This window comes from Petromyzon marinus, chromosome 17 (assembly GCF_048934315.1).
Source record: "Petromyzon marinus isolate PM22_M1 ecotype Great Lakes invasive population chromosome 17, UKy_Petmar_22M1.pri1.0, whole genome shotgun sequence".
In the NCBI taxonomy this organism is placed as follows: domain Eukaryota; kingdom Metazoa; phylum Chordata; class Hyperoartia; order Petromyzontiformes; family Petromyzontidae; genus Petromyzon; species Petromyzon marinus.
This window is the reverse complement of record NC_133683.1, coordinates 13,306,230-13,575,726: the sequence shown is the minus strand read 5'-3', so window position 1 is coordinate 13,575,726 and position 269,497 is coordinate 13,306,230. Positions and strand designations below refer to the sequence as shown.

The window sequence follows — 269,497 nt, the reverse complement described above, 5'->3', positions numbered from 1 at the left end:
TGTGGCTCGGGAGACGCCAGTTGACCACTGCTGGCCTATGGTTATCTGTTCTCTCTAAAGTATATTATATATTACCATCGGTAATACAAAATTCATTCATCACACTGGTTTTGTACAGCCTATTGAGATGCAGTTGTACTTAGTCGTATTGTAATATCGTTACTTGGGTTCCAACACTAACTGAATAGTTGCTGCAGTGTCTCCCGCGGCAACCTCGCTTCCCTGCAGGTTGGTTCCGTGCACGCTTGATGGATCCATCTCTGCACGAATCACCATTTACAAAAGACTTGTCGGTCTAACACACGCCATCACACCCCGTGAGATTCAAGACACAACACCAAGGCAGTGTGGCCTGGCGGTGTGTGGGAGTCAGGGCACTCAGTGGCCGCTGCTGAGGTCCTGGGTTCGAATTTGGACGGACAGGGTAACACAAAATAACAACCGGCTTCTCAAATGCAGCAGGGACGGTCGATAGGTTCGCTCACCAATGTCTGCACGTAAAACAATAACATTTTTTTTAATTCGGCTAAAATTGCAGCTCTAAGACTTAAACACGTCAGCTTGATTGACATGCAATCGAACACTGCCGGGAATATAAAAGGCGCAACACTCGTGTAAGAGGCCAATAGAAGTGATCTCAGAAGTAGTTCTGCAACATCTCCGATACCGCTCTGACATCGTTGATGAATGTGTTTCATCTTCTGTGCGCTCGCACAACGCTGCCAACGCAGTGCGACACACACAAAGGAAGTTTAATTAAGGGTACAAAACACTGACATTCAGAGTCAATAGCAGTCCAATTGTTGAGGAGTTCCCGACGACGACTCGGAGACGGTTTGAAGGTAAGGGCTTTCGCCAAAGGTTTATTATAGTATATTACAATTACACAAAGGGTGTGACAACTCTCAGGGGTTAGGGGTCCTACACTAAGTCCTGGTCCAGCCCGGCTGGCTCCGGTCTCTCTCCCTCGAGGCGGATGGGGGAATTTGCCAACCCCACCGACCGGGAAGAGCAGCACCTCCTACGGCTACCACCGGCTTCACTCCACCCTTCTCACTCTACCCGTTCCCACAGTGACCCCGCTTTCGTCACGGGGTACCCCCTAAATACTCGCCCAGTGCGCATGACGCCACGTTCCGTGATGTCATCGCACTGGACGGCACACATGACGTCACGCCCCCATTTTACTCCTCTTCATTACCCCCCCCCCTGTGAAAAAAAATTCAGCCGACTCGGCTGTAAAGAATATAAAAGTAGAGGAGTGCCGGAACCCAACAACCACATTTACAACAACTGACAACCCCATGGAAGTGGCTACGAAGACGGACCGCCCCCAGAACCAAACACAACACCAGGGCAGCCCGACAATAATAAAGTAAAATTTCCGAAGCCCACATCACTCGGTAACGACAATTTGGCAGCCCAGACATAACACAACAAAACGACACTTGGGCAGCCCCGACAACACATAAAACGACAATTTGGCGATGAGGGCTGGAGGCCGACGGCAACGGTCCGTCTGGTCATCACAGAGCGCCTGCCCCAAGCGCACACGCGCCGCAGGACCGCCTCCCCATGCGGCATCAACCGCCAGACCAGGCACCGCGCCAGCTCGTGACAGGCCCCGGGAGAGCTGCAACAGCCCAGCGCTCCCCCCTCCAGGCCAGGGTAGGCCACTCGTGGCAGCACCAACAATGACCTGTGGAGGGCGAGTGGAGGCTCCCCCCCCCCCTCCCGCCTCCGCAGCCAAACCCCCAGGTGCGCGCCGTCCCCGAGCGGCGGCTCCTGCTGCCCACCCCGCGGCGAAATGCGGAGCCGCGACGTCGGCACGGCAACGCGAGGTGCGGAGCCGCGGCAGCGTCGGCGGCCCACCCCCCAGGCGCGGCGAGAAGAGGGGCCGCGGCGTAGCCGGCGGCCCACCCCGCGGCCGCGGCGACATGTGGAGCCGCGGCGGCGGGCGCGGCAAAACCCGCAGGCGCGGCGAGGTGCGGAGCCGCGGCGTGACCCTCGGCCCACTCCGGAGCCGCGGTGACGCCGGGGGCGACCCACGCGGACGCGGCGAGGTGCGGCGCCGCGGCGGCGATGCCCGGAGCCGCGGCGACACCCGCGGTCACCCCCGCGGGCGCGGCGTGGTGCGGAGCTGCGGCGTCGCCGACGGCAGACCCCGCGTGCTCGGCGGCACCCACGGTGGAGAGCGGCGCCGCGGCACCCGTGGCGCCGACATGCGGCGTCGCGTGAACAATGGCGGCCGCTTGTGGCGTCGCAGCCAAAATGGCGGCCGCCTCCCGCGGCGCCCCCGTCGGGAACATGGCGCCGATTTCGAAATTTGCGGGAAGCGGGTTGGCGGGAATCCGCCGTTCCCATCCAAAATGCGTGCCGAGTGGGCGCACCCTTGCCTCCACCTCGTCGATCTGGCCGCAGACCTGTGCCATCGGCCGCGCGAGCAGCTCCAGCTGCCCCGCGAACGGGCTCCCCGTGCCCGGCGGCGGCGCCCTGGCACCCCCGGACGGCTTCTCCTCCCGCTCCGTCCCATTCTTTTTCTCGGGGGCCGTCACCGGGGTCCCGGACTCCGGGGTCACTGCCGAAGCCTCCCCCACGCCGTCTTCATCCTCCGATCGTCCTGTCAGTGGGTTCTTGCGCGCCGCTCCCGATGTTGACATGGTGGCGACAGCGCAAGCACTCTGACACCAGTTGTTGAGGAGTTCCCGACGACGACTCGGAGACGGTTTGAAGGTAAGGGCTTTCGCCAAAGGTTTATTAAGTATATTACAATTACACAAAGGGTGTGACAACTCCCAGTGGTTAGGGGTCCTACACTAAGTCCTGGTCCAGCCTGGCTAGCTCCAGTCTCTCTCCCTCGAGGCGGATGGGGGAATTTGACAACCCCACCGACCGGGAAGAGCAGCACCTCCTACGGCTACCACCGGCTTCACGCCACCCTTCTCACTCTACCCGTTCCCACAGTGACCCCGCTTTCGTCACAGGGTCCCCCCTAAATACTAGAGGAGACATGACGTCATCGAGCCGCCCAGCACGGCATGACACCACGTTCTGTGACGTCATCGCACTGGACGGCACGCATGACGTCACGCCCCCATTTTACTCCTCTACACAATGATGTCGCTCGCATCACTCTGATACTTAATAATACACTCGTTGACGTTTCTAAAAAGCTCTTTGACCGTGAATGCATGTTGGGTTTTTTTTTCACAAACTGAAATTCAAACTTGCGACAGCCAGCCTGGGGACATGTATTACAAGTTTACAAGGTACGAGTTATTTGTTTTGGCTGCATCTTTTTTTGAACTGATTTTTTATTCTCTCACTGGTAGTGTTTGTTGTCTTTAAGCTCTTCTCGCGAGAGATTAACTCTGGCGGACACAGCGCGGACGTCCAGAATAAAAGCAGCCTCATGCGAGTCCCAAACAACGCACGCCTCTTGACTTTGCTGTTCCTTCTTGAAGACACGACGATGCCCAGTGTCGGATTATGCCAGTGCGGTGCCTGCGGCATGTTATAATGGGGCCCTACATAAAAAAAAACACGCAATTATTAAAACACAAATGTTTAACTTGCATAGTAAAGTAGTTGTATTTTGCTATACTGCCAGATAATACGACAAATCGCTAACCTTAAACACCCAGTCGTTCGTAAAAGTTGAAGGCAGTATAGTACTGTGGTGGAATAAATAGGCGCATGGGGGTAATTGGTGACTTTGCGCGGGAGCAGGACAGTAGGGGTCATATTGGGACGATGAGGTAACGATTGGGCCAATTAAGCTGGGGGGAGCCAAGGACGGCTGTGATTGGCTGGTGTTGTTGTCAGGGCTGGAGTGGCGTCTTGAAGTCTGGCGAGGTAACAGGTGCACGGGCACGTGGAGCGCCGTTGAGACGCGGGTTATTTAATTGGGGTGTAATGAGAGCGGGGATAAATTGGGGAGAAGTGAGGAGAAACGGGGAGTTGGAGTCGGGGGCTGGACGAGGCAAGACGTGGAGCAGCTGAAGAGAGAAGCAGCCAGCATTGGAGAGAGCATAGTGATAGCAGAGAGCGGAGAACAGAGACGAAGCAGTTAGCAGTGGAGAGAGCCCAGTGATAGCGGAGAGCAGAGACGAAGCAGCCAGCAGTGGGGGAAGCACAGGGACAGCGGAGCTGACGGAGAAGCGGAGATTGGAGAGACAAAGGCGGCGAGCGAATCGAGTGAGGCACGGCGAGCGAGCTGTGGCAAGAAGGGAACTGTGAAGCATTGAGGACATGTGGAGAACTGTAAATAAAGTGGTGTTGGTAGAAAGACAAAAGTTGTCCGAGTGAAATCAACCACTACAGTACTATAGTAATAGAGCAAGTGCAGAATCACTGAACCAGAATTGATAGCTTTAAAGCATTTAGCGCGGGGCCCTTGAAAGTGCGGGGCCCGTAGCTACTACATATATAGTAGCTACTACATATACAGTAGCTACTACATATATAGTAGCTACTACGTATATAGTAGCTACTACGTATATAGTAGCTACTACATATATAATAGCTACTACACGTGCAGCTACTTTTGCTACTCGGATAATCCGGCACTGACGGTGGCGTGACCATCAACCGCATCGGCACCATCGAGAGCCGGATGCGCACACCCCCTTCATGATGACACTTTAAAGACACGATCCACACGAGTGCCATTGTGGCCATGCAACCCCAAATTGTGGACCACGTAGCAAACCACCGCAGTCTTGTTCTTCGGTTTCAGTTTCATTTATTAGGTACAGCCCTGTGAGCCATGCGGCTCTTGAGTCGGGTGCAACCGCAACAAACAAAAACATGAACAAGAAAACATCTTAAAGTGGCTACGCGCAACAGAAACAAATCCAGGAAAAAAAACAGCAAAGTCTTCCAGAAAAAGCGCTATTCCCTCTTCGGTGAAGTGGGAATAGCAAAACTACACGAACTCTCTCCCGAAGCCCTCTCGTGGCGGACGAACCTCGACGTTTCCATTTATCTGCTGGACATATTGGGATCACACACAAGAACAGAACGGAATTAACTCAAGCACTTAGATAAATGCAGAATTCTGCAATCAGCAGTGAGCGTGTTTACCGTTTGCGGCAGAAAAATGTAAATCCACACCAAGTAAACAACGCATTATGAGCTCCATGCGTAATTTTAATTAAGACCCCCACCCCCCCAAAAAAAGCCTTGCGTGTTTCACAAAGCCATGCAATGGACATCATCCATCCCCGTTGCTGAGCGAGCCGCGCACATCTCAATGGCATTAAAGTCGGGACGCCTTCGTGTGAGGCTCGCGTGCCGTGTCTAGACGAGACATCATCACTCACGCGGGCCTGAACGACTTGCCAAGGCGATGCCAACTGGGTACACCTGCCTTTGTGCAAGCGGCTACAGAGAATCACTTAATGGACTGGTGTTACCAGCACGTACTTTTTTTTGCATCTCTCTCCCACCTCACACCCACCCACCCAACACCCCCATGGTATGAGCAGACCAGGCCCAGTGATAAGCACCGTCAGAGGTTGGAGGAACATCCCTGGGAAATTTGCACCGAGATTAAAAAACAGAGAGGGATGTAGGAGCCTCTGCCGTCAAGGTCGGTGACATCCTAATACGTTAAACCCTCCCGGGACATCTCTGGCGAGATTCCACTTTGCCACGTGTAGCCCGATAATGCCCTTCATTGTGCAGAGCTCCACACTGCCAGATGTTAGGATTAAATGCGTTTTTTGTTGTTTGTGGGTCAAATTGCACTGTACCTGTAAACACGAATAACCCCCCCCCTCCCCCTTTTTATATTATTGCATTCCCATCTTCGTTCTGTGCGGTTTTTTTTTATAATAGCGATGCTATGCAGCTTAATAGTTTACCGTACTCATGTTCATGGTTTTTGCTCCAATACACAATTTGGAAAACATCAACGAACGTCACGTTGTATAACCTTCGTGAAAGCGCGTCACCTTTCCTCACTTCCCTTCTGACACATGTATATATTCCTTGCCTTATTTATTACATCTCGGTGTACCTGTTTTATTCTTGTAAATTATTTTAGAATTATTTTTTTTACTAAATCAAATGCCTCTTCGTAGTCTACAAATGCTAGACTCGACGATTTTTTTCATATTAGTCCTTTTCCCGAATCTGATTAATGGCACTATGTGGTCGATGGTAGAAGAAAAGTATTTCCCAAATCAGGATTACTCAATGGTGGTTGATTGTTCTTGAAATTCTTCCATTTAAAATGGTATCCATGAACATTGCACTTTAATCACAGGAAATTATTGAAAAACTTAAACAAGTAAGGCTGCAAAGTTGTACCAAAGATAAATGAGCAAACCAAAACCACGGACAACAAGTTCACTAAACAATTTGAGGTACCCGATGGAGGGACACGATTGGAAACCACGTGATAGTACTATAACTAGGTCAGTTATCGATAGCGGATCAGAATCACAATTTTAAAGAGGTAAAGGAGAGGTTGGAATTATTTTATAGAACTAAGCTTGATCGTGTAAATAAAATTGCCATTGCGCCAAGATTAGAACTTTTTTATTATTAATGTGTACTACAACCTGTTATGAACCATGGTCATGAACAAAAACACGATGGAAAACTGTCCTTCCCCACACCTCCGATTAGCTACGTACGGTGCGAAAGAAGTGCAACATGCATAAGCACGGTGTCATGCCTGCTTGGAATTACACTGAGAGACGGGACACAGGAGCACGTGGATCAGAGAGCAAATGCAAGTTAGCAGCGTCTTGGGAAGCACGTGTTACCTGGAGGGAATGGGTTTTATAGATTAGTGGATTCTGACAACATGTGGGGGCTTACATGCAACAGTCGATATATCATGGCTGATGATGATGTGTGTAGGTCAATGTAGGCAGCTGAATAGTCTCAAGATTACTTTCCCACAGGCTGATTGCAATGGTTGACCGATTTAAGCACAAACTCAATCCATACATTTTTTGGGGCATTGCCAAAGCACGCTGCATGTTGTAGAGGGTGTGTTAAAGACTAGGTCGTGGAACGATTGGCAATGAAGGAGTGGCAGGGCAGCACCAAATTGATATCACGTGGCCACTGATGTTACTCATCGCTGGACGCCAAACTCGGATCGCCCGTGTTCATCGCGCAGCGCGTTAACTACTTTCTACCACTACCCAGTATATCAGTTTTTGAGTTAAGGTTTATCAGTTGAGCAATTTGTATATGCCTTAGAGGAATAGCTTCCAATATTACACAACCCTTTGAAAGGAAAAAAAACATGCGCAAACCCATAAAATGCCCAAGGAATGCTTAACTGTTGTAAGGCCCATCTTCACAAATGTCTATCACGTCATGGTTTTGCGTGAAATTCCAGGGTTTTTTCCCCCCACCTTTCAGATGGAGTTAAATGCATTTATTTCTGTCACCAGCCTCGTCCATCCGCTGTCATCCCTTGTAGCACAGTGTTCTTCTTTGCAAGGCCCACGGGCAACCGGTGGCCTTTAGTGCAGCCCCTTGACGTGCCACACCCGACAATACGCAAATGTGAAAACACCTCCATCGTGCTGTCGAACCCAATGGTTTCAAATATGTGGCGGCCCTCACGCTGATGTATTTTTCGGCGAAAGTGGCCCCCCTCCGAAATGTAGTGAAGAGCCTTCGAGCGACACGCATTGTCCACGCCCACTTAGCTCTTCTTAAACACTGCTTCGTTGGCAATAAGGCATAAGCTCGTGCAACAAAACAATTCTCGGGACATTCGTCAATAAAACACCGCTTTAAAAAGAATGGGTATATCATCGGCGGTGTTTCGGGGTGAAGGCCCTTCTTCGCAGCGCGTAGAGGGGCCAGAGAGGTGGAGTGAAAAAGCGAATGCTTATTTAAAAGAGTTGACATCCACCCAGTGTGACCACCCACTGGCACGTTGTGGGAGTACAGAATGTAGGTTGCTGACTCCTCTGCATGTAGATTTTAAGAAGCTGGCATTGGTCCAAACAGCCTAAGCAAAATGTTGCTGATAGCTAGTCGTTGAGATAATCGGTAAACCTTTGCTGGGTAATTACATTATGAGGATTGTTAGAATTCCCTCCTTACCAGCAATGTCTGTGGCACAAGAGCATTGGCACAAGAGCAGCAGCAACAGTGTTGAATATACAGTGCGTTCTGAATAGATATTTGACCAGTGCAGGAGGACAATGCCATTGTGTGTGATACACCCTCCTCCATCCGACATGGCCATCTTCTTACCAATAAATGTCATTTTTTGTCTGTCTGTGTATGTGTGTGGACGAAACTTGGACCCCCCCCCCTAATGGAATATCGGTTAGAAACATTTAGGCTGGCCTGCCTACGGTCCATCCTGGGTTTAACCAGGCTGGATTGTGTGAGGAGCTCACGAATCCTGGAAAGATCTGGACAAAGTCCCATCGGTGAGCTCCTCCGGCAGGCAAGGCTGCGTTGGCTGGTTCATGTAGCCCGCATGCCCAGCCACCACATGCCTAAACAGCTTTTGTTCGGCCGGATCGAGGGGGCTAAAACAGGGGGAAGAGATGGAGTGATGTGGTACAGGAGGGTGTGGAGTTGAGTGGACTTGCCGATGACTGGTACCAGCGGTGTCAAGATCGGCCTCTGTGAAGGAGGCTCATGAAGGACAACAACAATGGAGGGCGGAGGAGTGACACTCACAACAACGAGCGGAGCGCCGGGTGGCTAAAGCATAGCAAGTTGGCACAGTAGGGGGCACAGGTGGTGCATCAGCCAATCATCTCAGTCATCTCAGTCAGTCGACCCGTGGCACCTGGGTCTGCCCCGTGACCTTCTTCCAGCGGGCGTTCGACACTTAACGTGGCCTCAAGGTGCACATGGCCTGGCACAAGCATCGTGGTGACGTCACCGCCACTTAGTGGCGAATGGCGGTTGTTGTTGTGCGGACGAAACGTGCGAAAGATTTGGCTCGCAAACCGTTAAAAAAGAGTAGCCAGGTACCACGCCATAAGCCCCGTGGTGAGCCAGCGCTATTCCATTTTCCCATCCGTCAACTTTAAAGTAGTTAAATGAACAATTTAGTGCTATTTTTATTTATTTATTTACTTACGCCGCTCTGCGAGCGCCAAAGTACGCATTCGTGCATGCGAGACAAAGCTGACCGGGGGTTGCCCCTAGCAACGCACACGCGATCTGGGGTGAATCGTGGGTGGGGGTTGGTTAGGGCTAGAAGCCCAGCCCCAGCCTGCCAAGGTGCCACCTCGGCCGTCTGGACAATCTAGGTGAGGCCGGGGGCTCTGCACGGGACTAGGCCTCACCACGGCACTGTTAAGTATTATTGTCTTGCTTCTTTCGCTAAACTCACGTAGATACAAAACTTATATTTAAAAATTAAGTTAGGAAATATAAAAATAATAATGTGTGTGTGTAGACAACTAATATTTCAATATTTAGTTAGTAAATCTTAAGTTAAAAATGTGTGTATCGAAGTCCATGTGTGCGTGCGAGTCGATGTGTGTGAGTCGCCGTGTGTTTGTAAGTCGATGTGTGTGTAAGTCGTGTGTGTGTGAGTCTACGTGTGTGTGTCACTGTGTGTGTGTAAGTCGATATGTCTGTGTGTAAGCCGATGTGTGTGTGTGCGTCGATATGTGAGTCGATATGTGTGTGTAAGCTGATGTGTGTGTGAGTCGATATGTGTGTATGTAAGTCGATGTTTGTTTGTGTGGGTCGATGTGTGTGTGGAAGTCGATGTGTTTGTGTGAGTCGATGTGTATGTGTGAGCCGATGTGTGTGTGTGTGAGTCGATGTGTGTGTGTGAGTCGATAAGTCGGTGTGTCTGTGTAAGTCGATGTGTGTGTGTGTGCATCGATATGTGTGTGAGTAGATGTGTGTGTGTGTGTAAGCTTATGTGTGTGTGTGAGTCGATATGTCTGTGTGTAAGTCGATGTGTGTGTGTGAAAGTAAATGTGTAAGTAAAAATAAAAAAATGCGTGTGCGTGTAAGGCAATGTGTGTGTGTAAATCGATGTGTGCGTGTAAGTCGAAGTGTGTGTGTGTTAGTCGATGTGTGTGTGTGAGTCGGTGTGTGAGTTGATGTGTGTGTGAGTTGATGTGTGTGTGAGTCGATAAGTCGATGTGTCTGTATGTCTATGTGTGTTTGCGTCGATGTGTGTGTGTGAGTCTGTCTGTGTGTGTGAGTCGATGTGTGTGTGTGTAAGTAAAAATTTAAAAAATGCGTGTGCTTGTAGGTCGATGTGTGTGTGTAAGTCGATGTGTTTGTGTGTAAGTCAATATGTGTGTGAGTCGATGTCTGTTTGTAAGTCGATATGTGTATGTGTGTGTGTTAGTCGATGTGTGTGTGTACGTCGATGTGGAAGCAATAGTATAGCGGTTAGCGCGCTGTGCTTTGAACCCGGTAACCCGGGTTCGATTTCCGCTCACGGCCAACACCAGTGACGATTATCTGAACCAGTCCTGGGCCTCCCCTAGGTCGACTCAGCCTCAAGTGAGTACCTGGTGCGGTGTGTAAAACATCGGCACTGGGGAGACTAAGGCGGTCGGGCGTGGTGCTGGCCACCCACCCCCTCGTGTACCGTTCCGGCCTTCATAGGTGCTCACTAACAGCACTTGCCCCTACAGTCTGCTAAGGCTATACAGGGGATCTTTGTCTTTGTGTGTACGTCGATGTGTGTGTGGGTCGATGTGTGTGTGTGAGTCAATGTGTGTCAGTCGATGTGTGTGTATGTCGATGTGTGTGTGTGTGTAAGTCGATGTGTGTGTGTGTCTTTTTCGCTCGGGCAACGCTGGGTACTCCCACTAGTAATAAATAAACTTGGCACTCATATGTTTTAGTTAAAACGAATCTTAACATTGGTCGCGAAAGCCAACGCGTTAAATATAGTTTGTTAATACGTTCAAAATCACACCATGACATTATTTTTAACAGGGGTGACTGAGTGGTTCAGAGATCAGACAACTGCCAAGCAACATTCACGGAGTGTTTCCGCTCCTATGTCAACCAATGGTGTACATTTAGAGTTCACGGTGATAGAATATGATTGATCAAATGTCACGTGTCCTTATCACACTCGGCCTATTATAGTCATGAGGGTGTATTCGTGGAAATGTAAATAAAAGTGAGAGAGACGCAGACGCAAGCTCACGACGGTTCTGCAGCAGCAGCAGCAGCACATCTGGCGATGAATGTGGCCTCGTCACATGACACACTGCCCCTCCACAACTTCATGACAGTTTTATTTGAGCGAGATGTCCATTTTCGAAACAATTATTGAACTGGTGTGAGACGTGACTCGGGCCTGCGATCGACGTACCCCGCTTTGAACCACGCACGCTTGATGAAATTCTTGAATCGAGGAGCCGGGAACTGGTTGTGTTGTGAGGGACAGGAGCGTCAATATATAATCCCCCGTTGCACGAGCACCTGGTGTGAGAGTTGATCGCCATGAACTAAACCATCAACTAAACTATTTTTTTTATTTTACCAGGTAAAGCCCCCATGGTTCATAAGCGAGCTGGCCACAAATGATAGCTCAACGAAGCGGATTATCAAGTGGAAGCTTAGAGCAGACAAATACTCAAAATGCAGAGGGGGGAAAACCGGAGGACCCGGAGAAAAATCCACGCAACCATGGGGAGAACGTGCGAACTCCAAATATACAGCAGGCGTCAGGGTCGCGATTGAACCCACCATCTCCTACATACCAGACGAGGTAGTTAACATCGCGCCACCGTGGTGCCGTAAACAGAAGAAGAAACGGCACCAGCTAAATACACCATGGTGTGTGAAGGAATGTGGATGATGAGAAGGGTTGAAAGAGGCAATAAGAGCCCCATGAAAACGTCACCAATACAGTTCTATCACCCTGCACTGTGTACACGTTTTGGTCGAAATTGGATCGTCACACTCCGTGAATGTTCCTTGTGAGCCTGTTCTGCTGAGACCCTAAGTTCAAAGCAGGGTTGCATCCACCCATGATTCAACTTGTCTCTCAAGTTTAGTGATTGTGATGCTCCTAGCGTGGCCACAAATGATGGCACAAAAACTTAAAAAAAAATTGCTGCTATTTTTATTGTTAAATCCTAACTTTGAGAATAAAAAAAAGGTTTCACCAACATGCGCCGAACATTTCTCTGTAGCACGGCATGTGTGAAAGTGCAGTGTCCCCTAAGTGTGTGAATTAAATTTGGTTACTTGGAAGCAATCTCAGAAGCCCTTGTGTGACATCTGCTTCTGCAAGGCATTTTCATGTCAATACCTTGCAATCATTGCAAAATGGCTATTTCGTCTCGTGACATGATGCCAGTGGAGTAATTGACAAAAAAATAGCAATTGATAACAAAACGTTCTTAAAAGATATTCGACATGCAAATATTGACATTGCCAAATAATATGTAGAATGCAATACACATCGCCAATACACACGTTTGCATTATGTCTATATTATTTTACAATCGTCATATTATTCATGCAAGCCGCATTCTGCTGATGAGACACGATGTCAAACCCGGTCCAGTTTGCTGGTCTTGAATCAATGCTGCTGAAAAGTATGCACTCCCAGATAGCCATACGGCTGATGGGTTGTGTAATGAGCAAATTTATGTTTTTAATGTGGAGATACCAATATATGAAGGGGGCATTGCTTATTTATGTATTTATTAAGGACAACAAACTAAACACAAAAATAAGTTCTAAAGAAATGAGTTTTCAATCTAGATTCGACAGTGCGTAGCTCCAGTGGCTTCTAATACCGGAAGGAAGAGCGTTCCAGACGGCCGCAGAAGCACATTTGAAAGTGCGCGATGCGGTGACCGTCTTTGTTCAATGGCTAGCCTAGCCAAAAGCCGCTGCGAGGATGACCGGAGTTCGCGTGATTGATGTTCCTTGACGAGATCAGCAAGGTATTGCGGTTCATTTGTGGCAAGCACTTCGTGTGTGTAATGAGCACGACCTTATAATGTATTCGTTCAGTGTTTACGTGTCGCCGTGCATATTGCAGTGTTCTGTTTTAGGCGTTCTTTTTTTGTTCAACACTTGAGAACTCGCATTTTAATAGGTTGAGCCTCTTGTTCAAAAGGAGTCGAGATAAATAATTTAAGCAGCCTGACATATCAGCATGTGTAGACCTGGATCCGCGACCAGTCATTTTTCCTTAGCAAAAATAGCATTTCTTTTTTTAAAGGCTGCGCAAAAAAACCCTCTTGGGGATGTACTAAACTTCAAATGTAAATGTTGGGCTTAAAAAACAGAATAGTAGAAATCCCAGCTGTGACGGAGCACGCTGTACAGATATACAAGGTCATTGCCCGTGCCGTTTCTCCTCTTTTAATGCGTGAGCAAAGCATGCCTTGCTCTCCCACAAAGAGCCGCGCTCGTTTGCCAGCTTTATCAGCGTGTGCTGCTTACAGAATGTGAATGTACACCGTTCTTATGGATTTGCAAAAAAAAAACGATATCGCTTATAACGTTTTAAATGTACTCATTTATCTATCAGGGCAGCGGTTCTAACTGGGAAGTGGTGACACGTTGGATTTGTAATGCAGCGCATGTGATGCTGCAAGACTGCTAACGTTCCAGGACGCGAGGTGGCCGTTTGACAGCACAGCAGATGAGTTACTCACTTGTCATTGTGCCATGCCACCTTCTCAATTTGCCCGATTCGTGTTTTTTTTCCCCATTCTCATTTCATGTTCATAACAACGCATTTCATGTCGTTTGTTTTTACATGGGATGCTGCAGTGGTTATCGCGCGAGACTGGAAATCCAATGGTTGACATTTCAAAATCTCTCAACCGTGGCAGTTGAATCGGTGGGCAAGTTTCTGTCCACCCAGCGGTTAAGTCGATCGGCAGGCTGCGTTCGGTGGGGTAAAGTGTGGGTACTCCCATCTCTTCCAACTTACACTCACAGCGACTCACACACACATACATCGACTTACAGACACACATCGACTTACACACACACATATGAACTTACTCACAGACATTGACTTAAACACACACACATGGACTTACACACGCACATGGACCCACGCACACACATCGACTTACACACATTGACTCACACGTAAATATTGACTAACACACACATCGACTTACGCACGTACACATCGACCTACACACACACATCGACTTATACACACATACACTTACACAAAGACAAATACAAAGATCCCCCGTATAGCCTTAACAGACTGTAGGGGCAAGTGCTGTTAGCGAGCACCTATGAAGGCCGGAACGGTACACGAGGGGATGGGTGGCCAGCACCACGCCCGACCGCCTTTGTCTCCCCAGTGGCAATGTTTTTATCCACCGCACCAAGTACTCATTTGAGGCTGAGTCGACCCAGGGGAGGCCCAGGACCGGTTCAGATAATCGTCACTGGTATTGGCCGTGAGCAGGAATCGAACACGGGTCGCCAGGTTCATAGCGCAGCGCGCTAACCGCTACACTACCGCTACACTACCGCTCCCCACGCACACACATCGACTGACACACACACATATCGACTCACACACCCACACATCGACTCACACACACATCGACTCACACACAAACATCGACTTACACACACAGCGACTCACACACACACACATGAACTTACACACATCGACTTACGCACACACATATGAACTTACGTGCACACATCGACTCACACACACATTTCGACTCACAGACATCGACTTACACACACACATTGACTCACACACGTAAATATCGACTAACACACACATCGACTTACGCACATACACATCGACCTACACGCACACATCGACTTATACACTCACACATACATGGACTTACACACATGGACCCACACACACACATCGACTTACATACACACATTGACTCACACACACACACACACACGTAAATATCGATTAAAACATACATCAACTTACGCACATACGCATCGACCTACACATACATCGACTTAAACACACACACATACATGGACTTACACACAAACATCGACACACACACATCGACTCACACACACATTGACGTACACACACACAGCGACTCACACACAAACATCGACTTGCACACACATACATCAACCCACACACACGCACATCGACTTACACACATAACGACTCACACACATCGACTTACACACACATATGAACGTATGTGCATACATCAACTCACACACATATTCGACTCACAGACATCGACTTACACACACAGACACTAACAAATGGACTTACACACACACATGGACCCACGCACACTCATCAACTTACACACACACATTGACTCACACACATAAATATCGACTACGCACATACACATCGACCTACACACACACATCGACTTATACACACACATACATGGACTTACACACACACATGGACCCACGCACACACATCGACTTACACACACACATTGACTCACACACAAATCGACTTACACACATTGACATACACACACACACAGCGACTCACACGCACACATGAACTTACAAACACACACACACATGGACTTACACACATACATCGACCCACACACACACATCGACTTACACACAGCGACTCACACACGCACATGGACTTACACACACGTACATCAACTCACACATTGATTTACACGCACACACAATCTATTGTTTTATTTTCACTTACACAAAAACTGCCATTAAGTGGCGGTAACGTCACCACGACGCTTGTGCCAGGCTATGTGCACCCTGAGGCCACGTGAAGTGTCGAACGCCCGCTGGCAGGAGGTCACGGGGCAGACCCAGGTGCCACGGGTCGACTGACTGAGATGACTGGCTGATGCACCACCTGTGCCCCCTACTGTGCCAACCTGCTGTGCTTTAGCCACCCGGCGCTCTGCTCGTTGTTGTGAGCGTCGCTCCTCCGCCCTCCGTTGTTGTTGGAGGGCGACTACCTCCAACTGCCCAGTAGCATCCTTCACGAGCCTCCTCCACAGAGGCCGATCTTGACACCGCTGGTACCAGTCATCGGCAAGTCCACTCAGCTCCACGTCCTCCTGTACCACATCACTCCATCTCTTCTCTAGCCCGTGCCGCGCCCGCTTAGCCCCCTCAATCCGGCCGAACAAAAGCTGTTTCGGCATGCGGTGGCTGGGCATGCGGGCTACATGACCCAGCCATCGCAGCCTTGCCCGCCGGAGGAGCTCACCGATTGGACCTTGCCCAGATCTTTCAAAGATTTGTGAGCTCCTCACACAATCCAGTCTGGTTTAACCCAGGATGGATCGTAGGCAGGCCAGCCTAAATGTTTCCAACCGGCGAAGATGTTCCATTAGGGGGGTCCACGTTTCGCAAGCGTAGAGAAGGGAGGGAATGACCGTGGCCGAGAAGACCTGAAGCTTAGTGCGGAGCGACGGACCAGGTAGCTTCCGCACAGCGTTACGCAACCGATGAAAAGATATTGCCGCTCGACTGATTCGGAATGAGACCTCTGCTGTTAAACTGGAGCCGGTCATAAGCACACTGCCCAGGTATGGGAAACTCTCCACTCACTCCACAACTGCCCCATCATCGATTGGGAGTTGTGGGGGTGGAGTGTCCGATGGTACAAAATACCCAGGCAGGTGCTTAGTTTTGGTGGGGCTGATGGGAAGGCCCCACCTCTTAGTGGCACGCTCCAGTCTCAGCAGCAGCGTCTCCAACTCCTCCTCTGAATGAGCAGCTATTACCAAATCATCAGCATACATAACGTGGTTGAGCAATAGGGAGCCATCCCTTGACCGCACCCGGGCATCGATCAGCCTCCCATTATATCTGTACCATATGGAGATTCCCCCGGTACAGCTATTGAAGGCTTCATGAACTACGTGGTCAAAATAGATGTTAAATAATGTGGGAGCCAGAGGACATCCCTGTCGCACCCCAAGGTGTACAGGGAATGGCTTTGACTCCCGGCCACGTAGTTTTACCCGGGCCCGCTCACCATCATGTCCTTAATGATCGTGAGCAGAGGGTCAGGTACTCCAAAAGCACGAAGAACAACCCAGAGCCCAGGCCTACTGATGGTATCATAGGCCTTGACAATAAAGCAGAGATGTAGGTCAATAAAGCAGAGATGTAGGTCTTGTTGGAATTCCCTACACCTCTGCTGTAGCAGACGGACAGAAAATATGGCATCTGTGCAGGACCGCCCTTTCCTGAAACCGCATTGGGGCTCCGCAAGCTTCTCCTCAGCGTGCCTGGCAAGGCGATGTTGAATAATCCTTGCCAGGACCTTTCCCGGCACACTGAGGAGTGAGATGCCCCTGTAGTTGTTACAGTCTGTGCGGTCCCCCTTCTTTAAAAGGGGGACCACCAGGGCATCCTTCCAATCCTGCGGAACCCGTCCAGTGGTCCAGACTGTTGGTATGATGTCATATAGGGCAGTCTGTGCACAAACGCCACCCTCCCACAGCATTTCGCTTGGGAGATCATCTCTGCCCGCTGCCTTTCCTGGTCTCAGACTCCGGATCGCCTTCAGTACTTCCTCAACAGATGACACGTCAGCCAGCCACTCACAGGGGGTGACTTCTTCCAATATTTGAGGCACCGCAGCCTCAGCAGGGTCATCCTCACTTTGTGCCACGATGTTTTCCTGGCTGATGGATTTTCCCTCCCCCAGGACCTCACAGAAATGCTCAGCAAATCTGCAAACCTGTTCCTGGGGGTCGGAGATTGGATCACCGTTTTTTCCCCTAATGATGGTAATAGGTGTGGCACTGCAGGTTACTTTTTTGATGGAGTTAAATAGAGATTTGTGATCACGGGCCACTGAGGCAGACTCCATCTCCTCAGCAACCTGCGACCAACACACATGGACCTACACACACACACACAAAGAAATGGACTTACACTCACATGGAGCCACGCACACACATCGACTGACACACACACATACATCAACTCACACACGCACACATCGACTCACACATACACATCGACTTACACACACATACATCAATCCACACACACGCACATCGACTTCCACACACAGCGACTCACACACACACATGAACTTACACACACACGCATCAACTTACACACACACATATGAACTTATGTGCACACATCGACTCACACATATATATCGACTCACAGACATCGACTTACACACACACACTAACAAATGGACTTACACACACATAGACCCACGCACACTCATCGACTTACACACACATTGACTCACACACACACATAAATATCGACTAACACACACATGGACCCACACACACACATCGACTTACACACACACATCGACTCACACACACACATTGACCCTCACACACATCCACTTACACACACACACATCAACGTACACACACACACACAGCGACCCACACACGCATACATAGACTCACACACAAACATGAACTTACACACGCACATGGACTTACACACACACATACATCGACTCACACACATTGATTTACACGCACACACAATGTATTTCTTATTTTCACTTACACAGACATAGACTCACACACACACACATGGACCTACACACACACAAAGAAATGGACTTACACACTCACATGGAGCCACACACACACATCGACTAACACACACACATCTACACAGACACGCACATGAACTCACGTACACATCGACTTAGACACACACATTTTTTAAAAATGTACTAACCTAATTGTTAAATATTAGTTGTCTACACACACACCACGCGCACACATTGACTAACACACACACCACGCGCACACATTGACTAACACACACACATCGACTGATACACACACACGGACGGACACACACACATCGTCGCAGACACGCACATTGACTCACATGCACACAAGGACATAGACACACACATTTTTATTTTAATATTTAGCAACTTAATTTTGAAATAATAGTTGTCTACAAACAAACATTATTATTTTAATATTTCCAAATTATTTTTTTAAATATAAGTTTTCTATCTACGTGAGATTAGCGAAAGCAAGAAAATAGTACTTAACATTGCCGTGGTGAGGCCTAGTCCCGTGCAGAGCCCCCGGCCTGGCCTAGATTGTCCAGCTGGCCGAGGTGGCATCTTGGCACGCTGGGGCTTAGCTGCTACCCCCCCCCCCACCCACGATCTCCCCGCCCGCTCTGCAGTAATATGTACGGCTTATAGTAGTAGCATCTACCGACTCTATAGTAGTAACTGCACGCCTTGGGGTTGGGGTGAAGAGAAGAGGACATAACACTGTGAAGAATTTACCTCAGCGTTTTATGTACTTTAAATGCAGACCCCCCCCCCCCTTCCACCAATGGCGTGTGTGCGTTGCTAGGGGCAACCCCCGGTCAGCATTTCGCGCATGCGCAAATGCGTGCTGTGTTGCTCGCGAAGCGTCGTGAGTGAATACATAAATAAATATCGCTTCAACCACTTTAAAGTTGACGGATGGGAAAACGGAATAGCGCTGGCTCACCATGGGGCTTATGGCGTGTTACCCGGCTACTTTATTTTTTTTTTTTAAAAAACGTAAACCCCACGGTTTGCGAGCCAAATCCTTCGCAAGTTGCGTCCACACACAAGAGGGACAGACCTACAACACAGACAAAAAATGACGTTTATAGGTAAAGATGCTACAGGCCCTGCACTAGCTTAATCCGGCACTGCACAGAGGTGGTGGGGGATGGGGTTGAAGAAACTTCCCCCACTGTGCAAACTGCCAAGCCAGGAGACCGAATCGAATTCGGCTACACCTCTGGATTGCTAAGTCCGGTGATACCAGTGATGCCAACTACATGAGTACTGCACCACTGTAGGATAAATTGCCTTTAACAGCAACCTTCTTTTGTGCTTTAGCATTGTCTCAAAGTCAGACTGGAGTGAAGATGGGTGCGTGCATGTCTGTTGATACTTGAGGCTATCTGCTGCGTGCTGTCTGCATTTGCTAATTGATGCTTTTGCCCTTGGGTTTGGAGTGAGCCTTGTCGTATCTAATTGGCTTCCAACCACCCAGCATAGACTGTCGTCGGCTCGATGCAAAGGCTGAAACATTGTAAAAATAGCCCAACGCGCATTCAAAAGACATGGATTCCCTTCTCAGTTATTAATTCTGGAACAGTAAATTAAGTGGGCAGGCTACGTCACCATAAGCGGTGATCGCCGCCGGTTAAGAATATTAACGGGCAGATAGCCGAGGAATGGAAAGCATCCGAGAGCACGTCCACTGAGGAGGTGGAGCAATGAAATCTGCTCGTGTGCAGCCGCCAAGTTGATTATTACATCACATGATCATGAGCGGTGGCAGCTGATTGGGGAGGCATTCATCCAGCAGTGGAATGACCATGACGGAGGATGATGAATCGTACGTATTTTGAACTACTTCCCGTGCCGTACGTCACCGCGCTCATCGGAGGTGCGGGGATCAATTTGAGTTTGCGACTTGGTGAGGAATTTCTGGGTAAACATGTTGCACTGTGTACAATTTAAAATTCGAATACATCTTGTAAAGCATATCATTATTTTTATTGAAATGCTTCGTGGAAAAAAAACGACACTTTAATTTTACAAACCAGGCATGTTAATCGTGATACTTTTCATCCAGTTATTTTTCTTTCCAACAATGGCATACAACAGGTGGCTTACTTAAGTGCGCATCTTGAACGCGTGAAGCATAATCACGGAAACCACCCAAAGAGAGGGAGCAGCTGTGCGCGAAAATATGCGTGGACAAGATGACAAGAAACTAAATTAAATCCGGAAAGCATTCACCCACAAGGGGGATCTCCGAAAGCAATAGACGCATCCGAATGATTGGGCCCTTGGCCTATTAGTCTGAGTTATGGATTGAAACTGCACGCTCGTGGTGATGCAGGGAGCACAAGGTGATGATGACCTGTGCTATAGTTCAAACTTTCTTTGGTCGATGCTGGAGAAAAACAAACCTGAACAAAAGCAACTCGAGGAATATTTGAACGACCTTCCTCCCCCCCCCAACCTCTTCCTGACAATTCACGCCACCCACCTAAGTTGTGAACATCTCAAAGTTGTATAATTTCTCCCCCTGCCCAGCATACCCCCACCGGCCCCGAGCCACTTAAGAGCTGCCCAGGATTGCACGTAAAAGTTTGGCAGCCACCGCTGCAGCAAAGAAATACAAAGGACAAAATAATCGAGCACTGCACAGTGTAGCTCGCCGTTCAGCAACCTCCGTTTGGCACGGCGTGATTTGTCTTGGCAATGTTACTGCCTGCGATTGCTCACAGAGAGCTGCGGGCTACGGTGACGAGTGGGTCGTGAGGGATGGCGGTGGTGTGGCGGGGGGAGAAAGCGCGACGAAAAAACAGGTCATTGTATGCACGCTCATCCAAATGAGTCCTCATTCGGGGTGAGTTTTTTTCCAAGACAGGCGGCCAAGGCTTAGCGCTCCCGGCGTCTGGAAAAAATTCCAGTGAGAGTCCACGCAGACAAGCCACCCCGGTCTCACGCTATTGCTCAGGACATTTTTGATAGGCTCTGGCCGAGCTAGCGGCCGTGGCGCTCATGCAATTACAGCCTGTATTGCCTTGATTAGGAACATTCAATTAAGGCTGTGAAATCAAGTTCGCTTGCCAGGCTGTTTTTGGTGTGCTCAAGGGGACTGATATAATAAAATAAGTCGCAGGGGAACGCGGGTCAATCTACGAAACATGCTTGTCCGTATTGTTTAGTCTCATTATTAGTATGAAGTAACAAGTATTGTTCGTGCTTTATGAAATAGCCGCATGGCGAGATGACGATGCTCATGTGTGGTTTTGTCTGAAAATGAATACATATACGGAACACATTTTTGTTGAAGTACGTTCTAAAAAATGTTGTGTGTCAACATAAACGTTAATGAACGATCTACTGGTGATAAGTTTTAACACAAAATAGCGAGATAGGCTGATGTCACACGTCAGTCTCAGCCTGTGTTTTGGTATACGCATTGCGTGAAACCTCAATTTTGAACGTGATTTAATTATTACTTTTTTATCAACACTTCTCTGTTAAAATACCATTAATTTAGGATTCGTTATCCGGTCCTCAGCATGTCAAATTGTAGCATGGAAATAATTATGCATGACCCCATAACAAACTCGGTATGAAATGAAAATAATTATGTGGCCTTTACATAATTACAATCCTGAACACACAGGGATACACGTGTAATGTTGATAACTGCAATTAAACAATGCACCATCTTCAAGCGATTGTAAACTTGTGGTCCCAAACGGAGACGTGGGAGCAGAGACAAGTGGAAAAGTACACTTAATGCTTTTGTATAATGTTTTAAACTGCTTTAAAAAGATCACATGCGGACACAGACTCATGCGTGACACAAATACACAGTGACAAGATTTATTTAAACGCTGTTTTATTGACCGATGCATTGCCACAACGGCTGTGTGCCATTGTCTTGCAGACGCCACAAACGATAAATGAGTTAATAGATGTTTTTGGGTAGATCACATAAATATAAACGTCGTTATTTAAGAACGAGACAGGAGGATTTCTCCACAAATCTGGCTGTCGCCTGATAATGCTAGTTGTAATTACTGGCAAAAGTCGTACTCGAATTGCAAATGGTGTGAGTTTACTCTCCAACACACCGGTGTGCTATACTAGTGTAGTGACATTAATGGTGTCACCACTGTGTACCGACAGTACCGATCATTAACGGGTACTGTATGTGAGCATGGCACGGCATGCCTCACTAGAGGGCAAGGCTTGGGTATCACCGAGGTCGGCTCAGGGCACGATACCCTGGGTGAACCTGAGTGGACACGTGACCAGACGCAGGGGGGGCCAGGGGACCCCCCTGCGTACGAGGGTCATGCGATGTGGAACCCGGGCCCTCCCGAAGGATCTGGAAGGGGGCGTGGTCAAGGGGGGAGCTGGCCACGCCCCGGCAGTTACAAGCCAAGTCCCGAGAGGGATCTGGGCTGTACAACTCTGGGAATGAAGCCGCCGTCTGCGGTACTCGGTCTCCGGTCTCCGTTCATGGACCAGGCAGCCTGTAAAGCTGTCCTGGTCCTAGTTATATAGCTATCCCCTCGAGTGTTAGTTGGGAACGGTGGTCACCACCCTATGTCGTTATCCTGTTAAACAGGAGTTACCTGTTGTGAGTTAATAAACCGTGTTGCCTCCAAGTTCAAGTGTGCGCCTCAATTGAACCCACTACGCTAGTAACGAATTTGCACGTTCTGTTTAAGTGACACACCTTACTAATTGGCCGCGTCGGGTGGTGGCGGGTTTAACGACACATTTATATTTACGCGATCTAACCCAAAAAACTACTTATGGATATTGGTCGCGGAAGCCTACTACTACACGTTAAACTGAGACATACTTTACATGTGAAAATGTGCCGAAAAACGTATTGGAGCACTCCTAACTCCATAAAACACTCATTGCATATTCTCGTGTGAAGAAGTTACGGATGTCCAAGGTTTGAGAGCACTATGGGCAACACTGGCTTTTGTGAGGCATTTGTCGACACGGTCCGAAACCATTTGAACTCCGCTCCGTGGGCCATCTCTTAGAAACTTAAGAAGCTGAAAACACTTATCAGCTCCCGAAGCGCATGATTCAATATGCACAGCAAACGCGGCGTCACTTCTGATTGACCTCCATTTCGGTGGCAGGCCAAAGCCAGCTCGAGGAAAATTACACAGCAAACTCACACACACATATAACACGGAAAAAATATATACAAGAGCTAACACAACTCAACAACAAACGAGCAAAAGCAGAACAGCAAAAAATAAACACAGTTGTCTCTCCAAAAACAAGAGGATGGCATAATGTGTGGAAGATTTTTACACAACTCTGGCTGTCACCTGATGATGCTAGTTGTAATTAGTGGCAAAACGTTCTACTCGAATTGTAAATGTTGTGGATTTACGCTCCAACACACCGGTGTTGCTGTACTAGTAACCAATTGGCATGTTTTGTTTATGTGACAAACCTTACTCATTGGCTGTCGGGTGGTGGCGGGTTTAACAACACATTTCTATTTATGCGATCTAACCTAAAAAAAACCCTTATGGATAATGTGCATGCTAGAGCCGTGTTTACCTTGGCATCTGTGAATACGCTACGAACACCTGAAAGAGGGAAAACATTAATAAAGGGAGGTAAAATGAACTCGCAATGTGACATCAACTCCATACTGGACCACTGACCAGGGGCACACTTCTCCTGAAGCTCACTTCCCGGGAGTGGAGGAGGCCAATGTATCCAGCTGATAATGATGAACAAAGAAAAAAATAACTACAGGCTACAGCTCGGCAAATCTAATTTCGTCACACTGTTCAATAAAATTCAAATCCTCTGGGAGCAGCCTCACCTCCGTTTTTGGGGTCCACATCGGGCAAAATGCGTGGTAGTGGTAGTGCAGTATTTAGTGCAGTGGTTAATTAAGTGTACTATGAACCCAGCGACAACATTTTATTCCTGGCCACGGCTAACATCAATAGTGAGTGATATGGTCTTGACGAGATGTCACCCTCTAAGGGATCCCAATGACAAAGGAAAAACAAATCAAGCCTCATTCTCAGTCTGGGCCAGGGGATATCTTCCATGGTGGAAACTATTCGACCCAACAAAATCACGAAATTATTTGCCATTGCCCCCTCCTCGTCTGCAGTATCTTTGTTGCTTGTAGTTGAATTGTTAGTGGGTTTTTTTCACCGATAAAAAAAAAATCTTTCCTGTTGCACACCCGTGTCAAACATCATGCTTCGATGTTTCAAGGACAGCTCGAGTGTGATCTGGCAATTCAGAATGTTTCGCAAGACTGCATGTGGGTATATGTGGATACCGTTCTTGCAAAGGGCCTCCCACACGCACCAACAAAATATTCGGGAACACCTTTGGCGATGTACCAAATCAAAAGGGCAAAACGTTGGATTGCATATATCAGCAGCTAACAGTGAAAGGATAAAAATGCATGATGGTCTGTGATTTGGCATGTGAAGGTCATTTGAGTCAATCCAATCCTCTTTCTGCACAGCCCTGACCACGGGCCCAATGACTCCACTGAAAATTATGCTGGATCATGAATCTTTTAACGTTTTTCGAAACCAAAATGGCCATGAAATCCTGACACTTCAGTGACCAGGAAGAAGCTTGAGTAGAAAAGATAGTGTCGCTCTGTCTCAGCATCCCAATTTCCAGAAGTCTAGCTATTTGCATTCTAGAGCCTTCTTGAGCAGCTGGTTTCCGACCACTCAAGATTTTACTCATCTGCCACCAAGATGTAATGCTTTATCTCAATCTCTCCTCCGAGGCTGCACCCTTTAATTCCATCTTCCTCTTTCAAATATTATCAGAATCACTGGACAAACATACTTGGCCCATTCCAAGACAAAACTGGCTCCTTATAGAACAAAAAATGTGAAAATAAAAATACAAAGGCTTACGAATCCTCCAGATCCTTCTTGTACTCATGCAACAGGTCCCGAGCTTTCTTGCTGAAAAGCAAACGTCCCTCAAAGTGGACTTGGGTCAATGCTGTCTTCATGTATGGTGGCAGCCACAAATTCTTCAGCCAGAGTGCCCCTTATGAAAACTGGTGCTCCTGACACACAAGCTTGACTAACTGTGGATATCTAGCCTGGCGTCTGTGGTTCATCTCACCTAAAACCTCTGGATAAACATCCCAGTGTAAGCAATGTAAGCTGCAGCCCACTGCCCTGTGCATCTACATCGCCTCCCATGTCCAGGAGCTGATCCGTGGCATCCTACAGAACTATCGAAGGATCCGCCAAATACGTAGCCCTGTGTGGAAGAGCCCTGGACACCATTGGTGCATCCACATTAGGCACAACAGGGCGCCATGGTGGCGAGATGTTAACTACCTCGCCTGGTATACAGGAGGTTGTGGGTTTGATCCCAACCCCGACGCCTGAATAATTGGAGTTTGCATGTTCTGCCCGTGGTCGCTTGGATTTTTCTCTGAGTCCTCCGGTTTTTCTCTCCACATTTAGAAACTTGTGCTTATATTATGTGGCTGCTTTCCATTTCCACACGATAAGCTACTTGCTTGACTTATCATTTGTGGCCAGGTCGCTTCTGAAAAAGAGCTATATAGCTTAGTGGGCCTTACCTGATAACTTTTAAATAGTTTATAGTTTCAAATCGTTTATAGTTTACCTCAAACTTTTGTTTTTCCAACTTACATACAGCCAGTCTAGGATTTTCTGAACTCATAAGGGCTTGGCCGGCTTATCCCAATCATGTCCTATCGTTTCAAATCACATACGAGTCTAAAGGAAGAGAAGTAAAATCCGTAGGTTTTCAACAACAAATCTTTCTTTTCCTCCTTCCCCTCAGCCTTGTCACTGAGCCTGAGGCCTGTACATAAGCGCTTCCTGAATGTCCTCCAGTCTCTTTGAAAAAAGTCTCCTGTTAAGGGGTTCCATGTGCATCGCCCCCCGCTGGAGGAATATATCCACCTTTTTTTCGAGAGGACCGGTCACCTATTCTCTAGAGGAGGACCTTGATTAGGTGGTTGACAAAGAGCTTCGAGGAGCCCGAGCCTGGCGATGTAAAATGGTGAATGGTGTCGCTTCGCATGTGTCCCTGCCGCAGAATTTACCCTTCTTTGTGGTTTGCCGCCTCTGCACGACCCTCGCCTGTCCCCTTATCGCTGTCCCCCTTCTCACTAGTGGGACGGCCTTGTCCGATTTGGCTCGAATAACTGCTGCTTTACCTTGCTAGACACTTGGTGTAGGAGGTCTCACCATGCCCTCTGGTGCACAAGGGCTAGTCCTCCAGAAGGGGAATAAGCCCCCGAGAGGAGGCCTGTGGCATTGTTGCTGCTCCCAAATCTCTTCTTGACCATCTGAGCATATTGGCAAAAATCCACCTACGCTTGATCAATGCACTTGCCCTGCAGCGTCAACTCCGTCGCCTACTCTGGCCAAGCTGTCGGGTCAGAGGGCCCTCTCGGCGGTAAAGGTGGTTGCGCCTGCCGCAGCACCACCGACAGGCCAACTCACTGCTCCGGCTAGCTCTGATATGTCGGCTGATGCTGGTGCCCATTTGGATCTCTCGTTGACTTGCAGCGCAATCCGTGTGCTCCGATGCCGCCGACGCTGCTTTTAGTGGTTTGCTGAACTGTGTTTGCCCAATGCAATCGGCAGTAACTGCAAACAATGGGTGATTCTGAAAATGAGGGGAGTAAATGTACAAACTGCCAGCCACACACTCAAAAAGTTATTACGCAAGCTCAAGGAAGCACCACTTAACTTTCACTTGGTGTGCGAGCTATAATATTCCCTCGGTCAAAAACAGAAGGCCAGGCGGAAGTGGCACAGTGTGAGTTGTGCACATGACAAATGTCCTCAGAATCTGATTATTTTTTCTTATATTTATAATGGACGGGTAGCAGAGCTGAGTTCAAGTACTGAGAGCTTTGACCACATGTGCTGTGTTTTGATATATTTACAGATAACATTTATAAATTTGATTGCCAATTTTTTACTGTCTGGAAATGTTTTTGGCAAAATGCTCAATTTTTCTCATTAAATGTTATGCTTTCAAATCCATGTCTGGGTTTGAATTAGCATTTCAAACCTCAGGAGTCACGGTAATGATTACCACACTTGTGGAGGCGCTTCCCGAACTATTTCCCACTTTGACCCCATTTTAATGCAAGAAAATTTTAATGACCCTGACAATGACCATAATAAAAAAACGTGTCAATCAAGTAACTAAATATGTTGCACAAATATGAAACGACGTGTTGGTTAAGTAATGATCTGATATGCTGGGGAGACACATGGGCTTGAGACATATGACTCAGCTTCTCAAAATCTGGTGGTGTGGTTGATACTGCACAGCTGTGACATCCAGAGTTGATCTGTAATTAGACTTGATGCAAACACGTGCGCTGACTCAGGCTTCACACGTGTACATGCTTGCAAAGGGCACCGTCAGTTTCAAGGCATGCATTGATATTTCAGGGATATGCTTTCTTCAGTAAGCCAGAGTTCTGGAAGAAGAGCTAGGGAATGTGTAGTGTGCAAAAGCCGATCACGTGAAATTTCAATGAGCTGTTCGATTTTAGCTGCGGGGCAGATCCATTGTTGCAGGCTGGCATTGAATGGGTTTTGTACCCAATCAAAGTCTGTCACATCCAGATCATGGAAAGAGGTTGAGAAGTGTGCTTCCAGGCAGCTGAGGTGATCAGCCATCAACTGAATGGGGCACTTATCTATTTCACTGTAAGACATAAACCCTAAAAGTTGAGTGAAGGAGCAGTAGCTTAACTACAATAAATGTGTCTTCCAGAAAGAAAGCTTTCCTATGAATGCTTTGATTCAAACACTCATTTGAATGATGCCTGTGTTGTTTCCTTGCACCCTCGCATGCAGTTAATTTAGTCTCCTAAATATGTCAGTAACATAAGTAAGGAAGACACATCTTCTGCTGATCGCAGGTAAAATCAACATCTTCCATATTTTGGATGTCCTTTGTAAATAAGAGCAGTTCATTTAGAAGAAAAATAATCTCTCCAACACCTTTCCTCTCGACAACCAGCGAGCCTCAGGTGTGAAACAACACACATCATGACCAGACCCCATGTCTTCACACCAATTTTCAAACAGACGTGTGCAGAGCAGATGGGGTTTTAAATACAGTTCACAAATGACGTGACCTGCTGGATTATCTCACCCAAGTTTTGTGCTCAGTTCTTTAGCTCAGATGGAACAAACTCCAATTCCCACAAAGCACAAACATCTAAACCAATCAGAAAGGTATATGATCCGACTTAAATCGTGTACACTTAGACCTCGCTTAGTGTTCAAGATGCGTTTCCAGAAGTGAGCACTAATGGATTCACCGCTAAAAGGGGCCATTATACCATTGTATATATGGGGATGCGTTCCCAACAGCATTATATCTTACATATTAGCAATATATGAGGGCTTCATTGGGGTATCGGTAATAGAGATAATAAGAAAAATAATAATTTAGTATGATAAAATCAGTAAAAATTATTTATGTGTACTCACCAGTGCATCCACCTGATGCTCACCCACATCAACCCGCCGTATCACTTGCATTTTAACATCCAAAGTGATACGTTTCCTTGACACTTTGGTCACATTTCCAGCACTAACACTTATAGTAATTTATCCAGACATTATGGGTCTACAATGCTTACGAAAACACAAGAAAATAAGACAGAGAGAGACCAAGGCAAGGCAAAATACACGTCAGCAAAATGGCGTGTTTTTTGTTGTTCTCAAATTGGCGACCGCAGCTTGCCTCAGAGCGTACTTCGCTCTCATTGGCTGAGCGAATGTAAACAAAAATGGCGGCGGGTGCGTTTCCTTGGCGCTGAGTGTTTTCACTCGTAAGCGCTTTGAAAGAAAATTTTATTTTCTTATTTTTTTTCGTGAAAATGTTCTCCAGTAAAAAAAAGCGTGATAACGAATCTGCATTCTACGGGGTAGTGATAAGCAAGGTCTGTTTGTACAGCTCTCTGAATGGTGGAGATGTTTTGGGCTTACCAACCGAAAAGGCATTGCTTGTTAGAATTGTCTGAGACGTCTCTCTCCAGACCTTCGTTTTGCTTTATACTAACAAAACTTTCTATTCGTGAGCATGGGATTAGCGGGATTGTTCTTAATTGCTCGTTACCCCATCTTCCGATGAGATGATCCAATTTGGTGTCACGACCCAAACTTTAGGAACCACTTTCCTATGGGAAGAGCACCATAAAAACGTGAAATTTCCACCGCTGGTTCTGGACCACCAAGCGCTGTCCAACACTCTTAAAAGCAAGAGAACACTATTACCTCTCTAAAGTACATATGTATACAATGCCAGCATTGTTGAATAGTTTCTAATACCATCCAATATTAAAACTATCAATTACAACATAACTGCCACCCGTGTTCTTCCATAACGATCTCCTAGAGACGCAGCTGGCTGCGGGAATCTGGGCGGTAGCTGAGCCTTCGATCACCTTCACAGGCGAAGCTTGTCGGCCACGCCCTCCACCAGCGTGGCCACCTGATTGGCTGGGAACGGCTGGGCGTGACTGCACAGCAACACACCGTAGGGCAGAGAGCAGGCAAGAAGGCCTCCCCTTTGCCGCCCGCGCGCTGCTACGTAGCAGCTGTGGGTAAGGGGTGAAACATGAATTTTCATAATTAAGAGTCGACACACTCATTGTGCATTGTTGTGGAGCACTATGGATAAAAAAGCACAGAGGTTAGCTGGGAGGTTCGGAGATCATTGGGTTATGCTGGCACCGTTGGGAAACCTGAGTTTGAATCCAAGCTGTCGTCTGTGATTACACGGGTTTCTCAAGTGTGGTGTGTTGACAGTCTCAGTTCGATCACCAATGACTGCACAAAAAAATAATGTGAAATTTAATTTGGCAATTGACTTATTTTGATTACATTCCAGTTCAGAGCCACTGCCCTTTGAGCCACTGCACCCCCTAGTGTGTGGATGAAAAAACATTTATCGCTTAAATGGATCTCAGGGGTAGCTCTGTGATATCCACTTCAGTGAGCTGTCCTCTAACATGAAGGGCTGTACTGCTCTGCAGTGGAGAGATCCAAAAGGATAGTTCATTTCACCATATGATTCTGAAAGCATAATCGAAATAAAAATAGGGAGATAAAAAAATACACTCCCACATAGAAATGGACTTCCGTTCTGTCTCGATTTCAAATGTAATATATTGTAGTCATTAACAAATTAGCTTTGAGGACATAGTATCTTTTTTTAACAAGCCGATGAGATTCACAAGGTCAACACCAGTCCAATAGCAGACAGAACGGAGGCTGCATATATATGTTTTCATCATCACCATCATCGGCTCAAATGCATACCTGCAAACTCACAACATGGGAGTCGGTGGATCATGCATAGATGGGGTTTGTGCTAGACACCCACATGAAGGGCGACAAGGCAGTGCCTGTAAGAGGCAGTCGAGCAAGTAGCTTATGAATGACCAGTGTGGAACTTCAGTGATTCCAAGCAATCAGGCTTCCTCTCAAAAGCAAAGGCATACAAAGTAGGAACTTCCTTAACATATCTTAAGACTGAGCAAGCTTGGCTGGGTAAACAGGCAATTTAATATTATTATCGTGGGACCTTTTTCCAGATTCAAAGTATGAAAAGGTTTCTATTTGGTGTTTGAACATTTTAACGCCTGTTTTACTGCCAGAAAGGGTCAAACCTATTCTTATTTTTCATATTATTACTTGCCAAGTATAGCTTTGTGGCAGTTCATGCCCAGAGGAACAAAACACCTCCCATGAATTTTATCAGCATGAAAGGTACAACTGGATGTGCAACAATTTTCATGTAAATGTTCGGCACCACAACGGTGCATCATAAGCCAAAAATATTGTTGTTTGGCCCTATGCAGCAGCACGATGAAGAAAAAGATGCGAAGGGCGAAGAGAATCAAATGTCTCACTGCATCTGCTTGCTTGGCAGATGGTAAAGCTCCCATGGCAAGCTATGCAAGAGGAGGCTAAGGGGTGCTGTCACAGCCAAGGTTAACGCACGCACCAATTATCTGTCCCATGAAATGATCCTGGCCAAGAACAAGCCGTGTCCCAAAACATTCCAAATGTTTAAAATAACTGTGTGTTATGGTTGTATTACATCAGCTATGCTTTGCATTTTCCCTCTCAGTGGGATCACACTGTAAATGGAGAATTTGTACTTATAAGTCATATACATTCAAAAAAGCATTGGGGCAGTACTAAACTCCACATTCTCATGGAAAGGGCCAATCCTCTTCAGAAGATGCTGATCTCTCACCAACTAGCACACTCATCTTCTTTGGTTATTTCGGTAAAGTCACGTAGAATGAGACTAAAATAATAAATTGATAAAATAAAATAACACAATAATATTCTCACGACGTTTCGGCCACAACACAAGCGGCCTTCATCAGGTGAAGGGGCGAGACTGTCTGGTAGGCTGTAGAATATTATTGTGTTATTTTATTTTATCAATTTATTATTTTATTCTCATTCTACGTGACTTTACCGAAAGAACCAAAGAAGATGAATCATTGCAGTCACGAAAGCTTTAAATCGAAATTTAGCACACTCACTTTATTTGCACTGTTGTGATGAGTGAATCCCCCCAATGGGAATTGAACTACAATTGTTAGTCAAGAGCTCTGCCAGCACTGCCACCTGTCCAAATTGATGTATTGTAGTCAAATAATGAATTCATAAATAGGTGGCCTCTTATGTGAAAACGTCAGCAAGTTCGCACTCGAATGAAAGTTCAGTTTGCCTATGCAGCATTGTTTCTGACAGCAGCTGGCATACTGGGTTAGCGTGAAACGAAAGTCGATTAAGTTTATAAATCAACTCTAGATTGTAGTTGACCTTTTTTGATAGGTTGATGAAACACCGGTTGCCCCGACATTCCGCCACCCGAAAGTGAGAAGCCCCTAAAGGCCACATCCATTGCGAGGAGGCTGATGACGCCAATGATGTGACCAAGACTGGCCCATCACCATCCATTAAGCGGCACACTTGTGAACAGAGGGTGAGACTTTTTTCAAACTGTCTTTGTGCTATCCGTTTAAGTCGTGATTTCAAACCAATAGTCGATAATCTATTGTTTAAATGATCGTATAACTGATTATGCATTGCCATAGAACATTATGGATAAAAGCAAATATACGCATAACTCTGTTCTGTGTGGGATTATAAAGACTGTGGTACTGTGACTGTGGGGAGCGGTAGTGTAGTGGTTAGCGTGCTGTGCTATGAACCCGGCGACCCGAGTTCGATTGCCACTCACGGCCAACACCAATCAAAATAATTTTAACGGGTCCTGGGCCTCCCTAAGGTCGACTCGGCCTCAATTGAGTACCGAGTGCGATGTATACAAACATTTCCACTAGGGAGACAAAGGCGGTGTTGGCCACCCACCCCCTCATGTGCCGTGCCGGCCTCGCTAACAGCACTTGCCCCAACAGTCTGTTAAGGCTATACGGGGGATCTTTGTCTTTGTGAATCTTTGTTAATATGACACCAAGACTGAGAGTGAGTACAAGGCTGCGCAAGCAAGACAGCTACATACACTGCACAATGAAAATACGCTTCAGTCCATCGGCCTATTTGCTTTCCAGACCAATATCATCGAGCAGCATTTGTTTAGACTCTGCTGGTTTCGACCTTCAGTATCCCGTCGGCAGTCATGCTTGTTGAACAAATTCTCAATAAATCGGACATTCCCAACTCTAGTTGCGATGCACTGAACGTCTGCAGGGGATGGTCGGGTGGGGGGGGGGTTTATGACGCACGGTTGGCTACCTGCTGGGCGTCTGGTAGTAGACGTGCAGCACGCGGTCCGGCCCGTCGCCCGCGGAGGGCACGGTGAACGAGCGCGCCCGGCAGTCGTCCGTCTCGCCGCCTGCTGCTGCCGCGGCCGTCGCCACGCGATGCCCGAAGGCGGCCGTGAACTGCTGCAGCACCTCCTGGCGAGAGACACGAAACCCCCGGCGGGCAAATCAAGCGGACCCGTCAATACAGATTTCAGCGTGCTTTGCGCTCCATTTGTTCTCCGTCTTTGTTCGTAAGCATTATAAATTTATTTGGTGTTCATTTTGAGCTTAATGATGTCTTGGCAGTTTGATATGCTAAAATAAAAAAAAAATTACATGTTTTCCCTCACATATATTCCCTTGCAAGCATGTATCAAGGCAGTATTTAATAATGCCAATCATTTTACCCAAGAAAGCCTCTCTGGATCCCAAGGCGCCTTTTCAGGAGGGTTCTGTATTAGTATATTTGGCCAATACCGTGAATGAGTGTTTGGCTTCATGTGGAAGGCAGCTGGATAACTTGAAGAAAACCCACGAATTTGATGGGCTACACACTCAGCTCTGCAAACTGGCAACTCGCAGTCAAGTCCCAGACATACAACACCTGGCAAGCACTGCTGGGTCACCCAGTGGGTAATGTATTTGTTCGGGACTAAACTTCAGTATTTGTCTATAGGGGTTTTGTCTGTTACACTTTGTTGAAGCTGCACTAGCATGTTATGTTAATTGGGCTGCATGGTATTTCAGTAAAGTGCTTGGACATAATTTAATTATGGAGAATTCAAATCCTGGCTAGGGTTTGAATCAGCCCACATTCCCTCCAAGGTCGATTAAAAATAAGTGCAATGTTCTGGGAGGTATAGTCATTTTGTCGAAAAACTGAGCCCCATCACAGAAATGTGGAGTTTCTGCTCAGGGTCGAGTCACCATAATGCATCACACTATGCAAATGTGAACATGGAGCCACTGATTTTAAACGTACCATTTATGATCACAGTGATAAGTTATACAAACATGTCAATGTCAAGAAGATAAAAGGTTAATATTTAGGATTTGGGGTCTGCAAATAATCTCCATCAAGGTGTCACCTTGAGCCTCAAGGCAGCATCGCTATACGGAACGCAATGCGCTGTGTTTTAATGTAAAATATAAGCAAGGTAATGGAACTGCCACGTCTACTTTGCTGAATAATGCAGAGCTACAGGATTGTCTTTGGTCATGCCGACTCTGCAAACCAAACATTCCCCAACCTCCATCAACGGTTGCCACCAGGTCTATATTCCTTAGACAATTTTAAGTAACAGTGGCATTACACATTACGTTGTTTAGCATAAGGTGCACGCTCAGCAAGCAGTTAACATAGCTTTGGTACTGTATAGCAAAGAGGCCGTGATGAATTACTGGAGTGCTAAGACTACTGGCTCCATCTACTGGCTCAAAGCCATATCACCAATTAATTGGAAAAGAGCTGTCAAAAATGGTTATCCATTGAAGAAACTGGTCCCTTGGTACATAAAGATTTCTACCATTGGAAAATTATAATAGTAACCCTTACTTATCCAAGAAACCCTCAAATGATTCTTAAGATGCTAAAACTATACTCTTTGGTTATTTCGGTAAAGTCACATAGTAGGTATAAAATAAAATAAATCACGACGTTTCGATCGCAACACAAGCGGTCGTCTTCAGGCGGAAAAAATATAATACAGCAGTGGAACTGCTGAAACTTTAAGTACTAGGGGGCCATCCATTTAGTACGTTAGCAAAAATCGGTCAAAACTTGACCCCTCCCTCCTCTTTGTACGCACGCGTACTTCTTACGCTCCCCCCCCCTACCTGCATAGGTACGCTTGACGAATCCTATAGAATGGCTGGCCGATATTTAATCCACACAGAAACGATCAAGGATTAATAATATTAAAACGTTGAAGCAAGCAGATAGTCCACCGCCGGACTATCTAACTCATTTGAAGGCCAACGTAGAGAAATTATTATCGAGGCTTCCCACCCCCCCCCCCCCCCCGTTTCCTATGCGTACGTACATTGTAATTCTACCTCCCATACACAAGCGTATGCAAGTGGGTTAACCCCCCCCCCCCTCCATGCGTAGGTACTAAATGGATGGCCCCTAACCAGGCTCAAACCTGCTTAGCAGACTTGAGCTTATGTAATCTGGGCAACTTGGTACGATTACCACCGCCCCATTGTGGTATTAATAGGAACGGGACTCATTATTTAAGCAATCGATTACTCGACCAATAACTCGTGTACCCATGTCTCCTGCTGGATGGGAGGTGATGGGCAGGGCTTGGTGACATCATCAGTTGCATCGCAGCTGGACATGGTTTGTATGAGGCTTCATTCATGCCTTCGGGAGACCCGGATTGTCAGGACAGCTGGCATTTTTGAAGAGGCCTGAGTAAAACGACCACATGAACATAGTCAATTATAAATGTTGCTCCATTATTCGTCTTAATCGACCGGTTGTCCCAGCTCCCAGGGATTGCAGTGGCGCTGTTACCGGTGGGGCGTGTTCCAGGCTGCGGAGGTCTCCCTGGGCATATTCACACTTTCGGTACCGGCTGATAAGCGCCACGCCTGTCAGCAGACCGGAACGAAGGAGGTTCGCTGTGCCAAAAAAGAAAAACAGCCTTTGTCATTACAGTATTTGAATTATCTTGACTGCCCAAATTATGTCAGAGCACGCAATATATCATAAGTTGTACAGCGTACATGTCTAACAAGTTTCTATCTAAGCATGAGATTATTTTAAGGATTTAATGGTTTGGTTTACCAAACTAGGTGGCCGAGACTAGACCACTCATTTATGGCTCAGTTCTCTTATTCATTCGAAAACGGTTAATTTATTAATTGTCCGGAATATGAATTTACTCAGGACTTGAACCATTAATGGTGAAGGCATGTATTCTGGGACCTGGTCAATTAACTCACAAGCCAGGCCATTTATGACATTTACAGACACTATTCTATAAAGTTAGTTAGCATTCAAGCATTCTGAGTCCAGGCTATTCATTCATTTATAGTACGGGTTATTTAGTGTCTTGATTTGGGTCACTGATTAATTCAGTTGTGAAAAATCCATGTCTGGTTTATGTCAAGTGCCTAGTTTGTTCATTCATTGGCTGGATCAGTAATTCACTATCCTGGTCATAAAGGGAAATTAATAGTCCAAGCTATTAATTAATCTAAGCTACAGTCTTAGGGACTATTAGGCATTGTCTTTCATTCACGCTCCAGTTTACTCATTCACGAGTTCTGTTAATGATTCGGTCATGCACCAAATATTTTAGTCCTGGGCGGCAGGATGGTGCAATGGTACCACTAATGCCTCACAGCAAGAATAAGTACCTGAGTTCGAATCCTAATTCAGGTGTCTTCCTAATGTGGAATTTGCTCTCCCCCTGTTCTGCATGGGTTTCCTCCGGGCTCTCATCTTTCCTCCCATAGCTAAAGCATACAATGTATTGGCCAAAACATCCCAATGCTGAAAAAGTTACCTGCATATTACTCAAATGCGATTACACAGAGTAACATCATCCATCTACTGCGAAAACGTGGTAGGCCTCTCATAAAAAAAAAGAAAACATTGAGATGCAGTTTGACTCCCCTGGGTAAATAAGCAAAATAATCTTAACACTAATTCTGTCCGGGAGTCCGGTTCGGTTGGTATGTACTTTTGGAAATTTTACTGATTAACTTTTATTATTTTTGCGTATTTATTTTTTCGTGATTTGCTTACCTTTCCGGTGGTTCGCACTCACTATCGTTTGTGTACTGTTTGTTGCTGCAATGTTCTGACCCCGTGCCCCCTACTGGACACCTGTGAAAGAGCTTTAACGGCTCATCGGATTTCTGATTCAGAACATTGTTTCTCAGAAGAAGGCATTTTTCTATTTTGAACTTAGCCAACATCTTTTACCCGACCCCACCTCCTCATGGCAAGTCTGTAAAAGCGCCTTGGGGGCCGTCCATAAATGACGTCACGCGATTTTGGACGATTTTTGACCCCCCCCCTCCCTCGTCACACGGCGTCACAAAAAGTCAGACCCCCCCTCAAATATGACGTCACAAAGCTCTGCCCCCCCTCCCCCCCCCAAAAATATATAAAACATGCTTCAAATCGCTTTAAACTATTGTTATTGTAGAGCGTATTTAATGTGGCGCTGCACTCTGATGTTGTAGGAGAAAACATTTATTTTAAAAAGTATATTTAATTAAGTAGAACGTGTTGTCTATATTTATTTAAAGTTGCGCATTTTGATGTGACGTCACAATTCTCACCCCCACCCCCTCATCACACATCGTCACAAATGTCTGACCCCCCCCCCCCCAGGTGCGTGACGTCATTTACGGACGGCCCCTTGAACGTTTATGAAAGTAGCCGCTATATAAGGTAAACAGGGACTCCTCCTCTACTTACGAACATTCGACTTCCGAACTTTCCGAGATACGAACAAACCTATCCGTATGTCGGTTCAAACCCAGAGTCGTAAGTTCAACCGCCGAGCAAGCAGATGGCGGTGGTAGCATCCACACCTGCAGAAATTGAAGAACCAGTGGCATCTATTTTTAGTGGCATCTACACTACATGTACAGGAGTTTATACAAATTTGTAAGCCATTCCCCGTTTTTAGTGTACATGCAATACGTGTTTGGAATCGTTGGACTTGCGAACAAATCGACTTACGAACAGACCCCTGGGAACCTAACTCGTTCGTAATTAGAGGAGTCCCTCGAATTATAATTATTCACCAGCACCCACTACTGCCTCATTCATTCGACAGGGCGCGCGCTTCTTGAATCATGGCCACGCCCTCACAATAGCCCCGCCCTGACATTAGCCCCGCCCTGACATTAGCCCCGCCCCTACACCCCCCCCACCCTACTCCCTTACGCCCCACCACCATCCATGGAATCCGCCTTAAGCCTCCTGTTGCCCCATCCGCTAGCGAACCGCACCTTGCACAAAGTCCTCCCAGCACAGCACGCGCGACATTCAGGGCGCGATGGCTACCGCCCCGCTATCTCGTACGTCCGGAATGTTCGGCGGCCGCCGATGACGGAGGATGGCGCCGCGGGAACGCGGATTTCAAAACGCGATTGTTTGGTGGGGGAACGCCAATGGCGGGCGGGTGCTTTCTGTGGGAGAACCGGATGGAGCGATCCGGCAATCCGATTCGTTGACTCGATTCCCCAACGGCGCGCGTAGGAATGTAGCCCGGTAGTCGATTCTAACGGTTGGAATCGATACCTATTGGCGATGCAAGCATTGGATCGCTTGTGTTAATCGATGCATATTAACCGCAGTTGCGCAGGACTAATATTAGGATGTATAACAATGTGTTACTCATACTCTGGTTCTTTCGATAAAGTCACGTAGGTATAAAATAAAATAAATACCTACGTGACTTTACCGAAAGAACCAAGAATATGAATCCCTGCAGTCACGAAAGCATTGAAAAATGTGAGGTGCATTGAGAAATGTGATACTCCGACTGATGCTCCTGTTGTTTGTGGAGTGACTCATGAAGCCAGCTGTGGCTCTGGGGTTTGGTGTTACATGTTATTTATGTAGTTTATTGTTAAAAAATTCGGTCACAGTTCCTATGATCACTGTTACATTGCATTTATGGCTTTATTTTGGTGATTTCTAAAACTTTTTTTTGTTTGTCCATGTTTTTGTTTATTGTAGTACGGAGTTAGACTGATGGCCTTAATCTAAGTTTTCTTGTTGTTGTTATTGTTGGTTGACTTGCATCCCACTGGGAATTTTGCACACAGCGTTGGTGTACGGTGCTATTTCAGGAATATTTTGATGTTTTTTTTCCTGGATTTTCTGTTTGCACAGTCACAAAGTCACTTTAAGATGTTTTCTTGTTCATGTTTTAGTTTTTTTGTTTGTTGCGGTTGTACCCGATTCAAGAGCCGAATGGCTCACAGGGCTGTACCAAAATAAATGAAACTATGAACTATGAAACTAAATCGAAGGTGTTAATATGTTAAAACACCAAACTGAATTATTTTTTCTAGGAATTCTGTCTGCATTAACCACACGTACTAGTGAACATGCAAACAAAAAAACACGCTCACCGCAAGGATTCCTCGAAAGAAAGCATGCTGGTTGGTGTTTTAACATCTTCACACCTGTTTTATTGACATGAATGTTATAACTTGTTTAACACGTAGGCTTTCGCGACCAATATCCATAATAGAGTTTTTTTGGGGTTAGATCGTGTAAATATATAAATGTGTCGTTAAAACCCGCCACCACCCGACACAGCCAACTAGTAAGGGTTGTCACGTAAACAGAACGTGCCAATTCGTCACTAGTACAGCACACCGGTGTGTTGGAGAGCCAAGCCACAACATTACAATCTGAGTACGACGTTTCGCCAGTAATTACAACTAGCTTCATCAGGCTAGTTGTAAATCTGAGTACGACGTTTCGCTAGATTTAATGGCTGTTTTAACGACACACATGTATGCGATCTAACCCCAAAAAAACCTCTATTAGGGTAAAACTTATTGTTATATTTTGATACTGGCAAGAAAGGTCCCTGTGGGATTTCAGTTCTAGGCAGAAATTCCATTCAAGAAACTTTTATTTTAAATTGGAGTGAATGTAATGGTTCCAGGTGGTCAATCCTCCCTCCATATTAAGAAACATGCGCTTAGACTATTTAGATTATTTTGCTATTTTGCTGCTATAAATGTCCAAATGATAAGCCACTTTTGTTGAATCTTAATACAGAAATAATTAGCCGAAGTATTCCTGGCTTTGCGATCTTGCATTTGCTTTCAAATTCCATCTCTAGCCTCCCCCCCCCACTCCAAGCGTATATAACCTGTCGCTGTAGTAGCTCTGCCTTTGGCTGCAGTAGCTCTCTCGCTATATTTCTACCCCAGCAGTCCGCCTGCTGCATTTGTTCACCTGAGGACGATTGCTCGTGTTGCGATCGAAACGTCGTGTTTTTTTAAATAATTTTATTATTTTTCTATCTACGTGACTTTACCGAAAGAACCAATTAATACACTTTTGTTGAGCTGTCATTTCTGGCCAGGTCGCTTTTGAAAAATAAGTTAATACCTCAGTGGTCCATACTCTTTGGTTATTTCGGTAAAGTCACGTAGGTATAAAATAAAATAAATCACACCTCAGTGGCCTTTGGTAGGATGGGGATGGTTTAGTTTTGTTTGTACGTGTTTGGGTGATGTCTTTGCCTTTCTTGTACTTTGCACTCCAATCGTGTTTGTGTATTGTGTTTATTCCTGTAACGTTCTTGCCAGCCCGACCGGACGTCTGTGGGAAAGAGCTTCATAGCTCATCGGATTCCTGCAGTATATTTTTAATTCTGATCCACTGCTGGATGAAGGCCTCCCCAGAGTGATCACGGTCTCACAATGCAACAAACATTATCTCGTGCCTACCACCCAAGATAACTTCGCTTCCATCTCTCTTATTGTAAGAACTAATATAAAAAACAATAAAACAGTAATATAGCTCAACTTCGAAGAAACTGACACGTTTCCATCCCGTTCAGTTATATCGTACTGTTAAATATGGATATAAAATGTAGCATTCAATCAAGCAAACCGAACTAGATTGCTGGTAAAATTCCAGTTTTCATATCCATTCCAAGTTTTTTCTTACTTGCCTCTAATAATTTTGCAGCCAATCCGTCTCGAATAATAATTGCCTTAGCTATTCATGCTGTAGTCTGATTTATTTTCCAGTTGTGTCCCAACAATTATTTTAATTTGTTTTACAACAAGTTTGCTCGACAAATATTTAATTAAATCGTGGCAAGTTACGGATTCTCAGGGGAAGATCAATGAATCCTCGATTTCCTAATTTCATTGTTACAAAATAATAACACTCAACCTTGTGGCAGTCCACTGCTGGATGAAGTCCTGCCCATGCTTTGTGTTGGTTATGTTTCGGTTGTTTGACCATAACTAAGCATTCGCCATGCTGCTCAGATAGGGTTGGTGATGTGGGTCGACCAGGACTGGGTCATGTAGCCCGCATGCCCAGCCACAGCTTCTGTTGGGCTAGATAGAGGGGGGCTAAACGGGCACTACATCGGATGGAGAAGAAATTGACTGATGTGATACGAGATGATGTGGAGTTCACTGGACTTGTCGACGACTAGTACCAGCGGTGTTAAGATCGGCCTCACGTGAAGGACGCTTCTGGGCAGTTGGAGGCATTCGCCCTCCAGCAACCACGGAGGGCAGAGGAGCGACGCTCATAACAACGAGCGTTGCGCCGGGCCGATAACATACAGCAAGTTGGCACAGTAGGGTGGTGCATCTGCCATAGCAGCTATCTCAGTCAACCTATGGCAACCTGCACGGTCTGTCCCGTGACCTCCTGCCAGCGAAGCTTCGACACTTTACGTGACCTCAAAGTGCACCGGGCCTGGCATAGGCGCGAAAGTGACCTCACTTAGTAGCGAATGGCGGGTATTGGTATTGGACCAAGACTAATTTAGATATCACCATTGATGACAGTCTATACAATTAGACTGAACACAAAGCACGTTAATTGGCACAATAATTTACTTCAACATATTGTTTAAACCACTGGTTATTTTGAACAAACTTTTACTTACAAAAAAAACATCTAAAACGCATGAACTTGTTTTTAAGGACTGCTATATTTTAGATATCGCATTTCAAACGTTCTCGAACAACCATATTTACGATTGCAGATGGACAATCTTATGGTAAATTAACGGATCACGATATTGCGCTAAATATATGGATCAATTCATTTACCGAATGCTTTTACACGTGACTTTCACGCAGATACACAAGACACGTAAGTAATTGAATAAATGCATTTGTATGTCAATGTTACGTGAGTGCACGTTGGAGTAATGCATTTTAGCCAATTAAGTTCCTTAATAGCAGCCCAAAGTTACCACCAGTTGTCCCGACATTAATTTCGAACGTGATCCACATACAAATGTGTTACCATTCTAATACAGTATTTAAAAAAATAAGAAATACAGTAGAACTTATTTATGCTACTAATTGCATAGACATTTAACTGCAGGACTCGCGTCTGGCACTTGAATAGCAGTAACTGTGGTGTCTGCTCTCCCCAGCAACAGGTTGCAGTCGTAACCCTGGCCACTTGTTAACTTCAATGAAGCGATAATTTCACATCAACCACCAATAAGAATGTCTACGCTCGCATACATTCGTGTATAACGAGAAGTGGAAGTAAATATGTAATACGTGCATCCAGTTCGAATTTATGCAGTTAATTCATGTTTTGAAGATGAAAAAAGCACATACTGGACATGTGTACATAACTACTTATACTTTTGAACTTGGAATTAAATTTAGCTTTTTTTTCTAGGAGCTCTATATAATATATCATATAACGTACATGCAACGTTGCTACAACGTTGTAAAATCCATCCTGATATACAGTATATGGTGAAACGTTATAAAAACGGTTATTTCAAACATACCCAAAGTGCAACCTTAGGCAGCGCTGCAGTAACGTTATGGGATATATTCCTGTTGCATTATGGCCAGGCAATAACCCATTGAAACAAGGAGTTTATTGTTCAAATGCAGCTGATGTTTAACAATGTTCTACCGCATATATCTGGGTTGATGAGATCAGCTCATGGTGCAGGAATTAAATGGATTGTGGCATCACTGGACCATGAGGGATTGAGACTGTTTGGGGAACCCTCCATAACAAACAATAGCTGATGAGTATTATGCAATCCATTTCAAATACTGCATTAATATTTGCTTACTACTCAAGCAATGGCAGCCCTTGGCAAGTGGTAGAAATCTAATATTCTCATGATGGAATGAGAATAACCACCCCAAATTGGGATTTGCAATATTCCTATTGTAAGTCATCCTCCTCCTGGGGTCGATAAAACGAGTACCATTTTGTGAGAAGTCATCATTCTTCCAATATAGTGCATGACATCTGCAGCTGTAAGTATGTCAGTAAATTAACGCGTAATTTTTTTGATAATTATGGCTGACATCGTGTGCTGGAGTATTAGCAGAACAAGCCACACGCGTATTTGTAAGTGAATTCATTTCGGCAATTAAATAATTTGTCCAAGCTAATTGGGAAGTGCATGCATAACCATTTAATGCATGCACTTGTCAGTATGGCATCGCAAACACATTTCATTCAACAGTCGTACTGTATTTACAATAAAATTATCTCACAGAATATAATTAACGGTAAAGGCACAAGCATATTTCAACTGCAATCTTACTTTTCACTGCAATTCACATACCACTGCTACTAAGGATACACGTGAAAATATGCATTTGTATGTGTTTATATTACGTCAAATGTACTAGGTTATCTTTCACTTGATAGTGTATGGGAAGTGCTGCTTATTCCATATTGTCCACCACGGGCATCGGATACCCACTAGAATAGGCAGAAACATAACGGCAAGGATAGTTGATGTCAATGGATATGAAGTGAGGGAATATTAGATGTACATTGTATGTGCATGTAAGACAAGTAGCTCATCTTTCGTAGAATTACTTCAATTGCAATGATTGCTGTGCTGTCACCATTTTAAAACCAATTCATAACGGCAAGGATAGTTGATATCGATGGAGATGAAGTGAGGGAATATTATATGTACGTTGTATGTGCATGTAGGACAAGTAGCTCATCTTTCGTAGAATTACTTCAATTGAAATGATTGGTGTGCTGTCACCATTTTAAAACCAATTCATAACGGCAAGGATAGTTGATATCAATGGAGATGAAGTGAGGGAATATTAGATGTACGTTGTATGTGCATGTAGGACAAGTAGCTCATTTTTCGTAGAATTACTTAAATTGAAGTGATTGGTATGCTGTCACCATTTTAAAACGATTTAATCAACATTTGTACAATTGTTCATGGATAGTACTTTAATAAAAGAAAGAAGAAAAAAAGCTAACCGTTGCAAAGTCTACATTCTTTCAAATAAAACACGAGTGCAGTACAGCATACGTATATTCTCGGCACGTCCCAAATGTCCCTAGAGGCCCGGGGCAAAAGCCACACGGTGCCCCTTACTCCATCATTGTGGGCCCCTCATTTGTGTAAGGTTAGAGTTAGGGCCTCAGTCAAACATTGATTATAGTGCCCTGCAAATTTTAGAAATAGGTACAAATAAAGGGTATTGGGTGTCTTTAATTAGCTATTTTGTGTATGAAAGACCAATGTAACAGAAAAAATATGTAAGACTTTATGTAAACGATTAGAAACTCACCAAAAAAGAAAGTGCATGCAGGGTAGGCACAAACAAGGCCAATGTATCATATAAGGCCAATATAATATGCTCAATACAACCACTTATGATTAAATCTTATCATTTCGTGTACGGGCCATTACTCTCCATCATGCAGTTATTTCAAAATGTCCTTTAACATATACACATTTTCCAGTTAAACCTACAATTGACTGCAAAACAATTCTTATACAGCATATTTCCCATCAAAGTCTATACCATTTCAGTGTAAAAACTCCATGCAGTTGGGCCATTCACATTTGCTCCAGTTTTTTCTCTATAGTCCAGTTATTGCAAAATAAAAATGTATAGGCTTGCGAGAATGCACTGTTAGATGTAGGCCTCCCCATTTTGCATACATGCTGACAATATTTGACTGTCGACCCTTAACTTGTTGGTGAAAACCCTGCTGTTAAACCAGAATTATAACAAATAAAAATAAAAAACCTGATAACTAAGTATGAATTCATTGCTACTTTTAAATGCAAACAGTTCTGGGTTCATATAATCGCTGCAATTTGAGCGACCACAAATCTCAACTTCACTGTTGAATGGCAAAGGGCTATATCTGGGAAAATTTGATTTGTTAAGTGCTGTAATCGATAACCGATTATTGTTTCGATCACTTAACGAATCAGAGAACTCCTAAATAGTTGGGGGGAAAGTTCTAAACTGTTTTGCCATGTATGCCGCTAGACAAGATGTGATGGATGGTCTTTGGTGACGTCATCTGTATCATCAACTGCGTATTCAGGAAAGTTTACATAACTTGTGTCGTGGGGTTTTTTGATAAATAGAAAGAAGCATAGAATAACTTGAATTGAGCATTGATTGTCCTTAGCTTTCAAAAGGGGCCCAAGTAATAGTCCACAAAATAACTAGTAGATTAAAATCTGCAGTTAATCGATTAATGTCCCCAGCTCTATCGACTAAACAGCTGGCTTGGATCCCTTCTGAACCAACGCGACTGCCTTATTAGCCTCCTCAATCCCTGTGCCGACCCAGGGTCGCTTGACCTCTTCGCCCTTGCACTTGCGACCCAGCGCCTTGCCCAGCATTCTGGGCCCTGTGGCTTCGGGGGAATCCGAGCCGGCTTCACCGCCATCGCCAGCCTGCTGTGGCCCGTCGGTGCCCGTTGGACCTCCCTTCTCGAGCAGGTCGAGGGGCAGCAGGGCACCGGCGACCTTGTGCAACTTGGGGGTCAGCAGGTCGGTGGCGGAGACCTGCTCCTTGAGGCCAGACCACTGCACGGCCTGGGAGGTGATGTCACCCATGCTGCTGCGGGTGCGCTCTGAGAGGGCACGCAGCCAGTCCCCGATCATGCAGAGTAGAGCCGCAAAGTACGCCATGCCCACCAGCACCCACAGCCACACGAGTGGCTTGTATCCATCAAAGTAGATTCGATCCGGTTTGCTGCCTAGAGGTGAAGAGACACGACGATTTACTTAAAATACTTTTTTTTTACAAAATTTTACCCTGCTTATGCTACCGGTGTCATATTGTGAGATTACCTATGCATGTGAATCTCTGCAGAGCAGTGCAACGGTCCCTGTTAGAATACAGCACACAGAAGTGGATACCACAGAGATACTTCTGAGATGTATTCAAATGATCTCTGGTCAGTCGGAGGCAGCACTTTCCCACCTGCCCTGCCAGGAATTACTGTTTGTAGCGTGACTGTCAAGCCAATATTTTTGATTTTCAGATATGCAATGTATCAAAATGAATAGAACAAAAATTTATGTTACGTGTTCTTTGTTCTGATATTGGTGACCAGGCTGAGACTATTGGCTCACTCCACGTGAGGTGCCAGTTTAACCACTGGTGGCTCTGTGGATACGAACCTAGGATATCAGTGGTGCCAGCTCTGTGCTCTGATCTCTGAGCCACTCGACCCACGCAGGAGGTTTTGCTTTGAACACTTTGTCCATTGCCATCCGGTACATCAAATTATATTACTAGCATCTCAGTTGAGAGTTATTTTCATCACAATATTCATCGCAAAAAGGGAACATGTGCTTTTGGGTGTGTTTCCTCTTATGGCTGCCACTTCATCATTGATCTGGAGCATTGGCAATCTTCCTCCCTTGTGATGTGTCCTGCCGGTGTCCAATGTCTTTTCTTAACAGTCAATGTGATATATGATTTGTGTTTGTTGTCTGTTCTGTGGGTTTTCTTCCTTTTTTCACAACGTAATTCCATACACCTCACCGTGCCTCATCTTTGGTTCTATTGTTCTTGATTTAAAGCTTTCGTGACTACTAGGATCCATACTCTTTGGTTCTATTGGGCAAAGTCACGTAGGTGAAAATAAAAGAACAAAAAATCACGACGTTTCGGCCACAACACAAGCGGCCTTCATCAGGTGAAGGGACGAGACTGTCTGGAGGAAACGTCGTGATTTTTTGTTATTTCATTTTCACCTACGTGACTTTGCCCAATAGAACCAACGAGTATCTATTGTTCTTGTCAATGTCCACATTTCTGGTCATCCGTCATAGAATAATTACAGTACTCTGGAAAAGTGTATCAAGGTTCTAATTGAATGGGACATTTGCTTATGATGCATTGCCAGTGGCTTACAAGCAGCATTCACAAAAAAACTCAACATATTTGTCAATCACTCTGTGGATACTCGGTGACTTTTCAGGCAATGGCCCTTCTTTAAAGCACATTTATGTGGCAGGTAGTGTTAATGAGGAATGTGTTGAATTTTCAATGTACATGTAATGGGTAAGGGCTATTTATGTATAAAGTTAATGATGTAATTTAATAAATACTTTGTCAGGAAATATATATTTTTAAATGAACTCTAATTACAACTTAACACGTAGGCTTTCGCGACCAATATTATCAATAATCGGGGTTTTTTTTATTAGGCTCACAGTGATGACATCACCGTTGCACTATTGAAGACCGAAACAGGAGGACTTCTTCACAATTCTGGCTAATCGCCTGATGAAGCTGGTTGTAATCACCAGTGAAACGTCGCACTCGAATTGTAAATGTTGTGGGTTTACCCTCCAACACACCGATGTGCTGAAGAAGTTTACTAATTGGGACCTTTTGTTTACATGACAAACCTTACTAATTCGCTCTGTCAGGTGGTGGCGGCTTAAACGACACACTTGTATTTACGCGATGGTCCCAAAAAACACCTCTTTATTATGTAATTACAATACTACAAAATGAACGTATTAATAATTTATTGCAGCAAACTGCAGCGCGTCGCGGTGCGCGTGGGACTGACCGGCCACAAAGTCTCCGAAACCGATGGTGGTGAGCGTGACGACCACAAAGTAGACGGCTTCCAGCGTGCTCCATTCCTCGATGTGCATGAACACGGCGATGGGAACCCCTCCAAAGAGCATCAGCCCCACGAGGATGAAGAGCAGCGCCGAGATGACACGGATCCGGTCCGCGCTCACGTTCCAGCGCTGGCACGCGAACGCGGAGACTCAGTGCACCAACACGCCCCCACCAGTGTGGTGTACAGTCAAACAGCCCCCGTGTATTTATGTTGAACTTCTTTTGGATCGTAGGTAGCCAACCATGCTAGTCGGAGGTGCAGGGGAAGGGCAACAAACTAATACGAAAAGCAATTGTAAAGAAAAAAAATTCAATCTAGATTTTAAAATGCATAGCTCCAGTGGCTTCCTAATATCAGAAGGAAGAGCGTTCCAGACGGCCGCAGAAGTGCATCCAATGAATTGCGCCTTCATGAATGTAAATAATAATTATTATTTACCCTTTCCCCATTCCGAGGCGCCTGCAAGTTGGAGGATGGGTCCCGTTCACCGATGAATCTCGGAGCACGCAAACGGCTCGGCGTTAATTTTATTCAGAGAGGCGTAGCGCTGTTGTTCGTACTCACCCCAGAGAACCATAGCGACACGACCGCACTCTACGATAGCTGGGGCCAAACTGTGCCACACGCCCTCCCACATGGCCTTGTCGGAGCCTCGATACCGATAACATTATTTTCTTTTCTTTTTTATTCTGGTTTCGTTTTGCTGATGATGTACATGTACAGTGAGGGAAAAAGTATTTGATCCCCTGCTGATTTTGTACGTTTGCCCACTGACAAAGAAATGATCAGTCTATAATTTTAATGGTAGGTTCATTTGAACAGTGAGAGACCGAATAACAACAACAAAAATCCAGAAAAACGCATGTCAAAATTGTTATAAATTGATTTGCATTTTAATGAGGGAAATAAGTATTTGACCCCCTCTCAATCAGAAATATTTCTGGCTCCCAGGTGTCTTTTATACAGGTAACGAGCTGAGATTAGGAGCACAGTCTTAAAGTGCTCCTAATCTCAGCTTGTTACCTGTATACAATACACCTGTCCACAGAAGCCATCAATCAGATTCCAAACTCTCCGCCATGGCCAAGACCAAAGAGCTCTCCAAGGATGTCAGGGACAAGATTGTAGACCTACACAAGGCTGGAATGAGCTACAAGACCATTGCCAAGTAGCTTGGTGAGAAGGTGGCAACTGTTGGTGCGATTATTCGCAAATGGAAGAAACACAAAAATTACTGTCAATCTCCCTCGACCTGGGGCTCCATGCAAGATCTCTCCTCGTGGAGTTGCAATGATCATGAGAACGGTGAGGAATCAGCCCAGAACTTCACGGGATGATCTTGTCAATGATCTCAAGGCAGCTGGGACCATAGTCACCAAGAAAACAATTGGTAACACACTACGCCGTGAAGGACTGAAATCCTGCAGCACCCGCAAGGTCCCCCTGCTCAAGAAAGCACATTTACATGCCCGTCTGAAGTTTGCCAATGAACATCTGAATGATTCAGAGGACAACTGAGTGAAAGTGTTGTGGTCAGATGAGACCAAAATGGAGCTCTTTGGCATCAACTTAACTCGCCGTGTTTGGAGGAGGAGGAATGCTGCCTATGACCCCAAGAACACCATCCCCACCGTCAAACATGGAGGTGGAAACATTATGCTTTGAGGGTGTTTTTCTGCTAAGGGGACAGGACAACTTCACCGCATCAAAGGGACGATGGACGGGGCCATGTACCGTCAAATCTTGGGTGAGAGCCTCCTTCCCTCAGCCAGGGCATTGAAAATGGGTCGTGGATGGGTATTCCAGCATGACAATGACCCAAAACACACGGCCAAGGCAACAAAGGAGTGGCTCAAGAAGAAGCACATTAAGGTCCTGGAGTGGCCTAGCCAGTCTCCAGACCTTAATCCCATAGAAAATCTGTGGAGGGAGCTGATGGTTCGAGTTGCCAAACGTCAGCCTCGAAACCTTAATGACTTGGAGAAGATCTGCAAAGAGGAGTGGGACCAAATCCCTCCTGAGATGTGTGCAAACCTGGTGGCCAACTACAAGAAACGTCTGACCTCTGTGATTGCCAACAAGGGTTTTGCCACCAAGTACTAAGTAATGTTTTGCAGAGGGGTCAAATACTTATTTCCATGATTAAAATGCAAATCAATTTATAACATTTTTGACATGCGTTTTTCTGGATTTTGTTGTTGTTATTCTGTCTCTCACTGTTCAAAAAACCTACCATTAAAATTATAGACTGATCATTTCTTTATCAGTGGGCAAACGTACAAAATCAGCAGGGGATCAAACACTTTTTTCCCTCACTGTACGTCATCGGAACAGGAAATGGTGAAAAGGGAAAAAATATATACAGGTAGTCCCCGACTTACGATGGAGACGCGTTACGACGACCCCATCGTATGTCGAAAATATCGTAAGTTGAAAATGGCCTAGCCTACCCAGGAGTCTTAAAGAATGGTGATAATTGAGCAAAACAGCAATTTACAGTACCCTCTGTATAAACTATATACTGTATGTATTTATTAATTACAATACTGGATTGCACAGTAAAATTTAAAGTAAAAAAACAAGGTAAATTCTTAGCCTACCTATATGAACTGCAATTGCATAGAAAGTTTTTTTCAGGAAACAATCCTATCTGCTATAAAAAAAAACTTTTAACATGCATTGAAGGTATCGTATCGTGGTAACCCTAAAATGAAATCGCTAAAGCTACGTATCATACATGCATTGAACGTATCCTAACGTATCATATTCTACTGTACTCACCAAGATTCTGTCCGTCGTCTGCATACTTGAACGATGTTAAGGTTGTTGATGGCTACATTAACTTAGTTGTCGGAAGAGGAGGATGGCGATGATCAAGTTACAGTATCGTACCTCGTAACGCTGCTGCGTTTGCCTACCACGCGAAATAAAAAAAAATATTTTACAATTTTGCCATATCGCTATCGTAAGATCGAAATATCGTAAGTCGGACCATCGTAAGTCGGGGACTACCTGTATAGTCAATTAGACAACATTTTGGGCAATGGGCCTTCTCCAAAAGCACATGAAATTATTTTCTATGAAGAAGGACGCATTGCCCAAAATGTAACCAATTATACATTTCTCCTTTTCAAAGGCCACCGGTGTAGTGTAGTGATGAACGCGTCGAGTGTTTCCGTCCCAACAACGATGGACGGTACCATGAAGAGGCGCTCCACGTGCCCGATGCCCCGTCCGATGAGCGAGCCGAGCTGGTCGCCCACCCCCGCGAGCAGGAAGCCGAAGAGGGGGATGCCGAACAGGGCATACACCGTGCAGAAGGTGCGGCCGCCCTCCGTACTGGGGGACGGACTGCCGTAGCCTGCACGGAAGGTCATGTGGAGCGCAGCGCAAAGCAACGGGGTCACGCTGCTAACGGGAACCAGATGCTCCATTGATATGAACTTTGCTGGTACCACCAAGGCTGACCATCTCTCTTAAGGTGCACACACACACACACAAATAAAAAAACGGGACGTATCACAGTAAGAAGAAGAAGAATATCGAAAGAGGAGGAGAGCTACGTCGTGTAAATGCCTGGTCTTGAGCGTGTGTACTGATACGCAATTGACACAAACATATAGGACTGTTCATGTCCTGGGAAGACTTACGGATTTCCCCAGGACAGTTACAGGACACTTACCTCAACAGCAGAATGATTCTTGGAAAACCCAGGACAGGGTGTCAAGCTGATTACCACCTTAGACGGCAAAATGTAGTTACGTATATGTTTTTTACCAACCCTAGATTTACAGCCCTGAAACACTCTATACTGTTGCAATGGCCACGCCTGGAATACCAGTACAAGTGGTAAGGGGCCGTCCATAAATGACGTCACGCGATTTTGGGCGATTTTTGACCCCCCCTAGTCACACGGCGTTACAAAAATTCAGACCCCCCCCCCACTCAAATATGACGTCACAAAGCTCTGCCCCCCCCTCCCCCCCAAAAAATAAAACATGCTTCGAATCGCTTGTGGTGCGTATTTAATGTGGCGCTGCACTCTGATGTTGTAGGAGAAAATATTTATTAAAAAGTCCATTTAATTAAGTGGAACGTGTTGTCTATATTAATTTAAAGTTGCGCATTTTGATGTGACGTCACATTTCTCAACCCCCCCCCCCCTTCGTCACACATCGTCACAAATGTCTGACCCCCCCCCCCCCAAGGTGCTTGACGTCATTTATGGACGGCCTCTAACGTATATTTGCTCACAAATCATTGATTCCTTTATGTAATCAGATACTAATGCCTCTTTAAGGTCATGCAAGAGCCTGTAACATGTATACCGAAGACATCATGTCTGAATTTCGATTTAAAGCTTTCGTGACTGCAATGATTCATCTTCTTTGGTTCTTTCGATAAAGTCACGTAGAATGATAATAAAATAATAAATTGATAAAATAAAATAACACAATAATATTCTCACGACGTTTCGGCCACAACACAAGCGGCCTTCATCAGGTGAAGGGGGCGAGACTGTCTGGTAGGCGAGACTGTCTGGTAGGACAGTCTCGCCCCCTTCACCTGATGAAGGCCGCTTGTGTTGTGGCCGAAACGTCGTGAGAATATTATTGTGTTATTTTATTTTATCAATTTATTATTTTATTATCATTCTACGTGACTTTACCGAAAGAACCAAAGAAGATGACATCATGTCTGGTCCCCCGTGAGCCTTGGGCATTAACACTGAACCATGATAATTATAATGGTGCCTTAGCCTGGCTCGATATGCGCTATGGGCATTACATCGATTCCTAATAAGTTTGGAGTTGGTAGCACAGTGCCACTAACCGCTGCACCACCACTCCCCAAGAAAGCTTGTCTGTGTGAGTATACCATGCGACATAGTGGCTTGCAATGTATTCTCGCAGCAGGAGTATATTCATCTTCTTTGGTTCTTTCGGTAAAGTCACGTAGAATGACGAGACTGTCTGGTAGGACAGCGCTGTCGTGAGAATATTATTGTGTTATTTTATTTTATCAATTTATTATTTTATTCTCATTCTACGTGACTTTACCGAAAGAACCAAAGAAGATTAATCATTGCAGTCACGAAAGCTTTAAATCAGGAGTATATTCTCTACGTATTTTTTAACATGTGAAGCTAAAGCAATGGCCCAACACTGGTAACAACCACAAATGGTATTTATTCAACGCAAAAATGAAGACTCCACATGTATTAAAATGTCACCATGTTGCCTTTACCAGTGCGAGTTCAAATTACCATTAGCAGTCGATAAATGAGTACCGCGTTGTGGAGCGAAGCCAAACAGCGGTCGTGCTATTGAGACACTAAGCACCTGTCATGAGAACGATAAATTTCCACCATTGGCTCAGGCCTTGCAAAATTAAAACAATAACTTCGTTGAATATTTGAGCAGGCGGACTCTTTGACTGGGCTTGACTCATCAAGTAAATAATCCCCATTAGAATGACCGCAGGATTCCCACCGATGGTGGTGAGGACGGTGCCAGCAAAGAAGATGGCATCTCCGATGTCCCATATGCTGACTCCGGTGTTGTTGGTGTTGTTGGAGATTGGATTAACGCCAGCTCCCATCACCTCCACCACCGTCTGCCACAGGTTCAGGCACTTATCAAAATCAACAATAGCAGCAGAGTGTTATACGTTGAATTGACGGCGCTCAAATGCGTATATATGTATCTCGACGTGGAATGTGCCCGATCCCGTTATATCTCTGAAGCTAAGCAGTGTTGAGCCTGGATAATGTTTGAATGGGGTACCACCATTCATAGAACATACGTTGGTGGCTGCTGTGTAACTAACACTGTGGGCAGCAGAGGGGAATGGAGCAAACTTGATCGTGGTACTGTTCTTCTGTGCCCTCCATGCTCCCCACCACCTTCACCAACACACGCCCTGACCAGTGCGGTGTATGTGGTCAAATAACCCCCATGACCCGCACAGTATGGACAAGCCCTCATCCAGCAGTGCATGGACAAAGAGTGATACATGTACAGCTGTGGTAGATTATAGCCATGGAAGGCACGGCATTGAAATTAGTAGCTTTGTATATTATATCCGCGTTTTCAAACAAGCATTGTGTGGTGCTTATTTTGATTGGCGGCCCTAAGCCAGTGGTGGAAATTCCACATTCCTGTGGCAGACATCGTGGAGTCTATAAGACAATAACTTTTTACATCCCCACAATGTGATACATTACACATTTTACCGACCTCAGCCAGATGCATGAGTCAAATGACCCCTGATCAGAGTTTTAACTTGCAACCTTTATACTGTTAAAAGTGTAAGGTGAGCGCTCCCATACAGCATTACTTGGCCCGATGCTGCATATTGAAACACATGAGCATTCATGCATTTTTAAGGCCTTAGTCTTCGGTTGCCGCGACGTATAAGGTCAACAACAAAGAATCAGAGTCAAATGAGTCATTGAGCGATTGGTGCGCGAGTGGGAGAACGGCGCAGTCCAACACTAGGTCTGCAGCTACGCAGAGTGAAATTAATAAACGACGCAGCTTATGGTGCAGAATCTGTATTTAGACCGGAGGAATCCCATGAGTTATGAAGCGCTTTTTCACAGATGTCCAGTTAGGGCAGGTCAGACAGTTACAACAATACAAAAAAACGATAGGAGTGCGAAGTATAGGAAAGGTAAGCAAGTCACAATAAATAAATTTACATAAATAAAGTATATAAGTGCAAATCAGCACTCCCAGGTCTAGGTCGCACTCTTTTGGCGATCGGGCTTTTGTTAGCGTGGCACCCAAGCTATGGAACGCCTTGTCACTTGAAATCAGGTCATCAGAGTGGGTAGATATATTTAATTTATAATAAACGTTTTTTGGGGGGGTCGCGAAAGCCTACGTGTTAAACAGATATTTAAGTCTTCTTTAAAAACGAATCTCTTTAAAGTTGCCTTCCCTCTTTAGGTTTGGTTGGTTACCCTGGTTCTGTTTTTGTATCCTGCTTTTCATGCATTGCGAATTGGGATCCTAGGATGGAATGCGCATCATACAATTGATTTATTATGATAAAACTATATTAATTCCTCCCGATTTTTCAACAAATGCCAACTTGGCCAATGCAGCAAAACAACAACAGTAGTCCCAGACCACAGCAAGACAACAACACACAGTCCCTCGATATAATTTAACTATTACCCATGACAATATTTCCTCTTGCCACTCAATATTTGAATGCCATGGTCCCAGAGGCAGCTGCCTGCTCTGACTTCTGCCTAATTGACTTTTCGGAAAGTGTCACTCGCGTGGGTCTTTAAAGTTGAAGCAAGCAAAAGCCTCGGTTTGTACCCGTTCCTGTGTGCAAGCTACGTGAAGTTTCACGTAACCTATTAATTGATGCTGATATTCAGAAATTAATATATTTATATATCCATACATTGCTGGAATTAATTTGTATATTAAAACAAATAATTACATAAGTGCATGGGGAATTCAGTTGTAACATTCATTCTGTCTTGCTTTTATATGTATGAAAGTAATTGCAATACTCCCTTGGACGGTACTTTTGTTGATAACAAGGTGAGCCCATTGTAGCTGGGTTATGAAAACAAGTAGAGCTATACGAATAAAAATTCTGTAAAGTTATATGCCTGGTAGGTAATGACAATGCGTATTCTTAAACGGGTGAATAAAGGACATTTTTAAAACTCTGCCGAACGATAATCTTACGTAAAATGTTTCTTGTGTACGTTTGCATTTTACCTAGATTCATATTAGAGTATATATTATATCGTGTTTTTGCTGTTTCAGCAACCATACATAATACACAAATAAAATACTTGTCAGTAACACTTCGGTGTTAAATGGAAAAGTATATGATAGGCGACGTTTTGGGCAAATAATGAGGTCTGTAGAGATACCAGTGGACATTGCAGCAAAATAATTTGTAGTATCGTAATAATAATTTACATTTCTAAAGTGGCGCATTTCATCCGTAGATCCTAATGCGCCACCGTGTATGGAAAGCAGGAAATAAACAAAACGAGGGTAGACGGACAGAACTAAGAGGTACAGGCTAATTTAAAGAGGTGACTTTTCAAGACAGACTTAACTCTATCTAACAAAGGCAAAGCGTTCTCCAAAGCTTGTGGATCTGCACTGGAGTAAAGTGCGATCACCCCAGGAAATGCGCCTTGACTTCGGAGTATCTGAGAAAAAGGTGATCCGAAGATCTTGGGGACCTCATTGAGTATAAAGATGGATCAGTTCCTGTAAATGTTGTACTCCATTGCTACTGCATCTATGCTCCTTGCCTTCACTGACCCACACTGACTAGCATGGTGAATCATGGTCAAGCTACCCCCGCCATGTGGAGAGTTCCTGATTCAGCAGTGGGATTCACGTGAGGAATCTACTCGTGACAGACAGTGCCTTAAATACGGTCTTCATAGGCAAGGTTGTATGGTGGGGTGCTGTCAGGACAATGACGCATTCCAAACGAGTTAATATTTGGATTGCCTAAATTTAAATATTTTTTATTTTAGCAGGTAAGGCCGACTGAGCAAAATGGCCCTTTTTCATAAGCGACCTGGCCATCCCATATGATAGCTCAACGGAGTGGCTGACCATAATATGGAAGTTGTAAAGCAGCCAGATACTCTAAAGGCGTGTTTCTAAATGTGGAGGGAAAAACCGGAGGACCCGGCGAAAAATCAACGCCACCATGGGGAGAACATGCAAACTCCAAATATACAGCAGGCGTTCGGGATGGAACCCACGACTCCCTGTATACCAGGCGAGGTAGTTAACATCTCACCACCCTTTGGCACGTCTGACTGAACTGCAGACAATACAGGTACAGTAGAATGTACTCGTCTGTACAGTACATTATACTTACTGATGTTATCATAAATGTTTCTTTTTATTTATGAAATATTTACCTGCCGTATTATTATTGGCGATGTTACAGAAACTACAATGAAACCCTCTTACATTGCTCGTAAGATAGAAGCACCGCTGTCGGGAATGCATCACCATAAACAGTGCCGCATATACAATGGTATAATGACCCATTTTTTGCGCCGATTCGATGAGCGGCGCTCACTTCTCAGGAGGAATGCATCTTAAGCGCTAAGCGAGGTCTGCCTGTATTGCAAACGGTAAAAGTAATGCGCTCTACTGTATGTGTGTGGGTGGCATGGATGCGCGTGCCTGCATACACGAATTACCTTCAGCAGATTCTGCATGTCTTCAGGCTTCACGCACTTGTGCGTATCCAGGAAAGATTCCTTGGCGATGACCAGGTGGTTTCGCTGCTGCATTTCGTAGGGCCTCTCCAGCGCTCTGAAGACCAGCGCTCCTCCGAACAGGTATAGCACCACAACGCCCAGCAAGGTCAACACTGCCTGCCACTTCATCTTTGGCAGCTTTTGTTTATTGCCGGCTATGCCCACATCGGCATGCGTCAGTGATCCAGTCGCTGTGCCTGCCTGCACTATTATAAGTCGTCGACTTCGGTCTTGTTCGATGAGTATTTTTTTTGTACAGGAAGGTGGCTCGTCTTGATTGGAAAAATTATTGATTCAAACAGTAAACACAAATTGAATTCCTCTGCAATGCCAGTCTTGTGGTTGGACCGAAAACAGCGGGAAATTGTCTATGGGTCTCGATGGAGAGGAAGACAGCAAATTTTCAGTCGGAGAATTGGATTCGTGGTTTTGGCTCTGGATTTATTGAATGACCATTTTACCCAAATTCGCAGCTGTTACAAAAAACCCACACTTGGGTGACTCATGAGACTCATCGCCCATGATGTGTAATGCAATTTGCTTCGACCCATTGCCTCTCCTGATATATTGATAAATATATTCTGCGCTACAGCGGTTAATGTTGATCGTAAAAGATCAAAATGTGTTAGAATCCCACTATAAAGAGCTGATGTTGATATTTCTGCCGCAGGCAACCATTTATACGTACAATACAATTTACGTAGCGTTTAAATGCAACCGTATCCCCAGATGATTGGCAGGATATAGCTAGTCTTCGACATTATATTTTTAAGGATCTAATTTAATATATTCCACGTAAAATTGCCAACAGAAAAAACAAATTCAGTTCTGTATATACAGCCTGAGCGCACTCTTATCTCTCTGAAACTGTTTGGCATCGTTATCTTCCGTTGTCACTTTACGGTATATTACTGAAAAATAACTAATAAATCTGCTATTTTAATGTCATTCTTCACCGATGCGTGAGCCAACGTTGGCTGGCCAATGATTGCTGCCGTGTTGACTTAACTTGCGTACGCGGATACTTGTTCACGCTTTTGCTCCCGTTCAACCTGAGACTCTACTCGGGCGTTACAGCCATCCGTGCACGAGTCCTCTCACCTATCTTAGCCGAGTGCCTTGCAGCTAAATCCACGCCAGACTGTGAGCTGCCTATATATACCACAACGCGCACTCAGAACAACAATCGGGTTGGGCCCATTTGTTGAATGTCCCCCAGGGGTGCTGCTGGTTGCTACTTCTACTGCATCCTATTGAATTTACACATGAGAGATGGTAATGGTCATGATGAGACTTCCCCATAAGCTAGCTGCAATGCGGTTTGAAACTTGAGAAGCAACACTTCAAAATGACTAACAAGTAGCCCGTCGTGTGCTACAAACTCCTGCAAGTATTACAGTCGCTGGTGAAATGTTGCTGTTGTTGATTTCGTTTAAGTGCTCCCGATTAAATCTGACGGAGCCCTGTTGTAGGCAGACATGCGCTTGTCCAGATGGAGGCTGTCAGCTTCACTGCAAAGTGTATATGACTCTTGAGGGAAGGGGAATTGATTTTATTCTTGTATTATTTATTAATTCTTACTATACTATCATTGCTACAATTCCATGAAACATTTGAAACCCTAATGGAACCTTTTATCCGTGCATTAAGCGTGCATTTACCGCAGCTATAAATGATTTGTGATCATGCATATTTTAGAGCCTCCTTTTCGTCTTGGGTCGCCTTTCTGCTACAAGGGGCTTAATCGATACTCTTTGGTTCTTTCGGTAAAGTCACGTAGATGAAAAATAAAAATAATGAAAATAATAAAATGAAAATAAAAATAATAATGAAAATAATAAAATGAAAATAACTAAATTCATTTTATTATTTTCATTATTTTTATTTTTTTATTCATCTATGTGACTTTATCGAAAGGACCAAAGAGTATGGATCCTTGCAGTCACGAAAACTTCAAATCTTAATCGATGTCTGAGCCATAGTGCACCTATGCCGCATTACATACAACGCCATGTACTCTGGTAAACAGTATGTAATTCAACTTTACAATTAGGATTAAGGTCTATGATTAACAATGAAGAACCCGTATGACTGCATTATTCCTGCTCTCTGCGGGTAAGGGTATATATACACACACACACCGAGTGTTTAATTGCACTCCATTGTCTTATTACAGTACATGGAAGAATCTTGATTTGAAGCTTTCGTGACTGCAGGAATCCATACTCTTTGGTTCTTTCGCTAAAGTCACGTAGGTAGAAAGAAAAAAAAAGATCTATTTTTTTATACCTACGTGAGTTTACCTAAAGAACTAAATAGTATAGTATATGTAAGGTCAAAACCAAGTATTTGCCCAGCGATTATCACAACATGAAAAATTATGCACACGCGTGGATTCTGGTATGTTTTCCAACGTGGCGTTTTGTCCCTAGAAGTATTCGCGACGGTGACGGTAGGCGCCCACGTCAGCTGTGCAGGCAGCGGTAGGGTCATCAGCCGCGACGAGGACACCGGGGTGGCGCATCTTGGGCCGGCAGGGCTGGATCTCTGAGAACGACTGCTTAGCACCGTGAGGACGACTATTTAAGGGTGCATCTTCTTTGGTTCTTTCGGTAAAGTCACGTAGAATGAGAATGAAATAATAAATTAATAAAATAACACGATAAAATTCTCACGACGTTTCGGCCACAACACAAGCGGCCTTGTGTTGTGGCCGAAATGTTGTAGGCCGAAACGTCGTGAGAATGTTATTGTTATTCTATTTCATTAATTTATTATTTTATTCTCATTCTACGTGACGTTACCGAAAGAACCAAAGAAGATGAATCCTTGCAGTCACGAAAGCTTTAAATTGATATTTAAGAGTGCTTTAAACATTTTAGTTATCTCCGAGGACAGCTCTTTTATTGTTGGACCGTGTCTCCTAAGTTTTAGGCAACCTTTTCGATACATTTGGCCTTTTATCGATACGGTAAGTCCATCATACGCACACAACATTTTTACAAAATTTTCGTTGACATTCGACTTTATTTTTCACGAGTTATCGTTTGCAGGGCCGCGATGACACAACCGCCCTCGGATAGGGGCTCTAGCGGGGACGGTGGGGGGGCTTCGGTCGGTTGAGACAGGTCACCATGCGGCAACGTTTCAGTAAAGTTGTATCCATTATGGATAATGTTTTAAAAAAAAAAAATCATATTTCATGTGCCTGCAACCGTTACAGATAGACATACGGACGGAGCTAATGCTTAAAGGCACTCAGCCTTAAATGGAAATTCTCCAAAAAAATCCCAGTGCTTTGGGTAACTCAGGAATGAAAACTGCTTGCGGGAACTTCAATATTGACGACAACCTGAGAGAGCCTAAAATAAACAAAGCGTGAATTAAATATGAATCGGATGCGCAAGGTGCATTAATGGCATATTGCTCTTCATGCATGACCTATGAGGCATCATGTGCTATATTTATGAACCACGGGCAGTATCGGTTGTGTCTTTCATGCTTTCTTGCACTCTCTCCTGCTGCAGGCAGTGGGACATGTCTGATTTACTGCAGGGCTTCCCGTCAACATTAGTTATTGTGTCGGCAGACTTGGTAAAGTAATCCATATAATATGCTGCAGGTGTGGTTAAACGAGACAATTTGAAAGCCCCCTGCAATCAATTTCAATTAGATCACATATTTGGCAACACCTAGTGTTAGGAACGTGTAAGTGGTCAATGTGCACTGCTGCTTGTCGTAAACTGAATAGGTTACAACTTAAAATCACCAGTTTAGTGTTCTACTTTCTCAGCAGCGCGGTGTTACCAACCATTACATATTCTACATGCAACCACATCGCAATACGTTGTACAGAAACCTACGGGCATATTTATTTTATAGAAAGAGGCAGTTAGTCATATTTAGATGGAAACAAAAATTTCGTCTTGAGCCTGGACTTGAATAAAGGCAGGGATAGTGGGTTCCAGACTATGGAGGCAGCAGAGGAGAATGACAGACATACCACTGAGAACGTCGACTGGAGGCTTTTGACAGAAATCCGTGGTTACTGGAGCGTTGAGAGAAATGGAGTGGAATCGGGAGAGGTGAGAGGTCGGAGACTGCTTGTAGGGGGGAGTAGAATGAGTTCAGAGGGGAGATGTTGGTAGGGGCGAGTCCACGGATTGTAAGAATTTAAGTTATTTTTAAATTGATCCGAGATAATATTGAGAGCCAGTGGAACAACGGCAATATTGGGATGGTGTGGTCAAGTTTACAGGCGTGGATGAGGAGTCTCGCAGTAACATGTACAAAGAAACTGGGCAAGTCACCCCCACGCCTCAAAAAAACAGGCCTCAATCCCGACGACCCGGCAAGCTATTGATTAATTACCAATCTCTCCACCGTCACCAAACTTCTTCTGTCCAGTCCACCTTCTGTCAGACCTACTCCAGTGAGGATGCACTGACAAAGGCCCTCGATGGCAGTCTTTGCATTGTGGACTCCGGTTCAGTCGTCGTATTCGTTGGCCTGGACATCTCTGTGGGCACCGTCAAGCACCCTCTTCTCATTAGCCTCTTGGAATCTGACATCAGTGTCGGTGACCCAGCTCTACAATGGATTATGTCCCACTCAGAAATAAGTTTCTCAGGGTGGGGGAGTATTCATCTGCGGAAATCAAGTTCGCATGCAATCCCTCAGAGGTTTTGTCCTCAGCCCCCTGCTGTTTCTGGCATTCATGTCTCCTCTTAGCCACCTGTGTGAGAGCTTTGGTGTCAAACACCATTCCTACGCTTATGACACCGTCCTCTTTACCTCTGTCAATTCCATTTACACCTCTCAACGTGAAGGAATAGACTGTCGATATAAGTGTGTTCTTTTAATCGACTGCGTTCATTTCCGTATTTATTGATATGACTACTTTGGTATTGATTCTGTAGTCACGTTGTTTATACAAATTGTGATCTCAACAAATGTATCCGCTGCTGGATGAAGGCCTCCTCACGTTCGCGAGTGCAAACGGTGACGTGGGAAGCTCAAGGTCAGTTCAGATATCACTCCCCACTGATGTTCGCTGTGGCTAGAAATCAAACTCAAATAACCAGGTTCATTGTGCACTTTAAGCTAAAGGTTTTTTCACCAGGTAAAACCTCAATTGCAAGTGACTAATGCGCTGATCACGGCGTCACAGCTCCTCACATACTTATTACGGCACTGTAATGTGGTATAAAGTATTTAATTGAGAGTAGGGCCATTATACGCTTGGAAGATCCCTTTTCATATGCTTGAAATAAAGTACAGTATTGCATATTAAATATTTAAAACTATTACCAGATTACTGATTCTTCAATCATTAATAGGGGTGTAATGATGAATTCTCATTTCAGGGTTATGCTTCTATCCAACAATATATTCTTCGTGATATTTTTTGCATATGTTATTAGAGCATGTTTGTTTGCATGTTCACAAGTACGTGTGGTTAATATAGACATGATTCCTTTCAAAAAATTGTATTTAGTGTTTTATTGCCAGAAAGGGTAAAACACTATTCTTATGTTTTTCAATCGATTACACAATGTAACACAATTTTGGTCCCTGGGTACTAAGCGTTATTTTTTTAATTGCGTATGCCTAAAAAGTATAGATAATCGCTATCATTCCCCACAAACTTTGCTTTTGTGACCAGGACTTTATGTGAACGAAATACACAAATGCACACGTTTTCTCATTGAAAATAGATACATTTCAAAAATCAATGTCGTGGTCACAAAAGCAAAGTTTGTGGGGAATAATATCCATTTTCTGTACTTTTGAGGTATAGGCAATTAGGAAATAACACTTACTACCCAGGAGCAATATGTTTTTGTTTGTTACACAGTGTTATTTGTTTTACTTGTGATATATGTAGCGTCTATAGTGTCTGGAAGTGGATCACATGACTCAACTAGTCTATATCCGTCATCTATCAACAAACACCAATCAGAGCATGGAATTGTGTCCACGTGAAATGACATCCGATAATCTACACTCACCAGTTCAGCACGTTCGTCAATAACACTGTGGCTTAAAAAAGGGAAATATATAAATTCGGCGACGTTTCGGTCAATGGCCCTTCGTAATAGCACATGAAGGGCAATTTTACATTTACTTTTCAGGCAGTGTTCTTGACGAATTTGTTGGAACTTTTTTTGGTTCATGTTTGTTGCTTGTCCACCACTGCCAACTCTGTATTATAAATATAGGTTTGGTGATCTGTGCCTAACGCTGTAGCTGTGTTATAAAGTTGGGTAGGCTACGTGGATTTTCATGGAATTTAAGTTTTTTTTCATGAAAGGCTTCTTAAAATTGTAGCTAATTATAAATTTGTTACAAGAATGATCGATTTTCTTCTGAAAATGTACGTATAGTTTTGGTGATCTGTGCCTAACGCCTGACATTGCACGCTGTGTGAAATGCGGTGGAGACCACGTGGATCCGACTGACATCACAAATAATTATTATCCAGAATAGAATATTCTGCACAAAGCTGCGAACACCATCTGGAATGCCACCTCATGAATTGGTTTCTAGAGAAAAAAAAGGAACCATTGTGATGCCGATTCGAAATCTCAACCCCCAAAAAAGGATAATGCAATGGCACACGCTCTGGTGATTCATAAAATGCACCACAACTTTGTTGTGGCTGAAATCATTTCAGAATCCAATCGTGGAGACGTCTTCATTCCCATCAATTGATATGGCACCGTCTGATGTGAATTTGCCATTTACAGTATTTGGAAGCGAAGACAGTTTCCAATCATTTCTAAATTTTCTATCACTGTCAATAAGTCACAAGGACAAACTTTTGAGTAAGTTGGACTTCATCTCAACGAACCTGTGTTTTTTTCCCCCATGGACAACCTTATGTTGCTTTGTCAAGATGTAAAAATCCAACCGACATCAAAGTGCCGATTCAACAAAATGCATCTGCAGGAAAGCTATTGGGAGATGATCGTCAATTTACATTAAATGTGTGTACGTAAATAAAAAAAAATTAAGTAAATTCAATCCAATCTTAAATTTGTATAACTTTTCAATAAATAATTTTTTTATGAACCCATCATATGCCGGGAAATTATACTAGTCACCAAATAATGTTATATTAATCGATTAATTGTTTTCCATCCCACCCCGGTCAAATGACACTTTGCTGTTTTCGATTCATTCCGTAATGCGGTTGTTTTTTGCGTCGATTTATATTCGCTTGCTTTGTGGAGTCTAATTTATTTTTTCTTAATTGTTCCCACTTGTTTTTAATGTCATTTGCATTGTCATTTTAGGTGACCCGGGTCACTCTAGGCCAATGAAACTCATCATTGTCTCTCGAGTTCCCCACCTGAACCTAGACACCAAACAAAACATCTCAGTAAAGCGGTAGATTGTTCACTGGGAGAGAGGGATGAGGAGAGGGGGAGTGGAGAGAGAGGGAAGGGGAGAGAGGAGAGGGAAGGGAGAAGGATGGGGAGAGAGAAGGATAGAGGGGGGTCGGCCTGGAGCGTCACGGCCTCCTTCCTCCTGAAACAGCTGGGGGGTCTACTGTGCTCCAAGCAACTATTCTACATGGACCTGCAGGGCCTCCCACTGGGACAGCTGCCACCCTTCTACAGAAGCGTCCTGCAGACATGGAGCTCCCTCGCCGTCAGGAGGCTGAACCAACCGCGATTGGCCGAGGATCTGGTCTTCAAACCGATCCTCAGGAACCCACAGACAAAGCTGCCATCCACCACCGCCACCCCAGGCATGGAGAGGCGCCTCGCCAACGCGCAGCTCACCAGGATGGGAGATCTGGTGGAGCCTGAAACACGGGGCCGGTGGCTCGGACCAGCAGACGTGGCCGCAAAGACAGGGGGGGGGGCTGCAGTCGCTCCGGGTGGCTGCCCGGATCCTGGCCGAAGCCAAGGGGGCCTTCTCAGCGGCAGCGGGGAGAATGCCCCCCATCGGCGTTGGGGATGACGAGACCCTCTCGATCCCCCTCCACCGGAGCTCTCAGTCGTGCCACTGCATCGCCAATGCCGACAAACGAAGGCGGATCACAACCTGTGCCGGCTAGAAGACCTACCGGAGGTGGCCTTCCCAAAGGTAAAGAGGAAGATGCTCTACTCCTACATGGTCCGGTTCCACCAACAGGACACCCTGAGGAGCCACAAGGACCATGCCTGGAGGAAAGCTCTGCCCTGCGTCTCTCCGGAGAGGCCTCGCTGGAGGCAACTCTACTGCAGACCGACGTACAACCGCATCGGCGACCTCAGCTGGAGCATCGCCCACGGCACCGTCACCACCAACGTCTCCCTTGCGCGCTTCACCGACACGTCCCCGGAGTGCCGGTTCTGCGGTAAAGTGGAGACGGTGGCGCACCAATACGTGGAGTGCAAGAGCCTGGACTCGCTGTTCAAGGTCCTGAGAAACATCCTCCTAAGGTTCAGCCTCCACTTCTCCCCGACGGTCCTCATCTTTGGATACCCGAAGGGCGACGGACCCCAACATCTTCAGGGGCTGGTCAACGTGCTCTTCGGCTACGCCAAGCTCGCCATATACAGGGCGAGGAAGGTGGCCCTGGAGGGGCAACGTCCGGCCAGCAGCCTGGGCATCTTCCGCGCTCTGGTCGGAGCCAGGGTGTGGCTGGAGTTCCGCCACGCGCGGCTGACCCACGCCGTGCCGGCCTTCAAGGAGCAGTGGGCGCTGGAGGAGGCCGTGTGCTCGGTGGCAGATGACGGAGAGCTCTGCATGCAGATCTAAGCTACCCGTCGGAGGCCGTTTGACTGTGGGAAGGGCTGCGTGCAGATGCAGCACTTGTCGTAGTTAGAAAAAAAAGAGAGCGAGAGAGAGCCAAATGGAGTAGGAAGAGAGGGGGCAGAGAGAGAGGGGGGGGGCGGAGAGGGGGTAGAGAGAGAGGAGAGGCAGAGAGGGGGGTAGAGAGAGGGGGGCAGAGAGGGGGGTAGAGAGAGAGGGAAGGGGAAAGGAAAAAAAAGAAAAAAAAAATTTGGGTCTTTCATTTAAAAGGGGGGGGGGGGGTTACATAAAGCAAAGCATTAAAAAATACAAAAAAACTAAATGATGAACGGAGCAAAGTGCCGACTACACCGAGCATCATCTTGTTTCTTCTGATCGTAAAAAAATAAATAAAAAAGAGAGAGAGGGAAGGGGTGAGAAGGAGGAGAGCAGAGTGTGAAATATTTCGTGAAATCTTTCATTTAAACAGTGGGGGGAGCACATAAAGCAAAGCATTGAAAAAAACACAAAAAAACGAAATGATGAAGGAAGCAAAGTGCCGACTACACCGAGCATCTTCTGTTTTCCTCTGATCGTAAAAAAAGGAGAGAGGGAGGGGAGGGAGGAGGATGGGGAGGGGAGAGAGGAGGAAGGGGAGGAGAGAGGGAGGGGAGAGAGGAGGATGGGGAGGAGAGAGGGAGGGGAGAGAGGAGGATGGGGAGGAGAGAGTTAGGGGAGAAAGGAGGATGGGGAGGAGAGAGGGAGGGGAGAGAGGAGGATGGGGAGGAGAGAATTAGGGGAGAGAGGAGGATGGGGAGGAGAGAGGGAGGGGAGAGAGGAGGATGGGGAGGAGAGAGGGAGGGGAGAGAAGAGGATGGGGAGGAGGGGGATAAACGCACAGCCCTGTCAACTCTATAGCAACGCGAGCAACAGTGTTGGCACAGTGCTGGAGATATACAGCAGCAGCAGCAGGGCAAGGAGACGTTATGAATCGCTGTAGTAGTAGTTAGCCGGATTTACGTTGTAGCTGAGCGCAGACAAGGTTTGATAACAACATTGTGGTTGAGTGCTAATGAGATAGTATTCCATACATTATGGTTGTGCTTTGGTACATTGTATTGTAGCTACAACTGGATATGTACATTGTATCGTAGCTGTAATTGGATACATGACAGCTAGATTTGGATACATGCCATTGTAACTGTAGTGTGATACATTCCAGATTAGTTCTGGTTGGGTAAATCGTTTTGTAGATACACAGTGCAGCACTGCAGCCCGTTGTATTGCTACAATAGGATACATTATAGACAATTGTAGCTATTAGCTATTAAATGTATAGTAGTGGGATACTGTAATTGGATACATTGTACATCCAGTCGGATACACGGTAATTGAGCTGCGTTTTGATACGTCTACACTACATCATACACAGTTCTTATTTTCTGCGTCGTATTTACAATTTAAAACATTGTTTTGTAGCTGCATTTGGATAGATGTCACTGTATCTGTCGTGATTCATACTGCATGTCTTCCGATTTAATTTAAAATTAAGATACACGCGTGTCCATTCGTAGTAGTTTTGATACAATGTTCGGTAACATAGAACTATAACGGTGATTATACCCAAATAGAATGTGTGGTTATTGTATTGTAGTTCCAATTGGACTAGCGTGAGCTCCCAGCTGGATACGTCCGAACTGAGCGTGCCAATTGCACTGCACTAATTTGTGACGTCTAATTAGCCCCATTGTACAGGGCGGTCCAGATGTCTTGTGACCCCGTCCCATTTCATTCTCTAACAACTTAATATATATTTTTTAAAGTCAGGTTGATTTCAAACAAACGAATATTCAAAGGGGAAAAAAATGTAGAGGGTCAATTGGTGTTGGGGGGGGGGGGAGTCGCAAGACATCTGGACCACACTGTCCATCAGAGCAGTCAGCATTTTGGTGGGATTCTCATTGATCGGCATCTCCGGATTAAACACTTTATTAGTTGCATCATTGTCGAACATTACAACAACGGAACGCATAACTTCATAATTGACACAAACTATATAGCCTTCAGTTGCGCCCACAACCATTAGGATTACAGATCGTGGCAAAGTGGACACGGTACTTTGTTATCCCATTAGAAGTCAAGTTGTGATGCAGTGGTTTTCCACGTAGGCTATTTATTGTAGCTGTTACAGTGCCGTGCAGCGATCTCTATGCTGTTGTAGCTAAGGCATAGTCCAGTGTTTTTTTTTCAAACATGTTATTGTAGAATTTTTCGATTTAAAGCTTTCGTGACTGCAGGGATTCATATTCTTGGGTTCATTCGGTAAAGTCACCACGTGGAAGGGAATCAATAAAATAATAAAAAAATTAAAACAAATTCTCACGACGTTTCGATTGCAACACGTGCAATCATCATCAGGCGTGAAACCCACAGCAATAATTTTTGTTGAAAAAAATTGGCTACTTTTTTCAAAAAAATGTCTTGCTGTGGTTTTCACACCTGATGATGATTGCTTGTGTTGCAATCGAAACGTCGTGAGAATGTTATTGTTTTATTTTTTTATCATGTTATTATTTCCCTTCTACGTGACTTTACCGAAATAACCAGGAATATGTTATTGTAGCTGTGTTATAAAGTGCAGCTGCACGTGCTATTGGTGCTGTAAAAATGCAGCTTCGCTGGTGTAGCTGTTACAGTGCCGTGCAGCTGCAATTGTAGCTATGGCATAGTGAAGTGGTTTGTTTTTGGTCAACGTGTTATTGTAGTTGTGTTACACAGTGCTATTGTATCTGTAACAGTGCGGTGTTTTATTGCCACGTGCTATTGTACATGTAAATTTGAAACTATTTAAGCTTTTGAGAAATGAATGGGGATGGGGAAGGGTCACGAAACATCTGGACCACCGTGTATAACAGTCCACAAGTGCAATTGTAGCTGTGTAGGAAGACTGTTATACAGGGTGGTCCAGATGTCTCGTGACCCGCCCCCCCATTTAATTTTCGAAAGCTTAATATATATTTTGTAAAGTAAGCTTTATTTAAAACAGAACTGAATATGCAAACGACCCCCCCCCAAAAAAAAATATATGTAGGGGGTCAATTAATTGGGGGGGAGTCACAGGACATCTGGACCACCCAGTTGTACAGTGTTCCTCCAATCTCCCCATCATCCACCAACCCCCTCCCCTCTCCCCCCTCCACCACCATTGTTTGTGGATGCGTCGCAGCTCCCCACGTGGAGCCGGGATTGTGGAGATGAGAGCCTCGGGATGACGTCCAGCAGGAGAACAGGTGCCACACACACACGTGATGCCACACACACACGTGGTATCACACACACACGTGGTGCGACACACACACACGTGGTGCGACACACACACACGTGGTGCCACACACACACACGTGGTGCCACACACACACACGTGGTGCCACACACACACACACACGTGGTGCCACACACACACACGTGGTGCCACACACACACACGTGGTATCACACACACACACACGTGGTATCTCACACACACACACACGTGGTATCACACACACACGTGGTGGCACACACACACACACGTGGTGCGACACACACACACGTGGTGCGACACACACACACGTGGTGACACACACACACGTGGTGCCACACACACACGTGGTGGCACACACACACACGTGGTGGCACACACACACACGTGGTGGCACACACACACACGTGGTGCCACACACACACACGTGGTGCCACACACACACACGTGGTGCCACACACACACGTGGTGCCACACACACACGTGGTGCCACACACACACACGTGGTGCCACACACACACACGTGGTGCCACACACACACACGTGGTGCCACACACACACACGTGGTGCCACACACACACGTGGTGCCACACACACACACGTGGTGCCACACACACACACACGTGGTGCCACACACACACACACGTGGTGCCACACACACACTGGTGGCAATTATTTGAACCGGTCCTGGGCCTCCCCCCCTAGGTCGACTCGGCCTCAATTCAGCACCTGATGCGGCGCGTAGCAAACATCGCCACTGGGGAGACAAAGGCGGCCGGGCGTGGGTTGCTGGCCACCCACCCCCATGGTGTGCCGGGCCTTAATAGATTGCCGCTCGCTAACAGCACTTGCCCCTACAGTCTGTGAAGGCTATACAGTACACACGCGGCCACCAACGCCGGTGACGATTATCTGAAACCGGTCCTGGGCTTCCCCTAGGTCGACTCGGCCTCAATAAGACTCGGCCCGGTGCGCGGTGTGTAGCAAACATCGCCGCCGGGGGAGACAAAGGCGGCCGGGCGTGGTTTTGCTGGCCACCCAACGCCCATCGTGTGCCGCAGGTGCCGGCCTTCGTAGGTGCTGCTCGCTAACAGCACTTGCCCCTGCAGTCTGTGAAGGCTACACTTGGGGGGGCGGGGGATCTTTGTCTTTGTAAACGCATTGGTGTCGCGTGGGTAGAGTGGCTCCTGCCACGCGTATCCTGTTCGATCCCGCACGTGTTGTACACAGCTTACAGAGAGAAACATGCATGCTGTACTGTCACACGTGCACTCTTATAAACCGACGCCTACGCATACACTAAAATATATACACACTACTGTCTGTGTTCTTGTACTGCCGCGCAATTTCTCATAGCTAACAAATGCAGGTTCCACGCGCGTGCACGTTGATATACTTGCTGCCTAGCTGCATTAGTAGTGTACTATATACACCGCACTGTGTACAGCGTGAATGCACGCACGCGCATGCGTGCGTTCGTATTGTCGTCACAATGGGGTATCGCCCACGTGACACACATCGGGGTGAAGGGTCTGGTGAGTGCTGGATGTCCTAAGAGTGTTTGTGCTGAGTTCCGTGTGAATGTTTTAAGTCCGTCCCCGTTCCTAAGACGGTCTGCCCCTATTAAGTGTCTGAAGCCAAAAACAAGTCCCACGTGCATCGTACAGGGGGGGGGGGAGGGTGGTCCATATGTCTTGTGACTCCCCCCCCCCGCTTTGTCCAATTAATTTACCCCTACATTTTTTTTGTCCTTTGCATAAATTGTGGTCACGGGACATCTGGAGCACCCTGTACACTGTTGACATTAAGTACTGGTAACCGTATACAGCAACTCGCCACTGTGTCGAGTTTCCAGTGCAGTATGAGGAGGATGCATTGTCAACGATTCATGTTGTATTGTTGTTGAGCTGGGCTCGTCAACTGCTGCCAACGCAGCTTCCTTATGTTTAAATTTGCCTACAGATCCTTGTTGCTTTAGAATCACTTTTGGTGTTTAGTTTGTCGTCCTTCCCCCGCGCCTCCGATTAGCACGGTTGGCTACGTACGGTGCGAAAGAAGTTCAACATGCATACACACACGACTGTATACTACCTACAGAATATTGTATACTGTATTGATATAGTACTACATTGCATACATGGTCTTATTAATTACTGCTTCGGGTAGCTCAAATCATGTGGGCATCGAGGTGTAGAGCACCCAGTAAACGTGCCAACGTTGGACCAACGTTGGACCAAAGTTGGCCCCAACGTTCCACATTTACCGAGTGCATTATTATTATTACACGAATTTATTGAACTCACTGTCTGTTGTTGTATCCTCAAATCTTGTAACTCAATTTTTACCCACTTCCCAATGTGGTATCGACTGCAAACTTGGTATAATTATGTCATACTGATGACAATACTATATTCTATCATTAAAAATTAAAAGCATATACATTTTTAAACATTCTTTTTTATATGTTATGTTTCGGCTTGAGTCTAATTGTCCACGCTTAACTGACGTTGCCTGTAAATCACCACGGTCCTATACGTTGTGGCAAGCTTCGGGGCCACTTCCTGGAGTCGTGGAGTTCTTCCATTACTAGTAGGGTACATTTCATTAAAGCGTGGTTTAAAAAAAGTTTTTTTTTTAAATATTACTTATATTTTGTCTTCTCCGTTCAGAAAATCTCGCCCGAGTCTCAATGCACCTGAGAGGCATACGATGAGTTCCTCAACCTATTTGCTCTCCTGCCATCCTATTTCCTGAATTGTTATGAAGATGAAGTATGCCTTGCCTGCCCTTGCTTCATACATGCACCACAATCAAACGATTTAGCTTTTTACATTGACCATGGATCAAAACCTTGATTTAAGTATGGGTTTCAGCCACCCACCCATGATTAACATCAGATTGTTAAGTGTAGCGAGTCAATTGTAGTTACAGCCGAGTCACCAATGACCACAACATTATATTTGCGTTTTCACTTGACTTATGAGCAATACAGATTTCAGTTTAATTGCCATGTCATGAGCACTAACAGGACATACAAAGATTTACCCCCTTGGTGTGCACGATAGGCCTAATTAAATTACTTGTGCAGTTCTGCAATGTATAATTGTGGAGCTTTGCAAACACAAAGTGGTGCACTTCTCACCGTGAGAATTATGCATAGCGATGTTGATGTTGCATTGATTAAATGTTTTAGGCAGTTCTCGCTCAGAACAGACATCGGGTCATTTGCCTTAAATGGCAGCACAAGGATGGGGAACCCACAGCAACCCATGGACTTAATATTACCCACAACTCAATTTCATACGTCCCATGGCCACACAGAGGCTTATACACTTTCAAAAGGACCCACAAATGGCATTCGTCACTGCAAGTATCTTAGCCTCATAAAAAATTGTGTACTGGAAGTTAATATTACCTGGCAGCAATTTTTCTAATTTGATGACACTTTGTCACCTCTGCAGGTGACGTTCGTGGATAGCACTACAGTGTGTTTTAATGTGTGGCTGGGTCACAGGTTTTACGTGGCCCTCATAAGAAAATTGTTCCCCAGCCTTGTGTTAATGTATAACGTATCTAGATACTTAGAGTGTGTATCGGTTATGGGTAACTAATGCAGTGCCGCTGATAAAATTGTAATGCTGGTTTATATCACTGTACTGTCCGAGGTTTTTAACTTTAATTACATGTACAGCATTTTAATATTGATTTTATTTATTCTGAGCCTTTGCCAGGAATCAAACTCAGGTCACTGGTTTTCATAGCCCTGTGCGCTAATCACTGCACCACTGCTGCATCTGACCTACTCTAGATTACTCCATTGTAATTGGCAACATCTCAGCCTGAAGCTTGTAATCTCTGAAAGTACGATAGGTGTAGGACAGGGATGGCTGTGTATTTTAAGACCAAGGCCGACTAATTGTGAGCCAGTCTGAGCTTCCATTGCATTCAGAGCTGCATTGCAATTGGTTCAAGCCTCAGACCAGCTCACTTTAAACTTCACACCGGAACCTGTGCTCACATTATTTCGATGCAAAACCATGACCACAGACAGGCCTCTTAACGCTTGCCACCAAGTGAGATTTCAATCACAATTTTTGTAATGGATAAATGGAATGATATTTATTGGTGAAACATTCTTAAATTAATGACGGCAGATGCACATGCAGCAGATGGGCTAATTAGATTGGCAAGGCTTACTACATAGCACCGCGACAAATAGGATTAACTGTGTGCCCTTGCAGTGGCTGCCATACAGTTGCGATTGCTGTTTTACACATTAACTAGAAATGGGGGAACTGATGCCTACATTGAAGCCAATCTATGACCGTGATTTTCTCTGAACAGTGGCAAATCGTTTCGTTGTGTTGTATCGTTGTTGCTGAGCATTGGCTACATTTTTTACTGCAAAGGATGAGAGGGGTACAATCACGGATAATAAGATCTGCGATGTTAGTTCCCCATATTACAGTGGCCAAGAGAAGTTATCTATAGCGATTACAGAATGCCGCTAAGATTATAGACTCAATCTGTCGTGCTTAGAAATGTGGCGTATGTGATTGTCAGAATAATGGTGGGCTGTACTTTACTGAAACAGACTGCCTGCGATATTTTGGCACGTTTTCATTTTGTACACTGTGATTATGTGAATGCATTTTTCTGTTTAATAATGTATTTAAAAAAAAGTACATTAGCATGAACATCGGCTGCAAATAAAGCAGAATAAAGTTGAGGTTAAAATAATTACATTACTATACTGAAGGTATTTTATATAAACGGGGCAGGGATTTTAGTTTAAGCTCGTTATTAGTTAGTTTCGTTTGATTTATTAGGATTTACCCTGTGAGCAATTCGGCTCTTGATTTGGGTTCAACCGCAACAAACAATAAAATTACAAGATACACCTAAAATTCATTGTACTCAAATCTAAACATCACATACGTAAACAATAAAATCACAACCCGTCCATGCTGCGGACAAAAAGTGCTAAAAATTCCATTTCGATGTTTGATCCCAATACCAATCAATACAATACAGATCGAAATTTTAAGTATAAATCTATACTAAATAAAAAAAATCGGGCTGCGCCAAACCAAGCCCTTCTGAAACTTACTAAAACAATGCTATATAAACAACGTAACAATTTTCCCAACAAATGTGATTAAAAATTTACAATAGCGACACACACAACACACATCACTAAACCTAGCGTCCTTCGCTAGCTGCATAATTCAATCCATAACAGCCGGATTGACAATAGCAGTTGGGGCACACACTATTGTGTTCATGCTGTCGTTAACAGTTACCCTCTTTTTTTTGGCACCATGGCATTGCTTGGAATGATCACCCCCACAGTGCAGGCAGGTCCAGTTGAAGGGTAAAAATTATGTCAGAGTTAACATCCTTCTCAGGAATGTTGCAACTCAACGGATAGTTGAAAAATAAGTAATATTTAAAAAAAACTTTTTTTTAAAACACGCATTAATGGAATGTACCGTGCTAGTAATGGAACAACTCCACGACTCCAGGAAGTGGCCCCGAAGCTTGCCACAACGTAAGGGGACCGTGGTGATTTACAGCCAACATCAGTTGAGCGTGGACAATTAGACCCAAGCCGAAACATAACATATAAAAAATTATGTTTAAAAATATATTTTTATTTTTAATGATAGAATATAGTATTGCCATCAGTATGACATAAGTATACCAAGTTTACAGTCGATACCACATTTGGAAGTGGGTAAAAATTTAGTTACAAGATTTGACGATACAACAGACAGTGAGTTAATAAAAAGCGTGTAATTATTAGTAATTTTATAGGGCACAATGAATGAGGCATTTTGTCAAGGTGACTCTCACGTATGTGTCATTTTGCATCATCACCCACCCCTATTGGACATCTGTGAAAAAGAGCTTTGTAGCTCATCGGATTCCTCCAGTCTAAATAATGATTCTGGTTTCTGATCCACTACGCGGTAAATTCCCATGCTTCTCTTCGATTTGCGCGAGAGAGTGGCGTCGGTAATCGAGAAAGGTTCTCTCTGTCTTCGCGCTGATAAATCGGTCGCAAACAATTTAGTGAAGTCCATCAAGCAAGAGTCCTTAGCGCATGCCTTGGCGGCGAGCTCCATTGAGCGTTGCTATTTTTCTTATTCCCCCCTGAGTGCCTACTTCAGGTTCAGTCAATCGGCAATGAAGCGCGTGGTCGTGCTGGCACTGGGGATGTGGGGGCATAGCTGGCCATGCGTAGATAGAGTGTGTGGTTGCCCGTGGTACAAGGAGCGAGGGGAGCGGTAGTGTAGTGCTGGTTAGCACACTGCGCTACCGAGTTTCGATTGACCTAGGATTTCCTTAAGTCCACTCAGCCTTACATGCGGTGTTTACAAATATTGGCAATGGTGTGGTGCTGGCGAGACAACACTCTATCATGCGCCGTACTGCAGCCTTCATAGCTGCTCGCTGACAGCACTTGCCCAAACAGCCAGTGTCGGCTATACAGGGGATCTTTGTATTTTCATTTGTATTATAGTGAGGGGAGTTTCGACGTGATATCAGAACAGGACAGAGTTATTACTGATCTGGCTGCTGTACTGGGTTCAATGCTTTTCTATGCAAACCAGTGACTGGGTTTGTGTTCTTCCCTTTGTAAGTGAATCATTGTTTTGGAAAATTGATTGTTTAAGTGAAATTGGATATGCCCTTCAAAAAAAATGTATCCCGCCTGTGAACAGAATCCTGTAGAACTTTATTCTGTATTTTGTGGAATTGGTTTATTCAGGACCCTGTGGTTACATGTTAGGTAGACCATAGGACATATTTGACAGATGTCATCCAATTAGTTTTAATGAAGTTGCGACTGTAAGAGCAACACAAATGATAGCAAACGACTTAAGTTGTGGACGTTGGAAGAATAAACCATTATTGTTATAAAATCAGTACACTATTAAACTTGCACAAATGCATTTTGTTCCGAATAAGGCGAGTTATTTCTCCGAATTCTTACTCGAAAAACAATCGGTGTGACATTTGCTTTCTAACCTGGCCTGAGCATCCCCTAAGTAGGCCCTGGCTGAAATTATACACGGTCTAAATTTAGCTTTCGATTTATCTATGGCTCAGCTAGAACTAATAAGAGGAGTTGAATGTGTGTGTGTATGTGGAGCGGTAGTGTCATGGTTAGTGCTGTGTACTACGAGCCCGGCGACCTGAGTTCCATTCCCGCTCACAGCCAACATCGATGGCCAATATCTAAACCGGTTCTGGGCCTCCCCTAAGTCGACTGGGTCTTAAAAAAATTATTAGCTGTTCCAGTGTGAAAAACATCAGCATTGGGGAGACAAAGACGGCCAGGCGTGGTGTTGGCTACTCCACCCCCTCGTGTGCCATGCTGGCCTTTCATAGGTACTCACTAACAATACTTGCCCCAATACAGTAGTCTGATAAAGATATTTGTCTTTGTACGCACCCGTGTGCATGCTTGTGAATTGTGTCAGCGGTGGACGGTCTTGTCACCTAAATTATGTTTGTGTTTGTGTTGGTCTCCAGGGAAACAAGCTTGTGTTTACAGATAGCCCTCCCACCCACAGCATGTTATAATGGCCAATGGGCCCCTTTAGGTAGGGAGGGCCCTAAAGTTTTATGCTGAGCTCCCGGTTGATGGTGGTGGTGTTTATTGAGAGGCACGGTCGGTTTTGTTCTAAACCACTTGTGTATTGCACCACCTGCATAATTCATATGCTTGTATCATTATTGAAGAAAGCACGGCAGGCAATCAAAAGTAAAACATGCTCAGCCTGTGAATTATGGGAAGTGCAAGGAATAATAAATTAATTGTTGAACGGGTTCCCCCCCTTTTGAAAAATCTCGCATTATCGATCTAAATAGATAAAAAAAAAGAATGAAGGTTGACATCGAACGGAAGTCGTGAACCCGGACAAAGAAAGCAAATTGTGGCTGAAATTGGTTCGGCCGCCGTTATTGCGAATGAGCAGATTAAAGGGCGGGGGGGGGGGGGGGGTGGGAAATTATGTTTTCAGAGACCTGTTAATATGAAACGCTATTTTTTTGTGCCTATATAATGATGGTTAACACCGCCATATTGTGTTATTTTATTTTATCAATTTATTATTTTATTCTCATTTTACGTGACTTTACCGAAAGAACGAAAGAAGACCGCCATTCATGTTTTTGTTATCGTGATGTGCCCTCTGTGCTCGCTGCTAAATGAATGCCAACCGCACGCACGTGTCATGTGCAATGCGTTGAAACAACAACACGGGCTAACTTAACGACGAGAGAAATGTGGCCTCGTTTTTAGAAGCCTTCACCTGCCTTGGGCACTTTTGATTTTCAACTTTTCACTTGCTGAGGGTATTTTAAACTCTCGCTTTTACCTTAGCAGACCCCTTTTTAAAAAAAAAAAATCCAGAGGCGTGCCTCTCCAAAAGCAAAGCTATTTGAATTGTGAGCTTTTCTTACAAGTGCTTTCCACGTCTCTTAATTGATTGAGCTAATCATGGGGATATGTGTCTGCTTAACAATTTTTTGTACTGAGTGTCGCTATGCCCTCTGCTTAGTTGGCTTTAGAATTACAGCAGCAGCAGCAGCAGCTTCAATTGTGAGGTAACTTACGTGGGTCGCCGAGGTTGCTGGGTGGACGGCTTGCTCTGAACTTTTATTCTCCGAGACTTGAAGCTCCTACTCGCCACTTAACCAAACAATGAAGTGCATGCACTTACCATGGCTTGCATTACTCCAGCGTTGTAACAGGATAAAAATAAAAAAGCGTAGCTCCGTAAATTTCGCCTCCGTGGTGTCTGTATTCCGGAATGGGGTTTTTCACCGGCGCAGAAAGATCGAGAAAAAAATGCTGTCGTAATACAGTAATTGCTATATTTTATTTTATGCCCACGTGACTTTACCGAAAGAACCAGAGAGTATGGATTACTGCAGTCACGAAAGCTTCAGATCAACAATAATTACTCCCAAGTGTTGCGTCAGCTGCTGCAACATTTATATGATTGAATTGCACACGGTCTGATGCCTGTTTATTGATTCATACATAATAAACCCTGTTTTCTAACTCTTAGCATTCTCAGACTTATTGATATTCAGACCAACCAGGATCTTGAAAGCTGCACTTTGTGTAGTAATTTGCTGTCGCGCTACAGTTGTGTGCGTGTTATCGTTTACAACATTACATATGGTCTGTAAATCTTACATATGGCCAGCCTGGCCTATTAACACAGCGACTACTTTTCTCTGGGTGATTAATACTGTGCCCTCCATGTGTTTTACAGTATTTACTTTACATGTATACGTTACAGAGGTATAAGTGCAAGGGCAGGTCAACGCATGTTGAAAAGGATATTGAATTATTAATGTTTGCGCAGTGTCACACTTGTTACTTTTCTTGGACAAACTACAAATGACTTGCTCAATACGGGATTCCGAGTCGTGGCAGTTAAGCCTAACCATTGACCGTTTAGTTCATACTCCGTTTCCTGATTATCGTAACTGTACTATAAAAAAATGTTATCACTTTTACATAATCTTCATACATTGTCTGCCTAATGCTGGATGAACGCCTCCCCACACCACTGCCATCCATCCAGGGGTGGAGCCACAGGGGGGGCTGGGGGGGGCTTAGCCCCCCCTAAAATTTTGTGAAAGTCGGTAATCGGGATAACCGGATATCCGGCTGCTGCAAAATGCTGCAGGCTGCCACCTTGTGCTGCCCTGCAGGCTGCCACCTTGTGCTGCCCTGCAGGCTGCCACCTTGTGCTGCCCTGCAGGCTGCCACCTTGTGCTGCCCTGCAGGCTGCCACCTTGTGTGCTGCCCTGCAGGCTGCCACCTCGTGCTGCCCTGCAGGTTGCCACCTTGTGCTGCCCTGCAGGCTGCCACCTTGTGCTGCCCTGCAGGCTGCCACCTTGTGCTGCCCTGCAGGCTGCCACCTTGTGCTGCCCTGCAGGCTGTCACCTTGTGCTGGATATCTCAGAATATTGAAGTCAGCCCCCCCCCAAAGTCCAAATCCTGGCTCCGCCCCTGCATCCATCTGACTCCTGCACGTGAACTGATCTCATCACTCCATTTCCACAGTGGTCGTGCTCTTTCACATTAAATATCTATAACAGTATATGTTTTTGATAGTAAAACAAATGTTAAATTTTGAAGAAATGTTCACAATCTGCGTATGAACTAAATTTTAACTTAAAACTTTAGTGACTGCAGGAATTCATAGTCTCTGGTTCTTTCGGTCAAGTCACGTAGATATAATTTTTTTTATAATAAAAAATGAAGTGATTAAAAATATCACGACGTTTCAATCGCAACACAAGCAGTCATCAAGATTATTATTTTTTCTACCTACGTGACTTTACCGAAAGAACCATAGAATATGCGTATGAACTCTTACGTGTGATATTTGAATTAGAGACGTGGACACCGACTTAAAATGCAACAAAGATGAAAAGTGTGGAGAGATGCAGGCTTGGAATGACACAGAGACAATTTGCGGAAACACGTCAAATCAACGAACAAACACAAATCAGAAATGCCTTGTTGACTGTTGAGCACAGTAAGTAAGCTCGGGCAGGACCCATCGCGAGTAGGATGATGGCCAATGGACAAAGACGGGGGATAGATTGGCAGCCAAAGTAGGGAATGCACAGTTGATGTATGCATGTTGAACTTCTTTCATATACCGTACCTAGACAACCGTGATAATCGGAGTTTGATGCGCATGATCGAAATAGATTTTGGCACTGCTGTAATTAATTCAAAACTTGAGTAAATTAATTACGAGCACAATGTAGAAACAATGCCATGTAAATTAAATGTATCACTCTAACTTGCTGTTGGAAGAATTTTCAGATTAATTATTCAGCCCTGAACCACACAAATGAAAAAAACATTGCATTTGTTAGATTCCGTATATCGTCCTATTAACTTTCCCCTACAATGAAAGTTATCATGTGCATATATTTTTTGGAGCATATGCGGTCCTGCTAATTGTATATGTACAAGATCTGACGCCTCTGCCATGCTGTCTTGTTGTTTTATGCTTAGACGCGTCATCATGGCCAAGTCGGCGCAGCATTGTGGGGTCAGCTCGGGGTCACCTGGCGATGAAGAGTGGCCGTAAGCCTCCCGACAGCCCGACATCACCCTCTCTGCATCGCCTTTACTTTTTGTTCATATTGGCGGTGGAAATTACAATCACAATGAGGAACAAAGTGGTTTACTTCTAAGGCACTTTTGTCAGCCCTCTGCTGGACAAGGGCCTCATCCACTCGAGCGGCGCCACGGTGGCGAGATGTTAAATAGCTCGCCTGGTATACATGAGGTTGTGGTTTCGATTCAGACCCTGACGACGCCTGTATGTCAGGAGTTTTCATGCCTCTCCCTGTGGTTTGCGTGGATTTTTCTCCGGTCCTCCACAGTTTTTTCCTCCACGTTTTAGATTCAATATTCGGTTTAGAGTATTTGGCCGCTATAAACGTCCACACGTGATAAGCCACTTCGTTGAGCTATCATTTGTGGCCACGTCGCTTCTGAAAAAGAGCTATGTAGCTCGGTGGGCCATACCTGGTAAAATACAAATAGTTAAGTTTGTGGGTTTTGTGGATTGTTTGACCATACTTTAGCAGTACAACAATGGGTTTTGCCGCACTGCCCTCTGCTGACAAGGTAGCCCTGCAGCAGCCTACAATATCTGCCTCATGGATGGTAGTGGCCCATCCAGGGGCGGAGCCAGGATTTCAGGCCGGGGTGACATTCAACAAATTTTAATTTCAAGAATGATTCGGGAGTCAGGCTGTTGAACTAGACGCCATCGTTTGGCGACACACTCTGACAATGCAGTTGCACGGAGTCCGCCAGACCGAGTGTCGAGCGTCGTACACTTCTACGCAGAATGTTTCAGATTTTCGATTTTTTATTTTTTTCGGGGGTGACAATTGTCACCCCCGATGGGCCCCTGGGCCCATCCGCGCAAAAATCTTGGCTCAACCCTGCTTAGCGTCTCAGTTCTGACGAGATCGGGTGCATTCCAGGTTCTACGAAAGACCAGATAGCAGTGTTAGAATGCAAAGCTGTCATCTCTTGGTTTTGAGTTTTGAGTGTTTAGTTGCACGGATGATCGCGTTTATCCAGCTAGACCATCTATTTTACAAGGGAGATCCGTGGTACTTGAGTACAGCGGCAAACTAAAGACAAAAAACATCAAGATGTTCATCTTGACCTAAGACGTTGTATGCACTTTGCTGTACAGTTGGAACACCTGTACTGCGTGCATAATCACAAGATTGCAGGAGACTCCTGTGGCTGCTTTTTTATGGTGTCCCAATCCGACACTCATCATGGTTAAAGAATTGCAATTTAAATCAAACTTCCAAATGAAACTCATTTATACAAATGTTTTATGCCACTCTCTTCACTCAATGACACTGCAACCTAAGTTCAAAAACCGCATTGTTGCCTTATTTTTAAACCGTGTATTTGTAGTCACTGCGCCACTTCCTTTGTGCAATGAAAGGTACACCGCTATTTCAAACATGCGGTATAGCAGCCAAATTCACAGCCAACAAAGCAACGAGCCTATAATTAATCCGTTCACCTGGAAAACGTCCTTATGCAAGGCACACCGTGTATTCTCCTAATTGTGTGAGAGACTGCCAGATCCACTGTACGCATGTTTTAAATATTGCCCATCGTATGAGTAATCCTGCTGTGCTGTAATGCTAAGCACACCTAGATCTGCAATCTGGAGGTCATCGGGGTCAATCTCCTGGCACGGCAGTTGAAATGAAGAGCAAGTCTCTTAACCATACTCTCTGGTTCTTTTGGTAAAGTCACGTAGGTATAAAATAAAATGAAAATAAATCACAGGCAATCATCATCAGGTGGGAAAACCACAGCAAAAAAATGTTTCCCACCTGATGATGATTGCTTGTGTTGCAGTCGAAACGTCGTGATTTATTATTTATTTTTCTTTCTACCTACGTGACTTTACCGAAAGAACCAAAGAGTATGGATTCCTGCAGTCACGAAAGCTTCAAATCAAGTTTCTTAACCCCCCCCCAACCACTGGTCCACCCAGCAACATGAGTAGAGACACCGCAGACTATCGGCAGGTTGCGTGTGTGTGGGGTAAAGTGTGGGTAAACTCTCACCCTCTTTAAAAATGTCTTGCTAGCATGAAAGAATAGACCAAAACACTCCGTGTAGTGGGTGTCTAGAACTCACTCTAGTGAAGGCATATCAGCAGTGATGTGGGCAAGAATTTTTTATTTTATTTTTTTACCAGGTAAGGCCCACTGAGCTATATATATATATCTCCTTTGTCAGAAACGACCTGGCCACAAATGATTATCATATGGAAATTGATAGCAGCCAAATACTGTAAACGCATGTTTCTAAATGTGGAGGGAAAAACCTTAGGACCCAGAGAAAAAAATCCACGCAACCACGGGAAAAAACACGCAGACTCCAAATATTCCGGGTCAGGGTCGAACCCAGGACCTCCTGTATACCAGGCGAGGTAGTTAACATCTCACCACTGTGGCAGCGTTATTAACAAATGTATTTGTGTTTTTTTGCTGTTGATAGTGTTTGGAATGTTGTCTCACAGGGGTGGGTTTGTATTGGTTCAGGTTTCCCTGCATGTCATGTAACCCACGGTGGCGATGCCTGTGGTGTTCCCTTTGTGTTCCATGGAGCAGCATTTTGCCCTGGCTCTTCCAGCAGACTTGCGAGCCAGATGATGATTGAGGACCAAATGACGTCGCATTACAACCGCATCTCTTCAGCCAAAGGTAGCAGAATCTTTTGTGTGTGTGTGTCTGTGTGAGCGTGAGTGCCTGCAGAGTGGTGGCACAGTGGTTAACCCATAGTGCGACAAACTGGGCAGTATAATTTGGATTCCCAGCCATGGCTGACGTCAGTGGCAAGTCGTATCTGAACCAGTCCTGGGCCGCCTCTAAGTGCCTTACGTTAGTGCAGGTGTAGTGTGTAAACATGAGCACTGGAAAAGAAAAGGTGGATAGGCTTGGTTGTGGTTCCACCACCTCGTCATATGACATGCCAGCCTTAATGGGTACTTGCTAACAAGAATCTGTTGAGGCTATATGGAGGCTCCTTCTATGTGAAGTTGCAGTGGTTTGCGCATTACGATCTGATTTCGGCAACCTCAGCTCGATTCCCTGGCCACAGTTAGCTGGCAAGTGCCACATGAATCTCCTGGATCTCTCCTAGGTCAACTCGGCATTTAAATAAGTACCCGCTGAAACACTGGAGAGTCTCAGTAGCCCACGCAAGGTAGTGGCCACACCACCTCATAATGTGCTGTACACCAGCCTTAGTAGGTGCTCCCCGAATAGAATTTGCAATTGTGGACTCGTATGGTGAAAGTTTGGATATTTATCTTAGTGTGTGTGTATTTGCGTGTGTGTGGGGAGCGGAAGTGTAGCGGTTAGCGCGCTGCGCTACGAACCCAGCGACCCGGGTTCGATTCCCGCTCACGGCCAACATCAGTAACAATTATTTTAACCTTTCTTGGGCCTCCCCTAGATCGACTCGGCCTCAAATAAGTACCTGGTGCGGTGTGTAAACATTACCACGAGGGAGACAAAGTCGGCCGGGCGTTGTGCTGGCCACCCACCCCCTTGTGTGCCATGCCGGCCTTCATAGGTGCTCGCTAACAGCACTTGCCCCAACAGTCTATTAAGGCTACACGGGGGATCTTTGTCTTTTGTGTTACAATTGTGGAGAGTGGTTTTGTACACTGCGCTACGAACTCTACTCAGCTTAATAGATGCTCAGTAACAGCACTTTTCCCCATAAGCTGTACACCATAAATGGGGCATGTTTGTCTTCTCATGTTGTGCCCCTGTAATTGTTTTGTAGTCCATTAACTCCCATGTTCCTTCTTGCAGTCTATTGATTTATAATTTAATGTTTTGCTCAAATGATTGGAAACCTTAGGCCGGCGTCTTAATCCAGTGTCGCCGGCACATTCGAGCGAGTCGTATTTATTAAATGTCAAATCGCTCGTGGTGGAGTTTGAGAGAGTGGGCGCCACTGTGTGTACCAGCGTATCCGATGATTACTTTTTAACAACCGTTTCCAAAGCAGACCGAGCAATAATGGGCTGTATTAAGAGCGGCCCAGCTTGGCTCGATTATTGTCCCAATGCTTCACAGCAGCACATTTCCATGGGCTCGTTACCTCACTCCATTTCCCCAGCCCCCTCCCTTCTATACGCGGCAGGAGGGAAGCCATCGTAAACATGTCCTTATTTTTAACAAGGATTAATTAATTCCTGTCGAAGGTTATGCTATGCCAAGCACATTTTATCTTTGGTGGAATAGCCTATGCATTTTCATTGCATAAAAGCCCACACCCTTGGACGTTGAACGTCTCTTCTGTAGCTCTCCGAAGTGTTTTTGGGTTGTGACACGTGGTGTTAATCACGGTGTCAGACGTTTCACTCTACGTCCTGGGATTCTTCTGTGTTCTGCTTTGATCAAGTGACATCATGACTGGACCCGAGGGTGGCCCAAGTGAAAGCGTGCAGCTCCCTGTAATCGTGGGAGTCATTTGAACTAGCTAAAACTGAGGATTGCCGTCCGGTTGATGCCAGAAGGTCACATTGGGAGTCCGAGCGCAGCCCTATTGCCCAGTAACTCTTTTCATTGATAGTAGAAGCATGGTACAAGCGCTACATGCAATAATGACTTTCCAGATGGGTGCCTCGCATGTGTTCTCTTCGTGATCTACCAATGCTGCCTCTTAAGTTTTATCCGCATCTCCGATTAGCATGGTTGGCTACGTACGGTGAGAAAGAAGTTCAACATAATACTCTACAGGTTTCTTTGATTACCGGCACACACCACCGCACCCGGATGTACATGCACGAGGCACCACCTCTGAGCGTGTCCATTTAATGGTGGCGTGATGTCGTGTTCTCTCACAACAGCGGCTGTCGATTCGTCTCTGCCCAAGAGCCTACTGACTAGCGTGAAATGTAAGTACCATTACAGGAATGAACAAGGGCGGAGATGGGTATTTCTCATCGCCATGTGGCTCGGATGTCAATGTAGTGCACTCGCAGGATCAGGTGTTCACCACTAATCGGGTTTAGTTTGAAAGCGGCAATTATATTTTGCATTTTCTTTCCCCATTAAACAACTTTAGGAAGTGATGCACTCAGAAGTGCTCAGTGCAGTGCTCGTATTTCATTATCGACAAATGAAGTGCTTGATGTAATGGAATCGGCCCTGGGATTGTTTAACAGTCCCCAGTATTGGGTACTGTGGCTGTTGTCCAGGTGGTGGATTCATAATTACACTTTGCACGTTAACCAGATGACTCACTGTGGGAAGCACTGGCACCGTGGTTTTTTGTACCCAGAAGCTAGCACAATCTGGTGTGTTTGCAATGTTGTTCATTTGAACTCTATCCAATATTGTGTATTGCCACTGGCAGAACTCATGGCATTTAGAGGAAGAACTCTTTCCAGTAACAATCTTGTAAAACATTATTTGTTTGGCGAGCCTGACAGCTGATGAGACCCTTAATATTGAAGTCTGTCCTTAAGTTTCTACCCATTGTACATGATTACACAAGGACATTAATATAATTTCATAGACACTCAAACACAACATATTTTTCAGATCTGTAATAAAGGTTGAATTATTCATTTAAAATTTTCAAATTTTAGCCTTTGAGTAATCTGCCCTCCTAATTAGCTTCAGTGGAGTCATCTGTACACTCTGCAATTATTAACGTCTGTTATCAAAAAAAATGTGTTCAACAAAATGGATATGAGACCCATTGGTTCCCACTTGCTTGTGAAAAATAAACGAAAGGGTAAATCCACTACTTTAATTGATTGTCTGCAGGGCTCTCTGAACAATGGGTGCTTTGACCTCCCAGTTTTCACATTCCAATCCTCTTGCCTGCCTCCCCCTAACAACTAAACAGAATTTACATCTGAATGCAATACACTGCTAGACGGGGAAGCCAAACTACTCTTGAGGATAGGGGAAACCTAATTTGAGAATTGCTTGCTTGGCAGGTGGCCGGGTGACATGGGGAAGAGATGGGTGGGGGGGTCATAATGAGCATGTAGCAGCACTGAGGCTACACGGATAACTTGGGTTCGGATTCGGGCTTAATCCATCTATCGGCTACGATTAAACCAGATTTTCATGTATAGCTAGTTGATGGCCCCAGACCACCAAGATCCATTTTATCTTCATCTCCGAAGTGTTTTCGAGTCAGGCTGCGAGTTGTTCGGCATGGTGTCTGATGTTTCTCTCCCAGCACGTGGGGCGAGCGCCACTATAGCGGGATGTTAACGCCCTCGCATGGTGTACAGGAGGTCGTGGGTTAGATCCCCACCCTACCACCTATGGTTTTGGAGTTTGCATGTTCTCCCCGATGGTCACGTGGATTTTTCTCCGGGTCCTCTGGTTTTCCTCTCCACATTTAGGAACATGTATTGATAGTGTTTGGCTGCTATAAATGTGCACATGATAAGCCATTTTCTCGAGTTATCATTTGTGGCCAGGTTGCTTCTGAAAAAGAGCTATATAGCTCAGTGGGCCTTACCTGTTGCAATGAAAAAAAATTGGTTTAGTTTATTACAACACAGCCACGAAAACCCAAGTAGTATCTAATTTTATATGTTACTTCATTTAGATTATTCCAACCTGACGACTCAAATATAATTTTATTATTATTGATGTGATGAACAAACTTGACAGGCAACGAAGTAGTACTTGCCACAATGAACCACAATACCTTGCTGATCTGGTGTCATCCTCACAGCAGCGGCATTTGGCTAGCCATCGAACAAAGACAGTCGCCGCATTGAGCTCTCAGATGCGCTTCTGCGGCCGTCTGGAACGCTCTTCCGATATTAGGAGGCTACTGGAGCTATGCACTTTTAAATGTAGATTGAAATCTCATTTCTTCAGAACTGCTTTTTGTATTTAGTTTATTGCCCTTCTCCCGTGCCTCCGATTAGCACGGGAGAAGGGCAATAAACTAAATACGTATAGTGCGAAATAAGTTCAACGTACATACATACATACTCACATGCACACAATGGACGTCGAGTGAAAGCGATGACTTTGCACGGCCGCAGACCGGGACCAGCAGCGGCGGGCGTGGCTGCGGAAGGAGGTGCGTCACGCAGAGCAGGATCTGCGGAGCAACCCGTCGCTGTCTCGCTCGGGCTCCCGGCCGGCCTCCGCTAGCACCACATCGCCGTCGCGCGCATGGGTGGGTGAGCGACCGAGCGAGAGCACCGCGTTTTATCCGCCGCGTTACACTTCAGCCCCTTTGCCTCGCTCCGGCGACGCATTAGGTCAGGGGGTTGGCAGGGTTTCTCCCATCTCGACATTATCCGGCAGTGAGAAGGGATGGGAGGGAGCTGGAGATATGGAGTTAAGAGGGGCTGAGGATATGGTGCTATGCGGCTCTGAAGCGTTGCCACAAGCAATGAAACTAAAAAACGAAGGCCCACTGAGATCTTGAAGCTCTTTTTCAAAAGCGACCTGGCCACAAATGATAGCTCAAAGGAGTGACTTATCACGTAGAAATTTATAACAGCTAAATACTCCAAACGCATGTTTCTAAATGTGGAGGGGAAAACCGGAGGACCCGGAGAAAAATCCACGCAACCTCGAGGAAAACCTGCAAACTCCAAATATACGGGCATCTGGGTCGGGATAAAACCCACGACTTCCTGCATACCAGGCGAGGTAGTTAACATCTCGCCACCGTGGTGCCCCAATGAGCTGAGCCCCAGCATTCTCAGCTTAGGTCTGTTTTCTGAATAGTTATTGAAAAGGTATCATTCTCCCCCTAGGGTCTCTCACACTGCCTCGTAATATTACATGATCATATTCCAAGGTTTATAAGATGCCCTGTTGTTTTCCCTGTCTTTTAAAGCAAAAGGTGGAGGGGGGTGTTTCTCGTATCTCGGTAGGTGTTAAGGTGTAACCGGTATTTTTGAAACTTTATTCAAACAGGACAAAAGTGTTTAGTGCATCTGACTTCACGGATCATCTTGTAATCTGGAGCCCCACGGGGTTACGTGCATATGTATTTCTGACTCGTATATTGAGGGTAGCGAGATGTTAACTACTTCGCCCGGCATACAAGAGGTCGTTGGTTCGATCCCGAATCCACGACCTCCTGCTGCCTGCATATTTGGACTGCATGTTCTTCCTGTGATTGCGTGGATTTTTCTCCGGGGATCCTCCGGTTTCTCCCTCCACATTTAAAATCATCAATACATGCAGTCCAAATATACATTTCCACGCGGAGACGAGCCACTTCGTCGAGTTATCATTTGCGATAGCGCCGGGTCGCTTCTGAAAAAGACCCATGTAGCTCAGTGGGCCTTCCCCGGTTATATAAACATAAATATAAAATAAAATTATACAAAATCGCCGCGTGGCTTTGCTCTGCCACAGAGCCCCTCTCCTCCGACGCGGTGCGGCAGTGCCTTGGTGCTGTCGTCGCGCTTGCCGTCGTGTGCGGGGGCGCCGCGCGACGCCGGACGCTCCTCTTCGCCGCCGCCGCCGCTGCACGGACGAGACGCAGCGCGCTGGGCCGACCTGCGGCACCGCGCCGGATCCCAGCGTGGTGGGGCGGGCGCGTCCCTGCCCGGCTCCCGGCGCGCCCGGTCCCTACTGTCCTGCCCCTCCGCAGGCGAGTGCCCGGCCGCCCACCCCTGCCCCCCCCCCCCCACCCCCCTCGGCCCCCCCCCCCCCCACTCTGTCGTCGTCAAGCGTGATCATCAGTCCACTGCCGGGTGAAGGCGTTTCTAAGCTGTTTTGCAAGTTATTAAACAATTCAAGTGAGAGGCCATCGGAAGATGCTGCACAAGGCAATCGTATAAAGAGCACAGCATCTTAATATTAATGATTGATACAGGCCATCACTAAATGGAACTGTCCATTGCAAAATGGAACTGTCATTGGAAATATTTATTTAGCTTATTCCATCTTTGAGAACTAAAATGTTTAGTTTCATATGCAGTGGAAATCACTTTTTTCTAGAGCATATGAAAGAGCAGGTGAACAAAGAGTCCTGGATTTACAATGCAGATTCATAAAAAATGTGGGTAATGATTATTCTTATTCTGGTTTTTACTTGGGCATCATGTCAGCCAACGAGCACTGTCATACAGATATAAATAGTTGGTCCAAATTTGTTTGAGAGAGGATAATTGCTCATAACATCCCATGGTGTCGCACTTAGTCAGATGATGCTGCATTCAGTTTCATGTGCATGTCATACCATCACCTTATTCCGTGAATAAGCCATATTTAAAATAAAATGAGAAGTACTTCCGACATTATTACCGATTTATACATTTTCCCTGCGAGGTTGTCTAATGTGTGGAACCGTGCTTATATTGACATGACTTGAGCAATAGTTCTGTGACATCGTGATCCACGGGCCCAACTCATACATGGCAGCTAAACAATCCTTTATTTACTGCACCGTTGACATCCGGCAAAGCGCCTTTTCTCCGTGCCAAGCCACCGCTGCCCGGAGAAAACCCCCCACGTGTAGGAGAGAACAAAGACAAAGACCCCCAGTATGGCCTTTACAGGCTGTTGGGGCAAGTGCTGTTAGCGAGCACCACACCCGGGCCGCCTTTGTCTCCCTCGTGGCGAAGTTCTTACACATCGCACTTTCGTACTCCTTTGAGGCCGAATCAACCTCGGGGAGGCCCAGGACCGGTTCGGATAATAGTCGCCGGTGTCGGCATGTGAGCGGGAATGGAACCCGGGCTGCCGAGTTGGTAGCGCGGCGCGCTGACGGCGACACCGCCGCTCGCAGCAGCGAACGCGGCGACCGGGAGGACACTGGCAGCAGCCAACGCACACGTGCGAGAGAGAACCTCCCCGAAGGCTGCTGACGCTCCTGGCTGTGCCCCCTCCACCGCCGCCCCCGTAAACGTCAGGCGCCGCCTCGGCCCCCGAGCGGCCGCACCGCGACGCTCGCGGCCGCGCGCTTGCGGGCGGCGACGTCCTGGAGAAGCACGCCGAGTCGTTCACGACGGCCGAGCGACCGTTCACACCGCGCGTGCTCAGGTCGGACGCGAGCGCCGCGCTGCTGGCCCGCACGCGTCACTACGCGCCGCCCCGACGCCGGGCTCGCCAGCCGCCTGCCGGGAAGACGTTCGTGGAGAGGGACGCGCAGACGGACCCCGACAGGTGCGGGGGGTCATTGTGGCGCGTTCTGACGTTGGGTGCTTTACGTTTTTAACGAGATTTTTTTTTTTTAGGGATTCCCGCTTGGATTGAAAGCGTTCGCGCGTTAGCTGTTTCCATGCATCTGTCCAGCTGTCTGTCGTTAACGGTGGGGCGTTATCGTTCCCACGTTCTCGGGTCTTTCGGTAAAGTCACGGCGGTAGGTTCAAAGACAATAACAAAAAATAACAAGCAGACAAAAAACTACGACATTTGGATCGCAACACAAGCGGTCGTCTTGTGTTGCGATCGAAACGTCGTAGTTTTTTGTTGTTGTTGTTTTTTTGTTATTTTCCTTGAACCTACCGCCGTGACTTTACCGAAAGATCCGAGAATATGAATTCCTGCAGTCACGAAAGCTTTAAGTCAAAGATTATGGTTCTCGTGAAGATGGTCCAATACGAACCAGATTTGAGTGTAGAGTTGCGTTGCTGCTATTTGGGATTTTTCTCACCGAAAATTGCCCGAATTGATCGAAGGGTTGCCCAAAATATGGAGATGAAATACCAGAGCAAAGACCATCGATGTTAAATTTGCTCATCAGATAGCTTAGTCTCTGCTTAGACTGTCTCTATGCCCTTGCAGTTACTTTTGTACATATATTGTCTTGTATCTCTCTTATGTCTCCTGATGCCCTCTATGCAGCGAGGATATGTACCAGACGGACGCCAATCATGCACGCTGGGTGCTGGAACAGGTGTGTTCACTTACCTGCACCACTGCTCTGCTTCAGTAGAAAAAAAACAACAACACCATTCTTTTGATTTAAAGCTTTCGTGACTGCAGTAATTCATATTCTTAGTTTTTTCGGTAAAGTCACGTTGAAGAGAAACAACAAAATAACAAAATATATATAAAACAATAAAAAAATTCTCACGACGTTTCGACCATAACTCAAACGGTCATCATCAGGTGTGTCGGTTTGCATAAATTTATTTTGAAAACGGCATATTTATTTATTTATATATATATATATATATATTCCATACACCCAGCCATCAGATTTACCATGGAAGTCGAAATAGATGGCAAGATACCTTTTTTGGATGTCCTAATTAAAAAGAGACCTGATGGTTCAATGAGCCACTCTGTCTACAGGAAAGCTACCCATACGGATGCTTATCTGAAACCGGATTCCCACCACCATCCATCACAGAAGAATTCTCTCATCAAGACTCTGTATCATAGAGCCCAATGCATATCCGACCAGGAACGCATAAGCAGTGAACTCAAGCACGTACACCAAGCTCTTAGGGCTAATGGTTACTCCGACTATACAATCCGCAAAGCTATCACTCAAACCATGAAGAAGAACCCTCTTGAGGAGCCTTTCAAAACCATCACTTTACCCTACATTGCTGGGATCACAAAAAAGATCTCCAAAATCTTGAATAAACACAAGATCCAGGTCCGTTTCAACACATTACATAAAATCCGTGATCTGGTTCCGTCTGTAAAAGATGTGATTCCGGACATACAATACCCTGGTGTCTACAAACTAAGTTGCCTCTGTGGTAGTAGTTACATTGGAGAAACCAAACGCCATATCTCGGACCGCATTCGTGAACATAAAGCAGACCTTAAACACGGTAGGACCAACACCTCGGCCGTAGCAGATCATTGTTCTAATTCGGTAGGCTCACATGCCATTGACTTTTCCAAGACGGAGGTTATTTGTAAGCCATCTGGCTTCCATGAGAGATTCGTTCATGAGGCTATCCACATATACAAGCACAGAGACAATTTCAACCGAGAAGATGGATTCTATCTTAGCAATCATTGGAAAGATTTGATAAATCATTTCAGTTCTTGATTGATTGTTCACGCTTACAGTGGCTTTCAGACAGCATACATAAAAACAAATTTCGTCTCCCCCCTCCTCTTTTCAAAAAATAGATGGACTAGTCCTGGGCAAACTGCCAATCGTTGCGCGTGACGCAAACGGTATTTTTATATATATATATATATATAAATAATTAAATATGCCGTTTTCAAAATAAATTTATGCAAACCGACACACCTGATGATGACCGTTTGAGTTATGGTCGAAACGTCGTGAGAATGTTTTTATTGTTTTATATATATTTTGTTATTTTGTTGTTTCTCTTCAACGTGACTTTACCGAAAAAACTAAGAATATGAACACCATTCTTATTGTGTAAAGCAGGGGTGGGGAACGTCTGGCCCGCGGGCCGTACAAGGCACCGCGAAATCATTTGGTTTGGCCCTGCCAAGGCAACCGCAGGCGGGACTCGAAATTCAATAAATCTTGGAGCAAACCTGGAAAAGCAGTTGCGAGTAGCAACATCATCAATACCGGCTAACATCACCACACGCCTCGCCAAAGAGGAGCAGTTCCAGCCATCGCATTAGAGGCGAGTTAATGAAATGTTTGACCAAATATAACGGGCCTAATTTTTAAGTTGATAATTTTGTATGGCCCGCGAATGATGTTATAAATATCCAAATGGCCCTTGGCAGAAAAAAGGTTCCCCACCCCTGGGGTAAAGTAACTCTGCCACATGCAGAAGGGCTTGGGCTACCTTTGCATCGCTGTCTCATGCATATTGTCATTATTAATTATTCACCAATTACAAAATCACCCAGAATGCACCCATTCTTGTCAAGCTAAGCAGGCTTGAGTGTGGATAGTGCTTAGATTGGTGACGGTTGTGCACTCCAGGCTGTCATCAGTGGCTACGGAGCTACTCTGTGGTGGTCAGCAGAGGGCAGTGTAGCAAAATTAATCTTTGTATTGTACTTCTATGCTCCCCAACCTTCACCAACCCACACCTACCAGCGCACTGTTGTATGACCCCAACGACCCGTATGGAATGGAGAAGAACCCTTTTCCATCCAATGCCTTTAAGTTTATCATTGTTTACCCTCTGCTTTCATTCTCCAACACGAGAAGGGTTGCACTGCTCTGTGGAAAAGTGCTGCGCCCTGCTGTGTGGACGAGACGTGACGTGAAGGGATCTCAGAAGTAGTTTTACGTGGTATCCACTTCCATGGACACTGAAGGGTTGCACTGCCGTCTGGCTGGAAAGGCGCTACGCACCACTGTGTGGCACCAGAGGTCTCGTGAAGGAGTCTCTGAAGTAGCTCTGTGGTGTCCGCTTCCACGGGCTGTTCTCCAACACTTAAGTTTTTCACCGCCCTGCGATAGGATACTCCGTCCCGCGACGCGACACCGATAGCATAATCTGGATAAAACATTTGGGAGGAAATCGCCAAAAAATTATGATTTGTGGTCTCGTGTTTGGCGACTGCAGGCAAGGTACACCGAGGGGCTAGAAGCCCCCGTGCGGGCACGGGACTGGTTCCAAGCCACAAGTCTTGCGCCGGGGTAAGTTTCCAGGTGCTGGCATTTGCGTGCTTGGCACAACGAACGATGCTGCCGCACGATTTTATCGGTGGAAGCGATTGTGGAAAACACTGAGCCAAGCGCTGCGGTAGGTGTCGCGATTGGAAATGTGTGCGCATTCTACGATGTTTTTATTTTTGTACATTTTTTACGCCGAATATCTTTGTCGCATTCTTCATCCTCGCCAGCCATGACCAAAATGAATGGGCAAGCCTTTATCCAACAGTGGATTGACAAAGGTCCGTACGTTGTTATTTTTTTAGCGTGTATAATGTCCGTGGAAGATCCCGATCGGCGCGTCGACACCATTCTTAGGAGGGGTGACGTAGGATCCGCTGCCCCAACCACGTGGGGACCCCGCGGGGGGGGAGGGGGAGTGGTTATTATTTAAAATTACTGAATTATTTGATAACGTTCGCTGGAGAACATTTTCAACTGCTTGGTAATTTATCACATTGTTTATTATCTAGCAGTAACCCATTGAAGCTGTCTTAGCTTGGAGGCCTGGGACTTAATAAAAAAAAATGGAAACTTAGATTAGAAGACCGGTGAAATTGGAATAAAATAATGGCAATAACAACATTCGGCAAGTTATTGTTGATTATAAATTGCTTAATTAATAGCTAAGCACCATACATCAGTGTACTGCGATAGTGGTGTGTGTTGTATTTGTTTATCTGCAATGTTTTTGTGAGTGTTCTACCCTATTATCAATTCCCCCCCCACCATATTTCTACGGTTGTCCCTTGCAAACGAAACTTGTCTCGGCTTGTTCTTATAAAGCACTCTCCCGCCACGGAGCTGCGCGAGCTGGCCAGGAGGTGGCAAGCGTAGAGCGCTAGCCCTCGTACGTGTGGGGGTCTCTCTATGTTCTCCAGTTTGCTGCTGCGCGAAGCCCCAACCGCTCTTTCACGGAATTGGCCAGAGGTCACAAATTCAGGAACCTCCTGGAAAAAAAAAAGTTTTGAATCTCGGCAATGGTTTTCCTGGCTGAACGGTTGACGTAAAAACAATTGGCATTCTAAAATAATTGGCATTTATAAGGCAAGGACCCATCTCAAAGGGCTGTCACCCACCGGCCTCTAAATATAAATATTTTGTCGTTGGTTTTAGGTCCAAGCCATCCGCAGCGGAGAGGGCACGTTTACAGTAAGTGGTGTCTCGTGCATTTGGTACATTCCTGTGTGTGCTCGAGTCAGGCTGACTTAGCGGGGAGTGGGGGGATAGTGGGTAGGAAGAGTATTAGTGTCTGCACACAGGAGGGCTTCTCTTTAAAGTGAACTCGCTCCCCTGTGGATGCCCGGCACTCAAGTGGACGCACATCTGTTAGTGCGCAGCACTTGCATGTGGCGCGAGATGCATTGCAGCTGTGGTGCGACTCCATCGTGGGCGGTGATGGAATCAGCATGGCGGCTCTTACGTCCATCAGTGGACAGAGCATGGCTCCACAATGCACCTGAACTATTTATCTTGCCCTGCCAGCTGTACAAATTTACTCATGGTGTTGAAAGTTTTCAAAAATATCTGCCTTGATTGTGCCTTTCTGCTCATAGCACATTGCTAATTGACTAACAAGGCTTAGAAAATAGAGAATGAAATCAGTGTTGTTGAATTGATCTGTGTGTACACACTTAATCTATGTACACTTATCATGTTGTTCTTACCCACAGAGAAGAAGAGCTGAAATACTTGCAGTTTATTGGACAGGTCACCGATGACATCTTGGCAATGGGATTGTTCTCAAATTCGTAAGAAAGCAAACCGGGCAATCCGGTCATTTACATGAGCCTCATACACACTTTCACTTTGTAGTAATTTGTCGCTGGGAATGGTGGCATACAATTGTAGACCAACATTTAGGAGGCAGGGGTTGGTAAGGGGTTGGTAGAAACATGTGGCTTTGTGAAACACCCGCACATGCTGGGCCGCAAGGTGGCCAGGAGCTGGTAGTACAGCAAGTGGGTCCATGAACCTACCTACCCCTTTGGACCATTGAGATGTTATCCCCTCGTCTGTACGGATTTTCTCCGGGTGTTTGCATTTCGTTCCGCATGCAAAACCTCCTTAAATAGGTATAGCCAAACACCCCAGTGCAAGAGGAGCCTTCTGTAAAAAAAAAAATGTCTGGAGAGTCAGTGTGGCTGTCCTGAATAAATGAATTGCATTATTATAGTTTTCATTGTAACTACTGTAATATTGTAAAATGTGAATGCCGGTTTATTCACGTAAAAAAATTCTGGTAGTAGCAAACAGGTCAACTTATGAATTATATATTAAACTGGTATTATCACCAAAATATGCTGCTTTGATTATAATTGAGCATTTATTTTTGTCGTAAATGACACTGCAACTTAAGTAAAAAAAGAATACATTGTTGCCTTATTTTTAAACCATCTATTTGTAGTCACGTGCATTGTCCTTTGTGCAATGAAAGGTACACCACTATTTTCAAACATTCAGGATAGCAGCCAATTTCACAGCCAACAAAGCAATGAACCTATAATTAATCCGTTCACCTGGAAAACGTTCTTATTCAAGGCACACCGTGTATTCTCCCAATTGTGTGAGAGAGTGCCAGATCCACCGTATGCGTGTTTTAAATATTGCCCCATCGTGATCCTGCCGTGCTGTAATGCTAAACGCGCTAGACCCGTATTCTAGGCCATCGGGGTCGATCTCCCGGCATGGCAGTTGAAATAACGAACAAGTTTCTTAAACCTGCCCCCCCCCCGCCCCCCAGCCACTGGTTCATCCAGCAATAAGAGTAGAGACACCGCAGACGATCGGCAGGTTGCACGTGGTTGGGATAAAGTGTGGGTACTCTCACCCTCTTTCAAGATGCCTGGCCAGCGTGTAGGAGTAGACCACAAAATACTCCCCATCGTGGGTGTCTAGAACTCGCTCGAGTGGAAGCTCTTATCGCAGCAGTGAGACATTTCAGGGTTGCGTCAGTACCACTTGTACAAGCTGTGTTTGACGAACAAACATAGTGAAGGTAATAAAAGTAAATAAATGTAATTGTCTTCTGTAAATCATCTCGGGGTGGACGGCCACCAGAGCGGATATCTTTGCTCCATCCGTTTCATTTCTTTGTTACACGACAGCACACCGGTTGCACCATCTGCTGGCCTGACCTCCTTGCCCCCGCCCCCCCCCCCCGTCAAGGGACGCTCTCTGAGTCTCTGTGTTTCTTCTCAGGGGATCAGTCTGCCGAATCTATCTTTGAGTTTGCCCGGAGACGTCGGGGGACGGCTTCGCGTTTGTAAGAGCATTCGAGACTGACCGCCTTGTTTAAGTCTGCGCAGGGCTGTTTCCCCCCCCCCTTCCCAGCGATCCACGTTACACGTGGCCAGCGTTTGTCAACATGCTTTTTTTTTGTTCCTCCTTTGCTCCCGCAGGGTCCTCGTGAGAGTGTTTGAGAGACACGTGGAGAAAAACAGACACCGTCTTGAAGAAGTGAGCTTTGTGCCCGCGAGAGCTTTTTAAGGCTGGGCTAGGGGATCGTCGCTGATACATCTGGAAAGGCGGGGAGAGGGGGGGGTTGAGTGCTTTCGTCTTGTTTCTGCGTGCATGCGATGGTGCCCTAATCCGTGGCAGTGTGTGGTGGGCCAAATTGAATAGGTTTGCGAGTAAACCGTAGCAGAGGATTACCGTGAAGTCACGTACTCCATGACTCGGGTGACTGACTGCAGGCGCGACAAATCACCAGGTTCTACCATGACCTACCGCCCGTAGAGTTCAGTGGTCACGGCGCTAATCTAGGTTAAAAGTGTTCCGCTGAAAGTATGTATATGGAAACAAACATATATATATCCAGAGCTCTGGTCGGTCTCCACGTAAAAATAGATGTGTTTTAGTCCATTAGCATGTTGTCCTTCGAGACCAATGGGATCCAGCAGCATGTATTTAAACACGCAAACTCTGAACTGCTTTTCACCCTCCGGGACTCATCAGCAGTCATGCTTGTTCAACGAAATGCTGCTGGGTCACCAGATGTTATTGGCAAAAGCACTCCCATCTGCGCAGTGGGGACCTGCTGTACGCAACATATATTTTGTTTATGTTGAGACACAGAAGAAAGTTCTGCTACATATGGCATAGTGCTCCACAATGACCCTTAATTAGTTTATACGTGGAAACTATGCTTTTATGAGCTCCCCTGTGATTTAGTGCAACCCGCTCCCGAATGGGTGCTCTAAATTCACCGCTATTTTGTGCGCATCTGTTGGAACTTACCAGTGACATTATAGGGGTGTTTCGATGGCTCCTCGGACCCAGCGACATTCATTTGTCGCTTATCTGGCCGCACAATAGGTGAAGAGAGGTTAAATATAATGCCATTGCCATTCGCCAAATGTTCCATTGTGTGGTGGGGGGGAGGCGGAGATGGGGGGGGGTTATTATTTTTTTCCAGAGCCCACGCATAATGTGCGGTCATTAGGTTAACATGAATTACATCTAAAGCCATCAATAAATGATTTAATCGAATATGCCACACCACACCTAATGCAAGCGTTCTGGAAAAAAAGCAGATTCGTTTAGCTAATGGGGGGGTGGGGTGGGGGGTGAGTTCTTGTTAATCCCCGAGATTAGATCTGTTTGCGTGTCGCTTTGGCTGTGTACAGCTGCTGCTGTGCTCCTAAGCAATCGCTTGCGCTGTGCCGTCTAAGCAGTCGGCCGTCTGTCTACAGCAGCAGCAGCAGCAACAACAACAACAGGCTCAAAACAAGCATCAGCGTTTTAAATGGCAGAATTGAATGCACGTGCATCCTGTTATTGCCTGCTGCCAAAATATCTCGTAGCTGTCGGTAAGCAAAATTTGGCTTACTCCTCGCCCTCGTGGCTTTTGGCGTGCATTCTGCGAGAGTACTGATTGTTTAACGTCGCTTAATAATGGGCTTTTGATTTAAAGCTTTCGTGACTGCAGTAATTCATATTCTTAGCTAAGAATATAATAATGGGCTGTGTAACGGCTCGGTTTTTCTCCAGGTAAAGTTTTTTTTAAAGTAAAAATGTACAATTTGTAGTTTATACTATTTTCTACCTAATGATTTGTGCCTAGTGACAATTGTGTTAGCCAAGAGACAGTGCCACACAAAGTGACATTCTTGCAATGCCAATATTTTATGCCATTTTCACCAGTGTCTTGGGACCAATTTCCTTTCTGACAACAATTGAATTAATCCCCAGGCTTCCTTGTTAACGAGCTTTTCTCAATGGGTTCGTACCTGGTTTAAAATAAATATATTGGTAGGAACGAAGTTGTAAACTGAGTGTACCAGCCTGCAATATATTAATGTGTCCGTCCGTCCGTCCCCTTTCAATACTTTAACGAAGTGAAATCTCGTGCTGTTGGGTGTAAAATCAGCAATAGACAGCGCAGAGACTTGATCTGTCTTATTGCACCCAACATTTGGAAGTCACATTATCTCATTTGCGAACTTCGCTTTTGGGGATGTGGCAAATTCACACACAGCCCACAGCCGAATACCATTTGCGAGGCGAAGTTCGAAGGCACCGTGACGTTACTTTGAACAATGTTCCTACCAGCCCACCCTGCAGGGACCTGTTTAATCATTTAACCAATTGCCAACCATTTTAAATGGTCTCAGTGAATGTTATAATACAAACTTTTGCGGATAATGTAATAATAACGGCAATGCGTGTTCACGCAACCCGTATTCGCGATAACGCGGTTCTTCCGCTGGGGGAAAACGCACCATTGTGACGCGGAGCCTGCACCGTTGCAACGCAGTTTCTGAGCGGTCGACCAATGAACTGCTTTGTTGCGCGCGCGGCTGAGCGGTGTGGAAATTCTGGGTATGCCCGCAAGCATGATGCGGTGCGCAGCAGCATCGTACCCTCTGCTTTGTCAGGCCATTTTTACCGTGTGTGCGTAATATCGTTTCTTGCCAAATATTATCGTGACATTTATTCGTCGTGGGGGAAAATTGTTCTCGCTTAACGTGCATTTTATTTTTTTGCTTAATGCGGCACTTTTCAGAAACTACTGCGTTAAACGTGGCGTGACTGTATGTTCAGCCCTTCGACAATCCTCGGTTGGATGAAGGCCTTCGCAATTGTTTGCGAGCATTGTTTGATCAGATCTTAACGGCGCTGGTCGGTGAAGGGGCGGGGGGGTGTACTGAACCAGTTCAGATATCACTCACCACTGAAGTTAGCTCAAGCTGAGAATCAAACTCGGGTCGCCGGGTTCATAGCACAGTGTGATAGCCACTGCACCACCGCTCGCTCCACCCTCACGTGTGACTGCTAGGAATGTTTATAATCCATAAAAGTCTCACCAAGTCACGGGATTATCAGGAGAGTCGTGTGTTGGGACACCTAATAAGTTCATAATAGATGGATGCCTCTGCTCTCTCTCGAGGCCTCTGCTGTCTTTTGAGTCCTCTGCTAAAGAGAGAGCAGGTCTTGGCTTACCCCCTCCATCCTGTCCGATCTTTAGCTTTCTTAATCATTTTACTGTACAGACCTCATCCTTCAAGTTGTCAAGCTGGCACCGTTTTCTTCCTGTTTGCATCTTAGCAAACATCCCTGCATGCAGAACTTCCTTCATGGCGCTTTCACCTCTTTAGAATGTGTCCGATCCACATTTAGCATTTTCTGAGACTCCTCTCCTGCTGAACTTGCTCTAGAACCTCCTCCAAGTGTCTGCTGCATGAAACACGACACTGGATACGAGGGTTTTCACTCGCCTCTTCAACGCTCTGCTCGTTCATCTTGGCAGCAGCATTCTTCTCTTGCTCAATTCGTGGCACTAATCTCCTTCGAGCATCTGCCATCTTTTGTCAGAATACTTCCCAAATATTTAAAACGGTGAGGATTATAGTGACTTCTCCGGTTGATATTTTCGCAAGGCGTTACATTTTGCACAGCCGGTAGTAATGTTGACGGTGATCACGACGACGCTGCCGCTGCCGCCGCCGCCGCCAATGAATGCAATTCCGTTATGCAGACCAAGATGCGCCACATGCTGGAGGTGCTGAAGAGCGATCTGGGGATGGAGAAGTCTCGGGAGTGGGGCCACTCGCCGCCGCGGGACTGGAGGCCCGACGGATCGGACGGTCCGCTCGCCCGCTCTCGCGATTCGCTCCGCCGCGACGGCGGAGATTTCGATGACGGCGGCGATTCACCTCCGCGCCCTCCGCAAGAGCGCCGCGCGAGAGACGGACATGGCCAGCACGGCCAGCACGGCCAGCACGGCCAGCACGGCCGCTCGCGCCGACCCGTCGACTGCTGGAACGGCGCGGGCGCCGAGGCCTCGCCGGGCCACGCGCCCGGGAGCTCCGGCGACGGGAGAGGGGGGCGGCGCCGGCCTTCGCCGGCCGATGTCCTGCACGGCCACGGGGACGCGTTGCTGGAATTGTCTGGGAGGCACGGTGACCCGGACACGCGTGAACGGGAACTAGGAGATTGCAATATTGATGTAAGTTGCTCAATAATGTTTATAGATATATTTAACAAAAAAGATAGAGTTTCGTAGTTTACTTTGAATTTAATGGAGGACTTATTTGATCATGCATGCATACCTATGCTTCCTCTGATGCCAGGCAATTTTTTTTAGTAAAGCATTTTACACGTGGTTTCTTGCACTTGTGTATACAAAGACAATACAAAGATCCTCCATATAGCCTTAACGGTGCTGTTAGCGAGCACCTATGAAGCTCGCCACGGCACACAAGGGGGTGGGGGTGGCCAACCCCACACCTGGCCCCCTTTGTCTCCCCAGTGGCGATATTTACACACCTCACCAGGTACTCATTTGAGGCTGAGTCGACCTAGGGGAGGCCCAGGACCAGTTTAAATATTCACCACTGTTATTGCTTCGTGAGCGGGAATGCAGCTTGGGTCGCAGAATGTTTGAAAATATACAGATATACTCGTGTGTGCAAGTAAATTTACAATGTTAAACTTTGCAAGTCGGTGTGTACCTATTTGAGAATTGAACAATATGGCTAAACTGGCCCTCGGGTATATCCACTACCGGTCCAGGGCCGCCAATGCAGATGAGCACCGACGCACGGGAATTTGCACAGGAGAGACGCGCCGAGTCTCGACACGTTGACATGTTTGAGGGTTACTGCGGTACTCGGCAGGCCGTGGTCCTAGCATTGACTGATGTTCGCGTAATGATTAAGCGATTGCTTTGTCACCCTCGGCCAGGCTGCCCTGGATGATTCATCGCCGCTTCTCCCAGACGATGGACTGGATGACCTCCTGGCAAAGTATCGACATCGGCGCGACTTGAAGTACGACCGTTTCGGCGGCTTCCAACGCGAGGACGAGCAAGCGAGCCCCCAGCGCACCGGCGCCTCCAGCCCAGCCGAAGACGCGGGGAAGTTTCCGGCAACGGGCGAGTCGAACCGCGAGCGAGGTGATGGTGGCGTTCCAGAACCCGTGGGTGCCACGGAGAACAAAATCGAGGAGCGAGGCTCTGGTTTAAGCCACCGGAGCCGCCAGCACACTGGCGCCTCCAGCCCGGCTGAAGACACGGCGACGCTTCCGGTGACGAACGAACGGGAGGATGGTAACGATCCAGAACCGGTCACCGGCACGGAGAACAAAGTAGAGGGGAGAGACGGCGCCGGCGAGATTTGTCCCGATGCTGCCGTTGATGACGACGACGACTTCTTTGGCGGGGCGCAGACCGTCCACGCCGGCTCTAGGCTCAAGCTCGGCAGGACCATGGTGACCCAGGACATTGAGAAGTTGCAGAAGGTCATAACGAGCGTGCTCCATATCGGCGATGAGAAGACTAATGGTCAGTGTTCTGCCGACGAAGAAGCGGGGTTGGGCGACGAGGAGGAGGGTGATCCAGAGCGGGGAAGTAGCGACAAAGAAGAGGGAATGTCTCCCGCGGGAAGCGAGAAGGACGATGCAGATGCACGAGATGAAGGCGAGGGCAGTGACGATTTTTGACGAGTAGAGATCAACCCTACAACAATAGCCCCTTGCAATGATGTTTCGTTTCTTCCAAAGGTTTAAACCTTATGTCGCCGTTTTATCGTTCACGAAAAAAAAAGTTAAAACTGAGGTTCACACTGCGTGCAGTTCCGTTGTGTTTTTCGCTAATTCACAGAATAATTTTAAAGCTAAAAGATTGTATCCACTATATCCACGAATATACTGTTAACTTGACTGATATATTGTGTGATGCTTTACGAATTGTATATTTTTAGATGAACAGTATTCATGGAATAAAATTAAAACCTCTCGTGAAAGACATTTGATCTTTATTGCAATTTTTGAATCATTTCATCATCCCGGGTTGTGTTTTGAAATGCACCGATCGGTTTGTATCTTTAAAGTGTTTGTAAAATGTACTTGGTGCTCGAACCTGTAACTTGTAACCTGGGTTTGAATGTGGCTCCTTTGTGCTGGCATTGTCTGCAGTTGAACATCTCCCAGGGGTGTTTCGCAGGTCACCTCACCTGAAGAAGCCATCAGGTAAGGACCTATTTTCCACCCCTGACCAAACTCGGCTTGACACACGAGCACCTGGCCAGTTCTTTCCTGCGTTGGGGGAGGACTGCCTCGATCCAGCAGTGGATTGATCATGGTTGATGATGACGAAGTTAATGTTTGACTTTCTGGGTTTCCACAGGCAGGTCGCAGAAATGCCGACTTATTTAAACTCAAATGTTTCCTATTTAAATTTGTGAAAGGTAATATAATGTCCCACTGGCGCCGATCGGTGTGTGACTGTTCACGCGTCGTTTTTTGTTTACGAGCTTACTTGATTGTAACAGTAATTGGATGGAATCCATCATGTATGACTTATTTTAACGTAAACACGTATTCACTGCTGTTCTACACGCATTCTAAAACAGAGAGGATGTATTCATATTTTCATAACGTTTGAGAGTTGGATACAAGTGATGCGGATATCGGATGCAGGAGTGGCGGTGATTTAAACAAATGAACCGTACTGCAGCTCTGGCGAACTTTAAACAAATGGCGTGAACAAGTCACCCCTTGTATTGACTTAACAGCCAGACAACAAGTTAACTGTGCATGTGATGATGTTCTTCAGTGGATGTCTACACTCAAATCTACCTTTATATATGTGTTTATATTCCCATAAGACAGAAGCGTTTGATACAGTGTTTTGGACGCACGTACAGTGAGGGAAAAAAGTATTTGATCCCCTGCTGATTTTGTACGTTTGCCCACTGACAAAGAAATGATCAGTCTATAATTTTAATGGTAGGTTTATTTGAACAGTGAGAGACAGAATAACAACAAAATCCAGAAAAACGCATGTCAAAAATGTTATAAATTCATTTGCATTTTAATGAGGGAAATAAGTCTTTGACCCCACTGCAAAACATTACTTAGTACTTGGTGGCAAAACCCTTGTTGGCAATCACAGAGGTCAGACGTTTCTTGTAGTTGGCCACCAGGTTTGCACACATCTCAGGAGGGATTTTGTCCCACTCCTCTTTGCAGGTCTTCTCCAAGTCATTAAGGTTTCGAGGCTGACGTTTGGCAACTCGAACCTTCAGCTCCCTCCACAGATTTTCTATGGGATTAAGGTCTGGAGACTGGCTAGGCCACTCCAGGACCTTAATGTGCTTCTTCTTGAGCCACTCCTTTGTTGCCTTGGCCGTGTGTTTTGGGTCACTGTCATGCTGGAATACCCATCCACGACCCATTTTCAATGCCCTGGCTGAGGGAAGGAGGTTCTCACCCAAGATTTGACGGTACATGGCCCCGTCCATCGTCCCTTTGATGCGGTGAAGTTGTCCTGTCCCCTTAGAAAACACCCCCAAAGCATAATGTTTCCACCTCCATGTTTGACGGTGGGGATAGTGTTCTTGGGGTCATAGGCAGCATTCCTCCTCCAAACACGGCGAGTTGAGTTGATGAGACCAAAATGGAGCTCTTTGACCTCATCTGACCACAACACTTTCACCCAGTTGTCCTCTGAATCATTTAGATGTTCATTGGAAAACTTCAGACGGGCATGTATATGTGCTTTCTTGAGCAGGGGGACCTTGTGGGCACTGCAGGATTTCAGTCCTTCACGGCGTAGTGTGTTACCAATTGTTTTCTTGGTGACTATGGTCCCAGCTGCCTTGAGATCATTGACAAGATCCTCCCGTGTAGTTCTGGGCTGATTCCTCACCGTTCTCATGATCATTGCAACTCCACGAGGTGAGATCTTGCAAGGAGCCCCAGGCCGAGGGAGATTGACAGTTCTTTTGTGTTTCTTCCATTTGCGAATAATCGCACCAACTGTTGTCACCTTCTCACCAAGCTGCTTGGCAATGGTCTTGTAGCCCATTCCAGCCTTGTGTAGGTCTACAATCTTGTCCCTGACATCCTTGGAGAGCTCTTTGGTCTTGGCCATGGTGGAGAGTTTGGAATCTGATTGATTGCTTCTGTGGACAGGTGTCTTTTATACAAGTAACAAGCTGAGATTAGGAGCACTCCCTTTAAGAGTGTGCTCCTAATCTCAGCTTGTTACCTGTATAAAAGACACCTGGGAGCCAGAAATCTTTCTGATTGAGAGGGGGTCAAATACTTATTTCCCTCATTAAAATGCAAATCAATTTATAACATTATTGACGTGCGTTTTTCTGGATTTTCCTGTTGTTATTCTGTCTCTCACTGTTCAAATAAACCTACCATTAAAATTATAGACTGATCATTCTTTGTCAGTGGGCAAACGTACAAAATCAGCAGGGGATCAAACACTTTTTCCCCTCACTGTATAATATGCTATCTGCTCTATTAATTCACGAAACAAATTGTAGGCAACGCATTAAAAACCCCGGTATTGGACTGAAGGTGAGCGAGCAATGCTTTGAACGTAGATACGTTGCCTCAAGCTTATTTATTTTCTATCCGCTGCAGCTCATATCATGAACCAGCAGAGGGCACTAAAGTCACAGTAACGCACTTGAAAACCCAACTTTTTTATTTTAGCATAAGGCCCGCTGAGCTATAGAGCTCTTTTTCAGAAGCGACCTGGTCACAAATGATAGCTCAACGAGCTATCATTCAGCTTACCACGTGGAAATGTATGGCAGCCAAATACTCTATAAACGCTTGTTTCTAAATGTGGCGGGACAAGCCGGAGGACACGGAAAAAAATCCACACGACCACGGGGAAAATATGCACACTCCAAATATACAGGCGTAAGGATCGAACCCACGACCTCCTGCATACCAGACAATGGAGTTAACATCTCGCCACCGCGGCGACTTAAGTGCGTGTATAGTGTTAACTTATGGAAGGCGGGCAGTTTCATCTTAATGACTTGTTACTTATAGGTGCACAGCCAACGTTATTAATATTGAGAAGTATGGTTTGTGTCCATATACAATGATACAATGCTATATGTTCCCCAGTAAAAAAAGTATACAACTTCTTAACGGAATTTTCCCATCTTGGTCAAAATTCCACGACTGATTTCATACCTGAACAGCAAAATAAGTAATATAAAAAAACCACTTTTTTTTAAAACCACGCTTTAATGAAATGTACCGTGCTAGTAATGTAAATACTCCACGACTCCAGGAAGTGGGCCCGAAGTTTGCCACAACGTAAGGGGACCGTGGTGATTTACAGCCAACGTCAGTTGAGCGTGGACAATTAGACCCAAGCCGAACCATAACATTAAATGTTTTTTAAAATATGTTAAAAAATTTAATGATAGAATATAGTATTGTCATCAGTATGACATAAGTATACCAAGTTTTCAGTCGATACCACATTGGGAAGTGGGTAAAAATTGAGTTACAAGATTTGAGGATACAACAACAGACAGTGATATTCTTAGCTCTTTCGGTAGTCATGTTGAAGGGAAACAATAAAATAATAAAATATATATAAATCAAAATTTAACAGACAGTGAGTTAATAAAAAGCATGTAGTAATAACAAAAAAGGTTTGCTGGCTTGGGCTGCCTGGCTGACTGCCTGCATCCCACATTGTTGAGTCGGGTCTATGCGTGCTGACGTCATGTCCCCCCCCCCCCACCCATTCTCAACTCTGGCCGTGTATCCCGCGCAGATGCACGGTCAGTGCTCGCCATTAAATACAATTTCTATACATTTCTCCTTAATATGCATTCTCTTGATACATTAAAGTGAAATTAGACACCCATGTAAAGGGCCTGCGTGCATTTCAATACAGAGCATCTGTAAAACGTTAAGCTCAACATTTGTCAAGAACGCTGCTGTAACGTGAATAATGGGTGACGTTTTCCGTCTTCACAGCACAACAAACAAGTAGCTAAATATCAAACACTTGAGAGGTATTACAACAGATTGTTTTCGAATTGCATTTGTTCCAGCAAGCATGCCCTTGGTTATGAGATCGGGGAGGTCCAAACCGGTCCACAATTTGCTGTTTAAACAAAATTCTGCTGATAACATAAAACCCGCAAGGCCGGTTGACCATTCGCCTAAAACAGTTTAACGTGGAGATACGGAACCGAGGTGGATTTACTTTATTAGCCAGAATACACAGTAATGAGTTTCTTCAAATATATGTGTTCTCATTGATCACGATTGATATTTGGGTTTGGCGACAAAATAACAGTTACGGGCAACGGTAGTGCACGTTTAATTCTCAACAACTCAAAAACATTTGTTTTAAAGTAGGGTTAATTTAAAACAGAAATTAATATGGAAAGGTAAAACAAATGTTTAGCGGTCAATTAGTGGGGGGGGGGGGGTCACAACACATCTGGAACGACCGTGTAAAGTATTTATGTGAATACTCATTGGTTGTTTCGGTAAAGTCACGTAGGTATAAAATAAATTAAATCGCGACGTTTCGATTGCAACACAAGCAATCATCATCAGGGTGGAGAAAACTACAGGAAGAACATTTTTAGCTGTAGTTTTCACACCTGATGACGATTGCTTGTGTTGCAATCGAAACGTCGTGATTTTATTTATTTTATATTTTCTACCTACGCGACTTTTACCGAAAGAACCAAAGAGTATGAAACCCTGCAGTCACGAAAACTTCAAATCTATTTCTGTGAACTCTGATATAAATCGCCAGGAGCAACAGAGAAGCCGTGGGGTCAACTCTCGGTGCCAACCACCGGCTCACTCGGCCACTCGTGCCTCGGTTTGCCTCGCCACCTCTGGGAAACAAAACGAGGACGTGCCAATGGAAAGGAGACTCATCTCACAATCCCAGGATGGAGGGAAAACTAATGCGCACCTCTTGCCTTGAGCGTTATGTCATTGTGCAACTGACAGAGACCTCGACTTTTAATGTTAAGGCGCATAGGGACGGCTGCATCAACTGGCGCGTGTGCTGGGGGAGTGAGAGCGAGAGTGGTTTGAGCGCACCGCACTGCGAACCCGGCTGCCCGAGTTCGATTCCCGATCACTGCCCACCGTGAGTGGCAATTATCTGAACCCGTCCTGAGCCTTAACCCTGGGTCGACTCAGCCTTAAATGAGCACCTGGTGCGGTGTGTACACATCAGCATTGTTTTTGGGACATGAGGCGGATATAGAAACATCCCCGTGGGGGAAATGCCCCAAATTGAAAAGCTTTTTAAATGAGGCGCACAACAACCGCAACAATAGTAGTAGTAACAATAAACAATGTTTTTCTGATTAATGTCTGAAATGTCTGCGACTAGCTGGGGAGATAAAGACGGCCGGGAATTAGGGGGTGAGATGGCGTAGTGATTAGCGCGCTGCTCTGCGAACCCGACTGCCCTAGTTCGATTCCTGCAAATAGCGAACATCGGTAACGATTATCTGTACCAGTCCTGGGCCTCCCCCTAGGTCGGCTCAGACTAAAATGTAAAAAAAGCCATCGCCAATGGGGAGACAAAGGCGGTGGGGCGTGGTCCTGGCCTTCTCATGCCCTTCGTGTGCCGTGGCGGCCTTCATAGGTGGCTATTCGCTAACAGCACTTGCCCCCAACAGTCTGTTACAGACTATACGGTGGGGGGGGGGGGGGGGTGTATCTTTGTCTTTTTATGCGTGTCGCATGGGCCGTTGTGCAAATCGGCATTCCGATGGGCGGGTAGCGTGACGCGAGAGTTGCCCTCTCTCCGCCTCGTGGCTGTCACGCCATGCGATCACAGGGGGGGCTCTTCTTGGCTCGCGCACGAGCCAAAACGTAGCATCGGCGGCAGCGGCAGCAGCAGCATCGGGCTCAGTATAAACACAGAGATAGAGAGAGCAGAGAAAGGGGGGCATTGTGGGGGGTGGTTGGGTGGGGGGGGGGGGGCTCAGAGGGTAGGGTCTCTGGCACACAAGGTCAGCAAGAAGACAGTCGTTCCTTTGTTTCTGTCCCACCGAGCGATTTAAATAAAACAAGATTCCAGATGAGAGGCGTCCTGTAGCCAGTTTTCTTGTATTGGGTTTCTCCATTTGCGCATTTTTTTCTTGGACGGGGCCAGTAGTGGTAGGGGGGGAATTCCTACAAAGTCGAGTTGTAACTCTTTTTACTAATATTTCACGGAGCGCGCCGCATGCGCATTTTCGAATTACTACAAATGTGTTTACGTATTACGTTTGGTCGTGAACTCAATATTATTTTTTTTTATCGTCGTATGTTTTACAACATTGCATGGGCGGGCGGAGGGAGGTGGAGTGTGATGAGGATAACTGTTACATCGCAAGGCCGTGAGAGATTGCAACAGCTTTGGCAGATCTTCATCCAGCAGTGGAATGCTCATGACTGATGATTACACCATTGTGGTCATTCGTTAAGCGTGTGGTGCTCATCTTCATTGGTGGTCCTCAGGCCTCGGCTAACTATGGCAAACATCCCACGTGAATTTGAAGGGAGCCAGTATGTCGATAGATACATTGTAGAATTTCCACAAAGCTATTCTTAATATCACGTAAGTCGTTCTTTCGTTATGCAGGATGGACCTATATCCCATTCACATGGCCCCTTATATAAGACCTGAACATGTTTGAGGAATTGATCCGGTAGAGACATTGAAAAGCAACGTACAACACCTTTAAAATGTGTGTGGCGACACTCGTAATAACACCTGTAAATATTCGCCCATAGAATATTTCAAGACCACGGGGTGTTACACGACCTGAGTTTAACATCCCATTCGTCAAAGATTTCACATTCTACCGTACATCGTCCAGTCAGATAGAACTGCCATTTACCTCGAGTGCACTGAAGACTGACAAATACAAAGAATGCCCCTTTTTTTGTTGGTCACCCATCCAGTTACTGAGCAGGCCCGACTCCTTGGCTTTTGAGGTCTGGCGAGATCAGGTTGCAAGGTGCTACAGCTGCAGGCCACGCTACCTTGGTTAACCTGGCAGGGAAAGTCACATGCCCTCATCTCTCATGCTTCTCTCTTTACACTCGCAGAGCTTTAAAAGAATCGCACCAGTCATGCGGCATTTGTGGGCGGAGCGGTGGCGCAGGGATTAGCGCACTGATCTACGAATCATTCGGACAGCGTGCGTTTGATTTTCAGGTCACGGCTAACGTCAGTGGAGAGTGATATAGGAACTAACCCTTTGCAAGCGCACCTTCCACAACACGCACTGAACAGCAACCCCCACAAACACGTGATGTGGGAAGGGTTTCCTCTAGCAGTGGATTGCCAAACGGCTTTGAAAGTGTGGATCCTCTCACCCTCTTTCAAAATTTTCTCTAGCGTAAAAGAATAGACCAAAATACTCCCCGTAGTGGGTGTCTAGAACTCTCTCTAGTGGAGATTCATATCAGCAGTGACGTGAGCAATACATTGTTTTATTTTACCAGGTAAGGCACATTGAGCTGTATATCTCCTTTGTCAGAAGCAGACCTGGCCACAAATGATAGCTCAACGAAGTGGCTCACCACGTGGAAATTTATAGCAGCTAAATACTCTAAATGCATCGTTGATTCTAAATGTGGAGGGACAACGCGACCATGGGGAGAGAGAGAGAGAGAACATGCAAACGCCAAATATACTGACGTCAGGGTCGGGATCGAACCCACGCATTCTTGTCTAGCAGGGGAGGTAGGTAACATCTCAGCCAGCGTGGCTAGGGCCAGCCTGTTTCACCTTCCCGTCCGGGAACAGCGGGGGGGGGGGGGGACGTTCTAGTGTCGAGAGACTTTTCCACAAAAACGACACAAAACTCCACGCGTGTATTCATTCAGGTCTCACTTTCGCTGCATTCCTCGGGGCCTGCGTGGTGACGTAGAGGGACAACAAAGTGAAAAGAATGTGACTTCTCCCATCCAGAGAAACAATAACCCAAGGTCACACGGACACACACACACACACACCCTGTGTAAACTGGTAGCTTGATGTTTGGAATGTTTGTGCTGATTCAATGATACGCCTCTCACCACCCCCTCCGCCCCCCAGCGCGTTGCTTACCGGGGTCCGCTTGCTCCCTGTTTACGATGCATTCTGCCGCGGCAATATATATATTAATAGCATGATGCGACAATGCGCATTTTAATGTGTACCGTTAGCGTTTTATTTGTCTCGTTTATTTTAATCACGTGAAGTTAACTCGTTCATTCCTTCATCCGTGGCGAGGACACTTTAATCGCCCCCCACCCCCCCACCCCCTATACGGTGCTCAACCAGCAACATTGCAGCTCGCAGGAACAGGAAGATCCGCCCCGTGTCGCCCTAACAGACTTTTGGGGGGAAGTGCTGTTCGTGAGCACCTTGAAGGTCCGCACGGCTCACGAAGGGGTGGGTGGCCAGAACCACGCACGCACGCACGCCCGCCCGCCCGCCTTTGTCTCTCGAGTGGAGATGCACACACGTTGTCAACACCAGGTACCCATGTGAAGCCGAGTCGACAGAGGAGATGCCCAGGACCGGTTTAGATATTGATAGCCATGAGCAGGTATCCAACTCGGATGGCTGGTTTCGTAGCCCAGCGCGCTAACCACTGGACCACCGCTCCCCACGACGACACGCACAGCTCGTCCGAGTGGCGGATTAAGCTCGTGCGAGGCCTGTAGCACGTGTTGTTATAAAAGGGCCCTAAATAGAAATAACATAAATATGAAAACACAATTTTTTTTTACTTGCATAGCAAAGTAATTGTATTCTTTTATTTGCTATACAGACAGATAATACGACGCATCGCTAACCTTAAACACCCAGTCAATCATAAAAGTTGAAGGCGGTATAGTACTATAGTAATAGAGAGTGCAGAATCACTGAACCGGAATCGAAAGCTTGAAATCATTTATCGCGGGGCCCTTTAAAGTGCGGGGTCCGTAGCATTTGTAGCTACTTTTGCTACTCGGATAATCCGGCACTGCCTCGTCCACCACTCACCACAACACTGCGGCTCAACAGACTCCTCTCTCTACGACTTCGCTCGCACTGCTCAACTTTGGGATGCCCTCCCATCATCGTCAAGTTCGTGTAACCTGGCTCAATTCGAGGACCCCGTGCGTGTATCTTCCCACCTATTCATACATGTATCGTCAATAGTTTCCGATTGTTGTGCGAAAAAAGACGCGGTATTTACATTGGGGCGCGTAATTGCAGTCCGATTATTGAGAGTGACGGTCACGCAATTGTTCTTGCCTAAGGGTGGCATCGAAGCGATGTAAAAGCTCCTGTAACGTGCCAAATGCCAAGTTAGCATAAGCTGACCGCACGAAATTTGGCAGGCAGACAATTCGAATAATTTCTAACTTATTGGTTGTGCAATATTTAACATTTTATAAATTACAGTACATTCCTTTGTCCGTCCAGACCGAGACTTTATTTCAGCTTGTGAAGGCCCATTTGAGCTTCGAAGCTCTTCGACGAGGACAACAACAAATCCATCGCTGAATGAGGACGTCCCCCTGCATCGTGTCGGTCATGGACATCTGTGAAAAGGGGCGTCGTTGTTCATCGGATTCCCTCCAGTCTAAATCAAGATTCTGATTCAGTGAGAATTCGCGAAGGAAGGGCCGGTTCAGATTTAACTCACCACTGACGTTAACTGTGGCAGGATATTGAACGCAGGTCGCCGGGTTCATAGCAGAGTTAAAAAACGAAGATTTAACACGTAGGCTTTTGCGACCAATATTATTCATAATAAAGGTTTTCGGGTTAGATCGCGTTATTTATTAAATGTGTCGAAACCCTCCACCACCCGACACGGCCAATCAGCAAAAAAAAGCGTCACGTTGACAAAAGACAAATAGTTCACTGCTTTAGCCCACCGGTGTGTTGAAGAGTGTAAATGTTGTGGATTGACGCTTCAACACACCGGTGGGCTAAAGTAGTGAACTAATTGTCTTTTGTCAACGTGACACTTTATTTTGCTGATTGGCCGTGTCGGGTGGTGGAGGGTTTCGACGCATTTATAAATAACGCGATCCAACCCGAAAACCTTTATTATTAAAAAACGAAGTTAACCTCATTATTATATTGTTCCTATACTCTTTGGCTCTTTCGGTAAAGTCACGTAGGTAGAAAATTAATAGATCACGACGTTTCGATCGCAACACAAGCTACCGTCTTCAGGTGAGAGAGAGAGAGAAAGCAACTGAAACAAAGTCTTATGTAGGCCTGAGATGGGTGCAGCCTCAGGGTAAGAGGGCGGGGTTAGAGATGGTCTCCCTGAGGTTGTGGAAGTGGCTATTGTATTGTGAGAGATTAGCGTGTCAATGCACGAGCTTAGTATGTCGCAGCATCGGTGGCTGAGCGAGGAGGACATCCAGCCCGACAATACAAAGACATCCAACCTAATAATGCAACTCAGAGAGTCAGCTAAAATCGCAGGAAGGATGGAAACATCACAGCAGGTTAAGACTTTACCTGGTTAATCACGTCCTTCCAATGATTGCTCAATTTGTACCCATCTTCTCGGTTGAAGTTGTCTGTGTTTATATATCTGGATGGCTTCATGAACAAATCTCTGATGATAGCCAGTGGGTTTGCGGGATTCGGTGGTCATTGTGAAGCCCCCCACCCACTGCCACCTCCCCCACTCCCCCGCCCCTTCCACAAACCCCCACCAGAACTCCCCAAAGCAACCCAACCCCGCGTCTGGGGAAAGGAGCTGGGCGGTAAACAAGAGGCGGTGCCTTAACGAAGAAGGGGCGGGGCCTAAAGAAGAAAGGGGCGAGGTCTAAAGAAGGGGCGGGGCCTAAAAGGAAAGACGCGGAGCGGAAAAAAGAAGATGAGATAGGGGCCATAACCAGAAGGGGTGGGGACTAATGATTAAGGGGGTGGGCGCATGAAGAGGAAGGGAGACCTACAGAGGTTCAACTCCCCTGTCGATGTCAACGTAGTAAAAGCATGGAATTGTATACGTGCAGCAGGCAGCATAACTTTAGTGTTGCAGGTACGGCCACAATGCCTATAGCTTTGGACTCTGAGCAGGATGGACACTGGATAGTGCTTGAATGGGTGATTCTCATGCATAGCAGGTGTTATAGGCTACTGCGGAGCCGCATTGTGGGGCAGGAGAGGGCATTGCAAAAATAAAAACCCATTGTCACAATGTACTCCTATGTTCCCACGGCTTTCACAAAACCCGCACTGGTCAACTCGGTGAGGTATGGTCAAATAATCACCATGGCCTTCTTGCACAGTGTAAGAAGAAGGGCAATCATCTGGCAGTGCACCATTGGGTTAAAACCAACTTGGTTAACCAGTGTTTCCAGGACTTGGTAATAAAATTTATCAAATGAGATGCTCCGTTTAATCTTTTCCTTCCCTTTTAATCAGCCACTGGCCCTGACTGCAATCATTTATACTCCTCGCGCAGGTATCTCTTCACAGTGACAGCTGAAGCACGCGCGCCGTCCCGAGATAATGATACGAGAGGACATGCATGGAGGACACTGTTTATATATATAATTATTTTTTGGTTGCGGGATATCCACGTGGGCGAGAAGGAAATGTGCTACAATTCCTGTTAATCTTGGCTGTGGAATGGATTCCGCAAAGACCAGAGAGAGGGGCTCGTCAGCGGTAATTGTATGCGATGTATGCGGAGCCTATAATGTGCACTTTCGAACATTCTGTCAAAAAAGAGCTCAAACAATTTCCTGCTCAAATGAGCATGGGGGGGTGATGCTCATCTCCCACTTAGGCCAGACCCATTGGTGAAAATTCCACAATTTTTCTTATGGCAGTGCAAAGTCTATCCATAGGACAACCAATGTTGTTGACTTTGCCACAAAGTGGTACTGCAGTCATTGTGTAATGACAATAGAGCCTGCAATGCAGTGTGAAGGGACTAGTGGCCACGGGAGGTAATGAGAGGGAGGTCAGCTCACAGTACGAATGCACCAGCGACCACGGGAGGTAATTACAGGGGTATCAGCTGTGAGCGCAAAGGGACTGGTGGCTTCGGGAATGTTCGAGAAGGGAGCGTGGCCAGGCGACGGAAGAGGACGGTGGAGTCTGCCGGTAGAGGGAGCGTCCAGAGTCAGCGAGAAGGTTCGAGAAGGGGGGCGTGGCCTCGTGTTGGTATATAAAAGGGGAAGATGCGCAGGACATTCGGGGCTGTTGCAGAGGCGGTCTCCGCCTGGTGTCAAGTGTCAACGTGTCTTCAATAAAGTGCCATCTCAAGAGAAGTGTGTCAAGTCATTACAATTGTATTGTTCCCGCGCCTACAATTCACACTATTTACTATGTATGGTGGGAAAGAAGTTCAACATGCACACACGTCCCTGGAGGGATGATGGGCTGACTCAACTGCTCGATGAAGGCACAACCCTCCGATTGCGAGCCACCCGTCCGGTAAACATATTGTAGTCGAATTTAAAATAATTGTTTGCATGAGTCCACAAGTTAATGGGTTCTCACCTGGTTACCACTGGGGCATCTATTGATACGAAGCAAAAACCTACAAATGTAGGCCACCTCAACCGCAAACCAGGAGGTTGTTGAGAAAAGTACCATAAAACTGTATCAGGATGATCAGAGATTGCTTTATCGGAGGACCAGGAGAGCGATGGACGAGTGGCGTAAGCGAATGGATGGGGATGAAGATGAACAACCCCGTGAGACTGGCGGAGACCAGAGAGAGAGAGGTGGATGGAGATGCTATACTGAACGAACTGAGCTATTTTATATTTTCCCAAGTAAGGCCTACTGAGCTGTGCAGCTCATTTTTTCAGAAGCGACTTGGTCGCAAATGATAGCCCAACGAAATGCCCCCCCCCCCCCCCCATCATGTGGAACATTATAGCAGCCAAATACTCTAAACGCATTTTGATTCTAACAGTGGAGAGAGAACGTGCAAACTCAAAATATACAGCAGCAGCAGCAGGCGTCAAGGTCGTGATCGAACACACGACCTCCTGTATAGCAGGAGGTCGTGTGTTTTACTTGGCATGGCACCATGGCACCCCTACACATCGCCAGCACGTCGCGATATGATTTGTGTGGAAATGTATGGCTGTCTACGAGTTCCATGAATCACGAACGCAATATTATGAATTCAAATTCTCAGTGAGGGTCAACTTCACCCTCTGATGTTGGTAAAACTAGTCATTGTCTGGCACCGTGCTTTGTCATAGGAATGTGGAATTTTCACCACACGCTCATAAACAATCAACGGACATGGGAACTGCCCGAGGCTCAAAAGAGCACGCGGGACATTTCTTTTTTTTTTGTTACGCATGATACACATTATATTCTTGGTTCTTTCGGTAAAGTCACGTAGAAGGGAAACAATAAAATAATTAAAAAAAATATATAAAACAATAAAATTCTCACGACGTTTCGACTGCAACACAAGCAATCATCATCAGGTGTGAAAACCACAGCAATTTTTTTTTTTTTTAAAGTGGCGATTATTTTTTAACGAGCTTGATGTACGTCAAGGATGACTCCCTCTGCGGTGCTGCTACTGCCGGTGCCGGTGAGTCAGCGGGTGGTGTTTGCCCCTACGAGGTGAGGAGCACAGTTGGAAGCGAAGCATTGTCCGGAGAAACGGCAGGCAACTGGTCCCGAGGCAGTGGGCCGCCCCATCGCTGGGTCTGAAACCCGATAGCAGGAACGCCATCTGCACAAAGCGTTCCGTCTCGCTTTGAAGAGGTCGTCGTTTCTAAGATGTATGGCCAATATCGTCATTGTCATTCCGTGGCTGTTGCTGTTGTTTTTGTTGTTGTTGAAGCCACCGCGATTTAGTGGGATTTTTATTATTATCGCGGTTTCGGCGCACAAAGGGTCCAGACCTCCAAGCGGGCAGCAACAAACGGCACTCTTAAAGTTGTAGAAGATAAGAGTTCAATGCGTGTTTTTTTTTTCTTTTTTTGAACTGAGCAAGAACTTGTGGAAAAGAGACGATGGGAGGGAATTCCAATGTCGCGCAGTGTGTTAAGGCAAGAAGCTGGAAGGGGGGGAGTGTTTTGACCTGCAGTGTGGTAGCGGTGGTGGTTGAACACAGCTTGAATGAGACGAAACAGTCAGTGTCTGGTAGACCGATTCCTCAACATGGGTGGAGGAATCAATCAGTGAAGTTCACGGGAACATTAGCCATATTACAGTAGTAGCGATACAAGAGCGATCAGGAGGCCACTGACTACTGGTGAGCGAGTGAGTGGAGCGCTTAGCGCGCTGCCGACCCGAGTTCGAATCCCGCTTCTGTCAACAATCGTGACGATTATTTGAACCAGTCCTGGCCCCCCCCACCCCACCCCCCCCCAGGTCAACTCATCAACAAATGAGTCCCTGGTACGATGTGTGTACTTCGCCACTCGGGAGATAAAGGCGATCGGGCGTGGTGCTAGGCACCCACCCCCATCGTGTGCCGTGCCGGCCTTGATAGGCGCTCCCTAACAGCACTTGCCCCAACAGCCTGTTAAGGTTATACGGGGGAATTGGTGAGTGCTGGCCCATCAATCACCCTGATGCTCGTCCCGGTTTGCGTACGATGATACCATTGCAAAATAACTGTTCATGCCTGAAATTTGTGGCCGGCGTACGAAATGCCCCGCATCATAAGCTGGCCTGCTGTGGAAAATAAGGCGGCTATTGTGAATGCTTTTTTTTGCATGCCGCCAGAGTGCAGGACTTAATGCTTGGTCATCTCGAAGTTGAGGTTTAGCTGAAAACGGCTCGTTACGTTGGGTAGAAAAAAGGCAATACATCAATCTGACACGAAGCAATGCGTCGTGCCAATTTCCAATGTTGACACGTGGTTTATGTTTCAGTGGCTTTACTACACATAGGGTGTGTGCGTAATAGCATAATACAGCAATATATTACTCGTAAAATAAGCAAAACAGTGAATGGGATATTTAATCATCACCATCAGCCCTGATTAATCCACTGCTGAAGGGTTTTTTTTTTCCCCCAAGACATTGTCATGAAAACTATGAACTATGAAACATTTCTTACCGTCTTGCGATGCGTGCAATCCATCGAACATGAGCTGATTTCATATTCAAGGTGGACTAATTACCGGGCGCGATCGCTCCTTTGGATGCCACTCTGTGATTAGTCTTGGCCACTAGGCATCATCTTTTCGAGATAGTACATCAAACATTAAATTAATATTTAAACACAACATTCAACAGAAAAAGTAATACTTAATGGAGCCAGAAAGGAAGTCAAAGTGATGGCTGTTGCAGACAGGAGGGAGCGACCGACTCCAATCAAACACAGGCCTTTTTCAATTCACGACTGCGCTATCTTGTCTGGCAGTGTTGCTAGTTATCGGAGGTGTTTGACTCTACTTTAACCACGATGGTTCGCGTGGATTGATGAAGGAAGGGGCCCAGAGCCGATTCAGAATATCGCTCGATGATTACACAAGCCGTGGCCAGAAATAGAACTCGGGGTCACCAGGTTCATAGCGCAGTGCGCGTGCCACCACTCCGTGATATCCTACCATGTGGCGATTCAGAATGTCAACTTGGAACGCGCACAGCAGTCACAGACAAGCAGCAAAGCAACCGCGCAGTGAGCCGGCGCTACCAGCAAATGACCAAGCTCTGCTATCCTCTGTATATTAAGGTGTTATGGGCCTATTAATGAGGGATTACACGTGGAAGAAAACCCAAGCACCCGGAGAAAATCCATGCAAGCGAAGGGGAAACACTATCCCAAACAGACGGAACATGGAAAAAAAAGTCTACATTATTTTTGCTGTACTGCATTCGCCTGTCGAGCCAGAGTATGGCTTCTCAACGCCCACGGGTTTCACAACATTCGTGGGATCTGCCAACCCTCGCTGCCTCCACAGTGCTGGACTACAGGCCAAGACAAAGATCCCCCGTATAACCTTCCTCAGACTGTCGGGGCAAGTGCTGTTAGCGAGCACCTATGAGGGGGGGGACGCAGCACACGAGGGGGTGAGTGGTCAACACCACGCCCGTGCGCCTTTGTCTCTCGAGTGGCGATGTTTACACACCGCACCAGGTACTCATTTGAGGCTGAGTCGACCTAGGGGAGGTGCCAGGACCGGTTCAGATAATCGTCACTGGTGTTGGCCGTGATTGTAAATCGAACTAGGGTCGCTAGGTTCGCGGCGCAGCGCGTGCATCGCCACCAACGCCCGATAAATAGGAGACAAAAAGCGGATTCAGTAAGTATTGGGAGTGGATGGTACAGGAGAGAGAGAGGGAGGAGCAGAAGTGAAATATGAGGTCACAAAAGTAAATAGAAGTAAAGCGATCAATGACTTTGATGCTTAAGCCAGAGAGAGAGAGAGCGCGCGCAGTGTAAGTGTACACTTCAGGTTTCGCTGTTTGTTGTACATTCTAAATTATTCGAACCAGTGTTCCGACGTCCATGCCACGTATGGGACATACCGTTCACAAGGTGTTTTTTTTAATTGAATTCCTGCATGCCTGAAGCGTGCATAACACCGTTCAACACGCATGCCCCTGGGTGCTGCACGCGGGCACGTATTGGCCTCGACGTGACTGATGATGAACGTTACATTAACCGTGTACAGCTCCCTTTATTGATTACACTTATGGATGAACACCGCGCGCTGTTGGTCGTGAGTCCTTCTTTGGCCAAGCTCATAACAGACTGTCAAACAATGCAGGTAGGTGAAGGGGTGCCCCAAAGAACCGGTTCCAGATATCACTCTACCTCGCCTGGTATCTATGAGTTCCCTCCGCATTTAGAAACATGCGTTTCGAGTATTCGGTTGTGAAACATGTCCACGTAAGCCACTTCTTTGAACGATCATTTGTGGCCGGGTCGCTTTTGAACAAGAGCTGTATAGCTCAGTGAGCCATACCTTGTAAAATAAATAAATACAATTAAATAACATGTCCGTAGTTGGAAATGAAAATCAGCTCGCTGGTTTACGAGTGCTAAAGCGCTAACCACTGTCACCACTCCCCCCCACGATCGAGCTGCAGGGCTGAATTTCCAAAAAAGAGTCTGTCAGGGGTCACCAACCCAGAAAATAGTTCTGCACCCGGCACACCACATCCGGTATGCATCACGTTCTGGTTGTAGCTACGGGTCACATGCCTACTCCAGTCGATCGGTGACCCGTAAAATATCCAGTGAGATAATTAAGCTCCGGCTATGTACATTTTAAGCGCATGTCATCATTATGGGCAGCAGCAGCAACAGCAATCAGCAGCCCCAGCATCACGGAGTTGCAATGGATCAGCGTCCACGCCGCGCCCCCATAAGTAGCCCTCCGAGGGGGAAGCTAATGATCCAAACAGTGGTGGCCGAATTCAGGGTGGTATTATCGAATAGGCACAGCAGTGCCGACGAAAACAAAAGGGCCTCCGAAAAAATAAATTTGACTTTTTTTATATATATAAAAATGAACGCATACTTTTAAAGCTGCGTCATCCGATACGATAATCAAAGTAAAACAAAATTTTGAAGATATTTTCGCTGATATTTTTTTAGGCTAACCTTGTTTTTTTCTTTCTCTCTCAAAAAAATTTCAAATTAAATCTGCTTATCTTGCGGCACACAGCGCGCTCCCATCGAAATAGTAGCACGGGCTAAATAATGAGCGTATCGGCATAAAACGACGTCTGTCCAGCGGCTTGGACGAGGAACGCGTCAGAAACTAGCGGAGTGACATCGGCAGTGCCAGTGACACCGAGGCAGTAAGCGGTAGCAACCGTTGAAAGTTATCACGTGAAGGTCTACGGCAAATAGAAGTGGCCTACAGGAACCGTAATCCGACCCTGGCCGAATTCTGCATCCGAGCTGCAACTCTGCGAATGAATCCTGGTCTCAAAGACAAAGATACCCCCCCCCGTATAGCCTGTGAGAGCCTGCTGGGACCAAGTGCTGTTAGCGAGCACCGAATGAAGGCCGGAACGGTCCGCAAAGGGGGTGGGTGGCCAGCAACAAAACGCGACCGCTTTTGTCTCCTCAGTAGCGATGCTTATTACAGCAGCAGGTACTAAGTTGAGGCTGAGTCGACCTAGGGGAGGACGAGGACCGGTTCAGATGGACATCTGTAAAAAAAAAGAGCTTTATAGCTCATCGGATTCTTCCAGTCTGAATAAAGATGTTTTTGAAACAAAAAGATCATCGTCACTGGTGTTAGTCGTGAGCGGAAACCAAACTCGGGTGGTGGTGCGCTAACCGCTGCACTACCGTTCCACAAACACACAAAGACAAAGATCCCCTATATAGCCTTAACAGACTGTAGGGGCAAGTGCTGTTGGCGAGCACCTATGAAGGCCGGAACGGTACACAAGGGGGTGGGTGGCCAGCACCACGCCCGACCGCCTTAGTCTCCCCAGTGGCAATGTTTTTATCCACCGCACCAGGTACTCATTTGAGGCTGAGTCGACCTAGGGGAGGCCCAGGACCGGTTCAGATAATCGTCACTGGTGTTGGCCGTGAGCGGGAATCGAACCCCGGTCGCCGGGTTCGCAGCGCAGCGCGATAACCGCTACACTACCGCTCCCCTACACACACACACAGACACACACACGCGCGTTGAATACAACAACTAATAAACCAGGATCACCAGTCGTTCTAGATTCACAGCTGGATGAAATTCCACTCCGTGCTTTCGACGTTGCTCCCAAGGACACTGAGCAACACGCGGGGCTGTGGAATGGTCGATCTCACGCAGCACAGGAATCCAACTTTGAACACCCAACAAGGCAGCCCATTGTTAGCAGATGCTTTGGGAGAGAGAGAGGGAGAGAGAGGGTTTTTTTTTTAGCCCATGTTTATTTTGGACAGGACGCGCTGCTATTGTGCATGCGTAAGGTGGCACGCCTGTAATCTTGCCAATTAGTTTCACGTGCAGGTGGATTTTTTCTTTGGGGGCGGGGGGGAGGGGGTCACAGGCTCATTGTTTAAAACATAACTGTTTAGTCTATACCCGGCCTGGCTAGACTGCGAAGACTCCACGGAGCTATGCACTTTTGCATGGCAGATTTGCAAGGTCTGTGGCATTAGCGTGTCACGACGGCAATTTGTGGACCGGTCGATCACTGATGACCCGCCACGGCGTGCGACAGATCCACGCTTTGATGTTTGGTCAAAGTTAGAACGTACCAGGTGGGATTGCTACATCACAGCATCGTGAGGAAGTGGCGACGGCCTTGGGGGGGGGGGGGGGGGGGGCGTCATCCAACAGTGGATTGACCATGCCTGACAATGATTAAATACCACAGCGAACGTAAAAGAGCACTTAAGTAAATGTCTTCTCTAAAATCAAGTCTTCCTCCCCCCCCTCCCCCCCTCAATTGTTTGAATTGCAGGCGCAGCGATGGATTACAATGTCCAATCTTCCCAACACCTTGTCAGTAGACTGCTGGATGAAGGCCTCCCCCATCCCATTCCGTGTTGGTCATTGGGGGGGGTTTGTGCGTGCAGAATAAACCACGGCAGCGCAATGCGCTAACCCAGCGCCGTCGCTCCATTCCACGGCGAATATAACATCAAATAACTATCGTTCTCCCACAAAAATAAAACAAATATATAAACCGAGTGAATTTGGTTCCCGGCCACGGTTGACATCCGTGGTGAGCGATATCTAAACAGGTAACGCCCCCCACCCCCAAAATTAAACCCTTCACTAACCCGCACAGACCAGCGTGGTGAAGTATGGTCAGATAACCCCATGACCTACACACAGCGTAGGAGGGGAGCCTTCCGAATCCCAACTGTGGATTGACAATGGACTACACACGCTTCACTTCGGCAGTTATATACGCAGTATGTGTAAATATATATTTAAATGTTCGTGTATTATTTGTTCGTGAGAGCTGGGCTTCATTTGCTGTGTATTATCAGGCCAGAGTACAGCGTGGTCCAGATGTCCTGTGACCCCACATTTAATTCTCTAAAACACATTTTTTTTTAAAGTAAGCTTTATATAAAACAGAAAAAAGAACATGCAAAGGGGAAAAACTACTGTCAGGGGTCAATTAATTGTAAAATATTTCTGTAAACTCTGATAAATCAGACAAGTCCGTGGGCCGACCCTCCATGCCAACCACCGTCTCACTTGAGCCACTCGTGAGGAGGTTTGCCGCCTCTGGGTTACAAAAACAAACTAGGACATGAGAAGAGAGCTGTGTTAAGATGTTAAAACACCAAACTGAAACCTTTAACAGGGAATAATGTCCGCATTAACCACAATACTTGTGCTCAGAATGCAAACAAAAAAACACTCTGATAATATGATGCATTGTCTTTGAAACTGATTGGTCCACACCAGAGACAGCTTTCTTTTGAGCCTAGTCTCCAAACGGTGTTAGACTGTTTTGAGACGCCTTTCGGCGTCCTCTGGTCTTAACACCGTTTTGAGACGAGGCTCCAACGAAAGCAGTCTCTGGCGTGGACCAATCAGTTTCAAAGACAATGCATCATATTATCAGAGTGTTGTTTTTTTGTTTGCATTCTGACCACAGGTATTGTGGTTAATGCAGTGACATTATTCCTCGTAAAAGGTTTCAGTTTGGTGTTTTAACATCTTAACACAGCTGTTTTGTTGCAAGAAAAAAAGGTGAAAACCTATTCTCATATTTTTGGTACTGACAAAGGGGGTCCCATGATGTTAACGAGAACATATCAATGGAAAATTAGAATATCTCACAATAGCAGGAGACGGGAAAACGAATGTAACATATCTGCGTATTGAGTGTTGAATGATGGCAGCGACTTTGCGTCGAGATGAGAAACAGAGAGAGAGAGGGAGGGAGAGAGGGAGGGAGGGAGGGATGGGGGAACACGTTTGTCTGGAATTTAGATCACATTGTTATTAACCTCGTTGCAAATCGTTGCAAAAATGTGGTCGCTCAAGCCGCTGGTGCCCTTCCCTGCGCGTTGTTGTCGCGGCTGTTTGCTGGGACTGCGGTGCAGGGTCGGGGTGGACAGCCCCGGCATCAACAGCAGCGGGGCTCGTGTGCCCGTGCCGCTACGAACCCGGCGACCCGAGTGACAATTATCCTGAACCGGTCATGGGGCCTCCCCTAGGTCGACCCAGCCTCAAATGAGTACCTGGTGCGGTGTGTAGTAAACATCGCCACTGTGGGAGACAAAGGCGGTCGGACGTGGTGCTGGCCACACGAACAACACTTGCCCAAACAGTGTGTTAAGGCTACACGGGTGATCTTTGTCTTTGTTGTGTGTGCCAGTACGTGCCTCAGTCGTAGTTCGAAACCCGCTCACGTCCCAACCAACACCATCGGTGACGATTATCTGAACCGGTCCTGGGGCCTCCCCTAGGTCGGCTCAGCCTCAAATGAGTACCCGGTGCGGTTTGTACACAAATGGTCAATGGAGAGACAAAGGCAGCCCGGTGCGTGGTGCTGGCCATACACAACCCCCGTATGCCGTGCCGGCCTTCATAGGTGCTCGCGAACAAAAGTTTAAGGCTACATAGAGGAGGATCTTTGTCTTGTGTGTGTGTGTGCCTCAGTCAAGTAAACACATTCCCCACCGCTTGTTTTGTTTGTGCCCCATCCCAAACAAGACACATTCCCGCTGAGTGTTTGTCTCTTTGTGTGGGCATGGTGGGGCAATCGTGACCACCGACTGGCTGCCTGACTTTCTTTTGGTTAAAACATAAAAAAATGTGTATCTTTATATGCATATGTATATATATGAAGAGATTTAGTGGGTATAATGCACTTAACTGGCTTCTTTGCCCGTCCTAGGACGGAAGCTGTAATATTTACGATTTTTTAGCAGAGTTATAATTGCATCTTGTGTAAATTTAATGGCAGTGAATCTTGCACGAAACTATGTCATCAAACACTTCACTGCATTTCACTGTAGCACTGTATATAAACTGACCTTCAATTTGTTCCAATTCACTGCTCTGATACTTTATTCTCTTCTGCTTTCGATCGCTGGGGTTGAAATAAATTGGAAATCGATACAATGTCTGGAAAATCACCGAGAAATGTCTCTTTACCATAATCTAGAAGCATAAATTAGACTTACCTTTCGTCTCAAGTGCTGAAGAAATAAATAAAGACACCAAATCCACCTTGTTGCTGCGTAGAATTATTTATTAGATTCACTTTCAATAAAGAAACGTCAAACTTAAAGCGAATTTGCGAAAAAAATGATATCCGCTCGACCTTCTTCTGCGTGAGTGTAAAAATCCACCCGCTCATGAATATTCATGACGGGGGGTGCGGCATGTGGAGTGACGTCTCGCGCGGGACACACAGACATTCTTGGCTCATTATAGTCGTAATTATTTCTAGACATGTGCAATGAAAAGCAGATGTTATCGGCTGCTGCGGAGATAGTTTATTGGCAACAGAATGTAGTCAGTGCGTTGTGAATACTGTAGGTGATTAGAGACATCGTGATGATTTATCGTGTTCATTTTTTGGGTTTAAATAGACGTGTCGATTACCAGAATCAGAATATTAATTTATACTCTCGGAATCCGATGGGCTATAAAGCTCAATTTCACAGATGTCCAAATCACGTGAAGTGCGTCCGTTGTCATTGAATCTCGTAGGCTGAACAGGGCAGGAGCCTGTTCAGTGCTCGCAATAACATACAAAGGATACAACTATCGTCAATAACACTCTGGCATTAAGAGTACAGAATCTGCGACGTTTCAGGCAATAACCCTTCTTCAGAGCGCACGATTCTGTCTGGATAGTGCATGGATAGGTGACCACCATGCCTAATACAGATGTTATAGACTACTGCGGGGCTATTTTATGGACAGCAGAGGGCAGTGCGACGGCATGCATTGTTGTACGATACATATATGCTCCCACGTCTGTTCTCCTTGCAACATGAATCCCAGCGTGCTCTGCACGTCAAGATACCATCACGATTCTCGTTCATATTCTACACGCAGAATCATGACCATGGCCACCAGCTGGTAGAACGTAGGTTGATAGAATGAATGTATGTTATATAATTAGCCAACGGAAGTAGGTGCTGTTACATGGGCACTTATGTAACAGGCACGATATTCCTGGGCACGTAGGAATTCAATTCCGCGTGGTTCAAATGTCCAAGTTTATTCATCACTTATCAGCATCGAATAATTTCAGGGATTGGAATGTCAGGAGCGTAGCAGTACAGCCTCAAAATATCGTACGTCATATCAATATCGTCATTCACACTTTATTATATAGTAACATAGGACGTATCTTAGGGTTTGCCCCCTTTGGCCATTGTGAAGAAGCCACGATGTTGGCCATATTTTGTTCATTGGACGTGAAGTGTTTGAGTTCACTCGGACAACTTTTGTCTTTCTTCGAACACCGCTTTATTTACAACTCTCCGCGTGTCCTAAATATTCCACAGCATCCTGGTCGCCACGGCTCGCTCGCCGTGCTTCACGCGACTCGCTCGCCACCTTTGTCTCTCCACTCCCCACGATTACTTCGCTTACTCCGCCGCTAACTCCTTCGTCTCCGCTCTCCGCTATCACCGTCACTATGCTCTCTCCACTGCTAACTTCTTCATCTCTATTCACCGCTATCACCGTCACTATGCTCTCTCCACTGCTAACTGCTTCATCTCTATTCACCGCTATCACCGTCACTATGCTCTCTCTACTGCTAACTGCTTCGTCTATGTTCAGCTCCGCTATCGTTACGCTCTCTCCGCTGCTGGCTGCTTCTCTTCTTCAGCTCCGCTATCGCCACGCTGTTTCCAAGCTCCGTCTACAACTCCGTCTCTCCAACTCTGTCCCTCCAACTCTGTCTCCAAGCTCTCCAACACTTCAATTCCCCGCTGCTGACTCCAAGCTCTCCAACGTCAACAACACCTCGCTCCAATTTCCGACTCCCCAATTTATCCCCGCTCTCGTTACTCCCCAATTAATTAGTCCAAGTGCTCCAACGACGCTCGGCGTCGTCCGCACCTGTTTCTCAGCCAGACCTTTAGGCGCCACTCTGGCCTTGACACCAGCTCCAGCCAATCACAGCCGTCCTTGCCTCTCCCAGCTTAATTGCCCTAACATAACCTGTATTGTATTTGCCTTCGCCACAGGCTGACCCAACATAACCCGCACTGTCTTTGTTACCATGTAATCACGCTGTTTGCACTACGCACCTTCCTACTTCACTACAGACGTATAAGGCTAGGCAATATTATTCAACAACTTCGGTAACAGCTAGGGATGCTGCCGTGGGATAATGGTTAGCATGTTTGCAATTCAGAGACGGTCGGTTCGATCTCCTGGTGCGGAAGTTGAAAGAATGGTGCTGTAACAAGCTTTTCTTAAGTCTCAACATTCCCGCCCTCTCTCCTCCCAACAGTACGAAGCGGTGAACCACATTTACTCGATCGGTAGGTTGCGTGGTAGAGTGTGGGTACCCTGACCTGTTCCACAGACGTCTAGCCAGTGTGTACGAGTAGACCAAATGCCATCTGGAGGGGCTCTCTAGCGCTCCCAAGTGTGGAAGCCCTTCAGCCAGCAGGGACATGAGCAAGCAGCCGTGCCAAGGTGGTGAGATGCCAACTACCTCGCCTGGTACACAGCAGCTCGTTGGTTCGATCCCAACCCTGACGCCTGTATATTTAGAGTTTGCATGTCTCTCTACCCGTGGTCTTGTGGTTTTTTTTTCCTTTCTCCGGGTCCTCCGGTTTTTACCTCCACATTTAGAAACACGCGTTTCGACAAGTATTGGGCTGCAATATCAATTTCCACACGATAAGCCACTTCGTTGAGCTATCAATTGTGGCCAGGTCGCTTGTGAAAAAGAGCTATAATAGCTCAGTGGGCCTTACCTGGTAAAGTAAAAAAGTAGTTTTTCGTTTCATTTGCAGGGCTACCCCTTGTGACCTTCAGATAATTGTGTGTATGTATGTTGAACTTCGTAGGAGTGGCATATGCATGCCACTATATGAGCACACGTTGCTCTGTGTACCATTATGGATGATATGGAAACTATTTTTTATTGTACCTGCTTTGCGACCACAGCACAGACTCAGTGGAATCTTGGCTTCAATATTCAAACGTTGGGTGATACGTGATCCTCTGGTGTATTTCAGTAATACGGGTACTGTAAACATAATAAACGTTTCAATACTTTGCCCTAGGCTCGTGGTATGCTGCTCTCGGTATGGCAGGCATGTGATTACACTGCTGGTCGGTATCTGAACAATGTCATATGCCAAAACCAAAGTGTGCCAAGTCTGACTAGTCAACAAAATAAACCCAACACAATCCGCCAATAACATCGTGGCCCTGAAGGACGTAAATATGAGGCTACGTTTCTAGACAATGACCCTTTTTCACATACCAACACACGTGACTCGTCATCGGTTTGCAATGTAAGTTCAACATCTACGTCGTGTTAGTATTCTTTGTTTACGCATACACACTCGAGTGTGGAAGAGGAGGCCAAAATACGATCTCGAGAGAGGCTGTAGAGTCTCCTTTGGGGCCGTCCATAAATGACGTCACGCGATTTTGGACGATGTTTTACCTCCCCCCCGTTGTCACAAAAAGTCAGACCCCCCCCCCCTCAAATATGACGTCACAAAGCTCTGCCCCCCCCCAAAATAAAATAAAACATGCTTCAAATCGCTTTAAACTATTGTCATTGCAGTGCGTATTTAATGTGGCGCTGCACTCTGATGTTGTAGGAGAAAACATTTATGAGAAAGTATATTTAATTCAGTAGAACGTGTTGTTTATATTTATTTAAAGTTGCGCATTTTGATGTGACGTCACATTTCTCACCCCCCCCTCGTCACACATCGTCACAAATGTCTGACCCCCCCCCCCCCAGGTGCGTGACGTCATTTATGGACGGCCCCTTTAGTGGAAGAAGCTCTTCAACCAGCAGTGGAGTGAGCAAGCAATAGCTGGGATGTACCTTTCATAAACTGTATACACTATACGCTGCCCTTTATTATCCAACACAAATCTAATGTCTTACAATCTAAACTTCACAATAATGACTTTCCACGACTCGTGATATGCTGCTGTAGTTTTTAGGATTTTTTTAAAATACTACAATCAATTTAAATATTTCACCTGGAGAATCTCATGGGGCAGACTACCTTATTAGCAAAGGGTGTCTGTGGTGTTATTGATACATTTACATCGGCAACCATGTAATTGACACGTGTGTGCACGTTTTAAATCTGTAACTGGTCAGGTATTCATGATGGAAATAATAATAGCGTGTCATAAATATGCATTCATACAATGATTTCACACTCAGCCTGCGAAGACAAATCTTAACGTTTGTAGCCACTATTGTTTGAAACGGACAAAAACCCAACATATTTGTCACAATACGCTGTGCCATTAAGAGGAAAACTATGTTGGCGACGTTCCAGACCATATAGTCCTTCTAACAAGTAGGGCAATTGGTCGAAACGTCGCCTCAATTATTACTTTAAAATTTAAGTCAACAGCGTTGTTGACGGGTGTGTGTCGAGTTTGTATTTTGTTGTCCTTGACACGACCACCACCACCACCATACTAAGCAGTGTGTCTGAAACTAGCGGCTCACGCTACACAAAGAATTACGACAAATACGCGCGAGTGGTCGGGCGTGCTTTTGTTTAATTAGCCATAGCCATATTCTTAGTTTTTTCGGTAAAGTCACGTTGAAGAGAAACAACAAAATAACAAAATATATATAAAACAATAAAAAATTCTCACGACGTTTCGACCATAACTCAAACGGTCATCATCAGGTGTGTCGGTTTGCATAAATTTATTTTGAAAACGGCATATTTATTTATATATATATATAAAAAAATAACGTTTGCGTCACGCGCAACGATGGCAGTTTGCCAGGACTAGTCCATCTATTTTTTTTTTGAAAAGAGGAGGGGGGAGACGAAATTTGTTTTTATGTATGCTGTCTGAAAGGCACTGTAAGCGTGAACAATCAATCAAGAACTGAAATGATTTATCAAATCTTTCCAATGATTGCTAAGATAGAATCCATCTTCTCGGTTGAAATTGTCTCTGTGTTTGTATATGTGGATAGCCTCATGAACGAATCTCTCATGGAAGCCAGATGGCTTACAAAGAACCTCCGTCTTGGAAAAGTCAATGGCATGTGAGCCTACTGAATTAGAACAATGATCTGCTACGGCCGAGGTGTTGGTCCTACCGTGTTTAAGGTCTGCTTTATGTTCACGAATGCGGTCCGAGATATGGCGTTTGGTTTCTCCAATGTAACTACTACCACAGAGGCAACTTAGTTTGTAGACACCAGGGTATTGTATGTCCGGAATCACATCTTTTACAGACGGAACCAGATCACGGATTTTATGTAATGTGTTGAAACGGACCTGGATCTTGTGTTTATTCAAGATTTTGGAGATCTTTTTTGTGATCCCAGCAATGTAGGGTAAAGTGATGGTTTTGAAAGGCTCCTCAAGAGGGTTCTTCTTCATGGTTTGAGTGATAGCTTTGCGGATTGTATAGTCGGAGTAACCATCAAGGGTATTTCCCTGTCCCCAGACGACCTGCTTGTCAGTTTTGATGTAGTTTCCTTATTCACCAAGGTTCCTGTACCTGACACCATTGCAATCATTGAAGACTTGGTTCATCAAGGACTAAACACTGAGGTACCCCCCCTGGTGAGACACTGTTTAACCAATACATACTTCACTTGGAATGGAACTTTCTACAAACAAACTGAGGGCACCCCAATGGGCTCCCCCCTTTCTCCAGTTATAGCTAACATTTTCATGGAGAAATTTGAGACTGACGCCATCCAGACTGCCACTCTGCGCCCAACCTTATGGAAGAGGTACGTGGATGACACTTTTGTCATCTGGCCACATGGCCGGCCTGCTCTAGACAAATTCTTCGACCACATCAATTCCATACACCCAGCCATCAGATTTACCATGGAAGTCGAAATAGATGGCAAGATACCTTTTTTGGATGTCCTAATTAAAAAGAGACCTGATGGTTCAATGAGCCACTCTGTCTACAGGAAAGCTACCCATACGGATGCTTATCTGAAACCGGATTCCCACCACCATCCATCACAGAAGAATTCTCTCATCAAGACTCTGTATCATAGAGCCCAATGCATATCCGACCAGGAACACATAAGCAGTGAACTCAAGCACGTACACCAAGCTCTTAGGGCTAATGGTTACTCCGACTATACAATCCGCAAAGCTATCACTCAAACCATGAAGAAGAACCCTCTTGAGGAGCCTTTCAAAACCATCACTTTACCCTACATTGCTGGGATCACAAAAAAGATCTCCAAAATCTTGAATAAACACAAGATCCAGGTCCGTTTCAACACATTACATAAAATCCGTGATCTGGTTCCGTCTGTAAAAGATGTGATTCCGGACATACAATACCCTGGTGTCTACAAACTAAGTTGCCTCTGTGGTAGTAGTTACATTGGAGAAACCAAACGCCATATCTCGGACCGCATTCGTGAACATAAAGCAGACCTTAAACACGGTAGGACCAACACCTCGGCCGTAGCAGATCATTGTTCTAATTCAGTAGGCTCACATGCCATTGACTTTTCCAAGACGGAGGTTCTTTGTAAGCCATCTGGCTTCCATGAGAGATTCGTTCATGAGGCTATCCACATATACAAACACAGAGACAATTTCAACCGAGAAGATGGATTCTATCTTAGCAATCATTGGAAAGATTTGATAAATCATTTCAGTTCTTGATTGATTGTTCACGCTTACAGTGCCTTTCAGACAGCATACATAAAAACAAATTTCGTCTCCCCCCTCCTCTTTTCAAAAAAAAAATAGATGGACTAGTCCTGGCAAACTGCCATCGTTGCGCGTGACGCAAACGTTATTTTTTTATATATATATAAATAAATATGCCGTTTTCAAAATAAATTTATGCAAACCGACACACCTGATGATGACCGTTTGAGTTATGGTCGAAACGTCGTGAGAATTTTTTATTGTTTTATATATATTTTGTTATTTTGTTGTTTCTCTTCAACGTGACTTTACCGAAAAAACTAAGAATATGAATTACTGCAGTCACGAAAGCTTTAAATCAAAATTTAGCCATAGCCAATTAACAAATCCTCGCGGCTTAGCATTGTGCGGTGGCTAAGTTGCCCTTTCGCTTGCTTTTGGGAGCCCCTCACCCACTGAATGCGAAGAATCCCAAGAATAGTAATCTGCACGCATTCCTGGTCCGTGATGTAAAAAAACAGAGAGAGAGAGTGGTGGGGGTGGGTTCCGCTTCTGGCGGTGGTGGCGTGAATTACGACGATGTTGTGGGGGTGTGTCCAGGGTGGCTAGGAGATGTTAACTACCTCGCCTGGTATACAGGAGGTCGTGGGTTCGGTCCCGACCCTGACGCCTGCTGCTGCTGTATATTTGGAGTTTGCGTGTCTCTCTCTCATCATCATCATCACGGTGGCTAGGAGATATTAACTATCTCGCCTGGTGATACACAGGAGAGGTCGTGGGTTCGGTCCCGACCCTGACGCCTGCTGCTGCTGTATATTTGGAGTTTGCAGTGTCTGTCCTCTGGGTTCCCTTCCGCCCCCCCTCCCTCTTCCACATTTTGAATCAACATCACGCGTTTAGAGTGTTTGGCCACTTTGTTGAGCTATCATCATGTCGTGGCCAGGTCGCTTCTGAAAAGGAAAGTTACGTAGCTCAGTGGGCCTTACCTGGTCAATATATATATTTTTAGTTTATAGATTTGTGAATCATGGCAGGTGCAGGCCCTGGCACTTGTGTCTCCGTCACCAATAAACAAATAAACCAGGACCCACATTGAATCACTGATCCGTCCTTTATTAATCACCCCACGAAAGCACCTCCACCCCCAGTAAGCTTCCCAACGTTGGCTCCCCAACGTTCCGTGTAAGGTACAAGACGAACCATTGGGAGATGCTTTCGGATGTTTGCGTTTAGATGTTGCGTTTTAGTCAAACCCCATTGAGGCCAGAGGTGTGTGCGTACCCCCACCGCAAGACAGACCCGGCTAATATAACTCCAGACAACACATTTACTGTATTTGATGATGATGCTGCTGCTACGTTTCACAATGGTACACGGTCACAAAGGACATGCAAAAAAACTCAACACATTCCTGCATAACACTAGCTTAATTACGAGGGAAATTGCACTTCTTCATAGAGCACTCACAAAATAAAACTGGCAAACACAACCGTCAAAAACATCAACTTTGAAGACATCAAAGCATGTCAAAGCATATCTAACTTCATAAATCCGATATCAATAAAAAACACCTCGTGCCAGAGCACAAAACAAACTTTTCACGGTACATGCATTACTGGGACAACACACTATTGCTATAAAATGCGGTTAACAAAACAAATCTAACTTACTTTCTCTAGTAGGGTACATTTTAACTTGTGGAATGGGACTTTTGATATGCGCACCATTCTCATAGAGCGCAAGAAAATTGTTTGTGAAGGCAACTAGGATATTGTGGAGTACTGGAGTTTTACATACGGTATATTGCTTTCATAATGAATTTTAATATATGGTTATGGAAGGCTTATCCGTTAAACATGAGAGAGTTGTCATGATATTCCATTTGGCAGTAATGTATGTGGCTGATATACAATTAATGTCCACGTGATGATAAGCCACTTCGTTGAGCTATCATTTGAAAAAAAAAAAGCTACATAGCTCAGTGGGCCTGACCTGGTAAAATAAAATAAAAACTTTAATAGTTTTAAGACAAGGGTTAGGGGTTTTGTGTTTTAAAATCCATTAAGTTGTGTCATTCACGTGTTTGTGTATCGTTTGTCCCCATTGTTGAGCGAATCTGGTCGTAGAAACACAAGACTCGAGCAAATGGACAACATTCATGGGTTTACGTCACCACAGATTTAAATGATTCAATACATCTATCAAACACTATTAATTCAGCAGAATAGTTACCGCATTTATTTTTTCACCCACAACTAAACAAAAAAAAATCCCCTTCTAATAGTATTTACAAATTACTGTTCTCAGCACATGCATCTCTAATCCTTTAATGCTTAAACTTCTGAATACCAACACACACACACAGAGAAACCTCTAGATTTAAGCCGTGAAAACCTCTCATCTGACAACTCCCCCATCCATATTTTGTCAGGAATTTGCGGGTTCATTTGCCCCCCCCTCCCTCCCGGGTTTGGAGGGGGAGGGGCCGTGGGGAGAGGGGGCACCGGGGGGTGGGGGTACCAAAATCTCTTTCAGAATTCCCAGTGCGGATAAGCGTCACGCCACATCTACACTGAGCGTACCGCTCCCACGTGACCGCTCTTTTCCGCTGCGCGCCGATCTCTGTTATGAAATACAACCGCAAGTAGTGCCGGTTGCGGGGGAGGAGGGGGGGGGAGGGATTCCCCCCCCCCCATCCTCCCGCCACTTTTCTTCCTCTCCTCCCCCTCCCCTCACATTCTGCAGCCTGCGTCATATCACTACGCCCAGTAACAAGGTGAGTGAAGCGGCCGCTGCAGCCACTTGCTCCACGTGACAAATTCATTCTTACGCGGCAGTGCGACGCGTAGCCGTTTGTTGTTGTTGTTTGTTGTTGTCGTGGTCGCCGCCGCCGCCGACAACGACGGCATCGTCGTCGTGGAAAAAATAAAGTTGCCGCTCGATTGTTTTTCTTTTGCTTTTGTTTGTTTGTTTTGTTTAAATAACAATTCACGAAACGACCTTACGACCCGGAGCAGCGGCTCCGTTTGCTTCGCATGAGGGGGGGGGGGGACTTCGCGTCTCGTCTCGCCTCGAAAAGGTAAGCGAAATAAACTTTTTTTTTTAGGGAGAGGATTTAACGAGCCGCTCTCAAAAGACGACGAACGAACCAACGACGAACGAACGAACGAGAAGGCTTAAAATGAGGAACACGTTCGGGTGGTTTGTTTCGCGAGGAATGTTGACACCTCTAAAAGAGCCGAACGACGCTTGCGTACCACCACCACCACCGCAAACAACAACAACAACCCGTGTTGTTGTTGTTTTGATGAATTGGTAAACGCGGAGCAAATTAATATTGAAAAAATTAAATATTTTTTGTAGTAAAAACTTTTTGTTGTTTAAAGTTACGAACCGAGCCGCTCCCGTTATTAGCAGCGCTGGGTCGACGTCACGTGAGGACGGAATTGTTAGTGACGTCACAAAGACGTCACGCCCGATGGAAACTTTTTTGAGTTTGTTTTTGTTATTGTTGTTTAGTGTTGTTTAGTGTTGCTAGACTTACGAGCCCCTCGCCATGAGCGCTCGCGTGGTGGGTGTGAGCCACTCCGTAAAAAAGAGCCTCTCCGCTTTGTAACGTCGCATATTTGCGATGAACAAATGTCGCGTGTGTTTGTGTGCGCGCGTTTGAATTTCTCTCGACGTATGCGACGATGCCGGACAACAGGCGATAACAACATGTGCACATAGACAACAACAACAACATAGCTTCCCCACGTCCTCCTTGGGGGGTGGGGGGCAAGGGCTGTGAGTGAGCACCTCATGAAGAAATGAATGCACACACACACACAGATGTACACGCACAGACATGGTCCAACACACGCATGTACAATCACATCTATTTGAGGAGCGAAACGAAAGGATGTCTCCACAAATCTGGCTGCCGCCTGATGATGCTGTTGTTGTAATTACTGGCGAAAACGTCGTACACTCAAGATTGTAAATGTTGTGGCTCTCTTGACACACAATCGGTGTTGCTGTACTCGTAGCGAATTGGCACGTTCTCTTTACGTGACAAACCTTACTAATTGGCTGTCCGGTGGTGGAGGGTCGAACGACACACTCATATTTTACATGATCCAACCCCCCCCCCAAAAAAAAAAAAACTATTATGGATTCTACATGTACATACAGTACACGTGAAGACACGTGTAGACACGTGTACACATACATGAATGTTCATACGTAAATGGACGTCCATACACATTCCTTAGAATGTCTCTCGTGTCTGTAACGACCCTCACGTTGATTCCACAGGATTTGCCATTCGTTCGCCTTACGTGTAGAAGTTGCTACCTTGTGTGTATGCTAATTAAGTCCCTTCCCATTGTTTTGTTAAATTGTCGCCTTTCCCACACCACATACTTTCGTGGTACCGATCTACGTGGCAAATAATAGTGAGGAATCCGTAACCACCCCAACTCATTAAAAATGGTTGATCACTTAATTCATCCGGTATGAGACCGCGTACAGAGAAATCTCGGTGCCGACAAGTAAAATACCTGGTCTGTACCCACGTGCCAGATGTCATTGAGTATCATTCCCACATACAGAGTACGGGAGGGGCCGGAGTCATCGTAATGACGATCAATTCACCGCCGGATGAAGGCTTTGAGCGATTTGCCTGTTTGTACGCCGATGTTTGAAATCGGTCGTAAAAAATATATATTTGTCTTAACGTGTTTATCTTTGTAGGACTAAACAATCCAGTCGGGTAGTGTAGGGTAACGTGACACGAATTGGAGGCATCAAACCTTACCACGTGGCCGAAATTCCCCAAAATAAATATGGATCAATATTGTACCGTGCTAAAATAAAAGTACGGTTCTGTACGAAGGTGTAGACATGTAACCAGTTGATATCACATCATGGGACAAACATCCTTTTGTAACTTTGTTATAGTATTTGTAATCCTGTAAAGTTGTCTTACGTGTATTCATCCAGCAGTTGATAGTGGCTGATGGTAAAGTAAACACGTGCAATGCTCTTTAAAGCAGTGCTGATGGTATGTAGTGTCCCTACTACATACAGTACGTTAGGTTATTTTTAATACAGGTTATATTTGTATAAGTGAGTACAGTACTATTTTTAGTGGCAGTACTTACTATTAATATCACATTGTAATAATAAACTTACATTTGCACGATGTATAGTGAATTACAATACAGGTATTTATGAATACATTAGTAACATTTTTTGGATTTGTATCGGCATACACTTGTAACGCATTACAGCGTAAATAAAGTTAAAATAAAAAAAGTCGCAGAAAATTGTGGATGTATGATGATCACAAACAATAACGTGAAATGGCTTTCGTTGGTTCCACGAAAAAGCAGCCACGTGTGCTGCTGCCGTTGTTGTTGTGAGCGGCGCGTCTCATAGACTTGAAAAACTGTTGAAACTAAAAATGCCTCCATTGTGTTTGTTAATTCCAGAATTAAAAATGATCCTGTGATTAAAAACAACAGCAACAATGCTAACTATAATATCTTGTAATAAATAAATCTCAGAAATATAAATGTTCGGCCACAAAACTTAACCCATACATTTGACCAACTATTACTGTACTCTAATGAAGTGCACTTTAAACTTAGGAGCTACATGTATGCTGTGTGTATTGTACATAACTCCCACAGACGCATTAATCTGGTAATACCCAGTGAACATTAATCCTAAATGCAAACTCTTAAAAAAATAAATTACAACTGCCAAGGTTTCTCGGAGACCTTTGCGAAAATGCCACGCCATAGATTGGCGTGGCATCACCATGCCTGAAACTCTGCAGCTGTGCTGGAAGGTGGTGGTGGTGGCTCTCTTCTGAAGGAAGTACACGAGGCTTGTGATGTTTAAGGGCACTGTTGAATTAAAACGTTTCCTGTCTTCGGGGGGTGTCATTTGTGCTTTTTAATTACAGGCAGTAGGGGGGGAGGAATGCATAATGCTTACATGTTTTCTCCACATTAAACCTGTGTGTGTCTGTTATTAAGGCCAAGACCAGTTACGATTATAATGATTTGAACCGGTCTTGGGTCTCCTCTTGGTCGACTCGGCCTCAAATGAGTACCCGGTGCGGTGTGTAAAAACATCGCCACTGGGGAGACAAAGGGGGCTGGGCGTGGTGCTGGCCACCCACCCCCTCTTGTGCCATGCCGGCCTTCATAGGTGCTCGCTAACAGCACTTGCCCCGACGGCCTGTTAAGGCTATGTGGGGGATCTTTGTCTTTATTTTTTTTGTTAAAGTTGTACTCGTGAAATGAAGTAGGACATGGGCATGTTTGCCTTCCAAGACGTCACTGTTGTTGCCGCTATGCCTGGAATGCATGAATCTTGTTTTTATATACAAAATTATGGTACTATAAAAAGGCTGAGGTTATTTCGCCACCACCATCGTAATCATTGACAAGCATTTATTTGTATTTTTAAAAAAATACCGAGTAACTTTAACGTTGGAGAGAAATAAAACTTACGTTCTTCAAGACAGCACTTTAAATCGTGGCCTCGTCAAAAAGTGACAAGCAAGTTTAAAAAATTTCAGTTGCTGTATGAAATATTTTCTAACAGTGTTCAGATTTTTGATAGATTGTAAAAACTAATTGCAACCTTGACGATCAGTTTAACACGTAGGCTTTAGCGACCAATATTCATAATAAAGGTTTTTGGGTTTGGTCGCGTAAGTATAAATGTGTCGAAATCCTCCACCACCCGACACGGCCAATCGGTAAGTGATTTGTCACGTAAACAAAACGCCAAATAGTTCACTACTTCAGCCCACTTGTGTGTGTTGAAGAGTGAATCCACAACATTTACAATCTGAGTACGATGTTTTGCTGGTAATTACATCCAGCATCATCGGGCGATTTGCTCGAATGGCAGAATGGCAAATTGCCCGATGATGCTGGATGTAATTACCAGCAAAACGTCGTACTCAGATTGTAAATGTTGTGAATTCACTCTTTAACACACGGCCGGTGGGCTGAAGTAGTGAACTATTTGGCGTTTTGTTTACGTGACACATCCCTTACTGATTGGCCGTGTCAGGCGGTGGAGGGTTTCCACACATTTATACTCACGCGAGCTAACCCAAAAACATTGATTATGAACCTTGAAGATAATTGCGATGCGGTTATTTGGAGGTGCGATTAGCTGCGATGCCTTGCGGCGCTTCAATGTGGCCAACGTAGAACAGCCAAATAGGCTGTGGCCCAGCTGCATGGATCGAACTATCCCGTAGTATGTAAGAGGCGTCTTTGACGACAGCGGTTTTCTCGCCGTGCCCAAAAATATCGAACGAGTGTTTCACTAAACGTCCCCAGCAGAACTCTCCTGAAATGTCCTGGGACTTAGCTTCGGCCTCCTAGGAAAACAAAAAAACAACTCAATAAATTTGCCCGTGACACTTTGTACGTACGTATGTATGTGCGACTTCTTTCGTGCCGTACGTAGCCAACCGTGCTAATCGGAGGTTGTGGGGTCCACATTGCGAGCAGTGCAGCTAAATCTCTTGCCACTGTACCACAATGCCCCCCCCCTGCATCCTTGGCTTCACTCACCACATTCAACCCGCACTACAAACCAGGATGCCCTAAAGCATTGTCAAATTCTTCCTATGATGCCCCCCCCCCCATTCGTTAGCGGGATTGACAAAAGAGGGCTGTACTTGTATGTTTTGATTACATGGCATGTGTTTTTAAAAAAAAGATATCACTTTACACGCTGATTTCGTGAAATGTTTAGAAAATTCACACACGGCAGCAGCAGCAGCACGTTTTGCCGCACGTACGTGAGCTGTACGCACCACAAACTCTCGCTTCTCTCAAACCTACCCCCCCCCCGCAACCCCCTGGGCCAGCTTTGATTAAGTCATTGGATGCGATGCAATACGACCGTAATTGTAACAAATGCCTGGCCCCATGAACGGCCATCATAAGTGCCCCCTTTATGCCCCGTGCCTTCTAGAATCTTGAGCCGTGCTGGTAGCGATGGCAACCGCACCTCACTCACCTGCCAGAGGACTGGTTAACTGCATATTTACTGTCTGAAGGTATGCATGCTATGTTAAGGGCTGTCTGCTGCTGGAAAAAGAGCAGTAAAATGCCATCTCTTTCACCTTGACATGAAAAGCATGCCTCGAGTTTTAAAAGCTGTGTGTGTGTTTGTGACTTTTCGCGCAGTCAAGTTTTGTTCGGTCACTTTTGTCACGATGTTGTTTTTTTTTTGCCAAATGTGCTATCCGCATCATGCCATGAGTGAAGAGAGCATCGCACTGCTTAGACACCTAGAGAATGGTCCGCAGATGGTGATGTCACAGAGCTACTTCTAAAATATCTTCAGGTGACCTCATTACCACACTTGGGGACAATACTTATCCGTGTCATGACATTACGACCAATTTCTCGCTGGAATTAGACAATTGATTGCAGATCGAGATGTACAATGATTTAAAGCTTTCGTGACTGCAGTAATTCATCATCATCAGGTGTCACCTGATGATGACCGTTTGAGTTATGGTCGAAACGTCGTGAGAATTTTTTATTGTTTTATATATATTTTGTTATTTTGTTGTTTCTCTTCAACGTGACTTTACCGAAAAAACTAAGAATATGTACAATGATGTTTTTTTTAGTACCGTTTTTGGTGACTGGGCAGAGACCATTAAATCACTACGTTTGAGAACCCGATTTAATCAAGGGCGCTTGTTAGAATTCGAACCCAGATCTAAGCGCAGTGGCCATTCAGCGCTCTTACCTTTAATACTTTTTTTTTCATAACCCTCTTTTCAAACGTAGCAGTGGAATTTTGAGGTAAAACAAAGTGGTAGGAAACATATACATGAAATAGTTTGTAAGTCTTTACTATGGCATTAAATGGACAACATTATATGGGCTTAGTAGTATTTGGTAGCCAGTAGTAGACAATGTCAAGGTGTGTGTAGTAGTGTTATTGTCTATTGATAGTTTAATTAAGTAAACTTATTGTGCCTGCACAGATTATACAGTAGCGCTGTATATATATCATGTGGGCATGCTATGTTTCATGATTACACGTTAACACTACGGCAATTGCTTCTGATATTTTTGGAATTCCCATTACATTTAAATTGCGCTATTTTTAAATAACAAAAAAAAAGTTAAATTATCTTTCCAATTGGTTGCATCAAAAAAGTGTCACAATTCACTCACGCCCTTGATTGACCCGAACTCTAAGCTGGCTTGACCCTTACTGATGGTAATGGGAACCCACCTCTAGAGAAACCCTGCGAGACCGATGCCTCAGATAATTAAGCAGTTGACGTCGTCACGCACGGTACAGCTGGACTCGCCGGCGTCGGAAACCTCCGGCGAATAACCTCCTCATTCCTTCCACGTGCGCGGGTCATACACGCGCTTGAAGCGCCATACAGAGCTCGTTTAGGGCACTGTGTAGCTGTAAAGTGGCACTTTCTTGGCTCTCGACGCCCCGAGTTGTTTTACATTACGGCATGTCAAACAGTGGCCGTGGACGTATTGTTTAAAACAACAAGTCGGCTCCTTAAGTGGCACCCACGCACATCTACTGTCAAACAATCCATTTTGTTCCCTTGTAAATTGGGTAAGGACGGCATGCATAGCTTCTTGGCTGGGTTGGCGAGACGGATCACGGAATTTCGGTTTGGATTTTCTCAAACGGCGCATTCTGTTCATCCATTAGATGCGGATTAGAAAATATTTGTGGGTTAGGGACATCGTATTGGCTTTTAAAAAAACGTGGGCTTGGGCAGGACACGTCACTCGAAGGGATTATGACCGAGACTAAAAATGCAGTTGAAGCCGGGAGAGGGGAAATATGCCCAAGAGGCCGTCCACTGCGGAAATGAAGCGATTAGATCAGCTCGTGGTGCAGGTTCTGGACGAAATTGTTATTTCGCAGGACAGTGAGAGATGGCAACAGCTTGGCCAGGATTTTATCCAGCAGTTGCATGATCACGGCTGATGATAACACAGATCTGTGTGCCAGTGACTTGGAAGATAGGTGCTGTCGGGCTTGCGAGGTGCAAGTGGGAGACAGCACAGCAAGTAGGTCACTGACCAAATTGTGTGCTGACTTACTACGTGCATTTTATTTCTGTAGGTGCGTGGTTTCCTCCCACCTGGAGAACAAAATACTTACAAAACATGACTCTCTGAGACTGAATCCTTCATCACAATCCAGCCAGTATTCAGAATCACGAAAGCTCAAACTGTGCAAGACGGTGGTTCCCAACCTTTGGCCTGCTGACCACCGGTGGCTCTAGAAGGCCGCGGAACCGTTTCAGATGCAGTTTATTTTCACGAAACGCAACGGTGTCGTGTTTAGTGTATGGCGGTCTACGAAAATGTCGAGAGGGTTGCCAGCGGTCGCGGTCCTAGAAAGGTCTGGAACCTCCGCCCGTTATACCTTATCGACTGGCGAAGCGGCAGGACACCTTTATGAGTTGGTGTTTTGACATCTTATCTGATTTTATATTTACAATATTGGCACTCCATTGTACATTATACGAAAACAAATGACACTGATTTGGATGATTATTCGCACGCATCTGTGAAAGACTCGACCCTTGTCACCCCCTGTGCGCAATGGTATGCTCCAAATGAAAAGCTTTACACCTGCGGAGTAACTATGGCTGTGTTGACCAGGCATGGTATGCAGTTTGGAGCATTCCATTAATGATTATCTGCAGGGATAGGTGTAATCAGGCCTTTGCTGCGAACATAATATGCAAATAAATACTGAAAACTATGAAACTTGGAGAATGTGAATGCAATGTGCTAACGCTGGTGCTTATTTTTGTTGAGCGCGCAATAACAAATGCGGCTCTTTTTTTTGTTCGCCCTGTAAAGAACTCGTAACAATTTTTGTCCCGCTGCGTAATCAAAATAATTGTTTAATATTTTGTTACAGCGTGGATGGAAAATACCACAAGTGATCGTTTAGCAAGTGTTTATATTATATTACCCAAAGTTCCTACATTTAACAAAAATAACCTTTCTAAGTCGTGCACATTGTGAACGGTGAACTAACATCTACACATTTGTTTTTATTTTTTGTCGGGGGGGGGGGGGGGGCGGTGGGGAGGAGGAACTATGCGCATGAAAAAAAAATCAGTGGGGCCAGAAGCTTTCCAGAGCGGATTGGACCTAAAATAAACTATATATATATTTTTTACCAGGTAAGGCCCACTGAGCTATATAGCTCTTTTTCAGAAGAGACCTGGCCGCAAGTGATCCTTATGGCAGTACCCCGGGGTACCAAAAAATCAAAATGGCCGAGGCAATTACATCTTTTATTTCTGGGACACTATTTTTTCCAGGGGTGTTACTTAGCTCCGCGACTGGGGTACCAATCAGTCCGACAGCAGTGCTACTCCACCTTGTCGAAACGCCAAACATTAGCATAAAACAAATCCGTTATCAAAAAATTAAACTTTTAATAGTGCATCGTGAACAGCTCGTCGAGATGAGTCGATTGGCGCATCGCCGACCATCAACAGACTAAAAATGACTGCATCACGGACATTGTGCGAGAGCCGGGGTACTATGGCCATGAGGTTCAAATGATAGCCGAACGAAATGGCTTATCACGTGCAAATGTATATCATCCAAATACTCTTAAACGCATGTTTCTAAATTTGGAGGGGAAAACCGGAGGACTCGGAGAAAAATCCACGTGACCACGGGGAAGAGCGAACACCGCAAACTCCAAATATACAGTGAGGGAAAAAAGTATTTGATCCCCTGCTGATTTTTTACGTTTGCCCACTGACAAAGAAATTATCAGTCTATATTTTTAATGGTAGGTTTATTTGAACAGTGAGAGACAGAATAACAACAGGAAAATCCAGAAAAACGCATGTAAAAAATGTTATAAATTGATTTGCATTTTAATGAGGGAAATAAGTATTTGATCCCCTCTCAATCAGAAAGATTTCTGGCTCCCAGGTGTCTTTTATGCAGGTAACGAACTGAGATTAGGAGCACATTCTTAAAGGGAGTGCTCCTAATCTCAGCTTGTTACCTGTATAAAAGACATCTGTCCACAGAAGCAATCAATCAATCAGATTCAAAAGTCTCCACCATGGTCAAGACCAAAGAGCTCTCCAAGGATGTCAGGGACAAGATTGTAGACCTACACAAGGCTGGAATGGGCTACAAGACCATTGCCAAGCAGCTTGGTGAGAAGGTGACAACAGTTGGTGCGATTATTCGCAAATGGAAGAAACACAAAAGAACTGTCAATCTCCCTCGGCCTGGGGCTCCATGCAAGATCTCACCTCGTGGAGTTGCAATGATCATGAGAACGGTGAGGAATCAGCCCAGAACTACACGGGAGGATCTTGTCAATGATCTCAAGGCAGCTGGGACCATAGTCACCAAGAAAACAATTGGTGACACGCTACGCCATGAAGGACTGAAATCCTGCAGCGCCCGCAAGGTCCCCCTGCTCAAGAAAGCACATATACATGCTTGTCTGAAGTTTGCCAATGAACATCTAAATGATTCAGAGGACAACTGGGTGAAAGTGTTCTGGTCAGATGAAACCAAAATGGAGCTCTTTGGCATCAACTCAACTCGCCGTGTTTGGAGGAGGAGGAATGCAGCCTATGACCCCAAGAACACCATCCCCACCGTCAAACATGGAGGTGGAAACATGCTTTGGGGGTGTTTTTCTGCTAAGGGGACAGGACAACTTCACCGCATCAAAGGGACGATGGACGGGGCCATGTACCGTCAAATCTTGGGTGAGAACCTTCTTCCCTCAGCCAGGGCTTTGAAAAAATGGGTCGTGGATGGGTATTCCAGCATGACAATGACCCAAAACACACGGCCAAGGCAACAAAGGAGTGGCTCAAGAAGAAGCACATTAAGGTCCTGGAGTGGCATAGCCAGTCTCCAGACCTTGATCCCATAGAAAATCTGTGAAGGGAGCTGAAGGTTCGAGTTGCCAAACGTCAGCCTCGAAACCTTAATTATTTGGAGAAGATCTGCAAAGAGGAGTGGGACAAAATCCCTCCTGAGATGTGTGCAAACCTGGTGGCCAACTACAAGAAACGTCTGACCTCTGTGATTGCCAACAAGGGTTTTGCCACCAAGTACTATGTTTTGCAGTGGGGTCAAATACTTATTTCCCTCATTAAAATGCGAATCAATTTATAATATTTTTGACATGCGTTTTTCTGGATTTTGTTGTTGTTATTCTGTCTCTCACTGTTCAAATAAACCTACCATTAAAATTATAGACTGATCATTTCTTTGTCAGTGGGCAAACGTAGAAAAATCAGCAGGGGATCAAATACTTTGTTCCCTCACTGTATAACAGGCGTGAGGGTCGGTATGGAACCCATGACCCTCCGGTGGCGAGGTGGTTAACATCTCGCCACCGCAGCGCTCTTGTTTCCGCGCTCGACTTTTTAGTTAACGGAATTAAAATGGCACTGCTTTGCTTTGTGAAAACAGCGCGTGTGTTTTGAATACCGGTGCAAGGTAGAGTAAGAGCCCCCGGGTTGTTTGCTGAGAAATTGCTGAGATGTTTGCAGCCAAGTGAGGAAGTCGTGCAGTGAAGGGGGAGTTGGCAGAGGGTGGGGGACAAGGTGGGGGGGGGTGATTGAGAGAGTGCGGGGAGTGACTCGGTGAGGATTTCTGGAAGTGGCTTTAAAGTGCGGGCGGCCGTCTCTGAATGCCTGGGCACATTCTCGACCGGGCCAAGCCAGATGACCTCACGCAGAGGTTGTTTGACTCGGTGTGGACACACACACAGACACACACTGACGACAGCGCAGACAAAAATAAAAGTGGGGTACACTTATAGATTGCAGCACCCCCCCTTCCACCCCCATCCCTCGGGGCTTTAAAACTTTGCATGGCTCTCTTCTTTAACAACGGAGCGCTTTTGAAAACTCCTTGTTCTAAATTGTAAATAGATTCGATACATCGTGATGCTCTGTTCGTATACTGTTTACTGCAACAGACGGTGCCTATGACTAAATGAACCGGAATGCGCCCGATCTCGTAAGATCTCCATGAAGCCGAGCCGGGGGTTGAGCCTGGGTAGTGCTTGGATGGGCGAACAACCGCGCTCAATAAATTTGTTATTGTACTGCACTTCTGTCCCACCACACCAACGCTCTCCACCTTCACGAACCTCCACTGACCTGCGTGGTGAAGTACGCTCGATAAACCCTCCCAAACCTGCGTTGGGGAAGGGAGGCCGTCAGCCAGCAGACGTGCATAAATAGTTTCTGAATACTTTATTGTGTTTATGAAATACAAAAGGCACAGTGCACGTTTTGCAGCCCTTTTTGTGTGAAGGCAATAGCCAGCTGTTTCTTTAAGTATCGACGCTTCCTTCAAAACACGTGCTCTCAGATGTCTTGTAAAAGTAGGGGTGTCGAGAGAAAACGTGCAAACAGCATTTTATTGTGCCAGGGATTTATTGATTTATTTAGCCGATGGGCACATCCCAGTCTACCCCTCTTGTGCCCCCTCTCATGCATCTATGCTTTTTTTTGCCAAAAGCCTTTGTGCTCAGAACGCCTCCTCCACTCGGCTTGTGGCCTTTAATACTGTAACATTTTGCAAATAAGGCCCAATTATAAAGGAGGTATTTTTATTCATTTTGAATGTTCCTTTTTGTCACACGGTAACAATGAGGTCATCGTGTTTTGAAACCAGCGTTTGTGGCACGGTTCATTGACAGATCTCAAACAAGTAGTGTATTTTAAGGATTCTTTTTTCCCCCTTGGCATTCATATCTATCCATCAATCTGCGAGCAAGCTTAGCTTTTTTTTTACAAAACAGTCCACGGTCTGTGTGTGCAATGCAGAGCTAATGAAAATGATTTCCACTTTTCCATGCTCCGCGTGCACAATCTATTGGCCCCACTTGACATTGCAGCCCCGGAAAGTCTGGGCTGGCTCTTTTTTTCCCCCCTCCTCTCTCCGATGCTCCACATATGGACTAAGCATTGGGCCATGTATTTTAATGAGCCTTCAGCATGTGTTCTCCCTTTTGCAGCTGCTAACGAAATTATCGTGTTGTGAATGCATTTGCCAGGGTACAAACTGCGCTAATGCGGGAAATATTCGCCGTTGTAGGGCCAACGCTAACGCGTGGATTTTTGCAGCGAAATAAAAAAATAAGTGGCGGGCATATCTTCCCACAGTGAGCAAAATAAACCACGTCCAAGTTGCATTTCACACTTCACCGAAGCTGAAATGGAATTCTACGTGGATACAAGTGTTTAAATAATTCTTAGTCTTTGGCTGCCGTTTTTTGACCAGAGTCCATATGTAAACTGTCTTAACGTTCTGTGCTTTTGTTTTTTTTTCTTCCCCTGCTAGGTTCTTGCGGCACAGAAGACAAACAGGCTAATGGAATATTCAAGACCGTACTGATGTCTTCCAGGGAGGAGCGGTATTACTTAAAAGCGTCCCGTCGCACCATGGAGCCTCTCTCACTATAGGTGGATGCAGGAGGCCGTACGGTTCCTGTTGGAACTTGAGGAGCAGAATAAAAATCCAAGCATCAACGGAAATTCCTGCGAACGCCAAAAAAAAAAAAAACCTTTCCTGAAAGGGGAGCGAAGCCATAATAAATTGGGGTTATTTTTTTCTTTCCCGGAGACGCTTTGGAAAACAGGACCCGATTTCAAACCCCCTGCAGGACAGGGGAGTCATGAAATGCAAACGTCAAAAAAAAAGGCAAGGTTCTAGGAAATAAAAAAAAACCCATCTCACCCGACGTATATATTCGTGAAGAATTCAAGCCGCCACAGAAGCGCCCCTGCCAGGAAAGGTTGAAAATTGGCCACGTGCGCAATCGCGCCCAGAGCCGACTCGGCGCAACAAATGAGTGGGGACCAGACGTGGGCGCCCGTCTGCTCGGCGGCGAGGAAATCTCTTCCGCCGATCCTTCGCGAGCGTTGAAGTGGTGACGGCTGGGGGGAGCCGAGGGCCTAGCGGAGGCAGGTGGGGGGGGGGGGGAGGGTGGGTGGGGGGGGGCGGCGGGCGGGCGCCAGATCTCGCCGGGGGGGGGGGGGGGGCGGGGGGGTGACTGACGGGGTGCGAAGCGAGCGAGGTAGCGGCGCGCCATGCCGTTCGGCCTGCTCAAGCGGACGAGGCGCTACAACGTGTCGGGCCGAGCCTGCTTCGTGACGCGCATCCGCCTGCTCGATGACTCGGTGGTGGAGTGCACGCTGTCGGCCGAGGGGACGGGCCGAGAGTGCCTGGAGGCCGTGGCGCAGAGGCTGGAGCTGCAAGAGGTGCGTGCGTGTGTGAGTGAGTGCTTGTGTGTGCTCGAGGCGCTGGGTGGGAAGTTGGTGGGGAAAATTTGCATTGGTTGGGCCTCTGCGGGTAATCAGGGAAATTGGCGTCATGGATTTTATAGTCTACCATTGGCAAAATTTTGGTTAATGGCTCCCTTTGTAATATAGTGCCAGGGTGGGCAACCAACACGTGGAAAAAACGGGTGTTGTAGGTGGACGCTACGTCATGAGCAGAGCAGACCACATCAAAGTGCATTGCTGTGTACTGCACTCCATTTGTTTATTCTCCTCGTCTTCACCAAAGCCACAATGGATCGGCGTGCTCAAGTTACGGGTGAATAGTTCCCGTAATCCGCGCGGCATGCGGAGGCCCCCATTCAATGGTGCGTTGCGAAAAACGGCCGTACGTGCGATTGTACGGCCGTTTTTTCCCTCGATTTATGCGGTCGACGCGTTCCAAGGGAAGGGCGCAAGAGAGCGAAGCCGCATGGGACGGCTGCCTGCTGAGTAGCGCGCGGCGCAGTACACGCGGACAATGTTGTCCCACGTCCGACCGCATAGCCGCGTACGAGTGAATTCGGACCACGTACAGCGATATTTTGGGTAGAAATAGGTTTGCCACATGCGTGTGCGTGCAATCACACAAACCGAACCTGCATAAAGCGAGGGAAAACTAATACAGGATAGAAAGTTGTGAGGCTGTCTGGTAAAAGCATCTCTGTGCTCCAATGAGTAATGGAAGGTGATCATCTCTATCAATGGCTTTGAGCCGGTGGGTGGAAATTTCCTAATTTTTATGGCGGGGTCCAGTCTTTGGTGAACGTGTCAATGAATGGTAACACAGATCCCGAACCCAGGATTCCTTTTGATTCTGGCTGTGTAGCTCTGCACGGGCATTAGTCTTCGGTTATATTATCGGAGATGTTAAATTGCATTATCCTTCGTCAGTTGCTATTGCTGATAACAGCAATGACGACTGCCAATTTAATGCGTGCGAGCACCAGCCAGATATTGAATGTGTGTGCCTGTGTGTCTGCACGCACACATACCTGTCTTTGAAATTGTGTGCATTCCCATAATGTTGAATATGCAGTAAAATTGTCGAAGGGCAACCTGGTGGTAAGATGAACTCTGAATGAACGGCACCCCACAGGCACCAAAGGCAACAGTGCAACCGTTACATAAACTACCTATTAAATAACAGGTGTCGTGGAGCACACGTGATGTCCCCCTGGCCTCTTCCTCTAATAAACATTTGATGGTGGGGAATGCTGCATGGGAGAGGCAATAAATCGGACCCCCCCTCCAGCTCCCCCACCACACTGAGATCACCTTTCCATTGCGCTATGCGACGCCACTAACACGTGGCCATGCACCTCGTGGGCTGACACATTAAAGCAGGGTGCTCAACCTCATGTGAGTGCATAGCGCACATGCTTCGAGTTCTCTGTGATAGACCCCGAGCTTCTCCTGTGCACGCTTGCGCACGGAGATGTGCCACACGTCAGCGGAACGGAATTGCAATCGTTTTTTGAGTTTTCAGAAATGTGTGGGTCGCACATTGTGCACGTGGCACGCGTATAAATAACGCGTTTGCCGCTTGGGTGATTGCACGCAAGTTAATAAATAAAAGGTCAGTAATTAATTTTCTCTGATCATCAACGAAGGATGGCGGTTCCTATTTTATTTCAGGATGGCCTACAATATTTCATAATGTAAGGACTCAATAATTAATGACTTTGTAATAGAGTAAAAAATGTACTTATTTCCCCTTGAGTTAAACTTTCAAGTTTATTTAGTTTACCTAGGTTAGAGCTCAAGAGACCAGGAGGTGTCTTATTTGCAAGATTGACCTGGGGCATTAGGCTGCCAGTAGGGGGCGATTTTCGCTATGTACAATCTCAATTGTGTAATTTGTGGCACATTTTTGAACGAGTGCAAATGTGGATCCTGACGCCGGCACACAACGGCCTCGTGCCACGGTTGCGAGATGTTGACTACCTCGCCTGGTATACAGAAGGTCGTGGGTTCGATCCTGACCCTGATGCCTATATATTTGGAGTTTTCATGCTCCCTCTCCCCGTGGTTGCATGGACTTTTCACTGGGTCCTTCAGTTCTTTTCTCCACATTTAGAAACACGTGTTTTGATTATTTGGCTGCTATAAAATTGCACGTGATGAGCCACTTTGTTGAGCTATCATTTGTGGCCAGGTTGCTGCTGAAAGAGCTATATAGCTCCGTGGGTCTTACCTGGTAAAATTAAGTTGTTTAGTTTTTAGTTTACTCTTGATAATGACTTCAGCGGATGTTTGACATCCACTGTGAAGCAGATGGCACGTAGTGTTTGTACGGCTAATACACCTGCGGTTATAATCGGGGCAGCCGCTGGATTCCAACCTTGAACCTCTGCAACAGCCTATGAATGCGCTACCACTTGGCCATGTCACTGCCCTAAGGAGGTCAGCTGAAATCTCACATGGAGATAAACGGCCTCTCATCTCTATGTGGTTGATAAAATGAGTGCCAATGTGTTCGAACTTCAACCAATGGTTGTCCTATAGACACATTTGCCCCTGCCATGGGGATGTGGAATTGCTGCTCCTGGCTTGGGACCACCAACAGAGAAGAACAGAACCAGATTATCAGTAATTCTCAAGTAAAAGTACACCACGCAAAACTCTGAACAACCGGCATTCTATAGTTATTGAGTTACCATACCCAACCCCGAGTGCTGATGAGCTTGATATAATTTCTGACCTTTGCATCACAAGGGGGGTATAGCTTACACGAATAGAACTTCAAATGTGAGCTTTAACGATTATCGTCTGTCTTCACTCCCGGTCTCAAATGTCACCTCTTGCGCCCATCGTCTCGCCATGCCATTGCGGAGGGAGTTTGACTTTAATGCTGATTTAGGAGCCAAGCCGGCGCCTTTATCTCCGAGATTTGTTGTTCTTGAGGACACCCGTGGCAAACCTGTGCTGCAACGGACTTGAAAGCAGCAGCAGCAGCTCCCAAATTCCAGGCCTCTTGCCGCCCCCGCCCTGCTCTCCGACCTCCGCCAACCACGGGCTGAATTTCCATGTCCGTCACCTAGCAGCCGAATAATGTATGTAGTTATCTAAACGACGAGTGAATGTTGCAGTGGACTGGAAAAAATAGAAATTGAATAATGGTGGTGGTGGTGGGCTGTTGTAAGGTTCAAAGCTTAGGTAGACATTATTTACATTTCAAGTAATTTATTGAGATCAGAGAAGCTTTTGACATTTGGGCACGATGAAGACAAATTGTTTTGTTGAGCTCGAGTGTGGGATGGCTGAAGAACGGACCAGGGTGTCGACTTTGCAAACGACTTGGACAAGTGAATAATACGGGTTTTTTTTGGGTTAGATGGCGTTAAAAAACCCCCTCTTATTATGGATAATATTGGTTGCGAAAGGCTAAATGTTAGACTAACTTGGACAAGGAATCAAGCTGATTCTGTGTGGTGGCACCAAACAGCTTCAGCTTTAAGGACTTCTTGATTTGTTATTTATATGCCTATGTTTTTAAAGGAAATAATAACTCTCATTGCTTTTAGAATTCGAAGCCACAAATTCTATTTTCCATTATTAATGTTGAAAGATTAGGCTATTTCATTTCCGTTCATCGTAAGTTCAGTTGTGCTTCAAAATCCTGTAACTGGACCACCTGTCCCAATGGATATCTTTACAGCAGAGACTCCCGTCTCACTGTTCTCAGTGATTCACAGAAGCTTGTGATGTTAGTGGGTGCTTCAAGATGGAAAGCTGTCTCAAAACCATTTAAACCTGTTTTTGCTATTATCAGTTGAGATGCTTACAGGGAAGTAACCTCCCTTTTCCTCCCAGTGCAATCTTTGAGCAAAACGCGTTTCAGGGAAGAGATGCAAATCACATACTTAATGTTGACTGTTGAAAAATTTAGTGGGCTTGATCAGTGCACATCGCTAGAAGGGATTATGGTTTACAGACTAGATCAGGGATGGCCAGCCTGTAACAGACCAAAAGCCAAAAATTACCCATGAGTTCTGCGAAGAGCCAAGTGGATATATAGGTGTGTGTATATGTATTGACAGTTTTCGGGACAGCACGGGAGACAATTATTTTTAGAAACTGTGATAGTGTGTTCTACATGACACCCCTTCGAGAGAGCCACATGGTGTATTAAAGAGCCGCATATGGCTCGGGAGACGCCAGTTGGCCACCACTGAACTAGACTAATCAAAACATTGGCAGGAGAGATTATGCTCCGGCACGACCACCACGGAGATGGAGTGACGAGATAATTTCACGTGCAGGAGTGAGGTGGATTGAGACATTACAGGACTCATGCGGGGTATGGCCACGGGAGTGAAGAGTAGCAGTAACTTTTCACCCACCGCCCACTTCGCGACTCATTGAATGATCACTTTTAGCGCCTCTAGAGGCCTGCAGGAATCGGTCGCACGATTGCGTATAACTTCTCTGCATCGTACATTAGTTTGAGTACACGCACGATTCCACTAGAAGGAGCTCCTGAGAGCCCCTGTGGATGGAATTTGATCTCTTCCATGCCAGCCAAACAACCTGGAAGATGTGGGGAGTACCCGCGCATTACTAACCTTGCTGATCGACTCACTATGGGCGCCCCCATATACTGCTGGGATGACGGAAAGGTGCGGGGGTTTAAGAAACCTGCCCATTGTTTCAGCTGTCACTCTGGGAGAGATCAAATAAAACTGGGGACTTCTGGATTTGAAGTCCACAGTGCGCCGACCGGCGTTCTTCCCGCGGTCAAAGACGGCGAACGTAAATCGTGACATTTGTGCGCGGCGCGTTATTGTCGTCGTCGTCGCCGCCGTCGCCACTGCAGGTGCTGCTCTTCGGACTGTGGTACCGGACTCGGCATCGGCAGATGCGCTGGGCCGAGATGGAGAAGCCGCTCAAGAAGCAGCTGGAGAAGCACGGCTGCGAGTCCGTGGTCAACTTCGGAGTCATGTTCTGCGTCCCGAGCTGCGCTCTACCGCAGCAGGAGGCCACCAGGTGCTGCACCGTCACACAATAGCATAGCTGTGATAATGACGATAACGACAATCGTAATGATTTGTGTTTGGATATTGCACCCTCCTAAATGCCGCGGCATCTCGGAGATCGTGATAAGACATCTCGTCTCAACACATTTTAAAATCGAAAATTCCTCCCGAGAGAGAAATGTCTTTCAGAATCAGAATCTTTATTTATACTGGAGGAATCCGATGAGCTATTAAGCTCTTTTTCACAGATGTCCAGTCGAGGCGGGTAATAAAGTCGCCATAACAAACAATACAAAAACACGATAGGATTGCAAAGTATAGGAACGGTAAGCATGTTAGAAAAAAAATTATAATTTGAATATACAAGTACAAGAATGCAAAAGTACATCAATTCCTGCATGATTGTTCTACACTAAATTTAAGCTTTGCCAAGGCAGCAAAACAACAACAACAACAGAAACAGCTCTAGACCACAGCAAGACAACACACTGTCCCTCAAACATTTGCAAGGGCACCCCCAGTAGCAGCTGTCCCCTGCGCGGCGCAGGGTGGTAACTCGGCGCCTGGCCTGCAAAAGCGGACAGCAGTCTGCCAGTAAGGGATCGTGATTGCTCCGTAGCAATCCCAATTGAGTAATTGGCAAGGGCATTTCAATTTTATTTGCAAATTTGTTTTAAATGAAACTTGCCTAGATTTTTGTAAACATTTTTTTTTTAGCCTGGGCAGTTCAAGTGCAAATTTTTATGAACCCCCACGACTTGCGTGGCGTGGGGGGGGGGGGGTCGTCATCCAGCAGTGGATAGACCAAAACAGCTGTACATTTTGTGAGAAGCCTATTGAGAAAAGAAGTCTCTCGTTCAAAGGAAGATCAAGGTGTAAATAATTGAGTCGGAATAAAATACCATTCTGGCAGTTTTTGTTCATGCTAATTGGCAGAATAATAGCAGCGATTTGGCTGTTGTTTTGTCCGTCATTTTTTACAGGGATCTTTTCCCGATAGGTGAAGTGGGCTGCCAGATTTTTGACCCAGCACATCATCCCAGTTTCCATTCCTTCAAATTGTCAACTTACATTGCATTAAATTAGAATGTGAAAATCACTCGTTTTACCATAACTGTTCGGCGCTGTAAACATATGGGGGAGGCCTCTTGGGTGATGCTAGGTTCTCTATGCGTGCAGAGATTGGTTTGGTGAGGATAATTACGAGCCAGATATGGTGACAGTGGAGGATGAGTTGCCCTGAAGCAAACACATGTGATTTCAGTCTTGGTTGGTATGTGCGGGAATTGTAATGATTATTACATACCCAGAAAAAAGGCTAACTAACAGAGTATTAATATACTTTTACAGGAGGGTCATCTCCTGCAATTGGGATCATTGGCCAATAATATGAATGGGTGTTTGGGCATGTGGGAGGAAATTGGAGTACCCAGAGGGTTGGTGACCGTATGTAGCCGACCGTGCTAATCAGAGGTGCGTAGCCAACCATTCTAACCCATGTCTACAACACCTGGCAAGCCCTGGTTGCCACCCATTTAAACACGAAGCAGCCTCAACTCTGCGTGGCTTCTGAGATATGATAGGATCAGCCACATTTATGGTGATAAGATCCATAATATATGTGTCGTTAAACCCGCCACTACCTGACACAGCCAATTAGTAAGGTTTGTCGCGTAAACAAAGCTAGCCAATTAGTTATTACTTCAGCACAACGGTGTGTTGGAGAGTAAACCCACTACATTTACAATTCGAGTACGATCTATGGTGATACGGTTGTTGTAAGGTCATTGAAAAGGGGTTAGATGGTGATAGGACTGTGGTTAATTAAATGTTATTGGATAATTGAAACCATAGATACTGTTGACTCTGTTTAGGGCATTCCACAAATGTTCAATGCAAATACTGTTCTGTGTGCGGAGGGTCTTCACATACCACATTTAAAAAGATGGGCCGTTTTGACAAAACGGCGTGTGGCTGTTGCTGCTGGCAGCCAAGGATGAGAACACACACCGAAGAGGGCACCCACCGCAAGGATGGAGCGATGATATCAGCTGCTCGTGCGCAAGTGCTACAGATGGATTTTTGCGTCCGACCGTGAGATACGGCGACGGGTTTTTTTTGGGGGGGGGCAGGGGGGTGGTCCTTGACCAGCGTCTGGGTCATGGCTGACGATGACGATGATGACATTTGCACGGCAAATAAGTACGAAGCCGAACTGCATATTTTCGAACTGATTTTACCACAGCCGTGTGTGTGTGTGTGATAAAAAAAGCCCAAATGTAACGCTTAGAGTTGTTTACACCATTCCCAATGTGTGACATTTTCAGGATTTTTTTATTTATATATTCGTCAGTGTCGACGCCCGGTGACGAAATTTCTGACTGGGTATCGGTCTTCCTGCTGTGACATCCACCATCTGCAGAGAGGAAACGCAAAGCAAAATGTTCATACAGCTCTGGCGTTTGTTCACACCATTCGCCGCGTGTGTGACCTTTGCAGAGATCTAAAACGGCACGTGTGTGAATTGCCAGCACTTTGTAAACACCCGAAATGGGGGCAGTTTTCTTCTTCTTGCTTATGGAAGTTAGTGTACAGCAACCTACATTTCTATATCCAAGCTTGAAAGCCACGTGATGCCATTGGGTGAGGCTGCGATGTTAATTTTGTCCATATGTAGTTTTGGGGCCTGTTCTTCTGGTTTAAGTGGCCTTGACAAGGGCCTCTCTCAGCGTTTTAAGTTACTCTTCTTGCCGAGCGAGTGACAATTGGTTCGCATGTGGAAGTAACTGCACAGGTGGACCAAGTGAAGGTTGTCGTCACCCACTTATCTGATGCTGACAGTAGCCCGGGCTGAATTTTTTTAAATATTCTCATCCGAACCGATTTTGGAAAGAATCAGACGCAAAAATAACTAGACTTTACTCGATGGCGGATGCTTAAAGACTTTTGGAGAATGTGGGATTTTGGAGCTCCAGTTGTGCCATCCCCCATACATCCACGTATTTATTTATTTTTCAAATTCTCTATCGTGGAGAGCAGTTAACAATGTTCGTCATACTTGGCTGTGCACGAATGACCACGTGAGGTGATTGATGGCATTGGGAGCCTTTCTTGGCTCGCGTGTGGGAGTTTGCCTTTGGTGGGAGAGAATGTGTTTTTTGAAAATATTTTATATAAATAAATATATAAAAAACCCTTGTGATTTAAACTAAAAAAGTTGCCAGGGAAGTTAGGTAATAAACCGAACTCTTTAGGGTCAGGAGTGGTTATTTTTTTAATTGATTCGTTTTATTGAGTCGCGTGCGACCAAATTGGCTGGAATGGCCCCGGTCTTGGGGTTGAACCCAGGTGTGGCGCTGGGATAGGCGAACACCACGCATGACGGGTTGCCAGAGGCTGCGGGGCTACTTGGTGGGCAGCAGAGGGCAGATCAGCAAAATTAATCGTTCTTTTACTTCTGTAGACTACGTGTGCTCCCCCGCCTTCAGCCACGCACACTGACCAGCGTGATGAAGTATGGTCTAATAGCCACCACGACCCACATGGTGCGGGGGAGGCCCTCATCCAGCAGTGGATTGACAATTAAGTGCACGTGTACGTTTTTCATGTGTCCAATAATTTTCTGCTTTTCTTAAGTCATCGCCACCGTAATTTATTCCATTCGCAAACCCCACCACCTAAGTTCATGCTCTTCCCAATACTGTATTTAAACATTGGAGGTCATCCTGCTTCGAACATGGTCCTAACCGAAGCCTGCTTGTATTGTCAACACAGAAAAACACCGTCGGCCGATTTCTCTTCACCACAGTAGTGATTAGGTCAGGGGTCAGCAAACAAAAATAACCAGAGGAGAATTTTTTTTCGAATTCGGTAAAAAGCCTTAATGTTTAAAGAGCTGCAATGCACGTGAATACGAAACTGTGGTCCTTTATGAAATAACGAGTCATGTAGCGGTGCCTTAAAGAGCCACGTGCGGCTCCGGAGCCACGGGTCGCCGACCCCTGGACTAGGCCATGCTCTTTGCTCCACGTGCGTACATTTGAACGTATGCACGCCCACACTAAGACGAAGCTGCCCTGTGTAGCCATACAGATTGCTGGGGCAAGTGCGATTTACTGAACACCTATTAAGGATGGCACGGGGTCAAGAAGGTGGACAATGCCCGGCTGCCTGTGTCTCTCCGATGCTGATGTTTACACTCAACACCAGGTACTTATTAATGGCCGAGTTTATCTCGGTGAAGCCCAGGACTGGTTCACATATTACTCGCCGCTGATGTTAGCTATGGTTATTTACTGAACTTGGGTCATCGGCTATGATCGCCACTCTTGCGTGCGTGCAAAGCAATGTGAAATAAATCATCGCCTAATAAACTGTACAGTCGTTCCCTTGAGAGAGATCATTAAAAAAATGTTCAAATAGAAAAACCTGAGCTTCATTTGGAATGCACAAGTGAAATTATTTAACTCGCGAAAAAATATTGTGAGACACAATAACTTCGGATTCGCAGTGGCCATGCATACCTTTATTTCCTGTTGAAGTTGTAAAAAAAAATTGTAATTTGAGCAATAGACTGCTGCTTTTTGATTGTATTTTTGAAAGGGGGGGGGAGATGGGGAAATCACACTGGCAAGCCGCTTGTGAGTGGAATAATAATTTTCCATTTTTGTCTTTTATGAAATGATGTGTTTTTTTTATTTTAGTTAAATATTCCACAGCACAGCAGTGAATCACAGCGTGATGCCGCATTGAAACCAAATCCTTTAAAATATCATACAGCATGCGTAATATCACATGACACCACGTAGGTCCTGAAGTGCTTCATCTTGCTATTTGTAGGATGAGTTTGTCATACAAGCCCATAGGAAGAGCCGACTTAACGTCTCTACTGAAGGACAGGCCATATTCTTCTGTATAGAACAATTTAAAAAAATATTTTACTAGATTAGGTCCACTGAGCTATATATTTCTCTTTTTCATAAGTAACATCACCACAAACTATCGTTCAATGAAGTGGCTTATCACGTGGAAATATATGGCAGCCAAATTTTTTTTTATAAACACAGGTTTCTAAATTTGGAGGGAAAAACCGGAGGACCTGGAGAAAAATCCACATGACCGTAGGGAGAGAGAACACGCAAACTCCAAATATATAGGCGCTAGCGTCAGTATCAAACCCACGACCTCCTGTACACCAGGCGAGGTAGTTTATATCTCACCGTCATGTAACCTGAAAAGTGTAAATTTTGATTTAAAGCTTTCGTGACTGCAGTAATTCATATTCGTAGTTTTTTCGGTAAAGTCACGTTGAAGGGAAACAACAAAATAATAAAATATATATAAAAAACAATAAAAAAAAATTCTCACGACGTTTCAACCATAACTCAAACGGTCGTCTTCAGGTGTGTAGTTGATTATACAATGAAAAAGCATAATCAACTACCTGCTAACAACCTTTCAATTTGATGAAGTGCATTTGCTATGAACGTGTTCAATGAAGAATCCTTCAGTGGGATAAAATCAGCGTCTATTGGCAAAGGAAGTCTTACTCATGAAGAGCAACCGTTCTTCAGACATCCAAAGATCCTTTGGTCTACTGGCGTATGGCAATTGGATAAAAGCCATCGATTGCTGTGATGTAATCTTTTTTTCACAGAGGTCTTGTGGGACCCTGTGTCCGTTTGATAAAAAAAAAATAACATTCTTTTGATGTCCAGGCTTGAAAAAAAAAAATGGAGCCATTTATATTGATGTTTCCCTAATAGCGTATAAACGTCTGACACGATAATGACTTGTGGAAGGTGCAGTTGTTATTGAGAGGTCTTCATCCAGCAGTGGACTGAGAATGGTCGATGGCGATCGTTAATGACTGCAAATACTCGGGGAGCTTAATCACGGCTCTGTGGCTCTCTTTCGCAGCGGATTCATGGCAGCGGACGGCGCTCGGCTCTAAGAAAGCCATTCGCTAATTTACGATCCGTTGCATTGCACTGTGATCCTACGCAGCAGCAGAGAATATATATTGACTTCGTCTTTGTGCAGCCTAGGTGACTTCTTGCAGACTGCATTTGAACACTCATCTCAACGGCAATGGACTCGGCCTCACTGTTAGTGCCTCAATGGAAGGGGCGTGTGTCTCGTGCAGACTTTCTTGGTGTTGAGGTCTGCTACATGTTTATCCTGCTATCAGGCCTGGGTTGAGTGCAGTATATAGAAGGATGGCTTTCAGGCAGGGAAGTATTGCTTTTATCCTGGCTGTGACGAAACTCGCCGCGCACGACAAATGCGGGGGGGGGGAATCCTATTAATGCGATTCTGTTTTTCCCAGGTGATCGCATGGTCAGCTCGTGGAATTTATGAACACTAGGTGGCCGCATGGCAGCGGGAGGTTAATGTTAGTTTTTGGGGGGGAGTGGCAGGGAAGAGTCAAGTGGCTATTTAAATTTCTCTTGTCAGGATCTTGAGCCGGCGCGCACGTCAGGTTTTATGCTTTGGGGTTGACGAGTGAAAAGGGCGTATTTAACTTTTCATTTAGGAAGAAAAAAAAACGGTCCACGTTTTAATTGGACTGGCTTGCTCAGCTTGTCGCCGCCCGAGGCCGACTCGTCGTTTTTTTTCTTCACGCACCGCCGCTGATGGCTGGCAGGAAATTGAAGTTGAAATGAAAGCGGGGCGCGTGTTAAAAGTGTGACCACCAGCGGATGTGCACGCAGCCATTCCGCCTTAAATCACCGCCGGTGTGACTCCCTGCACACGGGGCTCAAGTCACGGCGGTGCCGGGACGAGGATGGAACGCCAAAGCGTTGGCCGCTTTGGCGTTCCATCCTCGTTGCCTCCGATCAGGCGGTGCCGGGACGTTACCCAAGGGTGGGTGTCACGCCGCATCGTCGATTAAATTCGTCGATTCAATTGGGTTTCTACGCTCATGGTGTGTGCATTAAGCTACGTGTTTGTGCGTGTGTGTGTGTGTGAGCATTTCATTGGGGAGCGGTAGTGCAGTGGTGAGCGTGCAATGTTACGAACCCGGCAACCCGAGTTCAATTGCCGCTCACGGTCCACACAAGTGACGATTATCTGAATCGGTCCTGTGCATCCTCCAGTTCGACTCCGCCTCAAATGAGTACCTGGTGCCATGTGTAAACATCGCCACTGGGGAGACAAAGGTGGCCGGGCATGGTGCTAGCCACCCACCCCCTCGTGTGCCATGCCGGCCTTCATAGGTGCTCGCGAATAGCACTTCCCCTACAGTCTGTTAAGGCTCTATGGGGGGTTTTTGTCTTTGTTTTGCGAACATTTCAGTATAATAAGATAATTGGTTTTTTACCCTTTTATCTGGCAACAAAACTGACACCTTTTTTTACAAGGAGTCATGTTTACATTGACCACAATACCTGCGGTCGGAACGCAAACAAAAAACAACAACTCTGATAATGTATGCACTGTCCTTGAAATTGATTGGTCCACACCCGAGACAGCTTTCTTTAGAGCCTCGTCTCACATGGTGTTGGACCAGAAGACGCCAAAAGGTGCACAACTCAAGGACAATGCACAATCAGAGTATGAGAGCTAGGGGTAAGCATTTACACCATTGGAAACCTCATTTGCCAGTAACAAAATATGATAGTTGGTTTTTTACCCTTTTATCTGGCAACAAAACTGACACCATTGTTTCCAATGGTGTAACTGCTTAACCCGAGCTCTCATACTCTGATTGTGCATTGTCTTTGAGTTGTGCACCTTTTGGCGTCTTCTGGTCCAACACCATGTGAGACGAGGCTCTAAAGAAAGCTGTCTCGGGTGTGGACCAATCAATTTCAAGGACAGTGCATACATTATCAGAGTTGTTTTTTGTTTGCGTTCCGACCGCAGGTATTGTGCTCAATGTAAACATGACTCCTTGTAAAAAAAAAGGTGTCAGTTTTGTTGCCAGATAAAAGGGTAAAACATTAATGATCATATTTTGTTACTGGCAAATGAGGTTTCCAATGGTGTAAACATTTCAGTATATTTGATGCATTTACATTGTGGTGGTGGGATGGGGCATGTTTCACCCCCTGCACGATGAATCTGAGTTTGATATCAGTGGCGAGGTGATATCTGAACCAGTCCTGCGTGGTGTCCCCTTCACCAACTCACACTGACCACAGTAGTATAATATTGTCAAACAAGCAACCATAAGCAATACAATGTGGAAGAAGTGTTCAATCGGCAGTGGATTAAGAGCCGGAAAATGTGTTCATTTTGTGTGCAACTAGTTCATGTGACAGCTGCAGCCACCAAAGGCATTGCAATGCACCAAATAATGAAGCAAAAAAAATAATAATTTCACGGAATGGCGATCCCCGAATCGTGAACATTCACTGGATAGATAGGTTTGCGAATTGTTAAACGCCTGAAAGCAAACATGTACTCCATTGCATCATTTGTATGGATGTGAAAATAAATCATGGGAATTTGCCCAAGAATAAGCTCAGTCTACTTCAGTGCTGTGATAAAACAGAGGTATTCTTTTTTTCTTTCTCTCAAATTGCCTAATTTACTGGGTTACCACTTTGCCTGCTTACAAGTACTATTTTCCGCCTGTGATCACATGGGAGATATTTCTCCAAGTCATAGCTGCCACTTCGGTAAAACCTGATGTGTGGATAACGAGGTGCGATATGTGCATACGTAGCCTGGGCATGGTGGCACACGCTCGCAATCGCATGCTTTGGAGGAACGAGCTGAACGTCGTAGATTTGATCTGGGAAACTCTCAAACCCGTCGAGAGGGCTTCAAGGTGGCCAAGGAATGGCACTGCAGCAAACGTGGCTTGTGCACCTGCCTCTGCGGTCCTTCTTGGAGTTTTGTTTAAGTGCTCCGCTTTTTACCTCTTACAATAAAAACACCCTTAAAAGTGAATCGTCTAAACGTCCCAATGTTAGGTCCAGATCTCATAAAACACTCCCAAGCCTTGTTACCCACTTGACAACTATGATGTTTGTAAAAATTTAATTTAATGGGAAAATGCAACCAAGTGTATTTCCAGGGCATGCTAGACCGTGTTTTTGCGAGCAATAATAGACACTGACAGACACTTCCGTGACGGATACCGCATTCAAACTGCCTGGCTTGTGGCACATGCTTTAATATTTAATTTTCACTGTCACAGTGTAGGTGAACTTATTTGAATTTCTTGTTTTTGATCATAGTTTACATTTCATTTAATTAAATCAGGCATTCATTTGTTTTTTTTCAAAATTGCGTTCTGCTTCTTGTGCTGGAAAATAAAGCGTCATCACGTTATGCGCCAAGCAGAGAAGTCCACAATTTCAATGGGTGCGGAACTGATGGAGGCATCTCAATACGCATAATTTCATTTCCACTAGAACCGGAATGCACAGCCACCGTACGCAACGCTATTGCCACAGTGCTGTTTTGGCATGCCGAATGCAAATCCCATCAGTGTACATAGGGTTTGTTCTTTGTTTTGAATCCCCACTGAAGTATAATTTTGGTTTACAAATAATGGCAATGTTTGCCGGCGTTGAGATGGTATGAGATGTCATGAGATGTCTCGCTTTCTTGTAGATTTGCAGCTGTCTGTGACTGCTGTTATGTTTGTGGGTATTTGTAGAGTGCACATTTTTCCATTCCTTTCATGGTTTGTCCTAGTTGGTCTAAGGTGTCTGAAGACATAATATTTGTTGTGAAAGATGCAGTTCCCAGGAAGTTGTGTGTAGGTGTGTCTTTGTGTGGTGTAGCTGCGTGGCCGTGAGTCAAGGACCATTCCATGTTCACCTTGGAGTGCGACATGGATGTCTTCTGGCTTTAAGTTATTTAACAACAAAAAAAATGTTTAACCACGTTTTTCGATAAGATTCCATGGCTGGTACCATCAGAAGAATTTCCATATGGTACAGATACAATGGGAGGTGTATCGATGCCTGAGTGCGGTCAAAGGATGGGTCCCTAATGATCAACATTATTATATATGCTCATGACTTGGTAATTTCTGCTTACTCTGAGAAAGAGTTGGAGACTGCTGCTGAACCTAGAACGTGCCACTAAGAGGTAGGGCCTTACCATTAGCCCCACAAAAACAAAGCACCTTCCTGGGTATTATTGCCTGTCATTAAACACTCCACCCTCTCAACTCTCCATGAGTGATGGGGCAGTGTTGGAGAGAGTGAAGGAGTTCCCATACCTGAGCTGTATGCTTGTGACTAGTTCCGGTTGGGCAGCAGAGGTCTCACTCCAAATCCAATGAGCGGCATTATCTTTTCATCAGCTGCGTAATGCTGTGTGGAAGCTACCTGGCCTGTCCTTCCATACAAAGCTCCATGTCTTCTCAGCCACAGTAATGCTCTCCCTTTATGATTACAAAACTTGGACCCCTCTGAAGGAACATCTGTGCCAGTTTGAAACATTCAGGCTGGCCTAACTTCTGTCCATTCTGCGTTTAACCAGGCTAGATTGTGTGATGAACTTGCAGATCCTTGAAAGATCTGGACATTGTCCCATCAGTGAGCTCCTCCGGCAGGCAAGGCTTCATTGGTTGGCTCACATGCCCAGCCACCTCATGCCAAAGCAGCTTCTGATTGACCAGATAGAGGAGGCTAAATGGGCATGGCATTGGCTAGAGAAGAGATGGACTGATGTGGTACAGGAGGATCTGGAGTGGAGTGGACTTGCTGATGACTGGTACCGGCGGTATCAAGATCGGCTTCTATGGAGGAGGCTCATGAAGGATGCTGCTGGGCAGAAAGACGGAAGTCGCCCTCCAACAACAACGGAGAGCAGAGTAGCAACACTTAAAACAACGAGCGGAGCACCAGGCGGGTAAAGCGCAGCAAGTTGGCACAGTAGAGAGTCCAGGTAGTGCATCTGTCGACCATCTCACTCAACCCAAAACACCTGAGGCTGTTCTGTGACCTGCCCGCGAGCCTTCGACACGTCACATGGTCACAAAGTGCACCTAGTCTGTCACAAGCACTGGGGTGACATCACCGTCACTTAGTGGTGAATGGCAGCTGTTGTTGTTGTGCCGTGTAATGGTTAGCACACTTGGCTACGAATCTGGCGACCTGAGTCTTATTCCCGCTCATAGCAAACATCAGTGGCGAATATCTGAACCGGTCGTGGGCCTTTCAAATGTCGACTCGGCTTCATATATGCCTACCAGGTAGGGTGTATACTTGCCTCAAGAGCCTATGTATGCTCTTTGGGAATTTTTGTTTAATCTTTGTCTCTATGTGGGTGGATGTGTGTAGGTGTGTGCATGCCAAGTACCCAAGTGTTTGTGTAGGTGTGTATGTGTAAGTGTGTGGGCGCTTGCTAACGGAAACTACCTCAACAAGAAGAGCTTTATACGCATATGAGGCGTGGTGACTGGGAGCAGCTAGGAGCTTAAACCGTTAAGTGCCTGTTTAGTTTGGTGGAAGCGCATCCAGGCCATTACCAGAATAATCGGCTCAACATTTGGACATGCAGCAAAAAAAACTTTACTTTTTCATTTCAATATTAATGCAACCATTTTTTTTTAATCTCTAAATGAATGCATTAAGTACAGAAACAGTGGTGTCTCTGTGTACGATGAATAATTATAGAGTTTATAACAAGCTACCTACATTGTAATTATTTTTGTTACAATAGGTGGACAGTATTTGTCAATTATAATAAAGTTAGAATAAAATTATTAAAATAAATAGTTTTCCATTTTATGTGTCAATCCACTGATGGATGAAAGCCTTCCTACTCATGTCTGGTCAGTCATGGGAGTTTGACCATACTTCACCATGCTGGTCGGTACGAGTTGGTGAAGGTGATGAGGCCCGGGACTGGTTCGCATGTTAAGATGTCACTCGCCACTGATGTTAGCCGTGGCCGGGAATTGAACTTAAGTTACCAGGTTTATAGCGTTAGTGCCCTAACCACTGCAACACCACTCTGCCGCCCCCCCCGCCCCCCCCCCCCCAGTATAAGTATAGCATTGCAAGAGTAATAATGTAGTTCTCAAGGGAACTTGAGGGTCTTGCGTTTCAGCAGTAGATCCATTTCTAGTGCAGCGTTGCAGCGTATAGGGGCTACGTGCTAAAAAACTCGGGTCCCAATCCATAATTTACTGCATCTCATTCTCGGGTCTCAAAATTGTGGAACCCCTTCGGCAAGGCTTCTTCCAGTGCGTGTACTCATGTCTCTGCCAGTCCAATTTGGCTCGTTTGTAAAATAATAGTTTTGAGTATGTGCGGCCTTTTTTTTTTTGCGGGGAATAAATAAGTGCATGCAAAAGCGTGCGTGTGTTTTGACGACGGTGTGGTGGTTAGCGCACTGTGCTCCGAAACCCCGGCGACCCGTGTTAAATTTCCTGGCAATGGCTGACGTCGGTGGTGATCATCTGAACAGGTCTTGGGCTTTCTTTCCCAGGTCAGATCAGCCTTCAAACCTGGTTCGGTATGTCATCTCTCATGAAATCATGGGGCTTCTGCGCAACCGAACACTGTGCTTGTCAGCACCACAATGCACCGCTCAAGATTTGGCAATGCCGACACCAGAAGCGGTGGCCTGTGCAGAATATTGGGAAGAGACCGTACATAGGTTCGATAGGAGACGCGAAGAAGAAGGTATGTCGTCATCGGCACTGGGGGAGAGGTAAAAGCATCCAGCCATGGTGTTGACCATACCGTTCCAATGCTGTGCTACTATTGTGGTGGAGCGGTGCTGCAATGGTTAACGCACTGAATTATGAACCTGCTTTAACCCCTGCCTTAGTGAGACGCTCGCCAACCCGGCAGTCTGAATTACACATGCGTGTATGTTGACGTTCTTTCGTACCGTACGTAGCCAACCGCACTAATTTGAGGTGCCGGGGGAAGGACAAGGCACGAGACACGAAAAGCAGCTCCTAAGAAACGAGTTTTTTTTTCAATCTTATACGTGGGACGTTGGGCCGTTTTTTTTTGTGTTGGATGGTTGCAATGAGCTGACGTACACATCGGTGTCCTCCGTTCTGTGTGTGCCCTAATTTACGGCTGTGGGCTTTACTTTGTGCTCTCGCCAGGCATTCCCCCCCCCCCCAATCAGAGCATCGTTGTCTTGCCAACAACACCGCTACGCACAGTGGAGGCCGCACACCCTCGTGACATCTGCAGACTTTGGGATGGTGGGGGCACTGCTGTAGCCGTGATTGAGTTCACCTTTCTTGCTCGGGCTTTTCAACTTGCTAGTTGGCTCCGTTATCCGGGAAGGGTCTCGATACGGTGCGCGTTTCGATGGCGTTAGGAATCCGTCGTTCTCTTTGGAGCGGGCACCTGAGCTCTTGAATATCGTTTGATTCGCCGAGATATTAAATAAATACAATGGGCAAACTGAATCTGTCAAGGATGTTGGATTCGTGAGATTTTTTTTCTCCATTAAATGCCAGGTAGTGTGTGTCGAACCGGAGACAATCCGATGCATGTGTGTAATTATTAATAAAGCGAAAGGTACCTGTCTGGAAATCAAAGAAATCTGAAAGAGTCTTGAAGCTAGAAATCGTATGAAATAACTCATGCGTTGGCTACAATGTTTGAGAACACTTCAGCTCAGCGGACAACAAATAAACGTCCTTATTATTGGATGTTCTAACCTCATGCATAAAAAATATACCCGAATGATCTTGAAATGTTCTCAACGTTTGATGTTATCCTCGGGCGACCTAGATAGTGTATTGTGTGGTGATGATTATATTTTTTAGAACATTGGTAATGGTACCTTCGGTTTATACAACTATTAATGAGATGATTCAAATTCGTTGGGTCTTTCGGTAAAGTCACGAAAGATAGGTTCTTGTACCTATACCGAAAGACCCAAAGAATATGAATTCCTGCAGTCACAAAAGCTTTAAGTCAAGAGATAATTCAAATTTAAAACATACATTCTATTTTGCGTTTTTTTGTTGTAATTCCAGCTCAAGTTAAATTACGCTGTGTGGCAATGTTGGTCTTATTTTAAATTATAATCACCGTTTTGACAATCGGGAAAATAACCGTGGTGTATCATTAACGTAATCAGTTGGGGTTACATTTAAACAAAATGCTGATGCACCATGAGAAAGTTGACATGATTGCGATGATGTAATCGATGACGACGATAACGATGATAGCGATGATCTCGATGATGATAGAGATGATGACGATGATAGCGATGATAGCGATGATGATGATGATGATGCGAAGCTGCCTCACAGTAGGTCCTTTTCCCCCTCACAAAAAAAAGCCCTCTTGAGCTATTTAAGGAAATACACTCAGCGTGGCCGCACTGCCGATTTGAGGATCGCGACGCGTCATTGATCTGCGAAACCGTGGCATTTGCTTCTCGCGCGCGCGCATGGCGTAACAAAGGGAAAGAGCGGCAATCATTAAAATTCTGCTTCAAAGCCACAGCGTTTTTTGCCGAGCCCGCGTACTGCCGGCGTCGTTGGTCTTGCCGTGAGATGACGGGCCGAGCGCCCCCGGGTATGACGGTCTCCGTGCGCGGAGCGGGTCTCCGTTAACCCTGCAAGGCAACGCCGCTCCCCAGTTGGCTCGCAGCAAGGTAAGCCGGTGCTTGAATTTGTAAAAAAAAAAAACTACGTTTTAATTCTCGCGCCCGTTGTGTCTGCAATGTCGTGGCTGCGGAGTGTCATTGTGATCCAGATAAAGAGGTCATGGCAGCGTGGATCATGTGGCTGCCTTTGTTCAGGATGCATCTCGCCTGAGCAGCTCCAAAATCACGTGGTGTGAGTGCGTGAACAGTACCGTATAAGTATGTAGGGGGGGGGGGGTGTAGCGGTTGGCGCTACGAACCCGCGACCCGAGTTCGATTCCCGCTCACGGCCGACACAAGTGACGAATATCTTAACCGGTCCTGGACCTCCCCTAGGTCGGTTCAGCCTCAATTGAGTACCTAGTGCGGCGTGTAAACATCGCCACTGGGGAAACAAAGGCGGTCGGGCGTGGTGCTGCCCACCCACCCCCTCGTGTTCCGTTCCAGCCTTCATAGGTGCTCGCTGACAGCACTTGCCCCCACAGTCTGTTAAGGCTATACGGGGGATCTTTGTCTATATACACATGTGGGGGAGTGGTAGCTTCGTGGTAAGTGCACTGCGCTACGAGCCCGGCGACACAAGCTCGATTCCTGCTCATGACCAACATCAGTGAAGATTATGTTAACCAGTCCTGGGCCTCCCCTAGGCCAACTCGGCCTCAAATGAGTACTTAGTATGGTGCGTAAACATCACCACGAGGGAGACGTGGCAGCCCGGATGTTGTTGGTCACCCACCTTCCTCGTGCGCCGTGCCGACCTTCATAGGTGCTCGCTGTCAGCACTTGCCACAAGAGTTTCCATTACATTGTATGAATGTAATGGAAATTTGATACCAGGTGTATTTGTGGATTTTGCAGCAGGAAAAGGGATAATATTTTCCAACCAAATAAAATACTCTTGATTTGTCTGCTCAGTTTACTTTACGACTAACGTAGTTGGCCACGATTTGCTTTACTATTTGCTTGTAATTTTCCGACTTGATTTTTAATCATAAACCAGCCAGTGGCCGGAAATTCCAGATATTGGGCGTAATATATTTTGACAGGTATGCAGGACATTGGCACACGCTTTCTGTGTGATATCACAAAGCATAGGAACCGTAAAACTTTAAAACGAGAAATTCTGAAGTAATTTCTTTCAAATCCCAAGGTGTTCATGGAGAAAATGTGGCACCTGCGTTGGCAGTCTCAAGTCAGCTTTTTTGGAAGCCCCAGGGATGTTTTTTTATTGAAATCAGATTTTGTGCTTTCATATGCAAATGCCCCCTGTGTACATTCCAAGAGTGATGTTTAACCGTACTGTACTTGTCCAATGCCTTTTATGTGCCACACGGATGATTGTCAATATGAAGTTTAGTGGGGAAATAAGTGTTTATTATTGTCAGCCAAAATGTGGAATGTTGGTCTTCACCCCTCACGATGTTGGCATGTGCTTTATGCCAACATTGTGAAACACCCAAAGCAGAATATCCCTGGTTTTGATCTTCCACGAAGCTCATGGTCTACCCTAAACAGCATCTGCACAAACCATGGTAGATGCGGATATCTCATGCGCAAATGGAAAATTTAAAAACTCTCCTGAGGCCAAGTCTGGTCATCCAGAACAGCCCGTAAAACATCTAATGACGCAATGCCTGATCCACAAATACAAAGGAGACTTTACAGCGATACAACTCCGCTGCGCCTGACGCGGTTATCTGGCCTGACCACCTGAATGTGAAATTGTGCTTGTTGCTGTGCATCTACATCAGCCACACGAAAGAAGAAGACGTTTTTAGTAAACAATTATGTTGGCATGGAGGGAGAATGGAATTAAGTTTTTCTTGTGTTTGTGTCTGCACTGCCAATATATGCAGCGTGCACCTATATTTTGGATTGAACATCAGCCAACGAGAATCCACTGCTGGGTGAAGGCCTCCGCTTCGCCGTCTGACCTGATTGAGATTGTTTTTCATTTCTTTATCGCCATGCCGGATGTCCTCTTGGGTGTGCCCTCCCTTGGCTTCCACTCTGTTGTTTTTCTCACCCACCAACCATCATCCCTTCCAACAATGTGTTGTGCCCATGGCCGGTTACAATTTTGTAAGTCAATTAAACGTCTTTAACTTTGGTGTGTATGTACTTTGAACTTCTTTCGCACCGTACGGAGCCAACCCTGCTAATCAGAGGTGTGGGGGAAGGACAACAATCTAAACAAAAAAGCAGTCCTAAAGAAATTAGTTTTCAATCTAGATTTGAAAGTGCATAGCTCCAGTGGCTTCCAAATATCGGAAGGAAGAGCGTTCCAGACGGCCACAGATGCGCCTCAGTGTGATCCCAAGCGTGCATTTCGGGAAGCTTCATTGCACACTTTTAGGGTTTTACCACACTTCCCTGATGTATAGAGTATATACAGAGGGCTGTTTTAATGCTTGTGTAGTGGGTCCAACTGAGTCGCAGACGTTCCTCTTAGAGGCAACACATTTATTTGTAACACATGACACAAAGGGATAACTGCCGCTTTACCAGATACAGCCTAGGGTGGTGACCACCCAGTTAACTACACTATACAGAGGAGTTCCAGCTACGGAGGGTCGGACCCTCTCACTCGGGTCCGCGACCACGTGTTTGCCTCGTAGGACGTAGAGCTTCCAGCTTGAGACGTGGAGCTTCCAGCTTGTAGATGTTGAGCTTCCAGCTTTAGACGTAGAGCTTCCAGCTTGTAGACGTGGAGCTTCCAGCTTGACGTAGAGCTTCCAGCTTGTAGATGTTGAGCTTCCAGCTTGAGACGTAGAGCTTCCAGCTTGAGACGTAGAGCTTCCAGCTTGTAGATGTTGAGCTTCCAGCTTGTAGATGTTGAGCTTCCAGCTTGTAGATGTTGAGCTTCCAGCTTGAGACGTAGAGCTTCCAGCTTGAGACATAGAGCTTCCAGCTTGTAGATGTTGAGCTTCCAGCTTGTAGATGTTGAGCTTCCAGCTTGTAGATGTTGAGCTTCCAGCTTGAGACGTAGAGCTTCCAGCTTGAGACGTAGAGCTTCCAGCTTGAGACGTAGAGCTTCCAGCTTGTAGACGTAGAGCTTCCAGCTTGTAGATGTTGAGCTTCCAGCTTTAGACGTAGAGCTTCCAGCTTGAGATGTAGAGCTTCCAGCTTGAGACGTAGAGCTTCCAGCTTGAGACGTAGAGCTTCCAGCTTGAGACGTAGAGCTTCCAGCTTGTAGACGTGGAGCTTCCAGCTTGTAGATGTTGAGCTTCCAGCTTGTAGTTGTTGAGTTTCCAGCTTGAGACGTAGAGCTTCCAGCTTGAGACGTAGAGCTTCCAGCTTGTAGATGTTGAGCTTCCAGCTTGTAGATGTTGAGCTTCCAGCTTGTAGATGTTGAGTTTCCAGCTTGAGACGTAGAGCTTCCAGCTTGAGACGTAGAGCTTCCAGCTTGTAGAATGCAGCGACCCCGGTCCCTCTCAGGGACCTGCCTTATATCCCCCCATGGGTCGGGGCTGCTCTGCCCTTGGCCCCGCCCCCTTCCCTTCTGGAGCCTTCCAGCTCCCTCTAGATTCCTCTCGAGAGCTTGAGGTGGCAGGGTGACTGGGAGGTCAGCATTGAGCTCACACCGCTGAAAATCTGGGTTTGAATCTGGGTGTCTGCCTTGGATTTCACAGGAATCTCAAGTGTAGCGAGTTGATGATCTCGGCCCGGTTCATAATGAGAAATGAACAATGTTGGTTTGACCATCTCGTAGCAGAAGCATCCCATAGCAGCATGCGTGGGAAAGTGCTCTATAACTGAGTAAATAAAAAAAATATCCAGTCATTCCCTGGCACGATGGTGCACGCTCCTGTGTGGGAAACACGAAGGGGTTCTTCTCATCGTGAGATGCATTTGAACGTGCTGGAATGGTGCGTGTGATACAAGTGAGCACTTCGTACAAGGCGAGGCGACGTTGGAGACAGTCGAGGAGGTTTGCAGGCACGCCGGTCGCCGGCGTGTGACCACAGCGGGGTGGGTGTTTGTGCAGCGGTTGGGGCACTGCGCTACAAACCTCGTGACCCGAGGCCATGAACGGAAATGGAACAACATTGGTGACGAATATTTGAACTCGTCATGGGCCTGCCTTAGGTCGACTCAGCCTCATATGAGTACCAGGTGCAGTGTTTAAGCATAAGCACTCGGGGAGACAAAGGTGGCCGGGTGTGGTTTTGGCCACCCACCCTCATGTGTGCCCTCCCACGCTTCATTAAGTGTCCCTGAACAGTGGTTGCCCCAACAGTCTGTTGTATACTCTTTGGTTCTATTCGGTAAAGTCACATAACCGAGAGGATGGTTTCAAATTAAGCAACCATTGGAAAGATGTTCTGAACCAAACCAAACATTAAACTAATTTTCAATGGTACAGTATATTTTTTCAAGTAGTGGTATCCTAAACTTTCGCAGCTGCTTAAATTCCCTTTTCACACCATCAATATGTAAACTCCCCCCTCCCCCCCTCGCCGGTCTGCACATGCTCCCCCCTGTACATTGTTCATCATGCTAAGTCCGCCAATTAAATGCTATTTTTTATGCTAATTACTTTGTCAAGGCGCTCTGATTTCTCTCACACAGCTTAAAGGTCGCGGTCTGAGCTTGGCTGTGTTCACTCCAGCGCTGTCCTCTAGACAGTCTGGTCCCTTCACCTGATGAAGGCCACTTGTGTTGTGGCCGAAACGGTCGTGAATTTTTTGTTGTTGTTGTTTTTTACGTGACTTTACCGAATAGAACCAAAGAGTATGAATCCTTGCAGTCACGAAAGCTTTAAATCTAGTCTGTTGTATGTATGTATGTTGAACTTTCGCACTGCACATAGCCAACCGTGCTCATCGGAGTTAAAGGCTATATGGATGATCTTCGTGTGCACCTCTCGCTCTGTACAGATACCAGTACTACCTGCAGCTGAAGAAGGCGGTGGTGGAGGGACAGCTGCTGTGCACCTTTGAGCAGGGCGTCCGTCTGGCAGCTCTCTCCGTTCAGGGTGAATATCCTCACGATTGCCATGTAGCAATGAATCCCTTGCGATTTGCTATAATTACTAAACTATCAACAATTATTTTTATTTTACCAGGTAAGGCCCACTGAGCTATGCAGCTCTTTTTCACAAGCGGCCCAAATAATAGCTCAACGAAGTGGCTTATTGTTTGGAAATTTACAGCAGCCAAATACTCGAAACGCACGATGTCGATTCTAAATGCGGAGGGAAAAACCGGAGGACCCGGAGAAAAATCCACGCGACCACAGGGAGAACATGCAGACTCCAAATATACAGGCGTCAGGATTGGGATCGAACCCACTACCTCCTGTATACCTGGCGAGGTAGTTAACATCTCGGCACTGAGGTGCCCATATAAGGAGAAGACAAACATAATTTGGTCACGGTTTGGGGTCACGGTTAGTTTTAAGCTTTGGGGGTTTAACTTTTTGGTCCCATATGTACACTCTTACACTGCGCATCGCATTTACAATGTCTCGTTTGTACTGTCCGCCTTGGTCTGCGTTGCTGGTGTGGTTTGTAACCTCGCGTTTTCATTGCCTCATTCTGCCGTGTTCGTTCTGTGAGCCTACATGTAACGTAATTGATTGCTAATACACGTGATTTAATCCATGTGTCGTGAGGGCAATAATTGATTATCACGGGATGTGCGTGCCGTTAAATCATTACGTGCCAGCTGACTTGTCATCCGCCCATGCGGAGGAGCGCACCCTCCCTCGGGAATGTTTGTAAATGCAGTGCGTCTGAAGGTAGTGAGTGGAGTTTTCTGCAGTGATCTGCAAAGTTAGTGACTTTTTGTTTTTAGAGTGGACTTTTATTATTGGGTGTATAGGGATCCCAGGCTTCTGCAATTTTATCAATATGAATTTTAATGTGTATTATTTGTAGGGCTGGTTTGCTCCATGAACCTACATTTTATTTTTAGCGTGCACAGTGGAACACTTCTTGTCCATCCTGCTATAGGAGAGTGGCTATTGACGGTTGCTATAATTTGCTCCTAACCGTGAAAATGACTCCTGATATTTTGCGCAGTTTTTTTTGCGGTTAAATGCCACAAAATACGACGACGTTGCCATCGTCACTTGTCTGACGTGCCCAAAACGCAACGTTAAAATAGAAATGATACATCTACCAATGATAGTAGGTAGTATGTTTGGCGCATCCGGTTGGGCCTTAGATATTGGAAGTTGCAGGTGAATAGGGCTGGGGGAGGAGGAGGCTGTCACATGGCTCTGTGGCTATGTGGGATGAAGTCCACTCACAATATAACATTGACAAATATGTATTTTTTTTTCAATGTCTTGTGCATCTGGTGCTCTAGCTGTGTAAAAGTCACGTGTAAAAGCAACCGCTAAACAAATAGGGCCTCGGATAAGAATTTCCAGCGTGATTAAAAAAACATTCTAAATTGTCAATGTTTACACTCATGGTGCTTGTATCTTGAACATGAGAATCAATTTTAATGGATTAAGAATTGGGTGCCTACTGGGTGGTCTGCTTTGTCCAGTGTCTGGATTAGGCCTGCTTTCTGTTTATTGGGCAAGCGGTTGGCTTATTCTTTTAGGCCAAATGCTGCAGATTATATTGGACAGCAGCCACGCGCAACAAACTGTGGATAGCTCTGCACGTGTCCCGTTTGCAGCGTTCATACCCATTGATATTGTAATTCACCTCGCTTATCAAATCGGAATATTGAAATGTAAATTGTGCTATATAATGTGCAATTAATGTATGCACAATTTTACGTGACTATATATGCTAACGTGCGCTTGTTCTTAACAGTTAGTGGAAATGATTGCTGTTTTGGGATGTGCATTTGTTTTACGCGGTGATCTCTGAAGTGCAAAACTTGTTTCGTTTCCCGCCTGCAGCAAATTTCGGAGACCACGATCAGCGTGAATCGCAGGACTTTCTCCGAGACTACGTGCTCTTTCCCCTGGTAAGCCAAACGAAAAGTTAATTCGCTATTTTACTGTGGGCCGTGAATTTCTGGGTGTGCGATAAACATAGCTTATCTTTTCTCATTAAGTTATTTTTCAACCAAGTCTTGGAAAAAAAAAATCATTGTCGCAAGCCACCCATTGCCATTGTGGGCCGGTCCCACGGAAGTGCATTTATGTTTGTGGCACAGGAATTTTGTGTGTCATGAAAGAGTGGAGTTGTTTTTAATGATTATTGTTATAATATTTTTTTCTATCAGGGCTGTTTACAGAAAAAGCATCCGCTTGAATGTGCCAGTTTATTTAGTGAGCCTGCCAAAGGTGCCAAATCTACAAGAGTAGATGGACAACATTTTTCAAGCCTCAGGGAACAGTGGTGGGTGTTTGTTTGGCCTCGTGCTCTTCGAGTTGATCTACAATCTAGCCCAAAGCCACGTTGGTCAGGGCGGATTGGTAAAGGTAGAGAGCAGAGGTAACGTAGGTTTCGAAGTGCAGTACAACAATAGATTGTGTCCGCACTGCACTCTGCCACTCACCACGTAGCCACATAGCCTAACACAAACCTGTTTGTGCTTAGTGTTCACCCATCGAGGCGCACGCTATCCAGACTCAACGCTGCTGAGCTGTCTGTTGAGATTCTGTTAGTTCAAGCTTTGCTATGTTATAACCCATTTGTCTTTTATACCGTGATGGTCTCTCCTCCATGCGGTGGGTTTGTCACAACCCGACCTGGCTTAAAGGAGGTGACAATTTTCAGCTTAAAGGTGATGCGACTGCATGTATGCTCGTCACTTAGTACGGGACAGTCGGCGAGACTGATGGACATCTCTTTCTTAGGCCTGGTCTCAGGATGATCGAATAGTGGAGGAACTCACGCAAAAGGTAGCTGCCTTTCACCAAAAGCACAGGTACCACTTTTTGATATATATTCATTTTTGTTTATTATTGTGTGTTTTGTGTGTAATGTGGTGGCATGGTAAGTTAGTGCGTAGCAATAATATCTCCATAATGTGAGTTAAACTCCTGGTCCTTCTCACCTGGCGCGATTGCTGCTATCTGAGCCCAGCGTTAGAAATCAGAATCTTTATCCTGGAGAAATCCAATGAGCTATGAAGCTCTTGTTCACAGGTGTGTTTAGTAGGGGTGGGTCAGAAAGTTACAACAACAAACAATAAAACAACGAATGGAGTGCAATGTATACGGAAGGTAAGCAAAACACGAAAACCAAATAAATATAGATAAAATATATACAAGTGCCAATCACCGTTTTGATCTTGGTCTGGGTTTCCTGGAAGCGTACCGAGCATAGAATAGTTACCTGCTGTGTGACGTGAACAATGGCGTTTTGAACCCAGTCGAGGCCTCCCCCGATGTTGACCGAGTATAAAATGAACACTTGCTGTATAACACCCGCACTGAGAAACTAAGGACGGCTGGGCATGGTGTGGCTACACTGCCATGCCCCCTGTGCTCTGCTTACCTAAAGAAATCGGTGCTAGCAAACAGCCCTTTTTAACCAGTCCTCAAAGCAATTTACACATTGCTGAGTTTATTATTAAAGGTTTTTTTTTTATGTGTCTCGCTTGTTTGCTCATGTACATGATAGTTCTCTGGAACTTTCATGATCACATGTATATTGATTTCCTAATCACGCGTTTGCTTTCTCCTTACATCATTTAGCAGTGCGGGTAGGATTAACTACATTTGCACATTTTTGTTTAAATTAAAGAGCCTGTTTAGACATCCATTTACAGTCCTAAGTTTATTTTTGCCTGGATCGACAACGTATATATATAAAAAAAAACGCAACACATTTGTCAATTGCACTGCTTTAAGGAGAAACAGTTTATAATAGGCCATGCGTTTGAGTGCATTGTTGTTTCGCTAAATAATCTGTAAAGCAATAAAATGACGATGCCTGGCGGTGCCTCCCAAGGAAGGCACTCGAAGTCGCACAAAGCTTTGCGCATACGTGCAGGAGAGAGTGATATAAAAGCATTTTGATGAACCACCGTGCTTAAACACAGGCACCCAGTCGAGCACATGAAAATGTGAAGACTTCCAAGTCAACAAGGTGCCTTTGACTGATTATAACCCTTATCGAGAACAGCCATTCTTGTGGCTCTCCGTTATCAGGTTCGCAAGTGGCAGTAAAATTGTCGGAATTTGTGGAATTTATTTTTACAATTGAAGAGCGTTTTTCTCTTTTCTCTGCCCCAAAATACACATTGAAGAATGAGGTGCTTCCTTTTTACAAGGTGAACCCTTAGTCTTCCGTGTTTCGATATAACTTTAGTAGAATTTATCTCCGTTTAGCTCTGTTCCTTATTCAGAAATGTTAGCTACCCCTTCTTTGGTTTTTTCGGTAAGGTCACGTAGAACGAGAATAAAATAATAAAATAACACAATAAAATTCTCACGACGTTTTGGCCACAACGCAAAGCGGCCGTCTTCAGGTGAAAGGTACAGACCTGTCGGGACGACAGAGCTTCAATGATGTTCATAGACAAATCGAAGTTTAGCTACCCCTGTTGACTCTTAATGCGTTTTATAGATTTGACGCTTGAAAGAACAATTGTGCAAGAAATCCTTACAAATATGATGCTTCGTTTCCGCTGGCTACGTTCACCAGCATCTTCGGTGCCTGTGCTGACTTGCCAACAACACTTGTGTACGATGTTCATAGACAAATTAAATGGTGATACTGTATTGGCCCAAATAACGAAAACCCGACACCTTCATCAACAACACTGCCTTAACAGTGAAATAAATGTAATGGACGATGAGCTTTTGGGGAATGGGGGGCTTTCTTTGTAGCACATAAATTATCTGGGTGCTGTTCTCCCCCCCCCCCTTTTTAAGTCCGTGATATTGACAAATGTGTTTAGTCTTTGTTGCGTTTTGGCAAACCGCATACAAAAATCTATTTGTGATAAATAAAGAAGAGTTTGTTGGTTTTTAGTAGCCACGCACGCATCAGTGTCTCCTCATTTTCTAGTTTTCGTCAAAATAATTAGTGATTGGTTTCTTTTGGGTTAGGTCGTTGTGTAAATAAGATGCGCGTTGTAAAACCCCCTGCACCCGACACAGGCAATTAAATCAAAGTGTCTCGTGGATGAAACGTGGCCAAATTTGTCACTGCTCCAGCTGCGCCACCGGTGTTTGTTGGAGAATAACCTCACGGCATTTTTAATGGACGTTTTCCTGGAGATTGCATCCAGCATCATCAGTTTGTTAACAGGAGCTCAGATCGTGAGTGAAAGCGCTTCCCGATCCCTGGCCCTTAAGTTGATGCCATGGTGCCATCGCCACCATCGGCACGTTCATGTATGTGATATAATTGAATAATTTCATCATGTGTAAACCAATTTTTAATTATAATTGTGTTCTAGCTCACAGGAAGACAAGAGGACAACCATGCAGTTCTACAGGAACTGCTAATAGTTTTTTGCATTATGCACAAAGTTTTATGGTTTTTCCGGTCTGCACGATGATCCTGTCATGATGGGTTTTCTCGTTACTTACAGATTCGATTATCGGTCTTGCAGAGCCACAGATTGCATATGCGCTTTTTGCTAGGACAACTGAGCAATGGGTAGCTCACTATGCTATGAACCCAGCAACCTGAATTTAATTCCTGGCCACAGTTGACATCAGCAGTGACGCGAAATCTGTGCAACTCCTGGGGGCACCCCCCCCCCACCCCTTTCATCAAACCTGCTATGACCAGCGAGGTCAAGTAAGGTGATAAAACAAAGAAAACCCACCCCGAACTTGCCATTGGGAGACATCCAACAGTTGATTGATAAGGGGATGAAAATTATTGCACAACATTTCTCGTCACGCAGTTGGTTATAAACCTTAACGATTATACGCAGGGCCCACAATTTTCTTGGTGTCGGATAGGGAGCACGTGATGTGTCGTGGCCAATAAATGAACACATCCTAAGCTATAAACACAACTGCAACAAGGATTAAGTGGGACATTGTTCCAGTTATCCCAATAAGTGGATTGGATATTCAAAAGTATCTCCCCCATCCACTCTTAGATCTAGACCAAAAAACAACAGCCAATTCTAATGTATTTAAATAGTATGCAGGCAATGAGATAATACACCGATGTGACCCACCCGAGTACACTGGCTGGAATGTTAGGTCTATAATCGTGTTGGAATCTCTTGGCAGACAAACTCTCACAGAGAACTACAAAATCAGCAACAGTTGCCGTTCACCATTAAATTGTAGTTGACGTCACCAAGGCATCTGTATGAGCATACTCTTTGTTGAACTTTTTTCGCACCGTACATAGGCAACCGTGCTAATCTGTGCCAGGCTAGGTTCTCAACAGACCTACATTTACACATACACAAAGATCCCAGTATAGCCTCCAGAAGCTGCTGGGGCAAGTGCTGTTAGAGAACACCTATTAAGTGCTTACGTTTACACACCGCATCAGGTACTCGTTGAAGACTGAAATCAACTTAGGAGAGGCCCAGAACCAGTTCAGATATTTGCTTGGCGCAATTTAAAGCCGTAGCTGGGAAGCCAACTTAAGTCGTCAGGTTCGTAGGTCAATGCTCTCTAACCACCCACTGCATGACCACCTCCCGCACACAAGCATGGGCACACGTGTACATTCAGGATGTCATATAAGGTTTCAGTAGTGGTTAATAGGGGTTATGTTTGTTGCTGCTCAGAATAAAGTACACACATTTCCACACCACCGGAGGAAAATTACATGGTAATAGCAGCTTAATGTATGCTAGGGAATGTAAATTGCAGAGTTAATGTTGTAGTAAGTGTAAACCATTTTGTTTTCGTGGAACACATCCTGGAGACATTTCTGTGATGTTGTTTTGGCTGTGGTGCACACATAACAAAACCTCAACACTTTTGACAATCACAAAAAGAGACGACCATCCTTCTGCTACGAATAAGGGCTATTGTCCAAACATCGCCTGTTATATATTTATTTCATTTAAGGCAGTGTTTATTGCCAAATGTGTTGCAAAATTACTGAGGAAAGTGTTATAATTATACACAACCACTGCTATACCGCACCTCCGATTAGCACGGTTGGCTACAGTGCAAAAGAAGTTCAACAGACGTAGACTTGCAAGATGTCTAGAATTATAAATGTTTATATCCACCCCTGTATGAGCTTGAGGTTTACTTTCAATTGCTAAGTGTGGTGTTGCTGTGGAAGAATGCCCAACTCAAATCCTCAGCGTTTGGCTCTGCCGATTCTCTACCTGGTTAATAAAATGAGTACCACTAAGTTGCCTCTGTGGTAGTAGTTACATTGGAGAAACCAAACGACATGTCTCGGATCGCATTCGTGAACACAAAGCAGACCTTAAACACGGTAGGACAAACACCTCGGCCGTGGCAGATCACTGTTATAATTCAGTGGGCTCACATGACATTGACTTCTCCAAGACAGAGGTTCTTTGCAAGCCATCGGGCTACCATGAGAGATTCGTTCATGAGGCTATCCACATATACAAACACAGAGACAATTTCAACCGAGAAGATGGATTCTGGCTTAGCAATCATTGGAAGGATTTGATAAACCATTTCAGGTCTTAATTGATTGTTCACGCTTACGGTGGCTTTCAGAAAGCATACATTAGTTTTTCGTCTCCCCCCTCCTCTTTTCCGTACATAGATGGACTCGTCCTTCTAAATAAACTGCCAAATCGCTGCGCGTGGCGCTAACGTTTAAAAATAAATAAATACAAACCGCCACTTCTTTCAAATTCTTCTTGCCGTTGGTTTTCACACCTGATGATGACTGTTTGTGTTACAGTCGAAGTATCGTGAGAATTTTATTGTTTTATATATATTTTATTTATTGTTTCCCTTCAATGTGACTTTACCGAAAGAACCAAGAATATGAATCGCTGCAGTCACGAAAGCTTTAAATAAAAATTTGAGTACCACTTGATGGAAAAACAGCAGTGGGTGTTCTATGAACGGTACGCATGTCACTATGCGCCGATTAATTTATAAAAATAGATTTGATAATCACGATTCTTCCATTTTAGTGCCTAGGGAGAGTCTGTTATTGACGATTCATGCTACTTATATGCAAATTGTATGTATGTATGTTGAACTTGTTTCGCACCGTACGTAGCCAATCGTGCTAGTCGGAGGTGTGAAGGGAAGGACAACAAGCTAAACACAAAGCAAATTTTGATTTAAAGTTTTCGTGACTGCAGGGATTCATATTCTTGGTTCTTTCGGTAAAGTCACGTAGAAGGGAAACAATAAAATATATATTTTTTATTTTTTTTATTATTTTATTGTTTCCTTTCTACGTGACTTTACCGAAAGAACCAAGAATATAAACACAAAGCAGTTAATTAAGAGACGAGTTTTCAGTCTTACAGCTTATACGTGGGACGTTTGCCGTTTTTGTGTCGGAAGGTTGCAATGAGCTGACTATACATGGTGTCCTCCGTTCTGTGTGTGCGTAACTCCAGTGGCGTCCTAATAAAACGATGCACTTGCGTTACATTTGGGTTAATAGCATGAGCAAAACTGTACAAAATGAGGATGGGGATTTTTTTTTTTACAAACATGACCGATGAGACGCAAACAAATTAAGACGAGAAATAACCTCTGCTGGAATCGAATTCGTGGCACCCGAATGGCGGAAATTCATGGGATTTCTGGGCTAGGGGGAAAATGTTGTTACACGCGGAGCGGACAGACTGCGCTCTGCCGCAAGAATGCGGCCCACCGCCTCAGACCACCAGCCGAGATGTTTGAGCAACCCAGCGCGCGTTTAATTACAGGGACGCACTCCGACGCTGTACTCATGCACCGCACTCTTGTTGTGCAACACATCATCTCATGTGATTAATGCACTGATCGCTTCCGAGAATGTAAGCAGCTAGCCAAAGCATTACACAAAAACGTCTGTGTGGTCCGCAAAGGGCTGTTTTATAGTAAAACAAAAAAGTTGTCTGCTGCTTGATTATCCTTCAGAGTTCTGTGATGTCTTGCAGTACTGGTATCATTAGGATCCATTTAAAAAAGAAAGACACGTCTTTCCCCTTGCTTGGCAACATTTAATTTTTCAAACCTCGATTTTGGTGCAGCTGCATTAAGTTCACTGGAATCCAAAAATGCTCTGGGGCCTCTAAAGCAATTTTCGTCTGGCGCTGCTTGGCCTTGTTACGTTTTTCTGCCAATTTAATGGAATGCGACCTTAATTACCACCAGGATCACAATGTAAATAAAAGTTGCGTCCCTTGGTGGTCCACATGCACAAAATATTCACTACGAATCGATAAAATAAATATTTATTGAGCTTTGGACTGCAGATGATTTAGATAGTCCCTAATGCAACATGCTGAACAATTGCATTCCATTAACATGAGGACAATACATTATAGAGGATGATTATGCAGTGAATTGCATTGCTTTGTCTACCCTTACAAAAGTAACAAAATGGTGTAAATAATAAATGCACACGTTTTGTGCCGCGTGTTGTTCGGCTCGGTGTCCGACGTTTCGCTCCAAGCGTCAGGAGCTTCTTCAGGATCTCGGAAATAGTTCCTCAATTCCCGAAGAATCAGAATCGTTATTTATCCTGGAGAAATCCGATGAGCTTATGAAGCTCTCTTTCACAGTCGTCCAGTATGGGGTGGGTGAGCAAGTTCGAACAACAAACAATGGAAACAACGGGAGGGGAGTGCAAAGTATAGGAAAGGTAAGGAAGTCACTTGAAAAATAATTCTTAAATAAATAAAGTGTAGAAGTTACAATTGCATAAGTACGCCAATTCCCAAGCTTGGACAAGGCATCAAAACAACAGCAAAATCGGTCCCAAACCACACCAAGACCACACACAGTCCCTCAATAAAATTGCAGATTAACATTGAAGCTTCTATCACGCAGAGTGAAGCGTCAGACATCACGCCGACCAGCAGGCGGTACAGCGCCAACACACACCGGCAGAGATGTCCAGCACAAACCTCAACTTGAAATCTTGCTTGAGTGGTGCCGTAACATTTCTTTCCGATTTCTCCGTTCCGTTAATCTTTGACCCCGGTAAGCGAATCTCTCACCTTCCTCGCCGCTTTGTGCCTATGTTTGGGGGAAGCCCGCGATCAGAGGGAGGAGAGTTGCAGAAAGAGTAGGAGTGGGTATTGTGGGCCGCGGTGAGTGCAGATAGAGAAAGTAATGGCCATTGTTGTCGGGTTCATTCTACTAAACATTTGTGAAAATAGCTTTATAGCTCATCGGATTCCCCCAGTATAAATAAATATTCTGATTGTGATTTGTAGACGTTTGTCTGCCTTTGGAGGATAGTGGTCGACACACTGCAAGTACATCCATTGTATCTACATGTTGATAAACACGGTGATCCATTTGTAGACACACCAATGATTTGACCCTCTTTGTACTCGGCAGGTGATTTCATCTTGAAAAAGCAATGGCTGCATATTTAAATTTTACGGATGAGAGATTGCGTTAAAATATTTAACGAGCGGATTCGGATCTCTCGGAGATGTGGTAGAAGCTTTGAATTCAAATACAGTTTTGTTCCCTGTTTAGCTATTATTTTAGTGGGGTGTCTGTACAATGCATCACACTGCTATAGTAATCAGGGTTTTTGTTTGTTACTCATGCATTGCTTGTGGCAAATACGAACAAAGTTTTGAAGAAGAATCCTTCACTGAACAAGGTTAAGCCTGCAGTCAAAGCAACCGATCAATTTTATAGTCTCTCCCAAATGAAATTCAGAGGTGGAAAGTATAAAAAAAAATATTCTCAGGGCTTGTGCAATATTTGGCAAGCGTGACTCACGAGGCAGTTGAACATTCAGTTATATTTTACCAGCCTGGTCGACTGTGTGGCATGTTATAGGCAAGCTTGTGGATTTCTTGTCTCCCTTATCGTTGAATAACGCTGCGTGGATTAAACGTTGTATTTCCTGGCGTATTTGCAGGCGTATTTGCATGCGTGTGTGAGGTCGTTAGCGGCGTGAGCGCAAAGTGAAATGAATAAATTTAATATAAAAGGTCCTCTGTACTGGGAAGCCTTGTTGCTCACTGAATAAAAAAAAACTCTCCCACAAAGCATACATATTTTATCAGCTCGATGAGAACGTGGGTGGGTGGTAGGGGGGGTGGCGAATTTTGCACTTGTATATTGGGAGCACATTTTGGAGCACTCGGCCATCGCTGGTCATAGGACGGCTTGTACAACTATTCTGGGACCATTTTAAGATCATCGTTTCTCAGTGGGTGTTCTGAAGGGATTTGCGGGAAGCTTATTCCGGGAGAAACCATTTCTCCAGCAGCTCGTGTGACTGACTTTGTCCGTATCTTCCCCCACCACCCCCCCCCCCAGAGGCATGAGGCCAGCGGAGGCAGAGCTGTTGTACATCCAGGAGGCAGAGAAGCTGGAGGGCTATGGGGAAGAGAGCTTCTCAGCCAAGGTGAGGCCGGATGGACCATGTGTTGACGGTGAAACGCAGCCCGAAAAAAAACGCCTACGTTTTATTTTGTTCTCAAAAGCGAGCGTCCGTCCATTGAGGTGCCACGGTTTTAACTACATCGCGTAGATATCGAGGTGACAGAGGGCTACGACACCAAGTTACTAATGAAACGTGAAAGATGTGGCCGGTTGGCTCAGGGGCATGAGCCCAGCACTGCTGAGAAATCCGGGATTTGCATATGGGTAGTCACCCATGGGTAAAGCTAGTTCTCCAGCGTTGTAGTGAGTTTATGTTAGTCTCGGCTTGCTAGCCAGTGAATGCACGCAAAAAAATACACCATCGACATTATCTTCCAGCTGTGGGAGAGAGAGGGGAAAAAAACATCCGCTAGACTGGCGCGCGACGATTGTCCCAGGTGTAGGAGTGTATGTGGGAAAATGCTCCCCCTAGTGTGTGTATTAAGTGAAGGTCGCCTGAAGGGATCTCGGAAGCAGTTTTTTTTTTGCGGCATCACTTCCCATGGGTTGCCCTCCAAGGCGCTGTTGTTTTGGACAGTTTTGAGTCTTCGCCTCGTGCCACAATCGCGATGGAAACTGGGGGAAATACAAAACATGAATCACTTTTCTGGAAAAGGAACATTCCCCCATTGTCTTTTGATTCGCATAATCGCCTCCCGAATCGCAGTTCTATTAGGTGATTTGAATTACCCCAGTGCATTGAAACGTATTGGTTTAACACGGGCAGCTCCCACCATGCACTGCATGTCATAACGTGAGCCTGTTGTTACCGGCAATAGCAATCACATTGGTGCGATGCCAAAGGAGCTCACGATGCCATTGGCCCTTGAAAATTACTTTCAAACTTGCTTCTGATAGCCAGCACGGTACACAGTCTAATTACAGTTTTTTTGTAGGTCTTCTCATTTTGACATCCAGTGCCCACGCTGGCTTCTAACCATGCGCGTAGGTGCATCTTTCATCGTGGCTCAAATGCGTGGCAGTTTGTGCATTCTAACCCATGTGCTTTTCTTCTGTAGGCACGGGTATAACTTCATTTCAATGTCCTTTTAAAATGCCTAATATTGTATGCGTGCTGCCCTCTGTCATTTCACTGCTGGATGACAGCCGCTACACCCCACCCGTTGCTCCTCTTTTGCCCACTGTGTGTACCACTGTCGACTTGCATTGTAAAGCACCCTGGAAAGGGCGCTAGATATATCCTACTTAGAATAGAATAGATGAAGGGCCCTGCCCTCGCCGCATTTTGGTCGTGCGTTTTATTTGAACCTACTTCACCACGCTTGTCAATGTCAGTTGGTAAAGGCCGGGAGCATAGACGCGTGGCACATCGTTGCAGTACAACAGTGGATTTAGTTGCACTGCCCCCTGCTGCCCACAGTGCAGAGTGTGGTGGAAAAGTGCCGTGGTAGCCCAGGCCCCACTGGAACAGAACTCGGAGGTAGCTCTGTGGTGTCCGCTTCCACGGGTCATTCTCAAACATGAGAGGTCACATTGCTGTGCGAGAGATCCGGACGGATTCCTCGTCTCGTGACATGATGCAGACGGCACAACGTGATACAGTTTGGGAAAAAGCCTTTTTTTCCCCCCCTCTTAAAAAAAGTAAAAAATAAATACGTTTACAAGGAACGATGATGACAGAATAATAGCAGAGGGGGCTTGGACAGGCATTGCATTTCAGCCATTTCCAATCACGTTGCGACGTGTGTTGTATCTCTCCAGCGACCCATGAGGAGCCAACTGCAGCAGTTGAGTAACACCGCTGGATTTGCCGTTAGAGCTCGTTGTGAATTCGAGCAAATTAGAACGTGCACAATGCATGCCACGTCAGTGCAGCACTGATAATGGCGATGTGTAATGTTGACATGTTCAATTTTAGCGGTAATTTCTGGAGGTTGTTGCCTAGCAATATAAGTGGCCTGCTATGGGAAGTGATGAAAAACACAATTATATTTAGACGTTTGACGGCTTATTTATTTATTCATTTTTTAATGATGATTTTTCTCCCTTCTAATGGCAGTGGGGAACTGTAATCCCACGTATAGCTCCCGTTTATATAACCCAGAGACCTAAACAATGCGAATATAGCGGTGTTCCTAATTTATTTTTAAACATTCATGACCAATTGTGCACATCCTCTCACTTAATACGAGCAATGCTTACTTTTAGCGAGTGCCTTCCTTAATAGGGAACATGAATAATGCATGTGTTCGCTCATATAGCAAGTCTCATCAGTGCAGCACATCAGCCAATTGAAAAGGGAGTCCTTTGAAGCCATTGCTGTTGTCCTACATTGCTTCTCAACAGGGGTAAAACATGTGTCCACTGCTCTAGTACTGACTGAATTCAGTGGCTCAAACAATTGGCATTAAATGACTTGAGCATTCACGTTGATAATAACTGTGTGGACCGGGCAGAGTGGTTAATTAACAGTTTGACTCTAGTCCTTGTGGCGCCTATTACCGGTTCCCACTTGCAGTGTTACCCATTCGGCGTGCGCATGCAAAGCAGGTCTCGACCGCTAAGTGATTGGTTGACCTGTCGACTGCAGTACGCCGATTGGCTGAACAATGGTGCGACGAATATTACATTGAGTGAATGTAGAACCACTGGAAATGAGAATATTAATGACGAGAGCTGGACTATTCGATTATTTACGTGGTCGATCACTCTACCGATTATCGCTTCAGTTCCTCGACTAATCGGATAACATGAAGAGAGTTATGAGAAAAGATCTCGCATCTGTCCCCGCATGTGCCGCTGGACGAGAAGTGATGGGCGGGGCGTGATGGCATCATTGTCATTTTCAGCCGTGTCATGCTGTAGATGGCTTCTCTGGGGCCTCCTGACTTGGGGAGGCAGGATGTTCGAGGGGGTTGCCGTTTTTTAAAGGGGCCAGAGTCATCGACCTAAATAAAGCAGTCCATTACAATTCATAGTCGACGAAGCTCCCACTTAATTGGCGAATTGTTTCAGCTCTATCTATGCCGGCACCGTAAGTGTGATTGTTGTTCGCTGCTCCCCCTTCCGCTCCACGTGCCCTCTCTCCTCCTGCTTCGCCATCTCCCCTCCATCGTGCTCTCTCCCCTTTAGTCTGTTTGACCTCTGGCCACGATGCGCCGGTTTGGGCGTTTGGAGCCGAGGGCGCCGAGTGGTCACGCGGTGCCCCGATGGCAGCGGGGCGCGGCTCTTGCAAGGCCCCGTGGAGGGGTCGGGGGGGTCGTCCTCTGCGCTTGTGGCATTTTCACCTCTGCGCTTGTGGCTGCAGCAGTGCAAATGTCACGTGATTTTTTTTAACTCGCTGGCTCCCTTGCCCTTTGCGGTGTTGTCAGAAATGCTTAAAATGAGGCCGAGTAAAGTTGCCATAATATATATTTTTTCGCGTTCGCTAAGCGGAGGCTCGAGACATCCTTGATTAAGGCTAAGCTTGCGAGAGTTGACAAGCTTCTAGAATTGAGTGGGGCTACGTGAGCTTTTCCAGTGCTGAGCTGCATGTAACCCGCTGGATGCAGTGCAGGCGAGAGCCAAACACACGTACACTGTGCTGTAGAAATCTGTGCTACGGTCGTGTGACAGTAGCGGTAGAGGAGGTGACGGATCGACAGAGAGACAGTGGCTGTACAGTGATCGGTGTGCGGACAGCTGTACGTTGTTTGCTGCCTGCCAGAGCTGAGCGTGCGTGCTTTTTAAGTCGTCAAACAAAACTCCTCGCCAGTGAAAATTAAGTTGTGTTATTTTTTTCTCGTCAACGAATAGCTGTGCAAACCTGACGGCCATATCTTCCTTGCAGGACACATCCGGCAGCGACGTTCTGCTGGGGACATCGTACAACGGAGTGTTTGTCCGCCACCGGAACGAAAAACCTCCTGTCACGTTCAGGTCGGGGCGGCCTCCTGGATTCTCATCTTTAACACTATTATTATTATTATTTGAGTCTCACTGAGTCTCATGCCTCTTTCAGGGAGGGTCCTGCCAAGTGTTCACAGTAGTTGGGGCAGGGGTAGTTTGGTTGGGGACTATGTGTAATCCCGAGTTAATATTTTGCAGGAAATTTATCGGCATTGTTATGGGGTTTTTTTTGCGTTGGGAGGAAACCGGAGAAGCTGGAGGAGACCCACGCAGAACAGGGGGGGGGGGGGAGAGAACATACAAATGTCACGCAGAAAGTTGCCCGAATTGGGAGTTGGACCCAGGAACTTTCTTGCTGTGAGGCACATGTGTTATCACTGTGCCATCCAAACTTAAACTAAGAGTTGCATATAGTAATAGGGGCTAGACCAAGTTACCCATTTTCTCTGACACATTGCAATTCACTGCAAGCTGCAGAGGTCCGAGTGGAAGTTTCTTTGTCCCATGACAGGATGCTGATAGCACAATTGGAATGTGACCAGGGTAAGATGTAAAAACAAACACCATTTTTAATGGATGTGGTAGCTCATGTCTGTAATCGAGCAACTTAGTGGTGTGGTTACGTATCAAACGGTGAACACACACACACACACAGCAGCTAGAACAACAGAAAGTAGATTTCTGGCCTCTCTGCGAATAATTTGAGTATTTTTCCTGTCTGTGCAAAGATCCGTTCAGCCAGTGGTGAATATATAGCCGTCACTCGTGCACTTTCCATCAACATTTTCCTTTGTGGGTTTTTTTTTCCTGGCCAGTGTTAAGTTAGAATTACACTGTTATTACACTTCACACTGTCGAGCCACTATTTTAAAACGTCTTGCTTTTATATTTCTCGGTAGAAAAACCACGATTAAGCACGCGCAAGACTCAAACTCACGCTTTCCCTGTCGGAAGTGAGTAATGAGGGTGAGAATGCTGGTGTGTGCTGTTCCGTTTGCTCCTGCCAGGGTTGGCCACTCGGTCGAGTGAAGGCTCTATCTTGCCTTTCCTATCGCACAAGAACCATAATAAAACATCCGCAGGGGCGTTTTACAAGCAGCTCCCGTGGGCGATCGCGTGGAAGCTTCTTATAAAGGATTAAATAATCGTAATAGTAAAAATGTCTAATTATTGTTATTATTTCAGTAAAGCCTCGGGGCGCCCGTATTATGAGTCACGGCTCGGCTGAGCATTGGCTGTAGCTCAAGCGAAGACGAACTCAAAGTCACGCTCAACTTTCAGCTGCCCTGTGAGCATGGTCCCAGCCGTGCTTGGGAATTACCGTGAGCTGAGCCTGAGCCGAGCCAGGGCTGAGCCGCTCGAGCATCTTCCGAGAGCAACAGCTGAGCCGGGTCAAGCGTGAGCCGAGCCACGTGAAAGAGGCAAAACCAGAGCCAAGCCGTGACGAAAACACAGCCCGAGCGGTCTGTCTACCTGCTCAGCTGAGTGTCAGGCATGTTTTCTTCTCTGTTGGCGGCCCAGAGCAATTGGTTGAAATTCAACATTGCCATGGCAGTGGTTTAAAGTACGCTCGAGTCAATGATGTTATCATGACTGTTTGATCTCGGTAAAAATAAATGTTAGGCGAATACAGCGTTCGCCGGCGACCAAATCATACAGGATAGGATTGGTGCGTCCGATCTTGGAAAGCTAAGTCGACATGAGTCTGGATAGCGCTTGAATGGGTGACTAGACATTCATAATACAGGTGTTTTGGCCTGCATGGCTACGTGGTGGGGCAGCAGAGGGCAGTGCAGGAAAATCAATTGTTGCACTGTACTTTAATGTCCCTATGGCTAATGCTCCTTCCTTCAACCAAAGCCACACTGACTGGCATGGTGAAGTATGGTCAAATAAACCCCCCCCACGATCCTGCCCGACGTGGTGAGACCCTCATCTTGACAGTTGATCGTGACAAGGGCTGTACATTTACATGGAGCATTGTACGCTTGTTTTAAAGTATATGTTTGGTCACTTTTGTGGTAATTGAATTTACAAGCACACTGCAGATATGTTACACTTTAAAATGTGTTGATATTTGGCAACTTGTTGTTGAAGCATATTTATCTGATAAAGCTCCCAAATCTAATGGCTGATTTTTAAGCTTTGCACTTCCGGTTCTTGTGTCCTTTGCCGTAATTTCATTTCTGTGAAATTGAACATTGATCAAAATGTTAATTCGTCTGCGGTTACCTTTTATTTAATCAGTTGCACATATTGTCGATGGCTTGGCAGCATGATCGCCGTGGTGGCGAGGCGGTAACTACCTCGCCTGGCATACAGGAGGTCGTGGGTTGAATCCCGACCCTGACGCCTGTATATTTGGAGTTTGCATGTTCTCCCCGTGGTCGTGTGGATTTTTCTCAAGATCCTCCGGTTTTTCCCTCCGTAGTAATCAACACGCGTTTAGAGTATTTGGCCGCTATAAATTTCCACGTGATAAGCCACTTCCATGAGCTATCATTTGTGGCCAGGTCGCTTCTGAAAAAAGAGCCATATAGCTCAGTGGGCCTTACCTGGTAAAATAAAACAAAATAGCTTGTAGTCGAAAAAACTACGATCGCGAACGTCGTTGCCGTTGGAAAGTGACCGGGCGGCGTCCGCTGCGTTCTGTTTGTTCGACGCGCAGGTGGAGCAACATCTCGCACGTGTCTCATAGCAAGTCCGCCTTGGTGATCGAGCTCACCGGCCGTGTGGAGAGCCTGCATTACCAGCTGGTGAGAAAACGACGCAGCGCTCACAAAGTTCGAGGATTTTACGCATCGTCTCGCTCGACGAGACCCCGGTTTGCTCAACTCACAAGACGCTGGCACAGAAACGGTGGACACTGTTGGCTTTAATGAGAGAGGGGGTGGCGAGTCCATGCCATGCAGAGGAAAGGGAAAACATAGGAAGGTCTTGCACCTGGCCTTAAAAAAAGGGCAGGGAGTCGATTGCACAGGAGGCTGGGGGTGAAGGGATATACAGACTATGGGGAGAGTAGAGGAGAGTGAGCGACAGGAGGCTGGGGGTAAAGGGATATACAGACTATGGGGAGAGTAGAGGAGAGTGAGCGACTTCCAAAATGTTGGACAGAGAGGAACAATGCACCGTCTATTGGCATTGATAAAAATGTAAACTTGGAGACCTTCGGATTCAGCCCCTGGGTCGATTTGATTCGCCGAACTGATTGCGATTGTTCTGTTGCAAAAAAAACTCCGGTTGATTTGATCGCAAGCCAAACGTGAATCCCTAGCATTTCAACTACGAGTGAGTTCCCAGCCAGAGTAGATGTTTCCAATGCAATTATTACCCCTGCAACACGAACTGAAAGCACCGATTCAAACCGTCACAACACAACCTCTGCTTGTTTCCGGGGCCTGCACGGAAGATTTGAAAAAGAAAACAAAAATGATTCCAAGAACTTAACACGCCAAAAGAATTGCGGTATATTCTCCCAGATTGCAAATACGGTCGTTGTTGTTGTTGTTGTTGGCCGTGGCGATGGCGGTTGCGTTGGTCGCCACGTTAAAAAAAAGAGTCCTCGACAGTTGCGCCCACACGCGAAGTTACCCGCAGCATTCCGGCGGCGGCAGTCACGCACACGTTGTGGAGATGATGGGCTGCCGCGGGAATGTGACCGCACGCTGCGGCGTGCCGTGGACATAACGCACACCGGGAGCCTTGTGGCAGCGCATGCGGGCGCTGTGCTTTGTACCGACTTCGCGTGGCTTGTAGTGGGTTAGATTATTCCGTCGTTTTAGTTTGTGTTGGTGGTCGAGACAGCAGGGGGGGGGTGGGCGCTTCAACCTTTAGTGAGTGGAACAGCACGTGATTAATGCTTACAGCTGCATGCATGCCTCTTCCATTAGCGGCGGAATGGACCGTTTGTGTGTGTGTGTTTTTTTTATAAGAGGTACGTTCTGATACTCCACCTGGTACTCCATCTGCAAGTGTGACCAAGTTAGAAGCATTTAAAGTGATTCGTTCTTTACTTTATTTCATCATGATTACTTCACTTAGTGTTAAGACCCCCCCCCTCCCCCCCCTGGTCAGTTGCTGTTGGAATAGGTTTTGTTTTTAGCATGTTGGAGTGTTTTTGTTTGGTGCTGAAATCTTTGGAAAGATTCCACACGTACAAGGCCGTGGACACTGAAACTCTGCAGTTAAAGTTCACGAACATATTTGCTGTACTGTCACCTAAAGGTCACCTTCACTGCAAGTGGGTGCTTTTTGCCGACTGCAGACTTATCAATGATCCGTCAAGTTGCTGCAGAACCGGCTGATATTCGGGGTGTACATGAAGGTATCATCAAATATGAAATGATAATAATCACTCGCCAGTTTGAACTGCTGCACTGGAATTTTTTGCAATGCATCCTTTCAGGCTTTCCCACCTGATGACGGACGCTTGTGTGGCGTCCGAAACGTCGTGATTTATTTTATTTTATACCTACGTGACTTTACCAAAAGAGCCAAAGAGTATCCTTTCTATAATTACGTATTTTTTTGGTTTAACCAAAATGGCTGAAGTAAATTTCAGCAGCATTCAATAGAAGAATTTTTAAACATTCACAGCCAAGATGGGCTCCCAAATGTTGATAGGATCCGTGTCGCCGATGCCATTGCAAACATGTGGAAGATTATCGAGATGAGACTGGTGTGATAATATATTCATATCGCCAATTGTGTATGTATATACAGTAAAACCTTGGATTGCGAGCATAATTCATTCCGGAAACGTGTTTGTAATCCAAAGCACCCATATATCAAAGCAGTCGTATATCAGTTGTGATCACGTGACGCTCGGCAGACAAAGCGCATACGTGCTACTCGTATTGCAAGACCCTCGCTCGTTTATCAAATTAAAATTTAATTAAATTTTTTGCTCGTCTTGCAAAACACTCGCAGACCAAGTCACTCGCAATCCAAGGTTTTACTGTATATATATGTGTGTGTAAGATGGATAGTGTAGTGGTTAGTGCCCTGCGCTATGAACTCGGCAACCCGAGTTCCATTCCTGCTCATGGCCAACACCAGTGAAGATTATATGTACCGATCCTTGGCCTCCCCTAGGTCAACTCTGCCTTAAATGAGTACCTTGTGCAGTGTGTAAACATCATCACTGGGGAGACAAAGGGAGTTGGGCCATCCATCCCCTTGCGTGCCGTGTCGGCCTTCATATTGTTGAGGCAATGCTGTAGCACTTGCCCCAACAATATGTTAAAGGCTATAATGGGGGATGTTTGTCTTTGCACATATATATAGTGTAATCGAACTAGCTCAGATTGTACTCTGGTTTTACATCCTTTTTTCAATCCACCACTGGATTAAGGCCTCATGTCATGTCAGTCATGTGTTTTTTTTTACCATACTTCACCATGCTGGCCTGTGTTAGGTCGTGGCCAAACTTGTGTGTGGCTGGATTTTTAGTTAAGTGCGATAACTATTAAACTATGAAACTATATTTTTTATTTTACAAGGTAAGGCCCACTGAGCTATATAACTCGGTTTTAGAAACGACATGACCACAAATGATAGCTTAACAAAGTGGCTCATCACGTGGAAATTTATCGCAGTCAAATACTCTAAACGCATGTTGATTCTAAACGTGGAGCGAAAAACCGGAGGAACCAGAGAAAAATCGACGCTACCATGGGGAGGGAGACATGCATACTCCAAATATACAGGCGTTAGTGTTGGGATCGAACCCACGGCCTCCTGTATACCGGGCAAGGTAGTTAACATCTTGCCACCGTGGCGCCAACGCTTCATAATTATGATTTTTTAATAATTGTTGTACATTCATGACCACTCTGCACAAATCTTACGGAGTACCCTGTAACCTGCACGATAAAGTGAGTAGCATCGCCCGTAGCACAGGACGACTGCGGACTGAGCGTCCGTCTCGGGCTCTCTCGCACCAAGACCCTCGGCGCCTTTTGTAAACAAAGCAAGGGGACGCAGCAGACTTGATGCAGGAAAACCTTTTGTGTCTGTTGCAGGAGGACATCGAGACCGCAAAGTATCTGTCGCGGGTAATCGAGGCGCGTCACAAGTTCTACACGCTGAACAAAAACCTCACCATGTAAGTTGTGGCTGCCGATGTTGTGGGAAGCGTAGCGGTGTCGACTATTAGAAGTTACGCGCATTTCCCCCCCCCCCCCCCCTGCCTTTTCGGAATCTACTTTGTATTCTGGGTTCTTGAATAAAATAACACAATTTTAATAACAAGTATTCGCATGCACGGCACTTTGTACCTAAATGCCAAAGCATCTGAAAATGCTAATGAGTAAAATGTCAAAAGAAAGGCTAGAGGAGAGAGATTAAAATGAGACGATGGAATAACTAATGAACTACGCGTAGATTCATAGTCAATTAATATTATCGCGCAATATCGATTACTAAGCTCGCGTGCATGCATGCATTAGATTACAAACATAATCATTTTATTAGATTTGTACATGTTGCGTGCAATGGAAAAATGTGGCCCATGCAGCCACTAGTGGCCGCTGCATTGACCACAATATTGAACTCAATATTTGATTCTCAATCGCAGGCTGACATATCCCTGGCTCCACGCCTCCTGAGTTGTCAATCAAACATTGTGTCCGATTGGTGAAATATGCGCAGGTTACGAATTGTTATTGTTTATTATTAATCATTGAATGGCTGAGGGGCAGTGGTGGCCGAATTGTTACACCCCCAGCTTCCAACGAGTAACCTGGCGCATATTTAACCCCCAACTGGAGAGACAGGGTAACCCCCAGAGTATATGTTCGAGTATTTTGAGTGCTTAGAAGATGAGGTGGAAGCTTGTGCAGCATAAATACGTGGCTTGGAATACAGGGTTTGTCAGAGTTAATTTAGTTTGTGGGATTAAGGCCAAAGTCATTTTTCTTTGCAATGTTTGTTAGAAAACAGTTAAACTGCTGGAGTGTTTGAAACATGTTTTTCTCAATATTTGCATAAAACCTATTTCCACCAGCACATAAATTGGACGTAAACGTGTCAGCTAAAAATTGTGTTCATAATAAGTCTTGGAAAATCTCAATCTGATGGCAACATTGCACGCATGGAATTTGTCATTTTTATATTTTCTCCTGATTTTCGTCACTTTTATTGATCTCAAATGCCGCCTACAATAATTAATTAGCAGTTTTCACCGCGTATGTTGTTGTGGTTTTATTTTCTTGTTAAATGTGTTGGAAATATGCATTTTTTTTAAATGATTGACCAGCCATTATAATCCGCAAGCGAAACATCGTTTCATGTGTTGGTGTTGTTGTTGAGTTGTTTTGCTCATGGCAATGAAATTGTGAAACAAAAAAAACTCAAACAGGTAATTTAATGTGAATCAACATTACACGGGGCAGGCATGAAACCACCATCAAAAAAATTTTGGGTCCCACCAAATTATCGGGAATGTACCCTTAAATCAACAGCATACCCAATATAAACAAAGCCTGATTGTGGCATTGACCTGTGCGATGATGAGCAGGGGATACACTGCACCTTGGGTTTATCTCATTCTTCAGAGGAGTATTGACAAACTCTCCCCTTTCGCAGAGTGATAAATACATGTCAGATTCCGACAACTGGCTGGTGTGTGTATACACCGCTGCAGTTAACAATAAAAAAAAACATGCCGCTGGTTTTGCGTGCATGGTTGTGGGATCTTGTGTCACCGCTGCTGATGGGTGTCTGGAAAATGCTCTTGAGATTGGTCCTGTAACTAAGCTAGCCTGCTTTCGGTGATGCGACAAACTGGAGTTTATTGGACAGGCATCTACTACTTGTTTATGGAACCACTGGCCATTCATCATCATCATTATCCATGGACAGATAGTCCGTAGATGTCCACTGCACATTTTGTCATTTGTTTCCACTTTCCTCTGTCTTCTGCCAATATGCTTGAGTAGTGCCATTAGTCTCATCTAAGTGGTAGCAAATTAAGAGCAAAGAGACTGATAGCCTGTATACGTTGAATTTCCCTTGACGCGTTTGAGCTGTGAGAAGACGTAGCTATTCACGGTCAATGTAGCCAATGACAGTCAATGTAGCCAATGACACTCAGCAGTTGACTGAGTGATGCGTAGATCATGGATGAAAAACAGTTTTTGTCTGTGAAATAGTACATTCCAAGCCTAGCCGGAATGAGTCCTGTGACGTACAACTGGAGCAATTCCAACAAATCAAATCAAAATTACTTGTTGACTAGTGTACGTTAATAGGTTGTACCTATCATATGGAGAGGAGCAGTTTCAGAGTGGTCAGCGCACGGCACCAATAAACCCAGCAAGCCGAGTTCTATTCCCAGCCACGGATAAAATCAGTGGCGAGTAATATTTGAACCGGTCCTGACCGCCCACTTTCGCCTACCCTCGCTGACCAGCGTGGTGAAGTATAGTCAAACAGCCCCCTTGATGAAACGGCACGGGGGAGGACGTCGCCCAGCCAATGGCTTGTACAAAGGGCTGTAAACACGACGCTTTACTTGGATGTATTTTTTAATAGCACCTGCCTAGACTTTTTGGCACGAGCAGTTGATGTTCAATTTGTACGGATGCTTGCTTAATTTTTCATGCATGCCAGCTTAAGCATGGTGGATTAGTGTTTTAAAGCATGTGCAGCATGGACACAATTATAAATCTCCTGCCCTTTAACCCCTTCGCTCACAGATCCCCCACATGAACGTAGCCATAATATGAAATAGCAGCAACCAACTCTGGAGTTGTCCCAACAGCTCTCCCATAGACATGGCATGGTTTTACGTGATAATTAAGTTTAATACAAAAATGGGCATGGATTACACTATGTAACACAATTTTTGTTCTTGGGTAGTAAGTGTTATTTTGTAATTGCTTATGCCTAAAAAGTATAGAAAATTGCGATTATTCCCCACAAACTTCGCTTTTGTGACCAGGACAGTGATATTTTAAAATTTACCTATTTTCAGTGAGAAAAAGGGACGAATTTGTTTATTTTCGTTCACAAAAAGATTTAGCAGTGAGTAGTTTTTTTTCTAGATTGTTCCTTCCCGCAAAGAACTCGGTCCGCTGTGGCCAGTCCCGCCTGTGGTAGTGTGCCTTGGTTGTCTAAATCTTTTGAAGTCATTTTTACATTACTTTAGTATAAATACATGTTAATTTTGATTCATATGTTGTTTTTTTCTAACTTTATGTGAACAACAAGACACAAATTTGCCCGTTTTCGCATTGAAAATAGGTAAATTTCAAAATACCACTGTCTTGGTCGCTAAAGCAAAGTTTCTGGGGAATAATAGACACTTTCTATACTTTTGAGGCATAAGCAATTAGGAAATAACACTTACCACCCAGGAACATAAATAAATAAATTGTTACACAATGTTAATAATTCCCCCCAGACTCCTCACCATATGAACCAGCGACTAGTACAATTCCCTTCCTTCAGCTTCATAATTTTTATCTAATTATAAAGATCTTCATTATCTTCTGGGGCACCACGGTGGCGAGATGTTAACTCTTTCGCCTGATATGCAGGAGTTCGTGGGTTCGATCCCAACCCTCACGTCTGTATATTTAGAGTTTGCGTGTCTCTCTCCCTGTGGTTGTGTGGAGTTTTCTCCGGGCCCTTCTGGCTTTTCCCTCCCACATTTATAAACATGCGTTGAGTATTTGGCTGCTATACATTTCCACATGATAAGCCGCTTCGTTGGGTTAGCATTTGTGGCCAGGGGGCTTTTAAAAAAAGAGCTATTAAGCTCAGTGGGTCTTACCTGGTTAAAATAGTTTATTTTAAAATTAAAAATAGTTTAGTTTTAGTTTATTATCGTGCATATGTTTTGTTTCAGATGTCAACGGTAACTTGGAGACACATTTCAGCGAACCAAGGCTTTGAATTGATTTTCAAGTAATTGCTCAAAAGAATTTGACAAATGAAGTAACTTGGATGGCCGTGCGAGGTTAATTCCTCTTGTCAGATTCTACGCCAACACTTGGGAGATATTGGGCTCCAGCCAGTAGGCTGAGAAGAGAAAACAACATTTTCAGTTTCGAAATGGTTTTCACATGGCAGAGAATTCAGAATCAGAATCTTTTTTTCATACTGGAGGAATCCAATGAGCCATAAAGCTCTTGTTCAGTAGACTTAGCCGCCCCACGATAACGTGTCACTGCATGAAACACATCTGGCATGCAACGTTTTTCCTGATGATCTTAGCGCAAACTTTACTTTGATTAATCGAGTGGTCTGTTATTTCACTCACTCCTAAGAATCTTGCATATAGGTGACCGGCTGACTCAGAGCTCAGACCGCTGACCTGGCCACCGATTTAGATTCTGGGTTCCAATCCAGGTAGCAGTCTGGGAGTTAAACCAGATTCTCAAGTTTCGATTTAAAGCTTTCGTGACTGCAATGATTCATCTTCTTTGGTTCTTTCGGTAAAGTCACGTAGAATGAGAATAAAATAATAAATTGATAAAATAAAATAACACAATAATATTCTCACGACGTTTCGGCCACAACACAAGCGCTGTCCTACCAGACAGTCTCGTCCCTTCACCTGATGAAGGCCGCTTGTGTTGTGGCCGAAACGTCGTGAGAATATTATTGTGTTATTTTATTTTATCAATTTATTATTTTATTCTCATTCTACGTGACTTTACCGAAAGAACCAAAGAAGACAGATTCTCAAGTGTAGCGAGTTCATGGTCTCAGTCCGGTCTCCAAATTACTGCACAAAAAAACTGTTACAGTAAAACCTTGGATTGCGAGTAACTTGGTCTGCGAGTGTTTTGCAAGACGAGCACACATTTTAAGTAAATATTCATTTGATAAACGAGCGAGGTCTTGCAATGCAAGTAGTATGTATACGCTTTGTCTGCCGAGCGTTCACGTGATCACAACGGACATAACGAGTGCTTTGATATACGGGTGCTTTGGATTACAAACACGTTTCCGGAACGAATTATGCTCGCAATCCAAGGTTTTACTGTACTTTGATTGTTATTCTGCACCTAATTTTGTATAGATTCCATCTCTGAGAATTAAACGTATTGGTTTGACACTGTGTGGGTGGGAGAGTGCTGCACTCTGCTGAGTGGACCGGGGGTCATGTGAAGGGATTTCAAAGGTAGAGTTAGTTGATAAACATTTCTCTTGGAGAGATTGAAATGGATGCTTCATCTCATGGGAATGCCGTGGATAGCACAAGAGGAATACAATATGAGAAATAGGCCAAATTTTTTTTTCCTAAACGTGTCATTTTAGATTTGGGCAGCTTTTGGCAACTTCTGGCCCTTAAAAATGTTAGCGTGATGGTCTTTCTAAGTATTGTGTATTTACGAATGCATATGTTTTAAGCAGGTGGCCCAGGCACCGTGCTCACGAGCATTGTGAGGTCATGTGTTCTTAACTTTCGTCCTTCATGGAACTTTAATGTGAAAAATATTGATTAATCCATTAGTGCAATTGAAATGTGGTTTGGAAGATGCAACATTGGGGCAGACAAAGCACAAAAGTAGGTGACTGCCGTGGGTAAATAGCGCCCTCTATGAAAAAGTGTGGATAGAGTCAAAAAGTAAAATGTTATTGGCAAGGACTTACGCGTCCACTATCTCACACACGTTTGTAGGAACGTCGGTGTGTGTGTGTGTGTGCGTGCGTGCTTGTGAAAGAAATTTCCTTCTTTCCATACAGTGCCGTTTCCTTTTCAGTGCCTTGAAATGACCACGTGCTTTGTTTGGCACTCCTGTCGTATTTCCTGCATTTTACCCGCTACCTGGCTAGCTGTAGGCGACGACTGCTTTGCTCATAGTGCACATTCTTACAAAATGTTCTTGTTCAAACACCGTTGTTGAATATTTTTTTCTGGTTTAAGCCACGGGCCAGCCAAGTGTTAAAATGCCAGCGGAGTCTTTAATCTTTCTTTTAAGTGTATTGAGCAGGAACCATGAAAATAAATGGGGGGGGGGAACAAAAACGGGAGCGCATAACTGAGAAGCAGTGAATCTATCAGCTCAGTCTTGTGAACGAGGACTTGTTTTAGCGGCGTTTAATTGGGTGTACAAGAGAACTGTCACATTAAAACGTGAGCGCGTTTAAAGTCAACATCATCCTGAGCTTGCGGGCTGCCGCCGTGGGACCGAGGATCGGAATGTGCCAAGTCAGAAAGGGTGGTTCTCTTCTCAGCGGTGAAGGGTTCCGTCACTGCGAACTCGACACAAGTGGGCAGCACTCATCCTAATTGGATCGGCAGAGCTTTGAATCGGCGGACGACTTTTGACGCCAAATGAATGTCGCCAGTTCGTGTGTTGGCCCGCGTGCTAATGCGGTGGTGTTTTTACCAATAATTGTACATATGGGAAAAAAAAAATAAAGCTAAATGTGTACACGTTAAGTAATAATATGATCACCATCATATGAATTTTCCTAAATGGGTCACCCATCCATTGTAAGGCGAATTGTACAAGTGAACTAAAAGACCGCTGTGACATTCGTTCAATAAAAAAGCCAGCAGTGATTAAGGAGACACAAAAGTGAACGCGTCATTAGGAAATGTGGTTGCGTATAATGTGCATACCATTAGCATGTTGTTGCGCGTGTGTGGGCAGGCATGTTGTGACGGATATATATTTTGTGCTTTCAACTCAAAAGGAATCTGAAACCCATGCAAATGGATCATCGGGTACCATGTCCACACCTAAGGAGCAGTGTCCTATGTGCATGAGTAGCTGATAAGCTCCCTATGTGAGCACCGCACATGCAGCTATGGCTTAGTCAGCATTATGCCCGAGCATATTTGTCTTCTTAATGCTGATTGTTGACACTGGCACCGGGCACTAATTTAAGGCTTAAGTTGAAGCCGTCATCAGAGGGATCGGGACAGGTTCCGATACCACTTTTCACTGGAGGTGTGTGTCATATGCAGTGCGTTTACCAATGACATCGCTCGTGCGCTTTTCCGGCATCGATAGGCGCTTGTCTCCGCAGCAGGCTGTCCAGACCGGAGATCCATCGCGTGTGTGCTCTGTGTGTGTTTGTGACCGACTTAACACTTCGCGCAAGTCGAGGTCAGCGGAGAATGATGTGTGCAGGGCACCGCAGTGAAATCCTCAAGCAACCCCCCTGCTCCAAAAGGACCAATTGGTTTTGCACGGCCTTTGCTGCAGAGCAAAGTCCATATGTGGCTGATGTCATCTAATTGACTAATAGCGCTTGCGTGCCGCTGACCTTGGCCCCAGGGAAAACCCGCGCGGCTTCTTGTCCCCAGTGAAGAGAACGCACTGTAATGATTGTGGCGATCGATACGGCCTCGTCAGTGTTTCATTGAGTGGAAAAGGTCTTCGTCCGACCCGACTTGTAACAAAGGAAATGGAAAGAGAGGAACAGATAATGAATGAATGCTCCGCAAGGAATATTATTAAAATGAACGTTGGAGGCATTGCAAGGCAGGGGTTCAGTTAACGTTAATTTGCAGGGATTAACCTCCATGCCAATTAAGCAAATGTGCATTCCATTCGATTAAACGGAAGGGAAGTGCAATGGCTCTCCTGATGATCTGTGCCGATGACACCCTTGGCGCACCTATCTGGCCGACGGAGGTGTCATTGAGGTTAATGCCTCGTGTTGCCATTAATAACGCTCGGCGTGCACGACTTGCTTCTGCAAGCCGTGCGAGCGGGAGCCCAGCTTGAGAAGCCACTGGCATCTGTTCATTATTATGCTAATGGTTCACGCCAGGTGTATTTGATCGATGTAACCGAAGGGTTAATGTGAGAGTAAAGAACCTACCAATCCGGCTCGCACTCAGCCGTGAAGCGGCATCTGGCAGTAAATTTAACCCGGGGCCAAACGGCATTGCCCTTCCCAAACCCAGGCCCGCGTCTCGCCACCGCCTGAACTCTTAACGCGCCAATGAGACCCATGCCTGCGTTGTTCGCTGTGCGTCGCCGACCCTTCACTGCCAACGCGCGCCTAACCCCCCTCCCCCTTCCTGTCCTCTCCCCACTGCTGTCTCCTCCTCTCCTTCTCTCTACCCCTCCAACCCCATCGCTCGACCCGGCTCTCCCCGGCTCTCCCACGAAAGGCCAAAGCCACCCGAACCGTCCCCAACCGCGGCGAGGCGCAGGACCACGCTGAAGCGCATCCCGTCGGTGAGGCCGCTGTCTTGTCGCGAAGGCTCGGAATGCCCCCCCACTCTCCCCCACTCCCCACTCTCCCCCACTCTCCCCCTCCCCACTGACCCCACACCCTCCACGCCCCCACTCCCCCCCCCCCACCCCACATTCAACACTTGCAACTCTCATCGCGGCTTAACTTTCTTACTGGGGATAGAGAGAGCGGTGAAGCACATGCTAACATGGGTGACGAGTGATATCTGGACCGGTTTTGGCGTATCGTGTTACATGGCACACCTGTAAACGGGGGGAGGGGGGTGGAACCTACGCAGAAATATATCGGTGTTGTGTTTCAGAATCGGAATCTTTATCCTGGATGAATCCGACGAGCTATGAAGCGCTTTTTCACAGGCGTCCTCTCGGGGCGGGTCAGAGAGTTAAAACAACAAACAATACAAAAACTGATAAGAGTGTGAAGTATTGGAAAGGTAAACAAGTCTCTAAAAATAAATAAAGTTGAAAAGTACAAATTGCAAAAGTCCATCGAATCCTGCTGATTGGTCAACACTAAATGCAATCTTGGGCAAGGCAGCAAAACAACATCAGAAAACAGTCCCAGACCAAACCAAGACAACGCACAGTCCCTCAATAAAATTGCACGTTCAAATTGAACGATCGATACACGGTCTGGTAAGGATGAAAGTTGCAAATGAGTTGAATGAGATGATTACGATCGGAAAGTCACAAGGGGCATAGCCGTTGATGCCACCACCACACCTCACTGCCCAGGCTTTCTACCCTCTGCCAGACCCCCACAGCTGCTGCACAGTAGACACGCAGCCACCCTCCCAAGATCAGTCCGAACAGTCTCCCACCATCTGCTCTTGGGTCTCTACCCCTTGGTGGTCGGGCTCGTGGAGACCACTCTAATAACCGTCTCGGCAATCGGCCCTCCGCAGTGCTTCACACTTTGCCCCACCAATCGTACGAGAATGATGCATAGCAATGTTATTGATGCTTCTTGTGCAAAGTTAATCGAGCAGGCGGTCTTCCTTGCCACTGGACGGAAGGCCAGCTTAAGCGTGTAAGAATTCACAGGGTACAATAAGAGGCCTTTGCCCCCAGTAATTTGAAAATGTTAATGTTTTTAATGGAATTACTCCGAACAGTGCACCATCGCATCAGTTGGGCATTCGGGAAAACCCACAACGGGGCCACCCAAGTCACACTTAAGATGGTCGTGTGGGTATCTGTTTAATCACAGGTTTCTCCACATTCCTCCGTCGGTGGTGCCCGCACGTTACTCATTAACCACGCCGCACCTGGCGCCATCACATGAGAGCCTTTCCTTTGTAGATGTTATTTCAGCTTGACTACCTACCAGCTTCATATATTAAACGATTTGTAATCCAAATCAACGAGAACAGGTTTCATCTTCTTGGTTCGTTCGGTAAACAGGTTTGTTTAATGTGCAAGCCTTTACTAATGGCTGATAGTGTCAACTGATTAGTTTTCATTCTATTACTCAGTAAAGCCTGAGGGTTTAAATTGTTGGACAGCTGTGAGGGCAGTTGCAGCAGAATCCATCGTTGTGCTGCACTTATTTGCTCCCATGTCTGCTCCCCCCCCCGGCCTTTGGCAACCCGCACAGACCAGCGTGGTGAAGTATGGTCAAATAAACCCCACGACCCTCGTGTTGTGCGAAAACCTTTATCCAGTAGTGAATTGACAGAGGGCTGTATATGTATGTCCTCAGAAAAGCTGCTCTGAGTCGCTAGTCCTTTATTCAGGCCTTGCTTGAATAGGCATTGCTTGAATGATCTGGCAGTTTATCTTCGATTATGTTTCTATGTGGAAGGACACGGTGCCCGAGGAAAACCCCTCATCTTGAGAAAACCTAACCAAAACTCAAAAAAATAGGTCTGAGTTACTTGCTGGTACTGCCTCTTACAGGCATATCACGTGGGCATCTGGCACAATGTAAATTTCTGCACAATCCACCAACATTAAGGGTACTGAAACAACACATTATTGAGATGCATCACCTTATGTATAATGCACAACAAGCCTTCTTTTAGGCCACCAACATTAAACATCGTGGTCACATTACTTAAGGCAGTGGTAAAACATTGAGACGCCGCAGTGGCGAGATGTTAACTACCTCGCCCGGTGTACAGGAGGTTGTGGGTTTGATCCCAACCCTGACACCTGTATACTTGGAGTTTGCATGTCTCTCTCCCCGTGGTCACGTGGATTTTACTCCGGGTCCTCCAGGTTTTCTCTCCACATTTAGAAACATGCTTTTAGAGTCTTTGCCTGCTATAAGTTTCCAGGTCACTTCTGAAAAAAATATATACAATGTAGCTCAGTGGGCCTTACCTGGTAAAATAAAAATAGTTTATTTCAGACAACTATATATCGGCTTCATGTTTGTAATCGTCAGTTACGGTGTAGCCATCGTTGGATCACAGGTGTGTTCCACTGCACTTGATCCAAATGTTAAACCCAAGAACCCGCCCCCCTGATTTTTAACACAGGATTTTGCCAGTGAAAGCCTCAGAGTTGTAAAAATGCATTATCTCCGTGAGCTACCCAACCTCCTCCCAACTCAGAATTGCATACATAGGAAAAATCATCACAGCAGTTTGGCCATTACCAGTTGGCTTATCTTTATGCTTCACCACAACTTCGTATATGTAAGGGTAATGAGCACCAAATTTAATTTAATGGACTACATTTCTTATCGTGTGTAATTCTACTCCACCGTTATACGTAACTTTTGCAATCTTAAGTGTTGTGCGAGAGTACACGGGCATGATCTGCCTGCTGGATGAGACATTGAGCCAAGCCCCTCTCTCTCTCTGTTCTGTAAGCATTAAACATTCCACATAGTAGTATATTTTATTGGCATGCCAACCAACTCTGGGCAACGTTTTTAAGGCTTTGAATTTTTATTTAATTAAATTTCAATGGTCACACTGAACTATGAACCCCATCGGACGTGAGTTTGATTCACGGCCATGGCTTGCATCAGTGACGAGTGATAGTCTCAACCGGTCCTGGGCACCTGCTTGACTAATCGGCACCGACCAGCGTGGTGGAGATTTTGCCAAACCCCCTCCTCCCCGACACTGACATAGCATGGAGAAGGCTGCCTTCCAACATTGGATTGACAAAGGGCCGTAAATTGCGTGACTAAAAAAAACAATTTGTCTTTTGCAGTGAAATATAGGCTCAAAATCCACGTGCCTTAACAAGCAGTGACAAATGGCTTGCCAATGCAGGTTAACACACGTACGTAATTTTAACAGAGCTTGGTGTTGTAGGGTGTGGATGTGGGTAGGTGGCTGCCAGGTTTTAAGTGCATATGAACTGTTGGCCAAAGGATTGAGTCAAGGTTTACCCAGGGTTTGGCTATTTGAATGGAAAACTAAAATTTGGCCAGGGCATGAATCTGAGCCATCAGAGATAGACTTTGGTTGACACGGCTTACAGCGTCTCAGCCCATTGAAGTCGACTCTGCTACTCCTTTTTATCCGGCGTTGCCCGGGGAAAGAATATATTTAAAAACGTCTCTTAACATAACATACATACACAAATACGTAGCTATTGTGAAAGCCCGGCATTCCGTTTGTCCATTTGTCCATTAACAAAATTATAAGAGGCTTGCAGGAGTCCAAAAACTTATAGAAAGTGTGGGGTAAATAGTTGATCTTAAAGGTTTCAAAAATTGTCGACCCCCCCCCACGTAGGCATATATACCTTACACACTCTACGTACAATTGAGCGAGTAGTATCTAATGACTCTAGAGTAGTATCTGACTCTACAATAGTATCTAGCTCTACAGTAGTATATATTGACTCTATAGTAGTATCTATTTACTCTATAGTAGTATCTACTGACTCTATAGTCGTATCTGCTGACTCTGTAGTAGTTGCTACTGATTATACAGTAGTATCTACTGAGTCCAGTAGTTGCTACTGACTGTACAGTAGTATCTACTGACTGTAGTAGTATCTACTGGCCCTACAGTAGTATCTTCTGACTCTATAGTAGTAATTACTAACTCTATAGTAGTATCTGTAACTCTAAATTAGTATCCACTGACTAGTATTATCTACTGACTGTAGTATTATCTACTGACTCTATAGTAGTATCTATCGACTATATAGTAGTATCCACTGACTATAGTAGTAATTATTAACTCTATAGTAGTATCTGCTGACTATATAGTAGTATCTGCAGACTCTATAGCAGTATCTACTGACTATAGAACGATTTACTTACTGTAGTAGTATCTACTAACTCTACAGTAGTATATACTGACTCTATAGTAGTATCTACTGACCATAGTAATATCTACTGACTGCATAGTAGTATCTACTGACTATAGCAGCTTTTATTGACTGTACTGGTTTTTACTGACTGTATAGTAGTATCTACTGTCTATAGGAGTAGCTACCGACTCTATTGTAGCAACGACTGATTCTATAGTAGTATCCACTGACTATAGTAGTAACTACTAACGTTAAAGTAGTGTCTACTAACTCTATAGTAGTTTCTACTGATTGTCGTATCTACTGACTGTATAGTAGTATCTACTGATTGTAGTAGTATCTACTGACTGTATAGTAGTATCTACTGATTGCAGTAGTATCTACTGACTGTATAGTAGTATCTACTGATTGTAGTAGTATCTACTGACTGTATAGTAGTATCTACTGATTGCAGTAGTATCTACTGACTGTATAGTAGTATCTACTGATTGCAGTATTATCTACTGACTGTATAGTAGTATCTACTGACTCAATATTGGCATCTGCCGACTCTATAGTCGTAGTAAATATTGACTCGACAGTAGTATCTAATGACTCTATAGTAGTAACTACTAACGCTAAAGTAGTGTCTACTGACTCTATAGTAGCATCTACTGAATCTATAGTCGTATTTATTGACTCTAAAGTAGTATCAACTGACTGTAATAGTAACTATTAACTTTATTGTAGTATCTGCTGACAATAGCAGTACCTGCTTACTCTATAGTCGTATCTACCGACTCTACAGCAGTATGTGCTGACTATAGTGGTATCTACAGACTAGTATTATATACTGACTCTATAGTAGTATCTACCATCAATAATAGTAACTACTGACCCTACAGCAGTATCTACTGACTCTATAGTAGTATGTATTTACTCTATAGTAGTATCTACTGACTGTAGTCATAACTACTGACTCTATAGCAGTATCTGCTGACTCTATAGCAGTATTTGCTTACTCTATAGCAGTATCTACTGACTCTGCAGTAGCATTTACCGACTCTGCAGTAGTCTCTCCCGACTTTACAGTAGTATTTGCCGACTCTATAGTCATATATACCGACTCTATAATAGTATCTATCGACTCAATAGCAGTTAACTACTAACTTAATAGAGTGCCGTGGTGAGGCCTAGTCCTGTCAGTGCCCCCGGCCTCGCCTAACTTGCCCAGCCAGCCGAGGTGGCACTTTTGCAGGCTGGGGTGCTACCCCACCCCACCATCCCCCTGCCCGCTCTACAGTAATAGTATCTAAGGACTATAGTAGTCTTGATTTGAAGCTTTCGTGACTGCAGGTAAAGTCACGTAGGTATACTTACGTGGCTTTACCGAAAGAACCAAAGAGTATGACTATAGTAGTATCTACCGACCCTATAGGATTAAGTGCACACATTGGTGGCAGGGGGGGCGGAGAAGAGGACATCACACTGTGAAGAATTTACCTAAGCGTTGTGTACTTTTGTTGTTGAATATTTTACGCAAACGTCAATTCCCCCCTCCTCCCCCCACCGATCGCGTGTGTGCGTTGCTAGGGCAACCACCACCATGAGCCGGCGTTTTCGCGCATGCCCAGATGCGTGCTCTGGCGCCACTCTGTGCTTATAAAAGGAATAAATTGCTAATTTTACTACTTTAACGTTGACAGATGTGAAATATGAATAGCGTTTTTTGTTGCTGGGGCATATGGCGTGGTATCCGTGTACTTTTTTTGATACGTAAACACCACAGTTTGTCAGTTAAAAACGTCTCAAGGTACCCGCACCGACACACAGACAGACAGACGGATGCACACAGACAGACAAAAAATTACATATGTAAGATGTTTGGCTAAGGGAGCCGGCCTGTGCATAGTGATGTAGGACTCACTCTGCCTCGTAATTAACACTGCTGAGTAATTAAACTGCTATTCTTAGCCCCAGTACTGGTGCTATAATTAAGACGGCAATCGCACTAAGCAGGCTTCACGGGGGACAGGTCGTGCAGAGGCGCAGAAGGCACTTCCATTCCGTGAAAAAAATGAGAGGAGTGAGCTGTTGAAGTCTCGGAGCACGCGATATATCACCGTGAGGAAAAGGTACGATATGACAAACGTTAAGGGAGAAAATAAATTCAGTTGGGCTTTTGTGGTGGCCACGCCAGGTGTGTGTGTGTGATTGTATTTTTGTTGAATTAATTACGGGGTTATTTTTAAGCGGGGTTTAGGTGCACACATCGTGTTCTGATGCTGGCTCAACGTGATGTTTTTTGTCGGTGGTGAATTTTAGCAGGTGCAAAGCCATCCCATCGTTCCGGCTCCCCTGCAGATTCCCTACGGCAATCGCTACCCGGAACCACACCTGGCCTCTCAAGGTATGTGGCTAAAAATAATCTGCGCTGTCTTGTTTCATAATTCTCGATCGCAATGTTGGCCTGTTAATTTTAAATACAAACATATATATATTTCGACTAACACCCACGCACGTTTGCGCACCCGAGCCTGTCCATGCACGCGTCGCGTAAGAATTCAGCGTGAAGTGCGATGACATCATCACGGTGTCATCGGTAATGACGTCATCACGGTGTCATGCGGCCCTGTAGGGCGACTTCACCGCGGCGAAGCGATAGGTGTTGTTTAAGGGACTGTGACATCATATGGAACGGGCTTAAATAAAGTGAGGGAAAAAAGTATTTGATCCCCTGCTGATTTTGTACGTTTGCTCACTGACAAAGAAATGATCAGTCTATAATTTTAATGGTAGGTTTATTTGAACAGTGAGAGACAGAATAACAACAAAAAATCCAGAAAAACGCATGTCAAAAATGTTATAAATTGATTTGCATTTTAATGAGGGAAATAAGTATTTGACCCCTCTGCAAAACATGGCTGAGTACTTGGTGGCAAAACCCTTGTTGGCAATCACAGAGGTCAGACGTTTCTTGTAATGGGCCGCCAGCTTTGCACACATCTCAGGAGGGATTTTGTCCCACTGCTCTTTGCAGATCTTCTCCAAGTCATTAAGGTTTCGAGGCTGACGTTTGGCAACTCGAACCTTCAGCTCCCTCCACAGATTTTCTATGGGATTAAGGTCTGGAGACTGGCTAGGCCACTCCAGGACCTTAATGTGCTTCTTCTTGAGCCACTCCTTTGTTGCCTTGGCCGTGTGTTTTGGGTCATTGTCATGCTGGAATGCCCATCCACGACCCATTTTCAATGCCCTGGCTGAGGGAAGGAAGTTCTCACCCAAGATTTGACGGTACATGGCCCCGTCCATCATCCCTTTGATGTGGTGAAGTTGTCCTGTCCCCTTAGCAGAAAAACACCCCCAAAGCATGTTTCCACCTCCATGTTTGATGGTGGGGATGGTGTTCTTGGGGTCATAGGCAGCATTCCTCCTCCAAACACGGCAAGTTGAGTTTATGCCAAAGAGCTCCATTTTGGTCTCATCTGACCACAACACTTTCACCCAGTTGTCCTCTGAATCATTCAGATGTTCATTGGCAAACTTCAGACGGGCATGTGTATGTACTTTCTTGAGCAGGGGGACCTTGCGGGCACTGCAGGATTTCAGTCCTTCACGGCATTGTGTGTTACCAATTGTTTTCTTGGTGACTATGGTCCCAGCTGCCTTGAGATCATTGACAAGATCCTCCCGTGTAGTTCTGGGCTGATTCCTCACCGTTCTCATGATCATTGCAACTCCACGAGGTGAGATCTTGCATGGAGCCCCAGACCGAGGGAGATGGACGGTTCTTTTGTGTTTATTCCATTTGCGAATAATCGCACCAACTGTTGTCACCTTCTCACCAAGCTGCTTGGCAATGGTCTTGTAGCCCATTCCAGCCTTGTGTAGGTCTACAATCTTGTCCCTGACATCCTTGGAGAGCTCTTTGGTCTTGGCCATGGTGGAGAGTTTGGAATCTGATTGATTGCTTCTGTAGACAGGTCTCTTTTATACAGGTAACAAGCTGAGATTAGGAGCACTCTCTTTAAAACTGTGCTCCTAATCTCAGCTCGTTACCTGTATAAAAGACACCTGGGAGCCAGACATTTTTCTGATTGAGAGGGGGTCAAATACTTATTTCCCTCAATAAAATGCCAATCAATTTATAACATTTTTGACATGCGTTTTACTGAGTTTTTTTGTTGTTGTTAATCTGTCTCTCACTGTTCAAATAAACCTATCATTAAATAATAGACTGATCATTTCTTTGTCAGTGGGCAAACGTACAAAATCAGCAGGGGATCAAATACTTTTTTCCCTCACTGTATAAGTCAATAGGGAACCGAAATTTCCGACAATTCTATCAATAAGCCACGAGTCACTCTTCCGGAAGACTCTGGCTCCCATTGGTTTGTATTGGACGTTATTTTTCGTGATGTTTGGGGGGGAGGTGGGAGGGGGGGGTTAATGCCGTTAATTGAGAAAGGCAACAATTTTGTGGGGAATGTCCTCACCAAGAGGAAACAGTTTTGTTGCAAACAAAAAAAAAATGACGCGGCGAATCACGTGCGAGATACGGAGCGCGTGCCGGACGGACACTTGCGCATTGTACACGTGTATATATTTCATATGTAGATTGTGCTATCGATGCCAAATCAGGAGATGAAAAAATCACCACTTGCAACTTTTATGTGAAGCATCGTTTTCTACCCTTTGTCAGAAGTGTCACTGAGAGGCGGCAGTTTGGAAATTCTTCTGATGTCCCGGTTATCCGGCGATGAAGGTGCTTGCATGTCCTGCTATCGAGGTGTTCTTAGCAGGGAAATCGGAAGAAAAAAAAATTGCCCTCGACGATATGAGCCAATTTAAGTCAAAACTCAAATTGAATTACTTTCTTCGAGCGATAATTGGTGATTAGGCTTGGAGCATGGAACTCACTAAGCTGGAGATGCCTGCTAAATCACTGGTGGATTATACCCAGATTTAAAGCCAAAATAATTTCAGGAACATCAGCTAGGTGTTCTGACATGATATTAGACAAATTATTTTGGTGGTACTGCGTTGGCAGTGATGCACGAACACAAATAACACAAAAGCTCAACATGGTTGTCAATGAAACTGCGTAAAAAACGAGAAAGTATGAAACACTTAAGATTTCAAAGTATGGGGGTGCCGTGTTGGTGAGATGTGAACAACCTCACCTGGTATACAGGCGGTCGTGGTTTCGATCCCGACCCTGACGCCTGTATATTTGGAGTTTGCGTGTCTCTCTCTCTCCCAGCGGCCGCATGGATTTTTCTCCGGGTCCTCCAGTTTTTCCCTCCACATTTAGAATGAATGCGCGTTTAGAGTATTTGGCTGGTATACATTTCCACTTGTATTTGAGCTATCATTTGTTGCCAGGTCGATTCTGAAAAAGAGCAATAGTAGCTCAGGTGGGCCTTACCCGGTAAAATAAAAAAAACATTTATTGAGTTTAGTTTTATGAAATTGGGCCTTCCTCACAGCACATAGAGAGGCCAGAGACGTCGTCATCAGCACACATTGCCCAAAACGTAACCTATGATATACTTTTCAGTTTTAAAGGCCACAGTGTTATTGACAAATGTGAACGGACATTTATTCTGAATGGGCAGTGCCTTAGCAATTGTGCCAGAGCAATTGAATCGTCACCCGCTGTTATTTGCTGAATGCGGCGTTTGCAGTTTGAATTCTGTGCAAAATGCCCTGGTTAGACATGAGGTCAGCGGTGAATGAGAAATTATTTGTGTTCAGCCATTGACCAAAGTGGTTGTGGCCGAGTGCTTCCAGTTTAATTATTGATTGGGAGTCCCAATTACGCTATCGGCCGTTCAAATCAATAAGATGAGTACCACTTTCTGAGAAGTAGCGGCAGTTTACGTACAATTTGTGTGAATGTAGAGCCTGTTCATGAATGCACTGCTGGAAGAGGTGTCGCCTTCGCCCTGCGGGTCGTGGGCATTATTTGACCATACGTCACCAGGGATCGACTGGTTCCTGTCATATGGCCGTGGAATTTTTACATCTGAATTAGGACCACCGATGGAGCTGAATACCACCCAGGACATTTTCTTCCGTGCGACACTTCTGGTTTTCACTGTAGGTGTGCGCTGTTGTGCTGTACAGCTCTCTGATCCGATTTTGGTTTGTAACGCACGCTGTTTAAACTATAAACTGAACTAGAAACAATTTTTTATTTGACCTGGCCACAAATTATAGCTCAACGAAGTGGCTTATCACGTGGAAATTTGTAGCAGCCAAATGCTCTGAACGCGCGTCAACTCTAAATGTGGAGGGAAAAACCGGAGGACCCAGAGAAAAATCCACACAACCACGGGGAGAACACGCGCGCTTCAAATATAGCGGCATCAGAGTTTGTATCGAACCCACGACCTCCTGTATATCAGGCGAGGTAGTTAACATCTCTCCACCTCGGCGCCCTCAGGGGACTATTGGTGGATTGTGCAGAAATGTACATAGTGCCAGTCACCTACCTGCATGACAATGAGGAGGTACCTATAAGAGGCAGTACAGCAAGTAGCTCAGACCAATTGTTTATATTCTCATGAGCAGGGGTTTTCCTCGGGCTCTGTGTCCTTCAAACTGCGATGCTTACATCGTGTTTGACATGGAAGTTCAACGTTTTGACCTTATGTCCGGACCGAGCCGAAGCTCCCGGCACGTCGAACGCAGTGTCGGGGCATCGTGCCCTGCAGTGCGCGGTTCGACTTGCTTTTTTTTCTGGTTGGAGGGCTAAACTTCCGACGTCATAAACAAAAAAACCGACGTTAACAACAGCAACCCGCAACGCATTTCCTCTGCCGGCTGCCCCTCAACAGACAACATCTTCTACCCCAACGAGGACGGCTACTACTACCGCTCGCAGACGAGCCTGGACCACGTGCACGTGAACGGAGGCGGCGGAGGCGGCGGCGGCGGCCGCCTGCCCAACGGCAGCGTGTACAGCGCGCCCAGCGTCAACTCGCTGAACCACTTCGCCCAGGCGTCGCCCATGTCCTCCGACCTCAGCATCCCGGGCAGCGAGGCCGCGGCCGGCGTCCTCGCGCGGCCGCCAGAGCCCCTGCAGCAGCGGCACAGCGCGCTCGTCATGCCCTCCTACCGGCCGACGCCGGACTACGACACGGTGATGCGGCAGGCCGGACGCTTCGGCATGCCGTGCCGGGCCGACGGCAACGTGGGGTACGCGGCCGGCGGCGGCGGCGGCGGCGGCGGCGGCGGTGGCGCCGTGCGATCCGGCGGTGGACCCTGGCTCGGGGAGGCTTACGCTTACGGCCGCGCCGCAACTCTCGCGTACAGCCAGCCGGAAATCCGGCAAGGCCAGTACGAGCAGCGGCCACCTTACTTCTACCTGCACCAGCAACATCAGCACCTGCATCAGCAGCAGCAGCAGCAGCAACAGCAGCAGCAGCAACAGCAGCAGCAGCAACAACAGCAGCAACAAATGCTGTGCATCAAGAGCAGCCACCCGCAGCTCCCGTACGGACATCAGCAGCTGCCGCCCTTCGGCCCGGGTGCGCCGTCGCAGCTGTGTGCCACGCAGTCGGTGATCGGCAACGCGGAGATCTTCCATGCGGTGAGCACGCCGGAGCTCGCCGTCGACCCGTCGCAGTACCCGCCGCAGGTGGCGGCCATGCTGCGCAACCACTTCTCCCGCCCGCCTCCGCCCTACCCGACCCCTCGTCCCGCCGCGAGCACGCCGGACCTCATCAGCCACCAGCGCTCGTTCGCGGGCGCCGCCAGCGCTAACGGCGGGTACCACCAGCACCAGCACCACCGCGAGCGAATGTTCGCGGAGCCCATCGTGCACCCCGTCTACCGGCAAAACACCGTTCCCCAGCTCTCGACCGGCGGGACCGAGTCTCTGACGGCTGCCGGGCAGTCCCCCGTGGAGCTGTGCGATGCCGCCGGGGTCGGCTACGGCGGTGGCGGTGGAGGAGCGGGGCCGACTCGTGAAGGGGCGCTGGGCTCGTCGCGCAGGAGGGGCGCCGCGGGCGTGCGCAAGCGCTACAGCCTCGAGGTGAACAGCAGCGTGGTGCGGGACATGGAAGCACTGTCGCTGCGCGACCGCGCCGTGTCCAGCCTGGCCATAGGAACAAGCAGCCCCTACCAGCACCAGCAACAGCAGCAACAGCAGCAGCTGCCGGCGCATTACTACAACGGGCAGGCGCTGCTCGTCGGAAACGGAGAGCACACGGACGGGCTCCAGCCACCCCCTAGGCCACCGTTCGAGCTGCCAGCGCAGTCCTACCAGCACAACCTCGCGTACAGCCCGCAGCTGCAGGCCATGCTGGCGCGGCTGCCGAACAAGCCCCCGCCGGAATACCCGCGCCGCGAGGCCACGCTGCCTCCTCCGCCCCCGCCGCTGCCGATGATGTCGGGAGGGCGGTCGCCGGGCCACCACCCCTACTCGAACGGTGTTTCGGACGGGAGCGGCGTGGGTGGGGACGGCAGGCTCTTTGCCGGCTCGGCGATGGTGCCGTCCGTGTCGGAGCCCGACCTGAGCACGGCCGTGAAGACGCGGACGAGGGCGAACCCGGCGCGCGAGAGGCCCGTGTCGGAGCTGTTCGCCGTGCAGGACAGCATCGTGGAGAGGGAGTTTGTGCTGCGCGTGAGTGGCACCCACCGCACTGATACGTCGACGTGGAATTGAGTGGCATCCACCGCACTGATTCGTTTTCGCTAATTAAAGTGGCACCCCCGCCGCACTAATTCGCAAAACTGAGATTTCCCTGCGACACCTGCGAAACTAAATCTCATTTTACATCCTTTTTTTCAATCCACCACTGGATTAAGGCCTCATGTCATGTCAGTCCATGGGGGTTTTTTGACCATACCTCACCATGCTGGCCTGTGTTAGGTCGTGGCCAAACTTGTGTGTGGCTGGATTTTTAGTTCAGTGCGATAACTATTAAACTATGAAACTATTTTTTTTATTTTACCAGGTAGTGCTCACTGAGCTATATAGCTCTTTTTCAGAAGCGACCTGGCCACTAATGATAGCTCAACGAAGTGGCTGATGTGGAAATTCATACCAGGCAAATACTCCAAATGCATGTTTTTAAATGTGGAGGAAACAAACGGAGGACCCAGAGAAAAAAATCCACACCACCACGGAGATAACATGTAATCTCCATATGTATACAGGGTTCAGGGTCGGGATAAAACCTACGACCTGTGTACCGGGTGAGGTAGTTAACATCTTGCCACAGTGACGCAACGTTCGTGACAGTAAGACGCCGCCAAACGGTCTGCCGAAGCCATTGAACAAAAACTACAAAAATGACGCCGCTGTTCTCATTTGCTGCTTTTTGTTTTGCGCAGTGACTCATTCGGTCGTGGCGCTTCTCGCCATTAAAACTGTGTCAGCTTTTGCTGGCCGCTGTTAATAGGTTTTAGTTTTTTTTTTGGTTCTTCATTGCAGAACATGGAAAAGAGAGGCTCTGGGCCAGCTGAGATTTCCAAACTGGGTCCTATCAAGCTGGCCGCTCTCAACGGCCTATCCATCTCACAGCTGCCCGTGCCCGAGGAGAGCAGGGAGGAGACCGCCAGGGGACAGCTGGACGAGAGGGTACAATCCCCCTCATGGGTTGTGTCCAAGTGGACGTGTACACGGCCCTTCTGTCCCGTGTGTGTGTGTCTGTCTCTTTGTTAGCTGGGCCTCTCTATTGGTCTGTCAAACTCCGTGTGTCACGAACTGCTTTTTTGCATTTAGTCATTTCCCCTCTTCCGCCCCCCCTCCCCCCGTGCTTCCGATTAACACAGCTGGCTACGTCCGTTGCAAAAGAAAGGTCAATGTACATACATACATAATGCATGTTGGTCTGTCTTTCTCTAGATTTCTGCCTGTTGTCAGATTCTGTGCCTTTCTGTTGATCTCTCCCATTGGCTCCCTGCCTGACTCTCAGTTTCTCAGTCTTCCTGTCTGTCACTTGGACTGTCTGCCTTGTGGTTCTTTTCTATCTTTGTCTGTTGTTATCAGTATTTTTGCCCGTCAGATTCTGCCACTCTATCTGTTTGTGAATATTTTTTATTGCATTGTATGTCCATGTCCTGACTTACTCTTGTCAGTCTCTAGAATTATTATATGTAACCATGATTGTAACTAAGAGTCGTACAGTATAACATCTGTACCATCACAGGACGCCCATGAAACAGAGCCGAACATCCCATTGGGCCCTTCCTTCTGAAATAAATACAATCTATTTATTATGTCTGCTGGTCTCCCACTATCTGTCTTTACGCATGTTTTGCTGTCTATTTAAGCATATGCCTGTCAACCTAATAATTTGTCTATTTTCATAAATTTCTCTTGCTGTTATATGTTTAATATCGGTCTGTATTTTGTATTGTTATTTTATTAATCTGTCAATCTTTGTATCTGTCTATATTACCATCCAGCATTGCAGTTTCCTTTTGCATATTCTGTACATATATGCCAAAATGGATTGGTTAACATTCAGTCCGGGTCATTAAAAAGTCTAAACGTCGCTTTTGCAATTATGATTGTCACTGGGTCTGTCCGCTGTTGCCACCACGGTAGAGTCACCAGGTGTGCTACGATATTTTTCGGAATTACAGGAAAGCAGAGAACTTCACTGGTTCGCGAGCTGTGCCAGACCAACTCTCCTCCTCCATGCCATTCAGTGGCCGATCCAACCCCCACCTCCCACCCTCCACGTGCTGCCATCCCCTCTCCATTGGCCGCGGCGCAGTAGCACGGCAGCAGGCAGCCAGCCATCGGGCCCCCACCCCCGACCCCTCTCAACTTGCTCGGCCACGCATGCTCAGTTGGGATCGTTTGGTTTGGCGTGTCACGAAGTTCAGGCAAGCTCGAAACTAGTGTGCGTGCTGTGGAATGAAAAGGGTACGTTTCTCTCCCGCCCACCGCCGCCACAGCCCCCCCGAACCCCCCCCCCCCCCCCCCCGTGTAGCCTTAACAGACTGTTGGGGCAAGTGCTGTTAGCGAGTAGCACCTATGAAGGCCGGCGCGGCACACGAGGGGGTGGGTAGGCAGCACCGTGCCCGACCGCCTTTGTCTCCCCCGTGGCGATTTTTTGCACATCGCACCAGGTTACTCATTTGAGGCTGAGTCGACCTTGCGGAGGAAGCACCGTGACCGGTTCAGACAGTCGTCACCGATGGTGTTGTCCGTGAGCGGGAGTCGAACTCGGGTCGCCGGGTTCGTAGCGCAGTGCGCTAACCGCTACACTTCCGCTCGCCCCCCTTCTCCTTCCGCCACCGCCGCCTTGCCCTTGCCCTTGCCAATGCCCTCTCCCCGGTATCCGGTACGGGGGACGACAGTGCGCGCGCTTGGAGAAGCGGGTGGCGCGCGGCCTCGTGTCGGCCGAGTACGAGTGCATTCCGCGCACGCGCCCGGACCCCGTCTACAGCACGGCGGAGCTGCCCGACAACCAGGAGAGGAACCGCTTCGGCGATGTGCTGCCCTACGAGCAGACGCGCGTCGAGCTGCTGCCCAGCAAGGACAACCCGACGGGATACATCAATGCCTCGCACGTGCGGGTGAGGGCCCCGGGGAGGTTGTGGTCGCGCACTCGAAGGAGGAGCGGTTAACCGCCCAGCACGATGTAAGCCGCGCTGGCGAGATGTTGACTACTTCGCCTGGTATGCAGGAGATGATGCGTTCGATCCCTGTTGCAAATTTGGAGTTTGCATGTTCTCCCTGTGGTCGTGTGGCTTTTTCTCCGGGTCCTCCATTTTTTCCCTCCACATTTACAATCAACATGCGTTAAGAGTATATGGCTGCTTTACATTTCCACCTTATAAGCCACTTCGTTGAGCTATCATTTGTGGCCAGGTTGCTTCTGAAAAAAAGAGCTACATAGCTCTGTGGGCCTTACCTGCTAAAATAACAAAAATATTTATACGAGTTTGCAACGTCGCAACCGCCGCCGCCACGGCTGCCGTTAAAATGACACCGCCGCCACCACGTTCAGTCGTCACCACCGCTATCAGGAAAATGGCCACTGACTTGTACCATACAGCTTTGTTGGCAAGCTACTGCTGGATGACAGTCTCCTCGCACTATGCAGGCCGTAAGAGTTGTTTGACCATAATTGACTACGCAGTGCGGACTGCTGAAGGCAGGGAGCATCAATGTTGCAGCATAGTACAGTACAATAATGGATTTGCTGCACTTGCCCTCTCCTGACATTGTTTCCACACAGCAACCTAGAACACCTGTTACATGCATGACTGGCCACCTATCTAAGCACTATCCAGGCTCAACTGTGCTTGGCCCTCCGTGATGAGAATTGGGGACATTCATGGTGATTTGGTCATACAGGGACTCCTCTACTTAGGAACATTCGACTAACGAACTTGCAGAGACACGAACAAACCTGTCCATATGTCCAGTTTCCAGAACATGAAGAACCAGTGGCATCTACAGGCGATTATACAACTTTTTAAGTCATTGCCCATGTTTAGTGTCCCTGCCATACAACACATTTGGAATCTACAGGAGTAAAGTTGGACTTACGAACAAATTGACTTACGAAGAGACCTCTGGAACCTAACTCGTTCGTAAGTAGAGGAGTCCCTGTATGTGTAAACGAGTGTTATGTATTGCAGAAGCATTTGTAATAATATGCATGTTTTACATGTATAACTTGTGTACGAACCTTTCGCTTGGGGTCGCTAATTCCCAGTGAGTTAACGGAAAGACTTAAAAGCGGTTTATTTTGTGATCTTCAAAACATTTGTAGTCGCTGTAGTTTAAATATATGTATGCTGAACTTTCGCACCATACGTAGTCAACCGTGCTAATCGGCGGTGCAGGGTGGGAGGACAAACTAACAGTGTGATACCAAACTATAAGCCAGGCTCTATCCTGCCTCTCTATTCTTCGTGAATGCCATTACCAGAAACATTACCCTGTTATATAAACAGTGCGATTGTTTCTGTTTTCAGAGCAGTATTGGTTTGTGGAAAATAAAAAAAAAATTCACTAAATGGCCAGCGGATGGAGTAGTTTTGCCTGGCCGAAGTAACATGGATCTCCCGTGGACAAAAGAGTATTGATCATTCCATTTACCACTATCTGGGGCAGCGGTCAGATGAAGTGTACATTTTCTAATACCTCTGTAATTGCAACAAGGAGAGATAATTGTCGGTACTTTTTTTTTCGCGTGTGTTTTTATTGGCGGGCGATTTGTACATTTCACACGAGTGCAAATGGCGTAGCGCTTGACAAACAAAAATTAGCCAACGGCTCGGCCGCCTGCGGAAGCGGGACCACCTTGTCATGAAAAGAAAGAGGGTCGCGTCACACCCTACTTCACATTACGATTGTGTAACGATCATTATCTATCACTTTTCTTTTTTACGGCCGTGCGTAAAGTTCATAAGTGCCGCCCGCCGCCGCACAAGACCTCGCCATTAACATTCACAATGTGCCTTTGATGGACCGTCCTCCCAATGCCCGTGATGTATAGATATATATTTTTACTTAATTATTCCCATAGAGTGCACACATAATCGAGCAAAAGACAGCGTGTAGATTGTTAGGGCACGGTGCTATTAGTGAGAATTTATTAAAGGCTGGCTCGGCACACAATGGGGGACGGGTATTGCAGCTATCGCGTCAATATTCGCCGATTGCTCCAAATAGTAATTTGAAGATAAGTTGCCCTTGGGGTGGCCCAGGACATGATTAGTTACAATAAATGCTGGATATGAGTACACCATTATACAAGCACGGCTCTAATGTGAGAAAACACATCCTTGCATTGGTGGGCGGGAAATCATGGGTGATTTCTGGTACAAGCACACGACTTTAGATGTTAAGCACAGCTCCCCCGTACTTACTCATCATGAGCAGGAATTGAACCTGGGTTGACGGGATCATAATGCAATGGGCCCATTGCGATGCTACTATGCGCACACGCGTGCACACGCGTACGGACGCGCAAGTGCGTGTTTGCGCGCGCGAAAAAAACCACGCGCACACTTCATATGCAGCACTCACGACTACACGGCACGGCGCTCAACAACAACAACAACAACAACAAAAAACCCATCACGTTAAAGCCAATCAATCGGCCACGCCGATCCGCGATTAAACAATTAAATGTTTGATTAACGCTCGTTACGGAATAAGTGGCTCCAAATGAACGGTTCCACGCTTGCGGTTTCGGGCGTGGGGGGGAAAAAAAAGCCCGCCGTGGCGCTCCTCCCCTTGTCCCGCATCAAAGCGCCCGGCCGTCTCGGGTGGCGGGGAAGTGTGTCCCGGCAGTTGCCGGTAATTGGCGCCCGCGGGCGAGAGAGAGAGAGAGAGGGCACAGGTGTCCCGTCCAGCCAGCCCTGTGGTCTGTGGAGTAAACAGGCGCGTGCCGTTACGCATTGCACGGCAGCTGATTTGTCGCACAGCTGCGATGCATTATTGCCGCCCCGTGAAAACGACGCATTGCTGCAATTGCCCGCCGCTTGCACACAAAGCGGGCACACATTAGTCGGGGTTTTTGTTTTCTTTTCTTTAGCCGCCCGCTGGCATGTAAAGAACACATGGCGGCGTGTCCCCCGAACACGTGAAAGTTAGGTTTGGAAGTTTGGAAATAGAATGCTTGTAGAGTTTGTTTATGTATATGTGTGTGTGTGTGTATAATGTGTAAGTATTTGCTGAAAGGACATGTGGCGCATTAGACATCTCAGCTGTCAGTTCCTCTTTCAAGAATGTATTTATTACCAAGTGTACGAAATATGTACACGTTTTGAAGTATGTACGTTATTCGGGTAAATTGTTATTGTTTCCGGAATAATAAATGTGTTACGTTACAGAGAATTTTACAAAAAACGTGAATAAAAACATATAAAATTCGGAGTAAACATTTGTAAATTAAATAAAAAAAACAACACATTGTATTCTTATGAAATAGAGCATCTGTATATCTAAGTGCTTATGTGAAAAACACTTTTTTATCATTAACAAGTGCAAGCAAGATGGCAGTGCAGTAAGAAGGTCCTTTACATATTTACATAAACAGCTTTTTTTGGCTATCTACTGCTGGATGAGGACCTCCACACATCGTGTGGGTCGTGGGGGTTATTTGACCATACTTCACCATGCTGGTCAGCGTGGGTTGGTCAAAGAATGGAACATAGATGTGGAAGTATAGAAGTATAGTACGGCAATCGATGTTGCTCCTCTATTGAGATATGTACAGATGTTTGTATTATCCCCATCCTATGGGTAGGCTTTCTCGGTATAGTCTGGTTTCCTATTCCGAAATAAACGCTCATTAAAGAATTGGCCAAAGGTTCCAAGCAGGACCCCCCTGAAACATTATTGAGGCTTTCCTGGATAAAGTGCGAGGCCCTGACACATGATTGTGATTGTGCGTGCATGTGTGCGTGTGTGCGTGCAGGTGAGGGTAGGTGGTGAGCAGTGGCATTATATCGCCACGCAGGGCCCTCTGCCCAACACCTGCCAGGATTTTTGGCAGATGATTTGGGAGCAGGGTGTGAGCGTCATAGCCATGGTCACACCTGAGCAGGTAAGACTTCGAGCAAAGCCACGGTGTGGGATACGTCGCACACGACTCGTCCGCTTAATGTTTTCCGCCAAAACCATCACGCAATCTCCGGTCACCCTCACAGCGGCAGCTTTTGGCTAACCCATCGAACAAACGTGGTCACTTGCATTGCGTGCTTTCAGATGCGCTCCTTCGGCCGTCTGCAACGCTCTTCTGATATTATGAAGCCACTCGAACTATGAACTTTTAAATGTAGATAAAAAAAACCTCATTTCTTTAGAACACCTTTGTGTGTTAAGTTTTTTTTTTTATCTTTCCTCCAGACATGTCATTAGTACGGTTGGCTACTTACGGTGCAAAAGCAGTTGAACTTACATACAATTTAAATTTCTTGTTGACTACGCTAGCCTAGAGGAAAAGAAACGCAAAATACCGATCTCACTTATCCTGCGGGTTGTAAATACGCGTACACCGACTATGTGTCCCAAGTTGTCTGACCATCTTTGTTCAAGCGTATCCGAACGGGTAGCGCTGTAGCCCGAGACCTTGACTCGCAATCGCAACCTGGGTTCGAATCCCCGAACCGGTGGTCGCCTCGGCCCATCGGCGCTCACCTCTGGAAAACTCTTTCACGGCCGATCGCCACCGCCCCTCCCCCCTCTCAACAGGAGAGCGGACGGCAGAAGTGCCACCGCTACTGGCCCAAGCTCGGCTCCAAGCGCAACTCGGCGAACTACGGCGACTACCGCGTCACCACCAAGTTCCGCACGGACTCGGGCAGCTACGCGACGACGGGTCTCAAGGTGAAGCACCTGCCCTCTGGGCAGGAGCGCACCGCGTGGCACCTGCACTACCCGGACTGGCCCGACCACGGCTGCCCCGAGGACGTCCAGCGCTTCCTGGGTGGGTGACCGCGCGAGGCCCGCTGTGCGTCGTGCCATGTGTCCGCGCGTAATGCGGTATCCACGGTGGCAAGATGTTAACCATCACGCCTGGTGTACAGGAGTTTCATGGGTTCAATCCCGACCCTGATGCCTGTTTGTATATTTGGAGTTTACGTGTCTCTCTTTCTCCCCGCGGTCGCGTGGATTTTTCTCCGGGCCCTCGGGTTTTCCCCCTCCACATTTAGAATTAACGTCACGCGTTTGGAGTATTTGGCTGCGATATATTTCCACGTGATAAGCCACTTGTCTCTGAGCTATCATTTGTGGCCAGGTCTCTTCTGAAAAGAGCTATAAAACTCACTGAGCTTTACCTGGTAAAATAAAAAAACGATAGTTTAGTTTAAGTTTGATGTGTCTGCCATTTAAGCCGTCCGATGTGATTTTCGGGTCGTCACCGAGCAACTCCGTGGTCCAACCCGAAAACCGCGACGGAGAACTTGGGATGTTGGATGGAATTGTTTGAGGCAGTGGATGGATGGATACGGGGGTCAGCTGGTTGCATCTGCACGTTGTTGCAGGGGTTTGTGAGAAACCTGGTCTGGGTCAGTCGCTTCTATCGCAATGCAGAGATGGGCAAAATACATTAAAGTTCAACACTTCTGGAAGAAATGTAATTTTACACCTCCAATTAGCAAGGTTGGCTACGTATGGTGCAAAATAAGTTCAGCATACATAGCTGCAAATGACCAATTACTTTGAGTTATGTAATAGAGATACCAATTACAGATTATATGAATGTAATACAATTGCTAATTAAAATCACATATAATGTAGATACTGCCCTATAGACTTTGCATATGGATGATCGTGTGTATTGGTTTGTACGTATATACGTATCTCTTTATGGGGTAAATCTTCTAAACTCCAGTCCTTTATGACACTGCATTATGTGAGTGAACTGAAGATTTTTACATTTCACCTTCCACCAACCACCGGTCACTTTGACCTCAAGTTCGATCAATAAACTTTTTTTAACCGTGCCAAGACTGCTTGTCAGAAACCAGCTGGCGGAAGGAATGGAAGGCAAAATCGGCACCATTCCCCAGCTCTTTATCGTAAATCCCACAGTCTGTCCACCTGGCTCCAATCCGCCCCGCCAGTGTTAGTAATTGCAAAGCCCGCGGGCCCACTGGCAGCCCCTAGTGGCCTTTAGTGCGGGCCCTGACGTGCGGCCCCCAGACATAACTTGTAAAAACACCCCCATTGTGCTGTCAAACCCAATGGTTTCAAATGTGTCTCAGCCCTCTATCGATGTCTTATCGGCGAAAGGTGCCCCCCCCCCCTTCCTCTGAAAATTAGTGAAGAACACTGAACCACGCCGTAAATGGGCCTCGCTTAGAGCTTCCGGACAGGGCAAGGTCTCTGTGCAGCCAACCTCCACCGTTGGGGTCTTCATTACAACCCAAGCTGGCAGCTGTGGCAACCGTACAAGCAATGTCGCAGAATTGTTGACGACTTTCCACTGGTTAAGTTCGGCAGAGCTCTACGAGAATAACACATGGCCACCGAGGACGCTGTCGCGCGGCTCGGCGATTACGCGCACGTCGAATGAACGAGTAGGTGTTTTTTTGTTTTGTTAACTTGGGTCCAAAGACATAGACTGTAAATTGGTTATCATCGTCATTGCCTTAGGTCTCCCATTCCGTTCATTCAGAATGGGCCCTCAATCTGTTGGATAGTCACTATTTGCGTGCTGGAGACTAACAGACTCGCAAACAACCTAATTATAATGCAGATGACGATTGCTAAGATGGAAACCACCCCGTAATTTAACACTGGCCCTGCCCATCTCTCATCCATCCCCCCCACTGCTCTCGTCGGTCCCTGTGTGCGCCCCTCCCCGACAGCATTTCTGGAGGAGGTGCAGTCTGTGCGCCGGCACACAAACTCCATGCTGCCGCCCCATACCGCGAGCCCGCCCGTGGTGGTGCACTGCAGCGCCGGCGTGGGCCGTTCCGGCGTGCTCATCCTCACCGAGATCACCATCGCCGGCCTGGAGCACAACGTGGTGAGCGTCTGCCACGTGCGGCCACGCGCAACAATTCCACAGGCCCCCTCAGCCCAGCCACTCTCTTGTCTCTCGCGGCTCGGAGGGGGTTGCCCCGAACCCCGTTTGCGCGCGACCTTCACAACGGCGCGGCAAAAACGATCGCTCCTCGCGCACGTCGTCCAGTGACATGGACAATGGATCGATGACGCGTCGTCGATGCAGCCTCGCTGGCTGGCTGGGGTGCACAGCAGTGTAGGGTTACAGCCGTCGTCGCGCCGATGCAATAAAAATGCAACGCGATTTTGAGGTGCGCGTAATGAACAAGGCGCCAATGTTATTACCCTTGACGCCATCCGTAATTTATTGAGAAATATGTTGCGAGCGTAACGTTTGTAAACCCAACCTATTCAATTATTTAAGGTGTGCATGTGTTTTCAACATTTGGCCGTAAATATTGGCCTGTTGCCTCAAAGCTTCACGCAAACAGCTGGCATTTGTGCGTTCTATTAATAGACTAAGCTACGTAAACTAAATCATTACATCGTTAGCTCTTCGTTAGTGTCTGATTTACCTGCTGTTGCTGCTGCTTTATTTACCAAGGCCTTTTTTTCATCACTGATCCCAGCTGACGTTGCCTCTCTTGCAAGACAACGCACACGGTCATTACTTACAAAAAAATATTCTCAGTCGAGGTGTGAGAAAAAAGCACAGTAATTCACGGAATAAGTGAAGGCCGTGCGGTGCCGCCTGTATTTTCGGCACACACCTTACGGCATTGTTGAAAAGAAAATGACGGACGCGCCCCATCCAAAATGTGTCTCTCTACATTCACGGCCCAAGGTATCATGGACTGTATTCAAATTCACCCCTGCCACGAACGTCGTGAGCCTCCTCTACAGAATGGCAGCCCCAGCGACCGCGCGCGGGGCCGATGGGCTCTGTGCCGCCGGTTTCAAACGGTGCCCTGAGTGGCCATGGTCGAAGGAAGACGCAAGGCAAGGCTGCCGGGGTGGGCCGCTCAGCGGGGAGAATGCCGAGCTGTAGCCGGTACCGCTGAGGACATGGGTTCGATTCTAGGTTAAACCGGGTCCTCCAGTTTAGTGAGTTGATGGTCTCAGTCCAGTCGCCAAGAACTACGCAAAAGAAAAACATCTGAGCCCCATCTCCAATGATGGCACACAAAAAAAATCACCATTAGCTTTGCTTTACTTTTGCTTTAAATATCTACATTTCAGCTGTTTGAGAATAAAAATGTTCAGTTTATCTGTCACATGAATACAAAATTTTCGTAGGGGGCCATGTAGGAAACCGCACGGCCCTGGTGTCTGGATGTGAAAAACAATCACTTTAATGGATTTCAGAAGCAACTCTGTATCACCTTTCGCAGACCGTTCTCTTAGCACAAGATCTGCCACATTGACTGCCGCACTTCAGATCAGAGGTAGAGCGCACGGCGCCACGTCCGTTTCGTGCCACGCAGTGCTTACAGGAAGCTGGCTATACGAAGCCAATATCAGTCGTTGCGTGTCGGTACACTTCAGACCTGTGATGACCGCGCACTGGACTGAGGCTGGTCACACACGGTTTCACAGGTGAATTGTCAGTTCGTTATTTTTGTATTTGCAGGAGCGGATTTAACCCCGCTGCATTGTTCTTGGGTCGATTCTTTGTTTCGGTAATGACCCAGAATAGCCACCGATTGTGTTTTTTTTTGCTGCATCTTTCTGTAAGTTTTCAGGTTTTTAGTGTGAATTTGGGCAGGTGTTGGTGGTGCGTGCCTGTAGCGGTGTCGTGAAGGGGAGGGTGGGATCGTTGTGTTGCAGAGAGACGGTGCTGACATACACCCGTAGGGGGGCTAGAACATCAAACTAAACACAGGTGCAAGAAAATCTGAATGATATATTTCCTGAGTAAGGCCCAACGATCCCTCGCTTTAGCCTCAACGTTGCTGGGACAAGGGCAGTTAATGGGCACTTTTTTTCTCCTTTTTTCTTTTAATTCTTAACAAGAGCCCGGTACGAAGCTCGTTCGATAGAAAAAAGGGGAAAGGGAGCACGAAAATTCCTCGGATGGAAGCCCGAAACGCCATGGTGCTCACGAGTTGTGGGAAAGGGGGGAGGGGGAGGAATGGGCTCCCGCTACCCCACTTAGCGTAGGGACTACGAGCGGGAGTGGAGCACCTTTGAAAGGCCTCACGGCACACGAGGCGATTCTTGAGGCCAGCACCATTTCCAATCACCTTTTGTCTCTTTATCAGTACTGCTAAGAACGTTGGCACCGGGTACTCATTTACTGCTGGGCAGGCCTAGGCGCGAGGCCCAGGACCGGTTCAGAAACTACGGTCCACGGGTCTTATCCATGGGCCGCACCTCCGACTAGCACGGTTGGCTACGTACGGTGCGAAAGAAGTTCAACATGCATGCGTTGCATACTTACGCATCTTTTGACGGAAATCGGCGTGCATTCACATTCACTCGCTAAACGTGAAAAAAAAAAAACCCTTCCGGTAGGATTTCTGAAGTGTGCGTTTGTCAACGTGCACCCGAGCAAACGCCGAAACGTGCGCACACGTGACGAGCCGCCGCCGCCACCGCCGTTACCGCCCGTGACGTCGATGCCTTCCTCCCCCTCCCCGTGCAGCAGCTGGACGTGCCACAGGCGCTGGGCGTCCTGCGGGGCCAGCGGATGCTCATGGTGCAGACGCTCGCGCAGTACCAGTTCGTCTACCAGGCGCTCATCCAGTTCCTCAACAACTCGAGGCTCATCTGACGACGGGCCACCGCCGGGGAGCGACCGGCACCAGGTCGCCAGGGGCCCCCCAAACCTCGTCGAGAGGCCGAAGTTGTCCTTCGCAGGGGTTCCTGGCCGCGGCCAAAATGTCTTCTCTGCGCCTTGGGTGCTCGCCGCTTCCTCGGGGTTCTGCCGCAGAGGAGCGGCGTCACTTGGGATGAACTTCCCCGGCGCTTCTCATTCGGAGGAGCGAATTGAAAAGGAAACTGAAACTTGTTCCCGTGCCGATCTGCCCTCTTGGTGCTTTACGCTCGACAATGTATGTTTGCCGCCCAGCATTGCAGTAAAGTTGTTTTGAGAACTTGAGCTTTTACAATCCTGAGAACGGGGTGCTTCCGTGAATGAAATTTTTTTGTATTCTGTATCTAAGCATCGCAATGAAACGCGAGGAAACCTATCCCGAGGATGATACTTCTCGCCAAATGAAGCTTTGGCTGCTGCAGCATCAGCCTCCGGAGCGGTTGTGGGGCGACATCTTTTGTAATCGGAAGTTTTTAGCTCTCTCGTTAAACCGGCTCTTTTATGCGTGGTCTTTTTTTTATATAAGCAAAAGAAAAAGTCTTCCCATGAACTGGCTTTTGTAGAGTCTCTTTTTCGATGAATTGTATTGATATTTCTTAGTCCCCCGTGAGTTCCGATTGGTTGTTTTTTTTTTAGGCCACTTACATCTACTTTAGCGAACGAGTGTCGAGTTCAGTGTTTGTTTCTGCCGACGCTTGGAAGCAGTTCCATGTCTTGGCTCAGTCCTGGCCCAGAGCTTCTAAATGATTGATGCTTCTTCAGTCATTCCCACGGCCCACACGCATAGGCCAGCAACTCTTTCTTCGACATTCAGCTGCTAATTAAAGATGGTTTAAACGTGTAGGTTCCTATTTGCTGCCGTGCTGCGTTTGTGTCTCCGATAATTTACGTGACCTGCCATAGCAGTCAAGGGCGGTTGGTCGGTCGATGCATTTGTTAGACACATATGAAATGCCCTGTATACATTTAGCAGTATTATTTACACGTCTTCTCGCCTGCCTGTGCATTTACCGTAAGGCAGCTAAATATTTACACTCGTGTAAGTTTTTTTTTTCTTTCGTATTGTTTTTCGTCGGGAGTCTGACGGAACCTTTTTGCCACAAAACTCGTACAAATCCGAGTCCGCCGCTAACAACGACCTTGATAAACATTGGCTTGAATTCGATTGCAATGTGAACTGCGTGTATTGAACTTCTAACATGAAGTTCCATGGGGCGGTTTCATTGGGGCACCATGGTGGCGAGATGTTAACCACCCCACCGAGTATACAGGAGGTCGTGGGTTCAATCCTGACCCTGATGCCTGTATATTTGGACTTTGCATGTTCTCCCCGTGGTCACGTGGATTTTTTTCTCTGGGTCCTCTTGTTTTTATTTTTCCCCCCTCCACATTGAGAATTAACGTGCGTCCAGAGTATTTGTCGACTACAAATTTCCACATATGCCACTTCGTTGAGCTATCACTTGTGGCCAGATCTCTTCTGAAAAATAGCTGGTACAGCTCTGTGGGCCTTACCTGGTAAATAAAATGTTTTTATATATATAGTTTAGTTGAATAGTTTTAAAATGCCCTGGCCAGTTGCTGTCATTGCTCCCCCGCGGATTGGGAATGGTGGCAACTTTTGACGGCGTAAAAGCCGCGGGACCCTCTCAGCTTTAAAGCAGGTGGTTCTTAACCTGGGGATGCACGCTGCACCCCTTGGGGGTGCGAGATGCCCTTTCTGAGGGTGCGAGGCATGGCAGATTTATTTAGAAGGCAAATAAATCGAAACGCAAATCAAGCACGGGCACGCAAGTGCAACTACTTTGTATCATCAAACCTTCTATGTATTTATTAACGCAACATTTGTTGTACGACTGAGAACTAACGGGGTGCAAAGCTGCAGTAAAGGTTAAGAATCGCTGCTTTAAAGGGATCGCAGGGCGTTGTTGCCGTCGTTTTGTACGGGAAGTCTTCCACTTGCGCTGCCCCCGTTTCCGTCGTTTCACCGTAACATCGCCGACGAATTGAGGGAACGCAATTCGATTCACGGCAGCGTTTGTTTTAAACGCTTGAAACGCGAAAAGGGGAGCGAGCAGTAGCATCCTGGGCGGTGTACGCGACGACGCGCTACGCCACGGCGCTCCCAACGAGGGCGCCCCCAAGCCTCAAGTGTTTACAACATCGCCATACTGTGACGTGCATGCGTTGGGCTTATTTCGCACCGTACGTACGTATGCCGTGTTGAACTTTCCGCACCGTGCGTAGCCAACTGTGCTCATCGGAGGTGCGGGGGAAGGGCAACAAACTTGGACACAAGAAGCAGTTCTAAAATAAATTAGTTTTTCAATCTGGATCTGAAAGTGCATAGCTCCAGTGGTTCTACTACTCTATCTCTCTAAATGCAATCTCCGCCGCCATCTCTAAAATTACGTATTTGAACTTTTTAGGGGGGTATCTTTTGCTATCTTTTTGATACTTAATATTTTTCTGAAAATTCTGAACCAAAACATTACCCCCCCCCCCCAAAGGAACGTATCGTAAATGTGTATACACATTAAGTCAATGGTAAGTTCAGTTTAGATTTGCGATGTGTACCAGGGACACATTCCCCAACGTAAATGGAGGACTTACTGTCTTAAGTAAGAAACACAGCTTACACGATTCATCAGTAGAGCTTAGTCTCCCTTTTGTCAATCATCGTCGGGAGAACAAATTTGTATTTTAAGTGTTTGTGTATATTGTACAGCATATATATTTTAAAATGTTCAAAACAATTACCAAAGCTTTGTGGGACCACAAATGTCCATGTACTCATACTATGTACCTCAGTGATGCATCCATCAATCCACTTAGCACTTATTCTCTGAGATTAATAAAGTGTGCTATAATTGCCAATGCTATTGCCATAGACAAAAAAATGTTAAACAAAAATGAATATATGTATTGTAATGATGAAAAAAGCTGGAGACAATTTTACAAATATTTATCATTGGGCATAGCAGGTCGGTTACCTGCAAAATGCAGTGCTGTTGGGAACCAAAAGAGGTTTTACCTTTTGAATTAATTTCAAGGTAATCATCTCTGAACTAGTATCCTGGCCATGTTTAAATCAAGTGCAGTAATGGTGGTATGTCTTTAGTGTTAGATATGACTTCACTAAGAAGTCATCTTTAAGGTTAACATTTTAAATTTTAGAACAAGGCCATTTTTTTTTAAACATTGACATCAGATAATCATACAGACCCACAGTTTTATATTGGGGTTTGAACTAAGCGATGAATTGACACGATTCAAGGACAATTCATCATTGAATGCAAGAACTGAATCCTAACGTGTGGTGAATGGTGGTAGCGCCTCTTATGGCTGCACGGGTGACTTGAACCCATTGCATACCACGTGTACAATTGTAAATATTTAACATTTTCTGAGCATTAAATGTGCCTATCACAAGATGGACAATGAATCGATGCATTATTGTCCGACCCTTGCTGGGTGCAATATAGCTTACAGCTATTAGAACGCTGCCTAAAAAAATAAAAAAATAAACTATAATTGCGCAATTAACAAGGCATGAATTGTTACTACCCATGACACCATGCATAAAGTTGTTGGGAAATATGTTACGAGTATTAATTTTGTAAACCCAGTCTATTCAATTATTTAATGCGCTTGGTGTTATCAACATTTCGCCTGTCGCCGCAGACAGCCGGCAGTTGTGAATTATATTAATAGAGCGACACAAGCAACATCATTACGTGATGACCTCTTGCTTCGTGTCCGATGTTACTTACTCCCTTCATCTACCAAGGACTTTATCGCTTTTGTTTTTGGTTTTTAGGGCAGCTTTCACGTCCTTTGCCCGTTGGACGACAAAACGAACGCGACATTCGCAACGCCAAAATGTTCAGACAAACAACCAACAATGAAGTCAAGGAAGGAGCTATTAATTGGTTGGCGCACCGGCTCGTAAAGGCACAGACAATCGATGACTAATGAGGGCTCGCTCAAGTACAATCCGCACCTCTGTCCAAACACTCAAAACGTGCGGCGCAACCCCCCCACTACCCCCCCCCCCCACCCATCTCCTTAAATAGCCGTCAGCTGAAGAGGCGGTGGGGAAATGACAGATTTTTTTTAAAAACAAGTCGGCAGGAATGAGCAGCGAGCGACGCCGGGGTTACTAGCAAAGAGCAGAGCGAGAGAGAGCGGCAGTTGCGTAAAATTTGACTCGCAGCAAAGAGAGGAACGCCCCGGCGAACGTGGGTTTCAAATCGGTCGTGCTGCGCAGACTTCCAATGAGTCTCCAGGGGCGCTGTCACGGCGCGATGTCCGACGTTTCGCTGCGCGTGCTGGGGAGATGTTTTTTTTTTTAAAGAACCGACGTTGTGCCGGGACGACACGCGGTAACATCCCCCCCCCCCCCCCCCCCACGGATAACCGGCATCCCCCAGAGAGCTGGGACACAATTGGATATCGCCATCACAGATGGTCCCGTCGGCTCCGGTCCGTAGATTTAATCTCGCGGTAACCAATCCACGTGCACGCGGTAACCAATCCACGTACACGCTGTGCCAATCCACGTGCACGCGGTAACCAATCCACGTGCACGCTGTGCCAATCCACGTGAACGCGGTAACCAATCCACGTGCACGCGGTAACCAATCCACGTGCACGCTGTGCCAGTCCACTTGGCACGCTCTGCCAATCCACGTGCACGCTGTGCCAATCCACATGATCGCGGTGTCAGGCAAGGGCTCACGCACGGGCGGCAAGCCGCGTGGTGTTTCCCTTCGGCGTCCGCCTAACTGCCCGGCCGTGTCGAGGAATGTTTCACGTTCTAGTGGTAGGGCGGGCGAGGGAGCTAGCAGCTGTTGGCGTTGCTTACCCGGAGCCAACAGAGCAGCATTGATAACTGCCTTGGACAAAAAAATGTTACATCTCCTCCATTAGCCACAGCCAATAACCACTCCCCCCCCCCCCCGTGTGGGCTCCTTTGTATTTTTAAGAAACAAAATGCCATTCATAAACGATTGTATTTAATTGTGCATAGTAATATTAAATCGCAGTAAAAAAAACACATGAACACCCTTTGGTATGATACAATGTTGTTGTTTTTTTAACGTTAAAAGAGATACGCTGTGCTTTGTTCGTTTGCAGTATAAAATAATCAAAAATCGAACAGCGTGTAGAGCGTTAGCCGTAATCGTTTATAATTTGTGCAAATCTCCTCTAAGCTATGCATGTTTCGCTTTCACCTATTTATTACGATATCGTCGTGGGCTTCTTGGTGGGTTCCAAACAAATATTGTTATTATTCTTTTGTTTCTTCCAACCTTTTATTTGTAACCAAAAAATAAATAAACTGTGAGGTCACTTGACAGTATTTTTTTTGTAATCGTTCAGTAGACCTACCCGCGCTTGTGCAATTTAGCTAAGCTTTAAAAAAACCCACACAAACCCCCTCCCTCCTTCTCCCCTCCCTTTGGAACCCCTCCCCCCCCCTCCGTGTTCCGTATTTCACTATGTTATTTCACTTTGTTTCGTGTGTACAGACTTTTTTATATATATGTCATTCGTATATGCAGAATAACCGCGGTGGAGTGGGGGGGGTGTACATAGTCCTTCATAAAAGACACAAGTAAATGAAATGTTTTGTGTATTGAATCTTTACAAAGTAATAAAATGTCCTTATTGAATGTATAACTATCACGTGTGTAAGGTGTGTGCTTGCGTCTTGCTTGGCCATGACACTTTTCTCTGCTGGCTGGCTGGCTGGAGGGAGGGACCGACAGTCGCGTCCAAAGGACGTGCAGACTGTCGGTAAGGATGATGTAAAGTTTACAGGCCTTTGTTAGATCACTGCCGAAGGTCTTACCTCGCGCCCGTGGGGTTATTTGACCAGCCTTCACCACGCTGATCGGTGCAGGTTTGAAGGGGTTCAGATAGCACGGCGCACAAACCACAGCGCCACCGGTCTTCCCAATCTGCGTACATACGTCTAGTGAGCGCATGTATGTATATAGGCAGATTGTAACGGTTAAGAAACTGTATATGGAAAAAAAGAAGTACATGGTTCAGAGACCACAGACATGTAGAGACATTTAATGCTGTGAAAAGTGGGCTTGAATATAACACGTCGCAATAAAACTAAAAACTAAACAACTTTTTTTTACTTAAACTTTATTTTACCGGGTAAGGCCCACTGAGCTTATAGCTATTTTTCAGAAGCCACCTGGCCACAAATCATAGCTCAACGAAGTGGCTTATCGTGTGGAAATTGATAGCAGTCAAATACTCTAAACGCATGTTTCTAAATATTGAGGGAAAACCCAGAAGACCCGGAGAAAAATCCACACGGTCACGGGGAGAGACATGCAAATCTCCAAATATACAGCAGGCGTCACGGTCGGGATCGAACCCACGAGCTCTTGTATACCAGGCGAGGTAGTTAACATCTCGCCACCACGAAGAGATGTTGATCGGTAGTCAAGACTAACAAAGGAGTGGCAGCCAAAGGAGGGAAAGGAACACGTCCTGTATACCAGGCAAGGAAGTTAACATCTCGCCACCACGAAGAGATGTTGATCGGTAGTCAAGACTAACAAAGGAGTGGCAGCCAAAGGAGGGAAAGGAACACGCCCGAGAGGACGTCGATCGTCGCCAGGCAGTGATAAAGTCAACTCGTGGCCATGCGCGAGTCGCATTGTTGTGTTGCCGAACTGTGGCGATGTCTTGGAGAGGCCTTCATCCGGCAGCGGACAGATCTCGGTAGATGACGAGCGTGCGTCAATCAATGTGCGTTAGAGACGAGAGGAAACTCATAGTATTGTTACTTTATACATCGGCGTTATTATCTCACGAGAGGAAACGTTCCGCACGGCTTCTAATTCATTAAATCATTTTCTCTCGATGTATGGAATGAATGGTCTCAGCCGGGAAATCGAAAACAAATAATCGTATCGTTCAATGTATTTGCGCTTAAATTCCAGCTCTGGCGATGTAGAGGATTGCGTTGACTGCCACGTGACAGTCTAATCGCAGAGTGCACGCGAATGTACGCCCAGTACTGTGTAAGAGAGGATTTGCCCCCCCCCCCCCTTGAAGGAGATTGTTTGGGGAGACGTTCAGTGAAAGTCAAACCTCTTGCACGGGTCAACGTTCCGACAACGATGAGGCGAGCGGGTCTGTGAGATTCGATCTCATGTCGCCGCCGATAGCACGGTTGGAATTCATTGTCGAAGAGAAACGAGAGAAAAAATAGCCAAATCAGTTTACCTGGAATTTAAAAGTAATACCGGATTATGTATTCAAGAACGCTGGGTCAGCTATTACAGCACCCCCAACTTGTTTCAGGTGTCAATTATCCAAATCTGTTCTCACGCACACAGCTACCCAATTGTGAGACGCGCCCCCAACTTTTGCTTTAAAATAGAGGTAATAATGTCTCCATAGCGGGTAATAGGTAATGGTGTCTCAATGGTAGGGAAAAATTGCAGATTGAAGATAAGATCGAGATCTCTGTGCGTCTATCACGCCACGCAGACGCCGGCTAATTGCTGAGCGCGTCACGTGGGTCGTGTTTAACAATCATCGGGCGCGGCCTCAAATGAGCGCCTGGTGCGGTGTGCAAACATCGCGACTGGGGAGACAAATGCGGCCGGGCGTGGTTGCTGGCCAATCACCCCCTCGTGTGCCGTGCCGGCCTTCATAGGTGCAGGTTAAAAGCACTTACTGCTTGGTATAATATTAGTCGTGAAAGCCAATAGGGCGATGGACTCAACAATATGTGTAATGTGGAGACGCGGAATAGACTGGTTCATATTTTGTCATACACATCCATGGGCGGGTATGGTGTAAAAAGTTCAGTCTCCAACGCTTATCCATTCAATCTCTCCAGCGCCCCTTAATTTACGCGCTATGAAGAAGGGCCATTTCCCGAAACGTCGCCTGTTATATTCGTTTCATATGAAGGCCCACGGTGTAATTGACGATTATGTTTGAGCTAGTTTTTGTTTGTTTGTTTGCTAATTGCGCTTGTGGCGCGCCACTGCCAAACGCATCCGCTGCAGCAGCATTTACCAACTACCGCAGTGTGCAGTTACGGGGGAGGTATGGTCCACAGACCGCTTGGCGGCGGTATAGTCGTGCGTGCGTGTGAATGAAACGGGGCCGTACTGCAACACCGGCGAGCGCGCGCGCGCGCGCACGAGAGAGAGAGAGAGATCGAGAGATAGAGATGTCAATTTACCCGGGCAGCCACCGGCCGGACACACCGTGGCGGCAGAGTCGCCCGGAGGGAGCTCTGTCGTGGGGGGGGGCGCGTGAGACGTAATCTTGCGAAAGCTACCGATGCAGATTTTTTTGCGGATTGTTACTCCCCGCCAGGTCTGTAGCCCTCGCTGCTCAAGCCAGCCTCGTCCCGTGTTCACGCGGCCACGTGGCTTAAAGTTGTTGTTGTTGTTTGTTTGTTCTCCAAGCGGCCAAGGGCAGAAAAGCGAAAAGATGTCACTTGGCGAGAGAACATTGACGTTGGGGGGAGCGGGGTGGGGGGCTTTAGTGGGCGGGGGGGGGGGCGTGGTTTTGGGACGCCTCGTGACGTTCTGAAGGTTATTGGCCCGAGGGCACTGCGGGGCTGTTGGAGATGGGGGATGGAGGGGTTTGTGGGGGGGGGGTGGAAGGGAGAGGGAGGGAGGGGATGGAGTGAAGGGGAGGGACTTGGAGAGGGCAGAGTGCCCACTGCGGGGCTGTTGGGGATGGGGGATGGAGGGGCTTGTGGAGGGAGGGGGGGTGGAAGGGAGAGGGAGGGAGGGGATGGAGTGAAGGGGAGGGACTTGGAGAGGGCAGAGTGCCCACTGCGGGGCTGTTGGGGATGGGGGATGGAGGGGCTTGTGGAGGGAGGGGGGGTGGAAGGGAGAGGGAGGGAGGGGATGGAGTGAAGGGGAGTGGACTTGGAGAGGGCAGAGTGCCCACTGCGGGGCTGTTGGGGATGGGGGATGGAGGGGCTTGTGGGGAGGGAGGGGGGGTGGAAGGGAGAGGGAGGGAGGGGATGGAGTGAAGGGGAGGGACTTGGAGAGGGCAGAGTGCCCACTGCGGGGCTGTTGGGGATGGGGGATGGAGGGGCTTGTGGGGAGGGAGGGGGGGTGGAAGGGAGAGGGAGGGAGGGGATGGAGTGAAGGGGAGGGACTTGGAGAGGGCAGAGTGCCCACTGCGGGGCTGTTGGGGATGGGGGATGGAGGGGCTTGTGGAGGGGGGGGGGGGGGGTGGAAGGGAGAGGGAGGGAGGGGATGGAGTGAAGGGGAGGGACTTGGAGAGGGCAGAGTGCCCACTGCGGGGCTGTTGGGGATGGGGGATGGAGGGGCTTGTGGAGGGGGGGGGGGGGTGGAAGGGAGAGGGAGGGAGGGGATGGAGTGAAGGGGAGGGACTTGGAGAGGGCAGAGTGCCCACTGCGGGGCTGTTGGGGATGGGGGATGGAGGGGCTTGTGGAGGGGGGGGGGGGGTGGAAGGGAGAGGGAGGGAGGGGATGGAGTGAAGGGGAGGGACTTGGAGAGGGCAGAGTGCCCACTGCGGGGCTGTTGGGGATGGGGGATGGAGGGGCTTGTGGAGGGGGGGGGGGGGGGGTGGAAGGGAGAGGGAGGGAGGGGATGGAGTGAAGGGGAGGGACTTGGAGAGGGCAGAGTGCCCGACCATTGTGCAGCTGTCACTGACGGAGAGAACTGGGAATGATAAAAGCCGAAGGCTGATGCTGTGGAGGGGAGGCATGCCGTGACCGGCTAATACGACGAGTCACCACCCCAAAGGGTTACCCCATGCTCCCAAGTCCATACACCTCCCCACGCTCGGGGGAGGCCTTCATCCAGCAGTTGATTGAACATGAATGATGAGGGTTCATACCTTTTCCGCTGCATCATTTTGCATGTCGGTTAATAAGTATGAGGCCAACACACAAAATCGTGTGTTTTGATATATAGATGCTATATACACAAGGTTGTTGGGGTGGAGCCGTGGCGTCGTGGTTAGCACACCGTGCGATGAACCCGGCTCTTACCCGCGTTCGATGCCCGGCCAGTGGTGACTGCTATCTCAACCTGTCCTGCCCCCCCCCCCACCTTCTCCATCCCCCCCCCCCCCCCTCATCACCAACCTGCTCCCTCAACTGCCTGCAGGGAACGGGGAGGCTCAATGTTATTCGAAATATTTTCATATTTTGGGTCGTTTGTGCATTCCAAAGGCATTTGTAGACAACTCATATGTGTTTTTTTTTATTAATTACCTGAACATACTGCATACAATATTTGATGTATGCCAAACAATATTTACAGACTGCTTGAATTACACGCAACCCATAGGATGTCTCCGTTAACCAAATGTGAGTTACTCCGCCGGATGTGTGAGGACATTAACGAGCTGATTTTTAAACTATTTAAGTGTGCTCAGCACTGAACCTGGATACATCATAGGTTGATGGTCCAAATATATTTGTTTCAACGTGAAGACATAACAGTTCTGCTTGTACATGTATTTACACAAATTGCATCATAAACAACAGTGTCCTTGTTATTGGTTCTTTCGGTAAAGTCACGTTGAAGGGAAACAATAAAATAATAAAGTATGTAAAAACAATAAAATTTTCACGACGTTTCGACTGCAACACAAGCAGTCATCATCAGGTGATGATCAGGTGATGATGACTGCTTGTGTTGCAGTCGAAACGTCGTGATAATTTTATTGTTTTATATATATTTTATTATTTTATTGTTTCCCTTCAACGTGACTTTACCGAAAGAACCAAGAATATGAATCACTGCAAGTCACGAAAGCTTTAAATCAACAGTGTCCTTGTTAACAATATTTCGTTTGTGCTTTTGAACAGGGCCCCACCGTTGGTATGGGGAGTGCTCTTGCCAATAACGTCTGGTAACCCAGCAAAATGTGCTTAACAAAACTGCGGATTCTTCTTATGAGACACAGAAGGTTGAAACCGGCCAATAGCTAGCTTGCTCGATTGCTTTAACTCGTGCTGCTGGGTAATACTTGTCTGGAAAGCCAATACGCCGATGAACTAAAGCTGCAGATTTTTGTTTATTTATATTTTCCCACTTCCATTTCCACATCCAATCATGGATTACCGCAAGCGCCATTTGAAGATCGTATGACACAGTATGCAACAGCAGATAGTTGCCTGCCATTGTGAAGCCACGTAAATAAATACCAAAAACTTGCCAATCGGGCCACTGGAAAGTTGGACCGTTTTAAAAATACAATGTTCCATTCGTGACTACGGTGACCCCCATCCGTGGTCCTTGTAAAACATAGATGGATGGATAGATGACTTCCATGCGATAACCAAGGTAGCAGAGTTGGAGCAATGAGGTCTGATCGTGAGCAGGGCCTTGATGGATTGTTAGGCAGCAAAACTGAGGAATTAACGGGCCGCTCCGCGAGGCATTCGAGCAGCAGTGGGTAGATCATGGCTGCTGATGATGAAGAGGCCTAGATTTTGAGGTAATACTAATAACAACCTCATATTTCACAAAGCCCCTTTTCAAATTGAAGTATCTCCAAAGCGCTGTACGTAAAAAATAAAACTACACCCGCACGTATAACGTGTTATCCCAATAATATCTCACCTCATTAAATTATAAGGTGCAAATGTGTTCGGTGGGATCCTGTCATCTCTCCAAGCAAGAATCCCAGGCTAATTTCTCATTTCAGTCCGGCCGTGCCTTTTTCATCGTCCTCATCACCCGCCATGGTCACTCCATTGCTTGATTTTAAACAAATAAATAAAAAACAATCTACTGCTGGATTAAGGCCTTAAAGCCACCACAGTCACCTCCTCACGATCCTGCGACTGTAATTATCTCCCCAGCACCGGCACCAGAATTGACCCCATTGCTCCATCTCCGCAATTTATATCCTGTCGGACCCGTTTCTATTCCTTGGCTGCTCCACTGCATGTATTGTTATTCTTGACCATCGGCCACCGTCGCTTGCAGCAACGTGTTCTGCAAAAGCCCGCCCGCTTGTCTTAGCGGATTCAATTAAGCCATTAATCTGCGTACGTTCTTCTAATCTATGGTGTGTTCCTCTCGCTCTCTTGCCTCTCAATGCGCCTTTTAGCTCCGTTTATCGATAACAACATTCTCTATATAAATCCGTTGCAGCATCGTTTTTCGTAAGGCGGGGGCGCGGGGGCGCAGGGGGGGGGGGCTAATCGCGGCGTATGCAGTCGCCACGTGCGTGGGCAGTAGTGGCGCCCCGAACGGTGGACGTCTGTGAACCTTGCTGGACGTGGGTCGGTTTTAACAACGTAGGCTTGTCGCGAAAAAAATATATAAATATAGTGTCCATAATATTAATTTCGGACCGAAACAGCGAGAAGACTTCTTCACAAAATCTGGCCGTCGTCTGATGATGAAGCTGTTTGTTATTCACCAGCGAAACGTCGTACTCGATTTACTCTCCAACACACCGGTGTGCTGAAGTAGTAACTAATTGGCACGTTTTGTTAACGTTACCAAACTTTACTCATTGCTTGTGTCGGGTGGTGGCGGGTTTAACGACACATTTATATTTACACGATCAAACTCCCAAAAAAACTTTATTATGGCTACTGGGACGTGTGTAAGTAAAAAAGAGCTTCATAGGGCATCGGATTTCCCCAGTGTAAATTCGAGATTGTGCTTCTGACAGGCCACAGGCAGTGCCGGATTATCCTAGTTGCAAAAGTAGCTTCATCTGCTACGGGCCCCGAACTTTCAAGTGCCCCGCGCTAAATGCTTTCAAGCTATCAATTCCGGTTCAGTGATTCTGCACTTGCTCTATTACTATAGTACTATACCGCCTTCAACTTTGTCGTACTATCTGGCTGTATAGCAAATGAAAAAATACAATTACTTTACTATGAAAGTAAAAAAAATTGTGTTTGAATATTTACGCGCGCTATTTATTTATTTTAATTTAGGGCCTCTTTCTGACACATGCTACAGACCCCGCACGAGCTTCATCTGGCACTGACCACAGGGGCTACAGAGAGGATGCTCTGGGCTGTGGTACAGACCGCCACGCCGCGTCGCTCCCCTCCCTCTCGTGGCTTCCTTCCGTGCCCACTACCTTGGTTCTTGAGACCCAGCCCGGGGTACACAAAAGAACACATATTTAGTGGTTCCAAAATGTTTTTGACTTGCCCAACGATATTGGAGTGTCTGATTTTTTTAAGTGCTTGAAATTAGTGGGGCCGTGAAGTAGTTCACTCCTCCTCTGACTGGCCGTAATAAATGAATCGATGATACCAACGTTTTGATACCTTTTTTTGTGGAACCGATTTCTGCTCTGGCCCATAGACTACTTAGACATATCGCGACGCTGGGGAAATGTCAAACTCTAGTGATGACTGCTATCTCCTTGCTGTTTGGAGGACACGTCTTTTGTGTTGAATTAAAAAGGCTGACCGGCCAAACTTTGAATGAAAAGTTTGAAACAAGTCCCAGAGTCAAATAGCCATTGGTATAAATGCTTCGGGGCAGAGAGGTGGCGCAGTGGTTTGCACGCTGCGCTTGGAACCCGGCTATACCCGAGTTGGATTCTAGTTAACGACTAACCTCGGTAGCAGGCGATTACTGACCCGCTCCTGGGCCCTCGCGACCTTCTCTATCCGCCACTGACCCGCGTGGTGAAGTATGGTCCAACAAACAGGGAGAGGTGTTAATCACCGAGTGAAGGTCGCTCCTCGTGCGGGTCGCTATGTCCCGCGCGGTGCAACAATACACCCAGCTACCAACACGCGAGCTAATTTCATCGCTCCATCTCGCCCCCGGTTGTCCGTCCGAGTGCACTTATTAAATTGAATAATCGATACGTCGATACACCCCCCGTCGTTTTTGGTATCGTGGCTCTAGTGGACTAATGCAAGACCATGGCTGCACTTACACAGTAAAATTGTAATAATAATTATAATTTACAGCACTTCAATCCACCGCTTGACGAACGCCTCTGCGCGCCGCGTTAGTCATGGGGAGTTCTGGGACCATACTTCACCACGCTGGGTCATGCGGTGTGGGTTTTCGTGAAGGTGGCTCAGGAGTACAGGGTCGAACCGGTAAGACTTCTTCACAATTCTGGCAAATCGCCTGATGAAGCCGGTTGTAATCACCGGCGAAACGTCGTGTTCAAATTGTAGTCGTTGTGGGTTTGCCCTCTAAACACATCGGTGGTGCTGAAGCACAGTCGTGACCGACTGGAACGTTTTGTTTTACGTGACCAGACCTTACTAATTGGCTGTATCGGGGTGGGCGGGCGAGTTAACGACGCGTTCATTATTTACGCGATGTAACCCAGCGCAACCGGTAATCGTGAAATCATTCCGGTTGCGAAAGCCCAACGCGTGTTTCAAAGAGTCCAGGATCGGTCGAATGGAATCGCTCGCCGCGCCTGCCGTTGCCCGCGGCCGCAGAGGAATGAAGCCACCCGGGCCGACGGCGCAAGTTGCGTACGGCGCGAAAGAAGTTCAAAGTGCGTACGCACGCCGACCCGCCGCTCGCTCGCCCACCGCTCCGCGCACGGCGCTTCACTTCTCCTTCGTGCGGGGATGGAGGTCGTAACTCCACTCGGACAAGAGGCTCCAGAGGGGTGTTTTGTGTGCGCGCACGGCCGGTGGGAGTTAATTTCGTACAAGCGCAGATCTTAAATATCGCCTCGTGTCAATGTTCTTTATCTCCCTCCGACCGCCACATCACAGACGCAAGAGGGGAGCGAGAGAGGAGAGAGATGAGATGATGGCTGTGCGCGCGCGTGTGTGTGTGTGTGTGTTGGAGGGGGGGGGGGGGCGGTAGTGTAGTAGTTAGCGCTACGCTGCGCTACGAACCCGGCACCCCGAGTTCGTATTCCCGCTCACGGCCAACACCAGTGGCGATTATCTGAACCGGGCCTCCCCTAGTTCGACTCGGCCTCAAATGGGTATCTGGTTCGATGCGTAAACATCGCCATTAGGGGAGACAAAGGCGGCCGGGAGTGGTGCTGGCCACGCACGCCCTCGTGTGCCGTGCCGGCCTTCATAGGCGCTCGCAACGGCACTTGCCCCAACAGCCTGCTAAGGCTATACGGGGGGTCTTTGCCTTGGGGGGGGGGGGGCTGTAGAAGAGAGAGATAGTTGGCAGTGAAAGGGCTGCAGAAAGAGGATCGAGGCGAGTGTGGTTGTCGTGCGCGTGCGGGGTGGAGGTGCCGTGAAGAAGAGAGATGTGGGTGGGTGGGTGGCGATAGAGAGGCCGAGAGAACGGAGGAGGAGGATGATGATGGTTGTGTGTTTGTGTGTGTGTGTTTTGTTGGGGCGGGCGTGTAAAGAGAAGTGTGTGCAGTTGGGGGAGGTGGGGGGGTGAGAGAGACGGAGAGAAGAGAGATCGCTGTGATTGATGGCAAACAGTCAGTGGAATTGCGCGGTGATAACCTGTATCTTGCCCACAGTCGCGACAAGCCAGTCGCCAGCCACAGGTATAAATCACTTGAATGACTCGGCAGCTGCAGAGCCCTGATATTGTATAACGCGCAGTGCATGCGAGGCGGGTTTATAGGGTAGCGCGCCTCTGCTGCTGCTACACTATAGAGCCATCGCCACCCCCCCCCACCCCCACCAAAGCTATCATCTACCCCCACTCCAATGGGGTGTTTTTCTTTTTAAAGCGGAGGTCTCCTCCTCTTGCTCAGAATGGGCTTTGCCCCTCTGATTTACCGCTCTGCTCTGACATAACCTTGCGCCCAAAGGTTATCTGGTGGGGGGGAGACCGGGGCTTGCAGAGAGAAGGTTGATGTGAGAGTGAGAGGAGGGATTATTTTGTTAGTGAGCCCTTAACAAGAGGGCTCTGGCGTGATTGTGTGTGCGCGCGCGCGTAACTGAACGGTGGCGCAGTGATTAGCGCACTGCGCTCCGAACCCGACGACCCGAGTTCGATTGCCCGCTAACGACCAATAACGTTGGCTGGCGGCGATGATTTTGGAGCCCTTCGGGCGCCTGCCCGTCTAGGTTTACTCGACCTAAAACGAGTACCTCGGTGCGCGCTGGACAAACCCATCGGCACAGAGCGCTTCGTGTGACGGTGCCAGCCGCCACACGAGCCCGTTAACAGCACTTTGCCTTAGCAGTCTGTCGAAAGCTACGCTGGGGGGGTGGAGGGAGGGAGGGAGAGAATCTCTGTCTTTGTGCGTAACTCGCTCTAATGAGCAAGCGAGCAAGCAGCACAGCTGTTCGTGACGCAGTGCTGTGGGGTTGTACACGTGGTATACCGCGTTATCCGGATGAAAAGACGTTTCGGAAAGTAAGAACGCGCCCATAACTTGTGCCCGGTGTCATTAACTTTTTTGTTGTTGTTACAAATTTTTGGTCGTACGCGAACACCTGCCGGACCGTCAGACGCACCTACCAACCGCTGCTTTGAAATACAGGGTGAGCAAGTGCGGTCTTTATAATCCGAAGAATACGGGAACTGTTGCCTTCATTGACTCGACTAAATCACCAGTCGGATGTGCGAAGCTCAGCCAGGACAGCGAGTCTGGGAAGTTGCTTTGATGGGCGACATCCAGTAAAGTGCAGGCACAAGTGTTTAGAGGCACTGTGAGCGGTAGAGGGCAGGGCTGCAAACCCCATCGCTCTTCTTCTGCAGCCTTCACGCAACACGCATTGAACCAGCGCGCGGTATGCACCCAACGTTGGGTCAACGTTGGGTCAACATTGGCGTGTGATGGACCAATGACCCCTCTCGACTTGCAACAACGTAGGCAGGCCCTCGTTCAGCAGTGGATCGTCGATCGCTGTTTTTAAAAGACTTAAAATATTTCTCGTCTCTTTTTCTTTTTTAAAGATGCGTGCAATGGATGGGGCCCTTCACAAGTGTGAACCCAGTAAACACGCCAACGTTGGGTCAACGTTGGGTCAACATTGGCGTGTGATGGACCAACGTTGACCCAACGTTGTACTAACGTTTCGAGTTATATTGGGGAGCTTCATTTTACGACTGAAACATACTTTAAATATTTGTCAGACTCTTCCTGCGTTATAGCGCCGCTTTAACACCAGTCGTGCTTCCCGTCAGCCGTGATCTATCCACTGATGGGTGAAGGCCTCCTCCTCAAGCCGCTTCCATCTCACAATCGGGGCACTGCAGCGACATCGGTGCACGTGATATTGTAGCTACGTCACGACAGCACCACAACGACCAACATGACCGTAACTTTAAAGTGAATATATATTACCGTTTGACGGTGCCTCTTAAGAGAACTGCCTCGATTAACAAATACGAGATAAGAGATGAAGTCGTTTTTTTTTCTTCCATTTGTAGTAGAATTATATATATACATTATTTGGCGCTTCTTCAGAAGCATTTAAGTGAATCCTTAAGATAACCTTCATATCCGAGAATGTGGCCTACGAGGAGATGGAGCGATGGAATCCGTTCCAATGCCCGCAATGCACAGCAACTGATTGCAGCTGCGCCAGACGAGGTTGCAACGAATGTGATGAGGACATTGGTGTTAATAAACGGAGCTAAAAGGCACCTTGAGAGACGAGAGAGAGAGAGAGAGCGAGAGGAACACGCATGGATTAGAGAAGGCACGCAGATTAATGACATAATTCAAACTGTTAAGACGAGTGTGTGTAGGCTTCGGCAGGATGCGTTGCTAGAAATTGATGATGATGATGGTGGTGATGGTCGACCGGAAAGCACACAGAAGGAATGGCAGACAAGAAGGAAATGTAACGACACCTGGCAGATCGAGCAATGAAATTCACTTATTTGCAGGTGCCTGGTGGAATATTACACATCGGAGGATCGTTTGAGGTGGTGGCAGCGATTTGGAGAAGTTCTCATCCAGCAGTGGGTTGAACATGGCTGATGATGTGAGATAAGCTTGTGTGTATGCTGTACCTGTCGTGCCATTCGATACATAACCCCGTCAAATTAAATTAGGGCTTAATTAATTCGACAATATAATTTGCAACGAATTTAGATTAATTACACCCGTGGACTTGGAAAGTCCATTGTTTAATTACGTCGATGCAGTTTAAAAAATATATATATTTAAGTCATATTCTTTTATACATTATTGCCAAGCAAAGAGCGTGAGCAATTGATGGCATTTTATACAATTAGTCTGGGGGGCAAGAAGGAGCTACATTTAGTCGTCTGCCTAATTGAGGGTGGAGCGGTGGCACGGTGGTTAGTGCACCGCGCTGTGTAACTCGGTAGCCGAGCTCGATTCCAGGCCAAGGCGCGCGTGGTATTGGAACCGGGCGCGTGCCAACATCGCCTTCCGTCACCAAACCGCACTGACCACCGTGGTGAAGTATGGTTGAATAAAAAAAAATCCACGACCAATACGGTGGCGAAGGGCGGGAGGGCCGTCACGCATCCGGCAGTGGATTGAACAGGGCTGTACATGTTAGAAGTAGTATTTTTTTGTTTTGGTCTAATTTAAATGGGGCACGTCTCAACGGTTTTACTTAACTTATGTCGTGGTCAAATCTTGTAATCTACATTTCGTCCACTTCCCGTTCTCCAATCAATTTCAAATTTTGCACACGTACTCACATCCGGTGACAATGCATGCCTGTATCAAAATCGGCATCGATTATTTAATGGTCATTCGCGTGTTCCGTCGTCACCTGTTCCGCACCCTTTCGATGCGCATTGGTGAAATGACGTCTCTCGCCTTGATTTTTTAAATGAAAACTAAAAAAAAGGCGTTGCCCGTGGCAACGCTTCAAGGATGGAACGGGTGGTAAGATGGAAAAAGGAATGCGAAAAGGAAGAGGGGTGAGAAAGAAGGGTGATTGGGATGAAAACTGAAAGAACGGTGATTGGGATGAAAACTGAAAGAACGGTGATTGGGATGAAAACTGATTGGGTAAATTTGTACGCAAAAGGGGGGGCCTGAAGGATGAGAATAGTGAGGATGGGAATAGTGAGGATGTGAGGATGGGAATAGTGAGGATGGGAATAGTGAGAATAGTGAGAATAGTGAGGATGAGAATAGTGAGGATGGGAATAGTGAGGATGAGAATAGTGAGTATGAGAATAGTGAGGATGAGAATAGTGAGGATGAGAATAGTGAGACAAATGAGGATGAGAATAGTGAGAATAGTGAGAATAGTGAGGATGAGAATAGTGACAATAGTGAGAATAGTGAGGAAAGTGAGGATGAGAATAGTGAGAATAGTGAGAATAGTGAGGATGAGAATAGTGAGAATAGTGAGAATAGTGAGGATAGTGAGGATGAGAATAGTGAGAATAGTGAGGATGAGAATAGTGAGAATAGTGAGGATGAGAATAGTGAGAACAGTGAGGATGAGAATAGTGAGAATAGTGAGAATAGTGAGGATGTGAGGATGAGAATAGTGAGAATAGTGAGGATGAGAATAGTGAGAACAGTGAGGATGAGAATAGTGAGAATAGTGAGAATAGTGAGGATGAGAATAGTGAGAATAGTGAGGATGAGAATAGTGAGGATGAGAATAGTGAGGATGAGATTAGTGAGGATGGGAATAGTGAGAATGTGAGGATGAGAATAGTGAGAATAGTGAGGATAGTGAGGATGAGAATAGTGAGAATAGTGAGAATAGTGAGGATAGTGAGGATGAGAATAGTGAGGATGTGAGGATGAGAATAGTGAGAATAGTGAGGATGGGAATAGTGAGGATGAGAATAGTGAGGATGAGAATAGTGAGGATGAGAATAGTGAGGATGGGAATAGTGAGAATGTGAGGATGAGAATAGTGAGGATAGTGAGGATGAGAATAGTGAGAATAGTGAGAAAAGTGAGGATAGTGAGGATGAGAATAGTGAGAATAGTGAGAATAGTGAGGATAGTGAGGATGAGAATAGTGAGAATAGTGAGAATAGTGAGGATAGTGAGGATGAGAATAGTGAGAATAGTGAGAATAGTGAGGATGAGAATAGTGAGAATAGTGAGGATAGTGAGGATGAGAATAGTGAGAATAGTGAGAATAGTGAGGATGAGAATAGTGAGAATAGTGAGGATGAGAATCGTGAGAATAGTGAGGATGAGAATAGTGAGAACAGTGAGGATGAGAATAGTGAGAATAGTGAGAATAGTGAGAATAGTGAGGATGTGAGGATGGGAATAGTGAGAATAGTGAGGATGAGAATAGTGAGAACAGTGAGGATGAGAATAGTGAGAATAGTGAGGATGAGAATAGTGAGGATGAGAATAGTGAGGATGGGAATAGTGAGAATGTGAGGATGAGAATAGTGAGGATAGTGAGGATAGTGAGGATGAGAATAGTGAGGATGTGAGGATGAGAATAGTGAGAATAGTGAGGATGTGAGGATGAGAATAGTGAGGGTGGGAATAGTGAGGATGAGAATAGTGAGACAAGTGAGGATGAGAATAGTGAGAATAGTGAGAATAGTGAGGATGAGAATAGTCAGAATAGTGAGAATAGTGAGGATGAGAATAGTGAGAATAGTGAGGATGAGAATAGTGAGGATGAGAATAGTGAGGATGAGATTAGTGAGGATGGGAATAGTGAGAATGTGAGGATGAGAATAGTGAGAATAGTGAGGATAGTGAGGATGAGAATAGTGAGAATAGTGAGGATGTGAAGATGAGAATAGTGAGAATAGTGAGAAAAGTGAGGATAGTGAGGATGAGAATAGTGAGAATAGTGAGAATAGTGAGGATAGTGAGGATGAGAATAGTGAGAATAGTGAGAATAGTGAGGATAGTGAGGATGAGAATAGTGAGAATAGTGAGAATAGTGAGGATGACAATAGTGAGAATAGTGAAAATAGTGAGGATAGTGAGGATGAGAATAGTGAGAATAGTGAGAATAGTGAGGATGAGAATAGTGAGAATAGTGAGGATGAGAATAGTGAGAATAGTGAGGATGAGAATAGTGAGAACAGTGAGGATGAGAATAGTGAGAATAGTGAGAATAGTGAGGATGTGAGGATGAGAATAGTGAGAATAGTGAGGATGAGAATAGTGCGAACAGTGAGGATGAGAATAGTGAGAATAGTGAGGATGAGAATAGTGAGAATAGTGAGGATGAGAATAGTGAGAACAGTGAGGATGAGAATAGTGAGAATAGTGAGAATAGTGAGAATAGTGAGGATGCGAGGATGAGAATAGTGAGAATAGTGAGGATGAGAATAGTGAGAACAGTGAGGATGAGAATAGTGAGAATAGTGAGAATAGTGAGGATGAGAATAGTGAGAATAGTGAGGATGAGAATAGTGAGAATAGTGAGGATGAGAATAGTGAGGATGAGAATAGTGAGGATGAGATTAGTGAGGATGGGAATAGTGAGAATGTGAGGATGAGAATAGTGAGAATAGTGAGGATAGTGAGGATGAGAATAGTGAGAATAGTGAGGATGTGAAGATGAGAATAGTGAGAATAGTGAGAAAAGTGAGGATAGTGAGGATGAGAATAGTGAGAATAGTGAGAATAGTGAGGATAGTGAGGATGAGAATAGTGAGAATAGTGAGAATAGTGAGGATAGTGAGGATGAGAATAGTGAGAATAGTGAGAATAGTGAGGATGACAATAGTGAGAATAGTGAAAATAGTGAGGATAGTGAGGATGAGAATAGTGAGAATAGTGAGAATAGTGAGGATGAGAATAGTGAGAATAGTGAGGATGAGAATAGTGAGAATAGTGAGGATGAGAATAGTGAGAACAGTGAGGATGAGAATAGTGAGAATAGTGAGAATAGTGAGGATGTGAGGATGAGAATAGTGAGAATAGTGAGGATGAGAATAGTGCGAACAGTGAGGATGAGAATAGTGAGAATAGTGAGGATGAGAATAGTGAGAATAGTGAGGATGAGAATAGTGAGAACAGTGAGGATGAGAATAGTGAGAATAGTGAGAATAGTGAGAATAGTGAGGATGCGAGGATGAGAATAGTGAGAATAGTGAGGATGAGAATAGTGAGAACAGTGAGGATGAGAATAGTGAGAATAGTGAGAATAGTGAGGATGAGAATAGTGAGAATAGTGAGGATGAGAATAGTGAGGATGAGAATAGTGAGGATGGGAATAGTGAGAATGTGAGGATGACAATAGTGAGAATAGTGAGGATAGTGAGGATAGTGAGGATGAGAATAGTGAGGATGTGAGGATGAGAATAGTGAGAATAGTGAGAATAGTGAGGATGTGAGGATGAGAATAGTGAGGATGGGAATAGTGAGGATGAGAATAGTGAGGATGAGAATAGTGAGGATGAGAATAGTGAGGATGAGAATAGTGAGACAAGTGAGGATGAGAATAGTGAGAATAGTGAGAATAGTGAGGATGAGAATAGTGAGAATAGTGAGAATAGTGAGGATGAGAATAGTGAGAATAGTGAGGATGAGAATAGTGAGGATGAGAATAGTGAGGATGAGATTAGTGAGGATGGGAATAGTGAGAATGTGAGGATGAGAATAGTGAGAATAGTGAGGATGAGAATAGTGAGAATAGTGAGAAAAGTGAGGATAGTGAGGATGAGAATAGTGAGAATAGTGAGAATAGTGAGGATGAGAATGGTGAGAATAGTGAGAATAGTGAGGATGAGAATAGTGAGAATAGTGAGGATAGTGAGGATGAGAATAGTGAGAATAGTGAGAACAGTGAGGATGAGAATAGTGAGAATAGTGAGGATGAGAATAGTGAGAATAGTGAGGATGAGAATAGTGAGAACAGTGAGGATGAGAATAGTGAGAATAGTGAGAATAGTGAGAATAGTGAGGATGTGAGGATGAGAATAGTGAGAATAGTGAGAAAAGTGAGGATAGTGAGGATGAGAATAGTGAGAATAGTGAGAATAGTGAGGATAGTGAGGATAAGAATAGTGAGAATAGTGAGAATAGTGAGGATGAGAATGGTGAGAATAGTGAGGATGAGAATAGTGAGAATAGTGAGGATGAGAATAGTGAGAACAGTGAGGATGAGAATAGTGAGAATAGTGAGAATAGTGAGGATGTGAGGATGAGAATAGTGAGAATAGTGAGGATGAGAATAGTGAGAACAGTGAGGATGAGAATAGTGAGAATAGTGAGGATAGTGAGGATGAGAATAGTGAGAATAGTGAGGATGAGAATAGTGAGAACAGTGAGGATGAGAATAGTGAGAATAGTGAGGATAGTGAGAATAGTGAGAATAGTGATAATAGTGAGGATGAGAATAGTGAGAATAGTGAGGATGAGAATAGTGAGAATAGTGAGAATAGTGAGGATGAGAATAGTGAGAATAGTGAGAATAGTGAGGATGAGAGGATGGGAATAGTGAGGATGTGAGGATGAGAATAGTGAGAATAGTGAGGATGAGATTTGTGAGAATAGTGAGAATAGTGAGGATGTGAGGATGAGAATAGTGAGAATAGTGAGGATGAGAATAGTGAGAATAGTGAGAATAGTGAGGATGTGAGGATGAGAATAGTGAGAATAGTGAGGATGAGATTTGTGAGAATAGTGAGGATGTGAGGCTGCATGAAGACCTCGGCGCTGCTGCACGGAGAAGCAGCGGGCGCCGGGGGAGAGTTCATTCAGACAAGGACAGAGATCCCCCATCTCGCCTGTCAGACTTTTACGGCAAGTGCTGCTAGTAGCGAGTAGCAGTTCCTATGGCACACCAGGGGGGTGGGGTGACCAACACCACGCCCGACCGCCTTTGTCTCCCCGGTGGTGATGTTTACTGCACACCGCACCGGGTACTCATTTGAGGCTGAGTCGACCTAGGGGAGGCCCAGGACCTGCTTGACATGATCGTCACTGGTGTTGGTGGTGGCCTTGAGCGGGACTCGAACTCGGGTATCTGGGTTCGTTGCGCAGCGCGCTAACCACACTCGAAGTCACGTGATTCACGGGACGTTTCAGCGGATTAGATATATAGATACGGTATACGATTTCCGGTGTATGGCAATGTGCGCTTCTGCGGCCGTCTGGAACGCTCTTCCGATATGAGGAAGCCACTGGATGTGTGCACTTTTAAATTGTCTAGATTGCAAACTCATTCTGTTTTAAAACTTTTGCGCGTGTGTATAGTTTGTTGACCTTCCCTCGCAACTTCTGATTGGCCGCGTATGGTGCGAAAGAAGTTCAACATGCGTACATGATCCTATGCACGGGCTATTTCATGTACTTTCTATGCACGCGATTTAAGGGCGGTGACGTGGCGCGTTCGTCGATGCAGAGCCTCGCGGTTCGATTTTGGCGGCCGCCCCGATTAACCCTGCGGTGTGCATCGCACGTAAGGATAGGGCGGCAGTGGCATAACGAGCGTGGGGACAGGGGGTGCCTTGCCCCCCCCCCTCGCCCGTGGCCAAATCTACGAGTTGAGGGCGCCAATTACAACTACCAAGAGAATATGTTTTCAACAACAGTGTTAAAGAACAACACCACTTATTTAAAACGCGGTTAAATTTTTGTTCGTGAAAATGCTCGATGACGATGATGATTTTAGGCAAGAGGAGCCACGTTATAATAGCCTCTAGACGCGAGCGTGCGAGTCTAATCAAACATTGAGGCCCTACCTGACCCATTGCCCCCGCCTCACCGCCCTGAGCTGATTAATGTCGTTGTTACTGCGCCGCTGGATAGGCCCATGTGCTCCGCAGTGGTATAAACTGCCGTTGGAGCGAAACGTCGGGCATCGTGCCGATCAACACGCGGTACGACGCGAAACCACATCGGAGGGATCTACGTTGCGCGCGCGTGTTTTTTTTCCTCTTCGGGTCATGGCCAGACGTGCCACTTGCAGTAAACTAAACTTCCCGGACGCAACATACCAGCTTATCGTGAAAAAAAAAAACAAGCTGCATTCAATCGGTTCAACGGCACTATAATATCAAACGCAACTAGTGTCTGTGTGTGTTGTGTGTGTTGTGTGTGTTTTGTGTGTTTGGAGCGGTGGCGCAGTGGTTAGCGCGCCGCGCTATGAAACCGGCAACCCGAGGTCGATTGCCGGCTCGCGGCTCCCCACGACAGTGACGATTATCTGAACGGTTCCCTTCTAGGTCGACTCTGCATAAAAATGAGTACCTGCCGCGATGTGATACGCATCAGCACTGGGGAGACAAAGGCGGCCGGCGGTGGTGTTCTGCCCAGCCCCTTCGTGCGCGCTTGTCCTTCGAAGGTGCTCGCTAGCAGCACTTTTTTTCTAACTGTTGAAAGATGGACATCATGTGCGCGTGATCTCAGGGCCACGCCACTGTTGCTGCTATACCCGGCCATGCACAACGCCATCTGAAATCTGACACTATCCGGGACCCTCCCCCTAGGTCGACTAGGACTTTGTTGAGCAAGCGCATCCGAGTGCGGTGTATAAACATCGGCATTGGGACGACGAAGGCGGCCTGGAGTGGCGCTGTTAGCACCACCACCACCACCACCAACCACCATCAACCCCCTCTGTATTGAGCGCTGGTGCTGGCCTGAGTGAGTGCTCGCTCGCGGCACGCGTTCCTACGGTCTCTATACTCAGGAAGAGCGGGGTTGCTCTTTGTGTTGTGCTGTGCACAGCTCACACGTTGAGTCAGAATCAGAATATGTTTTTTTTTTCTGTACTGGAGGAATCCGGTGAGCTATAAAGCTTTTTTTTTCACACATGTCCAGTCGGGGCACGGGGTAAGATCGTTACAACAACAGACGCGATACAAAAACCACGATAGTAGAATACAACAACAAAACACATGATAGTCCAGACTACGGGTCGGCAACCAATATAACGAGAAAATATAAAAATAAAATTCGGTAAACGAAAATCATTCGAGAGCCGCGATGCACTGTGGAGAACACGAGAGACGGTGGCGATCATTCATTAATGACGAGTCGCGCAAGCAGCGGTCTTTAAAGAGCCGCACGTTTTACCGGCGCTGCAGGCTGCCAACCCCTGGAACTCTCAGACTCTGAGGCGCACGCTGTTCATGCTGTCACCTTGCTGCTACAAGCTTGTGTGTGCGCGCGTGTGCGTGTTTTTTTTTTGATGAAGGGGTGGGAGTGGTGGCGCAACACTCCGCGCTGTTATGAACCGGCGACCAACCCCGACTTCGATTTCCCGATCATAGCCGGCATCGGCCGGCGGGTGTGAACGGAAGAGCCAGTCCTAAACCAGGGCGGTGAAGTATGGTCAAAGCAACGTCCACCATCGACACGGCTTGGGGAGGCCCTCCTCATCCAGCAATTCGATTGACAAAGATCCGCAAAAACATGCGTGTGCGTTTTACACGAGCTTAATGTACGTGGTACCGTGTTTTGTTTGTTTCAATACTTCACTATCAGACAATAGCTTTGATGCCTTCTGTGCAGTTGAATGCGTTGCGGTTTTTTTTATGGCTGGAAGCAAGGGTTGGGTTGTTGGATCACGTAGAGATTTGTGAGTTCAAACCCCATTGAGGGCTGGGGGGGGGGGGGGGGGCTGAGAGGCGAACAGGATATGGCAGTAGAGCAAGTGGGTTCATGAGGCCGCCTGGACATCTATGAAAAAGAGCTTTATAGCTCATCGGATTCCTCCAGTATGAATACATATTCTGATTAAAGTGTAATCCAAATGGAAAAGTAATGACAATGATGATTACCGTTATTATTATATAACATTGTACAGGCTTGTAATTCGATGCGCACGCCCATTAACTGTGTTAATAAAAATCAAATGAGTTTTGCAATTTGTTGTCATTCCTATAACGTGGATGATATATACTTTTACAACCCTTAAGCTTGCGATGATGTCTTGCGGTATACACCGTACAAGTGACCCAAAGGACCCGAACGTCGAGAATGAAATGGCTTGGTGGGAGGGGTGCGGGGGGAGTCATTCATCCAGCAGTGGATTCATCATCGTGGCCGATGAGATTCTTGAATGACGATCGTTGTGACAGCCCTTGGCAATCCACTGCTGGATGCTTCACCAGGCTGGTCAGTGTGGGTTGGTGCAATTGGGGAGTTTTTTTTTAAATATATTTAGCAGAGGGCGTGGGTGGGCGCTGCAGACCGAGAACCGGTTCAGGTGGAACTCGCCACTGACGTTGGCCGTGACCTGGAATCGAACTCTGGAACCCGTGTTCCATCGCGCGCAGTGCGCTAACCGCTGCGCCACCGATCACGCCACCCTTTCCCCACGTGTTTGTAACGAGTAAATGGTGTTGATCGCTGTGGCTATTGTCATTATCTGGCGCGCGCATCCGCTAAGAGATTACTCTTGCCCGTATATAAAGCCCAAAACACGCTTTCCGGGAAAACCAGATCCACTCTATCGGTTGGCGAACACTGCCACCCAAAATGTACCCCCCCCCTCCCACCTCTCATCCATACACGAGCCACTCTCGCTTGCGTTACCACTCCAAGCACTCCCCACTCCACCCCCCCCCCCCCTCTCATCACCTCTTCCCTCACCACCTCCGCTATTCACGCGGGTGAGCCTCTTTCACCTCCTACTACCTGGTGAAGTTTTGCCCCCCCCCCTCTAAATGGTTAGTAAAATAAAAACACTTTGAACCATGTTGAACGCGAGATGGCAAATCACTTATGGCGGGGGGGGGGGGCTGGAGGGGGCTGCCCCCCCCCCACTTCCTGAGGTTTTCTATGCCCCCCCCCCCGTTAAGCAGGGTCCGCGCTCCAGGGCTGCACCCACGCTTGTGTATTCGCTCGACACAACCGCGTGGTGCGGGCGAGCGGTGGCGCAGTGGTCAACGCGCCGTGAACGGGAGTCGAAGTTCAATTGCCGGCGAGTCGAGACTGCGCACAGTCCTCCAATAACCCCCCCCCCCTGTCCCCCCTATCATCAAACCACACTTTGACCAGGATGGTGAAGTATTGTCAAACAACCCCCATGACCTCCGGGCGTCGGGACGAAGGCCTGTGGTGTGAGTACCCTGGGGTGAGGCGGATGAGAGCTCCAAGGTGGTTGAGCTCGGTGGAGAGATAAGTCTACAGGCCCAGCCCGATAAGCCGATCGACTGAAACGTGTATTTGTCTCTGTATTGATAGGTGACGGGGCAATATTTGTGAATTCTGTATCCGAAGTTTTTTTTTTATTTACTGACCGGACCCGTCGGTGCTCTTAACTGATCGCAACTGGTAAAGGTGTTACGTGTCTTTACTTTTCTAGCCCAGACTCTGCTGATGAGCCCCAGAAAAGTCAAAACCGAGCCAGAGTTGATGAAACGAGATAATGCTGGTTATCGAGAAACTAGAGGGTCATTAGACCGACTAAATTGTTTGTATGTTGTGCGTGTAGATACAGCGTAGACGTAGAGTTTGTCCAGTTAAATGACGCACTTAATATTTTTACAATTTCTTCATGGAGTGTGGTATTGACAAACGAAAAACGTCTTGAGCTCGTTTCGGAATGCGCCGCTTTTGATGGACCTATATGTATTTGCACCTGACCTTCAGAGCTGTGCCATGCCACTGCTGGGCGATGGTCATACTTCACCACGACGGCCAGTGCGGGTTCGTGAATGAAGGTGAGCGAATGTGTGGTGTGGTGGTGGTGGGGCATCTAGAGCCGTACCGTACTGAGTTTGCATTGTGGGGAGCTATAGTGAAGCGGTTGTATGTATGTGCGGGGGTTGTGTATGTGGTTGTGTGCGGGGGGAGCTATAGTGAAGCGACCTCGGCAACCCAAGTTCGATTCCCACTCGTGGCCCACGCCGGTGACGTTCATCTCAACTGGTCGTGGGCTTCCCCTAGGACCAGCCTCAAATGAGTAGTACCTGGTGCGGTGTGCAGTAAACATCGCCACAGAGGGGACAATAGGCGGCTCGGGCGTGGTGCTGGCCAGCCCAACCCCCCATCGTGCGCCGTTCCGGCCTTGAGAGGTGCCGCTCGCTAACAGCACTCGCCACAACCGTCTGTTGGTGCTGCACGGGGGATCTTTGTCTTCGTGGGAGGGCATTCCACCGGTGTGGAACAGGTCGCTGAGTTCAGAGCGCAGGGTGCTCGCCACGACACCCGCTGCCCCCCCCCCCCCCCCCATATTGAGTAAAGGTAACGGTGCAACCCTGAAATTTGATTGTTCACGCCACTGCTGGCAGATGGGGGTCTCCACTACAGGGCAGGGGGGGAGGGAACTTCTAGAAGATTACTTTATTTGGCCTACACTTCCCCACGCTGACCACTTTTTTCCCATACAACACGCGGCTTTGCCGATCGGATGGTGCGTACAGTACCCACTTAACGCGCATCGCAATGCGGTTGAAGGGAAGACGAACTTGCACCATTGTTTTAGCTGGCACGCCGGGGAGACGGACTTGCACCATTGTTTTAGCTGGCACGCCGGGAGACGGACTTGCACCATTGTTTTAGCTGGCACGCCGGGAAGACGAACTTGCACCATTGTTTAAGCTGGCACGCCGGGAAGACGAACTTGCACCATTGTTTTAGCTGGCACGCCGGGGAGACGGACTTGCACCATTGTTTTATCTGGCACGCCAGGAAGACGGACTTGCACCATTGTTTTATCTGGCACGCCAGGAAGACGGACTTGCACCATTGTTTTAGCTGGCACGCCGGGAAGACGAACTTGCACCATTGTTTTAGCTGGCACGCCGGGAGACGGACTTGCACCATTGTTTTAGCTGGCACGCCAGGAAGACGAACTTGCACCATTGTTTTAGCTGGCACGCCGGGGAGACGGACTTGCACCATTGTTTTAGCTGGCACGCCAGGAAGACGAACTTGCACCATTGTTTTAGCTGGCACGCCGGGAGACGGACTTGCACCATTGTTTTAGCTGGCACGCCAGGAAGACGAACTTGCACCATTGTTTTAGCTGGCACGCCAGGAAGAGGAACTTGCACCATTGTTTTATCTGGCACGCCGGGAGACGGAGTCGAACCCCGCAACTTCTGGATTGAAAGTTCAGTGTGCGCCAGTCACTGTTACGGCTCTCCCCCCACCCTCCGCCCATATACTATATATTTATACATTTTACCAATGTATTATTACTGAACATTTCCGTGTGGGAGGAAACCGCATGAGCAGTAGAGCCACCCACCCACGCACTCATGCGAGGGGACCAACACTCAAACTCCACACAGGTAGGGAGTAGGTCAGGGATGGCTATCTCCACCGCATGGGCTTTACATGTGCCAGTCTCACTCACATGATTCCATTTACTGCGTGATCCACCATCCCTTTCCCTAGCCCCCACCGCTGCCCCGGCCTCGCTACGTGCTTGGGTGTTCGTCGCGGTCAACGTAGCAGCACGGAACCGCAAGAGGCTTGTCCTGTGTAGTGCAAGCGCTCTTGCCGCGTGGTGTGAAGTCTTCGTGATCCCCGCGTACGCATGCATACTCAGTACGGCGCCGCGCTGGCGAGGTGTTAACTACCTCGCCTGGTTATACACGACGTCGTGGGTTCGATCCCGACCCTGACGCCTGTATATTTGGCGTTTGCATGGTCGTGTGGATTTGTCTCCGCGTCCTCTGCCTTTCCTCCTCCACATTTACAAACACGCGTTTTGGAGTATTAGGCCACGACTATACATTTCCACGCGGTAAGCCACTTCATTGGGCTGTCATTTGTGGCCAGGTCGCTTCTGATAAAGAGCTGTACAGGCTCAGTCGGCCTTACCTGGTAAACTAAAAAAAAAAGTTTAGTTTAATTCGGATCTAGACGAACACGGTGCACAATTATGGTCAGGATTAAAATCGCCTGTCTTTTCAGTTTGCAGTCGCGCGACTGCTCATTGTTGCCGCATGTGCCCGTCGATGTCAGCGTGGATTTATACCGTGTCAAGATACCACTCACTCTCGAGACGCTGTTTTTAGAGAGAGAGCTAGAGAGAGAGAGAGAGCGTGAGAGGTTCTCGCATGTTTATCTGCGAGGTTCGGCCCCCAATTCGTCGACAGAAGAGACGAGGAAAACGTCTTTTGAGTTCGGGCTAACCCTTACTGCTGGGTTACAGCAGCAGCGTACGCTTCAAGCCGAGTTGGCCAAACCATCCCTATGCAGGGAGATCCTGAATACGATACCGAGGACTCGGCGAGGCTTACTTATCTCGATACACAAGTGCCATTGTTGGTACTGCGATCCTAGTGGCATTGACAATACGATTGCATAGGTGACACAGCTCAATAGGTCCGTGACATTTATATTTTAACAGTTCAGTTTTACGCGGCGCTCCATCGCCTGCTTCCAGCACTGAACCAGTGGTGTAAATTGCACATGCCCAAGACAACGGGGGCGATTCTCTCCCATAGGGTAAAACCACTGTTTGACTTCCGCACTAAATAGTACTTATTTTTTTATCGACCCCGGAGGGATGATGGGTTGAGTCAACCCCCGCCAATCGCGATTTGCATTCGCAACCCTCCGATTGGGACCCGCTTTCTCTATCGCCGAGTCGCAGCTCGCAGGCAATGAGGCATTGACATTGAGCCAGAATGGAATTGAAGTTCAGACACGGCACGGTGGCTTTGGTGTGACCACCTTCACGAAATTGATCATAATGCGGGAGCTACCCCGTTATGAGAAATCCCCTTGCCGACACGGAAGGAAGCCTCGCGAACTCTGAAGGGTGTTCGTGGTGAAATGGCTTATTGACGATGTAAACTGGGCCCGATGAACTCATACACAGGGGTACACGTGTACTGTATTCACGATACAGTACATAGTACTGCATACGGAACTCGTCCGCTACTCCTGTGAATTATCGGTGGCAGCCTGTAGGGTCCGCAACAAAAACAATTTGTAGGACTATTTCTTCCTGTTACCCACAGTTATCCGCGACTTTACCAATAACCCATATCAAAGCGACTTCCGAATACTCCCAGATTGTTTTACCGCGCGGATAAGAGGAATAAAGTCTGTGGATAACCCCTCGAATGATAGGATCCGCGATATTGCACACCCCCATATCACTACAGATAAGAGCAGTAAAATCGCAGATTATATGGTCTGTGACAAGGCCGTAATTATAATATTCAAATATGCTCAAAATGCCCCCCCCCAATATATTGCTATAAAATAGATTTTTGTTTATATGATTGTGGTTGTACTTTATTAATCCCTAATCTCTGCCATTATATACAATGAAACAAGAAAAGGTAAAAAAGAAAAAACAGAGCAATGTAATACAATATACACTATTAGACATTATGGTAAAAAATAAATAAAAAGTCCATCCCATGTGTTAGTGAATTTTGTAATATTTTAGGCAGGAAATGGCAGGAAATTCGTTTTCAAATTTAGATTTTTTTCTGGGGGGGGGGGTCCCACATACCCCCCTGGAAGATTTGGTCCCCCCCAATGTTGACTCCATGGCTATGACCTTGGTCTGTGATATGGGTCCTCCATATCGCCACGGATGAGGGAGAGTTCTGTGGTACATTAAATCCAACGAACAAGGGATTGGATACTTGGCAACACCGTTAGATCGTTATGATTGCTGACATAACGTGAGTGTTCTAAACTAAACTTATTTCACCTAGAAAAAAATACCAGGTAAGGCCCACTAAGCTATATAGCTATTTTTCAGAAACGGCCTGGCCACAAATGATAGCTCAACGAAGTGGGAATTTATAGTTGCAGCCAAATATTCTGAACCCGCGTTTCTAAGTGCGGAATTGGAAGACCTGGAGAGCACGGAGAAAAATCCGCACAACCACGGGGAGAGCGAGACATGGAAACTCTAAATATACAGCAGGCGTCCAGGTATACCAGGCGAGGCAGTCAACATCTCTCCACCGCTGTGCGGAGGTAGAATGCATCAACACAAGAGGACGTTCCAGGAGGTGTGTTCATACTTAACGTGCGATCGTTACAATCAAATAAACATGGTTCGTTATAACGAGGTGATGCTGCATATCCCCCCCCCTCCCTTCCCACCAACACCCCCACCCCTCGTGTAAATATCCCCTTGCATGGATGACACATGCCCCATCGAGCGTGGCCGAAAGGCTATAGGCTATATATATACGAGCGCGAGCGTTCGCACACACACACACACACGCGCGATTGGAAGTCGTCGTATCTGAATGATGCATCTGTTTCTATTAATGGCCATAATTGGGCGTTTTCGGAATTTTATATCGTGGAACCAGCCGGTGAGCGCCCGGGTGGAGTTGTCCACACAGAGCCGCTAAACCCCGCGCCGGCGAAGTGTCAGGGCTTGTGTTGGCGTGGTTCTGACGTCTGCCAAAAAAAGTGCTTAATAGCTCATCGGATTCCTTCGGTATGATCCCGTCGCTCACCTGCTTCCCCCTGGTCATCTCAACGTCGGACAAACCGCGCATGCACGCGCCGACCCCCCTCCCCCCCCCCCCCCGTGTAGTAAAAGACTGTGGGGGCAAGTGTTTGTGAGCGAGTTACCTTCGGAAGTTTGGCATTGCACACGAAAGGGTGCGTGGGGGTGGTCAGGACCCCATCCCCGGCCGCCTTTGTCTCCCCAGTGCTAAATGTTCGCACATCGCACCAGGTACTCATTTGAGGTCGAGTCGACCTAGGGGAATGCACGTGCTCGTTCAGAAAATCGTCACCTGGTGCTGGTGGCCGTGAGCGGGAAATGGAACTCGGGTCGCCGGGTTCGTAGCGCAGCGACGCTCACCGCTACACTCCCCCTCGCCGACCGTCACCACACACAAGGACAAAAACACATTTCCCCGTCTAGCCCCAATACACTTTTGGGGCAAGTGCTGTTAGCGAGAACCTACGAAAGGCCGGTCACGGTACACGAGGGAGGTGGGTGGCCAGCACCACATCAAAGATGCACGCTACAAGTAGAACTCTGAGGGATCGTTGTCTTTACCTTCTTACGCCGTGTTTAGTGACGGTTGGTCGTCATGAGCTTTTGAGAAAGTTGGAGAAACAGAAGTCGCGTGTGAGCTTTCAAAGTCGGTCCCATTTTTGTTTGGTGGTGATGCTGCTGCGCTGGCAGTGGTGCACAGTTAACAAAAAAAAATAAACTTCACGTGTTCATAACACTGGGCTGAAAGAGGAAAACTATATAGTAGACGACGTTTCAGGCAATCGGCCTTATTTATAAGAAATAAAATGTGTGTTTTTTAAGGCAGTGTTATTTACGAAAGTTTTTTGTTTGTTTTATTTGTATGCAAGCTACTAAGCGATATAGAACAAGAATATATTTTATAACACAATTTGGATTTGTAACGCTGAGAAGATTTAACACGTAGGCTTTCGCGACCAATATTATTCATAATAAAGGTTTTTGGGTTAGATCGCGTTATTTATAAATGTGTCGTAACCCTCCACCACCCGACACGGCCAATCAGCAAAATAAAGTGTCACGTTGACAACAGACAATTAGTTCACTACTTTAGCCCACTGGTGTGTTGAAGAGTGAATCCACAACATTTACAGTTTGAATAGTACGACGTTTCTGGCGAATTGATGCTGGATGTAATTACCAGCGAAACGTCGTACTCAAACTGTAAATGTTGTGGATTCACTCTTCAACACACCGGTGGGCTAAAGTAGTGAACTCATTGTCCTTTGTCAACGTGACACTTTTTTTTGCTGATTGGCCGTGTCGGGTGGTGGAGGGTTTCGACACATTTATAAATAACGCGATCCAACCCAAAAACCTTTCATTATGACTGAGCAGATTGTGGAGCAGTGGCACAACGTCAGCGTCCTGTCAAGGTGAGTTCGTTTCCACGACCACGGCTAACAGCAGCGGCGGCAGCAGCAGCGGCCGATCTTCTTTCGTACGTCTGCTGATGCAGAGCGAGGACTACAATTTCACATTCAGGTGGTCAAGCCCAGACAACAACCGCGTCAGGAGTAGCGAAGTAGCGTATCGCTGTAAGCAAACGATCCTGAGCCCTCCCTCCACCAGCGTGGTGAAGTATATTCAAACGGTACCTATGACGCAATATACGGAGAAAAAGAACCGTACTGTAGTCGTAAATCAGAATATTTTATTTGAACTGCAGGAGGAATCCGATGAGCTATAAAGCTCTCTTTCCCAGATGTCCACTAGGGGCGTGGGGTCAAAAAGTTACAACAACAAACGACAACTTGCCTACTTGCTTTGCTGCTTTCTAGTCGTTCGTTGACCCCCCCCCCCCACCAACAACATCCCCCCTACCAAGTTCCATCTCTGCGTGATCCACCAACCCCCCGCCCACCTTGCCCTCCAAGTGGCCGGATTTCAAGCGCAAGCCCCACGGAATTATATTTTTTTAACCCCACTGCGTGACTCATCGTGGCGAAGAATTATTGCATAACAGAAGAGAGAGGCGGGGTAAGGGGACTTTCATCCCGGCCGTGGCGTGGTCATGCCACTTTTTAAGCAGGATATCATGACACGTGGTCCTGGATGATTAATGACACCGCAATTAAAGGCTCTGCTCAAGAGAGATACATACCACGGTGAAACAAAAAATCCGGTAAAGGTGAAGCCCTGCAATTACTTGCTCACGCCACTGCTGGCGTGAAGGGCTTTCACTTCAAGGGGGCTCTAGACAGCACCCCTCTCTCTCTCTCTCGAGGGTATTTGGCCTACTCTTCCACGCTGGCCTGACTTCTAGCCGGTGTGGAAGAGGTGGGAGTATCCACACAATCGCCGTACTGCACGCGGCCCCATGAACAGGTTACATTCATGATTATTAAATTACTTATCGAGAATAAAAGAAAAACATATATTTTTAAAATAAGGTGGGGTATGGATGTGGCGAGCTAAAAATAATTCCGAATTATGTTCTGGCTGAAGTCACGCATACGCTGGTTGGAAAATTACAAGTTTTTTTTTTTTACTTAGTTATGGTATTGGGCAACGGAGTTGGAACAAATATAGCAGCCGTAATATTAAGGGATTTGTCATTAATTGCCCTTGTTCGAGATGAAAGAATACTCGGAGAGAGAGAGCACGGAGACTGCAAGACCCGCAGAGTCCGAAATAAATATCGCAATAGCGCCCCGAAATAGCTCCTGCGAAGGATGTGCCCGAGTGATGGCTGTAATTGCGCAACCGATCTTGTACACTAAGCGACTGACTTCGCCTCCCATCCATCTCTGCGCGACGCACCGACCCAATCTGCAGTGGTAGCGGCGGCGGCGACGGCGAGAGGTGAAAGGGGGGGGGGGACAGGTGTCCCAGGCACGAGACAGTACAGCAAGTAGGGTGACTCGAGTGCCTCCTCGATTGCTCTCCGTGGCCTAGCTATCGAGTGTGCAGGTGGTGCAACTGCGCCGGGACACAACAGGTAACAGGGGCCCAGACCTCCCTCCGGCCGTGAAAACTAGAACGAAACTATTTTTGGTAATAGGTTTTTACCCTTTTAGCTGGCACAAAAACTAACACCTTTATACAAGGGATCATGTTTGCAATAACCACAACACAAGCAGTCAAAAATGCAAACAAAAAGAAACAACTCTGATAATGAATTTGATTGGTCCACACCCGAGACGGCTTTTCTTAGAGCCTGGTCTCCACTGGTGTTGGAACAGATGACACCATAAGGCGTACAACTCAAAAACAGCGCACTATCAGAGTATTGAGAGCTCGGGGTAAGCCTTTACATTATGAGACCTCCTTTTCCAGTAACAAGATATAGTAATAGGTTTTTAATAGGTTTTTACCCTTTTAGCATTTTTGACTGCTTGTGTTGTGGTTATTGCAAACATGATCCCTTGTATAAAGGTGTCAGTTTTTGTGCCAGCTAAAAGAGTAAAAACCTATTACTATATCTTGTTACTGGCAAAGGAGGTCTCATAATGAAACTATTTTTTTATTTTACCCAGGTAAGTGCCCACTGAGCTATTCGTTCTTTTTCAGATGCCACCTGGCCAGAAATGATTGCTCAACGCCGCGGCGGCTGATGTGGACATTTCTAGCAGGCAACTATACTCGAAACGCACGTTGATTGTAAATGTGGAGGGGGAAAAAACCGGAGGACCCGGAGAAAACTGCATGCGACGACGCAGAAATATCCAAATATACACCAGGCGTCCGTGTTGGGATCGAACCCACGAACTCCTGCATACCAGGCGAGGGACATAACATCTCGCCACCGCGAATAAACTGGAATTGATTAGACAACCGGTCCCATGTTTATTCCTTGCACGCGGGTGCATATCAACCACTGGATTGTGTTTCATATTCTTAGCTCTTTCGGTAAAGTCACGTTGAAGGGAAACAATAAAATATATATTGTTTCCCTTCAACGTGACTTTACCGAAAGAGCTAAGAATATGAATTACTGCAGTCACGAAAGCTTTAAATCACTGGATTGTGGTTTGCCGTGACATATAGCGATACCGCCTTTATGTCCTGCGATGTGAAGGTTCACGATAATCGTATCTTCCACGTAGCAAAACGTCGTACATGCCTCGTGATCCAACAGTAAGGAGGCAGCGAGGGTTTGTGGATTGCACAAATGTCGCCGAAACTCCCCTTCCCGTGGGCTTCGAGGTTGCCAGCTGTACGCGGCACAGCAGGATAGAGCGTTGCCCCCTCGCACGTGGGTTTCCTGCGGCTGCTCTGGTCTCCCAATTGTATAAAAACGCTCATTTATTGACTGACTGATATCATCTTTGATGTACACGCGCTTCCGTGCTTTCCGGAGTGTGCGGCGATCGTTGTGTGCGAGACGCAGCTGCATGGCTGCTATGTAATACCTAAAGAATAATGATGAGATTCTTCCGTGTCGTTTCCCCACAAACAACGTGTGAAATAACGAACCCAATAATTGAGGCTCTAAAATAACTAGCTGTTACGAACTCAATGAGTGCATTGCGACATATCTTCTCGGAGTAATTTACGGTGTGATGGTTATATTTAACCTTGATTGTCATAGTAAATGTAATTGTTCAATAATAGTGTCTTGTGCAACTGACGGCGCGTTGCAGTGTAAGCGGTGTAGGTCGTAATGTTACCATGATTAGCTTGCGCACCAGATTATATTTATTCACGATGTACTTACAAAAAAATCCGCAGACTACCTACTGGACCTCCTCTCTGTTTCAAAGAACAAATTTGACCTGCGGTCTTCTCTCATTTACCAGCTTCACATTCCCTATTGCCGTACAAAAACTGGAGGAAGGGCCTTTGCTATTGATGCCCCCAGGGTCTGGAATGCTATTGCCAACAAACTGCAACTTGAATCACTACCTATGAGATCTTCACTCAAAACTGCTCTAGAGGAGTTGTACACCCCTAGCTGCCACTGCTATTCAGTGGCCTAAAATATGGCTCTAGGGTTTGGTGTTATAATTTATTTTTGTAATTTATTGTTAAAAAATCGGTCACAGTCCCTATGATCACTGTTACATTGCATTTATGGCTTTTATTTTGGTGATTTCGAAAACTTTTTTTTTGTTTTTAGCCATGTTTTTGTTTATTGTAGTACAGAGTTAGACTGATGGCCTTAATCTTAGTTGTCTTGTGGTTGTAGTTGTTGTTGTTTGACTTGCATCCCACTGGGATTTTTGCACACAGCGTTGGTGTACACGGTGCTATTTCAGGAATATTTAGATGTTTCTTTTCCTGGATTTTCTGTTTGCACAGTCACATAATCACTTTAAGAGTTGTCTTGTTCATGTTTTTTGTTTGTTGCGGTTGCACCCGATTCAAGAGCCGAATGGCTCACAGGGCTATACCAAAATAAATGGAATTATGGAACTATATACACGGCAGGCTTCCTGTGTCGTGAACTGGAGTTGAAGTGCAAGTATCAGGCAACTTTGTAACCGTGGCTGCACCATAGGAAATGTACGCATGTAATCTTGAACTTCTTTCGCACCGTACGTAGCCAACTGTGTTAATCGGATGTGCGAGGGAGCAGCGTCCAGGATGCATTGTGTATAGATAAAGAAAAAGGAAGGGGAAAGTTAATTAGGGAAGAGAAAAAATAGGAAATAGGCTTGAGATGGAACTGAGATATGGGATTCAAGGGTCAGGATTAGTTGACGGGGAGGAATCAGCTAAATGAGGGCCTCGACGCTGCTACACGGAGCAGCAGCAGCGGCGTCTGTTTTCACAGTGGGTGGGGAGAGGGGTGTGGCCACACATGTCACGTGATTTACGAGTGGCTTGAGCTGACTTGTATAGCTTTGTGTTTCTGTAATATTATTTTCCATTGAATTTTTTAAAAGTAATTTTTATAAACTCGAATTTTGTTATGGGGGAAATGTATATATATATTTATTCATGTTTGTCGATTTGATTTCGATTTGTTTTGAAATGTGATTTGTTTTGCACTGATTTGTAGTTGCTTCATTGTTGTGTTTTTAGTTTTCATGTGACGGCTTTTGTAATTTTGGTGACCCTGGTTGTCACTCATGCAGAAGATTAGTTAAATAACCTTGTCTCTTTTTTAAAGTTCCCATCTGGTTAAGCAGAACCAAACTTGAGCCTGAAGCGTGTATTCGTACCGGAAGAACAGCAAAGCGCACGCGCAAACGTAAATAAATAAATAAAGTTCACGGTAAAAAAATATTACAAAGTTACTTATACTCTTTGGTTCTTTCGGTAAAGTCACGTAGGTATAAAATAAAATAAATCACGACGTTTCGATCGCAACACAAGCGACCGTCATCAGGTGGAACAGACACAGCAGGACTGCTGACAGGAGAAAGAGCTGCTGCAGCAAGAGTTTATATCGGATTTTGGTGGCCTCAACCCAAGGCTAAGTGGGCGGAGCTAGAGAAGGAATTTGTACGTACAGTGAGGGAAAAAAAATATTTGATCCCCTGCTGATTTTGTACGTTTGCCCACTGACAAAGAAATGATCAGTCTATACGTTTAATGGTAGGTTTTTTTGAACAGTGAGAGACAGAATAACAACAACGAAAAATCCAGAAAAACGCATGTCAAAAATGTTATAAATTGATTTGCATTTTAATGAGGGAAATAAGTATTTGACCCCCTCTCAATCAGAAAGAATTCTGGCTCCCAGGTGTCTTTTATACAGGTAACGAGCTGAGATTAGGAGCACACTCTTAAAGGGAGTGCTCCTAATCTCAGCTTGTTACCTGTATAAAAGGCACCTGTCCACAGAAGCAATCAATCAATCAGATTCCAAACTCTCCACCATGGCCAAGACCAAAGAGCTTTCCAAGGATGTCAGGGACAAGATTGTAGACCTACACAAGGCTAGAATGGGCTACACGACCATTGCCAAGCAGCTTGGTGAGAAGGTGACAACAGTTGGTGCGATTATTCGCAAATGGAAGAAACACAAAAGAACTGTCAATCTCCCTCGGCCTGGGGCTCCATGCAAGATCTCACCTCGTGGAGTTGCAATGATCATGAGAACGGTGAGGAATCAGCCCAGAACTACACGGGAGGATCTTGTCAATGATCTCAAGGCAGCTGAGACCATAGTCACCAAAAAAAACAATTGGTAACACACTACGCCGTGAAGGACTGAAATCTTGCAGCGCCTGCAAGGTCCCCCTGCTCAAGAAAGTACATATACATTCCCGTCTGAAGTTTGCCAATGAGCATCTGAATGATTCAGAGGACAACTGGGTGGAAGTGTTGTGGTCAGATGAGACCAAAATGGAGCTCGTTGGCATCAACTCAACTCGCCGTGTTTGGAGGAGGAGGAATGCTGCCTATGACCCCAAGAACACCATCCCCACCGTCAAATATGGAGGTGGAAACATTATGCTTTGGGGGTGTTTTTCTGCTAAGGGGACAGGACAACTTCACCGCATCAAAGGGACGATGGACAGGGCCATGTACCGTCAAATCTTGGGTGAGAACCTCCTTCTGGTGGCCAACTACAAGAAACGTCTGACCTCTTTGATTGCCAACAAGGGTTTTGCACCAAGTACTAAGTCATGTTTTGCAGAGGGGTCAAATACTTATTTCCCTCATTAAAATGCAAAGCAATTTATAACATTCGTTTTTCTGGATTTTTGTTGTTTTTCTGTCTCTCGCTGTTCAAATAAACCTACCATTAAAATTATAGACTGATCATTTATTTGTCAGTGGGCAAACGTACAAAATCAGCAGGGGATCAAATACTTGTTTCCCTCACTGTAAATGTCAATGTGAGAGATTAGCATGTCAATATTAGAAGGCCCCCAGCCACCGGTGGTGGGAATCCTGTGCCTGGGCTGCCTCACAGATATTGAGCCTGGTGATGCACTCGGAGAGTCGTAAATAACAGCTGAAACAGGCAGGTAGGATGGAATAATCACAGTCAGTTAAGACTTTACTTGGGTAATAACTTCAACCGGGAAGATGGATACAAACTGAGCAATATCTGTGAGGCAGCCCAGGCACAGGATTCCCACCACCTCCGGTGGCTAGGGACCTTCTCACGTTAACATGCTAATCTCTCACATTTACATTTACGTACAAATGCCTTCTCTAGCTCCGCACACTTACCCTTGGGTTGAGCCCACCAAAATCCGATATAAACTCTTGTTGCAGCAGCTCTTTCTCAAATGTCAACAGTCCTTCTGCTGCGTCTGTTTCACCTGATGACGGTCGCTTGTGTTGCGATCGAAACGTCGTGATTTAATTTATATTTTATTTTATACCTACTACGTGACTTTACCGAAAGAACCAAAGAGTACGGATCCCTGCAGTCACAAAAAACATCAAGTCTAGATTAGAAAGTTACTAGTTCAGCAAAATTGCGACAATCATCATCGCCTTCGCATCCTGAACATGAACACCGTATATTTTGCAACGACATCGTGGCAACGCTGTACACACAGGTTACGGGGCAAGGCTTCTGTCAAATCAACCTTCAAGCACGCACCACGCCCTCCCCCGGGCTCAAACCTGGCCCCCTCCGTATCTCCGCCTTGTGCTGGCAGCTTTCCCCCGGTGCGATCGCAGCGTTAGTGTTCCCCACAGAAACCACAGCGTCCGCCTCCGCCCTCCTGCTTGTCGGCTCGTGTGGACATCGCCACGAGAGAGAGAGAGAGAGACAAAGGCGGTCCGTGCGTGGTGTTTAACCACCACCCCCGTGTGTACCGTACCGGCCTGCATAGGTGCTACTCGCTAACAAGCACTCGCCCAGA

At 46.3% G+C, this 269,497-nt stretch overlaps 3 protein-coding genes and 1 long non-coding RNA gene across 12 annotated transcripts; 3 read left to right on the top strand and 1 right to left on the bottom strand.

Moving 5' to 3' along the window:
- Nucleotides 1–41,828: 41,828 nt before the first annotated feature.
- On the bottom strand, nt 41,829–58,737 carry LOC116943315 (potassium channel subfamily K member 2-like). Of its 2 annotated transcripts, none has more exons than XM_032956087.2 (5): nt 57,095–58,737; nt 53,373–53,514; nt 51,081–51,241; nt 47,821–48,007; nt 41,829–45,987 (listed from the first exon to the last, which is right to left on the bottom strand). In XM_032956087.2, exons 1-5 carry the CDS (start codon nt 57,281–57,283, stop codon nt 45,500–45,502), a joined length of 1,167 nt encoding a protein of 388 aa, XP_032811978.1. In that variant the 5' UTR covers nt 57,284–58,737; the 3' UTR covers nt 41,829–45,499. The 2 variants fall into 2 exon arrangements, with proteins under 2 accessions (XP_032811978.1, XP_032811979.1); XM_032956088.2 differs by having other exon boundaries at nt 53,373–53,496; nt 57,095–58,722.
- Nucleotides 58,738–59,387: 650 nt separating this feature from the next.
- SPATA7 (spermatogenesis associated 7) lies at nt 59,388–103,070 on the top strand. 5 transcript variants are annotated; one of them, XM_076067639.1, is made up of 15 exons: nt 59,388–59,554; nt 69,108–69,171; nt 80,247–80,318; nt 82,901–82,993; nt 85,156–85,203; nt 87,331–87,467; nt 88,667–88,904; nt 90,169–90,421; nt 91,103–91,154; nt 93,733–93,806; nt 94,938–94,973; nt 95,495–95,572; nt 97,223–97,280; nt 100,801–101,271; nt 102,009–103,070. In XM_076067639.1, exons 1-15 carry the CDS (start codon nt 59,525–59,527, stop codon nt 102,762–102,764), a joined length of 2,460 nt encoding a protein of 819 aa, XP_075923754.1. In that variant the 5' UTR covers nt 59,388–59,524; the 3' UTR covers nt 102,765–103,070. The 5 variants fall into 5 exon arrangements, with proteins under 5 accessions (XP_075923754.1, XP_075923756.1, XP_075923753.1 ...); XM_076067641.1 differs by lacking the exon at nt 59,388–59,554 and adding an exon at nt 59,617–59,723; XM_076067638.1 differs by lacking the exon at nt 59,388–59,554 and adding an exon at nt 59,971–60,125.
- A 31,502-nt stretch (nt 103,071–134,572) lies between these two features.
- LOC116943317 (uncharacterized) lies at nt 134,573–147,302 on the top strand. Its single transcript, XR_004402916.2, has 2 exons — nt 134,573–134,875; nt 147,189–147,302. It is a non-coding gene; the product is annotated as an uncharacterized LOC116943317 (long non-coding RNA).
- A 581-nt stretch (nt 147,303–147,883) lies between these two features.
- Nucleotides 147,884–233,263, top strand: LOC116943318 (tyrosine-protein phosphatase non-receptor type 14-like). 4 transcript variants are annotated; one of them, XM_032956092.2, is made up of 19 exons: nt 147,884–148,108; nt 152,985–153,154; nt 172,569–172,666; nt 174,553–174,620; nt 175,459–175,529; nt 183,988–184,075; nt 187,883–187,971; nt 188,841–188,894; nt 190,610–190,697; nt 193,965–194,047; nt 202,031–202,097; nt 208,644–208,728; nt 213,161–214,950; nt 215,764–215,910; nt 217,644–217,862; nt 221,726–221,854; nt 222,502–222,736; nt 224,625–224,785; nt 227,411–233,263. In XM_032956092.2, the coding sequence occupies exons 1-19, from the start codon at nt 147,938–147,940 to the stop codon at nt 227,534–227,536; spliced, it is 3,939 nt and encodes a 1,312-aa protein (XP_032811983.1). In that variant the 5' UTR covers nt 147,884–147,937; the 3' UTR covers nt 227,537–233,263. The 4 variants fall into 4 exon arrangements, with proteins under 4 accessions (XP_032811983.1, XP_032811981.1, XP_075923752.1 ...); XM_032956090.2 differs by having other exon boundaries at nt 227,408–233,263; XM_076067637.1 differs by lacking the exon at nt 152,985–153,154 and having other exon boundaries at nt 227,408–233,263.
- Nucleotides 233,264–269,497: the final 36,234 nt, after the last annotated feature.

Coding starts and splice junctions, on each gene's coding strand:
- LOC116943315 (XM_032956087.2), bottom strand. CDS start 57,283: ATGAAGTGGCAGGCAGTGTTGACCTTGCTGGGCGTTGTGGTGCTATAC. Junction 53,515..57,094: donor ACATGCAGAATCTGCTGAAG/GTAATTCGTGTA, acceptor GATTTTGATAAG/TGCCTGAACCTGTGGCAGAC. Junction 51,242..53,372: donor CACCGTCCTCACCACCATCG/GTGGGAATCCTG, acceptor CCTTCCGTGCAG/GCTACGGCAGTCCGTCCCCC.
- SPATA7 (XM_076067638.1), top strand. CDS start 59,976: ATGAATCCTTGCAGTCACGAAAGCTTTAAATTGATATTTAAGAGTGCT. Junction 87,468..88,666: donor CATCGCCGTCGCGCGCATGG/GTGGGTGAGCGA, acceptor GCTCTGCCACAG/AGCCCCTCTCCTCCGACGCG. Junction 90,422..91,102: donor GCGCAGACGGACCCCGACAG/GTGCGGGGGGTC, acceptor CCCTCTATGCAG/CGAGGATATGTACCAGACGG.
- LOC116943318 (XM_032956090.2), top strand. CDS start 147,938: ATGCCGTTCGGCCTGCTCAAGCGGACGAGGCGCTACAACGTGTCGGGC. Junction 190,698..193,964: donor AGAGCCTGCATTACCAGCTG/GTGAGAAAACGA, acceptor TGTCTGTTGCAG/GAGGACATCGAGACCGCAAA. Junction 224,786..227,407: donor CCGGCCTGGAGCACAACGTG/GTGAGCGTCTGC, acceptor CTCCCCGTGCAG/CAGCTGGACGTGCCACAGGC.